Source organism: Mustela nivalis (genome assembly GCF_964662115.1).
Source record: "Mustela nivalis genome assembly, chromosome: 6".
Lineage (NCBI taxonomy): Eukaryota > Metazoa > Chordata > Mammalia > Carnivora > Mustelidae > Mustela > Mustela nivalis.
Window position 1 is genome coordinate 42,654,669 of NC_139025.1, and position 288,358 is coordinate 42,943,026.

Below are 288,358 nucleotides of genomic sequence, written 5' to 3' on the forward strand. Positions count from 1 at the left end.
GTGAATTCCACTTACTGAGCTTGAGATTTTTGTAGATCTAAGAGGTACTGTCTGTTAGGCTGTGGAAGTATGTGCGCGATATTCCCAAGGTTGAAGGTGGACCCAAGAGTTTGGGAATGAACAGCATATCATCTACAAATTATAGAAGTCATTGAACTGGGTGAGATCACTCACGGGGAGACTGCAGAGTAAGAGGTGATATGGTCTGTAGTTACAGTCCTAGAAGACACCAACTTTTATGAGATGCCCAGCATCCATCGTGGAGGGGTAAAGAAGTTTCCAGAAAGAAAGGGGAGAATCCAGGAGAAAGTGGTATAATAAAAGGTATGGGAGAGAGGGGTGGGGGCCAGCTCTGCAGAGACAAACTTTACAGAGAGAAATTCTACAGAGAGGACAAACAAGATAAGAGATGAACAAATAAAGGTCCAATCAGAGGATCCCTGGTGGCCTGACTGACCACAATTTCACTGTAGTGCTAAGTGTGGAAGCCTACTTAGCATTGATGAGGAAATGCAAACAAAGTGTGCGAGGTGTGCTGACCATTCTCTCAAGGGTCATGGCTGTGAAGGAGTGTAAGACCCTACTTGCCTTTTTTTTTTTTTTTAATTTTTTTAAGTAAGCTCTCTATATAATGTGGGATTTACATTGACAACCCCAAGCTCAAAAGCTCTATGCTCTACCAACCGAGCCACCCAATCCTATTCATCTTTAAGGCCCTCCTCATATGAGGTCTCTGAAGTTCCTCTTCCCTTTTGTATTTCTCAGGCTGCTCTTACAGGTAGGTAACAGAAAATTGAACTCAAACTTGCTTAGATAGGGTAGTGGCCTAAAGGCTACTAACAAAATTTTGGTATGGACTTCTGGCATAGTTTGATCAGGGCTTTGGATCCAATTCTCTCAGTTCTTTCCTTTTGTGACTTCCCTTTTATTTATTTACTTAAAAATATGCACTGGGACTGGGGCGCCTGAGTGGTTCAGTCAATTGAGCCTCCAGCTCTTGATTTCTACTGAGGTCATGATCTCAGGGTCCTGAGATTGAGCCCTGCATTGGGCTCTGCTCAATGAGGAGTGCTTAATGAGGAGTCTACTTGAGAAGTCTCTTTCCCTCTCCCTCTGCCTTTCCTCCAACTTTCACACATACTCTCTCTCTTTCTCTCACTCTAAAATAAATAGATCTTTTTAAAAATATATATTTATTGGATACCCGCAACATTCCAGGAACTTTTTCCATTCTTGGGATACAACAGTAAGCAAAACTAATTAAAGATCCCTGCCCTTGTGGAGCATACATTTACATGGGAGAAGATACATATATTTTTTAACGTATATATATTTTTATATTTATATATTTATTTGTATTTTATATATATGAATTTCACACATATATAAATTATATAACATGTTAAATGATGATGAAGCCTGTGGAGAAAGGAAACCATAGTGCAGGCTGCAGAGGATTGGGAGTGTAAGAAGGGGTAGATTGTAGTTTATGTAGGTGATTATAGAACCTTCATCAAGAAAATAGCATTTGAACAAAAGACATGAGGTTGTAAGAGAGAAATGTGGATGGCTTAGGGAAGGGTGTTCCAGGCAGAAGAAACAACCAGCACAAAGGTCCTAAGCAGGAATATTCCCAGCATGTTTAAACAGCATCTGGAGGCCAGGACAGCTGGAGTGGAATAAGTAAGGGATTAGCAGTTGGATATTAGATCATGGAAGTAACAGAGGGCCGAGTCAAATGGGCTACTCTAAGGGCTAGGGCTTTTCATCTGCAGGGCTTTGAGTCAAAGAGTAAATGATCCATCTCAAGTTTAAGAGGATCTCTGGAGCTGCTGTGTTGAAAGCAGGCTGTGGGGAAGTGAGGATGGAATCTAGGAAACCAGTTAGTAGACTCAAAGAGTAACAAAGAGTAAGAACTGGGGGAATTGGATCCAAAGCCCTGATTAAACTATGCCCGAAGTATATGCTGAACTTTGAGAGTCTATTAAACTAATCCAGGCAAGAGACAATATGGCTGGACCAATGTGGTAGCAGGGGAAGTGAGGAGACATGGTGGGATTCTGGAAAGCATCTGAATGTATGTAGGGCTAATAGGATTTCCTGACAGATAGGATGTGAGAGATGATGGAAGAGTCAAAAATGTCTTCAAAATTTTTGGCCTTAACAGGTTTGGGAAGGAAGATCCAGGCTTAGGTTTTGGACATACAGTATTTTAGAAGGCTGTTGGACACCCAGATAAAGATATTGAGTAGGCAGAGGGATCTGAGTCTACATTTGGGACAGAAGTCTAAACTGGCAAGATACATTTCAGAATTGTATTTTCAAACCAAAGTCCTAGTTTTCCTTCTGAGTGGACCAGTTTAGGTTCTTTGAACAGTTCCCTACAGCCAATGAAAATAATAGAGTCCATTTTTGAGCAAATCACTTGAAAGGGGTCCTGGAGTGGGTTAAACTTGTGAAGACTTATCCCTCAAGGGATATCAACAAAGGATTGTTCCCCACTTAGCACCAAAGTGGGGAACAATCCTTTACAATCCCACCCAAAGGAACAACTGACTATTTGGAAACAGCCAACAACATGAATCTAGGACCTTTCCACACATTCTCTAGGGGGAATTGATCATTTGCTCTCACATACTCTCAGAGCCTTTTATTTATAGTGATAATCTTAGAGTTATTATATTGTTACAGAGTGGGCTATCTTATCTACCAGTTTCTTCTCAGATCGTTAACTCCTTGAAGAGGAAGCAGGCGGTATTCATCTTTGGACCTCAGGGCGTAGTCCAAGTGAACAAGTGTTGAAGGGAGTTAACTGTAAACATGTAAAGGTATGCAGATTTTTGATCTTTCTGTGAGGTCTCGTGGGTGATCTGAAGTCTTAAAAGGAAAAAATTTGAACTTTAGAATAGCTTGATACATCTGTTCCATTACCACGTCGAACTTCACCTGGTAAAACTGCTTCTATGAAGCTATTTCTTAATGAATATATCTACAAGAACAATTAGTTCGTAAATAGCTTTGCAACAAAGACATCTAAAAGAAATTTTTGGTAATTGAATACGCAGAGCTAAAGGCTGAGAGTTCATGAAAAGTGGCTAAAAGACAAATAAATTATTTTATTTATATACATACATATATATATAGAGAGAGAGAGAGAGAGAGAGTTTATGAGTACTGATTAACTTTCAAATGATAACGTATTTGGCCAAAGACAGTATAATGCACAAAGAAAGTAAAATCCTTAGAAGGAAATCAAGCAGATAGGCATATGCTCTGCTATATAAGGTTTTTTTTCTATGCAGTTACGATTTATTGTTAGATGTGATTTGTCCCATAGCATATCTGAATCTATACAGTGAACTGTATTTTTACAGAATTCTAATGAATTCTGGGTTTGGCCACAGTAAAGCAACATAGACTTTCTTAGAAGAGAATAAGTAAGCTAAAACATTTTTCTGCCCAGTATTTGAGTTTAAAAAAAAAAAAAAAAAAAAAAGGAGGACCAAATGTAAGTATCCAAAATCTTACAAAGTATATTATAGTCATTCAATCTATCATGGACTTTACACTTTTTTGGAAAGATTTTCCGTTGTTACCTCCTCCCATAGACGTATCAGGATATATTTGACTACGTGGGCTTTTTCAGAAATGTAGGCATGACTAGAACTTCTTTAAATTACAAAAAGTTCCAAAGGTTTACTTGTTTGCTTGTTTGTTTTTAGAAGATAATGGGAGGACACTGAAACAGTCCCTTTGAATAATGAAGGCATTTGATGCAACAAAATATTTGATCCTTATCAAATAAATTGTCAGTGTTTAAAATTTCCTTTTGAAGGCAAATTCTTTAGTTCTTATGAAAAGCATTGATCATAAGGATTAAGGCAAAGAAATGCCAGTCACTGCTATGGAATCTGTCAGCTCAACCTGGACGGGGTGCACAACAGTTCTTGGAATTATCGAGCAAGTTACCAGTTTTGTTAGGCTAGACTCTCTTCGCAGTAAAGAAAAAAGCAGGCGCATCTGAAAAACCAGATAGTGTAGTGAATAAGACATTTGGTAAATAAGAGCAATTAAAAATCAAAAACAGCTCACATCTGAAAAAACAGATAATAGAGCAGGTAAGACATTCGGTAAATATAACCAATAATGGCGTTGTGAACCTCAACCTGAATCAGCTACCCAGCGTGCAACTCTCCGTTGAGTGATTCTTTCCCTCCCTTTACTAGGTCCACCTAGATTCTTGAAAAATTGAGTAAACTCCAAAGGTCCCGATGAAGTTGCCTTGCAGTGTTCTCCTGACTGGAGTGAAACGAGAAATACAGTGAGATGAGCAGGCGTGTGTACTTCTGGGTTCGTGTCCGAGGGAAGCAGACAGACCTCCCCTGAGCCCCTCCGAGGTGAGGTCCCGCAGCAGAAATGAGCTGGCCAGGAGTTGCAGTGGGAAGAGGGCCAGGCAGGTGCAATGGGAAAGCTTGCCTTCTCCCACGCAGTACGCTGTCCCCTGTTTGGTGGTGGCGATGGGGGCTCCGCTGAACGTTGTTATTCTCTGCTCACTGGAGCACTATCAGATCTCTTCCTTTTTTTGCCCTTGAAAAATGGCCTTAAATGATTCTATGCCTGTGCCTTTTGAGAAAGCCGGCACAATATCTGATTAATCCGCCGAGCCCCTTCAACAACTGGAAAATGATCAGAGCGTGGCTGATGACCGCGTTGGGTCATTCTGAGAGAGCTTTACAGAAGGCCATGGGAGTCATTCCATTTAAGGGATCTTCCCTTCGGTGGTCACCCCGACTTCCTCTGCCCAACAGCTCAGCGGCCTCCCTGTGGCTCATTGTGGCCGTCCTTCCAGGACATGGGGTCAGTTCCGGGGGAGATCGTTGTCTTCTTCTCCCTCCAGGGAGCAACTTCTCTTCGTAAGGATTCTTTTTCCCAGCAAGCAAAGATGACCTGGAAATCTGATAGTGCCAGAGTTACAAACTGGACTTTCTCCAGAGAGAAATATTACCTTATAGAAACTAGCTTTTATCCTGCTGAGAAACTGTACTGTGCTGTGGGGATTGTCTCTTATTAGAGCCGCAAGAGCTGAGGGAAGCATGGAGAGCTATCTTCCACACACCAAAAACTTCCTGGAATCGCGGACGACCCTGAAAAGAAACTGCAGTGTTACTTGGGGGGAGGTGGGGAAAGGCAAAAATATCAATGTAAGCCAGTACGTTCCTAGTCAAGTTGAGCTTGAATACTCTTAAACACACCAGGAGAAAAGTTCTCAAGGTTTCAAAACTCCTAGGTGATGGTGGAGTTCTTGGCTAACTTCCTCGGGCATTATTTAGCATTATAAATGTCTTTCAAGTCCACGCAATCCCATAAGAACAAAAAAGTGGTTATGGGGATTTTAGTATTTAAGCTGCAGGGGAACTAAAGCCTTTATTTATCACAATGAAAACAAACTTTTATCATTTAGACTATGTTAGAGGAGATTGAGAAATAATTTTAAACAAAAAGGTATTCAGTCCGTTTAATAAAATTCATTGAGCACTTCCCATGCTCCGGGTACTGCAGACCCGGTGGGATTAGGTAGTGACTCCAAGCATGGTCCCTACCCTCTGGACACTTAGGCTCTAGTGAGCAGGACGGAAGGGTGCAGAGAGTGATGAGCTAGCCTTGTTAACAAATGTCAGTTTAGAGTTTAGAGTTTCCCAACTCAAAGGTAACTGAGGACATCTCTTTGTAGGACTGAGTATAGTAGAAAGAATGCATCCTTAAAAATACTTACAATTCCTTCTTTCTTACCAAACACCCCTCTGGACATCTAAGTAGTTGAATGACCTTTATTTCTTCTTGGAGAAGCTGAAGGTCTCAAGTCATTCTTATGCAATACCTTACAGCGAACTTGGGCTATGTCTAAAGAGGCTGTTGTTTTCTTTTTTGGCTTTTCAGACATATTTACTCCCATATTTTTGGCTTTTCAGACATATTTACTCCCATATCTTCCCCAAATCTGGTTTTTTTTTTTTAGTTTTTTTTTTTTTAATTTATTTAAGTAATCTCTACACCCAGCATGGGGCTCAAACTCACAACCCTGAGACCAAGAGTTGCATGCTCTTCCTACTGAGCCAAATCTGTTTTTACTCTATGACTTTCTTTGTGTTTTTTTTTAAATATGTCTAAAAATATGCAGGTTATACTAGGAATTCTCAAATGTCTGATTGTGACAGCCAGAGAAATAAGCTCTAAATTTCTAAGTAATGATAAATGTTCATATTGGCAAAGTCGGGCAATGTATATTTGTACCAAAACTATGAGCGGAAACATGTTTTTCTTCAGCTGAAAATCTGATTTTTAGAGTTTTATTTTTTCATTTTAATTACAGTTATTTTCAAATATACTTAAAAGTGGAGAAGACAGTCTACAAACACCAGCACACTCATCACTGAACCTAAAATATTTCATCAATTTTATTTCATCAGTAAAATGATACATTTTTATTTTTATTTTTTTAATTTTTAATTATATTTTTTCCCATCATACACAGATTTTTTTTTCTTTCCTGGAGTGTTTATTTATTTATTTTAATGTAATCTCTACACTTAATGTGGGGCTTGAATTCACAACCCTGAGATCAAGAGTCACATGCTCTACTGATCTCCAGGCACCCTCTGTTCTGGAGTATTTAAAATCAAATTTTAACAAGACATTACATAATGTTACAAATTGTTACATCTAACAGATAAGGATACTTTAAATGTCACATACCATTTCTACAACTGACAAAATTAGCAACAATTCTTTGGTATCAGGTCACAAAATCCATAATCAAGTTCCCCTTGACTGATCTAAAAAATGTCTTTTTATTGTTTGTTCAAATCAGGATCCAAAAATGACCCATACATCCTACTTCGTTGTTCTATTTCTCAAATTTCTTTACGTCTATAAAGCATTCCTTCCTCTTTTAGGTTTATCACTTAGATTTTGAAAGGACCAGATCATTTAACCTGCTGATTTTCCCACATTCTGGATTTGACTATTAGAATTCTTCCGGGCCTTGTTCAACTTGTTCTTCTATCCCCCTATAACTTCTATAAAGAAGTAAATGCATAAACTCAATTAGAATTACGTTCATCCTTTCCTCTCTTCCTCCCTCCCCTCCCCTCCCCTCTCCTGCCTTCCTTCCTTCTTTCCTTCCTTCCTTCCATGCTCTCTTCCCTCCTTCCTTTTCTGGGCAAAAATATTTATGGGTGGTGCTAGGTACCTCCTATTTCTCCACATCATGAAAAAATACTTAGTATCTAGTTGTCCCCCTTTTTGTGATGCTAAGGTTAATCTGAGAGTTCCAGTTTTCTCAGACGGATAGGTATGTCTTTTTTTTTTTTTTTTAAGATTTTTATTTATTTATTTGACAGACAGAGATCACAAGCAGCAGAGAGGCAGGCAGAGAGAGAGAGGAGAAAGCAGGTTCCCTGTGGAGCAGAGAGCCCCATGTGGGGCTCGATGCCAGAGCCCTGGGATCATGACCTGAGCTGAAGGCAGAGGCTTTAACCCACTGAGCTACCCAGACGCCCCGATAGGTCTGTCTTTATAAAGCTTTAAAATTAAAGTTATATTAGCATCATGAGACAAATTGGAGGGATTCTTATCTTTTATTATGATCTTGAATAGTGAAAATGATGTCTTATTAGAGATTAGGTTGAACTCAGCTATGAAACATGTGAATTTTTTTTTAATTATAGAGCTTCAGCTGTAAAATCACCTGACAGTTTTTTTTTTAAACTAGTAGATTTTCAGTTACCTTTGTAATCTTATGGTGATTATTCTTTTCAAGTTTTTCATTACTTCTTGGGTCAGTTTTAGAATTTATTTTGTCAGTAAATCATTTCTTTCTTCCAGGTCATCAAACTGTCGTCATAAGGGTGAAAGAAATGTACGTTCATATAATTATTTTCATCTCTTTTATATTTGTGATTATGACAAATCAATGTAATATCATCTTCCTTTGTCTATGTGATTATGAACTTAATCTTACATGTTTCTGCTCTCATTTTTTATTTCAGTAATCATTTATTGATTTTATTCTTGTTTTCATAACATCATTATTTTCTTTTTTCCTTCTTCTATTTTTATGTTTTCTATTTCATCAATTTTATGCCTTGTCTTTTTAAATCCCTACTGCATACTTCCTTTGATTTATTTATCTTTTACTAATTATTTAGATGAATATATTAATTTGCTAGGGTTGCGATGACAAAATACCACAGAATGGGTGGCTTAACCAGCAGGAAGGTACTTTCTTACTTTCTCAATTCTGGAGGCTTGAAGTACAAGGTCAAGGTGTTGGCAGGTTTGATTTCTTCTGAGTTCTCTCTACTTGGCTTTTCTCCAAGGCCTCATGAGGTCTTTTTCTGTGTGCATGGCTCCCTTGAGTCTCTTTGTATGTCCAATTTTCTTCTTCTTGTAAGGACACCAGTTACATTGGATTAGAGCCCACCCATAGAACCTCTGTGTACCCTAATGACCTCTCTAAAGGCACTATCTCCAAATATAGTCACATTCTAAAGAACTGTGTTTAGGACTACAATAAATGAATTTTGGTTGCAATTCCAGCCATAACAATGAGTTTAAATTATTTTATTTTCAATTTTCTTCAAACATGAAGGAATTTGAGGCTGTTCATTTTTCTCTGAACACAGTTCAATTGTTTTAATATAAAGTATTTAATATGAATTATCCTTTTTTCCATGCTTTCGAGATAACATGTAATGTCATTTGTAAATTTCGTTGACTCAGAGGCTATTTAAGGAAATGTTTCTTAACTTCCAAAATATTAAGATGATTTTAGTCATTAGTTTGTTACTTATTTGTAATATTCTTATAGTCTGTGAGTACTCTGCCTGACTTTTAAGGATTTTTTCTAGTCAAATATATGTCCAATTTTTGCACTTTTTATAGTCATAAAAATGCACAGTCTGTATTGGTAGGGTACCAATGTAATGTCATTTTATTAGTCTTCTTTATTGCTTATATTACTTCCTTTTTCTATGTCCTTACTTATCCTTTCCTGTATCTTTCTACTTCCAAAAGTGACATTTTTAAAAATTGCAACTGTAACAATGAAATGTTACTCAACCTTAGAAGGAAGGAAATTCTGGCATATGTTGCAACATGGATGAACGGTAAAGACATTGTGCTGAGTGGAATAAGTCTGGAGAAGGAGGAGAAGGGGCTGCGGGAGGGGAGGAAGAGGAAGATTTTTTAGCAGGTTCCCACAATGCTACGCTTTCTACTAAAGGGACTATGCCCAAATTTCAGAACTGATTTATGCTCTGAATAACATTGGTGGTTATTTGCCTTCTTGTTCATATGTGTGTCTGGCTGTGACTTTAGATAAAGAAATGGACTGCCCACATAATGAAGGGCAATAAGAAGAACATTATTAAAAAGTCCAAGAGAGCAGTCTAGATTTTGTTTTCTCTTTAAGAGTCGCATATTTTGCCAAGAACCTGAAATTAAACACATTAGCTTTCTGCTTGAGAGCCTAATTGGAATATTTAATTTTTTTTAATCTTAGAGCTTTAAAATATCTGTTAAAAATACTGGTTTTCCCATTGCTGGAAAAATTATATTACTAAAAATTATTTGGAAAGAATCTGTCAGACTTTATGCAATTTTAAGGTAATGAATAGAAAATTAAATATAATTTTGCACTGCAACTGACTTTGACAATGAATAAGTTATCTGTTACCCCGTAATATGTGTATTGAGTTTTTAATTTCTGTTTCTTGTACTGATCGACTAGACTTTCAATTTTGAGGGAATTTAATATTTAAAGAAATATATGGATATACTTTGTCTTTAGATTATATTCCTTGAAAAAATATGTACAGTAGAATTTAGAAATCTAGAAGAGATAATGCCAGTAGCAGGTCATTTTTAATTCATATGTTTTCAGACTTTATGTGGCTCCTAAGAATTTGGGAAAGCTTAAAGGAAGCCAGCATTAAGAAACAGGTGTTAGATTGTGTGCTATAGAGACGTATATTGTCTGGCATATTAGGAAATGCTTTGCTACTAGTATCATGTTTAAACAAACATTTATTTCAGAAAATATTTAGTTTGGGGTCAGCAAACTCTTCTAATAAAGAGCAGAACAGCATATACTTTAGGCTTTGTAGGGCCATATGATCTTTGTTGCAACTACTGAACTCCATCGATGTGGTAGCAAAGCACCCCTAGATAATACATAAATAAATGAGCATGGCTGTGTTCCAGTAAAACTTGATTTATAGAAACTGGGGACAGACCCAATTTGCTCCCCATCCCGTAGTTTGCTAATCCCCAGAAGTGGTGATCATTGATCAATGACTAAAATCAAAGAAGGCCATTTGTGTAGTCCTCTCTCCTACCAGGGAAATTTTAATGACCTTTCAGCAGCCATGTGAAAAAGTACTGACTCTGGTCTTACAGTGTGTGGACATGTATACAAAAGTTTCATTGTGGCTAATTCGAAATTCTCCAAATGCTGACATGGCAGGACACAAGCATTGCTTCGTTCTCTAAGGGCTGAGGTTTATCTCCAGAAGGCCCCATGTTTAAGTGTCTATGCTTTATTAATTCCAAACTCTTCCTTTTGTTTCCCCAGGCCTAGAACTGGTCCCTGCTTCTGGCAGCTGCTACATCCGCGAGAGCATAGAGTTCTCTCCCTCTCTCTCTTTCTTAGCCTGTTTAGTTATCAAATTAATAATTTTGTATAGCTAACAATTGTTTGAATTAAATTCTCCCTGTTCAAATACTGATGTGGTTTGTCTCCAAAGTGGACCCTGACTGATACATCTGAAATGAAATTCAGTTCAGTTATTAGAAAATTATTAAGTATTTTTGGAACAAGTTGGGTATATGAATCTACTCTTTCAACTCTAAATTTTGTGAAGGCTAAATATAGTTAAATATTTCTGATTCAATTAGTGTCCATATTGAGGTATGTAAGTGTGAAAAGAATGTAAAATACATCTTTAATAGTTTTTATAGTGATTACATGTTAAAATGACAAAATTTAAAGTATATTAGGTTAAATAAAATATACTGATAAAATTGCTTTCATCTGTTTCTTTTTACTTTTTTATACATGACTACTGGAAAATCTTAAATTACATATTTGGCTTTCTTGTATTTCAATTGGACAGTGCTGTTCGAGACTTTTTTTCTACATTATTATCAGGTTTTACATGAGGATGAGAATCCAAGGGAGGGCAAAAGGACTACCAGAAGATTGAGAGAGGAAGAAAGGGAAATTTTTTATCTTCATTTTTAAATACACCTTCAGGTCAAAATGCTCAAGCCTGGTTTTCAAGAATAAATTACATTTCGCCATATTGCAGGGGGGCATCCAAATTCTCCTTTTGTACAATAATTTAATTCTATTTGATATTGTTTGCAATATCTGAGCCATTGGCTAGTGTTCCCTTAAATATTTTTCAATTAAATATATTAATTCAGCATTAGGATTAGACTGTATAGGCCTTTGGGGGAAAAATTGCTCAACATTTTCAAAAAGTATATCCTGGTTTGTAAAAAAAAAAAAAAAAAAAAAAAAGATAACTAGCCTTCGTAGTGAACTTACAACATAATAAACCCAAATGTATAAATGGCATAGTACTGTGATTAGGTTGGATTCATTACTATTCATTCCACTGGAAAAATGAACTTACATTTTTTTTTTAAGATTTTATTTATTTATTTGACAGATCACAAGTAGGCAGAGAGGCAGGCGGAGAGAGAGGAGGAAGAGGCTCCCTGTGGAGCAGAGAGCCTGATGCGGCGCTTGATCCCAGGACCCTGGGATCATGACCTGAGTGGAAGGCAGAGGCCTTAACCCACTGAGCCACCCAGGTGCCCCTGAACTTACATTTTAAATAGAATTTCAATAGCTCATGAACATAGAAGTCAGTGGGGGAAAATGTAATCAATGAGCATCAGTTGGTATGTTACCTCACAAGTGAAAGGTCTGACCCTGAAAGGGGGTAATGAAAACTGGAACTCAGCATTTTCTCCCAGAATTTGGCACTGAAACGTAACCGTTTTGTCTCAGGTGTGAAACCATAAGAGCTGAGCTGAACACTGTCCTCAACAGGAATGATTCTTGGTACCCCACAGCCCTTCCTTCTGTTGGGAACTGCTCCTGCTCTCTGGCTTGTGGTTCTGGAGGCCGAGTTACCAGTTACAATACAGAATGCCCAGCTACCTTTGAGTTTCAGCTAAGCAATGAATATTAAATAAATGGAGCAATTCCATCTGCCAATCAGAGTGCCCATCTGGCTTCCTATAGGTGGTTACATGACCCAGGACTGTCCAATCATATCATCCCTATTCCTTTGTTCACATTGATTGGTCTGATGCATTAGCGTTGTCCCAACGAGGGCCAATCGGAACTTTCCGTGTGATTTGCTATAGGGAGGCTGGGGAAGAGATGGTCTCCTTTCCCTTTTGGTTGCATGCCACAATGATGGGAGACTGATGGACAGCGGCCGTGTTTCCTGCCATCTGGACAGAAGCTGCCTGTGGTAAGAGAAAAGAAGGGTAATAGGAAGAATCAAAAAGATAAAGACAAATGTGCCGTGCTCTGACGATTTCTTCTGTTTGGAGATATTCTTGGTGTTGTATGCCAAGGCTTGATAGTGATTAAATGCTCCTTCCCTACCTACATTAAACTCCCCAATTGCAAGTTCTTACCATACAATACGCATGGAATTCAGCCAGCATCTTGGCCACATTGCCAGTATAAACATTTATGTTCTTATTTGTTCGACCTCCTTTTCCTAGAGCTCTCCTGGCCAGGTGGGGGGAGTCCAGGTACGGGATAGATCGGGACACTTATTCTTTGGCAGTAAATCTATGTTGCTGTTGCCATGAACGATCTGAAGGCATTGACCCGCATTTCCCTTCCTTGTAGGAGTACTTAAAAGAAGGCAGCGTCAGTGTTGTTTATTTCCAGTTCCAACTCTGTCACCCTTCCATTCATTTTCCTAGGTGGTCCTGTCATTGGGCAGGGCTTGTAAACGTTCACGTGCGGCCCTTTGTTTCTACGATCCTTAAGGCAGGAGGCTTCTAGTGCTGCCTTCAGAGAAGAAAGTGGCCCCCTCCCTCTGGCTTTCATATCACAGTCCGTGGAAGTGCATTGTGGTGGGAAAAGGTTAGAAGGCAGGACTGACCGCTTAATCTGTGGGACTCGGATACAAATATATATCTTCTTCAAAGATGCTTAAGAATTTCGAGATGGCAACAGCAGGGCACTAAACCAGCCCCGAGTCCTTCTAAGCACAAGGTTGAAGACCCATGGAGGCAGACCAACCTGAAGGTCATATTTAATCTTTTGATGCCTTAATTTCCTCATCTGTAGAACGAGAGGCAAAACTAACTTGATAATGTAACAGATATGAAATGAGTTATTTGTGTAACTTGTGAAGCTCCAGGCACAGAGTGGGTTCTCGGTAAACAAGATAGCTGCCATCTGACAGGTGATTAGGTGAAATGATGCATTTAAAACATTCAGCAGGGGCTCCTGGGTGGCTCAGTAGGTTAAGCATCTGTCTACGTACGGCTTGGGTCATGATCCCGGGATCCTGGGATCAAGGCCTGCTTTGGGCTCCTTGCTTGGCAGGGAGCTTGCTTCTCCCTCTGCCTCTGCCTGTTGCTCCCCTGGCTTGTGCTTTCTCTCTCTCTCTCTAATAAATAAAATCTTAAAAATAAAGCACTTAGCAGCTCTGCCACACATAGGGCTCCGTAAGATGCTCCCTAAGATGCTAGCTTTTGTAGCTGCTTGCCAGGCCCTCTGCTGAATATTGTGTGTCTACTATCTCATTTTATCCTTACAACTCCTGGAAACTCACATATCATTTCCTTCGGTAAATTTAAACTTGGAAGGTCAAGCGCATTGCCAGCTGTCCCATTGTTACTGGAGGGGTGGGGGCAGAGTTGAGACTCCGGGTCTCTCTGATTCTTCAGGATATGCTTTTTTTTTTTTAAGATTTTATTTATTTATTTGACAGACAGAGATCACAAGTAGGCAGAGGCAAGCAGAGAGAGAGAGGGAGGGAAGCAGGCTCACTGCTGAGCAGAGAGCCCAATGTGGGGCTCAATCCCAGGACTCTGGGATCATGACCTGAGCTGAAGGCAGGGGCCCCCAGGATATGCTTTTAACCACTGTGCGTACTGCCTTTAGCTGTACAGTCTTCGTTCTCACTATTCGTCCTTAAATCCTTAATGCCTTCCTGGAGTGACTAGGGATGAAGTGTGTAGCACCCATGAGGCAGTTTTAAAAAATTAATATATTTGAGGGGCACCTGGGTGGCTCAGTGGGTTAAAGCCTCTGCCTTCGGCTCAAGTCATGATCCCAGGGTCCTGGGATCAAGCCCCACATCGGGCTCTCTGCTCAGCAAGGAGCCAGCTTCCCCCTTTCTCTGCTTGCTTCTCTGCCTACTTGGGATCTCTGTCTGTCAAATAAATAAATAAAATCTTCTTTAAAAAATTAATATATTGGAATGGCCATAGTAAAATTCCTCTCTATGCATCTGTCAGCCCGAGTGTCTACTCAGGCTGTCTGTCTTATGGGAAGCAAAGAAGTGCTGGCCACAAAAACAATGACAGGCTTACAGAGACATGAATTCTTGGTCACTGGTTTGAGACTTAGAGATGTTTATCAAACTTCAGTCAGAGCTGGGTTCGTTTACCCCTAATTACATGTTCTGCATTTGGGTGTTTCTGAAACAACACTATGAAGGGCCTTTTATGTTGTTGTTGTCTTCCACTGAGCAATTATCATTTTTCTTTTGAATGGATGCTGCTAATTTCTTATGCAAGACGAGGGAACGCCAGCCACACCCCTGCGTAGGGTGCCCAGAGAAAAGCAGCTAAAATTGCACTGGAGCTAGGATTAGCCTCTGCTTGTTCACAGGTCTCTAACGAGCAAGGGTGTCGCAGTTCTAATTTTTTTTCATCCTGGTGTTGGAGTTTGGCCTTACATTCTTGGAGCCCAAACAAAGTGGGTGGGTGCAGAGATGCACGTTTGCCTTGGTTTCCAGGCTCTGGAACACTGGGACAATTTTTGTAGCCCTGAAAACTAAATCTAGGCCTGCTTTGAAATGTCCAGAAAATCAGTACTTTCTAGGACTTCTTCTAGATTAGGATCTTTCTCTTGCTCTGAAGTGGGCTAAAAATATAAGGCAACAGCATGTGCAGGAAAAGTTGAAATAAACTTGTCATTTGCACTTTTAGTTAATTAAGTAGCAGGCTTTTTTGTTAAATGCCTGCTGTGAGCCTGGCACTGTACTAGGATTGGAGAGAAAACTGTGCCTAAATGTCTCATTGGTAAATTAAACAGAATCATGAAATAGGCAAAGTTACCTTTGTTCATTTCTCTCTTGCCCCTTCCAGTGCTTCCTGCCCCCTGCCTCCTCTTTTTTTTTTTTTTAAGATTTTATTTATTTATTTGACACAGAGAGAGAGATCACAAGTAGGCAGAAAGTCAGGCAGAGAGAGAGAGACAGAGAGAGAAGCAGGGTCCCTGCTGAGCAGAGAGCCTGATGCGGGGCTCGATCCCAGGACACTGAGATCATGACCTGAGCCGAAGGCAGAGGCTTAACCCACTGAGCCACCCAGGCGCCCCCTGCCCCCCACCTCTCTTAAACAGCTATTCTTCCTCCAAATATTCTCAAAGTATATATTCCGAGATGTATGACAGATGACTTGTCTATAAAGGCTCAGGTTAGTAAGTTTAGAAAAAACTACATTAATAATAAAAAGTTTTTCTCGGGGTGCCTGGCTGGCTCAGTCGGTAGAACATGTGACCCTTGATCTCAGGGTTGTAAGTTTGAGCCCCACATGGGGTATACAGATTAGTTAAAATCCTAAACAACTGGGGTGCCTGGGTGGCTCAATGGGTTAAGCCTCTGCCTTTGGCTCAGGTCATCTCAGGGTCCTGGGATCGAGACCCGCATCGGGTTCTCTGCCTCTCTGCCTACTTGTGATCTCTCTCTCTGTGTCAAATAAATAAATAAAATCTTTTTAAAAAAAATTTTTTAAACAACAGTAACAGTTTTTATTGACTGCTTCTATGTGCTGCTTAAGTCCTAGGTGCTTTATATTCATTACTTCATTTATCCTCCTGATAAATCTATGAGTTAGGGGCTCCTATGGTCCTCAACGTGTTTGAGTTATGCAACCGGTGGGTGGCAGAGTCCTTATACTTCCCCAGTTTCCTTAATGCCTAAGCCATGCTCAGCCAAACCCAACTTGAAAGGGTTTCTTCAGTGCAGGAGTTCAGTGCTGCAGGGCTCACGGGTCTCCAAGGTGAGAAGACAGTACACTGCGGCTCTCTATTTGTCTCCCTCCCTTAATTTTGGGGGGCAGGATCTTGAGAGATCAACGTTCTATAGAACGCATTTTGAGAAATATTGCCCAAGGTATTTGTATTTTAATTAAGAACAGGGAAGAAGAAAACAACTTTATGAACCATTCTAATGGTTTTTCCGAGACCCACAAAGTAAGGAAGAGTGATGTGTGAATAGGAGGGCTTCCAGGAGCCTCTGAAATCACGCTGTGTGTGTTCTCAATAGTTCTTCCCACTTAGAAGGCTGGTGGACTTTTTGAACTGTGTTTTTCTGTTTTTAAAGAAAATAAACATAACAGCAGTACTCTAAGCATGAGTTAAGTTGTGTGCTAGAAAACGCATAAAAGGTTTGAAGGCGAAAAATTTTTAGACACAGTCATGAATTTCAACCAAGTTGCTGAATCCCTACTCTGTGTTAAACACTGGGCTCTGCTGGGACACCTATAAAGCCAAATTAAGATACAGAGCCTGTTCTTGAAGCTCTTTTGTTTGCTTTTAACAGTTAACATTAACAAACCCACTCAAGCTAGTACAAATAAAGGGCAGCGTATTGTAAAGATCTGGTTCTTGCAGAATCCAAGGATAGGAAATAAGGCTGAATTGGTATTTTAGCTCCTGGTAGGTCCTCAGGAATGAAGTCTGTTCTGTCTCTCCTGGGGCTGCGGGATCTCTTGCCTTTATTTCTCTCTGATATCTTCTCTGTCTGCCTCCCCCCACCCCCACCCACTGACTGCCCAGCAGTATCTATTCATCTCATATGTCACCAGACATGCCCACCATGCCCATGTCCACATGGCCTCCCAGCTGACAACTACCCCTCATCTCTTGACTCAGATTCACAAGATTAAAAAATGTGACTGGCTCTCCTTGGTTAGATGTCTAGCCCTGGTGATCAGTTGTGGCCATGAGGTAGGCCCTTCCAAGCAAGGACCATGGCAGGAGAGGCAACAGTAGATATGTCTGCTATAAGTGCTTAAAGAAAAGATAGTGAGACTGACAATTATTGAGCAGTAAGTCCAATTTTTCTCATTTTATTATGTGTTTGTGGGTCTTCATAGGAGATAGCATTTCAGGACACCTAAAAGTATGTCATAAATATGGTTATTCTGTTCAGTGAAAGATAAAGCTTCATAAAATTAGCAATTATTTATCACTGTGGGACTGTCAAGATACATCCTACACCTGAGATTCAGAGCTTATTAAGTTTTGTCTTGTTTTTTAAGTAAATATCTATACTGGAGTTAAGTCCAATCCCTAACTCAAATGTAAGTGTGTCTCTTTGGATTCTTCCACTAAAGCTCAGAAGTCTGGAGTATTGGAACAATTTAAGAAATACCAAACTAAGGGACAACTGGATGGCTCAGTCGGTTAAGTGTCCGACTCTTGATTTCAGCTTAGGGTCGGTCATGAGATCGAGCCCTGCATCCGGTACAGCACTCGGTGGGGAATCTGCTTGAGATTCTGTCTCTCCCTCTCCGTCTGCCCCTTCCCCTTGTGCTCTCTCTCTATCTCTCTCTCTCTAAAATAAATAAATAAGTGGTGCCTGGGTGGCTCAGTTGGTTAAGCGACTGCCTCCATCTCAGGTCATGATCCTGGAGTCCAGGGATCGAGTCCCACATGGGGCTCCCTGCTGAACAGAGAGTCTGCTTCTCCCTCTGACCCTCCCCCTTCTCATGCTGTCTCTCTCTCATTCTCTCTCTCTCTCTCTCTCAAATAAATAAATAAAATCTTTAAAAATAAAATAAATAAGTAAATAAATCTTTTTTTAAAAAGGAATATTTGTTAAGAACTACCCAAATAAATATGTATACTACATTTTTTAAAAACACAAAATTAAACGTCTTCTAAGGACCATATCTTTAAGGATGGTCATATGACAAGGTGTTTTCTGAAAGTTGTTGGTAAATGTTCAGAGGAGTCAAAAGGTCTAATGGCCCAAGATCTTCTAAACCTCCCAGAATAAGAGGTGTGATAGCAGCAGCTTAAGCCTATTTGTAACCAACTGGACTACCCTGTATTCCCATGTACTATAATGGAAGCAAACACTGAGTGATTTAACTTTTGGTAAATGCTGGCTGTCTCTTTTTTCCCCCACTAATGTAATGCAAATCATTATTAACAAAAAGCCAGTAAAGAAGTAGATAGCATTTTACTGCTGGATAGCATCTTTGATTCTAGTTCTTTTGTTATATCTAAGCAGGTCACTCCAGAGAGGAAAAGGCAAAAACCATGGTAAGTCTCTGTTTTAGTGTTCTAGAGAAGAGAGTATTCAAAATAGCTCTATTTGAAATGGATTTAAGCAGTTTCCTCCACTGGGTAAGAGTTGTTTCCTGTTCAGCATTGGGTGGCGTTGATTGGCTAAGAGAAAGAAGCCTAGCGTTGTATGGAATGTGTATGGCCAAAGGGTAGAAGTGGAAAAAGCAGATGTAACAGAGGACTTTTTTTTTTTTTTTTCCTGTTAGGGCAACAAACTTCTGTACTATAACTGAACATTGAACAATTCACAGAGGGAGTCAGTAAAACCCCCTAACCTTGGGACAACTACAGGCAGTGCCCCAGCAGGAGATGTCAACTGCTCGCCTAGGACAGCAAGGGAGCTAAGAAGAGGACAGCTCAGGTCAGGACAGAGAAGGACAAAGCAGATGAGACCTGTGCAGTAGGACTCAGTTGTGTGTGGTTATAGGTTCACTCTCTAGGGAAGGAGAATTCTTATTGAAATAAGACCAGTGTCCATCTAAGTTAACTATGAGTAGTTCTGTATATAAATTCCTCTATAGGGTTATTCATATATTTTCCAGAAGTTTATTTGTAAAGGAACCTTATACAGATTTCATTGCAGAGGACATCTGGACTGGGTAACCTTAATTGCACCACTCAGGCATGGCTTAACGAGGGCATCCTATGCAAGATGAAATTTTAGTGCAAATTACTCTCCTGATTACTGGAAGGACTACAACTCTGAGGCATAGATAGGGACAATCCTCACAGAAGGTAAGATTGGCCATGTGTGCAACAAAAGAATACATGGTAGGGGTGCCTGGCTGACTCCCTCAGTAGAACTCACAACTCTTGAGCTCAGGGTTGTGAGCTCAGGCCCCATGTTGGGTGTAGAGATTACTTTTTTAAAATGCATGGTGTAAGAGTGTTAAATAATCACTTCTGATTCCAAGGATATGCATATTACTTACTTAATAAACATTTTGAGATCATTTATTATATGTCAGGCCCTTTATAAAATGTTTCACATGTATAAGTTTACTTATTTCTTACAACAACCCTATGAGTTAGGTGCCCTTATTATCATATTTTAGACTGGATTAAAAGGCTGAAGCAAAAAGTGACTCAGTAATTTGTCTAAGTTTGTCTCGGTAGTAAATGGTGGAGCCAGGACTCAAATCTAAGTAGTCTGACTTCAGAGCACACAAGCTTCTGTGTCTCATTTCATTTGAAAAGCCAGTCTCTATTTTCCTTGAAGTCTCTCTCCAGATTTTAGGTGTTTGAGGAAAGCTACCAGAATCCATCATAGACAAGTAGCCAAGAGTCAAGATGAGGAAAAAAGGAGAGAACACTCTTCTCATGGAGTTTACATACTAGTGGGGGAAATAGACCGTAAGCAAATAAACAAGTGAATATGTAACACGTTGGTCATGATGCATGCTAGGAAGAAAAATAAAATATGATAAGAAGCTAAGGCTGATGGACAGTTGGTACTGCATTAGACAGAGTGGTGAGGGAAGGCCTCTCTGCCGACATTTGAGCAGAACCTTTAATGACACATCCTCTCAGCTGAGGACCAGTTCCTTTAAGAGACCATATCTTTTGTATTTTGAAACAGACCTAAGCACTTGTCAGGTTCGTAAAAAATATGTAAAGAGCTAGTAAATAGGCACACTGCCTATAGAGATATCATAGACTACTACCAAGGATAATAAGGATACTACAAAAAAAAAAAAAGAAAAAAGAGAAAGAATGGATCTGTAGTCCCCATAAACATAGAGCAAATATTCTTAACAAAATATTAGTAAATAATTTCAACAATATATTTAAAAATTAATACGTTATGACCCAGATGGGTTTATCCCAGAACTAACTACAAAGTAGTTTTAATATATAAATCAAGCATATAAACAGAATCACCTTATTAATATGATAAAGGAAAAAAAGCTATGTAATGATTGATATAGAGTCAGAAAAAGCTTTTGACATGATTTAATATCAATTTACGATTTTTAAAAACTCTGCAAAATAGAATAAGGGAAAATTCTTCAATGTGACAGGGGTATCCATGAAAATCCTATAGCTAATATAACTAATGGTGAGGAAGTGAATGCTGTCCCCCAAGACTGGGATCATTGCATAGATGCTTGCTCTCACCATTTCTACTCAATTCTGTATGGGAGCAAGGGAGGTCCTAGCCATTGCAATAAGGCAAGACAAATAAATAAAAGTCATAAATATTGGGTAGGAAAAAAATAAAATGTTTCTTTGCTGGAGAAATGACTATATAGAAGATCCTAAAGAATCTAAAATACAACTATGAGAATAAGTAAATTTACTAAAATCATAAGATAAATTTTAATATAGTAAAATCAATTCTATATTTATATACTGGCCACAGCAACTGGAAAATCAAATTTTAAAAGTCAATCCTGGATAGCTCAGTCAGTTAAGCATCCAACTCTTGATTTTGGCTCAATCATGACCTCAGTGTTATGAGACCAAGCCCTAGAGAGTCTCTTTCTCTCAGCCCCTCCACCCACATTCTCTCTTTCTCTAAACTTTTGTTCTGGGGCTCCTGGGTGGCTCAGTGGGTTAAACCAGTGCCTTTGGCTCAGGTCATGGTCTCAGGGTCCTGAGATTGAGCCCTGCTCAGCAGGGAGCTTGCTTTCCCGCCTCTGCCTGCCTCTCTGCCTACTTGTGTTCTCTTCTCTGTCAAATAAATAAATAAAGTCTTTACCAAAAAAAAAAAAAAACAAAAAAAAACTTTTGTTCTGCAAAATACACCATTAGGTAAACAAAAAGGCAAGTCACAGAATGGGAGAAAATAATCAATAGATAGATCAATCTGACAAAAAAAAAATGCATATCCTGGATAGAAAAAGAACTCTTGCAAGTCAATATTACCAAAAATATTTTTTTCTTAAATGGGCAAAAAATTTGAAAAAACACTTCATAAAATAAGATATGAGAATGGTTGAGGTGCCTGGCTGGCTCAGTTGATAGAACATAGGACTCTTGATCTCAGAGTCATGAGTTCAAGCCCCACCTTAGGAGTAACTTCTACTTAAAAATAAAATTAAATTCAAACTAAAAATAAACAATAGAAGAATGGAAATGCAAATTAAAGCCACAATGAGACACTACTATATACCCGTTATAATGGCTAACATTAAAAAGGCTGACCATATCATGTCCTGGAGAAGATGTGGTGTAACTGGAACTCTCTCACTCCATTGGTAAGACTATAAATGGTACAATCACTTTAAAAAACGTTTTGGGAGTTTTTTAAAAAGTTAAGCATACACCTACCATACCACCCAGTCATTTCATTACTACACATTTCCCAAAAGTAATGAAAACATGTGTCTGCAAAAAGACTTTTATGTGGATGTTCATTGCCTCTTTAATCACACCAGCCAAAAACTGGAAACAACCCAAATGTCCATTAATTGAAGAATAGAAAAATAAAATGTGGTATCCAAACAGTGGTAATAAAAACAAATGCCCTTTTGATATGCACAAGAAAGTGGGTGCATCTTAAAATCATTGTGCTGAGTCAAAGAAGCCAGACCCCAAAATGTTTATGATGTATGACTTCATTTATATAAAATTCTAGAAGATGTAAGTTATAGCAACACAGACCCAATCAGTGGCTGCCTGAGGCAGGGGTGGAAGAAGGGATCAGTTGCAAAGGGACATCAGGAGACATTTGAGTTGATGGAACGTTCTGTATCTTGCTTGTGAGAGTTTCACTGCATATATGTCAAAACTCACTGATTTGTAGACTTTAAATGAGTGCAATGTATTGTCTGTAAAGTATTTCTCAAATTTTTTAAAAAGTACTATTTGGTTCTTTTCCAACCTGCTTTATCATTTTTGATAGTCTCTTATTGTTGACTCATTTAGAATTCCAACTTTGATTTTTAAAAACATTTCATACCTATTTATCTTGTTTTCTGTATCTGATAAGTTCTGAACATTTAGTCCTATGGGATCTAATGCTGTTCATTTTCCACTGGCGTTCACTTATAGAGCATTATTTTCTTTGGTCATTGGTGGTCTTTGACTGGAAGTTTCTATGTCATTCAATCTTAATCCGTTGAAAACCTGGGGGTCTAACGTGATGACGCTTTGCAGTGGATAGGATCTGGGTTTACTTTCACAAGGAACCAGAGGTTCTCCTGAAGCTGAAAGCCCCCCAGCTTTCCGGTGTGTCCAGTTTAACGGTGCGACTCAAGTTCGGCCACCAACCTTGTCTCCAGCCCAAAATGGAGACCATCTCGCCCTGCCCTTGGAGAAAACTCACAGGCTCTTTCTCCTCAAATGCTCCAGTTCAGATTCATGAATTTCTCGCCTCCCTAACACCCAGAGGCTTCTCTTGCTCCCTGGGAACTCAGCTCTAGGACAGAAATATGGCACATGGGGATTGATAGCAGAAGGAAGCCTCAGAGAATCTGTTGTGTTGTTGGAAGGGCATGGCCTTTTCACACTGGTCTTTTGGAGCCTCTGAGAAAAGGGGAGTGAGCCCTAACTGTGCAAAATGATATCCTTGCCTTTTAAAGGTTTTGGACTAAAACTGGTGTGATCAGGGGTGCCTGGGTGGGTCAGTGGGTTGAGCCTCTGCCTTTGGCACAGGTCATGATCTCAGGGTCCTGGGATCGAGCCCCACATCAGGCTCTCTTCTCAGTGTGGAGCCTGCTTCCCTCCACCCCCTCCTGCCTCTCTGCCTACTTGTGATCTCTCTCTCTCCCTCTGTCAAATAAATAAATAAAATCTTAAAAAAAAAATAGGTGTGATCATATGCATCATATCCCCAACCCCAGGATCTTTCTCTAAATCTGATTATGGGCAGCGAAGCTAAGTGCTGGTTATATAGAGCTGTGCGTTTCGTGCTGAGGTGGAAGATAGAAACATTCAGGGCAGAGAGGACAAAACAATTCTACAAAGAACATCCCAGAGAACCGCCTAATTACATAAACAACCAGAGCATCATGTTTAACCTACCCAAAATTACTTAGAAAGAGGCCGACTGTGGCCTTTCACAATTGTCAACATTTCTTTCTTTTTCCCTCTGAATTTTTACCCAGACTATATATTTTATTTATCCTTGGGGATCTAATCATAGTAATTTTAATTACTTGAATAGTGAAGGTTCACTCTATTTTGAATGTAATAGACTACTCAAAAAGACCAGCTCACACACACACACCCCCACCCCGGGTTTTGTGAGGTTGATAGTGGTGGAGAGCTGTGTCTAATTTGAGATTCTAGTTCCCGTCTCTCTTTACATAAGAAATGGAGGAAAAAGTTCATTGAATGTTTTAATTAGCATGCAAGCTGAGTCTTAAATCCGAAGGAGACCCTAATACTACTTTTAACGGTGTCTAGCACAAGGTGAGGGAAGAACACAACACCGGACCAGTTTAGGGCGAAACATCATGATGGCTACTTGCGACGACAGTATGATCATTTATTAAGGGTCCATCATGTGCTAGGAGCTGAAGCAACATTGTCTCTTTTTCTGATTAGCACACTGCCACCGTGGAGGATTGCAGCCGTTTATTGTTCTGGTTTATGATCTTGGTCTGAATTCAGAATAAAGCAGCCCAGTGTCAGTTTCAGCCCCTTCGTGTGCTTGCCTTATAATCTGGGGGGATTCACAGGGATGTAGGTCCATATTTCTCCCCCCTTAGTTGGAAGTGGGTAACTAACCTGCTCAAAAACATTGCTTGGATTAGCCAATCAGGAGACAGAAATTAAGGGCATGCCGCATCCTGCTCTATTTTACTGAATGAACTTGACTGAATCACTTGGAGACCAAATTCTTCCTCTTGACGGTCTGCCTCACATCCAAATATTATCTGGTGGGTCTCCTCGGATGCGGAATCAGGGGTGGCTAATGATGAGAGGCATATCCAAATCCCAGCAAGCCGCCTCGGGCTTTGAACTAAACTTTGGGATGTGGCAGGACCTGGCAAAAATGGAAATACCTTCCCCGACATTTTTGCTCATGTTTTCTAAATTCACTTTCCGATAAGGGCAGTGAGTTTGCTCGAGTGGGAAGTGCTGACAGACAAAGTGTAGTCTCCGACAAAATTCTTCCTAGCACTCTAATTATCCTTTCCTTCTCGACTTCAGTATCACATGTAGCCATGTGTAGAATCATAAAATAATTATGCAGTGTACAAGCTTTCTGGGAGCATGTACCACTGTTTTCCTAATTCTTTATCTCTCCCATTGATCGTGGCGTGTGTGCATTGATCCAAGTCGGCCATCTGGTTAGGCAAGATAAGCGTGCTAGTGTCTTTGCATTGCACTGTCACTAGGGGAGGGGGCACATTTTGGCTGTAGGGAATTACGGGGGCAGGATTAGCCCTCTTCCTATGAGGAAACTGAATTTTAAATGCAATGTTGCAGCTGCATGGACCATGTTGCTAACTTCTGTTTTTGCCATGAACTGGGTAGATTTTTCTTCTTGTTCATATTGTCTCCAAAGGTAGAGCGATGCCTTGTATTAAATGAGGAGGGGTGGGGGCGGGCGTGGGGAGAAGATTCATTTTTAGCCCATGTTAGACTTGGAAGTGACGGATACATTCCAGGATTTCTAAATGGTAAAACTGCTTTCAAATGACTACAAAAGGCTGCTGGATAAAAAGCGTTTTAAACTGAGACTCGTTGCCCCCTTTTCCCGAACAAAATTATTTCAGAGGGGGAAGAAATATTTGTATCAGTCCACACAAAGGAAAAATAAAAAGGAAACCAGAAAAAAAAAAAAAAAAAGATGCGTGTATCATAGCAGAAGGAATTACCGCATGAGGCTCAGAGCGGGCCGTGGGGTTCCCTCTCCGTTTGTCTTTCTCTCTCTCTCTCTCTCTCATGTATTGAAATTAATGTTTGCCCCAAGTTTATGACCACCGGGACTGACTGAATGTGCTGTTTAATTCAAAGAGACTTCTTTCTCCAGCCCCGTTGGCCACTGTTGTTTTTAAAATTTGATTGCAGCCATTGTTGTCTCATATTCTGCAAATGGGTGGAAGACTCAAAAGCTTTTCCTCCAAAATTGAACAATTCTGTCAAAAAAGATTAGTTCTATTTTGTCTGCTGGGTGCTGACTATTCATGAATGTAAAGAGAGAGGGCTTGGGTGTCATACTAAGTTGCTAAGGTGGCTGGATTTCAGCTATTGACTTGAAGATCCCAAAACGCACTCTACAAAGGAACAGCCAGAAGGAGAGGGGAGAGCCGGCCTGCCATGTGTTTGAGCTATACCTTCTTTAGCTGCCCATTTATTTCTTTTGTTGCCAGAACTTTTATTGTCATACAGTTGAAAAAAATGTTAGACACAAGCTTCAGGCAGCACCAAGCAGAAAAAAGGATTAGCATATCACTAGGATCATCTTACACTGAACCAAATTCTTTTCAGGATGTATAATTAGCGAGAATACAGTCTTTTTTTTTTTTTTTTTTTTTTTTTGGAGCCTATGGACAGAAAAAAAAAATGAGCTCAGATCTTTGGCTAGAATATGAGAGGAAATAAAAGACAGTTGCCAATTTCAGAGAGATGTATACATATTAACTGTTTCTTTGCAGAGCCTTTGCAATTCCCTCAAGAAATGTCTGGTTGAATGGGGGGAAACTTACTACGGACTCCCTGTCATTGTCTCAGGTTTTCTAAGAGGGAAATACTGTGTTTTTGAACATGTTCAGAATTTTAGACCGATGAAATCAGATTTGGGATTAAATGAATGTAGGACTTTTCTGAACGGGTGTGGGGGGCCGGTGGGGGGAGGGTGGGCATGGGGGATGCTAAAAGGAACTGTGTGGTTTTCACACGATGACATTTTACTCTGTGGAAGATCCTGGGTAATTAAAGATGTGATTGGGCAATTAAAGGCAGTAAAATGTGTGTTTGGGGTCTATTAGTGAATAATTCTATGGGGCTTGCTTCAAGCTGTCTAAAACTTCCCTCAGAATCAGTAGGTGTTAAATATGTTTATCTGCAAGTAGGAAAACGGAAGTCTGGAATCCCTTCCCTTTATCTGCCTTTCTCTCCCCCTTCCCTTCCGAGTTGTTCACTTAAGCAGTGGACTTTCGGCACGTAGGTCAAGGCAGATTTGTGTAATCAACTCATTTTTCACCGGATGATATCTACTCGTATTTCCAGATATGCAGGCTCTTAGAGAAGCCCAGATAGTGGGGAGGAGGAAAAAAGAATGTTTTTTTTCCCCCCACAAAAGTGTATTTTTGAGAATTAACAGAATATTCACTAAATGTAGAAGTGCTTTATCTGAATGTATCTCTGTTTGAATTTCTTGAGATAACTGCTGATGTTTTGTTTAATGATGAGGTGTTGTTATGCCAGTCTGTGTTCTTCCGTATTCTTGGTTTTGAATCCTTAAGACTTAGCTTCGTTTTATTCCCTCTGCTGTGGGTAGCCTCTCCTGTCCTGCGGTCCTTCCCCTGCAAAATACTCTCCCATCCCCAGAGTTGCTTCTGACTCCACTTCATTTCGTATTTTTTGAGGACACTCTTAGTTTCTCTTTGTGGCATTAATTTTAAAAACTTGCTAACTTTCTATTAACAAGAGGCAGTGGATGGTTAGGTCTGTAGGAAGCTGTTAATTCACGTTCCACAGCCCTCATACTGGAGGATACTGGAGGAAGTGTTCATTGAGCTTTTCCTTGGAATTAGAGAACTCAGCTCTGGCTCTTTATTTTCATATTTCTTCTGGTTTGAAGTTTTTGATCAAGTGGCTCCCTGTTGGGTAGAAATTAACTGTGAACCTAATTTTCTTTATTTAAGAAAGACTACTTTAGTTTACATTGGTTAGGTCTCCATAGAAGACTATGTGTGCATATATAGCAACATGGCAAGGAAGAAAGAATGAAAATTAAAGTATTGTAAAAATTATGAATTAGAGATAACGTTCTTTATTTTCCACCATTACCTTAACAACTTTTTTCCCAAGATCATGCTTTGCTGTTTAAATCCTTATAATTTCTATAATTAATAATTTCTGTAATTTGTACTTTTGGACAGAAATGTCAGTGCTTGCAAAAAAAAAAAAAAAACTAGCTTTGTATGCAGTTTCCCATGACTTAAGGGTCTCAGGTCACTAACAGGTATGCTAATATTCTAGGGACAGAGTCTAATCAAACTTGTGTATTGTTGTCCTCAGATCATTGGCTATTTAATTATTCACAAAAGGGTTTTTTTTTTTTTAAGATTTTATTTATTTATTTGACACAGCGGTCTTAAGTAAGCAGAGAAGCAGGAAGCAGGCTCCCTGCTGAGCAGAGAGCCCGATGCGGGGTTCCATCCCAGGACCCTGAGATCATGATCTGAGCCAAAGGCAGAGGCTTAACCCATTGAGCCACCCAGCTGCCGCTATTCACGGAAGTCTTATGGTCGACCTCCTACTCAGGGCATTCCACCAAGATCCTTCTCAAGCACACATACTTTCCTACCCACCCACACATACCGGAGATCTGGACGTCCCTTCAGGAGACAAACCTTGGAAGCATGGCTCTCCATGGTGTAGGGAATAAGAGAACAATGCTTAAATCTCGAGCTCAAATTGTCAAATTCAGAGAAAGGTAAAGTCAAGCAAACACAGAATATCCACTGCTGAGTAACCTGAAGCGGGGGTTCAGGAGTTTGGCTTAAGGACTTGAGTGCAGTGGCACCGAGATGCGGGGACGGGAATGGGGCACCCTGTAAGGTAAAGTTTAGGGACTTGGGAATTTGGGACCCTAGGGCGGCATGACTTCAGCGGACAGTGAACAGAAGGGCGTGGCCCAGAGAGAAAACCCGCATGGGACAGAGAATTCCCAGACGTAATGACGTGCAGGGAAGAGGGGAAGAGAGGGTGACCAGGACACACTTTCTATTTTAAGTGTTGTGAAGATCAAACACAGAGAAACAGCACGAGTATCTTTCTAAAGTTCAGGTGTGAGCTTTAAAGAAAAGTAATTTGGGATCAATCAAAATGTCAGCGGCTAATCTTTCTGGGATCTTTAATATTTTTAGCTGCTCCCCGTATCACTAGCAATGTGATATTTCTATACAGAATACCGTGTGTATGTTTTACACTGTGCACACGGTGTGAGCGTGTTGCTCAGGTTAACCTGCCTAATCTTTCTATGCCATTAATAGTGTCCCTTCTAAAGTTTAACTACCATAATGGCAGGGGCTGTTTAATAAAACGTGTCATCAAGTCAGGGCCACACATTCATTAAATACCACTAGCAAAAGAATTTTCAATTACTATTATTAGGTAGGCCTTCAAAAACCAAGAGAAGATTCTCCAAAATATGGGTATTTAAATATGATTCTAGCCTAACAAACCTTGAGACTCTTACTAGGGAAGAACAAAGAGACTGGGCATTTTAAATTTATAAGTATAGCACAGTTCCTATTTTTTAGTATTTGTTCATTTTAATGTATACAACTGGGATGTTTTAAACTACCTTTTGTAGATAGACCCAGTATAATTTTTTTTTTCTTAAATAGATCATTACCTCTATATGCCTGAATCAGCTGGCTTTTTGACACTATAGATGTACTCTACTATTAAGAAAAGAGGACACGGTGCTCTTAGAAGTAGAAATTGCTATGATAAAGATAAGATAAGCACATATAAATGTTTTGTAATGTGATAAATCATACCTCCCTATCAGGGATAGCTCTACAGGCAAGTGTTATAGCTAATGTTCAAAAAAAAAATTTTAAAGGATAATATCATGGACCATTTCTGTCTAACATGTTCTTGTATGTTTTACTGATTAATCTATAATGTAAACAGAAGAGCTATATCATTTTATTATTTTAAAAAAAATGTTTTTAAGTAAACTCACTGCCCAATGTAGAGCCTGAACCCACAACACCAAGATCAAGAGTTGTATGTTCTACTGACTGAGCTAGCCAGGGGCCCATAAATAGCTATTTTATTTATTTATTTATTTTACTTTTTTTAAAAAAAGGTTTTATTTATTTATTTATTGACAGAGATCACAAATAGGCAGAGAGGCAGGCAGAGAGAAGCGGAAAGCAGGCTCCCAACCGAGCGGAGAGCCCGATGTGGGGCTCAATCCCAGGACCCTGAGATCATGACCTGAGCCAAAGGCAGAGGCTTAACCCACTGAACCACCCAGGCGCCCCAAGAACTATTTTTATTTTAATGGCTAATATTTTTTGAGTCCTAACCAGTGCCTAACAGTAGGCACTATTCTAAGGGCTTTACAACAATGATCTCATTTAGTCTTTGTAACCTTATGAAACGCTATTATGATTATTGCCTCCTTATAGATGAGGCAACTGAGATTCAGGGAGGTCAAGTAACATGCTCAAGGTCTAGGAACTGTTAAGTGAGGAAACTAGATTCAAAACCAGGTAATCTGACTAGAGTTCCTTTGAAGCACATGACACTAGTGCCTTTCACACATTTGATAGAACTGAAAATATCATTGCGTCCAGGCCTGCAGGGTTTTTACAGCGGTTAGCATATGCCCAGAGAAACAGAGGAAGCTCTAGATGGAATCCATAGGACCCACGACAGACAGCAATTGTCATAAGCCCTTACCGTCTTTGTGGGGAGTTTTAATCCAGACGTCTACATAGGATGAGAGAGCTGGAAAGGAGTTCATAGTTTATGAAATAGACTAATGCTTTTGTTTTCCAAATGGGGGAACCAAGGCTCAGGCAGATGAAATGACTGATACCGTCAGAGGCTAAACTGGGACAGTCTGCAACTAGAGCTTTTCCAGTATTCAAAATCAATAAGCGACTTCAGGATTCTTGGGGAGCGAGCAAAGGGGGCAAAAGGGTATGTATGAAGACGTGGCCTGCTCTTGCTGGTAGACACAGACACCGGGGAATTGTGAAAAGGAAGTGTCTGTAAGGTTGAACTGGTAACAAAGGTGACATGAAAATAAAGGAGAAGAAGGGGTCAAAGATTCAGTTTCAAGGAACTGGTAAAACTGGGAGGGGAGACAAGGACAGAAAATAAGTTGTTGATGGGGGACGCCTGGGTGGCTCAGTGGGTTGAGCCCCTGCCTCGGGCTCAGGTCATGATCTGAGAACCCCGCATTGGGTTCTCTGTTCAGCAAGGAGCCTGTTTCCCCCTCTCTCTCTGCCTGCCTCTCTGCCTACTTGTGATCTCTCTCTCTCTCTGTGTCAAATAAATAAAATCTTAAAAAAAAAAAGAAAAAGAAAGAAAGAAAGAAAAATTGTTGAGTATTAGCATACTTGCTTTTAATTGGAAACAGGATTTCCAAGGGCAGGTGCCACATTGCCATTAAGAAGCTTAGAAATGCAAAAGGGAAAAATGTTCTAGGCCAAGGATGCAGAAGGGAGAGTCAATGCAACACGAGACCTGGCAGCAAGAGGTCCAATAACCCTTTATGCATGTGTGCGTGTGGGCACGCGTGACCTCTCTCCCTTACACACCCCTTCATGTTTGTTTCTTATTTTATTTCTTGCCTCTTATTTTAGAGATAGGAAGTTATCACCTTTAGGAATGAGGTTCCAACCCCTGGAAGTAAATCTGGTCTGGAAAAAATCTCCACAGTCCTTTAGCTACAACAGATAAGGAAACAATACATGGAATAACAGAAGTCGGAGCTTTAGAGAAGGACTCCTGTGTTTTCTTTTTCCATTTGATAAGTTCTCATCACCACTACTCGAGATCACATTTTTTTGGTTCAGAGCGTTGTAGGATATTTATTTAAGCGATGTTTTGGACTGGCATTTATGAAACCTTTAGTTCAACACTCGCTGCCACTAAATTAGATCTTATTCAAATAAAGAATGTTAATTGCACATGTTCTCTCATGTTGTCTATTTTAAGTATTATAAAGCTTTCTCAAGGCTGACGACAGTGTGGTACTTTTTGCAAAAGATACATGCGAATTATGAAATGGCTGAATCAGGCCTTCATCCGTGTGTGTATGTGGCTTCAAACCCCAACCACGCTCAGGTTAGTTTAGCAACCCACGTTAGCATTTGCAGAGCAGGGAAGTGGGCTGGTCACCAAAGAAGGGAGTTCTGTTTTTACTGCAGGGAGAATGTAGTCTTAATTAGGTAAACAAAGAGGTTTTTCATTACACTGTAAACACATTTCACAAAAAGACCCATTTAAGTTTCTTTTTAAAGAAACTGGAAAATATTAAGTAAGTTAATTGGAGGGCACTCAAATGACAATTAACAAACAGGCACAATTATCTTCTGACTAGTGTGTGGCTTAGGGATTTTTTTTATCTTTTATTTATGGCACTATTTTAAAATGTGGGAATGCCAACCTAAGTAGAGGCAGGCACAGTATTAAAGGACACATTTCTCTATTTATATTTAAATAACCATCTGCATGAAATTATGCACAAATCATGGAATAATTCCTAGCAGAAATTACTGTTTAGAAAATTAAAAAAAAAATCTGAGATATGGTGTGCTTTTCATATTAAATTGCCCATTTCCAGAACATCACATACATTCGCACAATGTCGAGATGCTGCATTGCAGGCCAATACAAATTGCTCACAATGTTAATGAAGATGGATGGGGAAGGCTGAAAAACATTCATTTATAAGCAAGGGAGGAAAAGAGAGCAGTGGTGTTCACAATCTCTACCTTAATTTTTTTGCCTTGATAATATCCAACCGAATGATGGTAACTTTAATAATACAGCTCTTGGGAAGGTTTTATGATGGATTTTCCTTTTCAGTTTTGAATGTGGCCTATTTTCTCCCATTTGGGGTGAAAATTGTGCATGTGAAGTTTGGAGGCTTACTGCTGAGCTAGGAAAAGGAATCTCACTCATTCAAGAATGATGAACAGAGTAGGCTAACTACAAAATTTAAATAACCTTTAAAATTGAAAAGAAAAAAAAAACATAATTCCTCATCCTGAAGGGACTCCCTTTCCAACTGAGCCTGGACCCTGATCCTCCAACCCCCACCCCACCCCAGAAAAACCTTCTGCTCTTCCTGAAGCTCCTTGGCCGAGGGGTGGCTACAGTTGAGTCTGTGAAGAACAGGACGTGCTCTAAGGACAGGGAAATCTATTCTAAGACTATAGAATCAGGACCCCCCTTAGCTCATCACAACCCATCATCCTAGACTGTAAGCGGTTGGGAACGGACATACATGGAGTATCCAGAAGGGAGGATGTGACCTTAACCAAAGAGTAAAGGAAGATGAGTTAGGGATTTCAGGTTCACCTGGCTTAGCTTCCACCAATTTCCCCCAACTCCTTTCTACCACCCCCACATCCATTCCTCAGGTCGTCAGGACTCCTTGATAGCTCTGGCCAACTATAGGAGATTCCTTTGCTTTGAAGAGGAATCTTCGAAGAATTGACATTTTGCAACATCCCTCAGGAGAGTGAAATAAAGACACGGAGCCAGCCACTCAACCAAATACATTAAAAGGCAACCATTCCTCGGGTTCCAAGATGATTCATTCTTCTGGAGTTCTCCATATTCAACAACCCATATTTGCTTTGTTGAGTCATTGTTTTTGACAAGTTTTTATTGAGGTCAGTCTTATGCTGGATACCAGGTATATCACTGTGGACCAGAAAAGTACAATTCCTGCCATCCAGGGCAGACAGATCAATGAGTGACAGGGCATGCTAAACATGAACATGCAAGTGACACATGACCCAAACGAAGGAGGGCTCTCTAGAGGAACAAATATTGGAGCTGAGACTTGAACTGGTTGAGTACCTACTTTATGCAAGAAACTGTACCAGACTCTGTGGGGTGAAAGCAATTATGAGTGAGTCTCACCAGCTGGTAGAAAGGAGGCAAATAATAACTAGACGATATAATTAATGCTGCAAAGTAGAAACAGAAGGTTCTTAAGGGGAGGGATAAATTCCACTTTGGAGTATAAAGAAAACTTTGCAAACAAAATGGCATTTGGGATTAAGTCTTAAAGAATGATTGGACATGAACTCATAAGTAGAATCAAAAGCCAGGTAGTTCAAGCAAAGGGATATGAACAGGACCACAGAGGTGAGAAATCCTGAAGAACATTAGTGGCTGCACTGGCTGAGCTGGAGGAGGAGCAAGAGGACATGTGATGAAGGACCTTGGAAAAACGGACCATGACTGTTGGAGGATTGGCTGAGGGAGACAATGGCACCGCCCTCTGAGTGATGCTCCACTAGTCCTCCCTCTCTGATGTTCCTGGAAGGGAAATGAGGTATGTGTGCCCAGGGAATGCATGGGGTTAAGGCCCCAATATCCCTGCAGTTAAGGAGCAACTTGGGGCTGGATCACTTGGGTCACTCACAAGATCCCTGCCCAGGAACCAAAGTTCCTCTTTAAGCCCCGAGGTCCATACTTTATAAATCTCTGCAGAAAAGCTGGAACAACACATTGGGAACCCATTGTGTTCCAGCCTCTGTATGGAGATGAACAGACACACACGTAGACCCCACCCTCAGGGAGTTAATGTTCAGTGAGGGGAGAGCTGTGACTTGTAAGAAATTATTTACAGCACAATATAAAAATTGCTTAAAGGAGATTTTTATAAGGTATGAAGGGAACAAGGAAGGTGATGTCCATGAGTAGAATCATAAGGGTAAATGTTGAGGGGAATCAAAAACATGGGGATAACATAAGTGCTGAAACTTAAGGTTGAAGAAAAGTTGCTAGAGTCTATTACTCCTGATAGAGAAACAACATACCATGGAGATATGCCAGAACATTGTATGCTCACGAAATACGTGCATGCATGCATACATACAGACAGACAGACAGACATAGATTGCACTCTCTTCAGAATGGTTGTTATAGAATGTGTGGCGAGGTGATATTCAACAGAACATTAGGAGCCAATCTTAAAGCTCCTTATATGTTAGGACATTTGGATTTCACCCAATGAGAGCCACTGAAAATTCCTAAACAGGCAGTAATGTGATAGAAGATGTGGAAGAAGATGGAGGCAGGGAGACCTGCGGTTATGGTAAGCCATCACTAGTCTGATTCCTCATGGGGCTATCAACTTGATAAATATCAGGCAGTAGCCATTCAATAAATAGTTGATGAATTGAAATGAACTTAATTGCTCTAGTGTCATGGAAAATCAAGATGGAGAGGAAGAGAAAGATGAGAAAGCTATTCAAAGGTAGAATGGACAAGACTTTGGATTTAGATGCATGAGCAAGGAAGGGAAAGAGGAAATTCTAAGATCATCCCCAGATGTCCAGCTCTACGTGGATGGGGGTCCCAGCACAAGATGGCGACTAAAAGAGGAGAAATGGATGGCACGAGGAAGAATGCAGTCTTGAACATGTTGCATTTGAGGTGAACAAGTGGAATAAGGATTGGGAGCTCAGAAGAAGACCGGACTTGGGAGACTGATTTGGAAGTTACTGACTTACAGTGTTGATTGAAATCGTGGAGGTGCTTGAAATAGCCCAGAGAAAGTGGGTAATGTCCAACCACTGTTAAGACAGAACCCTGGACAGCATCGATGTTTCCTGGGTGACTTCTGAGAAGGAGCAGCCTAGTCTAAGCGTTGGGGGACCCTGCAGGGACTGGAGATAACTGTAACGATGAAGATAACTTCTGGTTCTAGCAATAAGACTCATGGTTGACATTTACAAGACGTTAAGACATACAGTAGTGTTATCTAGGTAAGACCGTAGACCTCAGAATAATCAATATTTTCCCCACAAATTAAAAGAGATGAAATATGGAAATAAGTCACAGCTACATTTCATAGACTTACAGACTTCTCTAAGTTAAGAGTTAAGATTCTGCTTACTCTTGGCCGCATTAATCTCTAGTCATACCAAGCAGCTTACAGTATCTGAATAATACACTGTATCTGTGGGCTTTGGCATGCGGGTTTTCGTTTTGTTTTTGCTGTTGTTGTTGTTGTTATCCTGGGACACCCCTCTCCTCATTGTACCTTGCGTCCCTGCAGCGTCCCATGCCCATGTGCTTAGTGGTTGCCTCGTATCTTTCAGGGCCCATCTAAAACATCCTCTCCTCTAGAGTCAGGTTCTCAAAGCACCTGAACTCTCTGGCTAATAACAACTGATTTTCTGGTCTGCTTCCCAACCCACACTCCATGCCACACTACAGATAGGTAAATACATCTTGTCGTCCTTGTAACCCCAGCCCCTAGTACATACAGCATACAGTGTCTGACATAGAGTAGGTATTTGCTAAACACTGTTGAAAGGTTTAAGAAATAAATCACTCCCTCACTTCCCTTGCTCTCTTTCTGCCTCTTACTTTGTATGCTTTTCAATTTGACAGAGATTGAGAAAGAAGTTTCAAAATTCCCTACCAGCTATGTCAACTTCTCCATGTATGGACTTTCTCCCTACCCCCTTTGTTTACAAGTCCAACCTCAGCCTGACAGAATACCACACTCCTAATGTAACCCCTTTCTATTCAGCAGCCCTGGACAGCACGCATGAGAGAGCTTGAAAGCCGTGTGTGTGATATTTCAGAGGAAAGTGGTAGGTTCAGGGAAAGAACTAGTGTTATTGTGGGCCAAGCAGGAGACGCGAGCTCACATTAAAAAGATCACGATGTGAAAGAGCCCGCAAAGTGGAGCCGGGATCCCTTGGGGAATCTCCTTAATCCTAGAATCATATGAAGTTCCGGAGGCAGAGAATACTCTCCTTTGTTATTGTTTGTAAGTCCTGGGTGGGCAGTGGGGGTGATGGGGAGAAAGCAAAAGGGTGGGGAGTGGGATAAAGAAATCACAGAAGCAAAGCTGTTGGCTGTTGCTTATAGCGTTACGTGGCACTTACAAAATACTAGCTGGGAGGTAATAGGACAGATCTAGCGATGAAAACATTGAAAAGAACCTTCAAAATGAAGCCAGACATTTATTTGTTTATTTGTTTGTTTTTAATATTTTATTTTTAAGTAATCTCTACACCCAACGTGGAGTTCGAACTCACAACCCCGAGATCAAGAGTTGCGTGCTCCACCAACATGAGCCAGCCAGGGGCCCTGCAGTTAGATATTTAAAGAGAAGAATGAACTACTGGTGAATTTTATGCTTTGACACCCCTGGTGGAATCATTCCTATCAGTGAGGAGGGCCATTCATGCACATTTATTTCTGCTGTCTGGGCACAGGAGACTAGAATAGAGGTCAAGAAATCCCTGCTCCTACCCAAGGGACATGTCCCACCAGAGACTGGGTGGGGTTCTCTGCAAAGATATTCAGTGTGGGAAAATGCACCCATTTTCCAGTTTCTACCAAAGCTTGTTCTTCTCAAAAACAATAGCGTGTGTTAGCCTCGTGATCATGGGGGTCCTCAGGGGCCAATCAGAGGACAAGGAAGTTAGCAAAAGGCATCTAATCAGCACAGAACAAGGCAGTGGGAGAGAGATGCATTTTCGATAAAAGTAGAGCCGCAGCCAGGAGGCAACTGGGGCATGGCCAAGTTGCGCAACATTGGAAGACAAAATGGCTTGAGGCTTAGTCATTGTTTAAAAGCCATTCCTCAAATTCCTTGTTTACTGTCAGCACCATGAGTTGTGGACTCTGTGACTTTAGCTGTTAATGGGACTAAACACTTCTGCCCACAGATGAAGCCTTGCTGAAACATTAAGAAAATTGGCCCAAATAGAGTTTGGCTGGATTGCTGTTTAGTGGCTGTTTCTTTTTGGGGGGGTGGAGGGGTGGGGGTGATTGTCCCAAGACAATGGCTTCTCCATACCTGTGAAACTGTGGCCCTGGGTGAGAGCCACTGGGCCGATTTTCTGCTAAAGGAAAGAGACTTAAAAAAGCAAACATTTCATTTCCGTCGTTTGGACTGACTACACAGAATATAAATGAGATTTTCTGAAAACAAAACTGACAAATAGTTTGAGGACCACCAAAAATCTTGGAAAGAATTTTTTTTTTAAAGTTATAATACATTTCTATGAGAAATGAAAAAAATCACTCTTCCCTTCATTGCAAGAACCTCCTCTAGGAGGCTGGATGATACTGAAGGCGAGAAAACTTTGTTGCCTTTGTACCTTTTAAGATTGGTCAAACCTATTTCCTTCCTGTCCTCGAGAAGAAGAACGGTGCTGGCACAGTAAATGTATTAAACCTCAAAAATCATTTTTTAAGTCTTTCAGACATCACCACTCTCTTCACGTGAATTCATATCTTTAACTTGACGTGTCTTCTTAAGCAAGGAACGTTTTAAGGTGGCTTTTATAAATCTCCCAAAATGAATCGAGAACAACGAAATGTTCTGTTCTGATTCCAAGTTTTAAACTTACAGCTTGGAAAGAACGTTACGTTCAGAGTTAGAACATTATTCTGTTTGGCTGTAATCAGACTCTCTCTCTCTCTCTATGTATATATATACACATACCATCTTAATCATACATATCTTTCAGATTAAGACTACTTAAATGGGTCAAAATTGAATGGAAAGTTGATTTTGAGTTTGGAAACTGGAAGTTCATACTCTCTGATACTCTTTCTGTGTGTGCGTCCTGAAAACTACCCTTGGCTAGGGAAAAGTAGACCAGATGATGAGTGACTCTGCCATTCTCACTGAAACTCCTTACATTTTTGTCCACGCCCAAGCTGTTTATTCCATATTTATTATCACAAATCACAAATTTCCTTTTGCTACTGACTTTATTGATCGTCCTTAAAAGAGATAGAAGAAGAAAGGAAGACAGGATGGAGGGAGATGAGAAAGAGAAGGGAAGGGAAAGAGAAGAAAGAAAAGAAATCCTCAGTGCTTTTTCTAAATGCTAAAATTCCGAGAGGTGATGCAGTTTCTGCGATGCCAATGTCTTTGGCAACTTCAAACTTGACTTTGATTAACCATGCTAATAACTGGGGAGTTTCTTTTTAGTTTTACTCCTAATGTCACTTACCAGAGCTGTAAAGACATGCTTATAATATTTGCTTTTCATCTGAATCAAGAAGGCAACGCTAAGCAAAAAAAGTATTTAGCAGTGCATATAGGATTGAAGCGATGATAATCAGAGACCCTGGTAATTGAAGCTTTTGGGGAGGTGGAGAGAGCCTTTCTTCTGGATCCTTCAGTCTATTTAATAGGATAAAATTAGCTTGAGTGGTTCGGTGTTTGAAGAGGATATGATGTAATTGGAAGTGCCTCCTGGGTTTGCTGCTGGACAAAGCAATCAGGTGGAGACACTGGAGAGGGCATGGGAAGCCCTGGAGTATGGATCTCGGCGTCCACCATCCTAATTAGCCTAAATTAGCTATGCCAGTTTTCTGCTTGCTTTTGAATTGCCTTGCTAATGCTTTTCTCAGAACTGAAAGAAAAGAAATATGAAATGCCCAAGAAGCTCCTATCTCATTGAGGAATGGTGGCTTCTACAACTGGAGGGTCAGGTTTTATGGGTAAGCTCTCAAAAAGTGAGCCACTCGTGTGACGTACAAATGGGTGTGGGGCACAGATCTTGGGGCCCAAGGGGTGCTGCAGCTCCTTCCGTGTGATGAGGAAGTTTACAAAGCAGCTGTAAGATCGATTCTTTCAAAAATTTTCCACGCGCTCACTTAGAAGCCTCACCCGAGAGCATTCCCATTAGCTAACAAGGTGAACTAGCTACTTCTTACAGAGATAGTTTTTTCTCACACTGAATTTCAAAATCTGGGAGGACCAAAAGAGACATACTTTTGTGTTTATGGGAGCTACTGTCGTTTAAAAACTTTCACTTCTGACACCAATTAGTCAACTTTAATTGTGCAAATAGATGTGCGGTACATTCCAAGAAGTGTGAACGGGGATCTGTTTTTTTAAGTTTATTTTTTTAGTAATCTCTACACCCAACGTGGGACTCGAACTCACAGCTCTTGAGATCAAGAGTCTCATGCTCTTCTGACTGAGCCAGTCAGGTGCCCCTGAACAAATCTATTCGAAGTGGTATTTGGGTAGAAATAAATAATATCTCAATCGAAAAGTCACAGATTTTTATTTTTATTTTTTTAGTTGAAATGAAACTGTGTCATTAGTCATTGTCTACAAACAATGTTCCCTCCTCCCTTTGCCCTTGGAAGGTGCCCAAGCAGTATGAGTGTCGGAAAGCTCCATCTTCATTAGCTATGGGGCAAATCGGTTTCCAGCTAGGACTTTGGGTGTATCTTCTGTGCTCTTTCCATACCCAGGAGTCCATCTGATTCCTTCCTCTGCTTCTTGTGCAGGAGCTACATTCACCATTTAATAAAACACTCCATGAGCTTTTCAGAGACACAACTTCCTGATTTCAAAATATTAACATTATGCAACGTGGTTTAGTAACTCAAAGAGTGACCAGGAATAATTGTGGGCTACACAATGGGCGTGATTTGCTTTGTGTTTGCAACATTAGCAAATAGATCGTGTGAAATTGGGTGGTGCCCAGGCAGGCAGGTGTGATACAGCAGGGCAGTGTGTTTTGTGATTTGCCATGGTGCAACCCTGCACACAGGTCCATTGCTCTAGCCCCTCAGGCTATTTCCAGGATCTCCCCATCCAGGCACTGGCTCTTAGCAATAGCGAATGGAATTGTTGAAAGCTTTCAGTTGTGAAATTGTGTTTATAGAACGCACAGAAGCCATGTTAAGAGTTAAGATCACATATTGTTCTGAATGATTCAGTAATTTTCAGCCTTCAGTTTAAGAAATGAAATTTTGTCCTCCCTACAGTTATAAATGGAAAGTTGGGCAGCGCCGTGACTTTCTTGTCAACCCAAGTGGACACAGTAGTCGGCCATTTAGGACCTGGGTTTCTGTGACACAGCTGCTTCCAATACCCCAGTGCAATATTTTCCTTCCATTTATTCTTGGTGCAAAGCAGCCTCAGGGCTGGGCACCTTGAAAAGGGACCAGGAAGCAGTTGTCCATGCAAGCTTTACAAAAAGTATTAAATGATTCACTTGAAATTCCAGTTTTGATTACTGGGGCTTACCCATGTCTTTTATGACGCCTCTTCATTTAAATCGTGTTTGGTCGTCACTTTCAGAGGTCCTAAGATAGTGGTATGCACTGGCTCAAGGCTACCAGAAGGATTTTTCAGATGCTTATTACGAGCAACTGTGGACTTCTTATCTAAATCATGTGCTATTGTTTGAGCATTGATTGTAGCACAAACAACATGAAAACAAGCAGGTAGTGCTGTGGGGAGGCCATCCGCGCATTCATTTGCTCAATAAGATGTCTCCATGTGACGGGAGCAGTTTGGGATGCTGAAAATATAGAAGTGAACATAATGAAAATGGTCCATGGATTTCCAGGCTAGTAAAATAAGTGAAGAAAAATAAGTAAACAGGACCATTTCATATAATGTTGAAGGTTATGAAAAAAATAATCAGGTGAATCATAATGAGATACCACATCATACCTATTAGGATTGGCTACAATTAAAAAAAAAAAAGTAACACTGTTGGCAAGGATATAGAGAAATTGGAACTTTTATATGTTGCTAGTAAAAATATAAAAATAGTAGGGCACTTGGGTGGCTCAGTGGGTTGAGCCTCTGCCTTTGGCTCAAGTCATGATCCCAGGATCCTGAGATTGGGCCCCACATGGGGCTCTCTGCTCAGTGGGGAGCCTACTTCCCTCTCTCTGCCTGCCTCTCTACCTGCTTGTGATCTCTTTCTCTCTCTCTCTCTGTCAAATAAATAAATAAAATCTTTAAAATATATATATATATATATATATATATATATATATATATATATATATAAAATAGTACAGCTGCCGTGGAAAACAGTTTGGTCATTTCCAAAAGATTAAATACAGAACTACCATAAGATGTAGCAAATCCTAGGGATATAGTTAAAAGAATTGCTAGCAGAAACTCAAACAGATACTTTATATACAATGGCCACAGCACCATTTACTCACAACATCCAAAAAATGGAAACAGCCCTAGTCAGATGAATGGATAAACAAATTGTGGTATATACATATAATGGAATATTATTCTGCCATGAAAAGGAAGAGACGTTTGACATATACAGCATGAATGGACCTTGAAAACACTACACTGAGTGAAATAATCCAGACACAGAAGGACAGATATGATCTGGTTCTACTTATATGACATACCTAGAACAGACAAATTCACAGACACAGAAAGTAGAATAGAAGTTACTGGGGGGCGGGGGGGTGCCTGGGTGGTTCAGTGGGTTAAAGCCTCTGCCTTCAGCTCAGGTCATGATCCCAGGGTCCTGGGATCAAACCCCACATCAGATTTTCTGCTTGGCAGGGAGCCTGCTTCCCCCCTGCCCCTGCCTGCCTTTCTGCCTACTTGTGATCTCTGTCTATCAAATAAATAAATAAAATCTTTAAGAAAAAAAAAAAAAAGGGAAAGAAAAAGAAGTTACTGGGGGTTGGGATGCCTGAGTGACTTAGTGGGTTGGGCCTCTGCCTTCAGCTCAGGTCATGATCACAGGGTCCTGGGATTGAGTCCTGAACCCAGCTCTCTGCTCAGCAGAGAGCCTGCTTCCCCGATCTCTCTGCCTGCCTCTCTGCCTACTTGTGAGCTCTCTGTCAAATAAATAAATAAAATTTTTTAAAAAGAGAAGTTACTGGGAGCTTGTGGGAGGGAAGGGAAGAGAGTTATTGATTAATGAGTACAGAGTTTATTTTGGGGATGATAAAAAGAAGCTTTGGGGTATAAATAGCCATGATGATTGCACGACATTGTGAATGTACTTAATGCCAACAAATTACACACTTATGAATGGTTAAAATGATCAGCATTATTGGCCAGGAAGCAATAGAGTGTGTACCTTGGTGTTCCTCATTTGCAGAGGCTCCTGTAAAAGAGCTAGACCTCATTTTATATTTGAAATTTTAGTTTTTCTTAAAGAAGAGCCCTTAAATTGTATTAACTTTGTGCTCCTGAAAACTTACTTAGATCTACTCTTGGGAATAAATGATGTAAAAATGAGACCTGAATATGAACCTAAGAAGAATCTGTTGTCCTTCCATAGACACTGCTTCCATGGGAAGTTAAATTTATGTGCTTATTCATATACTCATTCATTTTATTATTCATTTACTTATGTAACAGACATTTATGAAGTCCCTAACGTGCCTACCATATGCAAAATCTTAGAAGAGATACAAAGAATATGGCCACAGTTCTCAGGTTCAAGACCAAGTGGGGGAAAAAATACACCAAAGCAATTACAATATCAAGTTTAAAAACATTTCCAATTACTGAGCTTGTTTTATCATCATACTGGATTGTAAGTTCTTAGAAAGCAGGACCTATGGAATCATCATATTTTATAGCTACACGGAACTTAAACAGTCACTAAATCAAACCTTTTATTTTATAGCCAATAAACTCGGGCTCAAAGAAACTAGATAATTTGTCTAAGGTCAAGGAAATCATCTGTAAGACCCCAGACTAGAAGTTAGGTGTGTCTGACCATGGGGGTTGGTCTGGTCCCACCATTCCATGCTGCTGTCCCACTTTGGGGGCCTCCCATGTCTCCTAGGGCCCCTTCCTTGTGTCAGTGTCTGAATCTAGTGTTCCAAACATGATGGGCATTAAATAAATGGGGTTTGGGCGGTAACAGTCGTGTAGGCGTATCATACCAGCCCCAGATGTCTTCCAGGGACAGCCTTTGCTATTGTAGTCTGCATTGACTTAAGAGACACACAGTCCTTGCCTCAAATAAAATGCTTATTTGGGGTGGCTTGGAGGAGGCAGTTCTGATCACGATTTGATAAACTGAACACTCCCCAACGCACCCCCCTACAACATGATGTCATTGCCAACATGGAACATGAACAAAGAGTCGCTGGCCCATCCTTCAGCTAGCTATTACTTCCCTTACTCTGAACTTCCTCATCACTGACATGGAAATCCTCATGAGAATTAGATGAGCTAATATATAGTAAGCTCTTAGCATAGCTAGTGTCACTTTTGTTATTGGTATTGTTATTTAATGTAGGCCAGTCCTGATGAATTTCAGTGAAGGATGTTTGTATTATGGCCAATTTTCTAAACCTGAGAAACTGAGTTTAGAAATGTATTTCTCAGGGCACCGGGCTGGCTCAGTCAGAGGAACATGCAACTCTTGGTCTCAGGGTCGTAAGTTCGAGCCCCATATTGGCCATAGAGATTGCTTAAATAAGTAAAACTTAAAAAAAAAAAAAAAGGAAATGTATCTCTCTAAAATTTAAGAGATATGTAAAAATTGAAATAGCATGCCAGCTAAGAAAACATATAAATAAATATTGACCATTCCCTATCACTACTACCATTTATAATCCATTCAAAATCACATCATCTGAGGTCAGGAGTCACCCAAATAGTAGAGTAATTGAAAACCACATTCTCTCCCCTGCTTGTTATTTGCCCCTGGGCTGTTTTGAATAGATCTTAAAGATGAAACATTGGCAGAAGGGTGTAGACAAGGGGCCGGAAAATCAAGAAATCTTGAAAATGATGAAGGTTTTACAGTCAAGATAAGAACTTGAAACAGTTTACCTTTTTCTCTTCAGTACTGCCGAACTGGTTTATCTCCTTTCCTGGGGACAGTTATAACATTACTCATGTTACTAATTGGAACTTTTATTTAATGAAAATAAAATATTTGTTACACGCTTATTTTTCTTCTGCTCAGTAATAGGCTGAGGTACACAGCATTTATAAGACGGTGAACTATATGAGGAACATGGGAAATACTTTGCTGTATTTCTTGTTGAAAAGAAGGAAAGTCGTGTGAGTCACAATGCCTTCCTCCTAGGTTCAAGCAGCTGCACACTCTGTGAGTCAGCATTTGTCCCTAAAGTAGACGTCGTGCTTGGGAAACATGCAGGGGAGAAAAAGGTGGTGGACATACTAACCTGCATTGCTCCAGATAGCAAGTGAGCTCAAGGAGACAATTACAGGGATTAACTGTACGTATCTGTGTGCGTCTGTGTGTATCTGTGGGTTTTCGTCTCAAAGATTTTTCCTTATGCATTCAAAACCTGGGGTTCCATTTACAACACAGTTCTCATCTGGATGAACTTCTTTTGCAAAAGTTCCAGGCGTCTCTTTTTTTTGAACATAAAGATACCGTGTGTGTTCTGTGAAGGAACACCAAATTTATACCATCCACGTTTATGAAGTAAGTAAGTGAGTAAAACCAGTCAATAAATGACAGAGGCAGGAAAAGCAAAAGTGGTAGAAGCTCAAACTTCTTTTTGATGAATGCCTATGTCATTGTTTTTGGAGAATATATATCTAACATGGAATTTGCTTCTGAATGTGACATGTAACTTCGGGTCAGTGAAATTTTTCAACACATCACCCTGTTTTGTATTCTTTACGGTATTTACGACCATCTGATTGACACCTCTTAGTCTCTCTGTTGTTGGTTAACTGGTTGGCTTATTGTGTGTCTCCCCATACCGGAAAGGAAACTCCATGAAAAAGCAAGAGCCTTGCCTACCTTCCTTACCTTTCTATTTCCACACCAGCACCGCGCCTGGCTCACAGCAGGCTCCCCACAAATGTTTGCTGACTGACTCAATGTCTGTGCTCAATAGAACTGTGTATCTCAACTCATGTCCAAGAGGACCAGAGCCTGGGGTACTCAGAGCGGAGTGAGGTTCGTTCCATTGTTCTGGCTGACGGATGGAGTTCCTTCTGCTTCAACATCTTCAGAAAAATAAAGAGAGTTAATGTATAAAGTTTAAAATTTTATATATATTTTTTACCACAATACAAAATGGTTAAGAAAAAAAAAGAAATAGGGAAATTTTTTTTAATACTCTGGAGATGGATGGTAGTGATAATTGGATCGCAACACAAACATACTTAAACCCTGAACAGCACATTTAAAAATTGTAACTTTTGTTATGCATATTTTGCCGCAATTTTTTAAATGGTTTAAAAAACAGATGACCAGTGACTACTGAGTACTTGAAACGTGTGGCTTAGGGCAGCTGGGTCGCTCAGTCCGTTAAGCGCCCAACTTCTGATTTCGGCTCAAGTCATGACCTCTGGATCAAGAAATCCAGCCCTGAATCCAGCTCTCGGCTGAGCATGGAGCCTGCTTATGATTCTCTTTCTTCCTCTCCCTCTACCCCTCCCTAGCTCATGAGTGCATGTGTTCTCTTTCTCTCTCCTTTTTTTAAAGATTTTATTTATTCACTTGACAGACAGAGATCACAAGTAGGCAGAGAAGCAGGCAGAGAGAGAGAGAAAGGGGGAAGCAGGCGCCCCACTGAGCATAGAGCCTAAAGCGGGGCTCAATCCCAGGACCCTGGGATCATGACCTGAGCTGAAGGCAGAGGCTTTAACCCACTGAGCCACCCAGGCGCCCTTGAGCCACCCAGGCACCCCCCGGGAAGGTGATTTTTAAAGTTAGCATTTGGATGGACTTCTCCCTTGTCTTCTGACATTTTATTATGAAATTGTCAAACTTACGCAAAGTAGGGAAAATAGTATAATGAGCATTCACGTGTTCATCACCCAGATTTAACAACTTAATATGTTTTCATTTTTGCTACACTAAGACTTGAGATCCAACTACTTGAATGAGTTGAGACCAAAGATTAGCATCTGAGAATGGCTTAGTCATACACACATCTCTCTGGAGTCAAAGCACTACACTTTCCTATGGTTAAATAGTTAAATTTTCTCCCCATAGCTTCTAGGGTAATTGTGCCAGAAATGCCAATAATGTAATGACAGTTGCTGTGAATATGACATCTATAACTTCTGAAATTTCAGATTTCAGCAGGGACTACTTTGCTATTAGACTGTGCTTTCTTTTGGCACTCGGGTATTCACAAGAAGAAGTCACCTGCCACTGAGTAGTGTGGTGCCTCATATGAGAAATAGATGTGATCCAGAAAATATGGCCAAGATGACAGGTTAACTGGTTCCCCAAATTTAGATTCACTCTCAATTTGGCTCGGAGGTCTGGCTATAAAATAATCATAAAACCTTTCTGACCACTGCTTTACATCATCATGTGGTTGTGGTTATGAGTGTTAGTGGGATCATAGAAAGCAATAGGCTTTTAGCTTTACCCTTCTCTTTTTGGGGTTGTCCTCTGTTGGCATGGTTAGAAAGCTGGCCAATTGCAAGTTAAAACTTTCCAAACTAAAATGGTGTAGGAACAAAAGCACAATGTCTCAACAAGCCATCCAGAAAATGCAATTCCAGGACCACAGGGAAATAGGCAACTTGACCAATGAGTCTCCAAAAGTTTTTTATATGGACAGAGACCATATGGACTTCTTATTTTCAAAGCCTACCTTTGCCACTTACAGAATATGGGCCTTGACTGAGTTATATAAACTTTTCTATTCAGTTTTTTATCTGTAAAATGGAATTGATCACAGAATTAAAATGAGATACTTAGTATAGTGTGTTGCACATAAAGTGTGTCCAATATTAAGTTATGCAGCCAAACAAAAATATTCACATTTTTAAATATTTAAAAATAATAGCTCTTTGAGGAAAGTAATAAATAGGGGTATATTATCATTAAAACCACAGTCATGGTCAAAGGAAGCCTCATATTCCCGGAGGCAGGATGTCGGAAGAAAAGAGGAAGGATTGAAGGATATTTGTCAGCTGTCTCTATAGTTTTCAAGAAGCTGCCACATGATACATAATTTTGGGATCCAAAAAGGTCTAGACACCAAAATTCTTGTCAAGGTTTTCCACAAAATTTCATTTGAGGACCAAATCTGACCTGACTTGCCATTGAAGGGACTCCATCGTAGAACGGCTCTATCTCTGCTGTTTTTCTATGAGGCCCCATTTCCTCATGACCCATGTTTTTGCCTCCAAATATGCCAAAGAAGCTATGTTCCCAATTCAGAGAGGAAGCAAGAAAGCTAATCATTCTCTGAGCTTTGTCCTGGGCCCCAAGCCCCTGATAACAGGTCGGATCTCAAATATGTTCCAGGACACTAGCTTCAAACAAGCCTCAGCAGATGGTGGCCTCAATACCCCCGCCTTTGGTAATATACGGAATAACACCTGTGATTCACCTGACTCTTGCCTTTGATTGGACCCTACCCTGGGTTCCCAGAGGACTGCATACCTTAGACCCTTTTCTAATACAAACCCTCAGCCCCAGGTACAGACAAGACTCATTCTCCTTTCTTTTCTGAGTCTCCCAGACACTCTGTCTGCTCTTCTCTACCTGTCACTTATACTATTCAATTAACTGATTTCACTTTTTCTGGCTCCCATTGGATTTCTATCCCATGTAAAGCCAAGGACCCTTTTGGCTGGTCCTATGGGACCCTCCCCTGGGTTCTTAGACTCAGCAAGCCTGCATCTCCGCCAGACTACGGTCTTTATTTATCCCGCTCACAGTGAATATTACTATGCTTTGCTGCAAATGGCAGCTGCCATGGACTCCAAGGGAGATATTCCCTAATAAGCAGTATATGCATCATATTACCTTCAAAATCTGAAAGAAAAAAAAATCGGAATTCCAAGCCATATGTGGCCCCAAGTTATTCCTTATTTGGGATAAGGAATTCTGGACCTCTACTCTTCTATTCTGTTGGCCAGAATTTAGTCATGGATCCACTAAAGTAGCTACAAGGGCTATGCAAAGGGCCACACTGGGAACTACAGCCATTCTATTACTGTGGGAGAGGGACCAGCCAGTGTCTCTGATCCAATCTCATTTCTCCCCCAAAGCTTTATCAGAAAGCCTCCACACAACTCCCTGGATGGGATCAGAATAGAGAGAAACTGTCTCTGTGGGTCTCTGTGTCTGCCCTGACTTCAAATGATCTAGTTCTGGCTTCAAAAGACCCCAACATGGCTGGCTACTTTATTCCTGTAGAACATGACCATGGCTTCTTAGGCAGATCATGACACTTCCACCTCTACAGACTCTTCAACCTCACAGAAGTTTCCTAGTCTTCTAGTAAATTCATGACTAGACTTTTGGTTCCAACTGGTCAAGTTGGTACCTCATATGAATTAACTGCCAATGTCTCTCCACCTTTTCTGGCAGAAAAGGTGGCATATCTCCATAAGAATGTTCAAGGAACAACTTCCAAAAAGAATATCCAGATTCAAATATGTTTGGATCAAACCCCATCAAATGCAAATTCTTCTCTCAAAGAAAGAAAAAAAAAAAACATTCAAATGCAACAGATTCAGCTCTAGTATAGAGATAGCATTGTGTTCTAGGAACCATGGAGAATAAAAGATGAGTGTCTGTCTGCTTCTTGCGATTGGACACAAAAGGAGAAATTTTTGGTAGAAGAAGGAAAACAATGTTAGATTTTATTTTCATCCCAGAAGGTCAAGAAATTTAGGGTATGGAATATATTTTTTAAAAATGGATGTGGACAGTACATGGTAATAACCCAAACCCAGTCACTGGCAAAATCTACTTTTTCGAATATAAATGAAATGCAAGATGAGCAAGAAAGAGATAGTCAGACAATAACAAAACAAAAGTCAGCCTCTGGCTTGAGTGCAGTAAACTGTAAATAGATCAATGTTGTACAGTTGTATAAGAGGTACATAGTTGGCTTCTGAAATCCTACTTTATTTTATGCATTCCTTGTTGAGTCCTGCAAAAATGTGCTTTTGAATGTCCAAAGGTTAAATCATCACATAGAGATGCAAAACTTTATGTATTCCATGGGTTCTTTTTAACTTTTTAAATAGTGGTTTGTACAAGTGTTCCAAGTTAAGTTTAAATAGATATGTATGTTGGAGAGTGTCAGTATTATCCAGTCTAAATGTAAGTGTAATATAAATTGACTGTACTTTGTGAATTTCATACATTTTAATGTCTAGTCACTATTGACTACAATCCTTTTTTTCCCCTTTTTTTTGCAAGTAAGGGGAAATTTATACATCACATTGTGTATTTTCTTGCAATGGAAAGTTATTTTGGTCACACCTTACAAATGATCTATACTGATACTAAGTTTACAGTGTTGGGAGGAGGAGGAAAGAGTGAACTTAATTTGAATTTAGAAAGTCTCCAAATGATAATTGAATCACAAGTCTGGATTATAATTCTAGGAGCAACACTTGACTTGGTCAAAATCACTGTTATGAAGAGATGCAATTTTTACACAGTACTTCACATTGATTAAGTAATGTGTGAAAATGGAAAAAAAAAGTATTTGAATCTTAATCACAGTCATTTGCATGAAATAAAAGTCTGTGTCAGGGGAATGCACATTATAATAACTCCTGGGTGTTTTGGTTGCATCAGTGAGCAAAGAAGTTTGTATGCATTTCCCCCCACCCCCGCGCTGATATACAAGAATTCCTTTTATATTTATTGTATCTTTGATTGTACGAAAATTCAGCAATATAGGATTTTGGCTGGTGAGAGACGACAACTGATTAACTACCTTAACAATGGCTGTAATTAAAACAGATCTTTGATAATGCATGCGCCCCAATTAAACTGGAACATTCAAAGAGAGAAAGAGAACTAGGAATTGGATGTGAACCTCGTTCTCAGCCAGGCTCTCCATTCGATGAAAAAGTAATGAACGGGGAATGCATTTCAGAAAATTCTGCCAGTCTGTTCCACATATCTCCCCGCTGCTGCTGTTGGTTTGGGATGCTGAAAACAGAAAACTGGGGTTCTTGCTCTTGTGCTTGCCCTTATGCTGCGGGCCACCAATCATAACTGGGCCTGGGCTGCAAAGCTACAGATCTTATTCTTCTGCACTGGTGCATATGAATACTTCCTACCGGCCACCCTGCGGAGAGTCTGCCGAACCCATTGGCCTCCCGCCACACTCTCTCTCTCGCCTTCTTCAGACCTCCAGATAAAGGCAATCACCTTTTAAGACCACAAAGTCTCCTACATGGGTTGATACACATTTCTTATAATGTTGAGTTAGGCTTTTTTTTTTCCTTATTTTGATTATCTACTTCTAGCCAGAGGCCAACGTTATTTGGGAATAGAAGAGATTTCTGTTTCTAAAGCTTTTCACCTTCCCTGTTCTGTGGAGGAAGAAAGAACCCTAAATGAAACAAGAGTGTTGATCCCTAAAGATATCGAAAATGCCAAAAGACGGTAATAACTATTTTCAAAACGTGTAATTCTAATTGTTCAACCCAGACCAGAAGAAGGAAGTTGCCAGGGAGCTCTATCAGCTGTGGACCATGTTAAAGAATAAATGTGGAGCAGAGATTAGGATGATGGATGGATACACTAGTGCAATGAGAACCGAATAATAGTAAAAATAATACCGGAACAATAATGATAAAGACATACATATTTCACTAACTGAAACTAAGTAAAAAATACACAAACAGTTTAAAAAAAAAAAAAACAGAGGAACACCATTTCAATGACAACAGAGAATAATAGTGAGCTAAGTCTCATCTTTAAGGGAGAAACAAACACTCCAAGAAGCTTACGGCCTCCGCAAAGTTTCAAAATAAATGTGCTGAGACGAGTTCCTGAAATTATTACAGACTGAAAAAAATTCATGATGCTCCAAAATGCAGCCTTTCTTTCTCAACAACCGCATGCTTTCAACCTCAGAATCCAGGAGTTTGCGCTGATTCTTCCACTTTATCTTCCAGGACCTTGAGGGCCCCTCGACATACCTAATAAAAGAAACACTCCCTCTTTCCAGACTCACAAGACCTACTTCTTCCTTTAAAAATACATTTTTTAAAAGCACTCTTTCCTCCGTATGCTCTCTACCATCAGGCCCTTGCACTTCCCAAATTCGTCTCCCTCCCCCTCTTCATCCAGCCAGAATCCCTCCCTCCTCCAAGGCATCTTCAAATTCTGTCTGTTGCAGGAAGATTTCTCTGATGGCTCCAGGCCACAGTGGTTCCTTCCCTCTCTGCTCTGCTTTTGCACGGATGGACAATACTGCCTAGTTCAGTATAAAATTGTTCTTTATATTAGTTTGTAGTGTTTCTCCCTCTCTAATTATAAGCTCCTTGAAGATGGGAATGGCATCTTACCTTTCCTTCTTTCTTCCCATTTTTCTTCCTTCCTTCCTTCAGCAAATAGTATTTAGTAGCCCTTCCGTGCCAAGCAGAATGCTTCCTGGATTTCTCCTATAGCATTTGCCTGCATGACACCACATAGTAGAGTAGATGTGACATACATACGCAAATTGCTTGCAGAAGTTTATTGAGCAGCTCCTACTCATCCTAGATGAATCAACAGCTCCTTCCTCCCAGCATACATTTAACCCCTCCTTTGGGGCAAACGATCAGACCTTCGGTACCACCACTAAGGCCATTTGGTTCTTTCCAATGGAAGGAAGCAGAGATTTATGCCAGAGCCGCAAAAGCCTGTTTGTGAAACCTGTTTCTGTCCCTGGTTCCACCCAAGTTCACGTGTGCTGTTGCTCAAATTCCTTGACTTCTTGTGCCATCCTGTCCTTCCTATAAAATAAAGATAATAACATATTCCATGCACCCCCAACACTCCCTAGGGTGAGGGTTAATAGGATAATGGCTGTAAAACACTTTAAGCTCATCCAAAGAAAGGTGCCACACCGCATGAAAATGTAAAGAGTTATTATGCAACTAATCAGATTCAAAGTACAGGTTGCAAATGGACCTGTGGGGTGTTGAAATGAAACCTCAAAGGGAGATGCTAATGCTTACCTTACCCTGCAGGCCTAGGCAGCATTTCCAGAACTTTCTCTTGTATGAATTCACGTCAGAAAATATATTTTAAATCCATTTATTAAAGGGGAGAGAGTTTGGGGTGGCTGGCTGGCTCAGCTGGTAGAGTGACTCTTGATCTCAGGGTTGTGTGACACACACAGAGAGAGAACACAAGTAGGCAGAGTGGCAGGCAGAGGGAGAGGGAGAAGTAGGCTCTATTTGAGGCTTGACTCCAGGACCATGGGACCATCACCTGAGCCAAAGGCAGACATTTCACAGACTGAGCCACCCAGGTGCCCCTCATATCTGAATCTGTATACAAACCACGAGAATGCAAACTCTCTGCATGAATGGCAGGATGAGGAACAATTCCTCTCTGAGGGCAGGAACTTATTTCTTATTCACAAGTATATGGCCAGAACCTGCAATAACTCCTAGCCCATTGTAGAGCTTAATATGCATTTATGTTCTCTTTATTGCATGAATAAATCTGGACTTTGGGTCCTTGAAAGGAGGAAGCTAAAGGGATAGGGAACCAGCAGGTCTTGAGAAAGTGTATCACCCACTAGACAGGCTGTGTAAGAGCCACATTATGTGGCATTAGCACTTTCTGCTCAGGCCCACAGGGCTAGACGAGTCCAGGAGCAAAGACCATTTGCATCCCACCTTCTGCTGGAATGTGCAACATTCCACATTGGGTAAAAATGGGAAACTTGCCAGGATCTTAAGCATAAAGCGAATGTGTGGAGTTAGTTATTCTTGACCTTTCAACATTATGAGAATTTGGGCCATGGATGCCACTCAAGTTCAGGTAGAGTCAGAGCAGCCCCATCAAAGAAAAATAGTAGGATTGCGACAAACCTTTCCTCCCCACCAGAGTTTCAGAAGTATTATGATACATCCAATAAAGCAGAGTGTCTGACTAAGGCCATGTTGTAAGGACAGAGGGACTCCTAAGGGGAAACTCAGCACATGGGAGGAGTTGGGGTGACCTGCTGACCAGAGTCAACCCAAGCCTTGGATCCTCAGAGCTGTGCAGCTTTCAGGCAGCACAGCTGCCTGAAATCAATGTACAGTGAATGTTAGAAACTCATGCCAACACAGTACCATACTCTTACTTTGGGACACAATCTGATGCTTATGAATTCGAAGAACTGTGGCACTAAACAGTGATTTGGAATCTAGGAAGTTGTGCTGTTGAAAGCCTTGAAAAGGAGGAAAGGAAGATCCTTCCTTTCAAGGGATGGAACCGCTTGGCCTCTATGATTCAGAGGAGGCCTGTGTGGGAGCTAGCAGGTGTGGAGAGAGTAGGGGTGGAAGAAAGCAAGGATCAGGAGGATGCTCTCAGCCACACCTATATATGTGGCCAAGGAAGCACATTTGGAGAGTTTTTATTAAAGGAATGAAGAAAGAAAGAGCAGGAGGAAGGGTGGGAGGAAGGGGGAAAAAGAAGGAAGGAAGGAGAGAGACATAGAGAAGAGACATATAAAGACATATAAGAAAAGACACATTTGAAAGAGCAGTGAGAAGCAGGAGAAAATTTGATAAAATATATGTTCCATACTTATATATGATTAAGGAGTTTTGGACACTATGAGAGATGATTATTAAAGGTAAGAGGATGAAAAAAACATGAAATGTAAAGGAACTTGGCAAAGATAAAGAGAAAAAATAATTTCATTGCAGAAATAATAAATGAGGGGCACCTGGGCAGCTCAGTCAGTTATGAGTCTATCTTTGGCTCACATTGTGATCTCAGGGTCCTGGGATTGAGCCCCAAGTCTGGTTCCATGCTTAGCATGGAGTCTTCTTGTCACTCTCCCTCTGTCCCTCCCCTAGCTCATGATTTCTCTGTCTCTTAAGAAGGTAAATAAAATCTTTGGGGGGGGGGGGGGTGGAGAAAGAAAGAAAAGAAAAGAAGTAATAAATTATTTAGAAACACCAAGAAGTAAAATTGGCTGTGCAGAAAACTGAGCCAATGATCTGGTGGATAGAATGAAGAAAAATCACACAAAATGAAAAGGAAAAGGAATAAAAATTAAAGTTGCTACACAGAAGTTAGCAGATATGGAAGATAGCCAATCTAGTTACAAAATCTAGATAACTATTCTCTGAAGTACAGAAAAGAACAGATATTTAAAGATACAATAGAAGAAAAATTTTCTGAAATTACAGAAGATCTAAATCTTCAGATAAATACAATGAACATAATTAATCCAAGACATTTCCTGCTGAAATTACTGCATTTTGTGGATAGAGAAAGAACCTTTCTAGCATGCAGGCAGATGAAGTAAATCAAAGAAGGGAAATAGTAGGCTGAACTCAGACTGGTCCATGGCAACATTTAAAACCAGTGGACAGGGAAGAAATTATTGGAAAATTTTAAGAGGAATATCATATGGCCCAAATTGTTTTCTACAAGTAAAGACAAACAATATTCTCAAATACGAAAAGACTCGAGAGATTCTACCCACAGTTCCTTCCTGAAGAATCTATTTGATATTATAATCTGATTAATCAAAATGTAAGTCAAAATAAACAACTCAGAGATGGAGAAATTTGGCTGTATAATGGCCTGGGTAAATACCATAAATTTAGGGGCATCTGGCCAGTTTGGTTGGTAGAGCATGTGATCTTGATCTTGGGGTCATGAGTTCAACCCCACGTTGAGGGTAGGGTTTACTTAAAAAAGGGGGGGAGGGATGAAGTATTTATAAATAAATAAATAAATTTAAACATTCAATTATATCTAAACAATGAGGCTTATTACATTTATGTAATAAAAAGTATATAGTTCATCTTAAAATTCTTTGTATATAAGCTAAATGATATTTTAAAAATAGTATAATGGATTCAGTATTCTACACCTTTTAATGAAAATAGGAGGCTAGAGAGCAAAAGAAGCCAAAGAACATAAACTGAGAAAATCTCTTCATTTTCAACAAGGAGTTAATAGAAATTTTAATTTTTGAAATTGATAATTGAGAAATGCACATATGTATATTATTTAAAGTTATGAAATTCACTAGAATGAAAAACATATATCTTTAATAATACAAGGCTGGCAAGGCTGGTGGTGGAGGATGTGGGTTGGGAGGTAGAAACACAGAGTATAGCAGAAGATATTTTATCCAGAATGTCTAAGACTTAACCTGTTCCGGATTAATGATATTTTATGTATTGAAATTCCAAAAGATTTGAGTAAGCAAAGAAGAAATTTTAGTATATAAAGATGGTGTTTAATATAGGAAATAAGACAAGTTTAAGAAAACGTATGTTTTGGGGGTACCTGGGTGGCTCAGTGGGTTAAAGCTCTGCCTTTGGCTCAAGTCATGAACTCAGGGTCCTGGGATGGAACCTGTATTGGGCTCTCTGCTCAGCGGGGAGCCTGCTTCCCTTCCTCTCTCTCTGCCTGCCTCTCTGCCTGCTTGTGATCTCTGTCTGTCAAATAAATGAATGAAATCTTAAAAAAAAAAAAAAAAAAGAAAGAAAGAAAAGAAAGTGTATGTTTTGAATATCTCCTTTTATTGTAAGTAATGTAAATGTATCATGTGAAACAATGGAATATTGGATTGTTTCTCATCATTTTGTATCAGTTTCAAACACCAAGGCTTACCTGAAAACAGAAAAGCTAGAATTATGCAAAAATCCTAACTATTTAGTAATATAAACACAATGAATGCCTCTTACTTATTTTTTTTGTAAAATGCACACCCATTTCCTTAAAAATGAAGAGGAAGTTGGAACATCATGAAAGAATATGAATACATAAGAAATCCTGGTTGATTTTCACATAGAGGCAAAATCACTAGTCATCAGGATATACTGCAACAACTTTTACAAAGCAGAAAAGAGAATGATGAAGCAGCAAATTCTCTTGGAAAGAGATGTCTGCTTGCATACTAATCTTTTCTTTCCCAAATTTCTCTCTTAGCATGTACATACAGAGTATTTCCTTCTTAGTAACAAACCCCTATTTTTTCCTGAAAATATGAAATATTTTACAGTCTGAAACAACTTAGAAGCTAATTTTCATCCACTATAGGCTCTCTATCTTGCATATGTTTTTCAGTTTGGGCTACCATAACAATGCAGACTTGTAGAACATTTCTGAAGTTTGGATGTTAGTCTTCTAGACAAACAATCTCTACTATTACAAAAGATAGTAACCAAAACAAAAACAAAAACAAAAGCAAAAATCCCAGAAAGAAAGCATTAAACTCATAAAACATATAGTATGAAGACTGACATAAGGCCAAACATATGTTATAACAATAAATGTAAATGGTATGAACACCCCAAAAAAATATAATCTAAAGAAAGCAAAATCCAACTTTATGTAGAATACTAAATACTTATAATCTTGTGCTAATAAATTTGAAAGCCTGGGTAACATGAACCATTTTTTAAAAATAGGTTCTTCTACAGGGGCACCTGGGTGGATCAGTGGGATAACGCCTCTGCCCTCAGCTCAGGTCATGATCCTGGGGTCCTGGGGTCCTGGGATCGAGCCCCGCATCGGGCTCTCTGCTCAGCTTGGAGCCTGCTTCCCCCTCTCTCTCTCTGCCTGCCTCTCTGCCTAATTGTGATCTCTCTCTGTCAAATAAATAAATAAAGTCTTTAAAAAAATAAAAATAAAAATAGGTTAATCTACAAAATCATAGACTTTGTTTTTTAATAAATGATAGTAGGAGTACCTGGCTGGTTCAGTCAGTGGAGCATGCAACTCTTGATCTCAGAGTCAAGACTTCAAGCCCTAGATTAAGGAAAGGGGAGGTGGAATAGCTAACCTATATAACTGTTACAATGTGGTCAAGAATGTACTACTCAAAGGCCAGAACCAGACAGCTTTCCATGCATTGATAGAACAGTTGTCATTTAATTGTATCAGTTTAAGGGAAGAATTTTTCTCACAAAGCCAATGACAGCAAAGGATGGCAAAAATGGCAAAGAAAAGAAAAACTACAGACTAATCTCATTTGGGAATAAGATCCAAGATGCCAAGTAAAACATTGGTATATTCCATTATATAAATAGCAGAATAAAATAAGAACATACCGTAATCAAATGGGTATAATTCTGGACTTCTGAAGATAGCTCGCTAATACAAAATTTATTAAAAAACCTTATCATAAAAATAGGTCGGAGAATTAAAACCACAGGATTATTTCAATATTTGCTTCCCTTGCCCCCCAAACACTTGACTTTTTCCGTTAAATATGTATTTATTTATTTGCAAGAGAGAGAAAGTGTGAGCAGGGGGAGGGACTGTGGGAAAAGTGGAGAGAGAGTCCTCAAGCAGATTCCCTGCTGAGCATGGAGCCTGATATGGGGCTTGATCCCAGGATCCTGAGACCATGACCTGAGCCAAAATCAAGAGTCAGATGCTTAACCAACTGAGCCACCCAGAAGCCCCCACACTTAACTTTTTAAAAGATCTTAATATTGTAGTAACAGAGCAAAACTTTTAGGCCATATATTTAAAAAGTTACTTATAGGGGCATCTGGGTGGCTCAGGGGGTTAAAGCCTCTGCCTTCAGCTCGGGTCATGGTCTCAGGGTCCTGGGATGGAGTCCCACATTGGGCTCTCTGCTCAGCAGGGAGCCTGCTTCCCCTCTCTCTCTCTCTCTCTCTTCCTGCCTCTCTGCCTACTTGTGATCTCTCTCTCTCTATGTCAAAATAAATAAATAAAATCTTTAAAAAAAAAAAAGCTACTTGTACATATCCTATGCATCACAAACTAACAGCCAGCATTAACACTTGCTGGTGAAAACCTAGAAGTAGTCTCATTAAAGTCAGGAACAAGACAAGGGTACTTGTTATCACCACAACTGTTTAATGATTGTTCTTGAAGTGCTTACCAATGTAATTAGATGAGAGAATGAGATAAGAAGCATAAATATTGGGTAGGAAGAGGCAGAAGTATCATTATTTGTAGATTATAAAGATTATAGTCTTGAAAAACCCAAACAAATCAACTGAAAAACTATTAGAAACATAGGAGAATTCAGTAGATTATCTGGTTAAAATACTAATCCATAAAAGTAATAACTTTCTTACTTGCCTGCAATAACTAGTTAGAAAGCATAACAGATTAAGTAGTTTCCCATTAACAAATGAACAAATAACAAGAAATGTGTATGATTTATATTAAGAAAATTTTACAGAAGGTCATTGTGAATGTGGAAAGACAAACAATATTTTTAAATGTTATTATAGACTAAATGAAGCTATAAATAAAATACAAGAAATAATCAAATTCCTAGCATGTCTTTTTTTGGGAAACTTGATAAAAGTAATTCTAAAATTTATTTGTAGAATCAGCATCTGAGAAAAACTAAACCAGAGCTGAAAGTGTAAGAATGATTACAAAATTAATTTTACTATATATTAATTTATTATAACCTATTATATGACACATTAATAATTTTAATTAATTTTTAAGAAATTTATTTGTTTATTTAGAGAGAGAGAAAGTGTGAGTGTGGGGTGAAAGGCAGAGGGAGAGAATCTCAAGCAGACCCCGCGCTGAGCACAGAGCCTGATGCAGGGCTCAATCTCACAATCCTGAGATCATGACCTGAGCTAAAATCAAGAGCTGGATGCTTAACAAACTGAGCCACTCATGTGACCTAATTTTAATTAATTTTTAATTAGGAATTAGAGGAGAGTGGTCAGGAATAGATAGATTAAAGAAACATAACAGAAAATCCACAAATAGATCCAAATTTTTAATACATAAGAAAGGTGATTTTTTCCCTGATGACAAAAGATGAGCCATTTAATAAATTATATTGAGGCATCTGGCTTAGGCTAAATACCTAGGTATCATTCTGATTGCTTTCTTTTCCTCACTACTATCCCCTCCATACATCTACGAGTCCTCCTGGATTTATCTTTAAACCACCCCTGAATCTGGTAAATTTCCTCTACCGCCACAGCTACCAGCATCTTCACCTTTTGCTTGGATTTCTGTAACATCCCAGTGATCTTCTGGCTTCTCTTGCCTTCCAGCAATCTTCTCCACACTACACTACAGTGACTTTCATAAATGTAAATCAAATGATGTCACCCCCTTCCTCAAGACCTCTTAAGAGCTTCCCGTCACATGATAAGAAAAAATCCCAACTCCTTGTAAAAGTTAGACCTCCCCTTGGACACCTGGTCCCTGCATGTTCTTCAACCTCATCATTTCCTGCCCACTCACTCCATTTCAGACACCAGCCTTCTCGAACACACTAAACTTTCTAGCACTTCGGGTACTTGCATTGTCTTTTCCCTCTGCCATAGCATCTCCTCACCTAGATCTTCAGAGGGCTCACCCTTCACATCCTTTGAGTTTTCCTCAGCTTTTTCACTCCACAAAAAAGGCCATGTCTTACCGTCCTATCTAACACACTGCCTTCCCATAACACTCTGCTTCATCTTCATTGCCCTTACCAATCTCTGAAACAGTTACTTAAGATAGCCTTGTTTATCATCTGTCCCTCCCACTAGAGGATCAGCTCCTTGAGGACAGAGACTGCATCTGGTTTGTCCACCGCTGTAACCTCAGTGCTGAGCACAGTCCCTGGAACATGGTAGGTGTTTCATCAGCATTTGTTCATCATCAATGAATGGCAGTAGGAATAGAGAAAAGGGAATGGAATCGAGTTACATAGGATTTTGAGACTTATTCAATGGAGGAATCTATGGAAAAAGCCTGAGGGATGGAGGACAATTCTAAATTTCTGGACCAGGCAACTGAAGAGATATTGCACATTCTTATGTTAAGAAATCGAAGATGAAAAGCTAGATTCCTGAGGAATATGTTGAGTTCAGTTTGGGGCCTACAGTGACTATGAGATATTCCTATGGGGATCCCCAGAGGGCAACTTTTAATAATAGTTCACAATTCAGGAAATTAGACATAGTTTAGGGCTCAGGGTGCCTGTGTGGCTCAGTCAGTTAAGTGTCTGTATTCAGCTCAGGTCATGATCTCACAGTCCTGGTTTTGAGTCCCACTTCCGGCTCCCTGCTCCGTGGCGAGTTTGCTTCTTTTCTCTCCCTCTGCCCCTTCCTCCACTCCTACTCTTTCTCTCTCTCTCTTACTGTGTGCTCTCTCTCTCTCAGATAAATAAATAAAATCTCTAAATTAAAAAAAAATAGTTAGGGCTCATCTTTTTTTTTTTTTAATGTACTGAACTTTTTAAGAGAGAAAAAGGAAATAAAGAAAAAACTTGCAATATGAAAACCTAGACAAAGGTATCCCCAAGAATGTAATTCTCAGCTACTTTCCCTATTTTGCCATAATGGATAATTTTCACATGGTGTCAAATTTTCTTCTACCATGGTGACTGAAATGACTTATCAAATGAAAGTAAGATTTATTTTCTTAACTATGAATAGACTTTATTCCATTAACTATAGAATTGAAATGGATCTATCTCGATAAAGAGATAAGCCTATGCCAAGGATTTGAATTCTCAATATAATGATAAAGGATATAATTCAGTTGAACGATCAAAGACCATCTGTTGAATAACTAATTAATGCTAGGATTTTTTTTTTCTTTTTCAGTGGCAAATATAAGGTGCCCAACTGAGGGATGATCACCTCTGTAAGGACTTACAGTAGTTTGCAAACTAACAAACAGGAGCCATGCCCATCATCTAGTGAGAGAGATAGGTTAACATATTATTCTGACTACTTTGCCTATTTATTCATTGGACATAATTAAGTTTATTTTATTTTTAATTTTTTAAAGATTTTATTCATTCATTTATTTCAGAGAGAGAGAAAGAGAGAGAGAACAGGATGGGGGAGGGAGGGACAAGCAGACTCCACAATGAATGCAGAGCCCACATGGGGTTTGATCCCATGACCCTGAGATTACTACTAAGCCAAATCAAGAGTCAGAGGCTCAATTGACTAAGCCACCCAGGCACTCCTGAGTATTTATTTTATTTATTTATGTTTAAAGATTTTATTTATTAATTTATTTGTCAGTGAGAGAGAGCATACATACAGCAGGCAGAGTGGCAGGCAGAGGCAACAAGAGAAGCAGGCTCCTTGCTCAGCAAGGAGCCCGATGCGGGACTTCATCCCAGGTCCCTGGGATCATGACCTGAGCTGAAGGCAGCGGCTTAACCAACTGAGCCACCCAGGCATCCCTAAGATTTTCTTTTTAAATATTCTCTAGACCCAACATGGGGCTTAAACATATAACCCCAAGACCAAGAGTTGCATGCTCAACTAACTGAGCCAGCCAGGCAGCCCACAGATGTATTTTAAATGGCTAAATTTTTACCAATTTGATGACGAACATGGCACATGAAGCACAGTTATAGTAAAAAAGCCTAACTACTCTTTGTAAAGGAGAATTGTCTTAGGTACTATGTGTGCTCTCCTCTAGGTCTGAGACCAGAAGAGCTGCCTCTTCCATCCTACATCTGCCTCTCCATAGAAGGCCAGGCATTCTGCCTCAGCTGCTGACCAGATCATCTGTTTATGTTCTTTACTTTTATCATAAATTAAATTCTTATAGGGAATTTAAAAAATAAAGACAAATATTTTAAAAATGTATCTGAATACATCCAGAGATGATTGTTTATTAGCATTTTGGCAAATACTCTCCCAGGTAATTATATGCACACCTATATTCCATTTGTTTAAAGCAGGATCAACATTTACATATTGTTTTATTCCTTGACAGTATACCATAAGCATCTCCCTGTGTCAATAAATATACATGGAAAATATTGTGTGTGTTTTTTTTAATTTTTAATTTTATTTTTTAAAATTTTTTATAAACATATAATGTATTTTTATCGCCAGGGGTACAGGTCTGTGAATCGCCAGGTTTACACACTTCACAGCACTCACCATAGCACATACCTTCCCCAATGTCCATAACCCCACCCCCCTCTCCGAAACCCCTCCCCCCAGCAACCCTCAGTTTGTTGACAATAGCATTTTAAATGGCTATAGCATTCAATTGACAGATGTCCCAAAAATTATATCGAATCAATCCTCTCTTGTGGGATATTTAAGTTATTTCATTTAAATTGCTATGAGATTTGTGGTGGTATGATTTGCCACAGTAAAATGCCTTTTACATTTGAGTTTTGCCCATTGACCCAAATATATTTTCAGAAAGAATTCTTAGATGTGAAGGCATGGGTTAAAGGCAGGGGTTCTATGAGGCATCTGGGTGGCACCGTTGGTTAGGCGACTGACTTTTGGTTTCAGCTCAGGTCTGGTCTTGGGGTCATGGGATGGAGCCCAGTGTGGGGCTCTGCACTCAGCGGGGAGTCTTCTTGAGTTTCTCTCTCCCTCTCCCTCTTCCCCTCCCCATCACACACTCTCTTTCTCTCTCTCTAAAATAAACAAAAAAGAATAATTATTTTTTGAGAGAATGAGAGAGAGAAAGCACAAGATGGGGGTATCAGAGGGAGAGGGAGAAGCAGACTCCCTGCTGAGCAGGGAGTCTGAAGTCGGACTCTCTCTCAGGACTCCAGGATCATGACCTGAGCCAAAGGCAGTATCCTAACCAACTGAGCTGCACAGGCGCCCAATAAACAAATTTTTTTTAATAAGTGTACAGTCTAAGGCTTCTGTTTTGTGTTGGCCCAGAGCTAGGCTCTTACCACACTCCTAATCCTGGCTGCATCGTGTGGGCCTCACTCCCATTTCTCGGCCAGCAGCATAATTCCCTGAAAACTACAGGCACAGATGCATCTTCAGGGCAAACGATGACTGCCTAGAAGTTAATCAGCAAAAGTCTTCCTTTTAAAAATCTTTTATGAAAGGGAGGGATGTCAGTATCAACTTTCCAAGTTGTTCATTTTTTCCTCTTAGAGACCTGGAGATTGCTCTTCTTACCTCTCCAGTGTCCCATCTCCTGCTTGAAGAACTAAACGTTGCTTAGCCAGAGTACTGCATTTCTCCACCTGACGCTAAGTTCCAGTGGCTGCCTATGGCTCTACTGTTTTCCTTTTTATACTACCATTGCTAATCCCCGTGTTTCTCCAATGCACACTTATCTGCTTAGCGTGGGCTCAGAAATCACCTGCAGGTGATTCTGCTCATAGAAGACTGGTCCCCCAAATCACAACATCCACATCAGAGCAAAAACTTCAAGTCTCCAAAAGTCTCTGAAAACTAAAGATAATGGTTAAGGTAGAAGGATCTCAAAGGTTGATACCTCATAAAACACTAGTCTAAGACCAACTCTTTCTTATCCCTTGCAGTCTTACAAATATTGTACCTCTAAAGTACCCATAACGTTCCTGATTGTTCTATCAATGCTGCTGCTGCTGCTGGTAGTATCTTATATTGGAGCACCTGGGTGGCATAACTGGTTAAGGGTCCAACTCCTGGTTTCAGTTCAGGTCAGGATTTCAGAGTCGTGAGATCCAGTTCCAAGACAGGCCCCATGCTCATTGTGGAGTCTGCTTGAGATTCAGTCTCTCCTTCCCCCACTGCCCCTTCACTCTCTTTCTCTCTCTAAAATAAATAAATAAATCTTTAAAAAAAAATAGTAGTTTAGGGGCACCTGGGTGGCTCAGTGGGTTAAAGCCTCTGCCTTCCACTCAGGTCATGGTCTCAGGGTCCTGGGATCGAGCCCCGCATTGGGCTCTCTGCTCAGTGGGGAACCTGCATCCCCCTCTCTCTCTGCCTACCTCTCTGCCTATTTGTGATCTCTGTCAAATAAATAAATAAATAGAATCTTTTTTTAAAAAAAAAGTAGTTTATATTTATTGAGTGCCCTCTGAGCTAGGCCTTATTCCAAATATTTTATTATAGTAACCCTTTGTTTTCACCAAAAAAAAAAAAAAAGAAGAAGAAGAAGAAGAAGAAGAACAAGAAGAAGAACAAGAAGAACAAGATCAAGAATCTTACTACTCTTATCCCCGGATAGGAAACAAATCACAGACCGCTTACGTAATTTGCCCTAGAACCCACAGCTAGTAAGTAACAGAGCTGGGCTGAAATGAAGGTCTCAATACAACCATTGCAGTCACTTGCCAAAAAAAAAAAAAAAAAAAGCTACAGAATCTCACATCGTATTTGCATGATTTGAGTGAAGTATTTAGGAAAGAGGCAAGATGAATATTTATCTATTTGAAGTGATTAAAAAAGTATTTTTTCATTTATTCAAAAGTATTTCAGGGACACATATTAACTTGGGTCTCTAGGGCCTAATACTGCAAAGGGGAGCTCATTTAATTCATCTAACAGACACCTATGGGGCAATTTCTTTCTTCCCTGTGCTCTGCTGGGCTCAGAATACAGGGAATACATCTGTGATATCCCTTGAGGGGATGACAGAGAAGTTCAAGGACAGGTAAATATTGCAGGTTATGTAGTGCTCCCATGGGGGAACAGCTTATAATTCCACATTAAGAACTGGGATTATTGAGTGGATTAAAAAAACTATCATAGGAGGAGGGAAAAAAATTAGTGCACTTATCCAAAGAAGGGTGAGTTGACTTACATAGACTTCTATATAAATGGTTCATACCAGGTCAGATTTTGGCTCTGGTATGAGTAAGCTATGGGTAAGCATCCTATGTCTTCAAGGGATGGCCATATTTTAAGAGCGAACAGAACATATGAGCATAGTCTGGGATCTGGGAAGGCATAGATGAAGTCGAGTTTTAGGAAGACTGGTTTTGGGGTGCCTGGGTGGCTCAGTTGGTTAGGCAACTGCCTTCGGCTCAGGTCATGATCCCAGGGTCCTAGGATCAAACCCCATGTTGGGTTCCTTGCTTGGCAAGGGGCCTGCTTCTCCCTCTTTCTCTGCCTGCTGCTCTGCCTGCTTGTGTTCTCTCTCACTCTCTGTCAAATAAATAAATAAAATTTAAAAAAAAAAATGGGAGACTGGTTTTGAAGTCCGCAAAGTGGACTCAGTGGAAGCGTAGCGGCGGAGAGGGGCTCTGGCGATTCCGGAAATGAGGCAGGGAGAGCGGGAGCAGGATGGGAAAGGAAGGGAAAGGAAGGGAGATGGCCAGAACATCGAGGAGGAAGACATAGCAACTCCTGGAGCCAGCCAAAGCAGAGGCTTTGGACCTAGAATCAGATGTGCCACTTTACTAGTTCTGCGACCTTAGGCAGGATCCCTCTGCTGATAAAGGAAAATCTGTGCTCTAAGATGGGGGACTGACTCAGCAAAGGAGTCCTAGCCCCTGTCCCAGGCTCTTCCGGGTTCTTCTTCCTGCCCTGCTTCTCAGGTGTGCCAAAAGTACCAAATATGTGGGAAAGGGAGGAAATTACCCCCTTTGTCTGCGCTCGGGGCTGAGACCTTTGGAGATCATTCTCCTCTGAGCCCACTGGTGTTAACTAAATCTCTGATCCTCCAAAGTCTCTGAGTCCACTTGGTTCTTCCATCAGGACCCAGTCCAGGTTCTGTACACTGCCTTTCAGCGATAAAATGGGTATAACAATATCCACCTCACAGGTATTTTTCTCATAAGGGCTCGATGAGGCCATAGCAGTTCTGATTACTCTTGGTGACTACCTTCCAGCCTCCTCTGCCACCCTCTACCTCCTCACCCCCTCTCTGGTCGTCAAAGTTCAAGGCGTCCTTGCACAAAAGCCATGAATAAGGACATTTATAAAGGAATAAAGTCATCTCTGATTTCCCCACGAATGGGGTTCAATGAGCACCCCAAATATATTACTTCTCTTCTTCTTGCTAGTTCTGAACCAACTAGAAATAGATAAACTAGTAAAGCAAATAAAGACCAAAATGTCACCTGGCTCCCTGGCGGAGCTGATATTAGAGAATGTGGCCATTATGTGTGGAAGATACTTTCTAATGCTGAACACAGAGCTAGCCAGGCCTCTCTCCGACCTGCACCCCAAGGACGGGCCTCCCGGTACATGGGCTGCAGACAGAAGGATGGGAGTGTGCTGGGCGGCTCACCCCAGAGATTAAAGGCTTAGGTTTCACAAACTCACTATAACCAGCCATCGCCCTGCTTCCATGAGTGAGAGCACGGGAGACCGGGATGTTACAACAGTGCGGTGTGGTCTGAGGAGAAGGAAACAGCAGCTGACTCAGAACCCAGCCCCATCCAGCTCTTGTTCCCTCCTCTTACCCCCACCACTCCCCTTCTTGCTTGGCTCCCAGTGCCTTACTCACAGCACAGCATGAGTGCTTCCTTCCCCAGGGGTCTAGAACCTTAGTAGGAGTTCAAAATCATTAATAAATGCTCTGTAGTAGAATTCGGAGCACTGATTTGTACAGTCAGTCAATAAATTCTATGGGGCGCATGGGTGGCTCAGTTGATAAGTGTCTGCCTTCTGCTAAGGTCATGAACCCCGGGACCTGGGATGGAGCCCCTCATTGGGCTCCCTGCTCTGCCGGAGATCTGCTTCTCCCTCTCCCACACGCCCTGCTTGTGTTCCCTCTTCCCCTGTGTCTCTATCAAATAAATAAATAAAATCTTTAAAAAGAATAAATAATGTAAATCCTATGTAGGGTTCCTGAAAACACTCCCTTAGGTGGTAATCTACTGGCCAGTGCTCCCAAGAGATTTCACTTGGTTTTCCCAGGGCCTGGCATAGAGTATCTGTCTTCTCTAAAGGTACTTTTTTGGGCACATACACAAAGCTCTTAGTTGCAGGGTTGCTCTATGACTCTGCTAGGGCTAGTGCTTCCAGAAGTACAAATTTTACACAACGAAAATACAGCTAGACAAGAAGAAAAATGAGACACCTGGTTTGACTAAGTGCCTCAGTTTACACTATTACCCAGTGCCAACCTGTATTTTCCCTAATCCTCCTCACGCAGCTGTCATGTAGCAGGAAAGCCCGGGCCATGGAGCAGAGGTCTGGCTCTACCATTTTCTAGCTGCAGGAACTTCGATAATCGGTAACCTCTTTGAGTCTCCATTTCCACATTTAAAAAAATGGGGCTTTCCAACCAACATGACTTCAGTGGGTGAATGGAGAAACTCAGATACCCATGCAACAGAGTATTATTCCATGAGAAATACAAATGCGCTACCAAGCCTTGAAAAGACTTGGAGGACTCTGAGACGCATATTGCTAAGGGATAGAAGCCAGTCTGAAGGGGGGCCTGGGTGGCTCACTGGGTTAAACCTGTGCCTTCGGCTCAGGTCATGATCTCAGATTCCTGGGATCGATCCCCACATCAGGTGCTCTGCTCAGTGGGGAGCCTGCTTCCCCCTGCCTCTCTGCTTACTTGTGATCTGTCAAATAAATAAAATCTTAAAAAAGAAAAAGAAAAAGCCCGTCTGAAGACGCTACATGTTGTGAAAAATTTCACACGAAGTGAAAAATCAGTTGATGGAGAGAGGAGGGAGAGAAGATGAATAGGTATAGCAGGTGATTTTTGAGCCCCGAACCACTCTGTAAGATACTGCGACAGTAGGCTCCGGACACTACGCATTTGCTAAGACCTGCAGAACTGCCCCACATGAAGACTGAGCCCTCATGTAAACTATGGGCTTCGGTTCATAATAATGTATCAGTATTGGTTTACTAGTTGTAACAAGTGTCTCACACTAATAATGCAAGATGTTAATAGTAAGGGAAACTGGGAGGCGGGGTATGGGAATTATGGGAACTCCGCATTTTTCGCAGTTTTTCTGTAAACCTGAAACTTCTCTATTAAATGAAGTCTATTAAATTTTTTAAATAGACTTGGACAATTACCTGTCTGTGTCATCAAGAGGACGGAAGAAGGTGGCGCTCTTGAGCATGCCTGGCATCCAGGAACCACCATCTAGCGTTCTGCCTGTCAGATGCCTGAGGCTCCAGTTGTCTCCCTACTCCTTCCTAGTCACTGAAGGGGGGTCACTTTCCTGATAGTGGTCACACCTATGACTCTTCCCTTTCAGTATCTGAACATCGCCATCAGTTCCCCCACACATCTGGCTGGTTTTCAAAATGCGCATGTTCTAGTCGTTTCCCATGATGCCACTCTATTCGTGTCTGCTTTTAACCAGAAAGTCTTCTTGCGATACGCAGGGGTGCAGGAGCCTGACTGCTTGCCCCTTATAGCCCAGCTCCACCACCTACCAGGGGATTGGGTGATAGTGCACAGGTTGTTGAACCTTATCTGCCTCTGTTTTCTCATCTGTTAATTAGGAGTGATAAAAAATAATACCTCCTTCACATTTTTTTTAAGACAATTAAACAAGATGACCTATATAAAGCACTTGGATCAGTGACTACCAGCACTTAGTAAAACGATTACTTTCCCAAATGAACATTCACATGTTGAAGATTTTTTTTTTTTTAGATCCGTTGGTTCTCTCCATACAGCTTCGCCCGCAGTCACAGCTGCGCCATTCCATCCACATCCTGGGTAAATTCTAGAATGGTGAAGACAGTCAGTGAAGAAGTCCATATATGAGTCTTCCTGTCTGATCTAACATCAGATCCATGTTAGATGGGCCCAAGGACCAGAGCCCCATTTCAGACAATATCCGGATCCTCGCCATCCCTTCAACAGCTCTGCCTTTTCAGTATCTTATTAGGCAACTCCTGACTCCCTTTTGCATTTTGGCGATGCGATTGCTTCTCCCTGTGTCCCTCCCACCTCTACACCTTGTCTACGGCGCCTGAGGTCTCTTGGATCTCAAATAGAACTACCATCCTCAAGAATGGAGCTACGTGCAAAGAGGCCTGCCGCTATATTTACATTCAGCACGTCTAGAGTAGCAGCTTTGCCCGGGACTTAGACCCACAGTGTTGGTGGTGCACACAGCCAGATATTTAGTCACATCAAAGCAATTTGCTAATTGCAGATGCTTCCTTTCTGTTTAATGTTTCATGTGCAAGATTAGGTGGTTGATTTAACTGGTTCATAGTGCCTGTTTTATCTCATTAGCTATCTTTAAAGGAAATCAAATCATGTTAAATATAGACAGAGGACATTAATTATCTGGAAAACATAATAGTATAACCTGTATACGAACACGAATGTGAGAGAGATAATTTAAATCACAGTTAATTTCCTAGCATCTTAAGTAATGAGAACTCATATATACATACATGTGATCCTACAGGAAGACCCTATATACAAATTATATATCTTCACATTTCAATTATACTGTATGCACTCAACATATGATTATCAATTGAATATATGCATGCTTTCTTTTAGCACAGATAATCATTTATAAGATAAACTAGGAGTTCTAGAACATTTCTTTGATCTTCAGCACATTTTCAAACATAATTCTAGCAAAGTGTGCAGATAGCTTTAACACCGCTGTAATTATCACATGCTCCAACTGTGTTCCTGGTCCAAGCTCTAGTCTCATAGTCTCTAACTAACCTTTGGTTCAGTATGTAGATGTGGTTGAAACATTTCAGCCTGAGACAAAGTAGTATCATCATATTGGAGAAAAAAGCAAAACAGTCCTAGAACTTCCAGAGAAAAAAGAATGCCACAGAATCCATGCTTAAAAAACCCTTGTGGTGACGTTGACAACAGCGGCAGCTGCGCGTGTGTGGAGGCAGGGACTCTCGGAGAACTGCTGCCCTATCTGCTCAATTTCGCTGTGAACCTGAACCCGTTCTAAAGAATAATGTCTATTTAAGAGGGAGGAAAAAAGAAACATTCCCTGTGAGGTTAGTATAAAGCAAATGTGTTCTATGCGGAAAACCGGGGTCTCGTACACGTGTAGCCCGCACGAAGGACCGATGCCGGTGGTAACTGCCGGTAGGTACTTGGACCGCGGCGCCCCCCGGTGCAGATACCACCACAGCCGGTAACGACTCCTTAGGGGATGTTCATCATGTCACTGAGCTTTGAATTCACAGAGCTTCACCAAGCACATCAGCCAGGGGATTCTCGAGAAAGGAATTCTTCATTTAAATGCTCCCCACTATTTTACATGATGAGGTTGTAGCAGTCTTTATATCCTGTTGGGTTTTGTTTTTGTTTTTGTTGGTTTTTTGTTTGTTTTGTTTTTTGTTTTATTTTGGGTTTTTTTTTTTGTCTTTTAGTCTCTGAAAATAAATGAAGACAGACAAGAGTACCATGCAACATCATTCTCCCTCTATCTATGTCTCCCACTCCCACCACCAAAGAAGTGACTTATTTCTCAAAACTCTAGGACCTGCTGTTCTAACCCACGTCTTGAGTGTGGATGCCAGGGGATCACTCATGCTTCCCCATCTTTATCTTGGCCACGGGCTCAGCACTATATGGGCATCATTAGCGATGCCCAATCCAGGTGGATAGACCCCATCTACTTTGATTCATGTTCTTGCCACAAGGATTAAAGCAGATTGTGCGGATATTGGTATTTGATATTGTTCCTTTATAAGTAAGAAAGACGACGCATTCTAAGTACTTACATCTTACAACAATTTTTTTTTTCATGCAACTAAACATAGTTCCCTTTCAGAGTCCAGTGCATCCTCGGAAGCCACTCTTTGATGAGGCTGGATCTTTACCTGCTGCTCCTTAGAGAGTGTGAAGGAGTATAAAGTAGGTAATGCTCCAACCCATTTAATTACAGAACGTATTGAAGGAAAACATGATAATAACCACTAATCTTCTTTTTTTTCAATCGGGGAAAAAACCCAACCACCCAGTGTACAAAGGTAATGGCTATAGTATAAAGTTGCCTTTTTTCACAGAGTTTTAGTTTCCACTCAAGGGACAGAGCGTGAGTTCCCACAAACACTGTCCAAGCCATCGCAGCATCGTTAATCACCTTTTGCTCAGCACCACGTAATGGAACGATTCCAGTTGCACCATACCTGGCAGAGCGGATTTTGAAGCTCCTAACCTCTTTTAAGAGGAAAATCATTTCTTAAACGCACTGAAGCTACATAACTCGCCCAGCCATTTTCTGTGCTGCAATTTTTCTCATGTGGCTTCCTTTGTGCTCCATTCAAGGTTTTCCTGCACTGAGACCATCTTTTACATTTTTTTCTTCTTCTGCCTGCATCAAAGTTAGGACTTTGTTAGGGATGCTTTGCTATCGGCATCTGTTACCTCTTTTTCTTAGGGGCTAAGGAGGAGGCTGCTGTGTGGCTGAAAAAGACTCTCATTCAGTTTGGTTTTGCCTCCCTTTGCTTTCCTGTCACACTGTCAAGCTCAATCAGAACGCAATGAAAGTGATACAGAGTGGAGGCTTTGCTGGCGAGACTTAGAACAAAGACAGCTCCATAGCCTAGTACAGATTTCACATCCAATTTAACTCTTTGGAAAAGGATTTCAGGAAATACATAGTCAAGAGTTGAAAAAATGGAGTTGGGTCTACTATAAAGGCTAAAAGTATTATCCTGGCTTAGATAAGCTACAAAGATAGGTTGATACTATTTTCTAGCATAAACCACATTAGCCGGCATTACACATTGAGCTTTCTTTACTCGTTAAGTTGCAAGGAGATTTGAGAGGAATTTAGCAGCTACATAAAATGACTCTTTCATGATTCTAGCTTTACCAGTCATTTTAGTTGTACGAGGTGCATGAATAGCAAGGACCTAAATCATGTTGTTTAACAAATCTGGTATTAGAGGGTTAGTCTCAGTTTACTTATTAAGAATTTAGTTGAGTAAAGGATTTTAGGACTCAGTTCTTTGTGTAGGTGACAATGAACAGGCCAATACTTGTATTTTTGGGGGGAAACATACATCAGCTACACATGTTTTGAACTGTGCTTTTAGGCCCATAACTAATGTTTTGCATTGAATATATTCTTCTACGGGCAACTAACTGTACAGAAGAAAATTCACTGAGAAGGACATGGGTCAACGGTGACTTCAGTGGCCCCCATCATGACTTCCTATCCAAACCCTAGTTTCCACTTGTTCTTTATCTTATAAGAGAATTGGTTTAATTCTCTAAATTTTTAAAATTGAGGTCATGACAAGAAAGAAGGGTTATTAGATTAGCCATTTGATTTTAAAGAAAAATGGCCCTCAATTTCTCTTGGTGGATTCCGAGCACCCTGAAAATGGGTTCACCTGACACACGCCCATGGTGTATTTCAAACATTCTACAGAGCGGCAATAACTAACGCAGTAGTGAGGAGAACCTCCTATGGTTTAAATTAACTATTTTTATGAACTATTCTTTAAAACTGCACTAGTTACAGATATTGTTAATATTTATTATTCAGACAACCACAGAATTTTTTTCTCACGTTTATATACTTTTAATTTATTGAAAATAGAAAACATTTAAATAGCTTCACATACACGCATCGAGACAGACTGAAATTAGTTTACGGACACAGTTGCATTTAAGAGGAACACATTTCAAATGCCTGGTACCACATCATCATATTAAAGAAGATATCTCTTTGGAAAATTTTCCATGAACAAGAGATGATTAGAAGCAAGCATATGATAGACACCAACATTTCATCTCTGCATGCAATTATGATACAAATTACAAATGCTATTATGTTGGTGCTCCATAATTAAGTAAGCAATTAAAAACAAAACTAGTTCATTAACAAATTGTCATAGCTAGGCCGACAAGTGCCCAGTGAGGTCACGGTCATGGCAATTGCATGAGATGATGACTAAGTCTTCTCGAGAGCAAAACTCCCAACCAACAGCAATCCTTCCATTTCTAATTCATATGCTATTTGGGGTAGAAAGACTAAAATAAATGTAGGCAAGTGTCAGGAGGAAGAGAGCTCTTTGTGGTAAGTGATCTATACCATTTTGTTAAAGTATGGTTAGGTACTAAAATGAAATATTAGTTTTATTCAAAATTGAAAATAAAATCTCCTTTGATACTTGTCATAGCTGTGGTTATTTTCTCCTAAATCTTTGGCCATTTGGCTCATTCACTCTCCTTGTCTTTGGGGAATCTATGCTTCTACCTTAATGAAGATGGTGACTAGGAATTAGCACTTACTGGTGGAAGCTGTTAGATCCAAATATATGTATGGATTTTTTTTAATGGTCATCAGTTCATAAGTATTTTCATTAAAAAAAAAGTTTCCCATTATTTCCAGTGAAACCAGATAGTGTCACATGAAAAAATTATATCAACAATGAACATGTCTGATAAATAAGAATGCAAAAAAAAAAGTAAAATGGTTAATCCCTGTACTAATTATTTGTCCCATTTTTGTTAATACAAATTAAATGTTTCACTTGGTTAATGACAAGTTTGATCAAACAGTTCATAAACTGATGGATTGACTTTGAAATGAATTCAGGAAAAAAAAAATGACATGATGTGGAGCTGGCAAAGGGCCGCCTCTAGTGGGAACAGATGCCCAACAAATTTGGCGAGTAGTTTTGTTCTCTTCTATCTGTTGCAGTTCACAATCCTAATGAATGTTATGTTTAAATAACATGAATAAAGATAAAGTGAAAATGAATTCAACTCCAGTTTGAGCAGCAGAATAAAAATGAGCAAACTGTATTATCTTCTGCCACCTAATCTGGGTTGAATTTCCTCTGTATCTTTTTTGTTTGTTGAAGAATCCTTTTCTTGAGTCTCCTTGGCCATTGACAAGGTCTTTTGAGATGAATATGAAAAGATAGATTTAAAGGTTAAGGCCAGGGTCAGATGGTTGCAGATGTTTTGTGAGAGATTGTTCGGTTCAGTTTGTGGTACTTCTCCTGACTAAGGTATTTCAAACAGGCAGACTCATGGCCAGCAACTGTCAATGAATGTTGTTTGTCTCACAATTGATCCATGCAAACACAAACACAGAGTAGAAGGAGTGTTTGTTTTTTCTTCGGCGGATAATTTTCACCCAGCCCAAAGACTTTGTCTAAAGCCAGAGAAGAAGATGCTGTTTTTATTTCTAGAATATAGGCTATTTTAAGTTTAGCTCATCAGATGATCATCTGAGACCATTTCTCAGGAGACAAATAATGGCACCATGGGACAGAAATTGATTAAACTGTAAACGGTTATAAAATTTTTGAAGAGGAAAAAAGGAAGTAGAGCTTGGACATTAAAAAAAAAAAAACAGTAAGTGAACTAGTATCTTATCTCCACTTCAAATTCTAACTAACAGACAATGTAAAAATAAAGGGACAGGAAATCAAGTCATACTGATTGCTATTGGGATATTACATTATTTGATAGACTTAGATCCAACCCTGTCTTCCCACAAAGAAGGTTAGGATAAATGTGTGTGTGTGTGTGTGTACAGTCCAAGTACATCATACATGATAACACACATTCTCCTAACAGCCACACAACATTGGATGAGCAATATTTCTGCCAACTATGTCTTAGGGGTTTTCGTTGCAATAATTTTTATTTACTATCTCTACAAGTCTACAGACATGATGAAAACGTCTCCACAAGCCAGTTGCCATCTCCTCCCTTGAACGTTTAACGTTAGGAACAAGCACTGAGATCCTAGAGCTAGTTGACTAAAACCAAGGAGGTGGTCTCTACCTGCAAAGTGCACTTCAGAACCCATAAGGTTGGAATAGTTCCTTTCTTTGATCTTACAAAGGTGGCTTTAAATTAAAGTATATTTTGGAAATTCTATGCAAAATATATCCAGAATCTTGAAAGATACAAAAGACCATGAATTTTTCCAGTCAACACACGGATAGGAAACTTTGATAGGTCTTACTTTCCTACCATCTATTCAACCTCAGTCACTCTTTACGTTTACAGGCTTCTGAATTTTATCCTGCATAAGGCATGTTTATTTTTCTGACATGATTCTTTGTGAAATAGGTGCTTGGTAAGGATTATTTTTAAAAGACCAAAAGCTCCTCAAGTAATTACCCTCTCAAACTTCTTATGAAGAAGGACATATAGTGTGATCCTTGTCCTTACTGAAGGCAAATCTAGAATTTTCCAATGTTTTAAATACTTGCATGCTACAGGGTATAATCAAAGTTACTTTTGCTAAGGTGAAAAATTAGTTTTTCTTTTTTTCTTCCTGAGGCCTGTTGCCTCTTTTGAATATTTAGTCACATTTCAAAACACGTTGCATTTTCTGGTCATTCCCATATATTTGAATCACTTGAAAATGGCATAGGTTTACAAAAATTATGTACAAAATCACTCTTATGCTTATTCTTATAATAATGAAGGTATTTGGTAATCTGAATGGAAATTTAATTTTCAAATTTACTTCATGCCTAATGAAGTATGAAGTATGAAACATTCTCCTTATAGAAATTCACCAATATGGATTTCACTATTTTAGATGGTAGAGTAAAACAAATTTATTTTTAATACAGTGTTCTTCATTTTGTAACCGTCTCCAACCAATTATTTCACTATAAGACACTAGGTATTTATGATTGTAATTTGGTAGAGTGTTATCCCTACCATCTTCCTAAATAAGTGGAATGCTATTTGAAATATATATTTCTTTCTTTCTTTCTTCCTTTTTTTTTTTTTTTGGCTACTCTGAAGGCAAAAGAAATGAATATTTGAGGAACCGAAAAGAAAAATCTCACAATGAAAACAAAGAACCCTATATAACAGTTACAGTTTGTGCAAGTGCTGGTTTAAAAAGCCTTATTTGAAGCTGCTTTGAAATATTTTTGTGATAAACAGGAATCAATATAATATATTCATATCACAATTTTCCAAAGCATGTTTACTAGTTCTTTTCTAATTCAGACCCTACCATCATTCTGTTGTTCTATGTGTTCATTTAAAAAGACTTGCCAAACATAAATAAGAACAATTACAGAATTACCGAGCAGGATTACTTCTGAAGAAAAAAAATAAAAACGATCACCGGTTGTATTCTCTTCAGCTATCCTATTTGACTCCATCCTGAAGAAAAGGATTCAGGATGTCTAGTGGGTGAAGAGAGCAGAAGTGTGTTTTCATTTTGATATGATAGCTGCATTCAAGTTATTCTCCTCTTTACAATAGATTTTACCTAGCTTTATCTTCATAGGAAGCTGCTTTCAGTTGAAAAGCAGACGTGAATAGAAGTGTCGTGACACGGGATTAACAGTACAACCGGTTAGTAAATCAAATGTTGGAGGTGAAGAAAGTGGAATGTGACATGCGTCAGCAGGATGGACTAGCAGGATTTTATGGAGACAAGTGAAAAGAAAAAATTGTAATCATTCGTCGATGTTCCTGATATCTGTACAATTTTGAAAGCACGTGGCCCATTTAACCAGTCAGTCACTGTAATGAATCTGAGTGTATTAAGACACTCCCAGCGGTGTGAGTTCAGATTGAAGTGAGAACCGCAGAAAGAAAGTAGCCCCAGTTCTGTTTCCAGTGAACAGAAAAAGAAAATTTTCTTTTTCTGAGGTGGAGAAACTGGCCAGTATGGTTCACTTTTGAAATGCCGGTATGTCTGTAACAAACAGTATTCACCAAAAGAGGAACTTACTGAACGAAAACCTTCATACTGCCATTTATGTAGATTTTATAAAGGACTCGTAGCTGAGATTTTTAAATGTTGAGAGTGTTTGTCCAATGTTTTAAACAGAGAGAATAAGAAATCCGTTGGTAGCTCTTAAAAATGCATGTTTAAGCACATCCATGGATTTCTTTTCTCCTTCTGGTAAGTATCCACAAAAATATGTAAAAACTGCAATTGAAATGGGTAATGCTTAAAGATTTATCTGAGTAGCTTGGGAGATTATCTAAAAGGTTAATTTAAAAGCTTAATAAGAGATACCTCATGTCATCATCAGAGCTTCACATGGAAGATTTTTTTAAAATTCCACACAGTTTAGTATTCATTCCAAACTCCATATTCTTTAGTCCCCCATTTTTTTCACCGCAAGTTTCCCTAAGAATAGGGTTAAAACAGTTATGCGCCTAATATTTACTTAAAACTTTGTTAAAAAAAAAAAAAGAAGAAACCACACGCACAAAAAAGCCATTAAATATTCACACTTTAATATATGTTCCTCAGAAACAAATGTACAGTTAGATAACACATAAAGAATTATGAATGACTAATTATATTTTGCATATTTACAGCAAAGACAATTAGCAAATAGCTTTTATATGCAAAATAAATGAAAAAGTAATTAAGACGCACTAACCAGAGCAGCAATATCAAGTCTGCTGTCTTGTGATTCATTCCTAACAAACATAATAATTATGCATTCATTGTCATATAATTAAAACAGCTCTGTCCTTTAGAAAAATGGTTATTTACTGTATAATAACCTGAAGAGTGGCAGAAGTTCCTCATAATGGTGAGCAGGATAATTAAATATTTCTTCTTAAGAAATGCTCACCCAGTTTAGTTTATTATCATAAACTTCTCCCAGCAAGCAGCTGTTCCTCAGGAATGCCAAGTGTTCTCTCTCCGGTCTGGGAAAGTTATTTTCTGTTTTGTTTGCAAGCTCTCGTTTTTTGCCTGGCTGTTGAATTGAGCAGGGATGCTCCTGAGCCACTTTTCACCTTTCTAAAACTTGTCCTCCTGGCGGCTGTCCTGAGCTCCAGAGGACCTCGGGGGAAACAACTCCCAGGCCTATCTATCCCTGTGGCAAGCCCTTTGTTGGTAATATAAATTTACCACGTCTGCTTCTCCTTCTAAAGCTATTCTAGGACTTTGTTATCACTAACATGGACCTAAAATGTCAACATGAGCCTTGAGGTGATGTATTGATTGATTAATTAATTAATAACATTAGGTATCTATCATGTTAGATAAAGCACCTGCATTTTAGAAACACAGCAACGAATTTCAAAATGGTTCACGTATTTGGTGTTTAGTCTCATTTAAGGGCTATAGACTATCCTCTGTATTCCCCGCACACAGACTGTGGGAGCCATTTTGTTTCCCCAACGCTGAGAACAGCTATGTATTTATGACCTCCAGTTATATTACTGACTATTGTTCACTCGCGATGTAAACACAGTACCTGAGTGATGCAATCAGAAATTACTTGAGTGGGAGATAAAAATTATTTTGTGTCTCCTTGGTGTGTTATTTTTACATATTGATACTATTATGGTGCCACGTACATATAGTCAGCAAAATTAACTTATTTTATGTAATAAAATCATGTGTCTGAGTGCAGGGGTAATTAGGGAAAGCAGGGTTTGTGTATTATCACTACCGATGTTTTTAAAAATACAATAGCAATGAAAAAAATGATTGGTAACACCTTAGATATCAGAGAAAGATAAACGTTAACTAGGAAAATGCATGTTGAATTTTTAATTAAAATTTTCCTTATCATTTAAAATGTCCTTTTTTATTATACCTATAATGTAACAATAGTAAGTATAAACTTCAATGTCGGAAAACAAGAAGATAAATGGTTTTGTGGTTTGACTTTATTAAATATTTGCCACTAATTATCTAAGCACTTATTAAGTGATCATTCCCTTCTTTAGTAAGATCAAGAAACCAGTGGCAGACAGTAAGCGTAAACTGTTGTTTAATTTAAATAAAGAGCCATGGTCTTGTTTGGAACCCTTTATCCTGAACTATTTATATATTTTTAAAAAATATTCCAGACTCTAAGCTCCTTCTGGCATGGGATATTTGGATGTGGACCAAGGAGAACCTAGAGACATAATACACTCTCCTTGTCCCTGTGCTCCGTCTCTGAGAATTTACTCAGAACAGAGAATGCTGAAGAGAAGCAATAGCCCTGAAGTGAAGCTGGTGAAGTATGTCAGCAGAGCTCTGTAGGTGATGCACAGAATTTGGGAATAGAGAGAAAAATAGAACTTGAATCCATACCAGGGCGTTTTGATAGCTCATTTTTTAGTAAAGGTAGAAGAGGAAAACAGTGTAATCACATCTTAAGCTCTAATGCAAAAACAGTGCATGATTATCCATTACCAACATCCCAGAGGCAACAGGGAAAAAAGGCAAGAAAAGATATTTTAAATTTTGTAACTGACTTCTTTTTTTTTTTTTTTAAGATTTTTATTTATTTATTGGACAGAGAGATCACAAGCAGGCAGAGAGGCAGGCAGAGAGAGAGGAGGAAGCAGCCTCCCCGCTGAGCAGAGAGCCCGATGCGGGGCTCAATCCCAGCACCCTGGGATCATGACCTGAGCTGAAGGCAGAGGCCTAGCCCACTGAGCCACCCAGGTGCCCCTGTAACTGACTTGTTAAGGAATTCCAATAATCTCCAAATAATTCTAAGTAGTCATCATAATAGTAATTTTTTAAAAACCCTATCTTTACTCTTCCTTACATTTGTTTGTGGTTTGGCCTTGTTTTATATTTTAGTAATTTGGGCTGCAAAAGAGGTGAAGAGTACAGTAGTTTTGTGGTTGCAATTTTGAGTTCTTAGTGCTTATTGAAAGTGTTCTTGTAACCATATATACATATGTATTCATCGGATTTAAATTCCTACTTTAAACGTCAGTAATCTTTCATCGTACAAGTTTAAAGAATATGGGGTCAGAGGCACCTGAGTGGCTCAGTCCATTAAGCATCCAACTCGGTTTTGGCTCAGGGCATGATCTCACTGGGCTCTATGCTCAGCATGCAGTCTCCTTGAGGTTTTCTGCCTCTCCCTCTCCCTCTGTCTCTCCTCCAGCTCACGCAAGCACACACTCTCTTTCTCTCTCTTTCTCTCTCTCTCTCTCTCTAGTAAATACATACATACATACATACATACATACATACATACATACATATGGGGTCATTCACCATTATAGCAGCAATATCAGTTTAAGTATCTGCTATTGTAAAAATAATCAAACATTACACTCTCAGTAATGAGTTTCTTTCTTTTTTCAAGGAACAAAGTTCATAAGAGTGGGAGATGAGAAGAGCCAAAATGTAAATGCATGCACCTGTTTATGGGCCTCTTGTCATCTTTTTTCTCAGAGTGTACATTTTTCAGCAAAGTGGGAAATAGGAAAACCAGGCTTCAACTTTCAGACCACATCATGAAAATAGTGATTATTCTAAATTTACAGTTCATCTTGAAATTACCTGTCCCTTTCAATATGGAGTCTCATCGCTTACCTTGAAGTAACTGTTTTATGTGTACACATCATGGGTCCCCACTCAGACTAGGCAATGGAAAACCTTGGGAGATAGGGACAGTGTCTTGTTTTGAGTGAGTGTTCTGCAAGGTACATGGGATGAGGAAGTTGCTTGAGAGATGCTGCTGAATGAATACTTCCATCGTCCATTCAACAGCCACACACCAAAGGGTCTTTGACCCTTTTCAAAGCAGTGCTAAAGGAAAACTGTTTCCATCTCCATATTATTCATCTCCAACCTGCTTCTTGCTTCCCTTCGTTATACATAGTCTCAGTTTCTGCATACTTTTCAAAAGCACCCATAACCTAAGTGAAATCTATTGTCATGTGTATACCATACATGCACTAGAACCTCAATCAGTAGTCATTGAATGACTATTTGACAGGCTAAATAAGGGAAAGAAAAAACAGAATGAATGAATAATATAAGTACTAGTTGAATGTGCTCACGGAGATGTGGAAGGATATCTTTACAGCAGATGTAAGCATCTTTGTTCTATCTCGTCTTTGACTTGCATGAAATTTGTGATGTGCTCATCAACATCATGGCAGTTTGAACACAGATATGCCAAGCCCATGAAGTCTTTCTAGAAGTGTGTTTTTGAAAATACATTCCCTGTATTATGGGATGAAAGATCACCAAATTGGGAGACTGGAAAAATAATTGTTTCTCCTGCAGATACAGACCTTCCATTCGAAACTCTCTTTTGGCTTTTAGGCCAATCCCTGCCACAATGGCTAACTTAGAGGGCTCTGTGTTCTCCCAAATGGTTCATGGAGAGCTACACCATATACTTTGAATAATCATCACTCCTTTGTGTGCAGCCCAAACAATTGTACTGCAGAAAAATTTACTAAGAAGAGCTCCAACTAAATGCAACTTTTTCAAATTGATAGCCTCTCATAAAATTTTCTTTATGAAGAATTCCCTATGTACTTTACCAAAACTCAACATAAAAACACTCAGAAGCCTAATATTTACTCATAAGTCTATTAACCAAAGACTTTTTATAAGGCTGGTATTCAAAAACAGACCCCCCCCCAAGAAAAAGATCCTAGGTATCCTAGGTATAGATATTCAAAATCATCTCAAAATACATTGTGCATCTCACCTAAGGCTTAATAAAATGGATGGGGATGGGATTGCTGGCTGGCGCAGTCCAAAGAGCATGTGACTCTTGATCTCAGGGTCATGAATTCAGGCCCCATGTTGAGTGTACAGCTTACTTAAAAATAAATACATAAAATGAAATGGATGGTGTTCATGAACGTAGAAACATGAGTGTTTTTATTGCTTACAACCTTCATTTCTGACTATTGGTTTTCATTGGCTTAATGGATCTCCTAAGGAATAAATATGAGCAGGTGCAAAGTAAAAGGAAATCTATTTATAAACTCCAAATGAGGCCGTGTAATAGAAAATGGGGCCTCGAATCAAACTGGCCTGGAATATCTGAATGCAAAACAGGTTGAGTCCTAGAGATTACATGTAAAATCTTCATGGTCCTCTTGCCCAGTGGGTCAGCAAGTGCTTTTTGGACACCCTACTTCTGTGCCTTAAGACTCTCCTGAAAGTTTTGTTTAATTTGAAAAATGGCCTAGTTATGGAAACCCTAGAAGAGTTGGTATATAGGTATAAACAACACATCATGAAGCCAGAATGCTGTAGTGAAACCAGGGTTAACAGGTAGAAATTAAATACAAATCTTTTTGTTTTTTGTTTTTTAATTTTCTATGTGTGTCTGTTAGTTTTGACAGGATGGAATCATGATAATCCCTCTCCAACACAACTGGAGAATAACCCCCCCGGGAGGACAGGAGTTTGCCTTTTCCAGGGCATGGGCGGAGGGCCTATGGAGACCCACTACTAACTCCATGCCGGGGACTCCCAAAGGCCTCAACTCCTGGGTTCTGGGACTGGCAACTCCCTGTTCCTCACCTACATCCCAGATACGAAGGGAACGCTAAGAAGAACCTGAATTTTAGCCAGTCACCCACAAACGAGGCCGGTTATTTCATTCTGATGAAGCAACCCATCAGGGCGCTTTCAGGCAAGCGAAGGGGCAGGGACAGGCCAGAGGTGTTGGTGGTGAGGGCTGCTCGCAGGTTCAAGAAAACCCCTTTCCTGCCGGCTGAAGACCCCCCAACGTAGGATGAATCAAATTCCACCAGCTTCAAGCCGGCTATATTGTACTTGGATAATAATCCTGAAATGCACATTGATGCTGAAGAAGTCGCTTCTTCAAAACTTTAAGGCAACAATTAAGTATTCCATTGTCATGGCTCAATTAAATGGTTTGGCCTGAGAAAATTGGGGATTGTAAAGTGAGGATGGAATGTGCTTTGATCCTCTTTCCAGGGTTATTGTTTCATTAATAAATGAACATGTCATTTGTCTCACCAGAGGGAGCTCATGCCCTCCAGGCTTTTTTCCCTTTTTTGTTCAGGTTTTATAAAGATGAATTTCCAGTGCTCTGAAATACCATGGATTAGTAGTTAAGCCTGACAGCACTTCGGGGAGTAGCAAGCTTAAAGTGCCTCACACAGGTCTCCAAAGCACTTGTTTACTAATAGAGGAAATCAGCCACCGTCTGCAGCTGCTGATATCGCATTACCATTTGGAAAGACAGTAGCTGAGATAACAAATCACACAGTTTTAATAATTACTCCTGCATTCCCGTTTTTTGTTTCCTACATAACTGTAAAGGCTGGATTTCTTCCAAATAAACAGATAAAAACAGTATGGAACTTTTATCTTTTAATGATAATGACAACACATCATGTTTCGCTAAAAGTTTCCTGCTGAATTTTTTCTGATTTCTAGAGTTTCAATAAAATGTAATTATACTTTATAATTCCACTCTTTTAATCTTCACTTCAAAAACTCTTCACAGTGAGCAAGTTTGCCAGGCACCAAGAGTAGGGGACAACCCACCAGGACTCACCCATGTTGACTTGCTCCTGCATTCCGTCTTGGGGTAAACCTGTCATTGAAATTGCATCCTGGACATTGAGCTGCTTTGCATTCAAATTAATAGCTAGTTTAATTTGAATGTAAAATAGCTCCATTTATGCCATCATTAAAAAAAAAAAGAAGAAGTAAGGCATTTGGCAATGAATGGATGTTTAAGATATGATACATTTGCAACATATTTTTAATCCTAAATTGAACCTATATTAGGATGGGGACATTTTAATATCAATAGATAAGTCATAAAAGAAACCCTTTTAAAAATCTGCATAGTAAATATGTGCTTTAGGGGTCAAAACTACTCCATTGTAAAGATACAGTACGGGGTTTAGTTCATATGGTTAGCGCTGGGCATTTTCCGGCAAATCTGTGTATTGTTACATTTCTATAGTCCACGAATGGCAATTGATTTTTAAAACACATGCTGCAACTTTATTTGCTCAGTAATTACATGGACTTTATTTGGAGGTCAGTGAAAGAACAACTAAATAGGAAAATGAAGTCTTCCTCCCTTGTGCAATGAAACCATAAACGTTGGCAGACAGAAAGGAATGCTAAACTTTTTCCCAGAGCTCTGAGTTTGGTTTCCACTGGTCCATGTTCCATTGGGTGATTAGAGAAAGCTTTTTTAAAGCCTTACTTCAGAATGATCTTAATTGGTGCAAGGTTGAGCCCTTTCTAGGAGGGGAGGGAAAAGGTTGAATAGCCTTTTCAAGTCACATGAAAGTTTCTAGGATGAATGTACGATAATTAGATTAATAAGTAGCTTAATTTATCACAGCTGAGGATTTCAACAGCCACACATTAGAGCAAGAAAAAAAGATTAGTGTGATTCTAGTTTGAAAAAAAAAAAAATTGTACTGAAACTTGATTAACCTTAAACACAAAGTGCCTTTCTTCCTCAGTCTAAATGTCTGATGGGGGGAAGGGGGATGGCGTGGGGAAGTGGGAGAGAGTTCCTGAAATAATCAGGAAAGTCCTATTTTATTCCTTTCTGTCTCCTAGTTAATGAGCAGTATCAGGATTACTTGAACCAACTTTTCCCTTTACTGTTCCGTAGCCTTCAAATAACGGGTTGGGCGTAAGCCTGTAGAATCCTAAATGATGTTGCCCACCCCCCATTATAGAGCTACACCTTTTCTGATGTGCAATTTGTCATAAGCAGATTCTCTCGCCTCGGGTGAAAAAAGAAGAGGTCATGTGGTTGGGAGGAGAATGGGATTTGGAGGAAGCCATAAATCCGGTTAGTATGTGGTGGGAACGGTGAGACTCAGATGGTTGGATGATAGTTCCAAGAGTTACCTCAGGCCTTTAAAGCCTGAATCCAGTCCCCCGCCTTCACAAATCCTAGGTTATCCAAACAAGGGGCAGCGATGAGTAAGATGAGCAGCATTCATTGATAAAACATGCAAAATCAAGACGATTACTATTAAAGCAAGAATAATTGACTTAAAGGGGATTTTAAAAAATCAGTCAGGAACTGACCCTTAAAAAAAAAAAAAATGCACCAGATCAAGTTCTTGTCCATTGGGAGCTTTTTTCCCCATCTCCTCTTCATATGCACCACAAAATATTTTGATAAAAAGGAATCTGCTGGACCATCTGATGGTCCTATTCAACCAGGGAGGGCTAACGTCACATTGGATTCACCTTAAAATTTTCCTGACTCCTGTCTGGCTACAAAGGAAACTTCAGCGCCGTGTGCAACAGAGCCTCTGGCCATCAGCGCTGGTCTCCTGATGGAAGAGGCTGGAGTGTGAATCGATAGCACCTGCCAACATTCGACCGTCATGGCGGCTGGGAGGCCAGCTAACGTGAGCCCAGCGATCGACTGGTGCATGGGACATGGCCCCTGTGGCTGTGTGACAAATGTGTGTGCCTGGATGTGGGGAGGCAGTGGCGACACCCTCCAACTGGAAGAGAAAAATACAAAGCTCAAATACCAGACAACCACGGGGAGAGCACTACCTCGATACCAACAAAAATCGCTGCGCCCTTCCCTTGGGTCTCTGACGCTTACATAACGGAGTTCTGTAAGGGGTTCGGGTGTCATCCGGGCCTAGGGCCCCAGCTAGGATGTTGGAAAGTTACCTGTGGCCCAGCCAGATCGACAAGGGCAGCGCCAAGGGTTCTCCGGCGCTGACCGTGTGAGAAGGTCAGGAACTGGAGCCAGAGTTGGAAGTGAGTCATCTCCACCACGGGAGCCTTCTCGCAGAGCACAAGCCTCCTCTTCCACTGGGATGCAAGAGAAGCTGCTTTATTTACTGTTCTTCCTATGACAAAAAAAACGGTATCACATTATAGATGGAGTATGGTTTAAAATATTGAAATATAAAGCATTAATGTAATCGTGGGCTCTGAGTACTTGGAAAATCAAGGCACAGTTCAACCAGCTGCCCGCATCTGGAACGTCCGCGTGTATCTAAAATGGATATCTCATTACTAGTTAACATTATTTAGTTAGGAGGGGATAGTACCTCTAATTTGCCTTTAAATGATTAATTTGATGTTTAAATAAGTGTCTTTTATTTAATAATGTTTTCTTCAACCAATTCACTTATGTCAATAAACTCTTTGTTTAACCTTCTTAAAGGAAACAGTTTCTCTGCTCAGAGGCAATTAATGAGCTATCCAATAAATAGGTGGTGGAAAATGAACTAAAATTAAGAGCTGCCCAGGACGGCAAATGTGTTTTACTCTGTGGAGTGGGGACCGTATGTTGCCGTCCCAACTGTGACACAGAAAGTGCATCTTCTTGGCCCCCATCCTGCAGGGGGTGGTTCGTGGCTGAAACCACTCACATCATAGAACCTGCGGAGATGGGAACACCCCATGCACAGAGACATTTTCTTTGACTGCTGGTTCTTTAAGTTTGGTGAAAGTAATTATAAGTCTTCAACTCAGGAATGGGTTGATGCTTTTTTAATGGGAAATTAAGGAAGAAGGAAAATATATGCCATATCGATATAAAATACTAGTATCAGTAATATTAACATCAGAATGTCAAATAGTCTCCTTTGCAGCCTAAAGGACGTAGAAGTATATCACAGATAACTTACTTTACCTTTTTGTAGATGATTGATTGATTGATATTTTTAATTTTATTTATCTTTTAAGACTTTATTTACTTATTTGACAGAGAGAGAGCACAGGCAGGGGGAGTGACAGGCAGAGGGAGAAGCAGACTCCCCACTGAGCAGGGAGCAGGATGCAGGGCTTGGGTTGGATCCCAGGACCCCGAAATTGTCACCTGTGCAGAAGGCAGATGTTTAACCTACTGAGACACCCAAATGTCCCTAGATAATTTTTTTAAACATTTATTTATTCATTTATTTGACAGTCAGATCACAAGTAGGCAGAAAGGCAGGCGGGGGGGGGGGGGTGAAGCAGGCTCCCTGCTGAGCAGAGAGCCCGATGCAGGGCTTGATCCCAGGACCCTGAAATCATGACCTGAGCAGAAGGCAGAGGCTTAACCCACTGAGCCACACAGGCACCCCTAGATAATTTTTATAGAATATAGTTTTTCTATAGTTATCTACAGGATTAGAATGGATTTTGCTTTTTGGTTATTCGTAGAGTTAAAAGCTATTAAACTTTGCTTAGCTTTCTAGAACATGTGAAAAACAATTTTTGAAAAATTTGACCACGTGTCGTCTGGGTGGCTCAGTCAGTTAAGAATCTGCCTTCGGCTCAGGTTACGATCCCAGGCTCCTGGGTCCAGCCCTGGATTGGGTTCCCTGCCCAGTGGGGAGTCTGCTCCTTTTTCTTTAACTGCCCCTTCCTTCCTCCCCCTACTTGTGCTCTCTCTCTCTCAAATAAATAAAATCTTAAAAAAAAAAAATGTGACCAGTAGTAACAATCATCAACATTATTTTAAAATCTGGACTCTTTCTAAGAGGAGCCAATGAGTTACCAAAATCGCTGATTCACAGAACAGAAGCACATGAGTGTGACAGAGACTACTGGTCATATCCTAATAATCACATCCTCATTTTCTATACTTACAGAATTTTGCCCTAAGGCACGCAGACAGCAAAACTACAGATGACATTTATAAGCCTCCTTATAACTATTGACTGCAGCTCTAAGACTCAGCTCTGGCCAAGAGGAAGCAAGCAGACCTGATGTGTGCAACCTCCACCTTATTGGGTCCTTAAAGGCAGGTCTTCCTTTTACTCTTTTCCCTCAAATTGAAATACAAAGAACACTTAATGGCTTTCTGGAACAGAGTTGCCCCCACAGCTCAACTTCAGTGTAAGACAGAAATAAGCTTCTATCTTGTTAAAGCCCCTGTGTTTTTAGCTAAGCCTATATCTTAACCAATACACTGACTAAAAATAGACAACATAAATTCAAACTTCTCTACTGCCCGTGCCATGTTAAACTAGTCTACCACTGCCCTCTGTGCAGTTTCTGCTTTTTAAGTTACTCTTCCCTAAAATATACTTAAAAAAAAAAAATTTTATTTGGGGGTGGTCAAGGCAGAGGAAGGGGCAGAGGGAGAGAATCTCAAGCAGACTCCTGCTCCACACAGAGCCCTATGTAGGGCTGGATCTCACCCCCCTGAGATCATGACCTGAGCTGAAACCAAAGGTTGATGCTTGACTGAGCCACCCGGATGCCCCTTCCCTAAAATATACTTTGATTGAGATTTCATGCAAAACCTTTTGAATGACTCTCCTTTGCCTTCCTAATTTTAAGGACAATCCCTCACTAGACCTTCAACATGCTGGGGTTTCTCCAGCCTCTGCTACTCATATTACTTGCTTCACATACCTCCCCATCTTCTCTGGCATACTCGAGAGTTGTACTCTGGGGGCCCCTCCTGTCCTTTCTCTCTGTCAGGGCAAGTCTTCTCCATCATGTGATTAAAAAACAAAAAGAGTTATACAAAAAATTGAGGGTTTTGGAATCAAATGGACCTCATTGAAGCCTTGAGGTCTACACATGACACGTTGACTTTCCCTCAGAACACCTCTCATAGTTTGTTGTTGTACGTTTGATCACTCTCTGCCTCCCCTACTAGTCCATAAGTTCCACGTGGGTAGGGGTGATGTTTATCTGTCTCAGTATTTTGTCTCCAGGAGTAACACAGTGCCTGGCAATTGGTAGACAGATAATAAATGTTTGTTCAGGTGCCTGGGTGGCTCAGCCGGTTAAGCATCCAACTCTTGGTTTCTGCTCAGGCCATGATCTCAAGGCCGTGGGATCAAGCCCTGCGTGGGGCTCCACATTCGGGGCAGAGTTTGTTTGAGATTCTTTCCCTCTCCCTCTACCTCCTTCTCTGCCCCTCTCCTTGCACACACTCTCTCCCTCTAAGTTAATAAAATCTCCCCCCCAAAATTTGTTGAGTGAATGAATAAACATCTCTAAATCTGTTATCTCAGCTATTAAATGAAGCTAATTATAACAAATTCACAGGGTTGTTTCTAGAAATAAATGAAAAAATAAAATGAGGTGATGTGTGTCAAACAATTAACACCTAGTGTATACTCAACAAATGGGAAGCCGTATTGTGCAGTGATTGACAGCACAAACTTTAGAGTGAGACCTAACTGGATATGGCTGTAGCCAGGCATTTATTGTATGACATTGGATAAGTTATTTATCTTTTGTAGTCTTCCATGTCTTCCCCAATAAAATTTACTTGATATTATTGTTGAATGTATTATATTTGATCACCTATGTGCTGACCACAGTGTGTGGTACACAACAGGCATTCAGTAATAGTATCTATCGATGTCCATCATTCATCTAATTATTCATTTATTCATATAACAGATTTTTATTGACTGCATCCTATGTACTAGACCCTGGGCTTTGTGCTGAGAATACAGTAGGAAGCAAATCAGAGTGGACCATAAAGCTGACTTCGTGAGATCTATAGCCTGGTGAGGTAGACCATTAAAGAAATAAACATGTGAGCAACTGATAAAGAAGAGGACAAGGGTGCTAGGAGGAGAAGGAGAAGCAAAGGACAGGGATTTAGGGGTGCCTGGGTGGCTCAGTGGGTTAAAGCCTCTGTCTTCGGCTCAGGTCATGATCTCAGGGTCCTGGGATCGAGCCCCGCATTGGGCTCTCTGCTCAGCAGGGAGCCTGCTTCCCTTCCTCTCTTTCTGTCTGCCTTCCTGCCTTCTTGTGATCTGTCTGTCAAATAAATAAATAAGTCTTTAAAAAAAAATGGACAGGGATTTTCAGAAGTAGCTATTTTTCATGACACAGCTCAAATGGCAAAAGTTCCATGAAACCTATCTTTGCCCTTTCCCATTCTCTCCCAATGTATGATCATTCATTCTCCTTCATTTAAACCCCATGACACATTAAACTTATATTATGACATTTGTGTATGTTTAATCGTGAGGATAGCTATTGTTAGCTACTCTTACTAGTCTAAATTAAGCTCTTGTCCAATCCTTACCATTTGGACTATAAACTTCTTGAAGGAAAGATTTATGTGTTACCTGCCTCCATTGTACCTGTAGGATCTAGCAGGGTTCCTGGAATAAACTAAGGGCTCTAGGAATAGTTGTGGAATAGAAATAAACTGTACTCTCTTCTTTGACTCCAAATATGAAAAATTTATCCTAGTCAAAAGATTCTCTCTAATCTTCACATTATTTCTTTTGGTTTTTTTTTTTTTTTTTTGAAGATTTTATTTATTTGTAGGAGAGAGAGAACGAGAGTGTGAGCACAAGCAGGGAGAGCAGCAGGCAGATGGAGAAGCAGGCTCCCTGCTGACCAAGGAGCCTGATGTGGGACTCAAACCCAGGATCCTGGAATCATCATGACCTGAGCTGAAGGCAGATGCTTAACTGACTCAGCCACCCAGGAGTCCCTTCACAATACTTCTTAGTAAATTTTTATACATCAATTTTTTTCACATATTATAGATGATAAATAAAACAGAAACAAGTTACAATTGTCAGAATTTTATTACATTTTTCAAGATTTTATTTATTTATTTATTTATTTGAGAGGGAGAACACAAGCGGAGGGATATGTAGAGGGAGAGGGAGAAGCAGGCTCCCTGCTGAATAGGGAGCCTGACAGGGTGCTGGATCCCAGGACTCTGGGATCATGACCTGAGCCGAAAGCAGACACTTAACCAACAGAGCTACCCAGATGCCCCCAGAATTTTAATCATGAAAAAACTTTAACATGTTATGGCAAGAGGGGCTTTTTCAGAAAAATACCAGACTGAAGTCCCTTGACCAATACCTGAAGACATTCTTTTTTCTGCAATATTTGAAAATACCTTCCCAATATAAAATTCTGCTGCTGCTTGCCCCATAATCTTGTCAAAAAGAACCATCATCACTACTTAAAACAGAAAGCATACTAATGGCTCTTTCTGGTGGCATAATCTCTTTACTGAAAGGAAAACATTTATATTCCACCCAGGTTGATAGTAAATAATAAAGTAAAGAATATTTACTGGAGTACCTAGGTGTCATGGTCAGGGAAGCGTTGAACTCTTGCTTTTGGCTCGGGTCTTGATCTCAGAGTTGTGAGACAGAGCCTCACTCAGCACAGAGTCTGTTTGAATTTCTCTCTCCCTCTCCCTCTGCCCCAAACTCTTTCTCTCTTTCAAATAAATAAATCTTAAAAAAAAAAAAAAAAAAAGAATATCGGCTCATATAGCTAAAAAATCAAGTGATAGGGATGTTGTAGATGAAGCTTGATCCAATGTCTCATGGATATCCAGAAGACCTGGGTTCTTTCCCCATTCCATGTCCTAAGACTGGCTCCAATCCTAGTCCTAAAATGGCTACTCATGGTTTCTGGAGCCATAGGCCTTCTTTTTTTGTGTCAGAGAGAACAATTTTGTTCCAGCATTCCCAGAAATCTCTCCATAGCCATTGTGGGGTCTACTCAGTTTACATGTCGACCCTTTCTTCCATTGCTATAGTCAAGAAGATAGAATGTGGTGATTGGCTTGGCCTGTCCTACCTCTGACAGGGAAGCAATGAGGTCAGCTTCCACAAAATTACATAGATCCCAAAGGAAAAGGGAACTAGAGACTATTGGGAAGGGTGAAGGGTGAAATGGATGCTGGTCAAGCATCTAACAAAGAGACCTACATAAGGTCTTGGTCAGCCTTGGTCTATGAAGTCTGCCTACTCAAGAGGATAGGAACACTCATTTACATCAGTAAGGGGAAAAGGAAAAGGTGCGGACTTCTTCCCTCTCTTCTGAAAAATGGCATTATATTCTGTGGGAGAAAATGAGCTTTGGTTTTGTATATTTGGTTGTTGTATTTTATTTCTTCTGCTTGGGAAAAAAGTGTTATGATCTGATATTGTCAACACCTTTTTTTTTTTTTTTAAGTAATCTCTATACTCAAGGTGGGACTGAGACTCAAGACCCTGAGAGATCGATAGGCTCATGCTCTACTGACTGAGTCAGCCAGGTCCACTTTTATTTCCTTCTTTCTTTGTTTATTTTTAGTAAACTCTGTGCCCAAAGTGGAGCTAGAACTCAAAACCCCAAGATCTAGAATCACATGCTCTACCAACTGAGCCAGCCAGGTGGCTCTAATATGGCCAGCACTTTTAAATAAAATTATTCCTATTCTAGATTTTTGAAATCATTATTAAGTGAAGGTCAAGTAACAATATATACTCTGTCTTGAGTTATTAAATTTCCTAGTAGAAATGTTGACATTTTACCTCACTTTCAAGGAAAAATAACTTGAGAGAACTTTTCAGGGAAGACTTTCATTTATCTCTCCTTATTTTTATCAAGTGAAAGCTGCTAGAGAATCCACTGGATATCATCTATTATCTTTTCTGTTCTTTTTTCTCTGCCTCTCCCCAACCCCCAGCCATGACTCTCTGTTTCTGTCTCTACTTAGACACACACACACACACACACATTTTTCTTCCTTTTTTGTCCTTTCTCTCCATTTCCTCTTCCTCTACACCTGCCATTTTTAAAAATAATGTTCTTTTTAAGTTTTTATTAAATCCAGTTTTTTTTTTTTTTTCAGGTAAGCTCTACTCCCAGTGTGGGGCATGAACTCATGACATTGAGATCAAGAATCACATGCTCTGCCGCCAGACCCAGCCTGGTGCCCACCCCCGCCATTCTTCCTTCCCTCCCTAGAATTCTCCTCCCTTCGTGTTCTCTTTCTTCTCTCTCTTTTCTCTCATGGTATTCACTCTTTCTCTCTCTCCACATGGCTCCCAATAGATGGGTTAATTTAGTAGGAGAAAGCCAGTTCTTTTTTTCTTCACAGCATCATGGAAACAAGGATGAAGCTGGTGGCAGTGATTTAAGGCTGTCTGGGGGAGAGCTACACCCATTTCTCTTTGGCCTCTGAACTGCATTAGAGGACAAAGTTTCAGCCACCTGGTAAGAAATATGCTGGTTTTGCCAAAATGTTCTACATTAGTCATTAAAGGAGAGAAACTCCAACCTGTTGACTGGCGAGTTCCATGGTCTCTTATCACCCTAATTCTCACACTACCCTCCAGAACCAAAAAGACAGCTGAGTTTTCTCACCTCCATTTCAATCATGAAAGACCAGTAAGCACAGGTACTAACAGTGTGATAGAATGACCAGATTTTTAGGCTGAAGATATTACTGTCTTTACTTCGGTTGATTTTTTTACTCTGCCATTACTCAGAGTAGCAAGAAATTTCTTTTCCAAATAATTTTATCCATTAACCATTAACATGACCAAGAAAGACAGTTCCTAAACAAGAGACAATGACATTAAAGTCAAGCAAAATATAATCACTCTTACTTATCAAATAAAAGCGCTATGCTCTGGGACCAGCCAATGCCAAATAGAGTCCTCAAACAAATAAAGGAAATTCATTACAAGATTTTTTAAGGAAACTGATACCATAAAAAAGTTGTGATTACACTTCCAAAATAGCTATTTGGAGTTATCAAAATACCTTGTTTAAGGGATAACTCTGAGATACATATGAAAGTTCTTATAAGATATGTAATATGAAAGTTTTTAGCAACACTTTCAAATAGACTCATTTGCTAATGGTAAAGGAAAAAATTCTGTCCCTGAAGAGGAAATTTAATACGTAGAGCTTGCTTACAAAAGATGGAAGACTGAGGAATATTTATGTCCCTTTGAAACTAGTTCTACAGATTTTTTTATGATGACAGACAAATATACTATTTTCTGGTGGTGATGGACCTGCTGTTAATTATTGTTTAATTTCATTCAAGAGTTTTAGAGCGCCTGCATGGCTCAGTGGGTTAAGCCTCCGCCTTCTGCTCAGATCATGATCTCAGGGTCCTGGGATGGAGCCCTGCATCAGGCTCCATGCTCAGCAGGGAGCCTGCTTCCTCTCTCTCTCTCTCTGCCTCCCTCTCTGCCTACTTCTGATCTCTCTCTCTCTCTCTGTCAAATAAATAAATAAAATCTTTTTAAAAAATTAAATTACAATAAGGTAATCTCTACGTTGTAAGTATGTGCAGTGCACAATGGAAATATAAGACGGAAATTAAGGTTCTATGATGGAGTCTGGAAGACTTCATAGAGAAGGTATCTTTTGAGATGGAGCTTGAAAAATGAGTTAAGAATAAAAAGAAGCAAAAAAAGGTAACTCAGGTAGAGGGAATGTCACATATTAAGACATGGAGACATGCATAATTTGTCTTGCTTAAGAAAATACAAGTAGTTTATTACTGTTGGAACATAAAATACGAAAGTAGCATAGAAAACGAAGTATGGAGAGTGCCTGGGTGGCTCAGTCAAGTGTCTGACTTCAGCTTAGGTTGTGATCTCGGGGTCCTGGGGTGAGCCCTGTGTTGGGAAGTCTGCTTGTCCCTCTCCCTCTCCCTTTGCCCTTCCCCCTGCTCGGGTTCTCTCTGTCTCTCTCTCAAATAAATAAACAAAATTTTGGGGTGCCTGGGTGGCTCAGTGGGTTAAAGCCTCTGCCTTCGGCTCAGGTCATGATCTCAGTGTCCTGGGATTGAGCCCTTTTCTGGGCTCCCTGCTCAACAAGGAGTCTGTTTCTCCCTCTCTCTCTACCTCTCCCCCTGACTTATGCTCTATCTCTCTCCTTCAAATAAATAAACAAAATCTTTTAAGAAAAAGGAAGTATGAACAGGATTCTGCAGACAAATCACAAAATTCATTTTATGCTATGCTGAAGAATGTCTTAAGAATTCAATTTTTGGGGGCACCTGGGTGGCTCAGTGGGTTAAAGCCTCTGCCTTCAGCTTGGGTCATGATCGCAGGGTCCTGGGATCGAGCCCCACATCAGGGTCTCTGCTCCGCAGGGAGTCTGCTTCCTCCTCTCTCTCTGCCTGCCTCTCTGCCTTCTTGTGATTTCTGTGTGTCAAATAAATAAATAAGATCTTTAAAAAAAAAAAAAAAAAGAATTCAATTTCTGTGGGGAGGGGTGATACCTGGTGTCTCAGGTGGTTGAGCGGCTGCTTTTGGCTCAGGTCATAGTCTCAGGGTCCTAGGATCATGCCATGTGTCAGTCTCACTGCTCAGTGGGGAGTCTGTTTTCCCTTTCCCTCTGCTCATCCCTCCTGCTCATGCTCTCTCTCAAATAAATAAATAATCTTTAAAAATGAGTTCAATTTTTTATAAAGTATGCATTCTTCTATCACATAATATATAGTTAGTTTATAGAGTGATTTTCCACCCAGTTTCTTGAACATGGTAACTTCACATCTTGGACCTCAGACTGTTCTGCTGTTAAATATTAAAAATTAAAACTTTGGCAGTTCCTGGGGCACCTGGGTGGCTCAGTATTTAGGCATCTGCCTTCGGCTCAGGTCATGATTCCTGGGTCCTGCTCAGTGGGAAGCCTGCTTCTCTCTCTCCCACTTTTCCTGCTTGTAATCACTCTCTTGTGTCTCTCTTTCTGTCAAATCAAAAAAAAAAAAGAAAAAAGAAAAACCTCGGGGGGGGGAGGGACACTTTGGCAGTTCCTGCATTAAGAAAAAAAAAAAAAGAATGGGACTGCCTGGCTGGCTCAGTCAGTAAAGCATGCTTGATTTTGGGGTCATAACTTCAACCCCCAAGTTGAGTGTAATGCTTACATTTTTTAAAAATGTAATTTTTATTCCATATACTATACAGGTTACTTGAAGAATTTCAAATAGCATGATCAGTTTTTTATTTAGAAAATGTATAGGGGCACCTGGGTGGCTCAGTGGGTTAATCCTCTGCCTTCGGCTTGGGTCATGATCTCAGGGTCCTAGAATCGAGCCCCGCATTGGGCTTCCTGCTCATCGGGGAACCTGTTTCCCCCTCTCCCTCTGCCTCTGCTCTGCTTACTTGTGATATCTCTCTCTCTCTCTCTCTGGGTCAAATAAATAAATAAAATTTTTAAAAAATGTATAGACTAAATTGGGAGAGGACACATCTGGAGGCAGAAAGAAAAATGACCAAGTACAATAGTTCAGGCAATATTGGAGATCTGAACCATAACAGAGGTACTGAGGTTTGAACAGAGGGAAAAAGATAAAAGATACCCTTAGAAATCAATATCAACAGTAGCTATTAATTGATTAAATATGAATAGAAGGGAAAAAGAAAATCCTGAAATAACTCACCAGAGTTTTGCTTGGGCAATATGATTGATAGACACTGGTGCCATTCATTTATAATAAGAAAAATGGGAGGGGCGCCTGGGTGGCTCAGTGGGTTAAAGCCTCTGCCTTTGGCTCAGGTCATGATCCCAGGGTCCTGGATTCGAGCCCTACATCGGGCTCTCTGCTCGGCGGGGAGCCTGCCTCCCCTGCTCTCTCTGCTTGCCTTTCTGCCTACTTGTGATCTCTGTCAAATAAATAAACTCTTTAAAAAAAAAAAATGGGAGAGGGGGTCCTGATTGGCTCTGTCAGGAGAACATACAACCCTTGATCTTGGGGTGGTGAGTTCAAGCCCCACACTGGTTGTAGAAATTACTAAAAGCAAAAAATACATAAACTTTTTAAAAATGGGAGTAGCAGCAAGTTTATGGATGTAGTAATTTGGGGACATTTTCAACTTAAGATCCTTTTGAGATATGTAAGTGGTGATATCTCGTTGTCTTATATGCTTCTTTCTAGATTCAAAAAGAAGTCAGAACTAGAGTTATCATTAAAGTTATTAATGTGAATGCCAGAAAATGTTTATAGTAAAAGAAGAGGACTGAGAAGAAAATCTCAGAGTGCTCCACCACTTAAAGGTCAGGAAAAGGAACAAGAACCTACAAAGAAGTCAGAAGAAACTTGCTCAGAGAAGTAGAAAGAAAATCAAGAAAGAGTGCCATCATGGAAAACCAGGAAGGAGAAATATTTTATTTACATTTTTGTGTTGTTTCACTTCTTAAGGAAGCACATATGTCTTTTGTCATGTGAGGAAATATTAAATAAAAACATAGATTAAAAAGAATAATGAGAGGGGCACCTGGGTGGCTCAGTGGGTTAAAGCCTCTGCCTTCAGCTCAGGTCATGATCCCAGGGTCCTGGGATCAAGCCCCGCATCGGGCTCTCTGCTCAGCAAGGGAACCTGCTTCCTCTTCTCTCTCTGCCTGCTTCTCCACCTACTTGTGATCTCTGTCTGTCAAATGAATAAATAAAATCTTAAAAAAAAAAAATGAGGGGTGCCCAGCTGGCTTAATAGGAAGAGCATGTGACTCTTGATCTCAGGGTTGTGAGCTCAAGCCCCACGCTGCGTATGGAGATTAATTAAAAATAAGATCTTTTTTTTTTTAAATGAGAAACTCAACAACAAAAAGATAAACAATTTAAAAACAGACAAATGACTTGAATACACATGTCCCCCAAAAGATATACAAGTGGCTAACAAGCATATGAAAAGATGCTCAACATCATTTGAAAATGCAGATCAAACCTGTAATAAGATACCACTTTATACCCACTGGGATTGCCATAATTTGAAACAAAGTAAAACAAGTGTTGGCAAGGATGTGGAGAATTTGGAACTTTCATATATGGCTGGTGGCAACATAATATTGCACAACATGGTGGAAAACAGTCTGATGATGCCTCAATATGTTAAACTTAACTATTACCAGGGGACTTAGCAACTCTACTCCTAGGAATAGATCCCAGAGACTTGAACATGAGTGTTCAAACAGAAAACATGTATGAATGTTCATAGCAGCTCTAGTCAATAATAGCCAAAAGGTGGAAATGACCCAAATGTGCATCAACAGATGAACGGAAAAACAAATGCGGTATGTCCATACAGTGGAGTATTATTCAGCTATAAAAAGAATGCAGTATTGATACAAGCCACAACACGGTGGACTCTGAAAACATGCTAAATGAAAGAAGCCAGTCGCAAAAGGTCACTCATTGTATTGCAGACAATAGGCAGAATAGGAAATTCCCTAGAGGTTAGTAGTTGGCAGAGGCTATTGGGAGCTGGCGAGTGGAGAGTGACCGCTTATACGGATATGGGTTTTCTGTCTTTGAGGATGAAAAGCTCTGGAACTAGATAGTGATAATGGCTGTATAACATTATGCATGTATTGAATGCCATATATACTCTTTAAAATGGTTTAAATACAGATCTTCTATTATGAGTATTTTACCCCAATAAAATGGGAGGAAAAAAAAAAAGAATGAGAGTGAAGTCAGCAGTGTCTTATTAGGTGAGAACTGTAAGACAGCAGCAGCCCTTACTGACATTTCTGAGAACAGTTTCAGGGAGACGGAGCAGGGCCAGCCTGGAGTGGGGGATAGATCAAACAAAAAGTGCAGTGTGAGGAACGTGGCTGGAGAGAGGGTTTTCTGAAAGCTGGACTATAAACTGAAGGACTGTGAACTGTAACACTTCATCTGACAGTAGTCAGAGGGGTGTGGGGGACACTGAATGATGAAAGGGTCTTTTTATTTTGGTTTGATTTGGTTCTAGGGTGTGTGTGTGGGGGGGATCTGCACACGTGCGCATGAGGAATTTGAATACCCTGGAAAGCACAGAGGAGAAAAGTAATTAGTAGAACTTGATCCTCAAAGAGGCAGGACACAATGGGGGGGGGGGCAGACTTCAGCTTTGTAACGAAAAAGACACCTCATCTTCAGAAAAGGGAGATGGCTGCCCCTGAAGAGACATATGTGGGTGGGAGACCAGAGGCTAAGGAGTTCATGCCTGAGGGCTTACATGACATTACACACCATTGGGTAAAATCACTCTCAACCCTAACTGTATACTAAAATCATGTGGGGGATCTCTTTTTAAAAATACAGATTCTAGGCCCTAGACCCAGAGATTCTGATTTAATTCATCTGGAGATTATTTTTCAAAAGCTCTTCAGAAGATTCTAATGTGCAGCTGTGACTAAGACCCTTTGATCTAGTCATTAGCTCAGTTCAGGCAAGACCCTGGCTTTTAGTCATCCTTGTGGGTACTTTCTCCTTTGGGATAGATTGGAAGCGACATGGTGTCTTTCTTAACTATTGAGGTGGGCCTGCAGGGGACTAATAAAGTCCTAGATGGGGCCCCCAACTAGCATAAGGCCAACTGACCTCATCCTGGCCTAGCCATTTGGAATCCCATGTCTGTTGCAAAGAAAGATGTCAGTAAATAATAGGAATAAGAAAATATGAATTACAGAGCATTTACTCTAAGCCATGCATCATGTGAAGCATTTTGCTTGCATGATCTCTCTTTTTAAAAAAATTTTCTTATTATGTGATGTTAGTCACCATACAGTATATCATTAGTTTTTGATGTAGTGTTCCATGATTCACTGTCTGTGTATAACACGTGCTCCATGCAATACGTGCCCTCCTTAATACCCGTCACCGGGCTAACTCTGAAACCCTCAGTTGTTTCCCTGGAGCCCAAAGTCTGTCATGGTGTGTCTTCCCCCTCTGATTTCTCCCTCTTCATTTTTAATCCCACAACTGTCCTTTGCGGTAAATAGCGCTTGTACTCCCACTTTACAGATAATACATTACACAGTGAAGGATTTGCTCAAGATTACAGGTAAAGGTTGGCAAAGGCACTCCTGCCGCCATCAGAATCCAAGTCATTAGTCAGTGTATCATCTATTCTAATGAAAACTTTGCAAATCAGTCATAGCTCAGGCCATTTCCATTCTCAACACCAGTTTAGGCCTTTTTAAAATGTGAAATTACATCCTTCTTTTACATGAATATGAGTTTTAAGATACTCTTTTATGTTCAAAAATCAAGATTTGACTTATTTATCTTGGGCTATGTTAGCTGAAAACAGTTAAAGGCTGGAGAGGTTTTATGTTATGCATCCATAATTCATCTTCCATAATTTATGTCACTTTTTAGTATAATAAGAGAGGGTGTATGGTAGACTGACTTAACACATGGACTTTGGAGTCAGATAGATTGCTCTGAATACCAGCTCTAGTCCTATATATACTAATTATGTGGCCCTGGACTCCTGCAAATCCTCAGTTTCCTCCATTGTAAAATGGAGGTAATGGCACCTATGGCACAATGTTGAAGAGAGGAGAAAATGAGATGTCTGTGAAGGGAAATTAGTACAGTGCCGGGTGTATTATTTTAAAAAATGGTAATAGGGGAGCCTGGGAGCCTCAGCCAGTTAAAAGCTTGCTCAGCCAGGAGCCTGCTTCTCCCTCTGACTGCTGCTCCCTCTGCTTGTGCTCTCTCTCTCTCTAGCAAGTAAATAAAATCCTTAAAAAAATAAAATATTTTTTAAATGGTAATGGTATTTTTTTATTATTATTTTTTTTTTCTCAAAGATTTTATTTATTTATTTGACAGAGAGAAATTACAAGTACACTGAGAGGCAGGCAGAGAGAGAAAGGAAGCAGGCTCCCTGCTGAGCAGAGAGCCCGATGCGGGACTCGATCCCAGGACCCTGAGATCATGACCCGAGCCGAAGGCAGCAGCTTAACCCACTGAGCCACCCAGGCGCCCCTATTATTATTTTAACTCTCAATCATCATCATCATCTTTGCCATCAACAAAATTAAGGTTCATCAGGAGTGCCATGAAGATCAAAAGGTTGTGTTGCCTTTGAGAGATATCTGTGACTTCCTAAACCAGTGCCATCTGTTAGAGCTTTCTGCAGTGATAGAAGGGTTTTAAATAATGTACGCGCCATACATGGCAGCCACTAGTCATATGACCACTGAGTACTAGAAATTAGTTAGTGTGACTAAGGAGCTTAATATTTCATTTTATCTCATTTTAGCTACATGTACCTACCAGTTACCTTACTGGACAGGGCTGTTCTAGACTAAAGTCCTTGGACCATACCTACGATAAAGTTATGTCAAAGTTCAAAGGGATGATTCATAGGGGTGTTTTTTTGTAATTTCTTCAAAAATGTCGATAATATTCTATTGGGGTCAAAATTCTCAGGGCACCTGGATGGCTCAGTGGGTTAAGCCTATGCCTTCGTCCCGGGTCATGATCTCAGGGTCCTGGGATAGAGCCCCACATCGGGCTCTCTTCTCAGCGGGGAGCCTGCTTCCCCCTCTCCCTCTTTACCTGCCTTTCTGCCTACTTGTAATTTCTGTTAAATAAATAAATAAAATCTAAAATAAAAAATGTCTTGGCAAGGGCTTCACTTCCCAGAGATTGTCATTATGAGGCATAGTTGATGAATAGCATATATTTGCCATTAGTAACTGGGATATTGGAATCAATCTAAACACTCATGGATGCATTGCATTACAAAAATCTTGGATATTATGATCAGATACATTTTTGGAAGATCAAGGACAATTGTCTAGCGTAAATGTAGAGAAATCAACTTGGGCTATCCTTTTCTTATATAATCATTTTTTTAAAAGATTTATTTATTTATTTGAGAGACAGAGCACCCACATGAGCGATCAGGAGGAGGGACAGAGGGAGAAGGATCAGGACAGAAGCAGACTCCCTGGTGAGTGCAGAGTCCCATGTCCCATGCAGGGCTAGATCTCATGACCCGAATATCAGGCCGAAACCAAGGGTCGACTGCCACCCACGTGCCCCTTTGAGCTATTCCTGATCAAATTCCTTTTTATTTTATTTTATTTTATTTTTATTTATTTGTTTGTTTCTTTATTTTGATCAGATTTTCTTAATGAGAAAAAATAGAATGAAAAAAATAAGTTACCTGTGATGTTTTGAAATCTGATTTTTTTAAATTACACTTTTTTTTATAGTAGGCAAAACAAAAGGTAACTAAAAATAAGTTATTTTAAATATATATATTATCTTTAGCAGGACAACAAAAAACAGCAAAAAATAATTTTAAAACTCAGGACTCCTAGATGGCTCAGTTGGTTAAGCACCTGCCTTCAACTCAGGTCATGATCCCAGGGTCCTGGGATCCATTGAGCCTTACATCAGCCACACCACAGGGAGTCTGCTTCTCCCTCTCCCTCTGCCTGCCACCCCCCTCCACTTATGCTCTCTCTGTCTTGCTCTCTCTGTGTCAAATAAATAAAGTCTTTTAAAAAAAATTTAAAATTCTTTACAATAATCATATTATGAGTGGTAGCTTTAGTATTCTTATTCTGTGTAATGTAGAATAAAGAAAATTTTTGACAATCTAATTCCATTATCTGTGGTGTCCTTGAAAATCAAATTCTTAGTGAGAGACAAAAGAGATACAGATAGAAGATAAAAGATTTTGTAGAGCAAAACTTATAGTCCTGAATGTGAATTAGAGATATCAGTACTGGGGCTCCTGGCTGGCTCAGCTGGTACAGCATGCAACTCTTGATCTTAGGGCTGTGAGTTCAAGTCCCACACTGGGTGTAGAGTTTACTTAAAAATAAAATAAAATATTCAACAGAAAAAGAAAGAAAGAAAAAAGAAATACCAGTATGAACTCATGATATATTTCATCTTTTTAAAAAAGCTTTCCTGACTCTAGTCACTGAAAGGATTAGAATAACCTTATGATAATGATTAGTATCCCTAATGCTGAGATAATGGACCTGAAATTCCATTTCCCTTTAAAAAATGTGCAAGATTAGCCAGGAATATCTTAACATCTTAACAGATAGCAAGGTAAATATCAAGGATTATTAAGGGAATGTGAGAAAGACCCAGGAGTCAACTCAAAGACGTTCCCTCTTGCTGAGGATGGAACAATCTGAGTATCAATAAGGATATGGTTTGAAGTTATCAAATGTGTTCAAATTCATGAATTCATAATGGTCACTTTCACTTACTTTTAAAAAGATTTATTTATTTATTCATTTATTTAGGGGCACCTGGGTGGCTCAGTGGGTTAACAGTCTGCCCTAGGCATAGATCATGATCCTGGAGTCCTAAGATCAAGCCCCATATCAGGCTCCCTGCTCAGCAGAGAGTCTGCTTCTCCTCCTGCCCCTCATCCTGATCGTGTTCTTGCTCTCTCACATCCTCTGTCTCTCTCTCTAATTAAAAAAAAAAAAAAAAAAAGTCTTTAAAAAAAAGGTTTATTTATTTATTTGAGAGAAAGAGAGAGAGTGCAGTTGGGGGTGGTGGGGCAGAGGGAGAGGGAGAGAAGCAAACCCCCCCTGATCGAGGAGCCTGCCCCAGGGCTTGATTTCACCATCCTGAAGTCCTAAGCTGAGTTGAAAACAAAAATCCAACGTGCAACTGACTGAGCCACCCAGGTGCTGCCAGAATGGTCACTTTTAGAAGATGCTCATCAACCAAATTCATTATTTGAAAGCTGGTAAACAAGGAGAAAGAAACAAATGTTTATCTTGCCTTTCTTATACACTCTATGCTACTAATTAATCAGTTAGTATATAGGGAGAATTTCTTTACTTCTTTCTCTTTTTATTCCTTCCTTTCTTTCTTTTTCTTTTTTTTTTTAAGAGAGAGAATTTCCTCTTTTAGGAGCATTACAGCTAAGGAATGAAGAAGAAATAATAGAATCAAACTCTGTCATTTTGCAATCACCTAACGAATTCATGGTTCTATGTACCAAGCTTCAGTGATTGGTAACATCACAAAGATAGACAATCAAACATTATGCGCCTTCTGATAAAAGAATAAACATCTAGGGGCCTGGGTGGCTCAGTGGGTTAAGCCTCTGCCTTCGGTTCAGGTCATGATCTCAGGGTCCTGGGATCCAGCCCCACATCGGGCTCTCTGCTCAGCAGGGAGCCTGCTTCCCCCTCTCTCTGACTGCCTCTCTGCCTACTTATGATCTCTGTCTGTCAAATAAATAAAAATCTTAAAAAAAAAAAAAGAATAAAAATCTACTTGTGAGTAAACTGGTCAAAAATTGCAAACCTACATCTAATTAAGCCTTTAGATCCAACTATTAATTTACAGGGGGAAAAAAATTGAATGACACCATGAGAATTCAGGGGGAAAAAAAAAATCAGTACGAAGGACCTAGCTTCTTCAACAAATAAATTACAACAGGGAAAAAGAGACAGAGATATGGCTGGGAAAATCTATGGATTAAAAGAAGCTTGAAAAACGTATTGTCTGGGGCCCAGATTTGAATTAGTAGAGCATATGACTCTTGATCATAGGGTTGTAAGACTGAGCCCCACACTGGGTGTAGAAATTACTTAAATAAATAAAACTTCTAAAAAATGAGTAGATTTTGGTTTGGGGGTGTTTTTTTTCTTTTTTTTAATTTTTGAAAGATTTTATTTTATTTATTTGACACAGAGAGAGAGAGATATCACAAGTAGAGAGAGAGGAGGAAGCAGGCTCCCCGCTGAGCAGAGAGCCCGATGCAGGGCTTGATCCCAGGACCCTGAGATCATGATCTGAGCCGAAGTCGGAGGCTTAACCCACTGAGCCACCCAGGTGCCCCAAATGAGAAGATTTTGAATAAGGCAGATCAACCTCCATAATATGGGTGGGCCAATCAGTTGAAGGTTTTAAGAGAAAAAGACTGAGGTCCCCTGAAAAAGAGGAAATCCTTCCAGACTGCATTTAGACTTGAGATGCAACATCAAATTCCCTGTGTCTCCAGCCTGCTGGACTGCCCTGCAGACTTCGGACCTGCCAAGACTCCACAATTGCTCTCTCTCATATAAACTCATATACGATCTGCACTGTTACAAATCAGAGTGGTGGTTATCCTCATGCAGGGTGGTAATGATGGTAGTGATGGGTAATATTATTAATACTATATATGCATATATGCAGTAGATATTTACTATATACATATATAATATATAATATAGGTAGTAATTATCTTTTTTTTTTTTTTTTAGAAAGAGAGAGCATGAACATGGGGTGTAGAAGGGCAGAGGGAGACGGAGAAAGAGAGAGAATCTTAAGCAGGCTCCACGCCCAGCACAGAGCCAGATGCAGGGCTCGATCTCAGGACCTTAGATCATGACCTGAGTCAACATCAAGAGTTGGACATTTAACCAAGACATCAAGGTGCCCCAGTAATCATCTTTAAAAGGAAGGACTAATTGACTAATATAACTTAAAATTCAGAGGTTAGCTCATTCAAGCATTAAGCATGATGGATCCTGGGCCCAGTAGATTATTATTTTGAAAAGTTGAGATGAAAGAATAAGATAAAATTATTGCTTCAGGGCGCCTGGGTGGCTCAGTGGGTAAAAGCCTGTGCCTTCAACTCAGGTCATGATCTCAGGGTCCTGGGGATCGAGCCCCGCATCAGGCTTTCTGCTCAGTGGGGAGCCTGCTTCCTCCCTCTTTCTGCCTGCCTCTATGCCTACTTGTGATCTCTCTCTGTAAAATAAATAAATAAAATCTTAAAAAAAAAAAATAAAAAGAAATGACCTAAACCTAAACTATCCACCAGTGAAGGAGCAAATAGATAAAATGTGATATTTACTATTGTCATACAGTTGATTAGTACATAACAGTTAAAAATGAGCTAGGTGGGAGACGCGTGGTTGGCTAGTTGGTTAAGCCTCTGCCTTTGGCTCAGGTCATGATCCTGAGGTCCTGGAGTCTGCTTCTTCCTCTGCCTCTCCCCCTTACTTGAGCTCTCTCTCCCATGCTCTCTCTCTGTCTATGTCTCAAATAAATAGATAAATTCTTTGAAGAGAAAGAAAGAAAGAAAGAAAGAAAGAAAGAAAGAAAGAAAGAAAGAAAGAAAGGAAGAAAGAAAGAAGTGTTACTTCTTTAAAAGAAAAAAAAAATGAGCTGGGGGATCTGGTTAGCGTGGTAGGCAGAGAATGCAACTCTTTTTTTTTTTTTTTTTAAGATTTTATTTATTTATTTGAGAGAGAGAGATAGCAAGAGATAGAGCATGAGCAGGGGAGAGAGGGAAAAGCAGGCTCCCCGGTGATCAGGGAGACCAACGCAGGGCTCGATCCCAGGACCCCGAGATCATGACCTGAACTGAAGGCAGATGCTTAACCGACTGAGCCACCCAGGTGCCCCAGGAATGTCACTCTTTTTTTTTTTTTTTAAAGATTTATTTATTTATTTATTTGACAGAGAGATCACAAGTAGACAGAGAGGCAGGCAGAAAGAGAGAGAAGCAGGCTCCCTGCTGAGCAGAGAGCCCGACACGGGACTTGATCCCAGGACCCCGAGATCATGACCTGAGCCGAAGGCAGCAGCTTAACCCACTGAGCCACCCAGGCGCCCGGAATGTCACTCTTGATTTGTAAGTTCAAGCCCCATATTGGGAGAGGAGCCTACTTAAAATGAATTTTTTTTTAATTTTAAATAAATTAATTAAGAAGTAAATAAAAATGAGTGATTACATACTGAATACCTTCTATATGCCAAATACTGTACTAGGTTCTGGGGATTTGGAGATAAGCAAGCCTAGAACCCTGCCCTCAGGGAGCTTACAATTTGATTTGCATGCACCAAGACAGAGAGGACAGAAACATCTTGTGGAGGGAAAGGAAGGAAGAATGTAGGGGGTAAAACATTAAATGCGTAAGTTCTTAAATTTTCCACTCCATAATCCTATATGTTACTTATGTCTACACACATATGAATGTATACTTGAATAACTTTAGAGAATACACAGAAAAATCATACATAATAGGGTTGCTTCTGAGAAGGGAAAGAAGGGAATAGGACTGAGGATGTGGGTCAAAAGGAACTTCAATTTTATCTGTAAATTTTCTTGTTTGGTTTTTTTTTACTTTTAAGTAATCTCTGTGCCCAGTGTGGGGCTTGAACTCACAGCCCTGAGATGAGGCATTGCATGTTCTGCGGAATGAGTCAGCCAGGCACCCTGCAACTTTTCTTTTTATTAGGAAAAAGACAAGCCAAAGTATCATGATGGTGACAATGGTCATTGCTGGGTATTGGAAACATCCATATTTGTCATATTCATCTCTATATTTTATTTTTCACTTTCTCTACACTAAAGAACCCATGGCAAGGGAATTTTGAGTTTCAAGTAACAGAACAGAAATTATAGAGAAAAGTCCTGGATGAGTTGGTTAGTTTCAATCTAGAAATAAGGGGGATGCATCATCCTTTGAGACAAAAGGGCAGAAGAAGCAATGGATGAAGGAAAATAGAGAAACATTGAGGAAGGGAATAGGAAATTGAAGGAGATTTACAGATGGTCTTGAAATTCTCAGTAAAGTGGGAGGCAAGATTATCTGAAATCAAGAGCAAGGGAAGATTAAGCAGTGAGTTCCAAAAATATAAAAACCAAGGTAGGAAACTCATTAGTGAATCTCCAAGAGAGTAAGAACAAGAGTACAGAGCAGTAAAAAGAACGAGAGGAAGTTTGGTAGCATGAATTTTTAATTAACTGAGTAAGAATGGTTTCATGTCTTTCTCTAGCAAAACATGATAGCCTAGGGAAAAAGAGAGAAATTAATTGGCAGTGGTGAACATGATTTAGAGAACAATATAATGGGCACTTGTCTAAAACATAAGGGAGTGAGGTAGACAAGAATGATAACTACAGCATCTTTTAAAGTGGTCAACTTGAGGGTCAGATTGGACAGAGGAGAAAACTTTGGCTCTCTTGGATTAGGGGTTGGCAAGGGCATGGCACACATGCCAACTCTTCTGTTCCCAGGCCATTGGCAGACATCACTAATTGATCTTGGCACCCTTTCTTACCAAGACTAGACATGAGCCCAGAGCCCCCCTCAGGGCTCCAGAAAGACAGTCCCAGTCACCAAGAATGGACACCCAATATGAAAACCAATGGACAGACCCACACTGGACAGAAGGCTCAACCCAGGCAGGAAGCATGTCAGATTAATCTTTGAATCTCCAAGGGTTGGTCCTGGCACACAATAAACTCTCACTCAATAATTATGGAAATAAGGAAGTGAAGAAGGGAGGGAGAAAAGGATGGGGAGAAAAGAGTCTCTCATGTAAACAAAGAACAAAATCAAGAGAAATGAAAGAAAAGGAAAACAAAAGAAGGTCAGTTGGGGTCAGATGGGGAACTCAAAACTAGTGACCTTTGAGGTAGAACTGTTATAAGTAGTTAAAAAAAAAAAAAAAAGAGGTTTGCCTCTTATAAGGAATGAATGAAATGCCAAATACTATTAAACCCTAACTCTAAATTTTCTTCTGTGAATTCCTTTCTTTTAAAGGGTTCCTCTAGGGACTCCTTGGTGGCCCAGTCGGTTAAATGCCTTCGGCTCAGGTCATGATCCCAGCTTCATGGGATCAAGTCCCACATTGGGCTCCTTGCTCAGCAGGGAGCCTGCTTCTCCCTCTCCATCTGCTGTTACCCCTGCTTGTGCTCTCTCTCTCTGACAAATAAATAAAATCTTAAAAAAATAAAATAAAATAAAGAGTTCCTCTATAAGGTAACTTAGGAAAGGTAAAATGCTGAAGTTGAACTTGTCCTTTAGGCAGAATACTCTTTGGGAAGAAAAAAAAAAAAGTCATCTCTACCCTCAATGTGGGACTCAAACACCACCCGACATCAAGAGTCCCAATGTCTCCCAACTAAAGCCAGACAGGCGCCCCAGCAGAGCACTGTTTAAATAAACTTGCCACCTCAACATTTCAAAATTAAAAGTTCAACAGCCACACAGATGAATGGAACAGAACAAAGAACCCAGAAATGGACCATCAACTCTCTGATCAACTAATCTTCAACAAAGCAGGAAAGATATCCAATGGAAAAAGACAGTCTCTTCAACAAATGGTGTTGGGAAAATTGGACAGCCACATGCAGAAGAATGAAACTGGACCATTTCCTTATACCACACAAAAAAATAGACTCACAATGGATGAAAGACCTAAATATGAGACAGGAATCCATCAAAATCCTAGAGAAGAACCCAGGTAGCAACCTTTTGACCTCGGTCACAGCAACTTCTTGGTAGACACAACTGTCTCTAAAGGCAAGGGAAACAAAGTCAAAAATGAACTACTGGGACTTCATCAAGATAAAAAGCTTCTGCACAGCAAAGGAAACAGTCAACAAAACCAAAAGACAACTGACAGAATGGGAGAAGATATTCACAAATGTCTTATCAGATAAAGGGCTAGTATCCAAAATCTATAAAGAACTTATCAAATTCAATACCAAAAGAACAAAGAATCCAATCAAGAAATGGGTAGAGGAGATGAACAGACATTTCTGCAAAGAAGACATCCAAATGGCCAACAGACACATGAAAAAGTGCCCAACAACACTCAGAATCAGGGAAATACAAATCAAAACAACAGTGAGATACCACCTCACACCAGTCAGAATGGCTAAAATTAATAAGTCAAGAAACAACCGATGTTGGCAAGGATGTGGAGAAAGGGTAACCCTCTTACACTGTTGGTGGGAATGCAAGCTGGTGTGGCCACTCTGGGAAATAGTACTGAGGTCCCTCAAAAAGTTAAAAATAGTACTACCCTATGACCCAGCAATTGCACTACTGGGTATTTACCCCAAAGATACAAATGTAGTGATCCGAAGGGATATCATAGCAGGAATGTCCACAATAGCCAAACTATGGAAAGAGCCCAGATGTCCATTGACAGAGAAGTGGATAAAGAAGATGTGGTGAATATATACAATGGAATATTACTCAGCCATCAAAAAAGAAAGAAAGAAATCTTGCTATTTGTAATAAGATGGATTGAACTAAAGGGTATTATGCTAAGTGAAATAAGTCAAGCAGAGAAAGACAAACATCATTAGATTTCACTCGTATGTGGGATTTAAGAAAGAGGAGGAAAAAACAAAACAAGACAAAATCAGGGAGGGAGACAAACTGTAGGAGACTCAATCACAGGAAATAACCTGAGGATTGATGGAGGGGAGAGAGGCAGGGGGATGGGGTTACTGGATGATGGGCATTAAGGACGGCACGTGACGTAATGAGCACTGGGTGTTACATACAATTCTACCTCTGAAACGAATAATACACTATATTAATTAATTGGATTTAAATTTTTAAATATGGAAAAAATAAAAATCAAGAGCTCAGTAATGTTTCATTTTGTTTACATAATATAGTTTTTATGAGGAAAAAATGCTTTCTGTCACATGGCTACAGAACTGCCGCATTTTCAGTTGACAAAAGTATGGGATTTTTTTGTGATTGTTTTCCACAAGAAGCATGCAAAGCTAGTTGAAATCTGGTAGAATACGAAATGTAGGGGAAATACTTCTCATTCTTCTCATCCTTAGTTTAAAGAGGAAACTTTTTAAAAATCTTTAAAATCTGTTAAAAAAAAAAAAGTACCTTCAACTATATTTTCAAAATCAAAGGAAGCTCTGGCTGATTTTGATTCATTGACTCATTGTAATAAAAAGTAACTAGAAGGTGGGGGGGGGGGTTCCTCATGACAACATTGTTAACCTCAAAATAAACACATTTATTTTAAATGGTCCTCAATATCTTGGCCCCAAATTCACTAGATAAAAAGAAAACTGGATAGGACAGTTAATAAGAAAATGCCATTTGAGGGGCACATGGGTGGCTCAGTTGGTTAAGCATCCGCCTTCAGCTCAGGTCATAATCCTGGAGTCCTGGGATGGAGCCCCTCCTTGGGCTTCTTTTTCAGCAGAGAGTTTATTGCTCCCTCTCCCTCTGTCCCTTCCCACTGTTCATGCTCTCTCTTTCAAATAAATAAATAAAACCTTAAAAAAAAAAAAGAGGCAAAGAAAATGCCACTTGAGTGTGAGATGAAAAGGAAAAATGATGATGGATACCCCATATCTTCAAGTGCATTCGGTACACTTGGAAGCTTTGCAGCAATTAGATTGGAATTAGACTAGAGCTATATGATCTGGGTTGAGAAGACTTCTTTTTAAATCAATAAATTAAAATGTTTATTTTGGTCATTAGGAAAAACTAAAGGTAGAGAGAGGAAAGGGGAATTTTTGTAACATGGAGATTGTTAAAGGCATAGCAGTATGATACATTTAGGCAAGGATAGGAAAGTAAATTACATTAATGTGTTTGTGTTCTGTTCTCTTGGTCTAAAATTATTCCAGTTGCTTTCTTGACCTGAAATTATTCCCCATATAAAAAGATTCCCAATCATGTCAATAACCGTAGGAAATTGATAACTGCTCAACCTCTCCTTCCACTCACCACCCCCACAATAAAATAAAATAAAATCCGAGCCAGGGGCTGCACAGTGCTCTCAGCTGCTTTGTTACTCTGAGAAATGCAGAGGGTCGGTGGAAATTATCCTGTAATGAACAATCCATCTGGCTGCACCTAAAAATGGAATAAAAATGCCACCCTTGACTTTTTCATGGAAGGAAATTAAAGCCTAATGTATAGTTCTAATTGCTAACATTTTCTCTCTAATTATGGTTCAGTTTGGCTAGGATTTCCGACAATCCCCTTGTTCCCCTAAAGCAAACACCAGAGAATGTTCTAACCCCACTGGTGGCATTTATTAATAAGCCCCTTGACAGATGAAAAAAAATCATTATTCTATATTAGACAGGAAAAGATTTTCCTAGTGAAAGCTAATTGATAAAAACCCCATTCAGACACTATAGAGGAATTAATTTTAGAGAGGGGGAAAAATACAATAGTGTCAAATAAAAACAGACTCACGCATAGTATAACGCTGCCTGGGCACTGTTTGGGGAACTAGCTATGGGAGAAAAAAAAAAAAAACAACAACTTGATAAATACATGAGAAAATATCCATGCATGCTCATATACTGGGATGAAGAGATGAGAAGAGAGAGCTCTCTTGTGAAGGACTCTTACTTTGTGCCTCCATGAAAGAGATGAAATGTGTAAGTTGGTTTCCATAGATGGCAAATGTAAACACACACACACACACACAAAATTGTTGGGAATGTTTCCACATTCTTCTATTTAATCTCTTTCTTACTTACTTAAAAAAAAAAAAAAGGCATTATTCCTTTTAAGCTAATGTACAAACACACGCAAAATACAAATCAGTGTTTATCTATAGGTCTAGGTCTCATCAAGCAGTATACAGCATTCTGAGTGATAATTAATAATTCAGAAATACTAAACAAAAGTAAGATTTCTGATATGCTGAGAGGAGGCACGGTGGAAATAAAAAACACGCTGAAAAAGATGATTTCTGAAAGCTCACTCCACAGCATGCCAGGAGAAAATAAGAAATACAAGTTTACAAAGCACTTTGGTCGGGGCTGGGGGAGGGGGGCGGGGGTGAGGGGCGTGGAGGGGTCCAAGCAGTGGCCCACCTTGCAGCAGTACTAACACAGGGTCTATAGACAGTGGAAGACCAATGTTAAAACCAGCTAAATTCTTATCTTTTTTTTTTTGTTAGTTCCAAACAAGGTCAGGCATCAAATACTCCTTTCTGCAAAATTCCAGTTTGTCTAAGTTCTAAACAATTTCTGTGGTCACTGTTAAATGTTTACAATATTGAGTGTACATTGCAAGTTAACACATTTTTATCTCTTAGACCTTATAATCATTGCAAGCTACATGAAAGTTAATTTGGAAAACTGCTCTGGACCCACAGACTCAGCTTCACATGTTCGTTACTGAGCCAGGCAAATATGTAGGTATAATATTTCCTCTTTTGTCAAAAAATGCATTAATCTGTTTTGAAACTATTAATCCAGGGGCGCCTGGGCAGCTCAGTAGGTTGAGCATCTACCTTCAACTCAGGTCATGATCCTGGGGTCCTGGGATTTGAGCCCCAAGTCTGGGCTCCCTGCTCAGTGAGGAGTCTACCTTATCCTCTCCCTCTAAATAAAATCTTGATAATAAATGAATGAATAAAACTTAAAATAAATAAATGAATAAAACTATTAATCCAGGTGTGACTGGCTGGCTCAGTAAGAGGAACATTGAGTGCTTGATCTCAGGGTTGTGAGTTCAAACCCCATGTTAGGCGTAGAGATTATATTTAAATAAAGAAAAACTTAAAATTATAAACAAACAAGCAAACAGTAAATAAATAAAAGTACTAATCCATTTTTTTCATTTTTTGTATTTTAATCTCTATTTTATTTACAATCACTTTTCCTTTATTTGTACAACTATAAATACAAAGTGTGAAGAAAGAAAACATTCAGTGTCTACATTTCTTTTGTGGACATTATGACTATTTGTTTCATTTTACGACTTTTACAAAACATAATTTTGCTGTATAAGAAAAGGACAAAGCGTTAAAAATGATCTTCTCTATGGATCAAATATACTATGTGCTCCACTAAAGCAAAGAAAATTAATTATATTATCTGAATGACTGGAAGATAAGGTCTTCTGATAAATCAAATAATCTAGCTAAAGTTTTTCTAATAGATTGCCAATTCTTATAAAATGATACTGAAAAGCAAAAACCAAATAAAACTAGCTTGTGCCCTAATGGATCTTTCTCTGATAATTAAAAAGGTCTTACACTGACAAAGTTAATATGATCAATGATCACATTAATTAATGTTGTATATGTATGCAGAAATGCTCACTAATGGAAGTATTAGGTAACACAAGGATAGGGAATAGAACATTACGAAGTTAAAAAGAAGGCTTTTAGCGAATGTTGTTAAATTCACACTTCATCTCTCAAAGACTACAAAAGTTGTTTGCCATTCATTGTGGCCAATCTAAAAATTTCCAGGACCCTGAGGTATAATTTCTAAGAGTAATTTTATTAAAAAAAAAAAAAAAGAATTGTCACATTTACCATTGTCCCCATTGAGATTTATATGTTTTATGAACTAAATATTTCAGGTCTTTTGCAAGACAAAAGACTTGGTTCCTCAGAATCAGGTGTTTCGATAAATTCTTTGTTATGCAACTCTTTACGGATCCACGCCATGGTGAACATTCCTGAAACACTTTGGGTAAGTCTATGAAGGCAAATAATTGCAACATGAAATTACAGACTGTTTGATGGGAAGATGCCATTGCTCTGTCATTCAGATCTCTTTGAATTTACTTTTCAGTTGTTGTAGAAAACCAATTGCTACTGGTCAAGGGTAGGCTGAGGACCTCAATCAGGTTTTCAGAATGGCTTCTATTTTCTACCCCAGTAGCCTCAGGCACAAATAGGCACCTACAGGTTCATTTGGTCATCAATGGAGTGGCATAAAGCTCAATATTCATGCTGAAGCTGCATTAGCTACACAAATCTGACATCCTGTCAACACATTGACCCAAATTTGTATATGCAAAGGTTTGCCTTAGCAACCTTGGCGGCTATCTGAGGGCATCTCCTCAGAAAGGAAGCCCACTCCTTGGGGGAGGAGAGGCTTCCCCAAAACCCAGTTTTTACCAAATTTCTCATTTAAAGAGACCTTCAATGCATTTCATCTAGAAGTACAAATGTGAATGAACTGCGCTTCTCAGGTTTTAATACATTGTACCACACGGTTTTCACTGCAACTTTGTGTTTAGGAAGAAAACAACAGCTCTAAATTAAAATTGCCATTCAGCAACTGACTAACAACTCTGCCAGGCCCCAGGATAAGCACTGTGGCTCTAGGAAAAAGTACCTCATAGGAGCTCATGAAGACGGGCTCCTATGAATATACACAGTCACCCAATATATAGTGAGACTATACGTGTGTATGTATACAAATGAAACCAGCATGAAAACTCCAAGTGTGATAAATTCCAAGTGAGTGGCATGAAAACTAAACGTTAGACGTGCTCATAAAAAAGAGAAACCTCAAAAAAAAAAAAAAAAAACAAGAGAGAAATCTCTGCAGATTAGGGGAGCAGGTAGGCAGGCTCTCACGTTTTACAAGAAGTCTTGGATTAATCTGAATGTTAAAGTGGCCAGTGCACAGTATGAACTATAAAAGCTTAATGAAAAGTAACACTTTTGAGTGGACAATAGCAAACCTCCTAACTATGCTGAAGTAGGGCATCTTTCCACTTCATGCTAATACTATGATGTTAAATCATTCTCAGTTCCCAGCCCCTGTGATTTCTAAGTCATTTTCAGCTATTCTTCAGATCTTCTCTCATGGAGCAAATTATTCTGGATTTTCCCTTCTAATAACAAACCGTTAACACCTCCATCTTAACCAGGACATTAAGTGACAACGTTCCTTTTTTGCCTTGTACAGGTGGAGCATGCCTCTTCATCCACCACTCTGAAGAGAAGGTTGACATGTTCCTTAATTCACTCCTCCTCCACCTTCAGAGTTACGAAGTTTGTGCCATCTCTTCTTGCCATCCTTCCCCGTGTCGTCCCTGCCACTGACCACTGACCATCCTCTAGTGCGTTGTTCCAAGGGTCTCTCCATCCCATCCCTTGCTGTATGACTCGTGGACCCTACTGATCTCTCCAGCCTTAGTGACCTTTACTGACACTCTTTTCTTTTCTTTACATTCATGCAATGAGTCTGAATTTTCAGAATACTGTTTATAATTTTTATTATCTTGTCAAGAAAATACTACTGGCAGCCATTGGCCATCACCCATTTGGACTCAGTATCTAAGAGGAGATGAGTGAGTATAATGATAATATGAGTATGATCTCTACATACATCTCTTTTGATATATGAATCACATGCATGCCACAGAATGTTCCTGAATAAATGACGGTGCAGTCTTCCTGAAAGTCACCGGTGACAATTCTGTTATTGTCTTATTCCTCTAAGGAAAATGCTTGGGGGCTGTGCCTCCAAACTTGGAAATTTGGTGTCACTTTTTTATCAGTAACTTAGTAACTACTAAAACAAAACTAGTGAATATTAAAATTATTTATTGCTGACTACTAATACAATGGCTTTATTAGTGATTAAGTAAGTGAATCTATTTTCACATATATCTAAAGCCGTAAATTAGGGTCTCTGGTCACATTTAAGCAGCAGGACGGAGGACGGCAGGAGAAAGGGATGGGAGAGAGAAGGGGTTTGAACTCAAAAGATCTGAGTTTAATTCCCAGGGCTGCCACTTAATGGCACTGTGACCTTTGACAAACCATTTCTCTATATTCCGGTCTGTAAAGTAGGGATAATAGTATTAGCTTAGATCATTGAATGCTATCAAAAGAGGAAATAAATGTGACAATAATTCATATGTTTTAGTAAATGCTAGTTGTTATTTCACAGTATTTTACCAAATAAAATTTAACACAGTGGCTAAGGCTGTGTTCTCCAGGCCAGACTGCCTGAATTTAAGTCCCACCTCCCCCAGTTACTAGATTTCTGACCGTGGGAAGCCTTTACCTTCGCTGAGCCTCAGTTTCCTCTTCCATAAAAAGGGGTAAGTGACGTGTAATGCAAAGCACTTAGAGCACCATCTGGAAAACTGTAGAATGCTAACAAAAGTTTGTTCACTCATTCATTTATTCCACAAATATTTTTTGAGTGCCTACTGTATGCCAGAATTTTTCTAGGACTGGGAATACAGTGTAGATTATAAGAACAAAAAAAGTCCTCCTTCTCATGTACATATATCTTTGCTGGGGTGGGGAAGGTTTTATTATTACTGCAAATACCAAAATGAATATATCTGGAGGTGATACTTGTTATGATGCAAGAAAATGTGCAAGGTGTTACAGGATGACTTGGGATCTCTATTATTACTACCCAGAAGCTGAGTTACTACTACCACTAGAATTACTACCATGACTCTTCCTTCTATAGTTTCTATTTTTTAAAAGATTTTTAAATTTATTTTAGAGAGAGGGAGGGGCAGGGAGAGAGGTAGAGAGAGAATGCTCAAGCAGACTCTCCACTGGAGCACGGAGCCCCATGCGGGGCTCAATCCCAGGACCCATGAGATCATGACCTGAGCCAAGATCAAGAGTTAGACCTTCAGGGGAGCCTGGGTGGCTCAGTGGGTTAAAGCCTCTGCCTTCGGCTCAGGTCATGATCCCAGAGTCCTGGGATAGAGCTATGCATCAGGTTCTCTGCTCAGCAGGGAGCCTGCCTTCTCCTCTCTCTGCCTACCTTGTGATCTCTCTGTCAAATAAATAAATAAAACCTTAAAAATAAAAAAAGAGTTAGACTTCCAACCAACTGAGCCACCCAGGCACCCCGTGACTCTTCCTTCTGTATCTACACCACGGGGCACTTCTTTCTCAGTCACATGCTAGACTTTGGCTTAGAGTTGTAAACACTTTAAAGGCATTTCCCTTCCTTGCCACACATAAGAAAAATAACAACCTTAAACAATATTGGAACTATGAACAGCGGGTGATGAAGTTACAGTTTATAGTCAGAGAACTGAGCTGAAGTTGAGTTCTTAAACTTAAAAACCTTAAATTAAAAAACTTAAAAAACTTAAAAACCTGTCTCGGATTCTGAAAGTCAATCTCTTATACATGGGACACCAATATGTTTTCAATAAGTACGTGGTCAAGAAGCAAGTACTGTAAGAAAGTCCCTGCAGGAGACATAAAGTGATACAAGAAAATAATTCCTGTCATTGAGAAATTAATAATCAATTTGAAAAAAAAAAAGATAGTCCTATATTTAAAGTTAAATAACCTAAAAGATTTTAATTACATTTCAAAATAACAATAAAAATTGCCAATTACCAAACAAATCATTTGAATAGCTTAGTTCAAAAGAGAGAGTGCCATCTTTAAATTAAATAGGAAGGAGAACTGACATTTTTCCTGGAGGGAATAGTTTAAACAAATGTCTACTGACACCTGAGTGTAAACACATTCTGAGGGAAGTGAGTAAAACTATTTGCTTGCAGAAGAATTCAGAAGAAGGGATAGAAATTGTGGCTAGAAGACAGATAGGAAAAGAATCTAGAGAAAAAGAACATGAATGGAGTAAAAATTTATACCCAGTAAAAATCTGCACCTTAAGAATGTGTATTTTGTGTCTATATTTATAATGGGAATAAAGGACATGAAAAGGAAAAACGAGTCAAGCAGAAGGAGAGCAAAGGGGAAATATAGCAGGAGATTCTTGTACATCTTAAGGTGAAATATTGTGTTGCTATAACGTGGTCCGCATAAAGACATTGCAGACAGCTCAGGAAATGTTTGTGATATGGTGTTACATGAGCAAATCAAAACTTGCTGTGGGTCTCGACTATCAATCAAAAATAGGTCTATGTATGTTAATGAAGAAACTATTTACAGAGGCTATGAACAGAGGGTTCAGGGAAATCCATAAGGGATGGTGAGGGGCCCCGGGCTGCCCCAGGGAAGAGCCAAATGCCATCCCAGCGCTGACGGAACAAGAGCAGGGAGCATGCTGAGGGGATGTGAGAACTGTGGTCTAGGAAGGGGCTCAGCACCAGAAACTGTGGCCTTACAAAGATCAAGGGTGGCAAAGAGGGTGCCAGGAGAGTAAAGACCTGAACTGCTCCTTCCTCTTGCCCTGTGATCTTCCACAATGCCTCCCATTCAGAGTTCCCAAAGAGAAGCCGCCCAACAGGGAAACCGGAATAATGTAGTTCCCAGAGGTCAGCCTCTCCCTCCCTCCCACACAAGGAATGGAGAAGATGGAGGAAAGTAGAGAATGAATGGGGAAGGGAAAATATATGTATTTGTCTGTAAGCATATGTGTGTGGGCGTGCATGTACGCACATGCGCACAAGTAAGATGTGCACCTAGTGAGTTTGGGTTTTGTTTGGTTGGTTTTTTTTTAGATTTTATTTATTTATTTGACAGAGAGAAACACAGAGAGAGAGGGAACACAAGCAGGGGAAATGAGAGAGAGAGAAGCAGGTCTCCCTCCGAGCAAGTAGTCTGATGCAGTAGCCTCGATCCCAGGACCTGTGGATCACGAGCCCAATGGAAGGCAGACGCCCAAGGACTGAACCACCCAGGCCCCCCATATATAGTGTTTCGTGGATGGAATAGAGTGTTGGGGGTCGATTATATGAAGCGGAAAAGATCAATAAGCAAGCAAGACAATGCAACAAGGCCACATTATGACATTTGTGGGTCTCTGTGGGACTCTTCCTCCTACTTAAAAAAAAAAAAAAAAAAAAAGTTTAAAATTCAATGTTACAACTACCTTAATATAATAAAAAATATAATCCATCCTGGAATACATCAATTTTTTTTTCTGATTTAAAGAAATTTAGGGATGCCTGGCGCCCCAGTTGGTTAAGCATCTGCCTTCGGCTTATATCCCAGAGTCCTGGGATCGAGTCCTACCTTGGGCTCCTTGCTCAGCAGGGAGCCTGCTTCTCCCTCTGCCTGCCACTCCCCCTACTTGTGCTCTTTCTCTCTCTCTCTCTCTCTCTCTCTCTCTCTCTGACAAATAAATGAATAAAATCTTTTTTAAAAATTTAAATGTTTTCATGGGCCCCTAAAACTATGTCTGTAGGCACTATACCCAGTGCATCAAATGGAGAAGTGGGTCCTGGCCGGCAGAAGATCAGACCTGACTTGGTGAAGTGACTTGGTGGAGTTCTCTGATAGAGAAAAGACAAGACACTCAAGATAGTTCACGGAGGGCTTATTCACAAAACTAATTTACTAGAGGCTGGGAAAAGCGACAGAGGAGATGTCCTTAGGAGGAACAGTGGCTTTGACTTGAGGGACACAGTTGGCCTAGGATAACATCGCAGGGAAGAAGCCAGGTTTATAAACACCCGGTCCTAACTCTTCTCTGCTTCCCATTGATTGAGCCCAGCTGGAAGCCAACGGCATAACCAGCACTGATGTTGTTCACACATGTTCATTTCCCAAGAAAGAGTACTATTGGAAGGGCACATCTGCAGGACCCATTGGAAGCTATGGACAGAGGTGGCCTCGTTAGCATGGGCTTGGGCTAGACTCAGCCATTGGTTCTTGGCATCAGGATCAAGGAGAGCACTTATTACATAGATTGCTAGCTCCCACCACCCACCCGCTCCTGTGGCCTGAGTTTCTGATTCAGTAGGTCTGGAAGTAGGTCTCAGGGTCCAATAGTTTGCATACCTAGTAAGTTCCCAGGTGACGTTGATACCGTTGACGTAAGAAGCACCCTCTGAGAACCACTGTCCTAGAAGCAACTATAGACTCTTTGGCCATACATTTATGATTGATCACTGTATCTTTGAGCACCTAGAATAGCACTCAGGAACATACTAGGCACTGAATTCATATCTGATTAATAAATGAACAATTAACCTAAATAAGACCTTAATCAAAGCAAATTCTCCTGACTCAGTTATCTGTCAAGCACTCAACAACCATGACTCACATTGCGATGGTAGGTGTCAAACAAATGAGATCTGAGCCCCTGGCAGGCGTCTTCTAAGCCAGGGCTCTGTCCTGGGCCACTACAAATCTTCTCACATGTCACAGAGGCCTTTTACTATGTTAACATGATGCCTCCAATGTTTTATTCAGTGTGAATAGCACAGTGAACAACTCCATCATCAGTGTTTCCAAAGTATATTAAAAAATAATCTCTCACCCATCAAATATTAAGTTACAGAGCTAAGGGCCATTGGAGATGCTAATCTCTGGGGAAACAAAATGTATGACTTCTGCCCCAAGATCTCACAGTCTATGGGGGAAACAGATACACAGAAAAACTGTGATAAATATTATCTTAGGAGTACACTGTGGTAAATACAGAAGTAGAAATAGTAGGCTAGGAGCTGAGAAGAAGGAGGAAGCAACTCTGTCTAGGAGCTTCAGGGAAAGCTTCACAGAAGGGACTTTTGAGGTGGGTGTCAAAGGATGAGTAGAGGCCTTCCAGATTTCTAGTGGAGAGAAGAACATCCAGACTAACAGTCTAGCTGTGTAAACGTGCAGTGTTAGAACATTAGTGAGAGTTGGGTGTGAAGGATGATATAGTAAATTGAGGAGAGCTAGTTAGAAACTGACAAGGAATAAAGCCGGAGAGGTAAATTCGATGGAGAGCCAGGCTGTATGCAGTCGCGGGAAGACAGGCTCAAGAGATCCTTCCATATCCCCTTCGGTGGGATGAACCACCCTGCCCTAGGCTCCGACAGCAACCCTACATACTTTTACCACAGCTGTCACTTCCTTAGATTGACGTGATCTGTCATGTTTTCAACTTTTCTACTAGACCATAAGCTCACCAAGACACAAACTCTTACTTTTCAGCACATGGTCTGGTATGTGGTAAGCAATAAATAAACATTTGCTGACCTGAGAGAGCCTGAGGAGGTCCTTCTACCAGAGGGTGTGTACTGAGGGGATTTCCAGTTGGCCTGTGTAGTTCCACCTAAGGACGCAATCGAGGCTTCTCTTTCTCTTCCTTCTTCTCTTCTCTCCTAGCATTCCACCAAGTAACTGGAGCCCAAACTGTTATCAGTAGGGCTCTGAATGTCCCAAGATTTTGAAAAGGGGAGGGGGGGTGTGTGTGAGGCTGTCCACAGCATATAAATGAAAGGAAATTGGTGTTGTTTTTCCATTTCTTTGGGAATCTGAGGTATCAACAAGGAAGAAGCAGGAAATCTAAGTGCTTCTGTGGAGTGGTAGGAAGTTGAAGGATAGAACAACTTCTATCCTGAGTGATAGGTAAGATTGAAGAAGCTAAACTTCTGTGGCGCCTGGGTGGCTCAGTGGGTTAAAGCCTCTGCCTTCAGCTCAGGTCATGATCCCAGGGTCCTGGGATCCAGCCCCCACATCGGGATCTCTGCTCAGCGGGGAGCCTGCTTCCCTTCCTCTCTCTCTGTCTGTCGAATAAAGAAATAAAATTTAAAAAAAAAAAAAAAGAAGAAGAAGCTAAACTTCTTTAGTGATAGATAAGATTAAAGAGCAGTAGGTAAGGGGCACCTGGGTGGCTCACTGGGTTAAAGCCTCTGCTTTCGGCTCAGGTCATGATCCCAGGGTCCTGGGATCAAGCCCCATATCAGGCTCTCTGCTCAGCGGGGAGCCTGCTTCCTCCTCTCTCTCTGCCTGCCTCTCTGCCTACTTGTGATCTGTCTGTCAAATAAATAAATAAATCTTAAAAAAAAAAAAAAAAAAAAAGAGCAGTAGGTAAGATTAAAGAAGCTAAAGAAAAGAGGGAGGGGCACCTGGCTGGCTCTGGTGCCAGAGCATGCGACTCCTGGTCTTTGGGTTATGAGTTCAAGCTCCACGTTGGATGCAGAGATTGTTTAAAAAGAAAATCTTAAAAAAAAAAAAAAAAAAAAGGAAGGAAGAAAGCAAAAGAAAAGAAGGAACAGTATCCCCCATCCTGGATAAACTCAATCATCCATTTTCTCTGCCATCAATCCTGCTTTGTTAGATGACTCAAAAAAACATATGCATAATTGTACTGATTCCTCATTGTAGCACCACATGTAAGATGATGTGAGTCACATTTTGTTTTTATTGTTTTATTAATATTTTATTTATTTATTAGACAGAGAGTGAAAGCAAGAGAGATCACAGAGGGAGAGAGAGAAGCAGGCTCCCCAATGAGCAGGGAGCCCCATGCGGAGCTCAATCCCAGGACCTTGAGATGATGACCAGAGTTGAAGGCAGATGCCCAACCAACTGAGCCACCCAGGCGCCCCACTGGGCACATTTTAAACACCAGTTTTAAATGTGAATTAAAGTGTTTAATTGCGACTCAGCCCAATTCACTTTTCTTCTACCCACCTTACAAAAAGAACCATTTAAGCTCTTTCCTAAGTAAGATTAACTATCCTCAGGGACTGTAAACAATAACTGTGAAATTTATTTTTTCTTTAGGACTGGATATAACCACATCAATGAAGCACCCTTAGAAGGGCTTTTTTTTTTTTTTTTTTTAATTTTATTTATTTATTTATTTATTTATTTATTTGTCAGGGAGAGAGAGCACAAGCAGGAGGAATGGCAGACAGAGGGAGAAACAGACTTTCCACTGAGCAGGGAGCCTGATGTAGGGCTTCATCCCAGGACCTGGAATCATGACCTGAGCCAAAGGCAGATGCTTAACCAACTGAACCACCCAGCCACTGCTAAACATGTTTTGCTTTGTTTTTTTAAGATTTTATTTATTTATTTGACAGAGAGAGACCACAAGTAGGCAGAGAGGCAGGCAGAGAGGGGGCAGGGAAGCAGGCTCCCCACTGAGCAGAAAGGCCAATGTGGAACTAGATCCCAGAACCCTGAGATCATGACCTGAGCCGAAGGCAGAGGCTTAACCCACTGAGCCACCCAGGCGCCCTGCTAGACGTGTTTTGAAAACCTGAGCTTTCTGATTTTACTCCTTTATAAGTTATGTAATACTTCTACTGTGCTCAACTACATTTATGCATACGGACTGTTGATTGCACAAGGACATCTAGCTGAGGGGACGCATAGGGACTCAAATCCAGCCTGAATTCTGAATAGACCATGTGCCCATGCAGTACATACGCCCAGAACAGTCAACATTCTTTGAAAGAATCCATACAGTAGCTTTTATACAGGCTAGCAGTGGTCCTCACTACTCTCCTCTTCCCTTCTTATGCCCCATTCTCTTCTGAAAAGTTGGGCTGAAGTCTCAGTGATGATGTCACCATTCAGTGGTATTTCCATCTCATTTCTGGTATAGTAGTTTTCCTAGAACCAGTCCTAAGGCAAATGTTACGATGTAAGATTTTACTAGGAGGCATAACTCCAGGGTATTAAAAGTGAGAGAAAAGGAAAAGTGAGGCAGAGAGGACAGAAAAGCAGGTAAAACATGATTCACAGCATCATAAGAAAACCCAGCCAGTCATTTAGGGAGGGGGGACATCTTCCAGACAGGAAGCATGGCAACCTCTGCTATTCCCGATATCTCACTGGTTGAAGCTGGCTCTATGGGACCAATACACGCCTCGTGTTAACCAGCTCCCATGGCTGTCTGCCTATAAAGCTAAATCCCATAGCCCACGATGTGGTGATGCATCTGGATCCAAAAGTGATGAAAGAAACCAGAGTCTCCATGAGTATAGTCTCAGTCAGGTCCGGTTGCTGGAGCTGCTACAACTCCCACTGAATCAGAAGTGGAAGGGGTCAGGCCAGAACAGAGAAAGTTTTAGAACTTCCAGCAGTTTGAGAAGACAAGGCAAGGAGCCTGTAACAATCGTGGTGTCCAGGCTGCATACTGAATCAAGCTGAGGAGGGCTTGGGAGGTACACAGGGCAAGCAATTCTAGGGAGGCCCATAAAGTGGGTCTGCAACAAACACATGGGGTCAATGAATATTGCTGCAAAAAAATAAAATAACAAAAATCTAATCTCTTCTCAATGATGTTTATATGGAAATATAGGAAAATTCATGTCTTTGATGATGCAATCCAATAAGAAAAGTTAACAGAGGGGCTCCTGGGTGGCTCAGTGGGTTGAGCCACTACCTTCAGCTCAGGTCATGATCTCAGGGTCCTGGGATCAAGCCCCGCATCGGGTTCTCTGCTAAGCGGAAAGCCTGCTTCCCCCCACCCCCACTCTGCCTGCCTCTCTGCCTACTTGTGATCTCTGTCAAATAAATAAATTAAAAAAAAAGAAAAAGAAAAAGAAAAGTTAACAGAGGTAGGCATTTTCTTATGTTTACATGGGCAAGATATCCATAAGGAATATGGGCACAGATATGCCACAGTAGTGTGTACATATAAAATAACAAGTGGCTTATTGGGGCATCTGGTGGCTCAGTCGTTAAGTAGCTGCCTTCCGCTCAGGTCATGATCCCAGGGTCCCGGGATCAAGCCCTGCATCAGGCTCCCTGCTCAGGGGGAAACCTGCTTCTCCCTCTCCCTCTGCAGCTCCCCCTGCTTAAGTTCCCTTTCTCACTGTGTCTCTCTCTGTCAAATAAATAAACAAAATCTTAAAAAAAAAAAAAGTGGCTTATTATGGCCATCCACTGGGAAATGGAAGTAGCTTTGTTTTTATAGAATGACAATCATTATATTGGGATTTTCACATGGTTAAAATTTACCTGATCACCCATAACCAGTTTATTTCTGGACTATTATGTTAAGGAATTTGTCACACAATCTTACAACTCAAAAAACAATAGTTGCCTCAACACACATAAAATGGTATAGTACGGGTTTCCCCCACTATACGAAAGCAGAGCTTTCCTAGCAAAGCTTTTGTAAGCTGAAATGGCATAAAACAAAGAAGCGATTGCCAATAATTCATATAAAAAATATTTGAGCATCCTCAGACCCGAAAGCTAAACTCTCTCAGGGCTTTTCTGATCCCTTAGAACACATCTTGCTAATGTATGCACAAAATAAATTGAGATAAAGCCCAGACGCTCATAGATGCTGTTCAAAGTTATGGTAGCCTGATGCTGAGATGCTGAGTGTAGGTCCCAGAGAAGGAGTTTGATAGCGCCAGTCTTGCTGCTTGGGGTGCACCCTGCTCCTCTGAGGTCTGGCTGCAAAAACATTGAGTGCTATCTTCACTTTTCACCTTTTCTCATAAAAGCAAAAATTCTCTTTGAATTGCTTTTGGTTAGCACAATTGGGTGTTAAGGCAAGTATTTCCTAAAAGTGAAGAGAACATTCGAAGAAAAGTGGGGAATACCTGTCCTATACAGAGGTGATGGATATGTTAATTAGTTTGATAGCAGTGATCTTTTCACAGTGTAACCATTTGTCAAAACATCAAGTTGTAGGAGCACTGGATGGATCTGTGCGTAGAGCCCTGTGACTCTTGCTCTCAGGAGTTGTAAGTTTGGCCCCATGCTGAGTATACAGATTACTTAAAAATAAAATCTTAAAAAAAAAATCAAGTTGTAAAGCTTCAATATATGCAATTGTATATGCCAATTTAATCTGAGTAAAACTTCAAACAATGTAAATCAATTTTTTAAAGTAAGCTCTCTGCCCAGCATGGGGCTTGAACTCACGACCCTGAGCTTAAGAGTTGGCCTGCTATACTAACTGAGCCAGCCAGGCACCCCAGTATAAATCAATTTTTAAAATAAAAAAACAATGGTAGTTTAACAGATACTTACTATGTATGTCATTTGAACACAGGTTAGGATAGGGTAGGATATGATAGGAAAGGGTAGGATCGAATGAATATTTAGGATAAAAATTTGTCCATGTGTTATGACCACTTATATGTTATACAAGATATAACTTTATTTCTTTTTCATGTCAGTCAATGTGCAAGTAATTCAAGGCTGGTGTGGCAGTTCCTTGGTCATCTGCATTCTAGACTATTCTCATTTGCCACTCCACTAACTCTCAAGTGGGGCTTTGACTATGTAATCCAAGATGATAACTCAGCCATCATATCTCCCTTCTAAACAACTGGAGGGAGAAAAGCAGTGGAGGAGAAAGGGGAGAAGGGACAACTCCTCCTTTAATATCACTTCTTGGAAGTTGTACACACTGTTCCCTTCATATCCCATTGCCCAAAAGCTCATCATATAGCCACGTGTGGTTCTAAGAGAGACCGGGAAATGTTTCTGTTTTCCCTGGTAGTCTGGTGTCCAGATAAAAAATCTGAAGCTATCCCCATGAAAGAAAGGGCTCTCACAGGACAAGTGAACTTTGTGCCAATAGCATGGGTTTCTTAACTGAAGATCACTCAAAGATCCCAAGAACAAACTAAAAAAAAAAAAAGTTGTAGCTATCAAATTTGTATGCCATAACATTCATTTTTCTCACTGATTAAGGAAGGGAAAACAGTGTCTTAAGTGCTTGTTCTATAAGCAGCATTATCCGAAAGGGTTATATACAAATATGAGTAACTCAAGACAAATTCAAGGTAGCATATAATCCACTTCACATGGGTATTACGATGGTAAGACTTGATGAAGAACATGTGAACATACGTTCTTCAACCTCAAGGTTTACGTCTGTCCCCCTAATTCCCAGAATGTTCTTCCACCAAGATCCTTGACCTCTGGGAAAGGCTCAAAGTTCACCTGCTAGGATTGATGCCACCTTATTTAAAGTAGAATCCTTTCCAGGAGCTCTCTAGTTCCTTGAGGGCAGGAACCTTGTCTGTCTTAGTCATCCCTATGTCTTGCTGGCCTAGAATAGTGCCTGGCATATGGCAAGCATTCACTAATATTAGTTGGATGGATGAATAAATATATGAATGAAGGCCTCCCCCTCGAGGAAATGCCACTGTGGAGTGAATGAGTATGACCACAGGATATTAAGTCTAATTCCAGCCAGCCCCTTTTTGGTAATTTTTCCCTTCCATCCTTAGTCACACCCTTTTTCCAGTCCTCTTGGCAATAATTCCAAACCACTTTTTTCTTTCTGAACCTCCTGGACTAAAAAACAAACAAAAAAAAAAAAAAAAAAAAAAAGAACAAAAACACATGTAAAAAGAAGCCAGCTGTCTGGAATCTCTTTGTCTTCCACTTCTGGATTCTTCAAATATAACCTGATCGATGGTCATTTCCAAACTTAGATATAAACAAATAAATCTGCCGTCACATCCTCCAGTCCTCAAACCACTGTACCTCACAACAAAGCTTTTCTCCTTCCTCACCTCCTATTAACTCCTCATGGAGACTGTGCTCTGACTCAGGCCTTCCTCACGCCAACCAAACAATGGGCACTAAGGCACCAGTATTTCAACCTGCCCTCATTTTACTAGACCTGTTGAAGATGAGTTGCTCTCTCTCTTCTCGTGACTTCCAGGACCACTCTTTCCTTGTTTTCCTTTCCCTCTGACTTCTTTTCAGCCTCCTTTGCTGATTCTTCCCTCTATCCACCCCAGCATGCTGGTGTCGCCACAGGGTCTTGTCCTCATCCCTTTCCTGTCCTTCTATGTAGAATAAATGGAAGTGAAATCTCATCCATTTCCATGTTAGCAACCATATGTATTCTGACCACTCCCGATATCTCCAGTCCGTGAGTTTCGATCAGTTCGACTGTCCGGTTGACATCTGCCCTTGTACTTTTTACAACACTTTGGACTCAACATGTTCTACATTGAATTCATCATCTATTATTCCTAGCCCATCGCACCTTTCTTCTCTATTTCTATTTTAATTAATCACCTCACCATCTAACCAGTTGCCCAAACCAGAACATTTTAAGTCTTCTTAGTGTTCCCCTCCTGCACCGGCTGTGTCCTTTACCTTCTTCGTGGTTTTTCTTGTCTTTTTTTTTTTTTTTTTTAAGAGTTTATTTATTTATTTATTTAACTGAGAGAGAGATCACAAGCCAGCAGAGAGGCAGGCAGGGAGAGTGAGGGGGAAGCAGGCTCCCTGTTGAACAGAGCCCAACGCGGGGCTCCATCCCAGGACCCTGAGAACCCAGGACCCTGAGATCCCAGGACCCTGAGATTATGACCTGAGCCCAAGGCAGAGTCTTAACACTGAGGGACCCAGGCACCCCTGTTTTTTGTTTTTGTTTGTTTGTTTGCTCGCTTGTTTGTTTTAAATAAGCTCTACCTCTAATGTGGGGCTCCAACCCAGGACCTCAAGATCAAGAGTCACATGCCTCACCAACTGAGCCAGCCAGACACCCCATAACTTCTTCTTAAATACCATTCTTCCCCTCTGCTGACAGGCAGACCATCAGTCCCTCAAAGCAGGAGTTATCCTCTCCATTTTTGTGTATGCTGCCCAATTTGTGCTACCAAAAGCAGTGGGGGAGGAGGAAGATTATATAAGATAATTTTTATAATTGGCTCTTAAAAGATTTTCATTCATTCAGAAATATTTATTTAGCATTTAATATATATCAGAAACCTTGATGAGCTACTTAAATGATCACCTCTCTTCTAAATAAATATTCTTTGTCTTAATGACTGCCTGTTTGCTTGCCAGCATGGGTAACAGCCTGTAAAAATCCAAATCTTCCAGCTTAAAATTGTCATTAACAAACACTACTGTTACTACTTTACGGTAAGGCTAGGGACGCAGGCCAACACTCAGACACCATTCGCAGAAATGTTCGGCAAAAATCCTGACATAAAGACTTGCATAATGCATTGTTTAATTAGAAAGGAAATCTTGAATACACCTGATCCTGCAAAGTAATTCTGTCCACAAAATGAGCAAAGGGAGAGATTTCCCATTTTGTTCGCCAACCCGTAATTTGGTAGGAGGGGTTTAGGCTATTTTAATTAATTATTGCAAATTAAATATTTCAACAACTTGAAGTGAGTCCTTAAAAGAATGAAAAAAATATACATAGCTCCCCTCTGCTAAAACTGCAGTTGATGATAGAATTCCTACTGTCTAATCTATAAAATAAAACCCGAGTTTTCAGCTAATTCCGTTCTCTCAAACACAAAAAACAGTGCCACCCCAGTTAGATGCTTTAACATGCACGTTAATTTTCACTCACAGCTGTGGCAATTAGAAAGTGTACTTAATGGAGTGTCATGTTAATTGTTTTCAGAGTTAACCAATTTCTCCATTTAATTGTCAATTGATTAACCTATTGAAATGTTAAGTGACTCAGTTTCCTTCCAGAGTAAACAGCAGCAGCATATGGTAGCTTCATCAGCCGAAGGCAGCACTCATTTGCTTGGATTCAATGTGCTGGTATTTTTCGACACCTCCCTGAGCTTTTCATTAGATGAGGCAATGTTACATGTATTTGTCTGTTAGAAAGGTTATCAGTGCCGCGGCTGACCTGCAGAGGCAAGGTTGAGTCTCGGGGCTTTAATAGAAACGGTTTTCAGCTATGACTGTTGTACTTGATTGCATTGTGATGGTAATTAACTCAAGACTGCTTTCCTCAACGTGTGTGTGTGTGTGTGTGTGTGCATGCGCGTGCGTGTGCCTTTCCTGTAGCACTAGCTATGCAATGAGATTTTTCCTCTGTCATATATATGCACTTATTAAGCACTCATTGGATTCTAATAAGCATGCAAATAGTCAAGAGTCTCTTTAGGCTAATACCACAGCACTCAGATTGTGGCGTCATTAAATAAGTACGATGTTCATCGCCTGCAGCACATTTTGCAGAGAAAAAAGCCAGGTCCTTTTGGTAGAATTTTGCTCCTTTATTTTCGTGGGGTCTCATTCCCTCGGATCTTTACAACTATAAATTAAAATTATTTTATGTTCTCAGTCTCAGAATGTAGGAGGCCACGGAACAGGAGGCAGCAACACTTGGATTCAAGAAGCATTTTCCCCAGTGCTCCCAGGGACTACTGTGCTTTAGTGACCAAATTCATGTAAGGTCTTGGCGGTGAGCTCGTAACTCAGTCTTCTGTCTATTGCACACTGTTTTGTGATTCTGCGTGTGTGTTGCGTGCGTGTGTTTTTCCTCTACCACACTATTGTTTAATTGCGAGCCAACCCACAACTGAGCCCGCATTCTCATCCTTGATAATGTTGGTAGCAGGCTACTGAGACAAAATGATTACAAACCTATGTTGTGTTCAATAGTTCTTTAGGGGATTTCTCTCTTAATAGTTCTGGCTCATTCATGTTTGATTCAGCACATTTGTTCTTTAAAAAAGGCATAGCTTAGAAGAGTTTCAGGGTGGGTTAATAACTCAACTGAAAATGGCCGCTCGCATTGTAAAAGCTTGTTCCTGCCGTTGCTTGGGGCTTTCTTCAGTTTTGCCGCTCTGCAGCTTCGGCCCAGTTGGTAAACAGCTTAAGTCCAGACATCTTTTCATTCTCTGAGCAGCGGATTGAAATAAAAATGCATATAAGTGGCGACTGACTGGCGCTGGCCTAACAATAGCCTGTAACATTATGCAAGGGTATTTACATAGGAATAAGGCCTTACTAAAGGAGATGGGGCAATTAATGGTGTGGGCCACACATATAAGGAAAGTTTGTCCAATCCTTTCCTCAATAAAGATCTTTTGTAAAGTGCTATGGAAACTCATGGAGGCCCCAAAGAGATTAAGAGAAGGACTTTCCTGGGACTTTGAAAAACTATATATATATGTACATACATACATACATACATATATATGTGTGTGTGTGTGTGTAATTGAAAGTTTCAAAAAGCCAATTTATATTAAATGAATGCACAGAAAAGGTGGTGAATTCTATTCTGTTTCGCTCATTTTGGGGAGTTTCTCTAACCCTGTGAAAGAAGGCAGTTCCTGGGGATTCAGCCTCCTCTCTTCCTTGTCTTTCTTCTCTTTTCCTTTGGTGACGTCTATTGAGTAGAAAATCGGTTCTGTGATAAACAAGCTCCTTCGTTATCTTGTTTCCCGGTGGTCCAATCTGAAGCATCATCTATTAAAATATTTGGGGAGTTTTCCCGTACTTCTTATTTCAAGTAATGATTTAGCAATGGGGGGGGGGGGAGGCGGTACTTGCCCCATGACCAGGCCTAAGGGGAAAACCCTCAAGATTTTCAGGAGTGTCAGGCAGCTGGCGGGCACAGTGAGAATGAACCGCCTGCAAAAACAGGAAGGGGCTGAGAGCAACCACCTCGGGAGTGCCATGGAAGGACCTCAATTCAAACCTAGACCTTTCTTCAGGTATATGTCATAAGGGAGTACATATTTTGTCAGTACACATCCAAATTTAAAAGTCAGATGCTTGAATTATTTTCATCCCAATACCGCTCAAATATACTGTCATTGATTTTTTTCCTTTTTGTCTTTTTGGAAGTGGGAAGTGCTCCTCACCCCGCCCCCACCCCTAGCCCACCAACCCCAGCAGTAGAAGACAAATCTGTCACATGTTTTCATTCTTATCAGAGGCTCGCCATCTGCTTCTGCCCTTGGCCAGATAGCATTACTGTTATTATTACTTTGGATCAGAATACTTTTAATAAAGTATCGTCAGCATTCTAAAAATAGGAGACAAAGGAATAACCAAAGCCCTCTTTGCATGTCTCATGACCAATTAAAGCATCTACTACTTATTTTAAGCAAAGCACTTCAGTTTTCTTTTCTCTTTTTCCGTTATTAATTGTTTTATCTCACTCAAGGGACATTTTCTAAGGAAACAGAACTTTGTTATGAAGTGCTCAAGGTCTGTTCACACTTGCTAGTAAAACTGTTCTTACTCCCGAAGTTGTGTTTCATTCCATTTTCTCACTTAGAGTTGGTTTCGTGAAATTCATGTTCATATAGAATGAGTGAAATAAAATCTTGATGTGATAACACATAAGCTTTGGATGCCTGTGTGTGTGGCGCACAGAGAAAGTGATTTCAGCCACAGCCCTTTCGAGCAGGCAGAAATCAATGCCTCATTCAGGACTATTGATCAGTACTAAATTAATTAGACTCTGAGGCTTATGGCCGTTGATAAGACAACTTGTTAATTTAGTCAATGATAGTGTTTTCCCTAAAGCAGCAAATACCCTCTTCTTGAGAAAAGACATTTCTAATACTTGCTACCAGTTTTTTTTTTTTTTTTTTTCAGTTTTCATCTTTCTCGTTTTCTTTTTTTCTGGGACAGGAGTGTTTAGGGGTGAGTGGGTGGTGGGTGTGGGGAGAAGATCAATAGGTAAGGGAGTGCTGTAAAAATGTATCCGCTGAGGAGTCAGGCTGAAATATTCACTCACCCACCCCCATTTCTAGTCCCTCACTTAATGTAATTTGGGGATGAAGGAAAGCAGCCAGATTATAACCCGGGACGTGGATCTCCTCGGGTGCCTTGGCCGTGTAAGGCCACTCCAGCCCCACAAGGATGTTCATTTGGAAGGGGCTACTTCCTAAACCTGCGTTTAGAATTGACTGATCCATACGGCTTGCTTTTGCTTTTCATTTAAACCTGCAACAGTGATGGTCATAGTCAATAACAAAGGCTTGGGCCCCGTCGGTAACGCAAACTGTGAATGGAATGAAGGTATCCCAGAATGCCCTGAACATAGGGCAGTACTTCCTGCTGGCTTGGAAGGACAAAAGGACAAAGCCCGGGAGTGTAGGGGTCCCACCAACAGCTCTTGGAGGCAACAGCCTGCTACCAGCAGCACTCCGACCCTCTGAGAATGCTAATAAGCTAGTGAAGAGCTCAGCTTTCTTGCCATAATTCTATAGTGTGGTTGAGGACCCCATAGTGCTCACTAAATAAAGACAACTAATTGAGAATTTTTTGCACATTTTGCTCAGGGGACTTGTTGTTCATTCGATTCTTTGGGGAGAATGTACCCCTACTGACAAGAGGAACTGATTGTTTTGGCAGCCTCGTGTTACTCTTCCCGGGTCTAAGTCTGACTTTCAAAGTATGACAAAAATGTTTAATTTTGATTTTTTTTAATTATGTCGCTGGGAATTATTTTCGATCTCAAAGAATAGACGTTCCAGTGTTCATCTAAAAAAAAAAAAAAAGTGCTGGCAGAGTTTTTTGAATTAAAGCCCTGTTTTTTCTTTTTCTTTTTTTTTTCTCTTAAATTGTATTTTCTGTGGTGAGGCCTACATTTTTGTGTCTGCAGGTGACACGTTGATTGAAACTAAAATTAATAAATCAGCTGAAAAGCTCACACCTACAGCTCACAGCAGGGCCTGGAAAACACGTTTATAAAGGGAGCTTTATGCCCTCATATAAAGAAGGAATAAATTACAGAAGCACTTGTTGCCCTGAGACTTGATTTTGCTTTGCAGTCTGGTATCTTATTTTTGGAGGCTTATTGTTAATCAACAGGTTCCTGGTCGCTTTAGCAGGTGACTTTGCTATTAATCTCTTACTTGACCATTATAGCATATTAATGAGGAGGTGTCTAGATGTGGTTCTGTCTTCTGACCAAAGAATTAGTTTAAAAGGTGCACTTTTTACTCAATGGCTTGCAGTTAGCCATGTTGAGGACCAAATGCAAAGTAGCATTTTCTACAGCTTGTGTAGTATTAAGGAGTGTTTTACTAACATATGTGTCTTACTGTGCTTTTCTTCTCTCCTACACTTATTCCTTCGCCATGGAGGGCAATTATGGAACTTACCAGTCTCTGTTCATTATTTTTTAACAAAATAAAATTATATATAAATAACAAAATGATATCCTTTCTTATTAATGTGCACCCTCATTTTGATTAAACAATGTCAATTTTCTTCGGAGGTGTGTTTGGAATTAAAATGTATGATTTGGGAAGGCAAGATATTCAACATTTCTCCCCAGAACTAGATTAATAAATGTCATTACAAGTGCAGGAATTTCACCATCACATTTCCCTTTAGAATCTAAGGTAATTGGAAATGGTTAAGCTTGACAAAAGAAGGAAGTAAATATACCTATGGGGGTAGTTTAGAAATATAAAGAAGAACTGAGGATTTAAGTCTTAAAATTGTAATTACAAGGATCTCCAAAGCACATAATGGTGCAAAACAGCCCAGACAACCCCGCAAATGAGAAAAACCGCTTTGTTGCAATCCGCAGATATTTCAAAGGACATCCTCTGGCAAAGCATTGTTGTTATTATTGTTCATTTCCTTTCAAATCTTCTGGACAATCTGGTCCACACCTCATGCAGGCTTTTTCTTAAACCTAAGAAATGTCCAGCTTCGCTTTTCTTATTTTCAACTTTTTTAAAATTGAGGGTTTTCGGTCAATTGAGGCACATTTGATGTCACCGTCCACCTCGCCTTCTCAGACTGAGCCCTGAAGTATCTTCGTGCTCCAGGTTTAAGATCAACACCATCATCTCTTTCAGTAAGGAATTTTCTGGTTAGGTTTCAGGAGAGGGGGATGTGAGTTCGAGGTGTTGGTAGAAAAGCAGAAAGCTAATCGCAGGAATGCATGGGAGCGAATATTCATAGAACCATCACACTTGACGTGACCTATGAAATTTTTGTCCATAAAAATGCATACTAGCAAAACATCATCACGTTATCCTATAGCTGTAATATTAGGCTGCTCCCACGGATGGGAGGAATTGGAAATACACTGTCTTCTTAAAAGTGTTGCTCAAGTTAGCTTGACTGTTCACTGTAATTACACTACCAAGCTGACCACTTCACAGCGAGCAGGAGACCTTTATCTGCTCAAGATCAATATTGATTTCCTGAAGGCTGGATCCTCATTCTAAATTTTTGGTTCAGGCCAGGAAGCTAGGGAGAATTTGGGTAAAGTATGGCCCTACCCACCTCTGGCAACCACGAAAATTAAAACAAAAACAGTTGACTCTGGGCTTGGCCATCTTTTAAAACTGAGGAAGAAAAAAAAAATCTGTTCTACACTGTGCAGAAACAGTTTATGCCCCCAGTGACACGAAACCAACTGCTTTAGGTTCTGGGGTACAATAGAAGAGATAGTTGTCTATGGGGCTGGGGCGGGGGGAAGGGTTGCCTGAGGAGTGGAAGGAAAAGGAGGAAATAAAACTCATATTAAAATAAATTAAGGAAGTGACGAGTGTATTCTAGGAACAGTCAGGTTAATTCGTTTATATGTGGGGCACAAATTTCTAAAAAACAAAGTTCCAAACATACGCAGAAGTACTGCCAGACTGTGGCCGCTCTAGCCTGTGTTTATAAAGGACAGTCACTATTAGAGACTGTTCCCCTCCCCCAGGGCTCCCTCAAGTACTTCCAGCTAGGGAGGTTTTCAGCCCTTTTGTCTTTTTACAACTTAGCAAGATCAGACACATTTCTGCAATGCATATGCAGATTTCACCTCTTGTTACTTTCTCTAATGAGCGTTCACTTAATCAATTTGACAGTAGCCTTTATCCCCCACCCACCCCCCTTTTTTTCCTTCGCACCCACTAAGAAAGTTTTCAGAAAAAAAAGTGTTAACAGATTCAACGGGGCATTAGCAACGTGAAATGGTAGCTGGCCAAACTGGGGTGAATCGCGGGGCTTTACAAAGACACTAGGCTCCTGAAAACAGGAAGCAAGTCTGCCAGTCTCATAGGAAAGCAAGTATTTTAATAGCTAACAGGAAATGATTTTCGTTTGCTCTTTAAGGATTGAAAACAATTCGTTGTGATATACTAGAACACTTAAACACAGCACTTTCTCGTAGGCGCATATGCCCATTCTGCCAAAAACACTGTTGAAAACTTGGTACAAGAGACAGTCTTGCTACAAGACCAGAGCAACCATGTCGGCTCTCCTCCGTCAAATTTCCCACCAGGGCCTTCTTACAGCGCATGACCATTCTTGGTCTGGTTAAATACAGCCTCCCAGCCTAGGAGGTGGAGGGCAGGTAGGTTTCACACTGAGGTAGCTCACTCTTTCCCAGGGAATGGGTGATGAGAGTCAAATTCCAGTTCTCAATCATATTCTCAATTCAGCCTGAAGCCGAATCTGCCACTGGACGATCGGGCTAATATATGGCCATATATGGCCATATACGGCCCAGCTACCGGGAGGTAGCAGGTCCTTACAGTTCCAGACCCTCTCTTGCCTTCAGGCAGCCCAAGTTTCAGCCCTCATGCAGCCCCCCCCCCCCCGTGAAGTCTGCTTTACCTCGCAGTTTGGCTGCCTTCTCTTTCTTCCAGCAGAACTCGTGTCCTTAATCTTAGCCAGTTTTGTGACTCACCCACTTGAGTCTCTTTCACTTGGCCACTAACTAAAAGAAGGAGAAGGGGGAGGAAGGAGGGAAGCCCACCAACCACCTTCCCCTCAGCCTGTTCTGTGCTTGGTTGCTCTAGTCTTGCCTTTTCTGGTAACTCACAGTACCTTTCTCCCCAACATCTGTACTGAGTCCTACCAACAGCCCCTTGGTTCACCTTTTACATTCTAATTAAATGGGAAATGTGGTTTTAAGGCAATCTGGGTCTGGTCCCTATCTAGAGCTTAGGACTTGGGCTTATTAGGTCACTGACAAATCTTTCTTTTCCTGACCTTTTTGATGAAAGGTGGGAATCTATACAACTGTCTGCCCAGCTCCTCTAACTGGAGTAGACTGTTCTCCTGGGCAGGCCGAACCCGTCTGCCACACAGCATCTGCAGGTAGGGCCCCTTGGAGGTCCGGGAATGAGCAATACTTTAGAGTTAGTTCGCCTGACTTCAGCCAGGATCTCTTGAATTCTAAGGGCCGCCCTCACATTTTCAAGTGGTTGGACTGAGTTGACTCACTGCACTACTTTATGTCACCTGAACTCTCTGCTTCTTACTGGCAAAACAGAAGGGTAGGTCCCATCCCAAGACCTACCAAACCAGAATCTGAATTTTAACAAGATCCCCAGGTGATTCCTATGTACACTTCTTCAGGCACCCCAGTATCTTTGAGAAGGCAGGGATATACAGTACCCTTGAGAGTCCTTTCAATTCATTTTCTGTCTTCTAATCACAATCCCTAATGAGGCAGAGAGGATATGGAATTTGAGTTGGAAGGCAAAGAGGAATAGTGGGAATCAGCAGGTATAACTCCATTATTATTATTATTAACCTGATTTTCAAATATGCTAGTCTAAAAAATCATTTTAGTATATAGACAATAAAAATATATGCTGTTAGGCCCCTACTTCTCCAGGAAATAATTTGGAATTTAGTCTTTCTCTCACTCTCTCTCTCTCTTTTTTTTTTTTTCTTGTGCAAAAGCACCCTGAAATGCCTTCTACTGTATTGGTCTTTTCTGTTTAGTGAGCTAGTAATTTCACCCTGATTTCTATTTTTACTTCAGGTCTTTTCTTTTTTTTAAAAAAAAGATTTTATTTATTTATTTGACAGAGAAAGAGAAAGAGACAGCCAGAGAGGGAAGCAGGGGGAGTGGGAGAAGGAGAAGCAGGCCTCCTACTGAGCAGGGAGCCTGATGCAGGGCTCCATCCCAGGACCCTGGGACTACCACCTGAGCCAAAGGCAGACGCTTAGTGGCTAAGCCACGCAGGTGCGCCTTTAGATTTGTTTCTATGTGAAATTTATTCCAGAAAACCCTGTAGTTTTCCTGAGTTTGTAAAGGGCCTCCTGGAGGGGTTCCTGGCACCTGCTCCAGAGGAAGTCCCTTGCAGAAGTTTAGCTGTTCTTCTGCCAACACCTGACCACTCTCTGCCCCCAAGTCCCTGAGCAGAACAGTGGGTGAGGCAGGAAGGGGAAAGAGCATGACCCTCAGGGCGGAGAGGCTAGGACTAACAGAGCTGGTTCCACCATAATGAATGCCTGTGACCTTTGGTAAGTAACTGAACGTTTCTCAGGCCCTGGATCCTGTTCGGTGAAAAGGCGATCATGACTCGAAGGGCTGTTGGGTTGGTAAAAGAGGTAACTATTCAAAGTGGTCTATTGCAAAGTAGTGGGTTGGTAAATGGGGAGGAGGGGTTGTATGCCTTTGTCTCATGCTTTCTTGGCAAGGCCTCTGAAGAGCTAATCAAAAAGGAAGTTTGGCTGTCTCACCCCCAAGAGCAAAGGACCTCAGTTACTTGGAGGTGGATGAGAAGCCACGCTCCTTGGCTTGATGATTATAGTCCCCACTTAGTAAACACCTGTGATGTGATAGTGACATTTGGCAAGTACTTTTAACCTTCCTGAACCATTCACCTCTGCTCTGTGAAATGGAGATTATAATGCCTAATAGGATTGTTGAGGTGGGTTAAAGAGGTGGTTCTACATTCATTATCTCACTGAATTCTCCTGGCAACCTGGTGTAATAGGCCACCACGTGTGGCCCCATTTTACAGCTGAGGACACTGAGGTTCAGAGATATCAAGTAACTCACTCAGTGCCACGCAGCTGATAAGAGAGCCAGGTTTGAACTCTAAATCTCTCTAATCCAAAACTTACGTGCTCTCCATTGTTCTTCCTACACCTTAGGGAAACTGATGAGTAAAAGGGAGACCAGTTAAAGGGAATTACTTTAGTCTTTTCAATCCTTAATAACATTTCAGTTCAACCCCAAGAAGGGCAGTGATTTCTAAACTTCTTATCTTTTTTAATCTGCCAAAGAAAATCTGCAACTAACTGAGAAGAGAAGTTTTCCCCTAAACGGTGTCAACTCTTGGCAGTATTTTAATAAAGCAGTTCTTTCACCTCTGAAGGATTATCAAGTTGGATGTCCAGAGCTGCAAAGCAGCAAGATTTGGTTCTTTACAATGCCCTGAATAGAGTCAGAGCTTCAGTTTCAGGAAGGACACTCTCCATCAAAGGTCATTGTGCCCAGGAGCAGATGCTGCTCAGAATTACAGGGATGTTATGAACCAAGGTGAACTGGTTCATAACCAAGGTGAGTCACCCTGATACAGAAAGAAGGGGCTTGAGGAATGACGGGAAATCCAAGTGCCTCCCTTGGGGACCAGTTGAGGAAGGCAGGGAAAAAAGTAGGAGAAGGGAGGAAAAAGCGTTCTACAAAGAGAAGCTAGGGCTTAGTGCCCTTTAAAAACAGCACCGACCATCCAGACTCAGGCTGTGATGCTGACGCGGTATCTCACATTCGCTCCGGCAGTCAGCATCAGTGTTTGGTCCGTGGGTGGAAAACGTTTATTTCCTATGCAGTCCGCGGGTAGCTGTGGCACCTGAGACCGCTTGTGTCTACAAATCATGGGTTCCCACATAGAAATATTCTTGAATATCCAAAATGAATTAGACTTGATAACAACTGCATTGCGGGGGGAAATATGCCTGTCTTCCTTTGCATTGGGGGCAGCCTAGAGGTAAAGCAACCCAGACCTTAGTTAGGGTAGCCCTTCAGAACCCCAGCCTCGGCTGGCTTCCTTGCTTCTTGCTATTTCCTAGAACACAGGTGGGTTCTGTGTGTCCTGTACCTGTAGACCAGGGTCGAATTAAGAACAGTCTTCAAAATAAATCAAGATCATTATTTGCTCTGCATCGGTGTTATTGAAGTGCCCTGTTTTACATAAAGTCCAAGGGAAAGATTTTAATTTTATTTACGCATAATGTAATAATATTATAGCTGATAATAAAATGGGCTGCATTTTAGTGACCTTTTAATTAAAAAAAAAAGAAGAAAGAAAGAAATTTGCTAAGTTAAGCAACTTCCTTCTCCCTTATACTGGACTTTCTTCTTTTAGCCATTTATTTCTTGCTCAGCAAAAATAACAAGGACTCCAGAAGTCTGCTTTACTAATAAAGGCAGATGTAATCTGAGTGGCTGATGAAGCCAAGATAGCTCTCCAATTCAAAGAGTTTGAAATCTGACATGTCTGATATTTATAACTTATAACATAAGCTGAAATAAGAGCATCATCTTATTTTTATAGGTAAAAAATTCAAACACCCGTTCCTAATAAAATTTTAAGCACCGCCATCTCTGCTTCAGGTTAATCAGCAAGCCACTGCTGTGTCGAGGTTGTTCAACTCTGAAGGAACAATTTTCAGGCAAGCTCAATCTCTTGGAAACTGAACCCTGAAAATAAGAACACCCCAAATATTTCTGTTTGGAGATTGTGTGTCCTGGTTAGGTACCCCCGCACCCCCGTTTTCTTTCCATGAGGCTGTTCTGTGTCCTTGTCCCAGGAAGCCCCCTGGATTGGTAACTTCCTAATCTGTCTGCATCCTGGTTTTATTAGGTAGAGGGCATCAAGTGATAATGTACGACTTTTTTTTTTTTTTTTTTTTTTTTTTAACATAGGTTTGTTTTTCTAACTGTCAGCAGTGTTTTGGCTATTTTGAGAATGTAGGACAGGGTGAAGGATTAGTACCAGCATTCTCTTTTCTGTGTATCAGAGCCGCTTAGCGGTAATTAATCAGGACATTAGGTTTTGTACTCTTGGTTCAGGTCATTTGCCTATGAGCTGCTCGAGCCTTTTACAAAGGCATACTGCATATGTTTCTGGGTACCTTTTTGAGAGAAGATTTAAATTGGCCAGATGAATAATACTTTGTTACAAGTGTTTTGCCCTAGGCAAAAAGGTTTTCTTCATATTATCATAGCCTGAAGCTGCAATCCTCAAGCTTGATGTGACTGGTGTTACACTGTCACATGGCAATGATGTAAGAACAGGCCTCTCTGTGTCAGACAAATCTGGATTTAGGGGAATTATAGCAGATGTTGCAAAATGGCAACAGTTTAGCAAGTTCCTTTTATCCCACTGTTGGGAGGCAGGACGACTAAGTGTACCAGACAGAAAAGAATGTTTTCTTTGATCCTTTACACTCTAGGGTAGGGACTTCCCCAGTTAGAGAACATCGTTAATGATACAGTTATACAGTCACTGGTGGATCAGAATACAGAATTAAGTGTGGGATTTCTTTCTTTCTTTCTTTCTTTTTTTTAGTATTTGTTTTGATTGGGCTTAGTATTTGTGGTCATTTACATTATAAGCTTCAGAAACCCTCTAAGGTTTTATTCTTAGTAGGGAAAGCCTAATTCAGTGGAATAAACTGAATAATAATAAAAAAAAAACTAAGCTGCACAATAAATATTTTAACCCTGGCAACCCTATCCACTCACAGCAATTATGAACAGCTAAAGTACATGAATTCTAAGAAAGGAAAAAATAGAAAATACAGTAGATATTTTAATTTTCACACTCTGATAAGTATTAATGAGTATATTCAACCGCAGTGGATAACAAGGTACCCTGCACCATCAGGGTTCACGCAAGTCTTCATTTCTTAAGAGAAAAAGCAGTTTTCAAAAGCTTTGGATTTCACGCATCTATTCTTTTATATTATATTCTAATAAAATCAATTCATACACACGATCAAGGTGAATAGGTAGATGACAGGAAGACATTCCCTGATGGAAGTGATGCCAGGTTTGATTTATGGGAAGTATGTTAACTATCACTTCTGTGCATTTCTAGGACTCTCTGAGTCTCTAGAAACTTCTTTTGGAAATGCAGTATGAAATATCACTGCAGCATGTTATACATAGAACCTCAAAAGAAGTTCTGCAAAAGACAGCAGTGCATGCAGGACAAAAGAAATAATTCCCACTAGGTAAAGGTTGCCAATGATTATTCAAACACACACAAACATTACAAATTTGCTGGGTTTTTTGTGCAAACATTTGTTGATCATTTCCATTGGAGCTTTAGATGGTGAAATATATACAAACTTTTAGACCATTTCTTTAAAAGTCTTCTATCTTTTCAAAGAGTATTAAATTTTTTGAAGTATTTTTATTTGCCAATTGTGATCACCGCTCAGAGTCCCTGAAATAATGAGTGAATCCTAATTTTTCAGAGTGTTTTCAATACAACAAAGAAAAAATGAATATAAGGTATGTTTAAAGAACATCAATGTAGACAGCTGAACGTTGTACATTTTTTGGAAGATATCAAAGGTAAAGACAACATGGGAGCAGTCTGAAAGAAGGCTGTCTATCTGTAGTTGTGGTTTATTATCTTTGTACATTTCACCTACTTTACCACTGTCTGACCTGGAGAAAGGATTTGCTGATGCAGCACAGAGAATGTTGGGTTTTGTCATTTGAATAATAGATATTATGTAGAAATGTTCTATAATTACATACATTGCCATCCTTTAAAAAGATAAACCTATGTCCTCAAAATAAGCATGCTAGAAATCAATGTAAAATGCACATTTAAAAGAGTCCAAGAACGTATTTTATTTCAATCTAAAGCTCAGTACATCTGTCCTACTAAGCTTTAAAAATGGGAGCTTCCTTAAAAGCGGCTCAACCCTAACTTTGAATTTGAGATTACATGATAAAATGCACACATTTATTGGACATCGTGCATCTAAACCCCTGACTGAATCCTTTGCTATGATTTCAATTAACCTCTTAATCACCCAAAGCCAGGTCAGTAACACAATTTATATCTGGTTACAAAGGCAGCCATAATGATTGACTTAAGTATTGTACGACGTATATAGGTATTTCTGCAGACACGAGAAGGGGGAAAAAAGAAAGTGGCTTTGTGAAACCTGCAGTGTCTAAGAGTCTGCGGGACTGCTAAAAAATCTTTCCAATAAAATGTTTTTGGGGTGCCCCCTCCGTTTTTCCTTGCAATGTCTGTCTTAGATATCTCAAAAACCAGAAAATGTCTATCTTTTTCTGAAATCCCAATACAACTGTCAAACACCCCTGCAGCGGACCTAGTTCCCACCTATATGTAGCTCAATCTAAGAACAGTCTGGAAGAGTCCGCAGCATCTGTTGTTCCACTGTTGAAATAATTCACATTTAGCCAAAGTAGGAAATGCAAACAATCCTTTTTGATATTTGCATACTTGGAATTTGGCTTTTTGATTCATGATTGTTCCCATTAGCTTTGAAAATTCACGTTTCTGTCTAGTTGCATGTTTTGCTTGAGTGAGCTCAAATTATGCTCTTGACTCAAATATTATTACAAGTGTAAATACTTTGGAGACATCAGTGTCTGCCACTGATTTGGGGGTATTTGTTTTATTGATTTTCATCTGGTGAGTTTAAAATATGAGCAAACTTTTCATGGAGGGTTTGGGGCATTTGTTTGAACACTCCTGGAGTAATTGGAAATGCAACAATTGTTTAAAAAGTGGCATTGTCCATGAAAAGATTTAGTGAGGGATGAAGAAATTTCTTGAACCTAAAGACCTAATCTGGTGATCCAATTCTCCCCACTGTGTCCATTCCCGTGAAACTCCATTTACTTGCCCCTATCCATCACTAGCGCCCGGCATCCTACCTAGCCAATCCTCTAGGTTTCCCACATTGTCTCCTCTTTTGTCTTTTCAGTCTAAACAGAAGAACAACAGATAGGGTTCTGAAGGGCAGGGAGCATCAGGAGCTGCAGGAGAATGGCTGAGATGAGGGTCAGAGTCCTGCCCCTACTGCCAACAGTTACTAGGGTTTGTGCTGCCCGGCTGAACAGTGTTCAAAGGCTTTGCTGGGCTTTGTTCCACTGTGTAGGGATTAGGCCTGGCGGTCTGAGAATTTGCCTTCTAATTAAAAAGGATAAAAGATAGAAGTAGCATTAGACTAAAACAGAGCAGTGATACTTCACAGGCTGATTTTTTTTTAAAGTCACAAGACGACGCTAGAAGTTGTCAGGATATTTTATTTCCTTGGTATTCTACTCAAATTAAAAAGGGAAAACTTTGGAAACTCTCCCCAGCTGTTTGCAGGGCGCATGGACATCTAATTGCATCTAAAATATCTGCTGTTTACAGTGAGACTGTTTGGTGGGAGGATTTGCAGTCAGATTGGAGAAGGAAGGCTGCTCCCAGAGCCACCTTCCTCTTTTTCAGTTGCTGGCAAGAAATTAATTCTACCTAAAGTGAATTCTGCTTTTCACTTCACCCCAGTGTGCCTGGCTCTCCAGCCTTCCAATGCCTACCCTACCTATTCTCTTTGCAAGGATCAAGCACTCCTTTCATCTCCTTGCAGCTGTAGACAGTATCTGAACCAGGTGTGAAATGCAATTAAGAAATAATTCTGACCTCGGAGTCTTTTTAAAATTCTCAATAGCAATCCAATGAAGGGCAGTTTTTTTCATCTTGCCCATCAGTACAGCTCTGTGTCGCGACAGTCAACACGATGCTGTGCCTATATTTTGTTAAGAAAGAAGCCATCCTCAGATTCAGGGGCAGACTGGCAGTGTCCAGACAGATGATGGCCCAGCCTAAAAGGCCCTCGCCTGCCGTCCAGCGTGGCCCTTTCCGCCCCGTCTAGAGAGCTGTACGCTGACTGACACTTGTTGACTTGAAGGAGCGGCTGAGAGTGATTTCCCAAGTGCTCCCGAGACTGGTTCTACTCACTCTATCAGAGGAAGGAATTTGAGGTGAGAATTGCTGTTAGAAATACTGATGAGATTATATAAACTCGTGGAGGTGGGTTTTTTTTTTTTTTAGGGGCAAGAAAGGGAGGAAAGAGTTTTGTGGAGGACTTCAAGCTTTCAAAGCCACTGAGCTCAGATTGCATGCAAGTATAAAGGAATGCTCTCTCGTTCCCACAGAGCTCATGTTACGTCACGAAGCCAAAAGACTGGATTTCTTATTTTCCACTTTTCTTATTTTTGTTTTCATTTTGCTCAGCATAAACAAGTCAAGTCCCTTAGTGAAGGGATGTTTTAAAGCCTGAGATGATAATGAGCTTCATCTGTCTATTTCAGAGACATGCATAAATATGCTTATGCTGACTTTTCTGAAAAATCCATATCATCGTCATCATTATAATTATTTTGCTTAATTTTATCAAATTGAGCAAGTTACCAATTGGTTACATTGGGCATAAGTGAATACATGGAAATCTTGGGAAAAGACACAGAGCTATCTCACCACCTACCATATAATTTGGGGGGCTAAGTCTGTAAATAATGTAAATGCTGTCTTTGTCATAGGACAGAACCCAGTAGTTCTAATTTTATAAACTTTAGGTTTTTTTTCTTTAAAAGTCTAAATGGAATTAATACATTAGTGGTTATATTTTGGGAAAAATGTATGAATTATGTTATGCAAACATACAAAACATTTAAGAAACAATGCTTGTGAAATAATCCATATCGATTTCCATCATCAGCTTTGTGTAAAAGAATAAAAAGATTCTCTCTAGTTCTGAGTTCAGGGACAGCCATGGTAATTTATGTTAAGTTTCAGTCCCTTCTTTTATTTTTGTCTTTTTGAGATGACCATTCCCCCTGCTGATTTTCCAAATGTAGCAAAGCTGGGTCTGCTAGTTCCACTCTAAAGAAAATAAAGATAATAATCTGATTTAGACATTGAAGAACATCAGTGTGAATGACAACAGTAGTAGGTAACAGCGAGTCAACACTTCCCCTTCCAGTCCCAGCTTCTCTTTAGCATTTAAAGTATGTCAGCCAGTCCTACAGAGCCAAACCATTTTGAGAATGTAATTCACAATATTTTGGCTTCTATTTTTCACCAGCTTCAGAGTAATATATTGTACAAGAGAGAGGTCTTTGTTGTGTTTATAATACATGTATAACCTGGTGGGAAGCCGAATAAAAAATGTATATTATTTGCATAACTTGAACTAAAGAACCTAATGCATTATTGGGTCTTGAATGTCTTAAATTTAAGTGAGCTGGCTTAAGAGTAATATTACTCTATTACTGTTCTGTAATTCATATAATGAAATCATACGGCTAAAAAAAATTTAAGGTTTTAACAATGATAAGTGGAACCTGATTTTTGAACTCCTTTTTAATGAAAACAGTAATTTATAAACTGGCACATGTGTGCCCTTTTTTGTTTGCTGACAATAAAAGGCTGTTGAATTTGTATCCTTTCATCTGCTCTCCCCTCCGCGCATGGGAGAGAAGCCCATTTAGCCTAATGGTGCAGGCACCAGGGACTAACCACCTCCTGGAAAATCAAGGGATCTGCTTCCCAGACACAAGAACTGGAATGTCTGCATCCCTGTGCAACTTGCGCAGTCCAGACAGGCACCCCACCCAACCTGTGTTCTTCGAGTCCACCGTACGAGCCATTATGAGCAAGGTCCTCCAGACTGAAGTTCCAATGCTCTCCAACTTCGCACCATACATAGAAAAGGAGAACAGACTTCACATCGGTTATGGGATCATCTTTCAATCTGTGGGTGAGGGATGTCTTCCTTTAGTAGAAACATAGACCCATAGCAATGCACTCTCCTCCACAGGAAATGTGCTTTTGCTTTAAAAATAGCTGAACTTACTTAATCTTTGTGTCTAGAGAACAGGCTCTTAAGTGCTTCTAATGGTGCTATCCTAGAGGTTCACCTTGCTTGCCTGGCTGAGTGTTCTAACTTACAGCTAACGAGAGATTCTTCTTACCCATCTATATTTGGAAATAAAGGATATACTGTATAACCGATGTTGGAATGCAACCAAATAAACCAAATAAATGTGATTATTATGCATATTATAACTGTTTTACTTCACCCCGACTAAAGTATTTCTTGAAAGGACCTAGGAATGATGAAATTAGTAAACTAATAGAATGAAAAATAAGTGATCAAATGTACAAAGGCAAAGAGAGATTGTTTAAAATAAGATATTATACATTTGGATATATACACCTATCTATTTTCAAATACAAATGTCAAATGTCAAATATGAGCTACACTGCCTCTTACTAATTTGATTTAATTTTTCTTTTTTATTTTAAAACTGCTCATATAGGGTCAGGAAAGTATTTTAACTTAGTGTACTTTTTCCTACAGTTGGTATAGTTGGGCTCCTTCCTGCAAACACAACACTACAGGCATGATGGTGATAATAGTTAACTGTAATCTAAATGACTGTGTTGAGAATTTAATAGTTCATTATTTTCAATCTTAATTTTAAAAGGCAAGGTCTGAAACAGACCAGCTCCACTGGAATATCCTTTCCAAAGATAAGAACCACCACACCAGTTCTGCAAATGGCATCCTAAAAATCCTCCTGGTTGACTTTCTGCTTTTTGTTTCTGGAAGGAGAGAAATGGGGGAGGGGAACGTTTGAAGAGGAGGCGTTGGCTTGAAAAATAGACTTGGGTGAATTGCAAGCTCGGAAAACAGATTTCTTTAACTGTAAGCCAGGTTGGAGCGCATCTCCAGACGGCTCTCTGAGCTACCCCGTCCAGTTGAGAAGACTGCCATCTCTAGGATGCCATATGAGCTGGATGTTTTTTCACTCACATGTCTCTGGACTTTTTTCAGCCTTAGGTCCCTCCTAAGAGGGGGAAATTCCAGTTTTGCCAATGTGTGTTTTGGTGATACGGACTACCATCTACCTGTCCAGGGCTGAGATCATAAAACTCCCTTCACTGGCAATACGATGTGGATTGGAACCGAAGTCATAAGGTAAATAGCCAGTGCTTTATCCTCACAGCCAAGCCCTTGATAAGGGACGTCCTTTGATGTTGAGAACGATAGTTGGCTTTTTCAGAAGTTATATCCAAAACAGTAATACATAATGCATTTGCTTTCATCGTACATCTGCTGATACATGGTTGAAGGTTGGTTTAAAGTTTTCTTAATGAGAAGAGCTACTCTAAATCAATCAAATGCTTTAGAAAGCAAAAATGAACCTCCACTAACAAAAAAATAAAAATGCCAAGCAAAGAAACCTACATTTTTCAACTTCTTCCCAATCATTCATTGCGTCTTCTTTTAATACAGGCCAGCAGCTGCCTGGTTGAATCCCTTTAACTAATGATGCCTTCTTCTCCATGGCTGTGTCATGGTAAAATTATTTACTGTATACAGTGCCTCTTCTACAAGGTGTAAAGACTACAACTGATGCATGGAATGATCATATATGCTATACCGGTAATAAGGAGTTTCCACCCAGCACCTAACTGCCACAAAAAACTGTTCGTTTTCTCACATCCTTTGGTTCTAAAGATTATGTGTCTTCTTGGCTTACCCGAACAACGTAAACATGGAGCGCACACACATTGGCTTTTCAGGAGTTTGTGTTAGACGCTCAGCCCGGCCAAATACTACCCACAGCATCCATGTCATCTGCAGTTTTTCCGTAATAAAATCACTACGGCATCTGAGCCCAGGAATCAGTGATCTGATTCTTTCTTCTCTTTCTTGTGACATTGGGTTTGCTGAGCCTCGCCCTGAATGGATTTCAGAAGATGTTAGAAAGAGAACTAACATAAAAATCAGGGCGGGGAGGAACAAAGCAAAAGATCTGAAGGCTAAAATTCATAGTAAGTGGTAGGTTACATCAAAATGGATGTCAAACTTATACCAAAATCAGAGGGAGAAAAATATAGTTTCCTCTTTAAAACAAGGGCAGCCATGGTGCGCCTGGGTGGCTCGGTTGGTTAAGCGTCTGACTCTTGCTTTCGTCTCGGGTCATGATCTCATGGTCTTGAGATCAAGCCCTGAGTCGGGCTCTACACTCCATGCGGAGCTTGCTTGAGATTCTCTCTCTCTCTCTCCCTCTGCCACCCCCTGCCCTCTATTTACAAAAACAAACAAACAAAAAAGAGGGCAGCCACACTATTTAACGTTCTTCTAATTATTTATTCTTGAAAAAAAATGCTATGAACATGAATTAGGTTTTATTGGTCTCTACAAATCCAGGATGTTCCTGGCCCACTCAGTAAGTAGACAGTATCAGAACACATAATAATAAGTACCTTCGTGAGTGCTTGCTGCGTACCAACTCAGTTAATCATCATTTCATCCCTAAACAGAAAACAGAGACTCCAAAAGGTTAGGTACATTGGTCAAGGTTACACAGCTGGAATTAAAGCAGCTGTGACTTGAACCTGGTAGCTGGTTTGAAGGTTCTACACTTCTACCTACTAGGCTATGAGCAACCAACCACTATCCTACGGAAAGGGAAGTCCTAGAAGAATAATGCATCCTCTTTTTTTTTTTTTTTTTTTTAATTAAATATGTGCTCTTAGGACACCTGCGTGGCTCAGTTGATTAAGCAACCGCCTTCGGCTCAGGTCATGATCCCAAGGTCCTGGGATCGAGCCCCACATCAGGAACAGGGAGCCCGCTTCTCCTTCTCCCTCTGCCTGTTGCTCCTCCTGCTTGTGCTTTCTCTCCCCCTCTGTCAAATAAATAAAATCTTAAATAAATAAATATGTGCTTTTAAACAGCACAGGCTTTGGAGGACAAGTGCCTAGTTTTAGTCTTTTACTGGTTATATGATGTAGGGCGACTTAACCTTTCCATGACAGTTTGCATGGTATGAAAAATGGGAACAGGAATGTGTGCTGGTAGGATTAGACAAATGGTTACACAAAAACTCTTAGAATGGCACCTGCTTTGACACGGCCAATACTTAAAAGTGTCCTATTTTCTTTCGTTGGTGTTCAGTAACGTAGAGATGATTTTCTTAAGCCTTAACCATATATGTTTCTGTGACATCAATGCCCCATTTGTTTACTTGGCCAGGATATGTCAGGACGCGTGTCTACTGTCACCAAATAGCCCAGAGACTAAACAGCCCTTCCACTAGCAATGAAAAGAAAATGGAAGCGTTTTCTTTCCTTTATCAGAACTCCTCATCAGAATTATATATATGAAGTTCTTAGGGAGGAACAAAATGTTTGGGTGTAAGGAAGTATTGATTATTACTTACTACACTTGGAAAATGAAATACAAAACCCAAAAGCATTTTGAAATTAGCTCAGAAATTTTTTAAAAATTGGAAGTGCACTTTAGACATCATTAAATACAAAGTCAGACTCTCTGGGGCAGCTGGGTGGCTCAGTGGGTTAAGCCTCTGCCTTCAGCTCAGGTCATAATCCCAGGGTCCTGGGATCGAGTCCCACATTGGGCTCTCTGCTCGGAAGGAAGGTGCTTCCCCCTCCCACTCTGCCTGCCTCTCTGCCTACTTGTGATCTCTCTCTCTGTCAAATAAATAAATAAAATCTTTAAAAAACAAACAAAAACAATGTCAGACTCTCACAACTTATAATTTGGAGCATTCGATAACTCATAAATGTGCTTGGCCCTGGTGTATACACAGCCGACTGCAGGTACCTGCACACGTTCTCTGGACTTCACTACATGTTTCTGACTGTGATGTTAATGGCTCCTTTGAAGAGGTTAAAAGCATATTGAGAGCAACAATCGATGCAACCGTGTTTATATGTCATAATTTTCTCAAATATTATGCCACACCTTAATCAGAAATACATGCATTGGATTACAAGATAGAGGATACTTGTCACACTCATAAATATGGCTATCGTCTTTGCCTTCAACCCAGTGACAATGATTTTTTTTTTTTTTTTGGCATAGGGTGCACAATGATTATCCTAATAACCTAATGCTGAATTAAAATGTATTCATAAAAGGCTTTCTAGAAATCTGGGCAAAATTTTCAGAAATCCTTAGCCTAAATTGCTGCTTATTTAAATTGCCACATTTTTATTTCAATGTTTTTTGGCCACACGGAAGTCATGACCGGTTTCCCTGGGAAGTCAACAGAAGTTTGGCAGGTGGGTGAGCTCTGCAGGGCAGAGAGCAAGAGGAGAGGGGAGCTCAGAAGGTCACTGTAAAATTTTGGACATCTTTCTGCAGCTTTAATAACTCAAACCCAAAATAGTACTCAGGGAAAGATGGAATCAGGGAGAATGGGGAATTGGGAGTCCGCTGCTTTGGTAGTTTTTCTTCCAACTAAGATCTAGAAACACAGGGAGAGAGCCTGTGCTCTTGAAGGAAACAGGAACCCGTACACAAAATGGATCTCACCTGGGGGTGGGGGCATGGCCCGCGTGTGGCCCTGATGGCCCACTGACACCAGATTTCTATAAGGAGGTCCACAAACCTTTCCGCGGCAGCGAGCAAGTCCATGAGGGGTAATCTGACATGTGGACTGGGGAAAAACTGAAGCACAATGTGGCTTTTCTTTTCTTTGCATTTCTTTGTTTTGATCCTACCGTTCATGTGCTTTATCAAAATGCCGTTCTCCAATTTCCTCAGCCCAGCGGTTTGGGCGTTTGCATGAAGTAGACACATATCACTACATATGAACCGTGAAATGTATTTGAAAATAAATGTTTTAATTAAAATTGACATTTCTGAGCCTACTGCTGAGAGCAGCTGCTTTTTCTCTAAAATTACTTTGTCCATCTCCATAGGAGCCCAATATAAGAGGAGTTTCCATCCTACTTTAATACTAATTTAATATCAAAAGAACAGCATTACTGTGTATACACAAATTTCCTTCTTTGGGTTGTTAAACTAGTTCTAACAGGCTATAAGCGGGTTTTGCACTGTCATAAAGCATTCGCTTGTTTTGCGTATTTCCCTAAATGTCTGCATTTAACAAGATGGCTGTTCAAGACGGAGCAGAAGCTCTCAGGGTGCATGGATGGAGGGCTGTCAAGATGTAGACATCTGTGCCTGCTCTTACCCATCTCCTCAGTGTGCTGGTGGGGGGCAGGGTGTGGAGTCAGAGGAAGCTGAGCTCAGATGCTTTGGGAACAAGCACGGCTCACCTGGACTGGGCCTTTACTATGTGGTAGGCGACACTGCAGTCCTCAGGGAGCTTACAGTTTAGTCGGGGTGGGGGGGTGGGGGGGGGCAGGAAATAGGTTATATAATGTATTAGCGTGTGAAAGTCATTACAGGGAAATATAAAGAAAGAAGGGAGAAAGAGAGGTCCAAGGGCGAGGGTGTTTGCTAGTCAGAAAAGAGGAGGTGAGGGAGCGGGACCCGCTGAGACAGTGGAGGGGAGTGCTCCCGGTGGGAGGAAGGTGAGCGCAAGGGGCCTTGGGATGGGAGTGTGCCCCATGGGTTTGAGAAGGCAACAAGAGGCTGGTGTGGCAGGAGCGTGGAGAGCAGAGTGAGAAGATGAGGTCAGGAAAGTAAAGCAGAGGAAGCCATGGGAAGGACTCTGACCTTCACTCTCAGTCCCTGGAGGGTTTTCATTAGTTGGTCGCCATGATTTGACCTACTTTTTTGGTTTTGTTTTAAAGATTTTATTTATTTCTTTGAGAGAGAAAGAGAGCATGAAGTGGGGGAGGGGCAGGCAGAGGGAGAGGGAGAAGCATGTTCCCAGCTGAACAGGGAGCCTGACAACGCAGGGCTCCATCCCAGGACCCTGGGACCTTGACTTGCGCCAAAGGCAGACGCTTAACCAACGAAGCCACCCAGGAGCCCTTGGTCTACTTTTTAAAAGGATAACTCTGGGTGCTGTGCTAAGAACAGAACTAGCCCTTTTAAACTATTCACGTATTATGACATCTCATAATCTCCAGAGGAGTAGCCGGCACATAAAGAAGTTGAGTGACTTGTCCAAGGCGACACCTAGAAAGACACCTAGAAAGTAAGAGAGGAGTTTCCTTTTCTTTTCTTAAGATTTTATTTATTTATTTGAGAGACAGAGAGCACGAGAGAGTAGAGAATATGGTGTGGGGCCGGGGGGGTGGTTTGGTGGTAAAGGGCAGAGGGAGAAGCGGGCTTCCCGCTGAATCGGGGCTCGATCCCAGAACCTGAACTAAAGGCAGACACTTAACCCACTGAGCCACCCACGCATCCCGGAGAAGGGTTTTCAAACCCAAGCTGCCAGAGGACAAGCCCTGGCTCCCCACTGCTATGCTTTCCAGCCTCTCCAAAAACAGAACCAAAAGTGCTATGTTCTGCCAGAAGATGGGCTTACTTTTAATGGGGCAGCCAGAAAAATGCGTATAATGATGTAAGTTAATATTGCACTGATAAGAGGATATTGACTATGCCACCTACCCACACACTCCCGGAACCACCAATGCCAATGACTGAAGTCTCTTCCTCTAACCTAGATCTCACACTGAGTCTCCAAAATTCAACAGCCAAATCCAGGTGACTGAGCTCAACAAGCCTGATTTGTAGCCTCTTAGGTGCCAGGATCTATATTAAGCAGTTATCATTGCCCCTAAGGAGTTTATATCCTGGATCACAGAGAAGTGGCGACAGCATCGTTCACTAGAATGTGTCTCCTGAGCATATCCACCTGCATGTCCTCCGGATGCTTTGCAGCAATAGATCCCAGCCAAAGACTGGGATCTTCTCTCTTGCATTTCATGTGTTGGTTGATGCTATTCTCATATGCAGAATTCTCCTTTTTTTTTTTCTTTTAAGATTTTATTTATTTATTTGACAGAGAGAGAGAGACAGAAAGAGACAGAACACAAGCAGGGGGACTAGGAGAGGGAGAAGCAGGCTTCCCACTGAGCAGGAAGCCTGATGCGGGGCTTGATCCCAGGACCCTGAGATCATGACCTGAGCCAAAGGCAGACACTTAACGGACTGAGCCACCCAGCGTCCCATCAAGGGCAGAATTCTTTGATACATCCTTGAAATCGCTTATTCTCCCATTCCCCACCTCCTTCTGGCCAGGATTCCTGCTGTCCATCCTCTCAGTGATTTTAAGGATGATATTCCCCCTCTTCATGCCTTCTCCTCCTTCCCCTCTTGCAACCCACCATCAACTATAAGCAGAGCAGATGTCAGCAGACATCTTCTATAAGGGGCTGGATGGTAGATGTTACGGGCTTTGCGGGCCATGTATAGTCTCTGTCGCATAATTCTTTGCTTTTTGGTTTTGTTTTACAACTCTTTAAAAATGTAAAAGCCATTCTTGGCTCCCAAGCTAGATTTGGCCTTAAGTTAACAGCAACAGCCCCCAAGAAGTCTACATGATTTTAGGGCATTCTCCTAAGCTGGCTTCCCACATTAGCCTCCCCAAACCATTTCTCTATATTAGACTTTTTTTTTTTTTAACTAAAATATTTTTTTAAGCAATCCCTACACCCGAGGTGGGGCTCAGAATCCACAATGCGGAGATCAAGAGTCACCTGCTCTACTGACTGAGGCAGCCAGGCACCCCAATTATTAGATATTTTAAAGCCCAAGACATCAATTCTTTTCTTTTCATTTTAATCATTATAAAAGAACTTTGTATCACTCTTTTCTTTTAAAATTTCCAATATGCCCCCTATTATCTATAGAAGAAATACAGATTCCTTATGCACAGAAAGGGATTCCAGCTGTATCTGCTATTACTCCATCCCCCACCCCCACACACGGAGGGGCCATAGAGAACTTATATTCTGCAAACACCCTGGTTTCCCGAAACCCTCCTATCGACATATGCTCTTCCTTCTGCCTAGAATGTCCCCTTTCCTCCTCACTTTTCCTTCTTCCTCTTCTCCTCCCCCTCTCGTCCCTTCACCTCCTTTCTTCTTCTTCTCCTTCTTCTCCCCCACCCCCCACTCCTTCTTCTCCCTCTTCTTCTTCATTTCTCCTTTGGTTTACCCTCGATGGTACCTAATTCACATTTACCCTTCTAGGTCCCAATTAAAAAGTCAGCTCATCTATGAAGTACTCTAGATCCCTCCTCTGTCACTACCCTGCCCAACTGGAAGTAGTAGCTCCCTGTGTTCCTACAGGGATTTGCACACCCCCCAGCTGAGTAGTTTCTAGCACAAGCAAGGTGGCCTGAGTTCAAATTCATCTCTGCCACTGACCAGCTGTGGATCACTGGGCTGAGCTCTTCCTTGGTTCTCCTTTGGGAAAATAGGGATCATGTAATGATAAAATAGTTACTACATGTTACATCCTTAAGAGTATCTGACACATTCTCAAGACTTTAATGCCAACTATTATTATTTTCTCAGACAAAGCACTGGTATGATGTCTGATACATATTGATTAAGAATCTGTCCTCCTAGTACATTAAGGTGCTTATGGACAGAAACAAGGTTTTTTTCACCTTTATTCAAGGCCTAAAATATAGTTTGTGTAAAATAAATGTTTGCTAAGGGAATGAATGACCCCAGACACTGCATATTTTGAGCCGGAATGGCTATTCACCAAGCTCCCTTGAAAAGAAGGGCTTTCTGGAGCACCTGGCCAGCTCTATCAGAAGAGCATGAAAGTCTTGATCTTGAGGTCATGAGTTTGAGCCCCATGTTGGGTGTAGAGATTATTAAATAAAATAAATAAACTTTAAAAAAAAAGAAGAAAAGGAGAACTTTCTGCCTCTGAGGTTGCTGGTAATATGGGGGAGGAGTGAGGTCCTTCCTTGGGAACAGAAAGGCCAAAGGGCAGAGATTGAGACCGAATTGTCAAATGGCCAACCTCAATGGCCTGGTTCCGCCACATTTAGACAATGCAGCCTCAGGCATACTATTTAACCTCTCTGTGCCTCATCTTCACCTGTGTAAGAAAAACAATAACACTGACCGTGTAGGGTTTTTTGAAGATGAAATGACTTACGCATTTAAAGCACTTAAAACAGTGTCTGGGTGTGGAGTACACAGCCAGCAAGCGTCAGCCATTATCATGATTATCGACCTCGTCCTCTTAGGCGTCAGGCCATGTCAGAACAGAGCCATGCTGCAAACCCTGGACACAATCTCACTGACTTCTGTCACTATATGTTGCCTTTTATTCGGTCTCAGGTGATTTTCGGGCCAGCCCTGGATACAGGTGAAGTGGAGATATTAGGTATCCCACTACTTTCTTGCCATGTGTGAGAAATGGATACACGAGGATACGTTTAGGCTTCAGGAAACAGAGGCGTCGGGGCACCTGGGTGGCTCAGTGGGTTAAGCCGCTGCCTTCGGCTCAGGTCATGATCTCAGGGTCCTGGGATCGAGTCCCGCATCGGGCTCTCTGCTCGGCAGGGAGCCTGCTTCCCTCTCTCTCTCTGCCTGCCTCTCCATCTACTTGTGATTTCTCTCTGTCAAATAAATAAATAAAATCTTTAAAAAAAAAAAAAAAAAAGGAAACAGAGGCGTCTGATTAAACTGGCCTGAACAATAAGGAAGTTGCTATGGCACATGATAAGAAATTCAGAAATAGGCGGTGCGTGCCGCTGGTTAAATGATCAACTCAACAACACCATCGAGCACAGAGAGTCCTTCATCTTTCTGCTTCGTCATCTTCAGGGTGACTGCTTGACTTTAGGTTGGGACTTGCATGGTTACAAGACAGTAACTACAGCCTGGGAATTGTATTCAGACACAACAATACTCACTAGTTAAAGAGGAATGGCTCTGGGGCACCTGGGTGGCTCAGTGGGTTAAGCCTCTGCCTTCAGCTCAGGTCATGATATCAGGGTCCTGGATGGAGCCCCACATCGGGCTTTCTGCTCAGCAGGGAGCCGGTTTCCCCCTCTTCTCTCTGCCTGCCTCTCTGCTTACTTGTGATCTTTCTGTCAAATAAATAAAATCTTTTAAAAAAATAATGTTTAAAAAAAAAAAAAAAAGGAATGGTTCTCCTTGGGTGCTACTATGACAAGAAAAATACCTTTGCAGAGGCCACAAGCAGATTCCCCCTATGTGTTATTGGTCAGTTTGGGTTACATGCCCACCCCAGAACCAAGGATTGTCTGTGGGATCACCATGGTTGACTTACATTAAGTAGGATTTACCCTCGAGTTTGGAATAGGGGTAGATTCTGGATCAAGACTGAGTTTCTATAAGTAAGGAAGAAAAAGGGAATAGCTATTGGAAAGGCAAACCAGCAGGGTCTGCTGCAGAAAATTCTGGTATTTTTGGTGCTTTTAACATTTTGGTATTTATCAAAATAAACAGTGGTTTATTTTGGAAGAAGTAGAGCAGAAAATAGTCTTATTCAGACTAAAGTATTTCAGCCGGGTTGTGAACTCCTTGCTTCGTGTTTTATATATTTTTTGTTTTTGAAATATTAGCACATCTACTTGCGACCTCTATCTGTCAAATAAATAAAATCTTAAAAAAGGGGGGGGGGGCGTGCCTGGGTGGCCCAGTGGGTTAAAGCCTCTGCCTTCTGCTTAGGTCATGATCTCAGGGTCCTGGGATCGAGCCCTGCATTGGGCTCTCTGCTTGGTGGGGAGCCTGCTTCCCCCCCTCTCTGTCTGCCTCCTCTCTGCCTACTTGTGATCTCTGTCTGTCAAATAAATAAATAAAATCTTTGAAATTTTAACACATCTGATGAGGCACCTGGCTGGCTATAGGCAGAAATGTGACGCCTGATCTTGGGGTTGTAAATTAGAGCCCCAAGTTGGGTGGAGAGATTACTAAACAAACAAACAAACAAACAAACAAAAACTTTAAAAATATTAGCACATCTGAGATTCTGTTTTAAAAATCTAAGCAATGGTGGCACCTGAATGGCTCAGTCTGTTGATTGTCTGACTCTTGGTTTTGGCTCAGGTCATGATCTCAGGATCCTGAGATCGAGCCCCGCATCAGTCTCCATGCTCAGTGGACAGTTTGCTTCTCTTTCTCTAAAATAAATAAATCTTTGGGACACCTGGGTGGTTCAGTGGGTTAAGCCTCTGCCTTCTGCTCAGGTCATGATCTCAGGTTCCTGGGATCGAGCCCTGCGTTGGCGGGGGAGCCTGCTTCCCCCTCTCTCTGTCTGCCTCCTCTCTGCCTACTTGGGATCTCTCTCTGCCAAATTAATAAATAAAATCTTTTTTAAAAAAGAATTAAAATAAATCTTTAATAAATAAATAAATGAATATATAAATAAAATTTAACTCTCAGGTATGAGGGGTTTCCAGCTGACAAAGAGCTTTGCCTAGGAACCTGAGGAAAACCTCTATTTAAAAGGGCTATTTTCATGTCCATGAAAACTGAAGAGTAAACCTTATCGAAGGGATTCATATCTGAGAGGCTTTCATTGTACCTAGACAAACAAAGTGAGGGCCAGTGTGTTCTAACCAACTACCAGGCTCAAACACTGACCTTAATTGTATCTGTCATTGTCCCTACTTCACCTAAGACTAGATAAGAGCCTTTGATGAGCATTGGATTTCAGAAAGGGCATCAATGCCAGCCACCATTGTTTAGAGAACTGGAATTTATGACTGGAATCAGCACCTTAATGAGGTGTTGCTCGTTCCCTCTCAGAGATATATATTCTGTTCAATATTGTCATTTTGTAAACTTCTCGGGTAACATCAAGCAGAATGAAAAATTCATAATGAATTCATAATTCATAATGAAATCTTGTATTGATATCTGTTACTCAACTCAAGTTCTATATTTATATAGGACCAGAAAAAAAGATCCTAGACACTAAAAATATAAAACATCTACTTCGGATAAATTTAAAGAGGAGCTTCTATTATAAATGTTGTCTATACTCTCTCTGAAGGCAGAGAGTACTTAGGATCGATTTAAAGTGAAACAATTTTTTTAAATTTTTTAAGATTTTATTTATTTATTTGACGGAGAGACAGTGAGAGAGAGAGAGAGAGGAAACAGGCAGAGGGTGTGGGAGAGGGAGAGTGTTGCAACAACACTGTTACTTGCAACAACGATAAAGCACACAAAGTAGGAAATTCAAGTTCTCAAAAGAGCAAAGATTCCTGCTCAGCGGGAAGCCCGACGCAGGGGCTTGATCCCAGGATCCTGGGATCATGACCTGAGCACAAGGCAGATGCTTAACAACTAAGCCACCCGAGCGCCCTGAGAGTGAGAAAATTTTAAGATTATTCACAAATGAGGTAACTTACAGATGAGGACGACTAATTCTCAGAAGAACATATGAGGGAAGGACCCAACCTCTCTGTGCCTGGGAGCTACAGAATTGAGATTAGGGTCACTACTTTTTGCAACTCTTCTTGAGAAGTGGAGTCTGATTCTCCTCCCCTTGAATCTGGCCTGATCTTATTGACCTGCTTGACCAATAGGATGTGATAAAAGTGATCTTTTCGCGCTTAGGAGGCTGGGTCAGAAGAAGCCTTGCATCTTCTGCCTAGGCCTTCTTGGAATGCTTGCTCTAAGAGGAGCCAGAAGTAAGATGTCTGACACTCCCGAGACTGCCTTGGCCTGAAAAAGCCCAAGATAGTCAGCGGAAAGGCAGCATGAGCAGCCTTACCCAGCCCTCGGCAGGTCCAGTCATCCCCCAACCCAGATGCCTGATATGGAAATGAAGAAAGATGACTCCAGTCCCAGGCATCATTTGATTGTAACCACATAAAAGACCCTAAGGTAGAATCATCCAGGTGTGTCCAGCTGATTGATAGAACCATGAGAGATAATAAGCAAACCTGTTTTAAGTCACTCAGTTTGGGGATAGTTTGTTACATGATGATAGATAACTAGGACATCCTCTGACTCAACACTGTTACTTGAAACAACGATAAAGCACACAAAGTAGGAAATTCAAGTTCTCAAAAGAGCAAAGATTCTCCAAGCTGTTGGAAAGTTATATCCTTGCTCTGCTCACATCATCTGTAAAGCATGGTGTCATGGAAAGTCCATTAGAATGCAATCCTTAAAATGCTCTAACAGTCCACATCGTGTGACAAAAGTGATCTTCATGTTTCATATGATAGTGTAGCTTAGGAATTAAGACATGGTTAGAGGATCCAAGAGAAGACATTCTCTTGGATTCTGCAATATTTACACCAATATTCATATATGACCGTGAATACAACTTGGAAGAAAGAGATCTTCCACAATAGTTTTAAAGACCCTTTCAAGCATTATCAAGATTCAAATACATTCAGTGTCACAACAGTTGCACAGCTGGTATCATTTGAAGGTATTATTTTTCTTTTAAAAAATATTTTATTTATTTATTTGACAGAGATCACAAGTAGGCAGAGAGAGAGGAGGAAGCGGGCTCCCCACTGAGCAGAGAGTTCAATGTGGGGCTTGATCCCAGGACCCTGGGATCATGACCTGAGCTGAAGGCAGAGGCTTTAACCCCCTGAGCCACCCAGGTGCCCCTCATTTGAAGGTATTATTGGCCAGTATTTGGTTTCACTCCACAAAATTCTCTTGGGAAGAAACTAGATTATTATCACTAAGGAATCAATGATTCCTTATCACTAAGGAATCAGGATGTTGATTCCCTCATAACTGCTTTCCATGGGAAGTTGTCCACAAATACCTCAAAGATTTAAAAGCTTATAGCAGGAAACCAATATTGTCCCCTGTGGATCTTACTATTATATCAATTCACTTATACCTTTTAGGAATCTTGAAAACGTTATGTCAAGTGAAATAAGCCAGACACAAAAGAACAAATATTGTATGATTCCAATTATATAAGAGACCTAGAACAGTCAAATTTATAGAGACAGAAAGTAGAATGTTAATTACCAGGAGCTGGGGGTAGGGAGGAAAGGTAAGTTATTGTTTCATGGGTACAGAGTTTTAGTCTGGGATCATGAAAAAGTTCTGGAGATGGATAGTGTTGCTGATTGCACAACACTGTGAACGTACCTAATGCCACCAAACTGTACACATAAAAATGGTTAAGATGGTAAATTCTGGTTTATGTATATTTTACCACAATAAAAAAGTTACCTTTTACTTTAAGAAAAAAAAAATACAAATGAAAAGAAGAATTTGGGTGTTTTATAAGTCAGCTTCCCAGTGGGAAACAGATGGTACACTCAAATTAGGACAATTTGAGGAGAGTTTCATAAAAGGACTCTTTGCAAAGGTTTGGACAGAGCATAAGGAAATGGCAAGGGAGAGAGGAGAACCCCAGGGCTAGGAGGGAAGAAGCAGAGAACCAGAAGCCAAAGAAACAGAAGGCTGTGTAGAAAGGCTCCTTCTAGAGGAATAAGACTGAAATGGAAGAGCCAGCCTATAACAAATCTGCAGGAAGGACACCCGAGGAGAGCATGGAGGGTGGATAAGATGGGCGAAAGGAAGAGAGCTGCCATCACAGTGTTCAGTCTAATAGTCAGAGTGACCCAATAGCCTAACAGAGACACACCACCCAAGCCTTTCTCTTTGCATCCCATAGCACAGGAACAACGAGGCCAAAACATTTGCTCTGTGAAAACACAGGGAAACCAAAAAGAAACACACTGGAACTTGGATTTTCTTTCTTACAAGATAGTTTATTCTCTGGGGCTCACAGTCGCCCTCCATGTCAGTGAGTGGCCCATGGGTCTCTATCATGAGTTCCTGTACCCAGCTTCTGGGAACAGACACCCTAACACTTCAGGGATCGAAACCCAACATAAGGAGGCACAGAAGGAGGACAAAAACAGTTACCAGTCCTTCTCTATTCTGTCCAAAACCAACTTTGCAAGTTCTGCCCCCAAATTAAGGACCTCTCTCTTTCCCATCTATCTCCTTCAAGGCACGTAGACTTTTCCTGTAGACTCAGCAAAATGAAACTATCCGAATGCGTAGCAGTGAGCCCCATATGTGTTTCGGTTCTGTTGAGTTCTGGCTCTTGTTTTGTAGAGGGATATTCAATAAGAAATCATTTTGATTTAGCAAAAGGATGTTCTGAGAAATCCTCTATCTTCTTTGCAGTTTAGGTATGAAAGGGTTAATGCGACCACCACACTTGCAGAAACTAACACATCATGATCTGAGGGTCATTTTGCCTGATGAACCTTCTCTTGACTGCCTCAACTCAGCTGTCTCTCCTACTTGACTTAAAAATCTCATTCCATTAACGTCAACCCTCTAGGTTAGACCACTACAGCCAGGTCACCGTCTCTCGGAGCTCACTGCTGCTATGCACATATGTTACCTGGCAGGAGAAGAAGGGCCCCTGATTAGGAGGTAGGGGAAGGACAGCCATCTTCTGTAGACCTCTTTCATTAGCACATTAGCATGAATGAGCTTATCAGATTAGCTAATTGTCACCTGGACACTTTGGACAGTGCAGAGATGCTGGTGAGGCACGTTTCCACAAAAAAAGCAGGGGGAAAAGCATAGCAACGACAAGTCCCAGGAGAAGCTCGGAGCATCCTGGAAAAGTAGGACCCAGTGAGGAAGGACAAGTAAAATCCTGCAAAGCAGCAGAGAGGCAGGAGAGAATGCTCTGACTGAGAAGGCACTAAAGATGAATTTCCCCTCATTCAAGGTTTGCCTGGGAGCCCCCCCCCAACCCCGCTCTGCTCTCTGCTTTAAGAATGACGGATACACAAAGCAGCACAGGCATGAACAGATAACCTGATCTCTGTGTCTAGAAATAATAATATGAGCAAAATTGTGTCTGGGTAAATGGGAATCTAGATGACCTGCAGTCCTTCCCTCTACAAACACCTAGAAAACCTAAATAAAATACACACAAAAAATTTAAATACACATATAAGCATCGGAGAAAGAAAGGGAGAGGAGAGGCCTCTGTAACACAGCAGCTTGGCTTTTAACACCCAGATAGGAGCAGGAGGCAAGACTGGACTAGCATGAAGACGTGAAGAGTCTGGCATAAAATCAGGACTCTGACTTTCAGTGAAGAGAAGGACTAAGGGGGGAAAAATAATCTCCCCAATGACACTGAGAAATGACAAGGAAATGTATCTGAATCTTCCCTACCTCTAGGTGGGAAAATAACTTGCTTTGGAATTCATACCACAAAGTCAGGGAGTCCCAAAGTGTAGAATCCAACATAAAATATGGTGGTTCTGGGGTGCCTGGGTGGCTCACCCAGTTAAGCGTCTGCCTTAACTGCCTTCAGCTCAGATCATGATCACAGAGTCCTGGGATGGAGTCCCGAGTGGGTCTCCTTGCTTAGCAGGTTCCTTGCTCAGCGGGGACCCTGCCTGCTCTGCCTGTCATGCCCCCCTGCCTGTGCTCACCCTCTCTCTCAGTCTTTCTGAGAAATAAATAAATAAAATCTTCCTTTAAAATGTGGTACAGGCGCCTGTGTGGCTCAGGGGGTTAAGCCTCTGCCTTCGGCTCAGGTCATGATCTCAGGGTCCTGGGATCAACCCCATATCCCATCAGGCTGTCTGCTCAGCAGGGAGCCTGCTTCCCCCTCCCTCTCTGCCTACCTCTCCGCCTACTTGTGATATCTCTGTCAAATAAATAAATAAAATCTTTTAAAAAATAAATAAAATGTGGGGCGCCTGGGTGGCTCAATGGGTTAAAGCCTCTGCCTTAGCTCAGGTCATGAGCTAAGGATCAAGCCCCACATCAGGCTCTCTGCTCAGCAGGGAGCCTATTCCCCCAGCTCTCTCTCTTCCTACTTGTGTTCTCTGTCAAATAAATAAATAAAATCTTTTTAAAATAAATGAATGAATGAATGAATGAATGAATAAATAAAATGTGGTGGTTCTGTGCCCTTGGTAGCCAGCCTTTGAGACGGCCCTCAGTGATCCAGTGACACCACTTAGCTGCCAGGCAAAAGCACCTGCTCTGGGGAACTTACCTCAACCCAAGGCCCACAGGCTTCCCACAGAGACAAGTCTCACTGGAGATGAACTCGCAGTCAAAGCACATCATAAACAATCCTACAGTGTCAAGATATGCAGACATGATAGGCAAACAAAACCAAAAAACCCCACAATATTTGACCCCCAAGAAATTCAAATAATAGAACTGGCAGTAATATAAGTATATTGTAAATTAAAGAAAAAGGAACTGAAATCACAAAAACAGGGCACTATGAAAAAACTATACCAGAATCTGGAAAAAACAAAACTTCTAGAAATGAAATTTTCACTCAATAAAACAAAACAAAACAAAACAAATAAAATACAATGGATTTGCTAAAGAGTAGACTAGACCCAGAGGAAGTGAGAATCGGTAAGTTGGAAAAGTAAATCTGAGGAGACTCAGAATGAAGCACAGATAGATGAAGGTTGGGCCCTCTCATGATCTATTCAACATTTCTTTACTTCTCAAATCCCTCACCTTTTTATCAGTAGGGGATTCCAGAAGGATAGACAAGAAAGAATGGGTAAGATGCAATATTTGAACAAAGGATGGCTGAGAATTTTCAAAATTATTAAAAGACGTGAATCCTAGGGGCCCCTTGTTGGCTCAGTGGATTAAGCCTCTGCCTTTGGCTCAGGTCATGATCTCAGAGTCCTGGGATCGAGCCCCGGATCGGGCTCTCTGCTCGGCAGGGAGCCTGCTTCCCCCTCCCTCTCTGCCTGCCTCTCTGCCTACTTGTGATCTCTCTCTCTGTCAAATAAATAAAATATAAAAAAAAAAAAGACATGAATCCTCAAATTCAAGAACCGGAATGAGCCCCAAATAAAGTAAGTAAAAGCATTATGTAAATGTGGACATATTATAATGAAAATGCAGAATATCAGAGAAAGAAAAAGAGAAACAGAGTAAGAGAGAGAGAGAGAGATGAAGATAGATCTTAAAAGTTTTTACATAGAGGGGCGCCTGGGTGGCTCAGTGGATTAAGCCGCTGCCTTCGGCTCAGGTCATGATCTCAGGGTCCTGGGATCGAGTCCTGAATTGGGCTTTCTGCTCAGCAGGGAGCCTGCTTCCCCCCTCTGTCTCTGCCTGCCTCTCTGCCTACTTGTGATCTCGCTGTCGAATAAAATAAATAAAATCTTAAAATCACCAAAAAAAAAAAAAAGAAAGTTTTTACATAGAAAAGCAGGATTACCTGGAGGTGGGGGGAGAAAAAGAACACTTAGCAGTACAGTAGGGACCAGAAGCAATGGTCTCTACAGTACTAAGACAAAATATCTATCAACCTAAAACTGTACATACAGCTAAATTACAATTTGGAAATGGAAGGAATATTAAGATATTTTCAGACAAAGGTAATAAGGGTGTCTCATCGGTAGGTTCTTGCTGATAGAACTTTCCAGGGATAGACTTCAGGAGAAGGAAAAGAAAATCAATCCAAACAGAAGTTAAGATATAATAAACCAAGGAGAATCAACAAATTGTTAAGTATGGGGGTAAAGCAAAACAAACACTGTTAAACATGCATACATACACACACAGTATACGAACAACAATAATATTGAGAAGACTGGAGTAAGCGATCCTAATTAAAATGTTCTAAGATCCATATATTGCTCAAGATGAGGCAGGGCTATCATTTAACTTTAGATTAAAAAAAAATTTAAAAACACAAAAATTAATAAAAAAGAAAATAATATTCCCAGATTATATTTTATTTTTTAATTTTTAAAAAATATTTATTTATTTATTTATTTGGCACAGAGAGACACAGTGAGAGAGGGAACACAAGCAGAGGGAATGGGAGAGGGAGAGGCAGGCTTCTCACGGAGCAGGGAGCCCGATGTGGGGCTCGATCCCAGGACCCCAGGATCATGACCTGAGCTAAAGGCAGCTGCTTAATGACTGAGCCACCCAGGCATGCCCCAGATTAGATTTTTAAAAAGAATCCAGCTCTATGTTATTACAAGCTTAACAGAAACACATAAAAATAAAAAGTAAAAGATAAGAAAAGTTATATCACACATATAATAACTTAGGAAGGCTGGTTGATGTATACGAATACCATATAAAACAGATTTATAAGCACAAGAAGGAAAGGAGATTGGTAATAGATGGTTAAAGAAAAAAGTTACCAGAAAGATATAACAAGTATAAATTGTACACAATAAGATAGACTCCAAATAAAGCAAATAAAGCAAAATATGACAGAATAGCCAGAAAAATTTAATCAATCCACAGTAAAGAAGGGAGATTTAAACACCCATCTCTCCATAACTATCAAGCAAACTAAAAATGTTGAATGACCATTTTTTATTTGAATGGCACCACTAATAATTTTACTTTAATAAACATTGAGAATTTTGCACCAACAATTGGAGACATGCTCTTTTTCCAAGCCCACATGGAATATTTACACAGGTTGACTATATATTTGGCCATAAAACAAATACAATACAGACAAGGGTAATATGATAAAAAGAAATGAATAGATTAGAGGAGAAAAATCCATATGATTATCTTAGTAGATGTACAAAAATACATGATAAAATTCAATCCCCTATTATTTAATCACAAAACAAAATAAACAAACCCCAAAACCCTTTAGAAACCAGGGAGATAAGCAAACTCACACACCTACGGCAAATGCTGTATTTAATGAAGGAATACTAGAAGCACGCCCTTACTCACAGGATTTCTCCCCATCACCATTTCTATTCAACATCGCGCTGAGGGCTCTAGTTAGCATGGTAAGACAAAGGGAGAAAAATGAAAGTATAAGAATTGGGAAAAAAAAAAAGAAAGAAAGGAAGGAAGCTGGTTTATTCAAAGTAAATAAACTTGGTTCAAAAGAATATAAAAGTTCAACAAGGTTGCTAAATATAGATCAATATACCCAAATTAATTGCATTTCTATGTAACAACACAAACTACCAGAAATGTCATTTAAAGTTTGTTTTTTTTTTTTAAGATTTTATTTATTTACTTGACAGAGATCACAAGTAGGCAGAGAGGCAAGCAGAGAGAGAGGGGGAAGCAGGCTCCCCGCTCAGCAGAGAGCCCGACGCAGGGCTCCATCCCAGGACTCTGAGACCATGACCTGAGCCGAAGGCAGAGGCTTTAACTCACTGAGCCACCCTGGCACCCCCAAAGTTCTTTACCTACAGTAGCTTCTTGGAATGTAGGGGAAATAGGAACGAAAACAAAAGAATCTTATGGAGAAATAGGATACTTTATTAAGTAGCAAACAGAACTAAAACAAAGAGGTATATCCAGTTATTGGATGAAAAGACTCAATATAGTAAAGACTCAAAAAGATTGTTATACACTAAAGACGATACAAAGTATTGTTATATATCGAAGACTCAATACAGTAGTGATCTGTAATGCCAATTAAAATCACATGATTTTTTACAGATGGTGATAACCTCCATCATATGAGAGAGTAGAGAACCAAGAAGAAGAGCTAGACAACTCTTGAGAAGGAGGAGTACGAATGAGGAGAGGAGGCTTACTCCCAACAGAGTGGTATTAGAGCAGCAACAGACAAAAAGGCCATTAGATAAAACAAAGAGCCCAGAAACAGATTCTCATTTATATGGATGCTTGATATATAACAGAGAGGACACTACAAATCCATGGGGGGAAAAAAGTATCATCCAACCAATGGTGCTAAGACAATTGGAAATTCATATGGGAAAAAATAAAATTGAATCCTTATCTCGTATTGTAAACAAAAATTAATTCTGGAAGGACTAAACACCCGAATGTAAAAAAACAAAACTGTAAAACTTTTAGAAGCATTGAATATCTTTAAAATAAAGAAGACTACTTTAAACAAATCATGAAAAGCATGGACATTAAGGAAAATATGAATAAATTCTGCTACCTTAAATTTAAATATTGACATGATGTCATAAATAAAATACAAGCCAATACTAGATTAGAAGAAAATATTTACAAGTGAAAGGACAGATTTGGATCCGAGCCATATAAAAAATTCCTAAAAACAAGTGAGACAAAGAGAAGAATATAAAGCAAAAATTATGAATAAGTTATTGACGAAGCAAGAAGCTTGAATGGTAAACAAACATGAAAAATATGCTCAGCTTCATTAGCAATTAGGGAAATACAAATTAAATCAATAATATACTATTTCACACTCATCAGACTGGCAAGCATTCGTGTTTGATAATACCAAGTGTTTTTAAAGATGTGGGGAATTTAATTCTTATGTATACTTCCAGTGGAAGTATAAATTGGTACCATTACTCTAAAAAGCAATTTCAAAACCTAGAAAACTGAAGGTTTCCTTATTTTGCAACCAGTAATTATACTTTCAGTCATCCTCTCTAAAAAATTCTTGAACATGTTGACTTGGAGACACCCATTGTTAGGCTGTTTGTATTAGAGAAAAATTACTGTATTAGAGGAAAATATTATCTAAATTCCAATGGAATACTGCACAGCAGTTGAAATGAATGTGTTAGATCTACATGTATTAACATGAATAAGTCTCAAAAACATGATGGTAGGTTAAAAAAAGCAAATCTGAAGAACATGTGCGGTATTCCTTTTTTTCTTTTTTTTTTTTTTAGCCCACAAGCAATAGATTACGAATTTGTATGTGTATTGTAAAAGAACAAAAGGATCCATGGGAATGACATACAATTTCAGGGTTGTGGTTGCTCCAGGAAGGGAAGGGAAGAGAAGAAGGAATGGAGGTAAGTGTATATTTTAGTCCTTTAAAAAATAGAAGGGGGCCTGGTGGCTCAGTCATTTGAGCGTCCAACTCTTAATTTCAGCTCAGGTCATGGTCTCAGGGTCATGGGATCAGCCCTGTATCAGGCTCTGTGCTCAAGTCTGCTTGTCCCTCTCCCTCTGCACCTTGCCCTCTCTAAAATAAATAAGTAAAATCTGTAAAAATTGGAAAATTCTAGGGGCACCTGGGTAACTCAATCAGTTACGCATCCTATGCTCGGCTTCGTTTCATGTCATGATCTCAGGGTAGAGAGATGGAGCCCCATCTTCTTAGGATTCTTCCCCTCTCCCTCTCCCTCCGCTCCTCCCCTTTGCTCATGTGCACTTGGGCTCTCTCTTTTTCTCTAAAATAAATAAATTGAAAAAAGCATTTTTAAAAATAAAATAAATTAAAAATAGAAAATTATTTTAAAAATAGAAATATATGCAGCCATCCAAAGAAATGAAATCTTGCCATTTGCGACAACATGGATGGAACTAGAGCGTATCATGCTTAGCGAAATAAGTCAAGCAGAGAAAGACAACTATCATATGATCTCCCTGATATGAGGAAGTGGTGATGCAACATGGGGGCTTAAGTGGGTAGGAGAAGAATCAATGAAACAAGATGGGATCGGGAGGGAGACAAACCATAAGTGACTCTTAATCTCACAAAACAAACTGAGGGTTGCTGGGGGGAGGGGGTTAGGAGAAGGGGGTGGGATTATGGACATAGGGGAGGGTATGTGCTTTGGTGAGTGCTGTGAAGTGTGTAAACCTGGTGATTCACAGACCTGTACCCCTGGGGATAAAAATATATGTTATAAAAAATAAAAAAATAAAAAAAAAAGAAATATAAATGGAGTAAATAACAATAATAGACATTCACTGTTGGTGGTGGGTAGATAGAGATTGGATAGATTCCTTTTGGACCTTTTGGAGGTGTCTGAAATGTGTCATTATTAACATATTTAAGGACGAATTCAGAGATGTGAGGTGATGGTTTTTATCTTTCATTTTACCTGTTTTCTTAAACTCCCTACAAAGGTATTGCGCTACTTTTGTAACAAGAAAGGAATAAGGAAAAATGTACAGATAATCCTTGATAGTCTCTTATATCACCTCAATTCTGGACATTAGGAACCGATCACTTAAAATCAATTTCTTTTTTTTTTTTTAAGATTTATTTATTCATTTGACAGAGACACAGTGAGAGAGGAAAATATTATCTAATTTTTTAGGTGAGTGGAAGCCAGGGGAGTGGAAGAGGGGAGAAGCAGGCCTCCCGCCGATCAGGGAACCTGATGTGGGGCTCCATCCCAGGACCCCGGGATCATGACCTGAGCCGAAGGCAGACACTTAACAACTGAGCCACCCAGGCACCCCTTAAAATCAACTTCTAACGTTTAATGCTGGGGTGCCTGGGTGGGTCAGTCTGTTAAGCATCTGCCTTTGGCTCAGGTCATGATCTCGGGGTCCTGGGATCAAGCCCCGCATCAGGCTCCCTGCTCATCAGGGAGTCTGCTTCTCCCTCTGCCCATCTCCCTGCTTGTGAATGCTCTCTCTCTCTCTCTCAAATAAATATAAAATAATCTTTTAAAAAGTACTTTAAATTTTTTTAAAAATAATAAATTTTCATGCTGGTTGCCAAGTGGTCATTCACCATGAAACTAGGTTGTGGCACAATGGACTGGGTCATTTCAGGATCATCGTCGGCACATCTGTACCATTGACTTGAACATTCATTGCTGATGGCAAACTGATCGGATCTGATTGTGAGAATCTGAGACGTGAGGTCTGATATATGCGAATTTTCTGACTGCATCAAAGGTTGAGTTTTCCCTTTTTTATGTATGTGTATATTGTTGATTAGCATGCATATGTGTATGTGCACATAATCCCTTTTTGTACATACAGGTACTTTTTTAATCCCATGAGGTATCTTGCGGAGATGAGGAACTGAGGTAGTTTTGGAGTTGGGGAAATTCTGGGAGTTTAATGAAGCAGAGATTCTTTTACTTCTGAGTCATTGTTTTGCTCCCAAACAGAAGATGTCAACAGTTGCCCAGGGACCTCTGTGAAATGTCTGTGGTCTTGTGTCAGTTCCTAACAACGACCTGTCCACACAGTAGAAGTACTTTACTTATTGTATATACTCCTTTCATGTCTGTCAGGATTTTTGTGTTTCCTTTTCTTTTTATCTGGTTTCTCGCTGTTGATATTGCCCCATTATTGTCTTCCTCAATTGAAGGGATCTTATCCACTTAACTAACTTGGCATGGCGACCAGCACACTTCTGATGAGCATGTAGGTGCTTCGTAACTGCTTTTTTCATGGTGCTGCGATTGATGGCACCAAAACTGTGCTGACAATAGGGCCTTGGAATGATTTCCTGATCTATCTGTTCACACCCTAATATGAAGACTCAGACACCCATTCCCTCAGCATGGAGTTACCAACCTTTAGTAAATAAAAATACAAGATAGAACAAGTAATTTCTTTATTTCTTTTTCTTTCTTACTTTTCTTTTCTTTTTTCTTTCTTTCTTTCTCTCTCTCTCTCTCTCTTTTTTTTTTACCTATAAGCGTGTCCTAATCATTGCATGAGACATAGTTATAACAAAAAAATCACCTTTTTTTAAACTGAAATTTAAATTTAACCAGACACCCAATATTCTGACAACCGTGCTCTGACACCGTTCTTTAAGATCCCCAAAATATTCAGCAGTGTAATCACCCAAAATGGAAGAATTGAAGATTTATTTTAAAAAAACTCTATCAGGGGGCACGTGGGTGGCTTAGTGGGTTAAAGCCTCTGCCTTGGGCTCAGGTCATGATCTCAGGGTTCTGGGATCAAGCCCCGCATCGGGCTCTCTGCTCGGCAAGGAGCCTGCTTCCTCCTCTCTCTCTGCCTGCCTCTCTGCCTGCTTGTGATCTCTGTCTGTCAAATAAATAAATAAAATATTAAAAAAAAAAAAAACTCTATCAGGGGCACTCGGGCGCCTCGGTCAGTTAAGTGTCCTATCTTGATTTTGGCTCAGGTCATGAGAGAGTTTCACATCAGGCTCTGTGCTCGGTGGGGAGTCTGCTTGACATTCTCTCTCTCCTCTCCCTCTGCCCCTCTCTCTACTCATTCAAAATCAATAAATCTTTAAAAATAAAAAATAAAAGATACTCTACTATATTCATTTGGGTAGGAAACAAGGAAAATAACCACCTTTTGAATCTACTTCACAATTGTACAGGTGTTTATCTCAGTGTATGAACTTCATGACTGAATTATTACGAACTCTCTTTGGACAAAATAAAGCTTGAATGTCAAATGGTTATTATCTGAGTCACCCAAACTCTCCATCCTCCCCACACTAGAAGCCCATATCTTGTGTGAGCTTTCACTAAATGGCAGGAACTAGAAGTGATCCAAGGGAATGTAGAGTATTGAAAGAAAATACATCCAGGCAAAGAAGTTATTTTCAACTCCCCTCCCCATCTCCTGTCTCCCACTTCCACCACTATGCATTTCTGCCCCCAAAGCATCCACGCTTAGGATGGTCTCTGAAGTTACACTCTGAGAGGTAGACAACATGATCAAGCATCAGGAAAGCAGATGAAACAGCAGAATTCTCCTAGTTACAGTGAGTCCACAGAAACGGAAAAAAGAAGCTTAATGCTAGTTATAGATTCAGTAGTAGAGGATGTGAAGAATGGTGAATGTCATCCATTATGGGACATGTAACAAGGCAACATGGGGGGAAATAACACAGCATCATAACTACTGACATGAAGAATATTCATGCTTAGTTACTTGCTGCTTAAAATCACTGGCAGGAATACCCCAAGACCTGGTTCCTAGGAAGCCTTCTGTGTCTTTCTGGTTTGCTGCCTATCCCAGATCTATACCTTCAAACCTCCTCCTAAAATAAACTGTGCTTCTCTCCTTACTGTTTCCCTGGATTCTAACCCTGTACCTGACACACACAAAGTTATTTATTAATGACTTCAGTCAGCTACTTTAAAAATATTTTATTTGGGGACACCTGAGTGGCTCAGTCAGTTAAGCGTCTGCCTTCTGCTCAGGTCATGATTCCAGAGTCCTGGGATCAAATTCCACATCCGGCTCCCTGCTCAGTGGGGAGTCTGTTTCTCCCTCTCCCTCTGCCTGCTGCTTCCCTGCTTGTTCTCTCTCTCTCTCTCTGACAAATAAATAAATAATATATTTTTTTTTTTAAAAAAAGGAATGAAATTGTTAAAAGGAATCTTAACTGATCTTTCATTTTAAGAACTGATAATTTTAGGGGCGCCTGGGTGGCTCAGTGGATTAAGCCTCTGCCTTTGGCTCAGGTCATGATCTCAGGATCCTGGATTGAACCCCGCATAGGCTCTCTGCTTAGCAGGGAGCCTGCTTCCCCCTTCTCTCTCTGCCTACTTGTGACCTCTATATGTCAAATAAATAAATAAAATCTTATTTAAAAAAAAAAGAAAGAAAGAAAACACTTCATGCTTTTTCTTAGTACTAACTGCACAACATAGTTTTATTTTTAAATTAAATTTAAAAAGCAATTAAAAAATTTAAAGTGAAGTAGCTTATGCATGTTTTGGCTTTTAAGTGTTTGCCCTATGCTATGTGATCTAAAAGACTCAAATCCAAAGAGCAAAATGGGAAAACCAATGCTTTTAAAATAAAATTTATTTTCGTTATGTGTGTTTTAACCAATGAGTGGTTAGGTGTTTCAGCTTATGGCTGCTACACAAATAAATCCTCCCTATATTACAGGGTTCTGAGGCTTACATTAGAACACGGAATCACTGTGTTACTGTAAGACTGTTAAAATAGATCTAAGGTGATTATTCGGGAAGTAGCACAATGATAAGCCACATTCACTCAAATGAACCAGTTCTCTCCCTTTTCTTCATTAGAAAACACTCTCTAATAGGGATTCTTAACAAGCTACAGTATGTCTGCCCTTAAATATATATGTTTAAGAACTGAATAAGCAATGATTGTAAGCCTGAATTGGCATCAAATCTTTTTCTCTCCAACAGCGGAGCAAATTAAATACAAATCATCTAACAATTCCTCCTTCTCCAAAACTGATTTGATTCTTTACTCCCATCAAATAAAGAATAGAGACCGAGAGTCATACATTACATTAAAAAGAGAAAATAAAAAGACTTCTGGCTTTACACTAGGCAACTGTGCGTTGGTTTCGCTTCTTTTGAGGGTCATGTATACACTTGTGACTATCCCTCTTGAACACTCCCAGGTTAATGAGAACACACTAGCTGAAAATGGAAACCTGTGAATCACAGGTTGTGTATGACCTCCAGTCACTGAAAAACATCTGAAACAAACTAAGTTTTCACTTTTCATGGAAAGAGTTGTCATGGATCACAACAGAAAGAGATGTATGTCACATGCATTCTGACCAGAGTCACAGCCAAATTAAAATTCCAGTCTAGTGATTCGATTGCATAGTTAACTGTTTTGCAGAAAAGCTTCAATTACATATCTTTGCCTCCTCCTGCCCATTTTCTGGCAAAACACTAGGGCTGAAGATACCAACAATTAGAATTTAAAGCTCTTCTCCACTTGACCACAAAACCTCTCCATCCCTGTCTAGCCAGAAACAAATCTCTCTCCTCGTTTTTATTTTCATGCCCTCTCCTCTCAAATTAAGCTTGGTGGCGTTCACATTTTAGGATATCACTGATCTTGAGTTAAGATGCCTAGACAATACAGTACTTGGTGTATGAGAGATGCTGCTGATAAATCTACATTTTGAAAGCTATCATAAAAATTCTGTTCTGAACACTTTTCTTTCTTTTTTTTTTTTAAAGATTTTATTTATTATTTGACAGATAAAGGTCACAAGTAGGCAGAGAGGCAGGCTGAGACAGAGAGGGGGAAGCAGGCTCCCTGCTGAGCAGAGAGTCCGATGCGGGGCTCGATCCCAGGACCCTGGGATCATGACCTGAGCCGAAGGCAGAGGCTTTAACCCACTGAGCCACCCAGGTGCCCCCGAACACTTTTCGAGAGTAAAGAACTTGGTAATGTTCATGGGAGTTCTGGCATTTTACCTATAGCACTGCTTCTGTAGACTTGGGCTTTAAGGATAAGGCTTGGGTCTAGCAGTAGTATTGCAGGTTTTTCCCTAGAAAAATCTTCTCTATAAGTCTCTCTCTCTTCAACAGTTTCAGTACTTTCTCTTGCTCTTAGAATATAGTCCCGACTCCTTTACCTTGGCCTTCAAGGCAAGTAAGACTCTAGCCTCACCTCCTACTGCTCCTCCAATCCCCAACTGGTTTGTCATGATACTGTAGACACACAGAACATAACAGGTACGGTGCTCTGTGCTTCCTGTTTCTGCTTCCTGAAATGCTCTTTCCCTAGCTCCGCGAGTGCCTGTCCCTGCTCCTTACCATCTTTTAAGTGTCAGGTTAAGCAGCCCCTCCTCAGAGAGGCTTTCCCCGGCCACTCTACTGAAGCAGCTCTCTGAAGCATCTCCCCAGCTTCCTGCGGGTCTCTTGATCATATCATCCTGTTTATCTTCTTTGTAGCACTTATCACAATCAATACTTCTCACCAGACTATAAGCACTGTGCTACCCCCACTCTAGCTCTAGCGTCTAGTATAGCGCCTGGCTCAGAGACGGCACTTGAAGGTTGTCAAATTACTATTGAGTACATGAATAAAAAATGAGGCTAATAATAAGCATGGTCCTCCTTTTTTCCTTTTTTATTCCTATGTGTGGCATCTAACACCATACAACATAATGGCTAGGGAGAATTTAACAAAATACTGTGTTTTTGAGAAATTCTATTGGTAAAGAAATAGTCCTTCCTTCCTTCTTTCCTTTCTTCCTTCGTTCTGCTCTCTTTCTCCCCTCCTGCTCCTCTTTTCTCATTCTCTGTCTTGATTTTTAAGTTCTATATGATGTCGGTTCTTAATAGCTCAGCCCCCAGTTCTTTCACCTTAAAGCCTTTCCCCCAACTCTTCCTCCACCCTATGAGTTGGTGTGTAGCATAAACCAGGAAAGAACTGATCTACAGCCACATTGTCCCTGATAGATTGGTGGATAGTCTGTCATGGACACAATGGCAAACAAACCTAGAGCACAAAGCATTACATTTATATTTGGAAGCAACGTGTTAGAGAGAAAAACAAAACATTAGAGTCAGGACACGGGAGTCCCAGTCACTTTGCCTCCATGGAAATAATACAACGTCAGTTCACTACTCTGTGCCCCGATTTTTCACCTATAAAATTGAAATAATGTCTCCCTTCTTGTCTCACTTCACAGGTAGGAAAGGATCCATCAAGATGATTATGTGAGAGCATGCAGCAAAATACTATGTAAAAATATAAGGTATTGAAAGAGAGGCATTCTTTTCTAGTTTGCTAAAAAGGGAAGAAGAGACAACAGTCCTATCTGGGGAGCAATGGGTATGGTGACCATATTTTCAAAATCCAAACCAGGACATATCTTTTGGCATATGATCTGACACATGGTCTGACCACATGACAGAATATTTGAAATCAAAATGTCCTGAAAAATCCAGGACATGTGGTTGCCATGGCAATGAGGAGCCATAGGGAGGCTGTGGGCAATGAAAAGACAGGGTCGAATTGGCAAGCATGGAAAACTATTTTGCCAGTGATGTGCAGGACAGTTTGGAACCAATCAATGTGGAAGACTGAAAAGGCGAGAAGTAAGAAATTTTACTACTCTGAGTGTGAGGTATAAGTAGCAATCTTACAGCGCCCTAATTCTGGGAAATTTCCCCCACTCTCTCCAGGAGATTCAGGGTAATCTCTGGTTTACATAAATGTGGAGCAGGAAACAGTGTTTGCCATAATAGTTTTGTTGGAGAGGACCTAGCCCCCATGGTGGTCCAGTATCTACTCTCAGTATCCCAAACACACCTCTACAATAAGAATAATCTCATGGTAGCCCAGCACTCCAGACCCAGACAGACTCCCTACAAGCCCCCACCCTCCACCCCGCGGCGGGGACCCCCAGTCTGCCTCCACCCCGGTGGGAAAGTCCAGAAACTCTTCAATCTTCAGAATTCTGCTTTTCAGGCCTGCGTTCTGACTCCACCTTTCTTGACACAAAATCAAAGCAATCCTCTCTTCTGCGCAATTGCTCAGGGACTATTGTTTATGATTTCCAACCCCATCAAAGAGTCCCTGACAACACGATCCTGGTGTCGTATGAATTCTACCGCTAACTTTTAGGACCGGAAGTCAGGTGGCCTTACGGTCAGTCAAAAGGAAGTGCAGGTAGATCTCAAGAAGGTATAATGACTGGACTCAGAAAAGGAGGGCTTAGCAGCAGATCAATCTCTTTTAGCATTCCGCACAGGTTCTTCTAAATAATTTTAATAATACGTCTGACATTTCTATTTCTAAGGAGCAAGTGTTATTTCATGGGGCATTCTGCCCCCCAGTCCGCTCTCTTATTCCTTTCCAGCCTTGAAGGCTCCAAGACCTCTAAATTCCATCCAGTGCCTATCACATGCTACTGAGCTGGCATGTTTGCAAATTGCATGCAGTGAGATCCTCCCATACCAACAGCCCCGTCTCAGATTCCCCAGCATCACAGCCAAACTAGTATTGCCTGCACATTTTCTTCATCTTTTCATTGAGTTCAGTGTGGCAGCAGCACATTCCTCAGCACAGGCTTCAGTCGGCATGGTAACTCGTTAGGGACTGCAAGCCGCCCTTTTGCAGACTCCTATTTCTTTCTGAGACTGCTTTTTTTTTTTTTTTTTTTTTTTTTTTAGGAAAGGGGGGTCGGGGTGGGAGAGGGAATGGCGGTGTAGGAAGTCGTGAAAAGGGGGTGGAGAAAGAATTGATTGGGTTGGGCTGGGGGAGGGGGATGGGCAGAAGAATGACTTAAACACACTTTTTAAAAGAGTTATCTGGTCCACCCATGGTGTTGGTGCTAAATTGCCTGGGCAGAAAAAAGTCCTAATTGGGGTGGGGAGGCAGTGACAAAGCAAAGCTTGTTCAAGCCTCGGAGTCGGCAATGTTGATAGTGCAGGTACCTCAGGGCGGTTGGGAGTGATTGCTGTGTTGACTTTGTCTAATTGCAGGGGAGGGGTTCTGTGAGCTGTGACGGGCCGTGTTACACCCAGTGGGGTGGTGGGCGAACACTGGTATAACCACGCAGGGCTAAATAAACCGACTGACAAAGCTCTTGGCATATTATTAAAAATCTGGCAAAATGTTCATCTCTTGACAAAAATGTAGAGAGACTAGTAATGCATAACTTTATCCCATGTTGGATTTTAAAATGGCTAATGCCAAGTTGTCTGTCAAAATTAATAGGGCATTGCTGCTTCTTATAGAACGAAAAAAAAATTCTCATACATTTTATTCATTTATTCATTGCTAAAAAATCATGTATCTGCTAAAAATTTCATTTAGGAAAAAGGTTTCGTGGTGGTTAACCTTGATTTTAAAGCACTGGGAATTAAAAGCTACTTTTTCTCATATTTGTTATAATAAAAATTACACCTTCATTAAAATGTATTGTATGGTTCGAGAAGAAATTTACACCCAAGCTTATATTACGATTATTGATTACATCTTTATTATTGATTACATGTAATCAATAATTGGATGATTACATCTTTATATAAGTTTGCGTTCAGGACCTTTTTTTAAACTCCTTTATATCAAGAAAAACATTAAATGGTTAATTGACTGTTGAGTGGATTCTCTGCATCATCATAGGAATTAATCAATATATTGACTTTTTGACCCTCCTACTTTGCTATTTCATGTGTTAATTTAACTGTTTCTCCTTCCTTCTTTGCTTTCCATTAAGCCTTCATGTGTGCTCTTCTATACAAACTACTTTTTATTCTAAGTTTTACACACATCGGGCAACTTTCTGCTCTAGAACCTGAGTGCATTTTGTGGGTATTCAGACCCACAAAGGTATTCAGACCTCCAAAAGATATAAATATTACTTTTCTTGATCATATGCTTATGGTACTTGTGGATTGGTATTTTTTTTTTCTTATTTTCCACAGGCTAAAAGCTTTGTAATTAAACAGAAATGAAGAGACACCCTGAACATTATCTAAAAATCTTTTATAATGTATTTTAATTCATAGTTTACTTTATGGAGCAATAAACATCTTTGTCCCTAACTTTAGAGTTTTTGTTAACTTTTTTCAGAACAAAAATTCCAAAATGGCATTTCCTTCAAAATCTTATTGTTTCACTAATTCTGATTTTTTTAAAGTCTCCAAGGAAATAGGAAAGTCAATGAAGTTGATGGGCAGACTTTGTTCTGAAGCCCTAATAAATAATTTGGTTTGGTGATTTTTCTCTTTTAATTCTTAAAACACTTCTCTACAGTCGAGTGTATCAACTCTGTTTGAAAACTAAGACACTTGAAGCATAAACACTGGTATGCTTCCAGGTAAAACGGGAAATGTTCAAATGCTCCTTAAGTGCTGAAGGAGCAAACATGTAAATAAGAGATGGGCTGATTCCCCACTGTTCATGTTTGCTCACTGCGAACATTTGGTTCACTTGGCTTGGCTCATTATTTCAGCTGGGAAAGTCACTATATGAATTAATAGCAGATTTCCCAGCTGAAAATAAATGTTTACCAGTTTAGGGGGCTGGGGTTTTTTGGCAAAGACCTGGCTTTTTGTCTGACTGGCTCCTTTTTTGGCATGCACATCCCTGAGGTGTGTAATTAAAGTAAGGGAATTTGCACATAGTGCTTTAGGGCTTTAATGAATAGAAAACACAAGATATTTCAGCAATTTGGTAACTAATGTCAGAGTGTGCATTTCCTGTGTGAGGTATCACAATAATAGGGCTCTTTGATAATAAAGGCGCTTACAATCCCATGCAAAGAAAAAGAAAAGTGACAGCATTTGTTCCTAAGTTCCAATACAAAATACATAAAAAAGAGCAATTTACATTTTATAACAGACGGACTTTGAACTTGAACATATCCTCAGAATTAATGGCTATTAAATCAGCCCCACTTTTTGCTGAATATTGCAATTCCCTGAAGGGACAAAAATCTTGGCTGTTGATATCAGGTTACATTACAAAATGGAATACATCGTACCAAACGGTTTTAATCATAACCATTCTCGCCTTGCTGTTGAAATTTTTCAACAGCTTGAAATCTGGAAAAGTATTTTTAAACCTCAAAAACATTTATTGAGGGCTTCGGGTCATGATCCCAGGGTCCTGAGTTCGAGCCCCGCATCGGGCTCTCTGCTCTGTTTCCCTCTCTCTCTCTCTGCCTGCCTCTCTGCCTACTTGTGATCTCTGTCTGTCAAGTAAATAAATAAAATCTTGGAAAAAAAAAAAAAAGAAAGAAAGAACATTTATTGAGCACCTGTTATATGCCAGAGACTTTCACACAATAACAAATTTAATGTTTTACAAAAATAACCATGCAAAAAAGGCATTAGTATTCTTTTCTTTCCATGAGGGAAAAAAAAGGCCAGAAAAAATTAGGTCCATCATCAGGGGTACAAGGATGTGAGATAGGGCAAAGACCAGCATTTTACATAGTAAGACTCAGTCCAACCTTTTTCATTATTGTCAGGCTTCAAAACACAAGTTCTTCTAACATAGTTTGTAGTATTATTTTTATATCTCTTCTATAAAATTATTCTAAAGAAGAATGAAAACCTTGCTTCCCACTCATCCCAGTCCCTGATTGTTCTTGTGAATAAGGTTTATATCCATTTTGCAAAGAAAACCCCAAACTTCTTGCTCTGTACTCTGTGTAAGTGTTAGAAGTAGTGAGCATGTATTCTGGGTCACAGGGAGGTCATCTCAATCTGAGGGCAAACTGTACTTTTTTTTTTTTTTTTTTAAGATAAACTCTATGCCCAGCATGAGGCTCAAATTTTATAATCCCAAGATCAAGAGTTGCATTCTCTACTGACTCACCTCTAGTTTAAGCTGCCCCATAAACTCTACTTTTCACACAGGACAGGGCAGCCATGACTGTTGGCACAAGTATCCAACAGAAACACGGAAGAAGGGAAGCTTCCTCAAAGCCAGAGGCCAGAATATGTCACCTACATCATGGCAAAATAGAAGAAGGCAGATTTCACCTCCCTAGGCCTTGGTTCCTATTATCTGTAACATGAAAGAATTGGTCTAGATGAGCTAAAAAATCCATTTCTGATTTTAAAGTCTCAACTACCTAGTACTCTTGGCTGAACGAGGGGGGCCAGAGAACAAGAAGTTGACATAATCTACAAACATGAGAATTCCCAAAGGATAAGTTTCAGGTAACTGCCTATCTTGTGGTCATTACACAAGGACATCTGTGAGTATTCTTAGAGCCTTAACAAAATGATTATCAAGCTTCTACCACATATTTCCTAGAAAGACATGTCTTGATACCAGCCATAAACTAAATTCTAAGGTAAAACATTATATTTAAAAGTCTTTTCCTCCTGCCTGATTTTTCACCTTGGCCTTTCTGTTGCCTTCCTCTTATTCTCCAAAAAAACATCTGAAGAATCATTGGCAGACACACATCTGGCATAGGGCACTATCCTAATTCCAGTAAAGAAGAAAAATGCCGTGTGTGTGTGTGTGTGTGTGTGTGTGTGTGTGTGTGTGTGGTGTGTGTATGTTTTGCTTGGAGTCTACACAATCCTAGGAATATAAACCTCAAGAGCTCAAAAGACTAGAGATTGGGGTGCCTGGGTGGCTCAATGGGTTAAGCCTCTGCCTTCAGCTCAGGTCATGATCTCGGGATCCTGGGATTGAGCCCTGCATCAGGCTCCTTGCTCAGCAGAGAGCCTGTTTCTCCTTCTCCCTCTGCCTGCTGTTCCCCTTGCTTGTGCTCTTCTCTCTTCGTCAAATAAATAAATAAATCTTTAAAAAAAAAAAAAAGAATGGATGAACCCTTGGCCAGGAACCTGCTTCCCCTTCTCTCTCTGCCTGCCTCTCTCCTACTTGTGATCTCTGTCTAAAAGAAACTGGAGACTCTGAGACTTGTTACCCAACACCAGTCATTTTCCCCTTCGCTAAAGAACCAACACCCCACCCTCCTCGTTCTGAAACTCTGTGAGGACGAGGGGGGCCAGAGAACAATTCCCAGCAATAACTAGTCCAACCAAGTAGCCCTATCCCCATTAATTAAAAAAAAAAAAAAAAAAAAAGATATTAAAGATGTTACTCTTACCTCCATCGACATTAATCTTTTTTTTTTTTTTTTTCAGATTTTATTTGATTATTCGACAGAAAGAGAAAGAGCACAAGTAGGTGGAGGAGCAGAAAGAGGGAGAAGCAGGCTCCCTGCTCGGCAGGGAGGGGCTCGATCCTGGAACCTTGGGATCATGACCTGAGTTGAAGGCAGAAGCTTAACTGACTGAGCCACCCAGGCACCCCTACCTCCATCAACATTCAAAGAAATGTGAACATCAAAAATTTGAGAGAGGGGCGCCTGGGTGGCTCAGTGGGTTAAAGCCTCTGCCTTGGGCTCAGGTCATGATCCCAGCGTCCAGGGATGGAGCTCGACATCGGGCTCTCGGCTCAGCAGGGAGCCTGCTTCCCCCACCCCTCTCTGCCTCCCTCTCTGCCTACTTGTGATCTCTGTCTGTCAAAGAAATAAATAAAGTGTTTTTTAAATAAATTGAAAGATTTATTAGGCTAAAGGCCAGACATGCTATTGGGAGTACGTATCTGTTTGCTCCAGTGGGACAATCTATTGATCGTCCCCTCCACCTTGTCACTGTCCTCATCCTCCGTGTCCTCACTTTCCTCCTCCTAATCCTGCCTGAGTTCTATGGTCCATTACCATGTTTATCTCTTGCAAGCATCCTCGAGCTCCTTGCTCCTCTCTAACTGAATGTATCGATAAATTCTCACAACTTATTACACTCTCTGCCTATTCCACCGGAGTTCGCATCTCAGAACTGACCAGGCTGGAGGAAACAACTAGCTACGCCGGCTGGTCTCAGTCTAAATTCCTGGTTCTCATAACCTCCCATGGAGCAATCGCCCCGCCCAGACAGCACGTGCTGTCCTGCACCATTCCCTCCTCCACTCTCCCCCTCTCTCCTCGGGCCTCCACAGTCGGCTCTCTCATCATCATCCATTGATTTCCCATTTCCTCTGTACCTCTTGATGAGAAAACTCCTCAAAGAAGTTGATACTTACTAGTAGTTTCTCTCCTTTCATTTCTCTTGAACCCAGTTCAATCACCACCCTTCCCATTGCAAACATCAAAGCTGCCCCTGTTAAGAACACTAAGGACTCTTACATTGGCAGAGCCATCAGTTCTCAGTCCTCATTGAAACACTGAGATAGCCGATCGTTCTCTTCCCACGTAAGTGCAGTTTGCCTGCCCAAGCACTTCCTTCTTCGACTTCTCTGCTTGTGTCTCTCTGCCTCTAAGAGTTGGAGTGCTGCAGGGCTTAGGGGTTTGACCCTTCTGTTCTCTAACTACATTCAGTTCCCAGAGAATTTCATCACACAGCTTTGTGTACCAACTCTGCACAGTCGTCTAGATGTGTATGTCCAGTCCAAATGGTTCTTACTCTGCCCTATTGTGAACACAAGATCCAGGTCTCATCTCGCTCCCTTGTTATGTTAAGTGGATTTCCCTCTTATTTCCCTGTCTAATACCACAGTCCCTTCAGTCCTGAGACCCTGCACTGTTCTTGTTGGTCCCTAGCAGGGGGCTCCAAATATACCTTCCTTTTTTTCCCCTTTTTTAAAAGAATTTATTTGTCAGAGAGAGAGCACAAGCAAGGGGAGCAGCAGGCAGAGGGAGGAGCAGACTCTTTGCTAAGCAAGGAACCCCACATAGGACTCAATCCCAGGACCCTGGGATCACGACCTGAGCCGAAGGCAGATGCTTAAATGACTGAGCCACGCAGGTGCCCCTGAACATACCCTCTGATGGACGGTCCTAATACTGCCTACCAGCCTAGGTTTCTGAATGTCTTGTAAGTAGCAGGAAGAAGAGGAAGAGGTAGGAGGGAAAAAAGGCCTGTAGCTGACCATCGTGAGTTAACGACTATTACCCTGGTGGGAGGCAGCAGGGTTTCTCCTGAGCAGCCAGAGCAAAGTCATTACTTTGGTGAATTTACTACAGTCTATTCAAAGCCTGATCTTTAGCACTGCAAATCAGAAACTTCATCTTCTTAGAAAGTAAATCAATCATTCCAAGGCAGATTGCTTCGTCTATCTCATGAGTTGGACATATCAAATCAGGGTACCATTTTATTAATTTACACTAAGAAATAACTGTTGGGGGTGCCTAGGTGGCTCAGCGGATTAAGCCTCTGCCTTCAGCTCAGGTCATGATCTCAGGGTCCTGGGATCGAGCCCAGGTAATCGGGCTCTCTGCTCAGCAGGGAGCCTGATTCCCCTCTCTCTCTCTGCCTGCCTCTCTGCCTACTTGTGATTTCTCTCTCTGTCAAATAAATAAATAAAATCTTAAAAAAAAAAAACCCTAATGTTGACTGTACTCTTCATTAAGCCCCTTTAAAAAAAAAAAAGAAAAGAAAAGAAAAAAAAAGAAATAACTGTTTGGTGCCAGGATGGCTCAGTCGATTAAATCAAGAGTCTGACTCTTGATTTCCCTTCAGTTTGTGATCTCAGATCCTGAGATGGAGCCCTGCATCAAGCTCTGCACTCAGCGGGGAGTCTGCTTGAATTCTCTCTCTTCCCCTCCCTCTGCCCCTCTCCCCCCAACCCCGAACTCCTCTCTCTCCCTCTCTCAAGTAAATAAATAAATATTTTTTGGAAAGACTCTTGTAAAATACTCAGAACCACACACACAATATATTCTGCACCTACCATCAAGAATTTTGGAAAGCCAGATCATGCTCGGAAGTTAGTATATTAAAAAAAAAAAAAGAAAGAAAGAAAGCGAGTATATTAATTCATAGTAAGAAGTGGCTTTCCATAAAATCTTTTTTTTTTTTTTTTAAGATTGATTTATTTATTTGTCAGAGAGAGAGAGAGTACAAGCAAGGGGAGTGGCAGGCAGAGGGAGAAGCAGGCTCATTGCTGAGCAAGGGGTCTGATTTGGGACTCATTCCCAGGACTCTGGGATCATGACCTCAGCCAAAGACAGATGCTCAACCAACTGAGCCACACAGGCATCCCTATCCTTAAAATCTTAAAAAAGGTGGGGGAGGGGGGTGGCATGCCTGGGTGGCTCAGTCGATTAAGCATCTGCCTTCAGCTCAGGTCAACATCTCCGGGTCCTGGGATCAAGTCCTGCAAGGGGCTCCCTGCTCACTGGGGAGCCTGCATCTCCATTCTCCTTCTGCTCCTCCCCCCTGCAGGTATGCACGCACTGTCTCTCTCTCTCTGTGTCTCAAAGAAAGAAAGAAAGAAGGAAATGGCTATCTTGGTGAGCAAAATTCTTTACGTTCATGTGATCTATGAATTTTCTCTTTCTTTGCAGGCTTACATGGAAGCAAAATTGTAATCAGATTTTTAAAAAACAGTAGCTAATCACATTTCAGCCAGAGTGATTTTTTTCAAATGTGGAATGTGTATTCCACAAGGTCATTCCTCTAATACTAGGCACTGTTCTCAGAAAAAGACAAAATCCTCAACCTACCGGCCCTACAAGGTTGGGCTGCTTAGTCTCTGTCTTCAGCGTAGGAACTGGCTAGGAACATAGACTCTGCCACCCACACTTCATGACTCAGATCCCCTTGCTCTACTTCCAAGCTCAGGCGGTTTACTTATTTATTGTGACACAGTTTCTTCTTTAGGAAAAAGGGAATAATGATAGTGGTTGCTTCATAAGATTGTGATGAAATTAGGAGAGTAAACGGCTTCCAAAACCGTCTGGCACCTACTAAGTGCTCAGGAAATATTATCTATTATCTAAAAACCACTCTGGGTCCAGCCACACAGGCCACCCTTCCAGCTCTCAAATGTGCTGCAGGCTATGAGGATCCCATTCCGGAGCTCTGAGCAAATGTCGGGCCTGTTTGAAGCACCCTCCTTCCACCTCCTTCCACTGTTTAGCTCCAACACGTCCTCAGCCTCTACAGTCTAGGATTACTTCCTCCTCAGACGGAGGGTCCCTGGCCCATAGTTGCCTCTATCATGTTAATATTCTCTCCTTCATAAAGTGCCTGGCTCAGGTCAGCCTTCTGTCTTGAAGGGTCATCTCCATACTTGGCACGTTCTCCCAAAGCCGGACACAAGTCTGGCACATTATAAGCACTCCATACTGATCTGTTTGAGAAAATGTTCAGTCGTTGCTTACCCTGGTCTGAAAAAAAAAACTTCAGCCAGGCCTGGTCTTCAGGGGGCAAAACTTGGACCATCCCCTCTAACCCAGCCTCAGGAACTCTCTCTTGACCACCTTCCAGGGCAGACCAACCCCCTTTGATTAACACATTCTTTCTTTGCATGTGTAAATGCATTTGCCAAAGTTTCTTAGGACTCTTTTAGGGTGTAAGAAAATTTTGCATATCTATGCTCTATTTTAGTTGTTGTTTTTAAAATTTTGCTCTCAGTGGGTATCTTATTTCTCTCATTTCCAGGTTCTGGCAGGATGGGGTGCATGCGAGTTGTCTCTTTAGATTTTTCTACTATTGACAACACACCTGGAACAAGATTCTATCTACCAGTGGAGACGCCCTGGTGTTTTGTATTAGGTGAGTGTATGCTCACCTTCCCACAGGAGCACTCTACTTTCCACACGGAACTCCACCTACCCGAGCCCAAGCTCGGTCTTCTCCAGCTCCAAGAGCCTCTCCCAGTCTACTCACTCACTTTCCCGGCAGGGTCCTAAGATAGAGCCCAGTGGGTACTCTCTGTGGGGGAGGAGACACGGAGTAGCTATACAACTCCACTTAATTAATGGAGGTGGGCATCAAGTATGTTTTTCGATAAGCGGAATACGGCACTGCTCTGGGGATTAATTATTGCCTTAAATGGAAATAATAAAATTGACCCAAGGATGAAAGTAATAAACACAGAAAGTTGTCATTGCCACTATCTATTTGCGCTGTACAGGGAGACAAACGCAAATCCTCAAGTCAGTACTAGGCAAAAGTGAATGCAGTTGGGAAGATTTCATCCAATTCTTATAAAGCCTCTGTCAAAAGGACTCAATTCTATGTTAGCAAACATAATTGGGTCTACAACACATCTTGAAACCCCAGAAATCTGAAAAGCATTGCTCTGGGGTTTCGATGTTGAGATCTGACTTAGGCCAGAGATGTGTGTGGAAATGCTACAAGAAAGGGCTGGTCCAATCCAATGCAGAATTTAGCAGAAGGTAAGAAAGAACACAAAACTCAGGTTGAAGAAAGCCTCTCCCTGGGGTATTTCTCGTCCTTTATTTTTACCCCAGATCCAAGACTTGTGGTTAATTCAGATAAGCACTTGACCTTTGTGGGTGCTTATCCAAAGTCAACCTTCCCGTGTCTGCGGGTCACCTGTAACTCATTAATCTCAGTCCGTTATTGTTTTGCAGGGATGTCTGTTCCATTTAAGATATACAACTCCTATACAGATAACATGGTAGGTTAATGCACTCACCTTTCATTCCCTGATTGCTGGGTTCACACCAAACTCAATTCTGTTATGAGTGAGGATTACGTTTTGATATGTTCCCTGTCCCTAGGAGCCATTTGTCTACAGGTCTTCAAATCCTAAAAGGATGTTGCAAGCATCAGCATACTCTTTGGGGCCCTATACAGGAGATGCCAGGGAATAGAATGGCCTGGAGGTTACTGGGTCGGGACTGGAGGGGAAAGAACTATTTAGGGAATCTTGCTGAGTGCATGCTTCTTAGGGTGCTATCAGTCCTCTGCTGCTCTGGACTCTTAAGGTGAAATCAAGGCCATTATCACTTTTCAAAAAAATAATGAACTGCTTTATATAGAACCTAGTACTGTTACCCTGTACTTTTTCCCCTACAGCGAGCAAGGCGCTAGCAGGCAATCGGGAAAAAAGGCACAAACTCTTCGCAGTTTTTTGAACATCATACTTTACAGGGACTCTCTTGTTTATGATTTAACTTCATTCCCTCTTTCGTTAGGAAATGCAAATCTATGCTGTCATCTGTGGCCCAAACGTAGCTGTAAATCTAGAGGAAAATAACAACCAAGTGTTCAACTCTCTTGAAGGCAGTATAACATGGTGGATGCTATACCAGCTCAGGAGTCAGACTGCCAAGGACAGAATCCCAGGCCTACTGCTTTTTCCAGCCCCAATCACATAGTTGTAAAATGGAAATAATTAGAGCACCTACCCAGAGAGTTACTGTAGGAATAAAATGAGATAATGACTCGTAAAGCACTTAGAACAGGGTCTGGTATATATCAGGGACTCAGTAATGTTAGCTGTCATTGGTACTTACTTGCTCTGATTCATGCTGTAAAAGCTAATGGGAGGGACGTCTGGATGGCTCAGTCCCTTAGGCATCTGCCTTCAGCTCAGGTCATGATCCCAGGGTCCCGGGATCAAGTCTCAGGTCCATCGGGCTCCCTGCTTAGTGGGGAGCCTGCTTCTTCCTCTCCCTCTGCCCTACCCCTGTTTCTGCTCTCTCTCAAATAAATAAAATTTTAAAAAGAAAGAAAAGAAAAGAAAACTAAAGGGATTTATTTTTTCTTTTCCTTAAATTTATTTTTATTTTTTAAAGATTTTATTTCTTTCTTTATTTTTTTGAGACAGAGAGAGTGAGAGAGAGCATGAGAGGGGTGAAGTTCAGAGGGAGAAGCAGACTCCTTGCAGAGCTGGGAGCCTGACATGGGGTCTCGATCCCGGGACTCTGGGCTGAAGGCAGTTGCTTAACTGACTGAGCCACCCAGGTGCCCCTTCTTTTATTTTTTAATCAATGGCTTTCTCTCCGACCACCTGACAGGTGACAGAACTCCAAACGTTTCTCATTCTTTCTACTTTGCATGGCCACACATTCTTCCCTTCACCCCTGTCCCCCGCCACGTCCCTTGGTTTCCAACCGGTTGAAGTGCGAAGGAGTGGCCAAGGAGTGAGGATGGTGCCCCCCGAACTGTCTCCATTAATTTCAGCCAGCTCCTGCAGCCAACACCCCGACTACCCTTGGCGCGAACAACGAAGGCGATGCACAAAGGCTTCTGCTTCAGAGCAGGAAAAGGAACAACGTACTGTCGGTACATATTACTTGTCAAAGTAAATGCTTTCAAGAGCCCTTCACTGCATCTTTTCATGGTCTTCGTGTCTAAGAACCATTTCGAGAAGCCCTGCTGTTCTGGCACCCTAAGAACATACCGGAGGATACGTGAAGACAGATGAGAAGCAGAGTTTTTATTTATGTGGAGCAAGGCAGGCCTAGATCTTTGACTAACAATAAGCAGAATCCCTTAATCACAGCATCCTGAAGTCATGTCAGGTGGAGTGCTTTGTGTTTGCCTGCCCCTCTCCCTGCCCTTTTTCTTAATACAGTTTGGGCAGGACACGGACACATGCAGGTCAGTCCCTTATTTCAGGATCTGGGGTTATCTTCCCATGGGGAGGGTTGGGAGAGAGTACTCTAACAGCTAAATATCAGGCCAAATCCCCACACCAGGAGTGATCTAGAATTTCTAGAAAGGACAGGTACAGGATGGCAATCTTTTGGGAAGGGAGCTGGAGTACGTTCCTTGAAGCTCTGCTTGCCTAGTGAACAGGCTGTTGTTTGGAATCTATGTTCACTGGAAGTGAGTCTGTAAGGCTGATGGAGATTTTAAAGGGCTGGAGTCCCCCCAAACACTCCTCCACTTTGTATGGTACAATCATGGCTCCCAACTCTCATTCCCCGTGCTTTTAGGAGATTTTACTACATGTTCTAAGGCAATGTCTTCAACAGAGATAATATATTAGAACAAAGTTGTTAGTAGTGTAGGAAATGAGGGGTTTTTTGTTCGTTTGTTTTTTGGTTTTGGTTTTGGTTTTGGTTTGATAATTGTATTTCTTTTTTTAATTTTTAAAATTTTTTTGTTAACATATAATGTATTATTAGCCCCGGGGTATATAGGTCTGTGAATCGCCAGGTTTACACACTTCACAGTACTCACCATAGCACATACCATCTCCAATGTCCATAACTCAGCTACCCTCTACCAACCCCCCTCCCCCCAGCAACCCTCAGTTTGTTTTGTGAGATTAAAAGTGTCTTATGGTTTGTCTCCCTCCCGATCCCATCTTGTTTCCTTTATTCCTTTCCTACTCCCCAAACCCCCCACGTTGCCTCTCCACTTCCTCATATCAGGGAGATCATATGATAATTGTCTTTTTCTGATTGACTTATTTCGCTACGCATAATACTCTCTAGTTCCATCCACGTTGTTGCAAATGGCAAGATTTCATTTCTTTTGATGGCTGCATAGTATTCCATTGTGTATATATACCATCTCTTCTTTATCCATTCATCTGTTGATGGACATCTTGGCTCTTTCCATAGTTTGGCTATTGTGGACATTGCTGCTATAAACATTTGGGTGCACGTGCCCCTTCGGATCACTACATTTGTATCTTTAGGGTAAATACCCAGTAGTGGGATTGCTGAGTCATAGGGTAGCTCTCTTTTCAACTTTTTGAGGAACCTCCATGTTGTTTTCCAGAGTAGCTGTACCAGCTTGCATTCCCACCAACAGTGCAAGAGGGTTCCCCTTTCTCTGCATCCTTGCCAGCATCTGTCATTTCCTGACTTGTTAATTTTAGCCATTCTGACTGGTGTGAGGTGGTATATCATTGTGGTTTTGATTTGTATTTCCCTGATGCCCAGTGATGTGGAGCACTTTTTCATGCATCTATTGGCCATCTGGATGTCTTCTTTGCAGAAATGTCTGTTCATGTCCTCTGCCCATTTCTTGATTAGATTATTTGTTCTTTGGATGTTGAGTTTGCTAAGCTCTTTATAGATTTTGGATACTAGCCCTTTATCTGATATGTCATTTGCAAATATCTTCTCCCATTCTGTCACTGGTCTTTTGGTTTTGTTAACTGTTTCCTTTGCTGTGCAAAAGCTTTTCATCTTGATGAAGTCCCAATAGTTCATTTTTGCCCTTGCTTCCCTTGCCTTGGCAATGTTCCTTGGAAGAAGTAGCTGTGGCTGGTCAAAGAGGTTGCTGCCTGTGTTCTCCTCAAGGATTTTGATGGATTCCTTTCTCACATTGAGGTCCTTCATCCATTTTGAATCTATGGAAATGAGGGTTTTTATCTGCCTAGAAAGATGCCTGGCATCATAGGTGCTCAAAAGTACTTGTTGAATGAATTTATGATGTTATATAAGTTACCACAGTAAAAGCTCTGGGAAAAGATACTGCCAACAAAATAACTGACTTCTTTCCCTAGCGTTTAAGTTAATCATTTAAAATATTAGAAGGACTCCCTTTCCCTAACTGAAACAACAAAACAATCTCCATTTAGAACACAGGAAGTGTTTAGTAACATGCAACACTTGGCAGAGACTTCTGCTACCTTCAAATATTTCCACTTTCCACTAAAAACAAACAGGAAAGATACTATAAGGAAGCATCTACAATTCTATTCTTCCCATCTTTCCATAAGAATATAACTCTCAATTTTAGTTGGATTACTTGCCTTTCAAATAAAGATGATATTTCTCAGAGAGAAGTTAACTTCTGTATTGTTGTGTTTTGGACTGTGACTTTAGCCTATTCTGTATTTTATCAAATATTAACATTAAGAATTAATGCTAATATTAAGGAAGATTAAGAAACATTAAGAAAGAAAGCTACAAGAAAAACTCCATTCATTTCAACCAAAAACAAGTTGAGCAGAATCAGTTTTTGAGGTATTATTGTTTTCCCCTCTTCTAGCTCAACTACTACTTTCAGAATGGGTTCACATTGCTGCTGACTCACGAAAAACACATTGGTCCTGATTTCTAAAGCTGTGATGGTATCAATGACATTATTAGCAAGTGTGAAATCCAATCAGCTGCCTGCTTTTTTACAGCCTGGGAGCAAAGAATGGTTTTTACATTTTTATTTCATTTGATTTATATTTTTTCCAGGATTTTATTAAATTTTTTATTCATTGGTATCTTTCATTGAGATATGAGACATATAGTATAAGTTTAAGGTGTATAACACATTGATTTGATACATTTATATTGCCATATGATGGCAATTGTAGCAGTAGCTAATGCCTCTATTTCTTCACATCATTATCATTTCCTTTAGTACGGAAAACAATTAAGATCCAGTCTCTTAGCCAGTTTAATATTTATAACACAGTTTTGTCATCTATAATCACTGCACTGTGCATTAGATCTCCAGGACTTCTGTATCTATACTTGTAGGCACTGTTTTTACATTTTTAAATGATAGAAGAATATCAAAAGAAGGTTTTGTGGCATGTGAAAATTATCTGAAATTCAAATTTCAGTGTCCATAAATAATGATGCATTGGAATAACCACCTCATTCATTCTTTTTTTTTTTTAAGATTTTATTTGTTTGAGAGAGAGAGAGACTGAGAGAGAGTACAAGCAAGACAGAGGCAGAGGGACAAGCAGACTCCCACTGAGGCAGGTAGCCCAATGGGACTCGATCCCAGGACGCTGGGATCATGACCTGGGCTGAAGGCAAACACTTAACCAACTGAGCTACACAGGCACCCCCTATTCATTCACTTAAATTTGTTTGTAGCTGCTTTCTGGCAGAGTTGAGTAGTACAACAGAAGTTGCATGGTCTACAAAGCCTCAAATGTTTACTATATGACATATGCCAGAAGTTTGCAGATGCTTCCTTATAGTATCTTTCCTGTTTGTTTTTAGTGGAAAGTGGATATGTATCATCTAAACTGATTTTCCTTCAGTTTTAAGTTTCAAGTTACAGGAACACATTGACACACCTAGACATTTTCTCCAATAGCTTGATTTTAAGCATGAAGAATATTTGATTAACTGATAAAGGATGTGAAAAGTTAACAGCAGCTAAAAGACATTGTTATTATTTCTGTGAGCAATGGTACATAGATCGTGGTGACTGACTCTTCAGCCACACATTCAGTGTCACTTCCTGTGGCGCCAGTGACAGCAAACCCTGTTGCTAAATACAACCTTCACAACATCTCCCGTGCCGTCTCCTCAGCAACATCCCCACAGCCCTTATACTAGTTCACTTCCTTCATAATTCTAGACCTAACATTAGCATTACTGTCCTAACTGGTTTTCCTGCATCCAATCTCTTCTCCCATCCATTCCCTGTCGCCAGAAGGAACTTTTGTTACCAAAAAAAAGAAAAAAAAAAAAAAAGGACATAGCTAATATTCCAATATCTAATTACATAGCTGCATGTTCCACCTTAAAAAAAAAAAAATCAGGCCATCCATTGCTTACAGAATAAAATCCAACCTTCCATTGCTTACAGAATAAAATCCAACCTTCTCGGGCTGGCATTCATGATTCTTCATGGTATGTTCTTACCCGATACTCTATTCAAACAGAGCCGTTCTCTCTTCCCAACAAATCTCTGGTAGACCTATTATTCTCTGCTCCACCCTCTGGGTCTCTGCTCATACCATGATCTCTTGTCTTCAAACCTAACCCCTCTCTTCATTCCTACATATTTAAATGTTGCTTATTTTTTTAAGGCCTAAATTCGAATACGAACTCTTTCAGGAAGACTTCTCTGTCATACCCCAAGCTTAATATGTACTTGAACACCCATAGGTTTTTTTCCTGCCTGGTGTTCATTCATCCACCATTCTTCCCTTGGGGATGTATGCAATCCTGAAAATGCCCCATCCTTTGTGGTGAGCGGAAGACTGACATTCTCGAGGCTTGTCGGGAGCCACACCCTCTGCCTCCTCCAGCCCTCCTTCTGGCTCTAGCTCTCTGCCATTTGATTCTTGAGTGATCCAAGCACGGAAAATGGCTGGAGCTCATTCATGACCTGCAGAATCCATCCATTATTTCTGCTCACAGAAGCCCGTACCTGCTCTGCTCCCATCCCTGCTGGTGTTGGTTTTTTGCCCTATCTCTTGATGTTATGAAGAACTTCATATCCATCCAGTGAACTCGTATAAAATCACTCACTTCTAGTTTCTATTACTTGCAGCCAGAAAGACACCGAAAGAAATGGTGATCATTCCTCCTTCCAAACCCTCACAATATTTTACCTATACTCTTCCTAGGGCTCCTAATGTCTGCTATACTGAATCATAATTATCCTTGCCAATGTTTTCTTTGTCTTATACAACAGCAGTTCCCAGAATCCTTTATGCGCAAAGTAAAAGGAGGAAAAGTCCAAGGGACATATCACAAATCTTTTTTAAAAATTTTTTATTTTTGGGCGCCTGGGTGGCTCAGTGGGTTGAGCCGCTGCCTTCGGCTCAGGTCATGATCTCAGAGTCCTGGGATCGAGTCCCGCATCGGGCTCTCTGCTCAGCAGAGAGCCTGCTTCCCTCTCTCTCTCTGCCTGCCTCTCCATCTACTTGTGATTTCTCTCTGTCAAATAAATAAATAAATAATTAAAAAAAAAAACTAATAAAAATTTTTTATTTTTAATAAACTCTACACCCAATGTGAGGCTCAATTTCACAACTCCAAGATTAGGAGATGTAGGCTCTAGCCACTGAGCCAGCCACGTGCTGCTACCCCAAACATTTATTGGAAAAATAGCTGTTTTCTTTTTATTTAGATTGTATTCTTAAAATCCATATGAAAGCAACATTTTATTAAGATGCTTTCAGGGTCCTCTGGGTGGTTCAGTTGGTTAAGCATCTGCCTTTGGCTCAGGTCATGATCCCAGGATCCTGGGATCAAGATGGAGCTCACACTGGGCTCCCTGCTCAGCAGGGAATCTGTTTTTCCCTCTGCTCCTGCCCCTCCTCCCACTCATGCTCTCTCTCAAATGAATAAATAAAATCTTAAATAAATAAATAAATAAATATGTTTTCATGCATGCCTTATTTAAAATTAATTTTAAAAATCCATTTTGGGGGCGCCTGCGTGGCTCAGTCATGTCATAGTCCCAGGGTCCTGGGATGGAGTCCCTCATCAGGCTCCCTGCTGTGTGGGTGGGTGAAGCGGCCAACTTTAAAAGCCCGGAAGCCAACTGCAACCTCTGCGGTCCCCAGCATACTGCCTTACACTCAGTCACAACCAGCCTGAGATACTTGTTGAATCCGTCAGTGGCCCTGTTCTGGCAGGCATCATTCTTCTTCTGCCTGATTTCCAATGAGAATTCAAGGTGCATATTTTTCAGTTGGAATTTACTTGGCTTCTTACTATTTTCCAATAAATCATCACCAAATGCCCACCAGTGGTCACTGTTTTAAGCGCTGGGAATACATCTAGGATCAGGCAGGGAGCCTGGCACCACAGAGCTTAGATTCTAGTGAGACGCAGGTCTACTCACAGGTGAAGTCACCGTGCAGTCCTTCAGCTCCTGGCTTATTATAAGTGGAGGACCAAAAATGTTCATCTTTTTCTTGTGTCACTTTGTGCTTCTGTCTCCTTCTTTACTTTTGCCTCCTATAATTTGGTTTCACTTCCAAAACCTACCAGGATCCCCGGGCTTTCTCAACTTGGGACTCTTGTTTCTGTTTTTCCTACTATTTATGCCTATGTCTTCAGATGTTTGAACAATCTTTCAAAAATATTAGGATGTTGTTGAAACTTCCGTGCATAGTTCCCAAAGCTTAGAAATATCAGTCACACACAGCTGATGTCTGTGAGTCATAGAGCCATAGAAACTCACAAATATAAAATTAAAAGAGAAAGCTTCCACTAAACCAGCATTTAATTAAATTCTGTCTTTTTAACCCAGGAATCAGGCACCTCTGATGTAGCACTAGTACCCAGTGGAAACTAAAGTCCTGGAGTGAAACTGAGTCACAGTATATTTTTCTACTTCTGATGGACCTAAATTCTTAGATTACTCATGGGAAGGAAGGAGAATGGATGCAGAAAAATCTGATTTAAAATACCATGTACACAATAGACAGAAAAACGTACATAAGTGCCCACACACAACATCTTGCCCACAATTCCAGGAGTGTCACTATTCCTTAAGGCCACCTGTGGACTCTTAAGAATCCTCAGACTCCAGATTAAAGAACCCTGGATTTGTATTTACTTGAAGACTTTAAAGTCAATTTCATTTCTGAATGACATGTTTAATGATAGTACTCAACAAGTCATATCTAAATAAAAAGCAGTATCTCCCCCAAAGGGGGGAAAGTAGTAAGGAAATGTCATTAACAATTAAAGAAATAGAAATTAAAACAAAATTATACTGTTTTGCACATTTTAGGCAGTGAACATGTTTCAAATGCCACTGAGTTCTGGCCTTCTTTCTGCAAATGCTGTACATCCTTGCAAAACTCATGTAATTATTTATTTCCTTTGGTCCAATATTTTCTCTTCTAGGGATTTATCCTTAGAAATTACTTCAGCCAAATCATTGTCAATGTGCATATGCTACTTAAAATGTATGCATAAAGAAAAAAAATACGTCTGCCTTTAAGATGTAAGTTTTTGTTTTTTTTTTTAAGATTTATTTATTTATTTGAGAGAGAACATGAGTCTGGGGAGGGTTAGAAAGAGAGGGAGGGAGAGAGAGAATCTTAAGCAGGCTCCACACCCAGCATGGAGCCAAGGAAGACTCCATCTCACGACACTGAGATCATGACCTGAGCCAAAACCAAGAGTCCAGCATTTACAGACTGAGCCACCAAGGCTCACCTAGGTATAAGCCTTAATAAATTAAATTGCTACATTGTTATTTTGAAGGCTGTGTAGAACCACAGAAAAATATTGATTTTTAAAAATTTTTTTATTTAAAAAGATTTTATTTATTTATTTGACAGACAGAGATCACAAGTAGACAGAGAGGCAGGCAGAGAGAGAGAGGAGGAAGCAGGCTCCCCGCTGAGCAGAGAGCTCAATGTGGGGCTCAATTCCAGGACCCTGAGATCATGACTTGAGCCAAAAGCAGAGGCTTTAGCCCACTGAGCCACTCAGGAGCCCCAGAAAAATATTTATTAATGACAAGTTATTTCACCTTCTTTTTTAAGTTTTATTTATTTATTTTAGTGGGGGAAGGGCAGAGGGAGAGGGAGAGAAAATCTCAAGAGGACTCTGTGCAGAACATGAAGCCAAACATGGGGCTCGATTCCACAACCCTGAGATCACAACCTGACCTGAAATCAAGAGCTGGACACCTAACCGACTGAGCCACCCAGGTGCCCCAAGTTATTTCATCTTGCTCCTTTCCTCCATCTTTAAATTACTGTAACAAATTGGAATATAGATAACTACCCAAATAAATAATAAAGTTTCAGGTCACAATAGCAAAATAGGAAATATCACCACTATCCTATTGCCACATTATAGAAATAGGTACACATTTGGAAGGTAATATACACATACTCAATTCAGCAAATATTAATGGAAGGCCTAGTACGCATGACACACTCTGCTAGGCTGGCAAGGCACACTAAACTGTGGTGGAGGCTGTTGGCTATTCACCAAAATCTGTCCCTCCCCTTCCCCTTAAGCACAGCTTAGACTCTTATTTACAGTTAGGCAGCCACGTTACTGGGTGTCAGCCAATGGAACCTGTGCCGCTTCCAGGCCGAGCTCGTAGTGCCCTTCTGCTCTCACTCCTCCGGACTCTTGCCCCCTTCCAGCAGGCTGTGACAGTGATAACCAGGGTGATTATAGAAGCCACAGTGTGAAGACAGCAGAGCCTCTGTGAACCTGGTACCCTGCATGAGTGCATAGGGGAGAGCTGCTGACCAATCTGTTCACCCTCCTAGGACTGTGACATGAGCAAGAAATAAACTTCCATTGTGTTGAGCCATTACTTGCTTGGGTCTTTCATCCCTGCAGCCTTGCCTATCCCAGATGTGAGGTTTTTTTGTTTGTTTGTTTTTAAAGATTTTATTTATTTATTTGACAGAGAGAGATCACAGGTAGGTAGAGAGGCTGGCGCAGAGAGAGAGAGAGAGAGAGGGAAGCAGGCTCCTTGCTGAGCAGAGAGCCCGATGTGGGACTCGATCCCAGGACCCTGAGATCATGACCTGAGCTGAAGGCAGCAGCTTAACCCACTGAGCCACCCAGGCGCCCCCAGATGTGAGTTTTGAAATAATTATTTAAACTTTTTATTTGACCTTATATACTATCAATTAAAAAGGTTGAAATCGGGGAACTTAGGTGGCTCAGTGGGTTAAGCCTCTGCCTTTGGCCCGGGTCATGATCTCAGAGTCCTGGGATGGAGCCCCATATCGGGCTCTCTGCTCAGCAGGGAGTCAGCTTCCCCCAACCCCGCCTCTGCCTGCCTCTCTGCCTACTTGTGATCTCTCTCTCTGTCAAATACAATCTTTAAAAACTAATAAATAAGTAAATAAATAAATAAAAAGGTTGAAATCCCATGATTAAACCAACCTTTTCTTTCCTTTTTCTTTCTTTGCTAAAATACGTAGGGCTTACCTCAATAATAGCCTAATAAACAGAACTGTCTTTGCTTCTTACTTACTGATAAAGGTGATTGAGAAGTAACAAAAAAATCTAGTTACTTTTATTGTGTATTAACTGTAATTTCTTGAAGTTCAGAAGATATTTTTTAATGTTTAAGTCATTCCAAATTATACTTTTCAACTGAGATTCCATGTTTTATTCTTCAGCCCAAAGCATTTTTTTTTCAACTCTGTACAAACCTTCAAAAGAAAAACAATGTCTTTCTTTCCACAGATTGTAATACTATAGTGGTGTCAACTGTGTCCCAAATGTTTGCTTTTGTTTATTTTTTAAAGTTTATTTATTTAAGTAATCTCTACAGCCAACATGGGGCTCAAACTCATGACCCTGAGATCAAGAATCACATGTTCTTCCAAGTAAGCCAGCCTGGTGCCCCAAAACACTTGCTTTTATTAATTGTTTTTTAAGATTTATTTTATCTTTGGTGGGGAGAGGATTGGGGGGTATATGGGGGAGGGGCAGAAGGAGAGGGAGAGAGAAACTTTAGCGGGCTTCATCCCAGACCCTGAGCTCAGACCTTGTTTTTATACAGCATCTAGAGTAATCATTATGGGAAGAACATTAAATATGCCAATTTAATTTCATAATCTGAAGTAAAAAAAAACTTGCTTAGAATATTATATATACAACTGGAAACTGAACGCTGACAGAGACAGCTGCATACTGCTATCCAGGTATATTCAGCAGTGGGTGGAAATCTTCAAAACAAGAAAAGAATTTCACAAATTGGAACACATACTCAGCTCAGAGTAGCATGTGCATAATTTCATTCCTAGCACATGTTTAAACATTGTTTCATCCGTGTGTTTCAGACTTCCTTCATCTCTCATATTTCAGTCTGTCTTAGTGTGTATGGCTAATGTTTTCGTCAAAAGTCATCTTTTGTTCAAGTGAAAAGAATTTGTCCTCTCTCAGCTACGAGATTCTGAAAACCCCCTCACTGTAAACTCTGTCTTCAGGTCTACAAGGTGCCGTCAGCCCTAACGATCATTTTCTACTTCTTTCTAAATATAAATACAAAGATTTGGTGTGCAGAGCACCTTACCACCATTGGGCTACAGTAAAAATTCTCAGATCTTTCAGATACTCAAAAGCCTCGGAGCTCCTGTCTCATCCCCACAGAGGCAGGGACTGTGAAACGGAAAACCAACCAGATGAGAAATCTGGTTGTGTAAACATAATTCACTCTGCAAGGAGGCCTGCCCGCTTTAAGTTAAAATATTCACATATCCATCATCATCAGACAATATTAATCTTCCTGACTTTTAGTTTCTATAAGCCATAAAATCAGTTTGAACTCAGATCTCTATTTGTGTCCAATGGCAAATAAAAAGTACAATGTTTAAAAGGCAGTAAAGAGTAAGTTACCCTCAGGTTTCATAATTAATAAGCCAATGGGGTTAAAACTACCCTGCGGGGGGTGGGGGGGGAAGCCACACTCCTTGATTACATGAGATGTTGGGGGAGGGTGCCCACCCCCAACACTTCCTCTCTAAAATATGCCACTCAGGTTATAAATTCAAATAATAACCTATTCCACACAGGTAGATAATTTCTCTCACGGCTGTACTTCTCATTTGGTGTTTATGGGAAGCACTTCAGAATGACTTAATATGATTTTAATGGCAGTGGTTAAAGAAGTTAGAGCTCTCAAAGAAAGGAACAAAGGTAAAAATATAAGTGCTATTGAGGCCAACCACAGGTATACACACCTGGGCCCTGGCCAGAGACAGAGGCCCTGCATCTTCATATGTTGCCCTCATGTGTTGCCTTTCAGACATGATGCACGACAGGGTTTTCCCCATTTATATTCAGAGCTATTTAAACAACTGCACATCTGGAACTCACAAGTAATTAAAGTGAGGAAAAGTTAAAATGCATTTACAAGAAGTACTCACTACAAATCGGAAGGAGTACTTAAGGTGCTGTAACAGTAACTACGTCCCCGCAAAGGATCCCCCCACACACAAACAAAGGACGCCACCACCCCAAACAACCTCACTGTGAAAATACTTGCTTCAAGTATGCATTCATTTCTTAATTTATCCCAGTGTTTATTCGGTAGTTAAAAGACTGTGCTGCGGCTCTGTGCTGGGGGCTCTGTTCTAGGAGCTGGGACTTTTCCAGTAAACAAGAGAGGACAAGTCTCTCCCTTCCTAGTGGGCCGCACTGTGATTAGATTTTGGACGTCAGCATAAATGCCTATCTTGCACATTGTTTCAAAATACCATAAAAATTTATAACACTTCTGGGCACTTGGGTGGCTCAGTTGGTTAAGTGTCTGCGTTCGGCTCAGGTCATGGTCTCAGGGTCCTGGGATCGAGCCCCACATCGGGCTCTCTGCTCAGCAGGAAGCCTGCTTCCTCCTCTCTCTCTGCCTGCCTCTCTGCCTACTTGTGATCTCTGTCAAATAAATAAATAAAACCTTTTTTAAAATTTTATAACACTTCTTCATTATCATTAGTTATTCATTTGGTGAACAAATATTTAGTGAGCACCTATTGTGGATTTATTAGGGTATATTTTGGAAGAGTATACGTTACTTAACTCTTGTCTAAAGTAGATGAGGTTTGGTCTGAGCCAAGCTCTCAGTTGTTGGCTGTTGGATCTGGATTACCCCAAGGGGCTGTATCTTCCATGGTAGTGCCTGGCACATGCTGGATGCTTCAAAAACCTTTGTTCGATATATTTTTAAAAATTAGTGAACACACATCAGGAATTACATATTTTGGATCTCACTTTTAAACCCCAAGTTACGTTCACTTTGACATTCTATCTTTTTAATGGTTAACTAGTTCACTGTTCCTTGGAAATGCAAGTAAAACTGAAAGGCCCTCCGAGCTAGGTAGCCTATCTTTGATGTCCTCTCTTGTCCAAAAACTGCAGAGTCCAGGCATACAGCAGGCACTCAGTAAAAATGGGAACACCTTCATGAGCGGGAGTGGTTCACCATCTCACAGGAAGTCCCTGGCATTTTTAATATGCTGTCTACCTATGCTGTGCCAGGCAAATATAATCTCTCAATCATGCCATATTCAGTTTTGCTTCCATATAATTTGTTCCCATGATTCTCCCCACAATAGACTATCCTCCACATTCCTCTTTGCTGATCTAAACCTAACCTTTTTTTTTTTTTTTTAGCATTTTTAAAAAATTTATTTATTGGACAGACAGAGATCACAAGTAGGCAGAGAGGCAGGCAGAAAGGGGGTGGGGGAAGCGGGCTCTCTACTGAGCAGAGAGCCCAATGTAGGGCTCGATCCCAGTATCCTGAGATCATGACCTGAGCCAAAGGCAGAGGCTTAACCCGCTGAGCCACCCAGGCGCTCCAAACCTAACACATTCTTAAAGATTCAATCACAGAACTATTCCTTTTATCTTCAGGAGTTTTCCCTGTGTTACACCACACACCGCACCTAGGACCAATTGTCTATACTACCTATGATTTATCTTGAGACATCTTTTATATTGTTGTCTTATTTTGTGATTAACTCTGTTTGCATGGATATCTCAAAATCAGGGAGCTGGGTGTGCTGCCTGCCCCTCTAGAACCAACCTCTACCCTTTTCCACTCTCTTCTGTAAACCAGGATTTTGCAGATTTTGTCAACAAGCTCTGACATTCTCTGGTTTGGGGCTAAGTTTAACCAATGACAGTCACCAGCAGGAAATCAGAAGGTGGGAGGAGAGAGGTGGTATTTGTTGCCCATTTCCTCCCCTGGTGGAACACGGTGTATCCGCATTCCTCTTGTGAGGGCCACAACTCCTATCAGCTGGCTCTCTCTCTAGCTACAGCTACGGCCACAGCTACAGTTTCCTTGGGTTCCAGTAACTGCTCTTTCTGTTTATCCCTTCAGGTGCAGGGGTGGAGATGGCTCCCCAAATTCCTCGTCCCACGGAGCTTCACCCTCCCTCGTGGGTTCCCTTACGCCCACTAACACTCTGTAAGTTGTCCCTTCATTAAACTGTCTTCAGTTACCATCTATTGCTTGCCAGGACTCTGACTGATAGGACAACACTGTGGACTCTGTCTCTATTCCCACAGGATATACCTCAATATGGCCCCCACAGCTTCTAGCTCACTGTGGCTCCTTAGTGAGCATCTGATGAAGGAAGAAATAAAACCAAGCATGAATTACCAGACTTAAGTTAATGTTCTATATTTAGCAGAAGAAAAAACAACTCTAGAAACCATGGTTCTTTAATCAATAAGAAGATTGAACTTCAGCTAGTATTTATACATAACTAAATATAGTGCCTATTATTTCTTTTGTTTTTATAGTGTCTTAGGCTTCTATTGGATCTGTATTTATAATATTAATCTGTATTAAATATAATTCATATACTTAAAGCCCATTTCTTCTTCTGGGGGAGAAATTAGTTGGGTTAGTTAAACTGACATTTCCATTTTTCCTTCCTTTTTTTTCTTTTTCACTTTTTTTTTTAAGATTTTCTTTATTTATTTGACAAAGAGAGACACTGAGAGAGGGAACATAAGCAGGGGGAATGGAAGAAGGAGAAATAGGCTTCTTGCTGAGCAGGGAGCCAGATGCGGGGCTCAACCCCAGGACTTTGAGATCACTGCCTGAGCTGAAGGCAGATGCTTAATGGCTGAGCCACACAGTTGCCCCATCACTTTTTTTTTTTTTTAATTAGATGTCCCTTTACAGATGTACGAGTCATGCCAGACCCCACCCCTCTCCATTCCCAAGCTTTTTTTCTGAAGTTTATGAACACCTCAGTCTAAGGAGTAAAAATTATATAAGTCTGATAATTAGACAAGCTGTCAGTCTCTTCAGAAAGTTCCAGTTTTGGGGACGCCTGGATGGTTCAGTCATTAAGCGTCTGTCTTCAACTCAGGTCACAATCCCGGGGTCCTGGAATCGAGCCCCACGTGCAGGAAGCCTGCTTCTCCCTCTCCCACTCCCCCTGCTTGTGTTCCCTCTCTGGCTATCTCTCTCTCTGTGTCAAATAAATAAAATCTTAAAAAAAAAAGAAAGAAAGAAAGTTCCAGTTTTTTCACCAGGTTATCTACTCCTTGTTCTACTGAATGTCCAAGGCGCCACATGACATAGGCCTACATAGCACGTGGGTGAGAAAAGTGTGTTCACTCTATGAAACACAGATGAGAAGATAAGTGTCCACAGATAACCTTAAGAACAGGTTAGAGAAGACTTCCTGAGCCCTGATCTTTCTAAAGGGCAAAGACTGGCACCTCACTGGAGTGAGCTCAGAAAGATGTACGTAGTCTTCCTTCCTCAGTGGTCTTCCTTAATAAACACTTAGGTTGTGTTCTTCTGCATTGTCTTTTAGACTCGGAAGATGGCCTAGGACCACGAAATACATGCTCTTTGGACCATGCTTGTTTGAGCAGCCCCAATATCTGATTAGCATCCCATTAGCGTAGCTATCATTGTTCACCAATGTTGCCATTTGTGAATTTCTAGCTAACACAGCCCATGAAGAACGACCACTTGGTAGTTTGCTAGGTCAGTGAGGACCAACGCAGGCTGATGGTGGTGGGTACGCCAGGGGCCTACTGTTCAAAACCTTAACAGCAATGCGGCCAGATTGAGAGTTGTAACCATCAACCTTGAGGGATTTTTTTTTTAAAGGCAAAATCAGGTCAGCCAAATGATTTATCATTTCAGTCACTGTAGAATCAACCCTATGGGGGAGGTTTTGGGGTCTGTGGTTTCCATACCTAAAAGTTCAGAGAGAAAGAAAAAAGAAATAACAGACTAACTTCAAATAAATTATTTTGTGAGAAGAAATGATTCGTGACTAGTGACAAAGAACTACATACTGACTCTCTTTTGATAATGGATCCAATATCATTTCTACTTTTTCCCAGGATGAAATTGTGGGGTGAAGCTGGATAGGTTTTCGAAAGGTAAATATAACAATCACTATAAAATGTAGAGGGGTTAATCCTCTCTAGCTTCTGGCCTTTATTGCATTTTGAGTGTATTTAGAGTTCAAATAGTACTAGCCTACCCAGCCTCTGGAGATAATAAGTTAAATAATCAAATGACCCAAATAAGATTCACCCAGAAATAAGGGGGTGGGAAGTAGTGAGCCATGAGAAGCCATGGCATGGGTGGTACACAGTTGGCTTTAACATCATGGCTTTCTTCACAGGTAGAGATGCTGACTTTTCCCCTGCAAGATGCTCGTTTCTTCTTTACACGTGTACAAATGACAGCCACCTATAATCCCTACTGTCACTCTTCAGGAGTGAAAAAAAAAATCGGAAACCATTTCTTCACAACGAGCAAAACGGTCTTAAAAGATAAGCAAAATAGATAAAGAAACACTTTACAATCCAAGCAACCACAAACAGCTCAGGTTAACATCTGAAATGGGGAAGTATCAGGAGGACAATTCTGCAGCATTGAAGGAAGTCTTTGAGTTGAATAATTGAATTAGAGACAGCTAGCATAGCTTTATGAAAGTGATATCTCGTGTACCTTACTAGTTGGAGTGCTTTAGAAGGCGTTTACTGGCATAGAAAGAAAATGGAACACAATGGATGTCATGTAATTGTTAAAAAGCCATTGGATGCTGTTAACAATGAAGATTATTGGCTAAGACCACATCTATTGTGTAAGGTAAAATAGCTTGTTGGATTAAAAAATTGCTCAAAACCTGCAAAAAAGTAGTGAATATTAATGGTAATTTTTTTTTTAAACCGAAGAGAGGTTATCAGTAGGGTGAAATAATAGCTTGGAAAGGAAATGACAAATTGGAAGAATACACACAATCCAACCTCATTACGTCTGACTATTGTGGTATCTTCTCTGACACCACGTACTAAATTTCCAGGTATTTTTAACCCTATTATGTTTACTGTCTCATAATAACCTTTTTTCTGAAAAAGAGATGGAAAGAAAGGGGCATGTTTAACAGAATGCTATGCAGTGTGTTGTCTATTCTTAGTGGAGTACAAATCCTTGACTATTTCAACTTAGTTATCTAAAAAATTACAAACACATATGTTCATCAGTCTGTAAACACAACACACCCCAAAATCAATGCTCTCTTTACCTATATTATTACTTCTCTGTATGTATAGAAACTGGGTTCAACAAATGATTACCATCTAGAAAGAACATCTACAGACAGGCGAATTTGGCACTGCTAAAAGATACGACTCCTTACGCCTATTGTAAAGATCTGGGGTTGCCTGTCTGGCTCAGTCTGCAGAGCATGCGATTCTAGATCCCAGGGTTTTGAGTTCGAGCCCCATGTGTGGAGTTTATTTAGAATAAAAATACAATAAAGTAACACACTCTGTATGTAGTATTAATTCCCCTTAGAAAGCGTACTCAAGTAAGAATGACCAAAACTTTTTGCTGTCCCCAATTCAACAATAAAAATATGACTAGAGTCTTCAAATCCATTTCTTTCATCTTGAGGATAGTATTTTTAGGATATACAAATCTGGTATGATAAGCAGTTTGTTTTGTTTTGATGGGTTGTGGTAGAAGTCACATTCTCTGCAATCTGTCCTAGGGAACTTTTACAGAAAAATAAATAAAATATAATCAAGATAGATTCTACATTAGGCAAATGGGTAAAAATGTTCTAAGTTATAATCTGATTTTAAGTTCATATTATAGTTTAAATTAGATTTAAAAAAATTTAAAACCTTGTGAAACAATATTAAGTCTTCAAACTTACGGAGTATTAGTATCCATAGTGCCAGGTATTATTGTCTGTTGATGATAGCCATTGTGATAACAAGGAATTCCATTCTCTAATGAAATGAAATCCATTCTCTAAAGTAGAATATAGTTACTGGAAAAAATGTAAAGGAATAAGTGTTTATTCACAAGAAAGTACTTTACTCAAGATACTCTTAAAAAATCCACGTTGCTGAATTGGACCTATTGTGTACAACTTAATTTTATATGGTACACAGTACAATAATTATATTCTACTACGTATTTGCTGGGTATAAAATCATGGAGCAATTACATTAGAGAATGGATTTCAGTGGTGAAACTATTAAAAGTTGGAGGATGTCTGATGTTAAGAGTTCAGGGTATCCCAGTTGTGATGCTGGTTACATGAATCTGTACATATATTTAAAAATTTACAGAACTGTACACCAAAAGAGGTCAGTTTTACTGTATGATAATTCAAACAGTGAAACTGATTTTTTAAATGTTATAATAATTTTATATTTTAATATAATTTTACAAACCATGTAACAAATGGTTTAGTTTTTTGTTTTTTTTTTTAAATATTTGGGCTGACTTCTGAAGAATAAAATTTAACCTACGGCAAGTAATAAAGGTTTATAAATAGTAAATAGAGCTAAGACTATAAGGAGTAAGGAGAAATTTTTTTAAATTAATTTATTTTTTTCATTAATCTCTACATCCAACATGGGGCTTGAACTCACACCCCTGACATCAAGAGTGGCATGCTCCTCCCACTGAGCCGGCCGGGTGCTTCACAAAGAAAAATGTTCTAAAGTACATACCAAAAAATATGCAACAACTATAAAATCTTGGATCATGAGCCAGCTAGCTTGCTTGTTTGCTTGCTTGCTTTTTTAAAGATTTTATTTATTTGACAGAGATAGAGAGAGAACAAGGATGGGAAATACCTGTGGGAAGGGGAGATGCAGACTCCCCGCTGAGCAGGGAGCCTAATGTGAGGCTCAATCCCAGGACCCTGGCATCATGACCTAATCCGAAGGCAGATGCTTAACTGACTGACCCACCCAGGAGCCTCAACTATGAGCTTTCTTAAGAGAGAATTTCAGGGCATAAGCTTGTCATAGCCTCAAAACACAAGAAGACCCTCCTAGGATTTACTACTTGTGAATAAATATTTAAGCTAATAATAAAAATAATTTAAAATCTACATTTGCATCAAAGAATAAGAACTGGAAAGTAACTTAAGGAATCATTTGGTTATCCTCAGGCATGTATAAGTATTATACCAAAGTTGTTTCTTTTTTTCTTTTAAGTAAGATCCATACCCACTTTGGAGCCCCATGCAGGGCTTGAACCCACCACAATGAGATCAAGATTTGAGCTAAGATCAAGAGTCAGATGCTTAACTTACTGAGATCCCCACACAACCCTACTCAAAGCCTTCAAATCTTCTCTTAGAGATCTCCAACACAGAGAATCCACAGTAGCTAGCAGTAAATATATTCCTGTGTTTTAGCACTGGGCTAGGTTAAGCTGGGGATGTCAGTCTGTGTGTTTATCTGACATAACTCCAATGCTACATTTTTTCATCATCTCTGATCTCAGAAGAAGGCATGGAGAGCATCCTTCAAAATTCCTCTTCCCATCTCTGTAGATGCTTTTCATGATATTAATTGGTCATCACTTTAGCTATTCCTCCTCAGTTTCAACAAACTTACCCTTTAACTGAGTGTTATGCTTGTAGAAATGTCCATAAGATGCTTCTGCCATAACATATTCACTTGGGGGTCTACACTTTCTGTGTATTTTTAAAAAACAGTGACTAAAGTAGGCACTGTACTCTTGTTGATACTCAGGCCCAGTCCTGAGGGTCGAGTGCTTCCTAGACCATGTATGCTCTGTTCCCTTTTTATTTTTTTTTTTCTTTTTTCCTTTTTAAAACAGTTTGGGAAGAAGGTAGGTATTGTGTATACAAACCACATACAAATGGGTATCATGTAAGTGCAAGACCCTAATAGAGAGGCACCTGGTTTTTTAGTTTGCTTTTTAGTTAATGACGAAAGTAGAGGCAAGGTGCGCCTGGGTGGCTCAGTGGGTTAAAGCCTCTGCCTTTGGCTCAGGTCATGATCTCAGGGTCCTGGAATTGAGCCCTACATCGGGCTCTCTGCTCAGCAGGGAGTCTGCTTCCTCCTCTCTCTCTGCCTGCCTCTCTGCCTACATGTGATCTCTGTCAAATAAATAAAATCTAAAAGAAAAAGAAAGAAAGTAGAGGCAAGACTATGACAAGTCAAGAACATATAAGAGATAGAGAAGGAAACCTCCTCTAGGTAGGGCCCAGAGGAGTTACCATTCTCTTCCTATCAACATTGAGGGGGATATATAGGCCCCTTTCTCTATAGTAGCAGAATAAAATAAAATGAATTTTATAATTAACAGCCATAAAAATTTTGGGACACAGAATTAAATGAGCAGCCCATTCTGGCGTTTGCACATATAAATAGGAACAGAAATAATTAGAGGTGTAGAAATAAAGTTCAGAAAGACACTCCCCACGAGATTTCAAATTTCATGTTGGAGACACCCAGAGACAAGAATTTCTCTGTAATTTATAGAAATGGCTAGGCTGGCATGGGTCAAATTTAGATGTGGCCAGGACGAGATCTAGAGGAGGCCCGGCAGGTAACTATTATCAGTGGATGAGAAAGAAGATCCCAAAGAGAACCAGAACGAGTCATTTTACACTCTTACTGGCAGAAGGGTTCATCCATTATTTTTTCTGTTTTTTTAAGATTTATTTATTTGACAAAGAGAGAGAGCACAAGCAAGGGGAACAGCAGGCAGAGGGAGAAGGAGAAAGAGACTCCCTGCTGAGCAAGGAGCCTGATTCGGGGCTCGATCTCAGGACCCTGGGATCATGACCTGAGCCAAAGTCAGACACTTAACCAACTGAGCCACACAGATGGCCTGGATTCATACTTCAGTTGTATGTCCAAATCATTTTTTACTAACTGAAATATTATTCATTCCACAGTACAGTTTACTTCTCCTCAAATGACTCTTTTGGAACCTTTAGAAAGCCCTATATTAACGTTTCTTTTCATGTCCCTGAATTTCATGGACACAAGAGGGTGGACTTCTAAATCCTGTTGCTCAGACTATGTAAACAAATAATAATAATAATAATAATAATAATAATAAACAAACACGCCCCCAGCAGGCCTATTCCTGTTGAATGTACCGGCCGGTCACCCAGGAACAGGAAGAAGATCTATTCTGCAAAGAGGTAGTTCCACTGCAGAAACTATTCACTGAAACTCTTTGTTTTGTTTTGAGGGGGTCCGTAAAATTGCCATTTTCAACGGCATAAAACAACATAAGACAACAACTGGTGGCTAGAGGCCTAGTCCCTATTTTAAAATCCTAGAAAAGGTAAACCTGTAAATTACGGGCCATTTGCACCCTCCCCCTGCTTCCCTGACCAGAAGCAGCTGGGTCCAATGAGGAAACCAAACATTAATGGCTTAAATAAAGCAGACGTCTTACTAAGGATATAACTGCCTAAATGATAATACAAATTCATTATTGTTCAGTGTGCTATTTAAAGGCTGTGCTTTACTCTATTAACCTTGATTTGTCCTCTTTGCTTCTGTGATTTCTCTGTCCTGGACTGGCCTACCATTCTGGAGATCCTGCCTACACTACTGTCTGGGTTTCATTCCTTGCCAAGGACTCTGTCTGTCTCCCTGCCAGGACCCAGAACATCCATTAGTAACTAACTATCACTTTAGTCTTGTCCGGGGGTGATACCTTCACCCACAGATTTAACTGAGACAAAAGCATTACCTTATGAACAATAGTTTAAAGTTGAAAAACAACTTGAGCATAATCATCTGAGTTAAGAAAAAAATGATTAGAAGACAGGCCCTACAGAAGGTTAGATAAAAACAGACAAGGCAGGATGCTAGTGTTGTCCATGCAAGGTTTTCTATGGAGAGATGCCCTCTATTTGGTACAACTGAACAAATTACTCAAAAAAAAAAAAAAAAAAACCTAAATTCATACTCAAAAGCAGAGGGATGAACTAGTATTGAGAACAATTACGAAAGTGACTAAAAATTTCACTTTTCATCTGCTGCACACGGAAGTTAATATGATGAAAATTTAACGATAATAAAGTATTTGTCAAATATTTGTTGCCATAGTGAAGGATCAATGCCCACATGAGAAGTCCAAGTTTACAGAAACTGAAAACTTAAGTGGTAGAATCAGGGATTCTTTTGATTTTCCTCTTTATAGTTTTATACATTTTCTAAATTTTTTGGAAATTATTTTTAGAAAGAGAAAAAAAGGTTAAAACTCAAAACTCTTTAATAGAGGTTTTCCTGCTGTATTAGTATCCTGCTAACAAGGCACAATAAACTCAAAGCTGCTAATTTATTTCATCAAGATGTGGCTAGCAACACCCTTAAATAATAACTGAAGGGAGCATGAAAAGTGTACTTTACGGAAAGTAAGAATAATATTATGCCTGTATGTCTTGTCTATATGATCCCAAACCTGAAGGTATTTGAAGATGTTTGAGTGATGTTGTTGTTGTTATTGTTGGAGTTATTTACTTTTCATATGGATTAATGATACCCTAGTTAAGTCCCAGGGGCCTAATGGGTAAGACACTGGCTTCCTAAGCCAGGAGGGATTGTGGGTTCGAGTCCCATCTGGGGTGAAATGGTTTAACCGTGGAAGTGCTTTTTCATGTCACCTATAAGGTAAAAACAAATACCATATGGATTTGTGATACTATATAGCCACCTATATTTTGGTAGTCATCAAAAATGTTTAAATGTCAACATTACTATACATGTTACCTACTTCTCTACAACAGAATTCCTCAACCTTGGTACCTCTTGACATTTTAGGCTAGACGGTCTGTTGTGGGAGTGGGGAGAGCTGTTCTCTGCATTGCTGGACGGTTAGCAGCACTTCTGGTTTTTTCCTGCTGAATGAGTACCCTGTTCATGAAACAGAGCATAATAACACAAAGTTGCTAATTAATTTCATCAAGATGTAGCTAGAGACGTGCTTAAATAATAACTGAAGGGAGGATGAGAAGTATATTTTATAGAATTATCTCTACCCACTGTCTCTACCCCCTGGATAGCAGTTGTGACAACCAAAAATGTCTCCAGACATTGCCAAATGTCCCCTGGGGGCAGAAACCCATCCCTGGTTAAGAACCACTACTCTATAGTGACTTATTCCTATCCAAATATTTTGATTATCTTTTTAACCATGACCTATTACCGTAGCTGCATTAACCGTGCCATGATTCACATTGATCATAATGATTAAAGAAATTACAGATTGACTCTGGCACTCCAGCACTTACGATCAGGCTATTAGACAAAGCCTGGTAATATTAAAGGGAAAAAAAGTCCTATAATTACAAAAATAAGAGATTACACAAAAAAGAGCAAAGATTTCGGTTGTACCCTGGAATCCAATTACACTCATTTGTTGAAGTGCTCTGACTGACTCAAAAGACAGACAGCAGCTCCTACTCGCCCAGCTACAACGCAGCACAGAGTTTCGACACAAATTTTTAAAAGGAGAGATGTTGGTTCACGTGACGGTATGGTGATATTTAAGAAGAGATGCTAGTGACTCACCAGACACTCGGGCATATTTGCTTCCCTTCCATGTCACCTATCGTTTTGTTACTGCCTTTTTTTTTTTGAAGCACATGTTCAGTGGCCCCCGCAGTCAACATTCTGTCGCAAAACTGACACTAAAATTGAATATCTTACTTGTATTTCATGCAAATAAACATTATAAGTGATCATAGTTAATAACAAAAATAATCCGTATTCTTGCATCATCATTCATCTAGATTGTAGTGATTTTTATTTCATCACTGTGACAAGTAGATGGTCTTTTGTCTTTTCTAAATGTCCCAGTCCTCGAGGGATAATTAAATATGACCCACAAGGAAAATAAAGTTTAAGAGGTGGGTTTTTTTCCCCCAAATACACAGCCTTCATTTGTCCTATTGTCCTCCAATTCCCTTTACACGTTAAAAACAATAAATAAATAACATGTGAATTTTAAAACTTATTTAATTTAAAATGACTCTTTTTAAAAAGAAAACACTGTAGTGGGATGCCGGGATTGCATTCATCCCAGCATGCCCCACCACTGTTCTTTGGATGGCAATCACAGGACCCAGACATCAAGCTGTGGAGGAGATTCTTCCAAGCAACAGCATCTGGCTCTTTGGCAAACTGAACAGGCAGTTGCCCTGGTGGCTTTGGAGTTGCCTCTGGGTCTGTCACAGGGTAAGGCTGCGGATGGAGCGTCTGGATTCTCATCTCCTTTCATTTCGCCATCTTTCTCATATACCTTTTTGGCATCAAGAGACCCACTGTCTTCCGGAAAGGTAAATACTGCCTTCCTTAAGCCTCAGGGATGTCTACATAAACCCTGTTGTACTTCGGTAAGTGTTCTTTCCCACTGCCCATGTCCTTTGCAAAAGTGTAAAAACAGGCAAGATTTCTGGCAGCAGCAACACTAGCATTCTAGTTCATACCCCACCTGCAGAGAGAATCAGAAATTAAATGTTCTATTTTCAGTCCTGGATATTTTAAGCCTGTATTTTCACCTTCTTTACTTGCAATAGATCTCTTTGCCAGTTAAATTTAATAAAGTCATATTTATAATATGAATAGCTACCTAATCTCATGGAAACTTTTTTTTTTTTCATTCTCAAGATCACACAATCTAAGCTGGTAAGGTGTTATAAAAACTAGAGGGGTTTAGTTTGAAGAATTTATGGCACTTTAAAATCATAAGTGCAGTCCGTGGAACAAACACCTTGAACACTAGAATCGGCAGCTCCTGAACAAAGGGGCTCTCATATCGTCTTAGCTGTGAAGGAAATTAAAAAGACCCAATTGGGAAAGTAAAGAATGAGTGTTTGGATGTTTTTAGGATTAAAAAAAAAACCCCAATAATAATCTTCTGAATAATTTGCACCAAAGGCATTAATCAATATGGCCTCTCTACAGACACAGGCTATGCATGGGTGCCACGACTCACAAATCATGCTCAAAAGATAGAACTACTGGCAAAGAGATGACTCAAAGACTAATGGGCCCAAAAAGATATAGCAGTAAGACTGATTTGTAAGAGGTAGCACCTAATTTCTCCTATTAGAATTCACCATCAAAAAAGAGGATTTCTCCACTGGCCACCTCTACGGAGACCCGATTCTAATCTACTATTTGCTCACCTGTATTTCAGTTAACTCCATCAAAGATTGATGGGAAAATCATGGTAATGAGTCTCTTAAGAATGGGAAGCAAATTTAAAAAGAGGAGGAGAGAATTGTTATAGAAAAAACTACATTTTCATGGAAGTTGTTATTTTGTAAATCCTAAATTCAGAAAGAAAGAAAACCCATCAACTTCAAGGACTTGCTAGTAGTGGAAGCTAACAAGGCCACAAACAAACAAATTTAAGCTATAATAACCATTCCTAGACCAGAAAAGGGGATGTAAAAAGTAAATAGTATTAGACTTACAAACACTTCTTTTTGCATCTTCTCTCTTTTTAATTAATTTTTTAAAAATTTTAAGTTAACTCTACACCATACAAGGAGCTAGAACTCACAATCCTAAAATCAAGAGTCGCACACTCTATCAATCAAGCCAGCCAGACACCCCAATGTTTGCATTCTCTTAAAAATAAGATAAGAATGTAATGATGCTATATGCACATAGAGTCTCTACATCTTTTAGATATTGGCTAAAAGAATGTTAAATATCAAGTTTTTATTTCTTTCAAAAAATTATCTTCTACTGGAATGCACATCATTTATCTAAACACATAATAAATTACACACTCCGTTGCCTTATAATTTATTTCTTGGAAACAAATTAAATTTGAACATTAAGAATCATCTACTTTTGTTTGTTAACACCAACAACTCCTATAGCTTTCTCTAGGAGCACTGCTGTGGATGATCAACAAGTTCTTAACGACTCTGAACAACTGACAAATCTCTCCAGGTTTAATCTTTGTTCCCAGTAATCTATACTCTGGAAAGCAGAAAAATCAAGAAGACTTCTGCCCTCAGATTTGGGATGGTGCATTTTCCAGAAGAGAGTAGATAATGTAAACTTATAGATCAAATGCTTATTATATAACTATCTGCGTCTACTTTAAATGAGAAAACAAAACAAAAAATTGAGTTCCTGGTCCTGAGCATGAATCTCCAGACATAATCAGCTCCCGACAACTGCATAATATTCAGCAGGATCCCAAATACATTTGTTGAAGGAGGAAATGAATGAATGAATGTGAGTTCATGTTACAATCAACATTTTAAAAAATACATGTACTCTGGGGCAGCTGGGTGGCTCAGTGGGTTAAGCCTCTGCCTTCAGCTAGGGTCATGGTCTCAGGGTCCTGGGATGGAGCCCTGCATGGGCGGGGGTGTGGGGGTGTGGTCTCTGCTCAGCAGGGAGCCTGCTCCCACCCCCACCCCACTTACCTTTCTACCTACTTGAGATCTCTGTCTGTCAAACAAATAAAATCTTAAAAAAAAAAATACATGTACTCTGGAGACTTCTTAGATTGAAAATCACAGATCTTTAGAGAAATCAGAGATTTCAATGAAAAACTTTGCACATGAAAAAGAAATAGATTTATCCATCCCATCACATAAGAACAAATTGGCTAATCAACCAAATTGATCCAAATGTGCAATCAGATTTAAGATGCTATAGCAGTCCCCCCTTAACTGCAGGGGGTATGTCCCAAGATCCCCCAGTGGTTGCTTAAAACCACAGATAGTACTGAACCCTATGTATACTATGCTTTTTTCCTATACCTACATATCTATGATAAAGTTTAATTCATAAATTAGGCACAGTAAGAGATTAACAATAAGTAATAATAAAAGAACAACCATGACAATATATTGTAATAGAAATTATGTGAATACTGTTTTGCTCAAAATATCTGACTGTACTATATTCACTCTTCCTCTTCTTGTGATGATGGAAGGTGATAAAATGCCTTGAAACTGAGATGAAGTGAGGTGAATGACCTAAGCACTGTGACGTAGCTTTAGGCTACTACTGACTCTCTGATGATGGGCCAGACTGATGAGCATCTGCTTCCAGACCGCAGTTGACCCTGGGTAACCGAAACTGCATAAGGGAACACCACAGATAATGGGTGCTACTGTATGGTCTAGTGTGAAATTATTTTTGTGGTTTTTTTTTTTTTTAACATATAATGTATTCGTTGTTTCAGGGGTATGGGTCTGTGATTCATCATAGTGTGAAATTGTTTTGCTTTTACAGGAATATTTTCATTGGGATTCTAGAGTTGACTGAGATTGTATCTACCTAATGTTAACTATTGGGACATTTAAAAACATTTCTTAATGATAATTGAATTGTTTTGCTTCCCTCCAAGTGTTTTATCACAGACATAGGTTTACTTGAGGTCACCTATTCCTTGGTGAATATCTAGTATCTACATAATGTTTCTGTTAGAAAAAGTAGCAATGCCTTTTCTACTTCTGTTTTTTTTTCCTGAAACAGTAGGAAAAGGTGAGAAATGAACTGAGTGCCATGATTCTATTGATAGTCAATATCTATAAACTATGCCTGTTTCTTCTGCTTCTTTGACATATTTTGTGCATTAATTACAAAAGGACACAACCACAAAGAAATTGCTTTTCTAAAAGTAACCTAGAACATACCATCTACTTTGGGTATTGATCTGTGTGTCCCTTAAGTGACGACTCTGTCATATTCAGCAGTTAAGTATATTACTAAGTATAAGCAATTATCTCTTTTTTTTTTCTTTTTTGCTTGTCCATTTGTTGAATAAGCTCCCAGAAAACTGCCATTTAGGTTAAGAGTTACTGTCTGTTGCTGGACTAGCTTAAATGGTTTTTAATAAATGATTAGGAATGTCATTATTGGGTGGCTATCCAAAGCCACATACATGCTAATAAAGATGCCTCCAGCATCCACAGGTCAAACGCCAAGAAACAGGTCCACAAATACAAGTTAGTCTGTTTGTTGCTCTTAGGTTCTTCCGAAAGAATGACATCTTAGGTTCAAGCTCTCTCAAGAAGAAAACCACTTCTAGGTCCAGGAGACCTAGTCCCTCTCTTGATTCTCAGCTGACACACATAGCCTCACCACCAACAGCAACCTAGATTTGCTTGATAAGTAGTAACTGGAGCACTTCAACTTTTGCAACATGAAAAAGGCAGTTGAAAGGAACATGAAAAGCTCCAGATACACAGAAGTGGGGGAATAGGAGGAAGTTCCTGGACACGCCGCCACGTAGCCAATAGCTGGCTTTTACCAAAGGGAAGTTTCAATGCCCTAGAGATCCACCTGTCCTGAGGGAGGGAGAGGAGGAGCCAGGCACTTCAGGTGAAACTCCAGTTTGGCTTGTCTTCAGAGCTTTGGGAGGCTCCCTAACCCGTGGGCAGATTCACACACACACACACACACACTCACACACTCACACACACACAAAGGCAAGTCTGCAGGAAGTCTGTAAATGTAAAGAGGGAAACAAGAGGGAAAGTGGGGTGGGACAAGGCTGTCCCAGAGACACTGGGGGCTGCAGAGGGAAGTGTGCATCTGTGGAAGGAACTTTATACGGTGAAGCTACCCCTCAAGGGAAAGGGATGTATTCAGTTGGGCCTTGGACACTGGGGTCCTTCACTCTTCCTCCGCAGGATGCGTTTGTGTGTGGTTCTTGTCCAGCAGTATCTCTCTCCCTGGCGACGCGCATGGCTGGCCAATGCGAGAAGCCTCCAGAATTCCCCGAAGGAGTGCGCCCCCCACCAACCCTTTGGTGAAGGGAGGTGATTGCCTGGTGTGAAAGAGCCTGTTAGCCAGCAGCCCGGCCCTGGCTCATATTGGGGGAAGGGAGTGATACCGATGGAGGGCCACTCCCTCCCCTCGCTGTTCCTACCCGGCGTTGGGAAGCTGCGCTGGGGAAGGGCCAAGGGCAGAGCGGGTTCCAAGGGCTGTAGGACGTCAGGCTGCAGGCGCCTAGCCCTTCTCGGGCGCCAAAACACCTCGAACTCGTAAAGACCCAAATTGAGATCTGCCCCATCCTCAACCTGCACCTGCCCCCGAGGCCTGGCGACCACAGGGCTGGCCGAGGGCAGATCGAACCCTTGAGTCCTCGAGTCACGGGAGAGCCGGGCTCAAGGCGCCACCGCATCTCCCGCGCCAAGGCTTGGGAGCCTAGGATCTCCCCTTCCCGTGCTGGCTCCCGCAGCTCGCTGGCCAGGGTTGGAGAAGGCCGGGTCGAGGCCTGAGTTGCCCGCGCCTCTCCAAGAAAAGAAAAAAAACGAGAGGTGGCTGCCTCCTCCTCCCCATCTCCTAGGCTGGAGTCCAGGCGTGCTCGAACCTAGGGAAGGTCGGGATCCCCCCCAACCCCCATACAACACACACGCACGCGCGAGCGCGCGCACACACACACACACACACACACACACGGAGACACAGGAGCGCGCGCACACGCATACACGCACTCTTAGCTCTCCCGGCCAGAGTTGCAGAAGGGCGCTTTGTAAAACTTGGTGGATTTGCCCGATGACCATTTGCACCCAGACGTCCCCACCGCACTCTCAATTTTAAGTTTTTCCCTCCCCCAAGACCCTTCTGTTTTAAGTGAATCAAAGCAGCTCCCAAATTCCGAGGCAGGCCAGTCCTTTTGGGGGAACTTCTTACATGTACCAGGTAGCCTTGGGTCTCCAAAGCCCTCAGCGCGTGGGGGCCGCGGCTGCCCTGGCCCGGCTCCGCGCACAGGCGGGAGGGCGCGAGGTGCGCGCGGAGACAACACGCAGCCAGGGCGACTGCGGCCGGGCGGCGCTGCCTGGGACTGCGCAACCCGCGGGAAGGGGAGCCTGGCCCCGCGCCTCATTTGCCAGGCACTAGCCCGCCGCATCACAGCCTGTCCAGGCGCTTGCTTAAGAAACCCAAATTAAGGAGTGGGTGAATTGGGAAGGAGGGAGCCGGGGGAGTGTGCACCATGTACCTCAGGTATGAGCCCTTCTCACTGACATTGATGCAACTGCATTAGAGTTAATGGCAGCAGCCCGCTTCTCATTATTAATTGTCTTTGTGTTTGGATAAAGTATGTAATCTTCTTCTCAACCACACCATTAAAATAGGTTGCCTTTTCAATTAAGAACTGTCGTGAGCACAGCAGTCAATTTTCCTAATGAAGATGCATTATATTTTCACATTTTTTTTAAATAATGGAAAATCCCAGGTTTTCATTAGACGCGATTACAGAGAAATACCAGAGAGTTTCTCTAAAATTTATGCGCTTGTGTAGTGCATTAAACGCCAGGCTTTTAAATAAATTGAAATTTCTGCGGATAAAAGAAAAGAATGAGTATCAAATATGCTCAAATCGCTTCATTCAGATTTTAAAAAGCAAATACGATGAGTTCTTTTTTTTTTTTTGAAACGCATTTAACAGATACAACAATAAAAACAAGTCAGTGAATGTCTGAAAATGCACCTATAAACTTTTTGGGGGAATCTCTTCTAGTTTAGAGATGATTTGTAAATCATAAAGTAGAACGGTGGTGTTTGCTGCAAATGCACTATGCCCAGTTAGATAATGTGTGGTTTTTTAAATAAATACCTCAGCTTGATTAATAAGAAGCAAAAAAATGTCTGGGCTGTGCATCTACAATTTAGTTTTTGTTTATTTGCTCCCCTTCTTCCTTTCATTTTTTTTCCTTCAAAAAAAAAAAAAAGACAAATTGAAAGCTAGTGAATCTGGTAAAACTGTTTAAAATTCCACGCTTTCTTATAGGCAACTTTTCAATTGTAAGGAAATTAAAATTGCAAAATTGTAATATTGAAGTTTAAAAATCGGTTGGAAGTATTCATTCCTAGATGTGAAAGTGGAAAGTTTGCATCCATGAACAAAAATTTAAAATGTGCTATTTATTTTCTAATCTTGGAAATTTTTTAGCTTGTCCTGAGAAAGATCTGTCAAGATCTATGTTTTCTTTGTTAATAAAAAAATTTAAGTTACTATCTTTTGTATGTGAAATACTGTTTTAGATAAACAATTCTTTTTTTTTTTCCCCTCTCCCATTCAATGTGAATACCTTCATAGGAGCCACATTAGAGAGTACTGTTTGAGAAAAAAAAAAATAAGTCAAATTCTTCTAAATAGAAGAAAAAAGTTCCCAACAAGAGCCAGACTTTTTTCTTTGTAAAACAACATCACTTGCTTTTTTTGCGGACATGATCTTTCCAGGTTTTAGGTGTTAGGTCTTTTAAAAATTGAACTCTTTTTTAATCAACCAGCCCCTCAAAATGATCTGCAAAGAGTGGGAAATTAGATTTTCGATTAAAACCTTATCCCATCTCGAAGGATTACTTTATATTGATTCTTAAATATGGCTACAATTGATGGGCTCTAATTAAAAATCCAAAGGAAAAGTCTGTCGTGCCCATATAAAAGAAGCTTTTCATATACGGGAAATAAAGCTTGTAAAAGGTTACAAATAAAAGATTAGAGATTTATCCAAACTAGTTTAAAGCTTCACTGCGGTTTTCTTTTCTTCTTTTTTCCTTTTCTTACAAAACCATTCCTGGGCCTTTTTTCCCCCCACTTTTAAATGAAGTTTGCAAACAGGCAAGATATTGGACTGTAATGGTTGTTTTATATCAGCTCTGCAAGCTCAATGCTACTGCCTGCAGTAGCATTGATTTCAAGGAAAGTTCAGGAACAGATGAAAATTATATAAGCTGACAGCTACCACCCTTCATCAATCCACCCACATTCCCATCCACACCCTCCTAACACACCCCCACATGCACACTCACACCCCACATATTGCTCTCCGGCTCTCACACTCACAGGAGCCCTTCTCATCCCCCACCTTAACCTTGCTCTGCACACACCCTTGGTCCCCACATGCTCAGGGACAGACGCAGAGCTCCCAGCTCACACTCAGCTCATAAATGTCTCCCAGCCCCACATCTCGCACTTGTCACACAATCTTAATCCGTTTCATTCCGGAACAACACGGTCCTCTTTTCCTCTTTTCTGCATTTGGAATTTGCCTCCTACTCTTTTATCAAGACAGCACAATCCTATCTTTGAAGTTGTTTCTTTCTCTCTTACCCTCTTTTCTGAGGCAGTCGTAATGCAGGGAATAAGCAACCCAAGCTTAATTCACAAGTGATCTATTGCCTTCTGTTTCCCTCCAAATTCTGCCTGCATTGCCAATCTTTAACCCTCGTTAAAAAATTAATTAAAGTTAATCTTGTCAAAGTTTTTAATAAAGACATATCTAAAAACCTAATGAAAAATGACTTCTTTCTAAGTATCGTGGCAGTTCTAAGGCAAGATGTGGTCCCCTACTGTCCACTGAATCGCTGAAAAGATTGGAAATTAATCTTCATATTTCTGAAGTAAGTGTTCAGGGAGTCTAACTGGCTCCTTTCCCCCTGAGAGGCTGTGTTCTCACGGAATATGGGTTTTGTTCTTCTTCTTTTTTAATTAGCTTGGAAGAATCCTGAAATCTTTCTCCTTCCTCTTCCCACTTCTTTCCCTCCCCACACACACCCCCCACCACACACAAGCACCATAGCTAAAAAACTTGGGGGAAAGTTTAGAATATTTTAAACTGGCCTGGCATATGGGGTGGAGAAAGTAAGTCCAGCTAGCAAAAGACATAAATTTAGATTGCAAAATATGAATATCGGCCATATTTTGGAAACTGCATGCAAGCTCTGACAAATAATTTAATTCCCTGTGTACTGGTTTTCTTTAATTTCGCTTCTGAAGACTTATGTCTCATATTCATAGCAAGATAATTGTACTCATGGCAATTAAAAACCATCTACTTGTTAATGAAAATTACTTAAAAACACAAAGCATGCTCCCTGCCATAAGTCAGACTCATGGAAAATAAAAAATTTAAAGACACAGGATGTAGGGGAAAAAAGTTAAACATGAACAGCGAAAATATAATGACCACATAGTAAGTATATTGGAAGTTCAAGGACTTACTGAAAATCAAGAGTTAGACTTTTCATCCAAGGAGTCTTTCTCCCACCAAGCCTTTATGGTTTTCAGTACAAGAGCCCAACCCCCCACTCCCCCCCCCCCCCACCAAGCCAGTGGCTTTTGTCCTGACCTAGAATAGGGTTTGTGGGGACTGTACCTGAGCCGGGCTCTCTGCAATTTCCAAATTGACAAGAAGAGACTGGATGATAAAGAGCATGTTCTTACAGGTGAAGAGCAATTTTGCAACTTTTCCAGGAGACACCCAGGAGAAAGCTTTCTTGCTACCAACTGCGGCAGAGTCTGGGCAGAATTCCTCTAGAAAGAAAAAGAAAGTCTTTTTTTTCCCCCTGTCTGCCTGTCTCTAGTTCTCTTTCTCCTGTCTCTCTGTCTCTCTCTCTCTCTCTCTCTCTCTGTCTCTCTCTCTCTCTCAGATCCAATCTTTTAAGAGCTTCAGCACATTGCTAAGCTAAAGGGAAATTCTCTTTGATAAAGCGGCGTTTCCAGCTTCTGGGTTTTAAAACCTAAATCTATATTCAAATCTGGCTGAAGGTGTGTTCTGGGATTTATGAAAGCCTCTTAAAGGGGTAAATTTACCAAACCGTGACAAAATCATCACAATCTTCCTTTAGACATCTGAAGTGGATGAGAATTTTAAAGAGACCCTTGTTTATTTAACACTGTCCATTTCCAACTCGTGGTTTATTGGTCCTGCATTTCTGCGAAGTTATTAGACTAAAGGGCAAAGGAGAAGCGAGAGCTCTCTGCTCCCAGCCGCTGTAAAGGGAAAAGCCCTCCCACGCCCCACGGCGCCGAAATCTGCCCCTGTCGAACAGAACCCGGGAATTTTCAGGGAGATTCAGCTGCCCCCCCACCCCCGCCCCGCCAACTGAGAAGACACCGCAAACCTCTACGTAGGTCTTGAGGGTTTTCCCACAACACTGGACCCCACAGCAGATAGCTCTCCCAGTCCAAAATGCTTCCCATACTTCGTGGAGATCACAAGTGCGTGTCCTGATATTTCTCCACACACACCCCCCCACCCCCAGTGTCCCCAAGGCCTCCCTCCGGCCCTTCCCCTCCACCAGACGCACAACGTCCATTTTTCTTTTTCGTTCTTTGATGCTTTAAACATCACTGCGATCAAATTGGGAGAAACACTGTCTTTTCTCGGGGTGGAAAGGAGGCTCTCCCTCATGGGATCTGGGTGGATTTGCCCTTCCTTCACGGAAAGTACTGTGACTCTGGCCAAGTGCTCCCAACCAATGGGCCAGACCGCCTAGGGCATTTGTCACTCTCTCCTCCCTCCCTCAATTAAAGGCCGTGGGGCGGGATGGGGGGGGGCGACCGCCAGGTGTTCCAGTACAGTGGGGGCGGGGTGAGGGAAAAAAGGTCTGTACTCACCCTCCCCCCTCAGCCCGGCACCCCAGAAAGTCGCGACTCCTGGGAACGCGACAGCCAGTGGGTCTCTTCGGACTGGAGCGGGCGTTGAGGGCTCGGGAGTTGCTGGGCAGACCCTGGGCCTCTCGGGGTCTCGCTGGGACGCGGGGGCCCAAAGCTCTAGAAACACCTGCGAGGCTGGCCTCGGCCGCCGACTGCCCAGCCCCAGGCCGAGCCGGAGCCAGAGCCCAGCCGGGCTGCCGAGCGCTCGCTGCCTCGTGCGCACTCCCGTAATTCGTTAATTGCTGTAAATCCCAAGGACGGCCACATTTGATTACACATACAGTATAAGAACCGACAACAAAGCGACGAATTAATTACCAACTTCATTAACATAGGTCCCCAAATTAAAGGCAGCGAGCTGTTTCTTTGGGCCCACTTGCCGTGGTGGTGGTGGTGGTGGTGGTGGTGGTGGTGGTGGTGGTGGCGGTGGTGGTGGTAGTGGTGGTGGAAGGGGGAGGGTGTTTAGAAAGAGATTTTATTTTTCTTCTCCGGCATTGGAAGTTGTGAGGGAAGAAATGTCTTCTGCTCCCCCCACCACCACTCACACACCCTCAGCCGGTCCTCTTGTGCCTCCCCCATCCCCGCCCAATCTGCTTCTGCTTTTCTAGGGACTCAGATCAGTTTGAAAGCTGTCGGGCCCCGCTCTCTGTGCCAGGCATTAAAGTGAGGCTGGTGTTCGCTCTCTGGCTCGGGTCCCCTGGTGCCGCCACTCTCCCGCCTCCGGGCTCGCAGCCCCCGGCTCCGGCCGCGCTGGCTGTTAGCTCCAGGCCCCGCCGGCGGGCATGGAGTAGCGTTTGTTTTAACGCGGAAACGGTTTCCAGCGCGGGCCTCCTGCGTTCGCTCCCTCCCCGGGTGTCCAGCCAGACCCCACTTCCATCCCCGAATCCTGACCTGGCTCCCGTTGTCTCCCCAAACCGTCCCTGGAGTTAGATTTCCCGGCTCGTGCTCTTTGCAGCCTGTCTTGGGTTCCTTCAAACTCTAAAACCCCTGCGCGGATACCAGGAGTTCCGAGTCTCCGGCTTCGGGGACCAGGGAATATATAGAAGGGCGCAACGAGTGGGAGAGACACGGAGTTTTTGAAAATAGTTTGTTCTTGGACTTGTGTATCTGTCTTTCTCTTGCCTGCACGCCCACACCTCACTCCCAGGCCTCCTTTTTTCACCCTTTCTGGCCCTCAGCGTGGTCTGAGCCTGGTTAAAACCTCATAGCGGTGGTTTTAGGCTTCAGCCTGACTTGTTTTTTGCATTTGATCTACATGCTTATAGCTGGCGTTGAATGCGATAACCCAGTTACCTCCACCCTGGCTCTTCTACGGCGTTTACCTAAATATTTTTTATCTTTCCAGCTTATTGTATGGGTTTCCTTTCTCCCTTTCCCTAAAATCAAAACAAAACAAAAAAGGGGGGAGGGGGAGGAAAGGAAGGAAAAGAAGAAAAGGAGAAGAAAGGTAAGGGAGGCCTCCCTGTCCATCATTTTAATTATACAATTAGTTCACATGCTCCGGCCCATAATGTATATTTTAACGGAGCCCAGTGTCTTTCAAGAACATTCTGGTAATGTCGGAGGCCTGGATTTGTTGCCTGCTCGTCCCCCCGTGCAGCAGCGGCCTGTTTTCCTCCCCCTGTTGTGTGTTTTTATTATTTTCCCTCTGGCTTAGATGTGTCAATCATTCTCTCCCTGCCATTGGTTGGAGAGTTTGCGTCAAAAAGTTGCCAGAGAGGCGCTTTCTCAGCAAATCTCCCTGAGAGCGGAACCGACCTCAGCTCCAACTCAGCCTCCACTGTTATTAAAAATAAAAATCGCTAGAGCAGCCCTCATCACGTCTACTTTGTATGTATCACAGAGGGACCCACGCGTGTTTTGAACTCGAGCTACTTTCGTCATTTTCTATTCTTTAAAATATTTTTTCGTTGTTTGGCTTTTTATGGAGGGGTGAAGACTGCAAGCTTTCTAACTCAATGCTCTTGATTTCTTTTAGGATAGCGGGCTATTTGGAATTTTGAAGGATAATTTAATTTTTTTCTAACTTCCCATGCGGCTGTAAGGTAAGTGTCCGTCTGTCTTGTCTGCCTGTCTATACCCATGTGCCCCTCTGACCACCATGGCCCCGGTACCTCCAATAGACCGACTGATACACACTTCCGCGAACGTGGAGTTCTGAAGCATGCTGTATTTTAATCCCTCGTAAATTTTTTAGGTGTAGTAACGATCACTGCGAAAAATGTATGATCTGGAGGTGAGGGCGGGAGTGGGAGGAGGGGAGGCAGCGCGCTCCTGGGGTCGCCGCTTCCGCCAAACGTCGTGGAAACCCTGAGAGGCTAATGTGGGGTGTTTGGGCCGGGTTTTGTTTGTGGTTTTGTTTTATGTCAACGCCCATTTCTCCCTGCTATTTTGCGTTTGGGCCCTCAGATGTGGTTGGGTCATTTGCACTGATCTCAAGGACATTTTCAGAGTCACAGACAAAAAGATGCAGATGTAGCTAGATGGATGGATGATAATAATGATGATGATAAGACAGCCGTCTTCTAGGGCCGGCGTGCCCCGAGCCCCACTCGCTCTCGGATCTGAGAGTGAGGACGGTCGCAGCTCGAGCCCCCTGCTTGTCCCTAGTGAACGTGAGAGGAAACCCGAGCGGATAACCGAGGAGGCGTGGAGCTGCCGGGAGCTCCTCCGCCCGGCACTCGCCTCTCTTTTTCCGGTCCCCTTTCCCCAGAGCCAAGAGCAGCTCACCAAGATTCGCCCTTCGTTCTCGGCCTCTTGCGATGACCACTAGGTCTCCTTTTCCTTTTTGATCATCACTTTCCTCCCCGCCCCCCAAAATAAGCTGGGAGTGCAGTAACTCCCCCATCCCCGGTTGTCGTGGTCCCAATCTCGGGTCGCCAGGCCGTGCAAAAGCAGGAGAGTCGTTTTGCTATGTGATTTAGCCCGGGAAGTTCCGAGCCCGCCCTGTGCAGCCCTCCGCGGGCACCTGGGGCTGGCTGAATTGTTGGTGAGTGGCCCCTGCTCCGCCCGAGGCCGCGGCGGGGACGAGGCGGGAATCCTTACACTGGGGAAGGCGGCCCCTCGGCGGTTCTGGACCGTGGGCAGCGCCAGGGCCTGCGTGCGCGCCCGCGCGCTCCCCTCCCGGACTCGGGGACAACCGGGTGTCGTGGGGCCGGACCCGGCGGGGCCGAGATCGAGGGGTGCCTTGAGGCCCAGCCTCCGTTCTCGGTCCGCCCGGGGAGTACCATCAGGTCTCCGCTAGCAACCTGCCTCTGCGACGTGTCACGCCGCCAACTCCAAAGAAGTCTTCGTGTTGATGCGTTCAAGTGGCTCTTGAAATCACACAGTCCGATTTCAGAACACAATTTTTGAAATCCAAGTCCCCCGTCAGAACTTCACCGCGTTGGCTTTTTCCTCCGTTTCCGACAGAAGTGGGGTGTGGGACAGAAGGCCGAGCTGCGTCGACCCTGGAGTGGTGGATGACTTGGGGAGGGGACGGGGGAAGTCGCTCCAGGAAATCCTCCCCTCCATCCTCGAGCTTTCGGGGTCAGGATTTGTCCCGCTCACTTGGGGACTTCTTCCAGGCACCAAAAGTTATTAGCACAGGGGACGAGTTGGAGAGGAAACTCCTCCCCCCAAAGGAAGGTAGACACCCAGACCTCTCCTCAAAGCGCTAACACTGGGGCTTTTTCCTCACCATAATTAATAGCCAAGGCCAACCCTTTTGGCACGTTTCTTCCTCCCCCCCCCCCCTCGCGGGTGGCAGCGCTGTTCGATTCCCTGAGGCCAGAAACTTTCACTGGAGTTCGCCTGGGAGGGAGGCCCGCGCCGGCGGTTTCCGCGGTGCCCACATCTCTCCTCATTCTTTCCCTCCTCGCGCTCTTCGCTGTCTTCCGAGCCACAGGCCAGTCGCCAGTCCGCGTAGTTTTGTTTCTTTTCCATCATGCAGAAAATTAATCAGCCCGGACGAGAAGCAGAGCTGAGCACGGCGGCCTGTAATTAAGGGACGTGTGCCCCTCGGATTATCTCGTTAGTTTATCAAGAAAACATTTATTATAATTAATTCTTGGACGAGGTAATTATTATTGAGCGAGGACACAGCAACTGGTAGATGGGCTCCTTGGAAGAACCCCCCCCCCCCCCCCCCACACACACACACTCGGGGGGAGATGCGGGGGAGGGGGGAAGAGCGACAGATTGCACGAATTGACCGTTAGATATAAGGCGGCGCGGGCCGGGGCGGGCAGTGGAGCCGGACCTGGGGCGCCAGGACTGCGGGGCTGCCGGGCAGGGACGCCGGACCGAGGCACTCGCGCCCGGAGGTGCGGGCGCCCACCAGCTGCGGGGACTCGCACAGCGACCGTCACCCGCTCCCGTAGGTAGGAGTTCTCCAGCGGCCACCTCAGGAGCAATCAGAGTGAAGCTTATATTTTTGAAAGGGTATTTCTGTTTGCCCTTCTGGGCTCGGCTTAGAGAGAAAGGGAGAAAGGTGTTCTTTGGGGACTTTGGAAGTTAGATGGAAGGGCCTGTGGCCGCTTCTTCGGTGAATGCATACCTAGACCTGCTGCGGAGAGGACTTAGTAGTTTTGTTTGGGGGTACTTTTCTTGTTCTTTTAAAGATGCATACAGTAGTAAATGCAGAGACCGTTTATCCCGAAATTTTACTGATTTTGGCGATGGCAAGGGCAAAGGCGCTTCAAGAAGGCCCTTTGCCTGGTGTTTTCTATCCCTTACTGCTGTTTATATTGGAATGTGCCACTTTCTGAATCAGACTTTCAAACTGGGTGAGAGCTCTGCATGTAAGAACAATTTTGTATTTCTCATGTGTGCATGTGCTATGGTTTTAGTTTTTTTCTATAGTACTTCATAACTTTTCCAACATACTGTATCAAACACAAGAGAACTCCAGCTTATAGGCTATTTAGATAAATAAAGTGACTGTATTTTAAAGCAATATTATTTCCACAGCATCTGAATATATCTTGAAAAGAGCGCAGAAAATAGCGAGTCTTTGTTATAGCAGCAACTAAATTAGTTTTATTGATGAGACAGGCCAAATTCCTCCGAGAAGGGTATTTATAAAATCACACTGATTTAGATCTGGGGTGGAAAAGCATGATTTTTGTGCTATGACTTTAAATCAGGAAGAAGTGGCAATAACTGAGTTCCATTTGTGGAATTTTGTGTCTTGATTTCTAAAGCAATGTAAATATGAAAATCCAATCCTGAAAACTCAGTAGGACCTTTGTCAAAGTAAGAAGGAACTTCTAATCTTGTATCCGCCATTTTGAAGCAATCTTTCATAGTGTCAAAGTTGCAAAGTAGAGATCCTTGCAGGATAAGTGCCATTTCTTAGGCAAATAAAAGCCAGACTTGAAAACTGCCAGCCCATATTAACATCCATTTTGGATCCCTTTGCTTGGAGCAGTGAGAAACACTCAGCTGAAGAAAGTAAATAACTTTTCTTTTTCTTCCTTTCTTTTGCCTCTCTGAGCTCTTTTTCTTATAGGATTGTAGGAAGCTTGAAAGGTAGGGAGAAATTCTATTAGTTTCACAACTTTGGGTGTTTGTGTATCTACTTTCTTCAAAACTAAAATGTGCAAAAAGCAGCCGGAATTAACAAGAAACTCTGCTTTAGTTGCTGAGGACCCAAATGCCTGAAAATTTGCCTCCCGCAGGATCTGCAGCCTCCACGACATCAAAATCAACATGGAAGCGGCTTGCACTACAAATGCACACCCTTTCTACTTGCAAATGTGGGGGCCTGTCATTATCTGATTGGTGGGATTCTAACTTCAGAATTTCTAGCAAACCTCGTGCCAATCTTTAAGACTTTTTTTTGCAGTGTGTTTAAATATTTGATGGGTGTCGATTAAAAGTTAAATACTTGTTTGTTTAGCTTTAGTTCTTTAGACACATAATCAAGGTCCTCCAAAACCTTAATAAATCTGTTACTTACCTCAAAATCTAATTACCCAGACTACTAATTAGGTGAAAATGATTACTGGAAATGACTTCAAATGTGAAGTAATAGCGATTGAGCAGTTTTCTCAAGTTTGTCGATTAGCAAGTTGGTATTTTAGATGTTAAATGCACTGACATTTTTAGGTTCACAGCAGTTAAAAGTGGTAAAAAGCTAAGGTAATTAAAATTTGCCTTGGAAAGGCAACAGTCTGGGGAGAGGTAGATTTCTTGAATTGTTTCTTTGTTTCTCACCAATGGGCTTTGTTATCAGCATTATTTATTTAGCCAAAGAGTTCTTTGTCTCTGCAAATGGCCCCAATCAAGTTTTGTTTGAGACAATTAGCTAGTGCCAGCCAATGAGTCCTATGCAAATGTAGGGATAGGAATGCAATGTGTGCATTTGAAGGCGTGGGGTTTTGTTCTTCGGGGAAGGCAGATTGTAATTGCTTTCTTCTGGTACTTTTTTTTTTTTTTTTAAGTTTAGGGTGGGGGTAGGGAAGACAGGTTTATCTGGTCTCTCTCCATCCCCTCTAGTTCCAGAGCAGCTGGGGGTGGGGGTGGGGGTGGGTTGCAAGTCCTTTAAAAGCCTCTACCTTGCCTAGCCCAGGGTTTTTTTTAAGTTAGTGGTGGAACGTGGAAGAGCTGCCGCCTGCGAAGCAGTAAACCAGCACCTCTGTTTGTTTGTTTGCTTTATCCATAGTTCAACTGCTCCCAACCCACACACCAAGGATCCTGAATCTGACCACTCTTGGCGAAGCGAGACCTTCTGGCTGGGTCCCCCCGATTTGGGCTGATTTTGCACCTCCAAACAACCTTAGCATGATGTCTTATCTTAAGCAACCGCCTTATGCAGTCAATGGGCTGAGTCTGACCACTTCGGGCATGGACTTGCTGCACCCTTCAGTGGGCTACCCGGGTAAGTGAGCCTTGCAGTACTCTTGCTCTGCCTTTCCCCGCGCCCGCCCCACGGGGATGTGACACCTTTTCCCTCGGAGCACTGGGGCGGATAGTCATGCTGCCCCCCTCCAGCTCCAAGTGTGGTGTCCCCACTGGGTTTTCATTCTAAGAAGCAGCTCAGAGCCACAGGGCATTTACCGGCCGGAGGGAAGACTAGGGGCTGGAGGGAATAGGTGGATGCCGCAACACTTGCAAAAACTCACAATGCTTTACTCTTAATTGGAGTACTTGGGGGACACACCGCAGTGAGGGGATGGGGGGACGGAAGGTCACTCCCTCCACCCATATCTCAAAGCCTAGTTCTTCAGAAGTGCCCTCTGGAGAAGCTGGGTCTCTCCTCGTAAATTCTCCCCACCATGCCTGGGCTTCCTCTCTGACCCCCAGGCCTTTTGCCTGTAATCCCTAGAGGTGTGATTTACCCTGGATAGGGGTGCTTTCCTTTCCAATCAGATCTGGGGGGGGGGTTGTTTAGTTTTTGGTTTATTTTGTTTTTTTAAATCCCCGTAGAAGTTTTAAATATGCCCCCATTTTAAAGATGGAGGAACAAAGGCCCTTGGAGTCTTAAAAAGCCCCATTAATCCGAACTGCGGTCCTCGGGGATGCTCTGACTTCACAGAATGGATTTTTGTTTGTGTGTTTTGGTTTAGGGGTTCATGGGGGGGGTTGGATTTTGTCTTTCTTTTATTTGATGTGTTATCTGTGGAAAAGCCACTCTGGCTGGAGCAGTCTCCAACGTCAGGTGGAGGGGGGTTCTCCCCTGGAAGGGGGGGGGGCATAGTGTGTGTCTTGCTATCCAGTGTTTGCTGGAAGAGCCTAGCCGAGGCGGGGTGGGGGTGGGGGGACACTGCTAGGCTCCGGATTGCCTGGCTGGGAGGACGAGGGAAGTGCTGGGACTGGGGGACTGGGGGGTCGGGGGAGTACCCGCAGAGACCCCTATGACTGAGAAACTGCTCCCCCACCCTAAAGGGCCCTGGGCTTCTTGTCCCGCAGCCACTCCCCGAAAACAGCGCCGGGAGAGGACGACGTTCACCCGGGCGCAGCTAGACGTGCTGGAAGCTCTATTTGCTAAGACCCGGTACCCAGACATCTTCATGCGGGAGGAGGTGGCGCTGAAAATCAACTTGCCCGAGTCCAGGGTGCAGGTAGGGCAGACGTAGATAGAACCATTCTTCCTGACTGTGCCACCCCTCCCCTAAGCACGGTGTATGTTGAGGACCCAGGAGAGTCCCAGGTCTTAAAGAGGACCAAAGGAAGGCTTGAAACTGAGCGCTCCACTGGAGGCCAGTAAACTCTTCTAAGGCCCTTTCACGTGCCTGATTACTACACCCCTCCCCCCCAACGCCCACCCAATCTTAGAAGCGACAGCCTTCTGGCTGTAAGGTAAGACAATGATTTAGCTGCAGTAATAAAGCACAATTCTAGAGCTCTTGGGTACTCAACCGGGAGAAGATTTCAAGGACAGTTACTTAATATTTTAATACTTCCTTTTCCCCCACGTGGAAATCCTACCCCATTTTCATCTACTTGTAGGGGTGAAAGAAGCTTAGCTCCTGGATAGTCACAGTATTTTTTACAGGTGAAAGAAATGGAATAAATGACTTGCTCGAGGTCACATGCCAGTTGGGTACGGTAAGGCCAGGCTGTGGAAGCCCCTGGTGCTCTTACCAAAGAAATTACACAATAAAAGTGTCGTCTTTAACTCTTTAGTGATTGAACAGAATTTGTTAGCTCTGACCCATTTAGCAGATAAAATATCAGTTCAATATCCTCATTGACACTCCCTCACCTCCTTTAACTTGACCTGAGGCTGGAGAGGGAAAAGGAATCTCCAACTTCTCTGAAATGCAAGCACCATATAGAGTTCTCTGTAAAGAAATGTTCAGCCCCTGAACACACACACATATACACACTTCCCCGAGACTCCACTTCAGCTAGGACGTATCAGTGTGAACTGCAAACCAGGAAAAAGACTTTTCAAAGTAAGATGGGAGAAGTTTTAGCATTTGTGAAGCTTGAACTCAGGTCTTCACTGAAAGAAAATAAAAGGCTCTGGGTGGGTGATAGGCTCAGCCTTGGTAGCCCAGTTAACACACCCATATATGTTGACCTCACTCAAGAAGACTGCTAAGGACCTGTTGCTCGGAAAATATCTGTGGTTTCTCTCAGGAAAGGGTGGCAGTTTCTTTGATAGGCCCCCCCACACACCAAACACGGCTCCTTCATGGCAGAACATGAACAGGGTGGGTAATGAGAATCTTCAGAGTTGCTAGTCAGGGGCTTAAATTGACAAGCCAGTGAACATAGTACGGGAAACTGAATCCCGTGTGCTGAAGGCAGAGACTCCAGTGTCAGACTTGAGCAGAGAAGTCTGTCCTCAAGCTCCCAGCAGACTGTATACAAGTCATTCCACTTACCATAAAGAGTGCAGCAAATAGTGCCTTTCAGACCTCCTTTTTCAACAGGATCACTTCTCCTTGGAGCTTTCTTTTGTGAGTCTTTTAAGGAGAGAGAAAAAGTAGAGTGTGATTAGCAGTTATTCCCTGGAAGATAGACTATAAACTTTGCCTTTAGGCTGTTCCTTTTGGATAGTGACAACAGAATCTTGTTCTCTCACCTCTTTTGTGTTTCCCTCTGAAAGAAAGACACAGATACATTTTATTCCCCCATAAGAGTGTTCCACAGTACCACTGGATCTATGTGTATGTGTGTATTTGAAGTGAAATACGAGATAGGAAAATGAGAAGGAGCATGTTTAGCCATAGGATTTATTATTCTGGGCTAGGAATGAAGTGCTTTTAGACAGAGCTTCCCCATTTTTGTATAATTGCAGGGGTATATATAAAAAGTATATCATGGGTTTTCAGTGGCAGGACAGATTGTGTGCTTAGCTCATCTGTAATCTGGGAGCCACTCTTGTCCTTATTGAAACCACCTTAAAGAAATTTCTTTCCCTTTCAAGGTGTGGTTTAAGAATCGGAGAGCTAAGTGCCGCCAACAGCAGCAGCAGCAACAGAATGGAGGTCAAAACAAAGTGAGACCTGCAAAAAAGAAGACATCACCAGCTCGTGAAGTGAGTTCAGAGAGTGGAACAAGTGGCCAGTTCACTCCCCCCTCTAGCACCTCAGTCCCGGCCATTTCCAGCAGCAGTGCTCCTGTGTCTATCTGGAGCCCAGCTTCCATCTCCCCACTGTCAGATCCCTTGTCCACCTCCTCTTCCTGCATGCAGAGGTCTTATCCCATGACCTATACTCAGGCTTCAGGTTATAGTCAAGGATATGCTGGCTCAACTTCCTACTTTGGGGGCATGGACTGTGGATCTTACTTGACCCCAATGCATCACCAGCTTCCTGGACCAGGGGCCACACTCAGCCCCATGGGTACCAATGCAGTCACCAGCCATCTCAATCAGTCCCCAGCTTCTCTTTCCACCCAGGGATATGGAGCTTCAAGCTTGGGTTTTAACTCAACCACTGATTGCTTGGATTATAAGGACCAAACTGCCTCCTGGAAGCTTAACTTCAATGCTGACTGCTTGGATTATAAAGATCAGACATCCTCATGGAAATTCCAGGTTTTGTGAAGATCTGTAGAACCTCTTTGTGGGTGATTTTTAAATATACTGGGCTGGACATTCCAGTTTTAGCCAGGCATTGGTTAAAAGAGTTAGATGGGATGATGCTCAGACTCATCTTCTGATCAATGTTCCGGGAGGCATAGAAGGAAAAATGAAGGGCCTTAGAGGGGCCTACCAACCAGCAACCTGAAATGGACAAACCAGTCTACTTAAGATCCTGTCATAGTTTTAGATCATTGGTTTTCCTGATTTGCAAAGTGATCAAAAGCATTCTAGCCATGTGCAACCAAACACCACCAAAAATAAACAAAACTAAATTGTGAGGGCAAGGAAGGCAGGACATAGCCTTCTTAAGCAGAGGTGTTCCAATGTTTTAGCCAATCCGTGGTTGAATCTTAGGAATGGACAGTGTCTCAAGCTCACTCACGTTTCATGACCAACTGGTAGTTGGCACTGAAAAACTTTTCAGGGCTGTGTGAATTGTGCGACTGATTGTCCTAGATGCACTACTTTATTTAAAAATAATGTTCATAAGGAGTCAATATGTAGTTTAAGAGACAATCAGTGTGTGTCTTATATAAATGGTACATCTGTGGTTTTTAATCTGTGCTAGACTTCAAAACTGTGATCTCCTGTTATTGTATGCAACCTTGAACTCCACCTCTGCAGGGGTTCTTCTGTGATTAAATAGGTTATAATTATAAGCAAATTCAGAGCAACTGAGTACTTATCAAAAAGATTACCTTTGGCTGGAGGTGAGCTGCACTGAAACTTGACAACAAAAATGTCTCTGGACAAGGAGAGTGAGAGAAGAGAAACAAAAGGACACTAATTCATCTGTAATTTACTGTTGGTAAGCCTAGCAGTAAAGAGACATTGGTCAATTGCTCTGACCCTGATGAATTTATAAACTGAGATCATTGTCGTTTATGCTTGCAGATGTTAACTGGAAAAGTTATATATGCATAAACCTTTTCTTCCTGGATTTGGCAGATATGTATAATTATATTAAAATGGTTCTAGCACAACACTGGGTCCAGTTTAATTTTATACCACTTTTAATGGATGAGAAGCCCACATTCAGCCTCTCCTTCCCCAAACGTGTTTTATTTACCTCTGAGAGGAAATTAGCAAACTTTATTTAAAAAGCATTTTTGGTGTTATCTGTGGATGAACTAGGTATGAGTGACTGTGGTACCTAAACCTTCTTGTGATTTCCATCAGTACTGCTCTGAAATAGAACACAGAGAGCCCAATAGTCATTAGGCTCTTGCTCTCCTGCTTTTCCCTCCCGGCTGCATACCATAATGATTTCTTGGGCACTTTACTGATAGGTTTTAACATGGATCAATTATTTTTTTTTTAAGTGAGAAGGGAAGAACTCTAGTACTTCAGAGAAAATGGGAATGACAAGAATTCCTTGTTTTTACTCTCGTTTGATGAAGGGGATTTCTTTTTTTAACTTTCAAAAAAATCTGAGGTAAACATGAGGGAATGTAATCAGAATCTGAAAGCAATTCAGGCAGAAATGATTTCTGAACAAAAGAGTTTCAGAAAAGTTTTAAAACCTATAATTTTAGTAGTTGAACATAAGGCATCCTGGTCAGTTTTGTTTTTGTTTTGTTTAAAGAAAGTGCTGAGGGGGTGGGGAGAAGGTCTGTTTTCAGTTCTACCTGCATTCGGTATACCAATCACCAGAAAAGGCAAATGAGCCAGTGGTCATGGTGCTCCTCAGGTAAAAGCAAATATTTAATTTTATTTTAAACTCTATGCTCTAGAGTTTGACCAGAATTAAATGACTCTTGATTGTAACTTTTTTAAATGAACTTTAGCAGTTGCAACCATTTTGTTTTCTGGCTAATTTTTCTGTCCCTGGCTGTGCATGCTCTCTTGACCCTACATCATCTTGCCTAATAAGTAAATTGGTTTTGTTTTACTGCTGAAGGAAATGCAGTAGTAGTTTACAACCAGCAGCTGACGCAAAACTTGATGGCAAGATTTTCCAGCACCAACTGAGAACAGTCCTCCTACGGTAGTCTACACCAAAGGGAAACTGAAGCCCCAGAGAGACTCTTTGTTTTACCTTGTTCATCTTCTGGGGCTCATGCTCCCCCAGCCCTTCTCAAGCAACAGTAAAGCAGATACAAAGTAATTTCTCACACTGCTTTCAGTTTTCAGAATGCCCCACAAAGGATCAGTAAAGACGCCCCCCCCCCTTCGTTAAATATAATGACAAACATGGGACTGCTCAGCAAAAAATGCAGTTTGGTTTCTCTCCCGATGCTATGAAAACGGGAGGTCAGAAAAAGGCGTTGAGGACCCTCTGAAACTAATTTTTCCATCACCTTTGCACAACTTCGCTTAACAGAGCACGGAGTTAAATCCCTTTGAATTGACGGGAAAGTAGAAATGAATTCTCCCTGACCGCAGGCAACAGAGGGAGGGGAAGGGGGCGGGGAAGCTAGCGCTGGCTTAAAGACGTCCAAGCACCACTCCTGGTCCCGACCCGGTTTAATAAAGTTAAGCCCGGCCTTTAGGTACTTGTACTGAAATGACGTCACCCTCCGAAGGCGTCAGGGAGCGACTTCAGCTGCATTTGGCAATTAAGGAATGACCTGAACCGGCAACAGAATCTTCGCTTGGGGGGACGGAGGTCAGGTGGGGTAGTCTGACTCACAAAGATCTGTTGGCCCAAACCTTTATCTTAACGCACCAAGATTCTTGGTCCTGTTATTTAACCTTGGGAATGTTTCTAAGCTTCACAGATAAGAGAAATTCAATCAAGTCAAGTTCGGCTATCGAAATGTACGAGTTCTAGATAATCGTCAGTTTCCTTAACTGCTCTCCCACTCGGTTCCCTTAATCGCACCTTTTCTCCGTGTGTCCCCACTCTGAGCGCGGCACCGCCTGGACGCTGAGAGGCGGAGGACCCCGGGAGGCCCCGGGAGGGACTGCGGAACTGAGCGCCAAGGTGTGGGCAGTGGTGGCGCAGGAGAGCGGCTCGGGCTCTCTGCCGAATGAATCCACGGCGATCTTTCAGAGCGGTATTTTTCCAAATCTCGCCTGCCCATCGGAGTTAGCCTGGGAAAGTACTCGCATCCGTGACCTTGGAGGCCGAGTTGGGGCAGAGGCCCAAGTCAGTTCTCCAGGCTGATGCCAGCCATCCTCCGACCCCACTCGTGGCCCTGCGGGCCTGGCTGGGGCGACAGGAGACTCTCTCCCTCCCTCCAGTTGGTCGGCCTCGGGCTCGGGTCTGAACCCAGGACCTCCGCGGAGCCGCGGCCCGCCCCACCTGGCCTGGTCTTCAGGCCTCGCGGGATCCCGCCGCGCGGGCAGGGCTGAGGGCGCCGCTGCGGGTCCTGCGCGCTGCCAGCGGGAAGAGCGCGGCCTCCTCGAGCCCCTTCGTCTGGCTTCAGGGTCAGCCGCGGGCGTGGGGGGAGCCTAGAGCCCGGTTGACATCGCGGCCGAGTCTGGGGGTTGGGGGTCAAGTGTGTGTGTGGTCCGGCCGGGAGGGGAGCTCCCTGGCTGGAGAGAACGAAAGCCGAGGCCCAAGGAAAGCAGGGTCCGGGAGAGGGGGCCTACGGCCTCTGGCTTTTCCCCGTCTCCCGGGAGGAAGCGCCGCAGACGACTGGGTCTCCTCCCAGCAGCGAGGGGGAGGCCGCCGCCTCCGCCACAGCGGGGGCTCCCGCCGCAGGGCAGCCGTGGCGCGGACAGGGAGTCCAGCTGGGCCTGCCTAGGGCCCTCGGAGGTCTCCCAGGAAAGCCAGGTGCTTTAGCGGGTCTGGGTAAGTTGTGTTTGGGTGTTCCGCCCTCCCTTGGGGTCCCTGGCTCTGAGCTGAGCCTTTCAGAAGCGGCCCTCATACCTTTGACTCAAGCTTTTTCTTCTACCCCCTCTACATTTCGTTTTTTAATCGAGTGCCCTGTCTTTTCCTTTTTGGACAAGGGCGCAGCACTCCACCGCCCCAAAGCTGGAGGCCGGATTTGGAATGGGGAAGCGGTGCCTTCCGCATCCTGGACAGCGCCAGGCAGCCCATTCCGGCTACCTGCAGGGCGGGGGCCGCAGTCTGTGCCCGCCCCCACTTAACCAGAAGTGGGGGATGATCGGGTAGCCAGACCCGCCATGCACAATACAAGTTTGAACCCGATTCTAACACGCGGTGAAAACCTCGGCGTTGTTACCCCCGACAAAGCTGTAACCCAAAACCAGGCGTGCCAGTGTTAGGTGGTGGTTTACTGCATACAGAGACATGTTTTAATCATGCAAAAGAGAAAAACAAAGGAGTCAGGCAAGAGTCGGGCGCATCTCACACAAACAAACGGAAGCTGACTTCGTACAAAACAACCAATATGGAAAGACCGCAGTGTTGGGCGCAGCCACGACCTCAGCCGGCTTCCTGTCTTCCTTCCAAACCTTTAGAAAGGACAACTCTTCCCTTTCCTACCACAAAAGCGTCCAGTCACCAGTCAACGCATCTGCATGCCCAGATCTGTGCCCAGTGCCTTCAACACACCTCTGTTTTTCTCAGCTAAACTGGCAGCATCCTGTAAGCACAGCTAGCCCTCATAAAACCTGGCTCCCCAGCTGCCCCATTTGAGCCCTTGGGTTAGGACAACAGGAAAGACAGGGAGACCCTGGGATGGAGAGAGCAAAACTCCAAACAAAACCCACCCCGATGTCTTTCAGTATTAGGCTCTGAAACTGCACAGATTATGGGATTTGTCTCGGACAGAATTAACATTACATGTGAAACCATAGTGCTCTGGTGTATTGAGACACATTGTATAGGATTGCTTGGAGCATCTCTTCCTAACTGCCTGTAAATAGCAATAGGAGGCCTTGAAATCATACCTGTTTTTGTTTTTAACCTGATTAAAACAAAATTTAGGCACTACTTGGAAAGGGCAGTTTTTCTGATGTAGACAATTCGAAGGAAATAGAACCCAATGGGAGAGCTGGAGGAAGCTTCTGTATGCAGAAGTGGCTGAAGAGGAGAAGTAAGCAGGCAAGCCTCTGAAAGCCCTTCTACTATGCAGCAGCTCCCAAAAGCAATGCAGGCATCCCACCCCCACCCCCACCCCCAACCCCATTCTAAAGGGAATCAGACTTCCTCTTTTGCAAGCAGTGCGTTTTATATTTAAAAATCAACCTGCTGCCGACTGCAAACAAACAATAAGCAAAATCAAATAAAGGAGCCCTACCAAATCCAACCCATTTGGTCAAAGATAACTGCAGGGGCCAGAGAGTCCAGGCTATTAGGAGGAGGGTCGACTTCAAATTTTGTTTTTCTCCTAAAGGGAAAGTCGAACAGCATGAGGTCTATGACTCACTTTTATTCCTTAATCTCCCCCACTCTACCTTCAATTCTTAGTGGAAGGAAACATGGTATTTGGGGTGGAGAAAAACAACAACAAAGAAAACAAAAAAGAATCCCACAGCAAATATAATGGTAAACAGCCAAAGTTTGAACTGACTTCTGTTTCAGCAGCACAAGGAAAAAACTGTCCAAGAATCAGAATCCTCTGCCACCCTGTCCCAGTATCCTTGTCTTCCTTTGCCTACTCTGGTGATGGGAAGGGGGCCTCCGGATTAAGGGTTTCTTAGTCTACTTGACATCACTAAGAGATACTTCAGTCCAAGGTGTCTTTAAAAATAAGATTCCAGTTTCTAGCATTGCTGATTTTTACCCCCTTGAACTGCCTGCACTCTGCAGCGGGGTCTGCCGCCCTCCACCCTAAGATCCCCAGGTAAAGGCCTGAAAGCGCCCCCTTAGAGTCGGGTTTCCGCTCTCCCTTAGGCCCTGCTCCCAATCTCCCAACTGGAATCTCCAGGGACCTGAGGCTACACTGAAACCCGAAAAACCACTCATCCCAGCCTCTAGTTGTTAAAATCTGTTCCGAGAACCAATAGTCACATTTTAGGCTCATGGGCCGTTAATAAAAATCTCCTTAACATTCAAATGGCTCTAAAACGCGTTGATGGCGGATTACTGGGGCCTAATGGACGTCGTGTGTGACAACATGGTCCCTGAATAGCGATGCTCTGGAGTGGGTGTCTGACCACAGCTCCTTGATTATCAGCTTACAGCCAAACCACATTTTAGCTGCGACGCTCTTAAGAAGAGGCGTACTTCCCGACAGCGGAGCGGGAGACTTTGGTGTTCTTCATTTAACCGGATTTAACAAACGCGAGGACTTGGGGAAAGGGGAGGGGAAAGCTTGCCTGTAGGCATAAGGTCCCCTCCAGACGTAAGAGGGGCGGGTCGCCGGCCACTGCCCCTCCTCCCTGCTCTTAATGGAGCGCAGCCAGAAAGGCGGCGGCGGCCGGGGTCGGTGGAGGCCCGCGCCGGGGCCGTCTGCGTTGCCCTAAGTCCGGGGCTGCCCCGCGGGACTCCCGCGCTCCTCCGCCTGGGCGCAGAGCCCCCGAGGCCGCTGCCGGCGCGCCCCGACCAGGCCCGCCGAGTCTGGAGCTCGCTCGGGGCGCTCCTGTCGCCGGCGCGGAAGCCTTCGGGCCTGGCCGCTCGCAGTCGACGGCGCAGAGGACGCCCTGGCAGCGGCCGCGCCAGCAGAGCCGGAGCGGGTTCCCGGGCTTCCTGGAAAAGTGGGGCAGGCGCACCGCACCGGGTCCCCCGCCTCCACCCCTCCCCCTCCCTCCGCCAACTAAGCCGAGGGTGCGGAAGGCTGGGCGTCCGCAGCCCCGGCGGCGTCCCCGGCTGAGTTTCCTCGGAGAAGAGAGGGAGTGCGGGGCACCCGGGCAGTGACTCCAGGGGCGAGGGGAGCGTCGGGCCGGCCGCGGGGCACCGCGAGACCACCCCCGTCCCGCGCCGTACCTCCGACGGCAGCGGGCCTCGAACCCGCGTTGCCCCGCGCGCTGCTCGTCGCCGAACGAGGCCAGGTGGCCGGGTCCCCTGTGGAGGCTGAGGCGAAGGCTCAGGCCCCAGGCACCGTGCCCCATCTTCCAATGCTTCCGAGGTCTTCTGACCGCCAGGGTGGTGCGTGGGAGTGTCGCGAAGTGGGAGGTCACAACGCGGCTGGGTCCGGGCGACGTGGGCGCCCTTCTTGCCGCATGCCCACCGCTGCCCCACTCCGGGCCAGCCCCGAGGCCCACACGTCCTCCTCCCAGCTCCTTGTGGAGGAGAGACGCGGGAACCAGACGACTTGTCCTTAGAGCTGCATTCACCCTGCTTCCCGGGCCGGGCCTGGGCTTGGATCCCAGAGCCGAGGGTTTGGGCCCGGGAGGTGTCGCCGGGGTCCTGGAGGCCGGGCGCGGCCTGCCTACGGCTTCCGGTTCGTGCCCAGTGCCCGAGCATGCTCTCGGGACACTGATTATCTATCGGGTGCATACCGAGTTGAGTTAGAACACCAAGGGTGCGAGTATAAAGCTTTCCTGAGTCCCTCTCGCCCACTGACCCATGCAAATTTGATAACCTAGGAGTTATGTTCGGCTCGAAATTTCCAGCCATTCATTCTTAATATCTATGACATTACTAAGGAATTTTTTTATGGGAGACAGATATTTTGGAGATTTTACACACACACACACACATATCCAAAAATGAAATTAGGTAATTTTGGAATGAAAAATCACATTAATATCATACATTTTAAATGGAAGCAAATCTCTAATTGAGATGCCTTTTTCAATAGCTCTTCTTGCTGATTAAGTTGCTTCTATTTTTAATTTTAGTCCAAGCTGGCCACTTTGAAGCTTTAGAAGGCTAACAAGAACTCAGTTTATTTGTTATCATCTTTACTAAAAAGCATAGCCTTTATCTGCTCTTAAAATTGGCCATGGATAGGGCCTTCTGATCTTGAGATGGAGAAGTGGAGAACTTGGTACAAACATACATTCTCCCTTTTCAAGAACAAATACTTGAGTTGATTAAACCAATAATCTTGATTCCTGACCATTTTAAATGCGTGCCTTGCTTTCTCTTTTCCTTTTTTCCCCTCCTTTTTTCCCTTTTCCCCTTGATATGTGTAGCTTAAGGTATGGAGTGTATAATACACGCTTTTATTAAGGGGATGCCTGAGCTGATATCCTTTTCAGAAATTCAGTTTTTTCCCTAAGATTTTATTTATTTGTTTGGCATGGTGGTGAGGGGAGAGCGCAAGCAGGGGAAGAGGCAGAGGCCGAGGGAGAAGCAGGCTCCCCGCTGAGCAGGGAGACTGAGGTAGGGCTGGATCCCAGAACCCTGAGATCATGACTTGAGCCAAAGGCAAATGATTAACTGACTGAGCCACCTAGGTGCCCCTTTTTCAAGAATTCTTAACTGTGGTTCAAACTTTCCTTTGGAAATGGTTGTTTATGGATGGATTTTAGAGTAATTGAGGATAAATTCCCTCAATTGTATAGAAAAAAAAATTTTTTTGTCTTTGTTCAGTCTAACTTGGGGGGGGGTGGGCAGAACATCTCTAGCTCTCAATAAATTCACAAAAAGGCTGTAACCACCTCAAATTAAGAGATGTTGGTTTTTATGATTCATAGCTTGTGAATCAAAGGTGAACTTGGAGATGAAAACCTATTGTGCTTCCTAAAAGCTTGACAAGATGGCAGCCCAGTGATATTTAGATCTACCCCTAACTTTTTGAAACCTTGATTTTTTTTTAACAAAATAATATAAAAAGTCCATTTTATTTGTATATCTTATCTAGTTAGGCCTGTTTACGTTCATGAGGCTGTTTCACACATTGTAAAATAACAAATGAAGTAAATGAGACTTACTTTTAGTATCATCTACACATGAAATGTAAAGTAGAAAATTTAAGCAAATATTTTAATGCTTCAAACCAAAAAGCGCCTTTAACCAAAGCAAAACGATCAACAATAACAACAACGAAATATTACCTGGCCCTGATTTAAAACTTGAGAAAATTTGTGAATGGATCTCTCCTTCTCTTTGTGTACATTAATATATTTAGAAACCATGCCTGGGTTCCCCAATTTTTCTGTTAAAAGGTTTTGCATTTTCCTTAAAGTTTAACGGTTGTGAAAGATGGATGAAATGATAGATTGGGGCAGGGGGGCGGGGACCCTCTGACTGAATCAGAAGGAGGGCATGACGCTACCATCCAGGTACGGAATTCAAGGGCAGATGGTGTGTCACCTGTAGGGTACCCAAGGTAGAATTTAAATTAAATACTCAGAAGCCATCTTCAGAATCGCAAATCTAGCCCATTTCCGGCTCCCCCCAACTACCCAGCTTACTTCCAACCTTGTCTGAGAGGATATCTTCCATTAGTGCAAGAGGAAGCATAATCTACGGGTTTATTTAGCATTTGATCTTTGCACAGAAGGTTCCATTTAGAGTAACCATTGCAGCAAAGATTTGGATCTGGTCCCTAAAATAGCGTGAACCCAGCGACCTCAGGCAAGTAGACGCAAGATACTAGCAATTTATTTCATATCAGCTCCCAAGCCATCACCAGATGATAACAACCCTCGGACACCGTTAATCTCTGCTTGACTCAAACTGGTGACCGCAAGGTGAAAGACAGGGCGTTATCTCTGAGCCATTCATGTGGCCTTCCACAGATTGCCAGTTGGGCCAACACAATTGAAGCCTCTTCTCCAGTGGTTACTTTAAAATTTCATATCCAAAGTCTTTGGTCTTTGTTGGACTGGAAGGTAGGAGGGCTTTATCAAGGAAAATGCCCGAGGGCCAAGATGTGGGAGCTTAGAATCCAATACAAATTAGAAAGGTTGAAAAGGTAACTGTGGGTTTTCCCTGCCCAATAAACTTTAAACAACATCACTGTGACTATGACTAGAAAAAGCCTCTGGAAATGAGTGTTTTTTGCCAAACAGTAGAGGGAAAATGCACATTTAAAAATAAAAGGCAAAGTACTACCTAGAATTGGTTTTATTGTTTTGAAAATGGCTTGATTTTTGCAATCTGGAAGGTCATTTCTGATCACCGTATAGTCATTCGATATCATTCCAGGGCTAGAAGGGGCAGCACAAATTGGGGAGGGGAGGAAACAGCGGAGAATAAAGGAGAGGGGTGTCCTGGTGAAGGAAAGCTGTCCTGTGTGTTGGTGCCCAGAGGGAAGCCAGGCTATGGGACCTGCAGGGCAATGCCTAACTATTTGCACTTTTTAAATATGTAGAGGGAACAGTTTAAGCTTCATATCCCTGGGTACTCAGCTCTAGCCAGAAGCCATTGAAATGTGCCTTTACTGCTTGGTGAAATTATTCTGCCTCTGCTACTCCAATATCCTAGTTCATAGTCATTCTATTTGATTTTGCTAGATGGCTCTGGAAAGGACTGACAGATTTAAAAAAAAAAAAAATGAGAGCTCTCAAAAATAACCCCTGCTGTTTTATTTATTTATGTTTAAATTATTTATTTATTTAGCCTGCTGTTTTAATAATATGTCATTTAAGGTCCATGCATTAGAAGTGGGTTATTGTGGGTAAAAGTAAACACAAATTATTATTTTTTTTTGAGGAAACACAAATTATTTAAGGCATTTTTAGCAAATAAGCTCCCTTGGACAGGACCAAAGATCAACTTGACACATGCATAATTTCAGTCAGTCAGCAAACAGTGTCACAGAGACATCCCACTATGTTGCTCCATAACTTCATTCTTAGACCCTTTGGCTGATCTAGCTTTTTAATCAACTGGTATCTGTAAACCTAGTCCATTGTTTGTGTCTTGTCCCCTGAATGATACACTAAATAAACAAGACCAAGTTATAATTACTAACCTCAGGATGAACACATTGTATACAACTGGTGAAGGGACGCCCCTTAGGCTAAAAAGTCACCGATTGATTAAAAGTGGTGTGTTTTGTAATGGAAGATTTTTGAAGTGACTGTGGAGAAATAGGGCATGGAATAAACAGTGAAGTCTTGTTACTGCTTAAGACTGGCTTTGGCTCCAGTGTCTTGCTGATATAATGTTCAAAGAAACATAGAAAGAATCACACAGCATCTGCCTGGTCAGACAAGAGGCAGCAAAATGTTTAGATATTTGGAGGAGATTACAATTTCAGGGTTATCTCTCCTTAGTATCTGTCCTCCCCATGAGAAGTGGTCTGGATTGAGTCTAGAGCCTGGGTAGAGGAGACCAGGTCTGTGGTTTCTCCACCTGGTTCTTCTACATCTTCATGACGTAATGACAAAGGTAAGATCCATCTTCCATATTGAGATGATTGGATATATCTTAACCCAATCAGCAGGACATTGGACTAGGTAATTTACTCAGCCTTGAAAAGATCTATCCAAATTGGCAAATTTACTGTTTTCCAGAGGTCAGCGGTTTTTGTTTTGTTTTGTTTTGTTTTTTGTTTGTTTGTTTTTACTGTAGGTAAGTCTAGAACTTTTACATTTGGGTGTTTCCCTGTTAACTTGAGTGGATTTGGTACCAACAGAGGCCTGTAGTTTCCCTTGTGGAAGTGCAGTCTGGTCTCATTTTGCTTATCTTTGCTTAATATCCTGAGCTTTTCCTGAGCTTTGGTTAATTTTACCTCAACTTTATACACAAATTGGGTTGTTGTGGTGGTAGTGTGGGAGGAAGGCATTTGTTTTTCGCCTGTATCTATTGTAGAAACCCTCATTACAACATTATTCCATAAGTAGATGTGACTTCCTGGTGCCTTAGAAAACATAAGTCAATACATATTATTTGTTATTTGTGAAATTGATCCGCAGTTTCACCAGAAGAGTAGTTAGGGATAGTGGTAGAGCATTCAGGCTTTAAATCCTGGGTTTAAATGTCTGGGTTTAAATCCAGCCTCCTCTATAAGGAAGTAGATTTTTTTTTTTCCATATGAAGTGTATCCCACCCCTCTGTGCCTTAGCATTCTCTTTTGTAAAACAGGAAAAATAATAGTTTCTATTTCCCTGATTATTGTGATGTAGTAGGGGCCCTAGCACGTTCCCTGTTACTATTACCACCATTTTTGTCGTCATCATCCCAGTCCGTCTCTGGCCAGCAAGACTGAGCCAGAATCAAAAGCCTCAGTGAGCTAACGCAGATTCTACTCTTTCTACTAAAAGGACAAGAACACAGATGCAGGAAGAATGCAAGAGGGATCATACAATATTCTATAATATGCATCAAACTATAGCTATAGTTTAACTGCTTGGTTAAATTATTTTGCGTTTTGTTTGCCTTTGTCACAAAGAGTCTGGTTTTTTGTTTCTAAACCTGCAAACATTTGCAAAGAAGTAAGTAAGAGTAAAGACAAACTTGACAAGGGGGTCAAGGTGTAACCAAAACAAACCACCCTGCTATCTTTAAATCGTGCTTTCAGTCCTCTCCATGGCAGATCTAAAATATTTATCCATTACTGCAAGTCGTTTTTTCCCCAGCTCCAAACGCTCTGAACCTCTCACTGTTGTTGAGAATGATAGTAGCATCTTTTGTCCCACATACCATAGGTTAATTCAGTCTGTGGGCAATGTGTATTTACTCCTCATCTCTAAAAAAGCTGTCAAAACATGATCTTAATTTCCTTTTAAAAAATTTTTTTAAGATTTTATTTATCTGACCGAGAAAGAGATTACAAGTAGGCAGAGAAGCAGGCAGAGAGAGAGGAAGGGAAGCAGGCTCCCTGCAGAGCAGAGAGCCCGATACGGGGCTTGATCCCAGGACCCTGAGACCATGACCCAAGCCGAAGGCAGAGGCTTAACCAACTGAGCCACCCAGCCGCCCCTAATTTCCTTTTAAATATAGCTTAAACAGGCCTGCCAACACACTGCACAATGTACCCCCGAAACACTGGCGTTTAACAAGTGAGGTAAAGTAGCTTAGTAATAAAATAATAAAGACCTTGTACATTGGGTCCTTGGTTTAAAAAAAGAAGAGAATAATTGGGAATAAAAAAAAAACTTTATGCAAATTGACTAGTATGGACGATGGCAGAAGGAGAAGAGAACAGGGTAATGGATTTGTTCAAATGAATTTACTGAAGACGGCAATTCAGCTCTCCAAGGAATTAGGGAGAAAATGAGTAAGTGGCCAGAGGGGCTGATATCTCAAGAAAGCCTGAGTAGGCAAAATGGACCACATTTGCAAAGAGCAAAGCTTTAGTCATCAGCTTCCACAGTTCTTCAGGTCTGTACAATTTGTTTAAAATTGCAAAATCAAACATGTCTCTGCGGGCCTGGACAGGGAGGAAGGATCTCCTTTGTGATGCTTGTGAGGCTGCCGGGAGGGACCAGACAACCACTTAAAAATGTCTGAGAGGGCGTCACCCATCAGAATTGTCCAGGGTCATCCAAGGGGCTAATTTGGAGTAAAAATTCGAAAGCAAGAAATCTCTCAGTGTTGACCTCTCAGATGCTGTGAAAGCGTCCCTCAAGGGAAGTGGCCCCATCTCCAGTCGGGAGCGCTTCAAGCTTGGGAGGGAAGATCTCTTAGAATGAAGCCCCGGGAACTGTCCAGCATCAGCGAGAGCTCGACTCTTAGCTAAGTGACCTGTTGGATGAGAAATTCCACCTACGAATGTATCTAATTTTATCCTTAGGTCCTCTTCTTTTTCAGTTCTTTTTGACAGTTATGGCACTAATGGTGTTAGCGCCAAGGGGATTTTTGTAGGTTCATATAGATTTGCATTTGTTCCACGAGGAAATGTTAGTTATTTAATAAGAGCCGGTATTTGCCTTGAAGACACTCCAGCTTTGACCTCTCCGGGAGACTGAAAGAATATCCAAGCACATTGCTTCTCGTGCCTGCTATAAACGTCTCTGAACAGCAGACATTAACTACATTACTAACAATGATATGAATAATAAAATCATAATATTTTTCTGGCCCCAGAGACATGAAAACGGATATTGGAATGGCTACAGGAAAGGATTGTCAGGTGCCAAACTTAACAAAATTAACAAAATTAAGCTTCCTCTTAAGCTTTCATCAGGATTTAGGAAAACTGGGACCATCACAAGATGTATCTATTCATTTGGTAGCTATTTGAGGGTCTCCTCTGTACCAGGCAGTCCCCAGGCACACAAGGTTTCGGCTTCCTACAGAGTTCACATTCATGTTCATGGGAGACCATAGTGCTGGGCGGTCCTATCAGGAGCCGAAACTTCCGAGTCTAAAGGAAACTACGGGTGGGTTTAAAGATGTATGGAAATGTAAGTGACAGAAGCTTTATGTTTGTTGGTATGCTATGAATGAAAACACGTATTTTCAAAACACATTCGAATAGAATTCCGATGTTCTGATGAAAGGAAGCAGTTTGTGATGCTCCGTACTCAAGCCCCCTCTGGGTGTCCTGGGCACGTGCAGGGACGTCAGAGCATGTGAGTTACTGTGCACTGAGAACATACGTGGGTCCTAGGGTCCGAGGACGCTGAAGGACATATGGTGTCCTGTGTGTGACAGTTGCTGCTAACAAGCTTGGCTTTGGCTTGAACGTCTTTGAAACTAACTCCTCCTTTACCCCCTCCAATTGCCTCCATTGGTCCTACTCCTGAAAAAAACAGGGCTGTTAACAGAATGGCCAAAGTGTCGCTGGGATAGGCAAAAGCAATCATTTAGTGTTTTCTACAGACATACTGATTGTAAATTAAAGAAAGGCCTTTTTGGAAAAGACAGCCCATTAAGAGATCACTTAATGTTTAATTACATGCAGTTGGAAACTCTGCAGAGTAGCAGCGCGGCCAAACAGGGCATCAAAACCTCAGACAGACACAGTGGCTGGTGCAGAGTTTCCTTTTGAGTTCCAGGTACAAAAATTCAAGCACGGAGTGGTGTATTCTCACACTCCGAGGCTACCATAATACTTAATTATTCCTGTCCCCGTGGTGTAATATGATCTCAGAAAATGTCACACAAGAATTCCTCCAAATTGTTTGTTTCGTTGCTCTTCCTCCTCCTCCCCAGTTTCTATTTCTTGGCTCTGTTCTTTTCTGCAGTTGCCTTTCTCTCTCTCTTTCCTCCCTCCAAGTGGCATTGTGATGTTGAATTCACCAGGTGTGCAAACTTCCTCCCTCATCTGACACTTCTTTGGCAGAAAGCACAGGTAGCCCAGCAGGTATTGTCAGGGTCGAGTTAAAAAATAACAAAACCTGCCAATGCAGATTTTCTTCTCATGGCGCCTGGCATCAATGGGCTTGCAAAAAGACTGCTGTGGCTTTAATATTTCCCTTTTTACAGCTGGCATGAACTTGGCAGTCCATCTGCAGCTCACCACCTTTCTCTCACTTTGTCTTCATCAGGAACAGAGGATGTCCAGTGTTTCCCCTGGTCATAAGGTCCTGGTAGTGGGGGGGGGGGCAGGCGAGGCGGGGTGGTAAGGACAGGAGCCAAATGGAGAATGGCATTGTTTCATTTAGAAAAAGTTGACTGAAACAAGAACTGCTGATAAATCTCAATTTAAACCTCAGTGGTCTCTGTTAAGTCCTTGATTCAGTGGAAGTGAGTGAAGTTGGTAAAATATGGAGATGTTTAATCTCTGTGGTGGGCTTCTTCTTATTCTTTTAAAAATATTTTATTTGGGGCACCTAAGTGGCTCAGTGGGTTAAAGCCTCTGCCTTCAACTCAGGTCATGATCCCAGAGTCCTGGGATTGAGCCTCACGTTAGACTCTCTGCTCAGCATGGAGCCTGCCTCCTCCTCTCTCTGCCTGCTTCTCAGCCTACTTGTGATCTCTGTCTGTCAAATAAATAAATAAAATTTAAAAAAATAAAAATAAAAATATTTTATTTATTTATCTGACAAAGAGAGAGAGGGCACAGGTAGGGGGAGCAGTAGGCAGAGGGAAAGGGAGAAGCAGGCTTCCCACTGAGCAGGAAGCCCAATGGAGGGTTCTATCCCAGGACCCTGAGATCGTGACCTGAGCTGAAGGCAGAAGCTTAAGAGATGGAGCACCCACAGACCATCTGTGTAGGTCTTCTAAAATTTAAAATCAGAAGGAAAGGTGGTACTGTAAGTAGTGAGTTCCAGGCCGAGTGAGTGCCAAGTTCTTACCAGCTAGCTAAACTTAGAAACTCGTTGATTTCAAAAGAAGCAGTACCAGAGTTTTATTTTTGTTTTCCTTTTAATTTTGTTAATTAAATAGTTAATTAATTAATTAAGTAAGTAATCTCTACACCCAATGTGGGGCTTGAACTCATAACCCCGAGATCAAGAGTATGCATGCTCCCCTGACGGAGCCAGCCAGGCACCCTGTTTTCTTTTCTATGGTCTAGGTCTAATCCTACCAAAAATAATCTTGCTGGAAAAAAAGTGAATATCCGTGTCTTTAAGCAATCAGGCTTGCTACAGACATTAGAAAGCTTTGTTTGCATTACCTCTAGCTTCCATTGTTCTTTCTGAGAGGGAGTCCCCACACTGTTCCCAAGTCTTTCTCAGGTGCTGCAGCGACATTCTTGAAACTTGTCAACAGCCAGTGCTTCCAGCACATGGTTATATCACAGTGAAACTGGATGATCAAATCCAGTTACCAAATGGCTTTCTATACACATGTTCGTATTTCCTTTAATAATATAGTGGGGTTAAACTTTTTCTCAAATTTAGTGTGCAAGTCCTTATTTCTACTGGGTCAACTATGGGGCTGGCCTTGTTGACATGCGACTCCTTGTTCACAGTTGAAATTCCTGAAGAAGGTGTGTGTGTGTGTGTGAGAGAGAGAGAGAGGGAAAGAGAGAGAGAGACAGAAGATGGGGGCATATCTAGAGATAGTTAGGTTTATGGCCAAGTTCTGATTTCTCCATTCTCCTACTCTTCGTGGGCCAGGGAGGAAGACTAGATAACACTTCCTCAAGCCAAATGGTTGTGGGGCTCCTTCTGACATTTTTCTGCTATAAAACATGTGGGATGTTGGACACCACAAGACATCATTCTGTTGCTTACACCAGTAATTTCACTTTTTTTTTTCTTTTGTAAGTAAGCTCTATGCAGGGCTTGAACCCACGACCCCCAGATCAAGAGTCACATGCTCTATGGACTGAGCCAGCCAGGCACCCCTGCCTAAACCAGTAGCAAAGAAAACCCTGGTGTAGTTTAGGTTGCAATATTGATCAAGATAAGGGGTTTTCTAGGGGTATGTGGGTGGCTCAGTGGGTTAAAACCTCTGCCTTTGGCTCAGGTCATGATCCCAGGGTCCTGGGATGGAGTCCCACATTGGGCTCTCTGCTCAGCAGGGAGCCTGCTTCCCCCTCTCTCTCTGCCTGCCTTTCTGCCTACTTGTGGACTCTGTCTGTCAAATAAATAAATAAAAATTAAAAAAAAAAAGATAAGGGGTTTCTTGCAGGTATTTCTCTCTCATTTTATAAGACAGATAGGCATTCTGCTAAGAAATAAAATGGTTAATCTATTTGGAATAATCACTAATACTTATTAGATTGTATTAAAAGCTTCTGATCCATGAAGCCATTAAATTTACATGAAACATCTAATAAACTAGTTATAATATTAATGGGGAGAGAGAAAAGTATGTTGTAGAACTTTTTATTAATTTATTTTTTACAAAAATAGCACTGCTACATATAAAATATTATCTATGTTTAAACATTCAAGGCACGAGGCGAGTGATTGCATTGTCAGGAAAAAACCGCCTCCCCTCAAGTTAATAGCTGATATGATGAAGCTCTAAGCCCCCATTAGCTATCCATTCTGATCTCAGATTAATCGAGCATAGCCATGAACCTGGGATTGGTTGCTGCCTCCATATTATCAGTTTCAACTGCAGAAGATGACCAGTCATCACTTTATCACAGAGTACAGTAGAAGTCAGGGAGAGATGGTAATTAACATCTACCAGCATCATATTCATATATGTGTGTGGGGGGTGTGTGTGTACACACGTGTGCAACACACACGCACACACAGCCTTGTTTATTTGTTGACTTTCATGTATCTGTCGTCTCACTATAGAGGATGACATTTTCAGGGGTTTTCACTTTAAACTTATTTGTAATCCTCTCAGTACGCAGTCCAGGACTTGGAATACAGCAGGTGTTTAATACAAAGAACTTGTTGATACACAATGATGATTCTAGCAACCAAAGGCAAGTCCAGGGCATTTACCCTTGTTCTGTACCCTCTCTACCTTGACAGAGCCCTCACTCTGAGCTCTCATTTATCCATTGTGTTTTCTCCTCTCCACCTTTCAATCTGTTTTTTTCATGCTGCTATTACATTTAGTTTCTAGAAACCAGCTCTATAACATACAAAGGCCACAGGATAAAGGCTTCGCACCTCAGCCTGGCATTAAGTGTTCTAAAACAAGGCTTCTTCTTCTACTTTTTTTTTTTTTTAAGATTTTATTTATTTATTTGAAAGAGTGCAGAGGGAGAGTGAGAGGGAGAAGCAGACTTCCTGCTGAGCAAGGAGCCCTATGAGGGACTTGATCCCAGGACACCAGAATCATGACCTGAGCCAAAGGCAGACACTTAACTGACTCAGCTACCTAGGCATCCCTACAACAGTGCTTTTCAAACTTTAATGCACATATCAATCACCTGGGGTTTTCAGAATGCAGATTCTGACCTGGTCAGTCTAGGGGTGAGGCTCAAGCATTTGCGTTTTTAACAATATCTCAGATGTTGTGGATGCAGGAGGTCCTGGGACCACATTTTGAGTGGCAAGTTCCTACAACATTGAGCCGGGCCCAGGTGTTGAATGCCTTGTTAGCTTCATCTCAATGCACTCGCTACCCTGTACCCTGTATTCTAGCAAAACTGTTGTTCTCGGCATTCCTTGGCAATTCTCCGACTTGTGCTTTGATTCACGTTATACCCTTTCTGCCTGCGAAACCATCACTCCTCCTCCTTCTAGACAGCTTAAATATCACCATCCCTGTGAAGACTTCCAACTCAGCTACCTCTCCCTGACCAGCTAATCCCCCCGTCTACCGAGTTCTCACAGCACTTTGCTAGGACTAATGTTTAGCCCTTATTACAAGTTATCATAACTGTTTGTTTACATGATTGTCTTTCCAGCTGGACCATGAGCTACACAGGGCAGGGGGCCAGCCTTAGCCACCTTACAATCTCAGTACTCAATACAGAGTACAGCACACCCACTAGTTCTTTAATAAATATTAATTGAATTTAGTTGAATGGGTTTTTCGTTATCAGTCTTCTGCAGAAGACTTTTAATGATGAATGTTTTGAGACAAAAACATATCTTGACAGAATTGAGGGGGAGGTCACAGGGGGATCATAGTCTTTGACATTAAATGATAATTAAAATGCTGTAATGGGATCGTCATCGTTATGATAAATGATAATTATATTAATAATATTAATAATCAATAATGTTACTACTATTATTATCACCTGTGATAATCGATTGTAAAGTTCCTATTTATCTACTGAATGCTATGTACGAAGCACCTGCTAATCATTTAGATTTTTTTTTACAACCTATTTTTTAAGATAAGTACATAGACACAGAGTTTGGAGGATAGATCCAAGGCTACATCCCCAAGACATGATAGAGTTGGGATTTGAAACCCAACTCTTGGATCCAGACCATGTTCTTAGCCATTTTCCTGACGCTGGAAGGATAGCTGGGCTCTAGGGCTCTGCTAAGTATACTTCCTAAAGCATACACCAATTTATTTATTTGAGAGAGAGATGAGAGAGAGAGCATGAGAAGAGGGAGGGTCAGAGGAAAAAGCAGACTCCCCGCTAAGCAGGGAGCCTGATGAGGGATGAGATCCTGGGACTCCAGCATCATGACCTGAGCTGAAGACAGATGCTTAACCGAGCCACCCAGGTGCCTGCCTTCACCAATTATATGTACTCTAAATGCAGTGGGGTTTCCCGGTTTCCCTGCAAGGCAGGGATCTTCGTCTATCTTTGTGCTTTGGACTCCTTTGGCAGTCTGCTGATGCTTACAGACTGCTCAGAACATTAAAAAAATTTTTTTTTTCTTATGTTAAAAGGGTTTTATTTGCAGGAGAACGGGACCATGGAACAAGTCAAATTCCACATCGTCAGCTGACTCTGACTCCTTCCTTTTCTCCTCTTCCTTCCTCCTCTGCCACCACTGGGGTGGAACCAGCAGCAGGAGATGCAGATCCTGGGACAGCAGACACAGCCACAGCCCCACCAGTGGGCACACTGGCCAACTTGCCAATACCCAGGGCAATGACATCTTCAGTACTTTTCCATTCAGCTCTCTGATGACCTTGTCATCATCTGCCTTGATGCTCACCTGTCCAGATTCTTCCTGATGCCCTTGACATTGGATGGAGGCATTGCCCCTGAGAGTGGCCAGTAGGTAGGAGGCCACGTACCACATCTCCATGGCATCAGGGAATGAAGGGTTTTGTTGTTGTTGTTGTTTGTTCTTTGGTTTGTTTGTTTTTTAAGAGGTGACTGTAATTAAGGATGCGATTTTTTCCCCTCTGTTCAAGTTCACAGGTCCCCCACCCCCGAACTCTATGTAAAAACACTTTATATATATATATATATATATATATATATATATATATATATATGGGGACTAGTCCTATGAATTTCAGATTAATAATCCATGTTCAAGAGAAAAGGGATTTTCTGCCTTCTTGAGGAGGTTGGAGTGCTCCGAGATAGAAGTGAGTGAGGATGGAGAAAATTGTCATGTGCACAGAAATGGTGCAAAGTCAGTGGCAAGAGGTACACAGTGAAGCCGTGTAATAAAGGAGGAGGAGAAACGTAGCAGCATTAGAGCTTTGCAACAGGTCAGCAGCTCTTCCTTTATGGAGTGAACCCAGAGACTTTCAGAAGAAGATGGTGAAAGCGTACTTGGAGCAATCTTAAAATGTACATACAAGTCTAACCAATTAGAAGAAATTCTGTAGCTGCCCCCAAGAGAAAGAGACACATTGTGCTGTTACTGTACTGGGAAGTACAAAAGGTTCTATGTGAGGGTGAAGTGGGCGATGTCCCCTTCTTCTTGAATTATACACTGATATATATAGCAAGGGTCATAAAACCCACTGCCCTCTACTTCAACTGATTCAAATCGGAACAAATGACACAGTGCAAACCCTAACCGAGTGTATATGAATCTTTATCAACTTTGAAAGGATAGGCAATCCCAAGCTTGGAGGCACTGGTGGTATTTGATCGCTGTCAATTGCAAGTTTGTCATTCCAACGGTATCAAATGCCTCCATCTGGCATTCAAGTACACTAAGATTTGATCCTATTTTTTCCCTCTTAGGGCCTGTAGCTTTTTCTCATGCACTTTATATTCTTGGCAATGAGTCAAATCAAAATTCTTTGCCACTCACCGTTTATTCTTTTTTGCAAATCTCAACACCAAAAATGCCTTTTCTCCTGTGGCAAGCCCCAAATCCTACCCATCCTTTATTTGATTTTTCAAAAGATTTATTTATTTATTTTAGAGAGAGAGAGTGTGTGTGAGAGTGCATAAGAGAGCGAGAGTGGGAGGGGCAGAGCGAGAGGGAGAGAGAATTTCCAGCACATGCTCTGCTGGGCACGGAGCCCTGCATGGGTTTCAATCTCACAACTATGACTCGAGTTGAAACAAGAGTTGGATGCTAAACTGACTGCGCCACCCAGAGACCACCCCCACCCATCCTTTAAGGCTTAACTCAAATTCTGCTTCTTTCATAGCATTTTTTTTTCAAGATTTTGTTGATTTGACACACAGAGCATGAGCAGGGGAGGAGCAGGCAGAGGGAGAGGGAGAAGCAGACTCCCCTCTGAGCATTGAGCGTGATGCAGGACTTGACCCCAGGACCTTGGGATCCTGACTTGAGCTGAAGGTAGACCCTTAACCGACTGAGCCACCCAGGTACCCCCAGAGCATTTTATCTTTATTTACCTTATGATATTTAACTTTCTTTGTTGATACCATGGACATCAACAGTTGCGGCCTTTGAAGAAAAATCATACTAGAAAAAGTGCCTGATAATGGGAGGGAAAACAGAATAGGAAGGAAAAACTAATACTTAGGGGTCTTGATAGTCCTGTATCAATAGAGTATATGAGTATATGAGTAATAAAGTGAACTTGGGAGTATTAACCAATGTTGTAAAGATAATTGCACAGTTATCACCCTAATGGTAATGACAGGACCACAAATAGAATGTGGCAAGTAAAATTATGTATATTTGATCAAGAAATTTAAAAATATCCATTAGAAGTGGAAGGACAAAAAGATACATAGTTTATATCAGCTTGGAGTGACATGATCAGAAGTGTCTCCTTATGAAAATGACTGTAGCAGTAGCTGAAGGGTGGATTATAGCTAAGAGATTTAAAGTAGAAAAACCATTTGGCAGTCATTTAAACAGCTGGGGCACCTGGCTAGCTCAGTCAGTAGAGCCCGCGACTCTTGATCTTGGAGTCGTGTGTTCAAGCCCCACGCTGGGGGTAGAGTGAGATATAATAAATACCCAATTAAGACTTCATGGTTTTACATCTAGGTGCCTGGAAATATGATGACTTTCTTAAGAGGAGAACATAGAAAAGGATTTGGAAGCACCTGGGTGGCTCAGTTGGTTGAACTGCCCACTCTTGATTTCAGCTCAGATCATGATCTCAGGGTTCTGGGACTGAGCTCCGTGGTGGGCTTCTTGCTAAGTGGGGAGCTTGCTTGGGATCTCTCCCTCTATCTTTGCTGCTCCCCTCCCCCACCCCAGCATGTGTGTGCACACTCTCTCTCTCAAATAAAGCTTTAAAAAAGAAAAGGGTTTGGGAGGCAGTTGCAGGATAAGAATGGTTTGGGCTCTAAAGTCTATTGGGATGCAGGAAAAGCAAGAACCTCCCAATCAAGAAATAAATGCAACCATAGACTGAATCAGTAGAAATACAATGTCCCGATCATCACTGCAGAACAGCAGCCAGGACTGGGTTCAGTTTATGAAGGACTTTGAAAAATATGGTGACTTGTACATACAATATGGTGTATGTTGAAGAACACCGGAGGAAATTTGGAATATTTAATAAATAGTAAGGATGTACTCACTGTCTTTAAATATGGGAGACAGAAAAAGTAAAGAAAGAAGGAATTATACTCTAGAGGGAAAGGTTGGGGGGGTGGGAGATAGAGTTACAAGGAGAAAAATTTTGGCTTGTTCTAAGACATAATTTAGCAATAATGAGAGTCACCAAAAAGTGGAAAACCCTGACTTGCAGAGGGGCGAGCTCTTCATCTATGAACCAGTCATGCAGAAACAGGATGAAACTTTGGTCCTATGTTTTGTAGAGGGAATTTCTATAGTCTATGGAAGGGAGACTGAATTATAAGATGTTTAATATAACTTGCTACTTTAAAATCTTTGGTTTTTATTTGCCAAGGAAACCTTACTTATTTCCTCCTGTCCTGGTGGGAGTGAGCCCCCTCCTCTGTGCTCAGGAAGCTACCCCCTACCCCCACCGGCCTCGTCATACTGATAGCACACATTGTGGTAATAGGTTGTCTGTCTTCCTCACTAGACTGATTTCTTTGAGGGCAGTGTTGTGTTTCGTCTACAAACATCCTTTGTCTAGTGCTGTGTTCAGCACAGAGTACTGACATTCAGTAAATGATGTCAAATGTGAAATAAATACATAAATGGAGGCAATTTTGGTTCAACTATGAACTATGAAATATGAGTCAAGGCAGCTAAACCTGGAACACTCCAGTTTGCTGTTCCCTACAGCGGGAAAGTCTCGTTCTCATAAATTGTCTGCTTTCTTTCCCTCTTTTCCCCTAATGCAGACTCACTTATCAGAAATACAAGAAATTTTGGGCTTAATGGAATGAAATCATCTTATCTGAAAAGTCAGAACATGCTTTCAGGGTAGCAGAAAATCAAGAGACTTCAAAGTTGCATTTGATTTTTATTCAATTAATGAAAAATTTTAAAGGCATAAAAGCACCAGTGGCTATGAGGAGTTCAGCAGGTAAAAACATACCAATGTGCCTATGGAAAAAAACAGTATAGAGTCAACTTTCACAGCTTGGGGGCCGTTGAGCATCATGTGATTGAACTTGCATTCTTGGGAATCATTTGACATCGCAGGTGGTTCTCCCAAAAGATCCTGTTTCTCACCTATCCTTTGATATTGTTCGCACACTGATTATAATGCCCATAGTTGTCAGTCTACGTTAATGCAGACTTTTGGTGCAATTGACGTAGGGCTGAAATATACGGTTCCTGAGGTGGGGAATGGTCCAAACATCGCCACTGCCTGGAGTGAAGGAATGTGCCTTCAGAACAACTGGGTAGTCCTGCTTCCTCTGCCCTTTCCCCCACCGGTGCTCTCTTTTGGTCTCGCTCTCAAATAAAGAAACAAATAAAACCTTAAAAACAAAAATGACAACCCCATGGTATGGAAGAGATATAGATCAGATCCCAGAACATGCCCTATACACAGCCATCATCCAAGTATGAAATTTAAGGTTACATTCTGTCCTTAGATTTATTCTGGAGCCAGTGAGATACTGCATTTGTTTACAGAGAAAAGAGGGGCCAAAGTGTTTCCTATGCGGAGAGGAGGCAGTACATTGCTTTCTAGTGCATTTTGGGTACCAGAGCTGTCTGCTGTCCCCCTGACTCCCAAATAGCCCGGGACATTTCTTGGTGCCTAGCGCATACTGAGGTCAGTGCGGTGCGTGTTAATGAATGTTGTCTTAGAGATTACACAGCTGCAAAGAGAATTATGACATCAGAAGTGGGTAGTTGTGACTGGAATGGAAGTGATTAGAAAGGAAGTAAATGAGGGACCTACCGCAAATGTGAAGGTTTCTTATCTTAACAACATAATCATTGTAACCATGACTGAGAGTCAAGATAAACACATCCTGGCATTAATATTAACACGGTTCCAACAGCCTGAATGGAAAAACGTTCAGCTGTCATTTGATTCATTTTCATTAATAATAAAAGAAAAATCTTACGTGTCTAAAATCCTCTCCTATGTTTGCATTATCAGTGTTGACATTGTGGATGGGCCAGTCTCCTTATTCGTATAATTCACCTGAAATCGCTCTACCATAAGGAACTGAAGGAAGGATCTTTGTGAAACACAGGACTATTCACGAGCATCTGTGCTTGCGTGTGTGTGTGCGCGCGCGTGCGCGCATGTGTGTGTTTATGTTTAAGGGATGGCATTGACCATACGAGACATGGTCTTATAAGCTCAAATTTCAATGTGCGGAAGGTTGCATCAACTGAAGAGTATAAATATTATAGTAGAAACTAAAGCCTTTAGCACACCTGTACTGGGTAGTTTCCACCTGAATACCCAAACCAAGCATCCACGTTGAATGTAGTTCCCGTACCCCTTTTACTTATATCTTTATTCCTCTCCCACCCCCAACCCCACTCACTTTGAATCAAAGTGTATACAGATGGTGAAAGAGAACTTGATCTAGTAAAGGATTTTTTTTTTTTTTTTTTTTTCTCCTCCATGCATGTTGTCTTACACTTCAGGGAGTTTCAGAAAGCCAGGAAGGGGGCTGGAGCATTTTCTTATCGGCGGCCATCAGGGATGGGCAATTCGGTGATCTGATAATGGTGAATTCTAAGAAGAGATTTAATTCATATGACCAAGGGATTTAAGCACAATGGGCTTCTTTCTCTGACAAAATTCCCGAGATAGTTACTGACATCCAAATTTGACCTCTAATTAATTTTAAGTTCATTGAAAATTTGGCCTAGAGGGATGCCAGAGAGGGGACCCAAGGGTTCATTCCTGCTCTGCTATGTGCAGACATGAGGAGAGCACAGGGCCCCTAGCTCTACTCCCAGAGGACAGAGGACAGAGGACAGAGGAGAGTAGAACCAAAGCAGATTTAAGAGTGTCCCAGTAAATGTTTACCTTAGCCGTGTGTAGTTCTCTCGTTTTGTCTTTATAGGTCTAGGATCAGCACACTCCAAGTAAGCTTATAGATTCCCCAGGAGGCTTGAAGAGCCACCACGAACATTCCTTTACGAGGAAGGAGATTGTAGAAATGACCAGCTTAAACACAGCTAACCACGAGGTATCACATTTTTAAAAAATTTCTTGGCCGGGATTTTAAGTCAACACCCAAGAACTTAGCAGTGATGAAAAAGAAAAGCCACCCTGATGATCTCAAAAGCAGAGATCGTCAGAAGAAACTGTGATGAAGATTACCTCCCTGACATTTGCTCTGACATTCAAGAGGCCCGAAAGGAGATTAGGACTCTCTATTAGATGGGCGGTCACGACCCCAACCTCGAGCGTGGACACAAGCCCCACTCGGGGCCAGCTCTCTGAAAGAGCAGGAGACAGGAAGGCAAAAAGCAAAAACACCTGTTGGTAATTTTTTTCCCCAAGCAACATTTTTGTCTTTCAAATGACCAAAGCAAAGCTGAATTTGAGAGTCGAGGTTTCCCTGGTTGGAAACGGAGCAGGACAGTAGCACCTTTAAACACTTCCATGATTTTCCAGCACCCGAGGGAGGTAAAACCTGCGGAGAGCACGGAGAGGGCGGCGCTAGGAAGGCCCTGCAGAGGGTGCTTCATTAACCCGATTAAGCAGGTGGATGGAGAGGGCCTCGCTGATAATTTACACCTTGCTAATGAAGCGTGTGACTCTTAATCTCCTCCAAACAAGATACACTCATGAAACTCTGGTGCAAGGAAAGGGGAAATTAATTAGGTGAAAAAACTATGAGATTATAGCAGAGGGATTCCTGCAAGGCAACTGTAACCTGGGTGGTTATTCGTTTTAGCCTTTCTGAAATTAATGGCTGAGCTGTCAAGTAAACAAGTTGTGGTACCTTTTGGGCTTATAAGAAGTTCAAAAGCAGTGCCTCGTGATGCGTCTGATTTTATATTTCGTGGGATGACTTAGAAAATCACCGTGGTGGAAAGGGTTGCTCCAATTTCTAGCGAGTCATTTAAATATATGTGACTATAGCACAGCTATTTAAATTAGAGGTATAAAGAAGACTCACATGTTGCCCATAATTTCAAAGTGTTAACTTGCAAAGTAATTCTTATATCTAATGCAAGATGTGTGAGGCATTGTGTATCCTGAAGAGAAGCATTTTATTTCGTGTTTCTTTTATTTTATTATCTGGCTTTATTTGCTATAATTTACGTACAACACTATAAATTTAAGGTGTACAGCAGGGTTGATATTGCACTTGTATATTGTAAAATGATTATCAGCATATATTAGCTAACATCTGTATCACATCACATAGTTGCCATTCCTTTTTTTGTGGTAAGAACACTTAAGATCTACTTCCTTACCAACTTTCAAATGTGTACTATAGTATAATTAACTATAATCACCATGCTGTACATTATATCCCCACAACTTATTCATCTTACAACTGGACATTTGTACCCTTGGACCAAATTTTTCCTAGTGCCCTCACAGCCCCAGCCCCCAGCCCCTGGTTACCACCATTCTAGTCTCTTTCATAAAAGAGACATTTAAGTGATTAGAGTTATGACATAAATGGGATTATTAAGTTAGTAAAACAAATATAATGACAGTAGCTGATATTTATCAAGTTTGGTATGTATCAAGTACTGGCTAAGTACTTTCAATTCACTAACTCATTAGTCGACCATAGTAACTCTAGGAAGTAATCAGTATTAGTCCATTTGTTTATAGTTGGGTAAATTAAAGCCAACGAAGTTAGACATGAATTGTTGATATCATGCCATGTGTTCTCTTGCTTACTCGTAAATGAAATAAACCAGGGCTTAGCTCTAGAAATGAACTTAAATGGTGTTTATTTTGGAGGCTGGGCATAATATTTTTGGTGAAGTATGGAAATGCCCTAGATTTCTATACCAATCAGAGTTATTGAATACAGTTAGAATAAAGAGTTAAAAGAATACAGTCTTCACAGTGAGTCAGATCTGGATTCAAATTCACTTTATTTGCTGTGATCTTTGGTAAGTTACATGACTTCTTGAAGTCTCAGTTCCTTTGCCTCCAAAATGGGGGTAATGATTCCTGCCTCATCAGCTGGAAAGGAGTCTCACCTAAGGTATTACATGTGATGTATCTCGTACATACTCAGGGTTCATACGTATTACTCTTTCCATGCTTTGCTTCTTTGGGTCTACACCAGGCTTCCTGACAGATTCATTGGTCTAACTCAAAGCTATAATTAGTTAAAAGCCACAAACCATTTATTTTATTTTATTATTAGAATTATTATTTTTTAAAGATTTTATTTATTTATTTGACAGAGATCACAAGAAGGCAGAGAGGCAGGCAGAGAGAGAGAGAGGAGGAAGCAGGCTCCCCACTGAGCAGGGAGCCTGATGCAGGGCTCAATCCTAGGACCCTAGGAGCATGACCTGAGCTGAAGGCAGAGGCTTAACCCACTGAGCCACCCAGGTGCCCCTATTATTTTATTATTTTTTAAAAAGACTTTATTTTTTCATTTGAGGGAGAGAGGGAGAGAACACAAGCAGCGGAGGGTGGGGGTAAGCAGATTCCCCGCTGAGCAGAAAGCCTGACATGGGGCTCAATCCCAGGACCCTGAGAGCATCACCTGAGCCGAAGGCAGACGCTTAACCATCTGAGCCAGTCAGGTGCCCCACAAACAATTTTTTTTTAAAGATTTTATTTATTTATTTGAGAGAGAGTGAGTGAGAGAGAACACAAGTAGGGGAGGGGCAGAGGGAGAGGGAGAAGCAGACTCCCCGCTGAGCAGGGAGCCTGATCATGACCTGAACAGAGGGCCATGCTTACTTGACTGAGCTACCCAGGTGCCCCCCCAACAAACCATTTTAAAAACAGCTTTTATTCTCTGCCATATTTAAACCAAAATATTTTGTTCCAAGACCTTGTTCCAAGGTCTCACAGGCGCTCTTCTGCCCAGCTTCCATCCTGTGTTCTAGGCTGCGTAGGATTTTAACTGTGCCCATTCCTACTTCCGTCTGTACACATGCAAGGGCAGAGCACAATGTCCATGGTACGATGGCAGTGAGGGGGGCAGGTTCAATGCTGCCTGGTGTTAGGGTGACCGGAGAGGAGCTGTCTCTCAACATGGACAAGGTTAGGAGGGTGATTTCAGGCAGAAGGAACTCAGACTCAAAGCTGTAAAATGTCAGTTCACTGAGGGGGCTGCCCAGGGCTTTCGTATCGCTGAGCTGGGGTCTGTGTGTGCAGAGACCAAGGTTTCTGGGCTCTTTTCTCTGGGTAGTAGAAATTCCACAGATCCTAGGAGTTTACATGCTAAATGCAAATGGTGGATTATAGAAGAGCCCTGCTAGAGAGGAGAAGAGGAAGTAGAAGTCAGTCTTTTATGTTCCGCTGAGAGGTGATGAGCATGCCTTCCAGACTGTAGCTGTGGGGGTGGCGGGAGGGCAGAAAATAGGAAGGCATCACTAAAACAGGGTGCTACATAGTTGAAAAAAATGAATGGCCTCTATGAGGTTTGGGTTGTTTTTGGTCTCTGGTTGTGATTTCTTAGCCCTCTAAAGATATTAATTCTGTAACTGGGAGTTTTTTTTTTTCCTTAACCCCCGCTTCCCTGCTTCATCTGTTTCCCCTCCATCCTGTACTTCCTTCGTTCGGTCTCCGTCTTTAATAGCAGAGGCTTCCCTTAAAAAGGGTGTGATCCTGGTGTGTCCATTCCCATTTAAACCCGAGGTACGAAAAGCCAGTTGGAAGCTCTGTGTGCACAGGCAGAGTTTTGTTGCCTGTTGGATGATTAGACATGACAGGCATCCTACTGCAGAATCATTGGCCGTGACCTGGTTTTTATATTTGGGCACCCTAAGTCTTACAGTATTTTTCACCAGAGAAAAATTCAGTTTCACCAGAGAAGAATTTTCTAGTACTTCTGCTGTTCAGCTGGTCACGTTAGTGCGCCCATCTTGGCTGTTAAAATATCGGAACTCTTATTACTGGTGGGATATAGCCACTGCCCTCAGCTCCCAGACTACCCCTTACTTTACCCACCCTGAACTTTCTACGTCCCCCACTCCCCACAAACAGCAACTATATGGTTAAAGCCTACAAGACCTCAATGCCAAAGCCAGTGTTCATTCCGGTTGGTTGTGGTTTGTGCTATACTGGCTATATTTAACATATTAAGAATAATTCTGGGAGAGCAAGAAAAGGGGGCTGGGGGCTCTGATTCAGCATAGAATTCAGCCTTCCCCTTCTTCAGGTGCCGAGGACCGTACTTTCTCTGCTTTGCTGAGTCACTTACTGCCAGGCCATCTGCTTTCCATCTTCCAAACTTTTGTGGACGTCTTGGCACTCGCTTCTCATGGATATTGATGAATCCTGGGGCTCTCTTTCAGTCACTTTGAGCTGCTGGAAAGAAAAATGTTACATTAATTAGTCAAGACTCAATCGTTGCTCGAAAAGAAAGTCAGACCCGTGTAAGCCAAAGTGGGAAGAATATTTGAGGACCCAGGGGTTTTCTCTCAGACTTACTTTCAGACCCATTTCTTTCAGCATGCATGCTGGAGACGTTTTTGGACCTAACGTGCAATGCCTCTGGGTTTTCTATTTTTCTTTTCTGGGTATTTTTACTGAATTCCTTTCTTGCTTGCTTTCTCTTTGACCAGTTCTAGCTTTATGGTCGTGTGGTAGACAATGGCGTACCTGCTGTGATTCCAGGTACTAATGGAACTTGCTGCCTCTCTGACCTAGTTCCAGAACCTGAGGAAGGAAGTCATTGGCCTGGCTTGAGTGGGTAACTGCCCCCCACCCCCATCCCCCAACCCAATCCCATCAAAGAAGATCCAGATGGGTCATGGAGTGTAAGCCATTACCATGTTGATGGGCAAGGTGGGCCTGCTGTTTCCAGAACTGACGGAGCCATAGTGAGCTGGCAGACACACCAAGGGGTATCAGGTACAACAGAGAGGAAAGTCAATTCTTTACTCCTTTCATTTCCCTTACACGTCCACTCCTTTACCTTTTTGGGGGGAGGGAAGAGGTAGGTAGGACGGGAGACACATATGGCTGCTTGGGAGAGTCGCAATGGCTGTGATGGGAGACCAGTCCGGGATGGGTCAGGCAGCTGAAGCAGGGGCCAGACTCTGCTAGCCCTTTTGCCACCTGGCTGTGGAACTTCTTCGGAGAGCGGGCAGCCTGAGCTCCTGGTGTCTCTCCGCTGGAGGGCTCCGGTCTGTTGCCCAGGGGGCCTGGGTCAGCTGCTTGTCACATCCTGGGGCCAAGACTCACCTAATTTGCCTTTCTTACTTCCCCTATTTTTAAAAGGGAAATATTGGCCAAGATCTGCTTGGCAAATTTTTCAAGTAAACATGGCAACATACACACTAAGGCCTACGTATCCAGTTCCTCTGAATCTTACCTGCAGAGTAAAAAGTTTAGGAGTTAGAGCCCCATCTCCCAAGTGACAGAATTCATTTTTTTAATGAAATGTTTATTGAATAGGGCAAGAGAAAGCAAGCACATGTGCTTCTTATGCTAATCAGCGTTTGATAAGTAGAATGCAATTTTCCCTTTAATCAACCTAGTGCCCATCATGTTCAATTAGTAATGCACTGGTGACAGTCCGTGCAGGGCTGGAGGGAGAGCAGAGTGAAGGCTGTTCAGAGATCAACAACCACCGGTTCGACACCACCCAACGCCATGCAAATGACTTCAGAAGTAAAAGAGGCAGAACTTCCAGACCTGTAATTCATTTCCAGTCCCTGCTGTAGATCTAAGGGCCGTGTCACATGGATCACAAAATTCCTTTGGAAACAAAGTCCTTTTGAAGTCCAGTTGTGTAGTATTTATAGATTGAGCAGCTCTATGAAAATAGCATTGAGTCGCTGGAATGGAAAGTACATTTCAAACGGCACTTCATGTAAACATTGTAGGGAGGTTAATAGCAAAATTCGAAATTAAGCAAATAGAGACGGATGCCCATATTTTGGACTCTAACATTTTAGGACTTTAGAATGGTCCCTGATACAGACTTGTGGGATCTTGTGGAGTGGGCGTTGTCATGTACAGGGAAGGGCATTTAGTCGCTTCCCCAAACGACTCTGTCACTGTCCCACTGGCTTTCTCTGAAACCAGCTCTGAAGAACAGACCTAAGTTTTTTATTTTTATTTTTTTAAAGATTTTATTTTTAGAAAGATTTTATATATTTATTTGAGAGAGAGAGAGAGCATGAGAAGTGGGGGTGGGGAAGGGCAGAGGGAGAGGGAGAAGCCGGCTCCCCGCCATGAGCAGGGAGTCCTAACCTCCCCCTCCCAGATGTGGGACTAGATCCCAGGACCCAGGGATCACAACCTGAGCCAAAGGCAGACACTGGGCCAACTGAGCCACCCAGGCATGCTGAGATGTTTTTGTTTTAAGATTTATTTTATTTATTTGAGAGAGAGAAAGAGGGAGAGAGAGCACTTGAGCAAGTGTGCAAGTATGGGGAGGGGCAGAGGGAGAGAATCTCCAAGCAGACTCCCTGCTGAGTGGGGAGGCCAACTCCACTGGATCCCACAACCCACGACATCACGACATGAGCGGGAGCCAAGAGTAGGGCGCTCAGCCAACTGAGCCACCCAGGCGCCCCAGACACAAGCTTTTATTTCACCTGTTAACAGAATGTGTTGCGCGTTGTTTCTGAGATGCAACATTCCCCTTTACCAGTCAGACAGACTCCGTAAAGAACAGCTTAACATTTAGGATCACTCCCTTGATGATGATAAATTCATAAGGCAGTAGGAGTGGTTTATCCTCGAGATAGCTTCTAGATGAAGTTCAGAGTGACCATTTTTTTTAATGTTTACATTGCGCCTTACCTTGCTGTTGGTCTTACCATATTAAAAAATAATGTTCATTAAACTTTTCCACTAGAAGGATTTTATTTTATTTTATTTTATTTATGTTTTAGAGGGAGTTTTTTTTTTTTTTAAAGACTTATTTACTCTAGAGAGAGAGAGAGAGCACATGTGAGCAGGGAGAGGGGCAGAAGGAGAGGGAGACCATCTCCAGCAGACTCCCCGAGGAGCACGGAGCCAGAGGTGGGGCTCGATCACACCACCCTGAGAGCATGACCTGAGCTGAAATCAAGAGTCAGACATCAAACTGACTGAGCCACCCAGGAACCTCCAAGGGATTTTATTTTTAACCTCAGGTGTGCAGAGTTGAGTTGATCATACTCTTTGGTGGGTCACACAGTCATCTCCCCCACCTGCGTTCCCCTGTGTCCTCACCCTCCACAGGTACCTTCTCTAACACAGATCATGTATTTCCTTGGATATGTGTGGATCCTTGGAAGAGGTGCAGTGTGCATTTTTTTAAAAGGTGTATGATTTTAATAGAAAGAAGTGATACTGTCCTATGGATATCATTCCAGTTGTAATGTTTCCCTCCACACTATCTTCAAGTTCTGTCCTTTCTGCTCTAGGTCCATATGGTTCATTGCTTCTGACTTCCCTGTAATATTATGTCACATGCCTCTACTTTGTTTGAAATCTCCACTGGAATGAAAATGTGCCATGAACAGCTTGGTGCAGGATCACTTTGGAATTTGTATGAGAATTTCTTTCAGGTATACACTATAAATAGTGTCCGATTCTTTGTAACACGACTGTCCTAAGGTCTGCACAACCAGCAACAGTGTTCAAGGGCTCCTCATTCCCCAAATAGTCTCCAACACCTGACATTGTCGGAATTTTCCATTTGGTACCAATCTGGTGGACATAAAGTTATTTTAGTGTTGCTGTAATTTACAGAGCTCTGGTTATTGTGGCCCATCTTTCAGTGTATCTGTTTGCTCTTTCTTTTTCCTTTACTATGAATGGAATATTTGTATCTTTAGACCGTTTTCCTATTGGACTTCATGGTTCCTTTTTTTTTTTTTTTTTTTTTTTAGGTTTTATTTACTTATTTTAGAGAAAGCACACATGTGAGGTGGGAGGAAGAACAAAGCGGGAGGGTCAGAGCGAGAGCTCGATCTTGCCAGCCTGAGCTCACAACCTGTGCCGAAACCTAGAGTCCAGCACTCAACTGACTGAGCCACCCAGGGGTCCCTCATGGCTTTTTCTTACTGATCTGCAGGAGTCCTTTGTGTAGTTTAGAAATTAATGTCTCCTTGGCTTCTCTTAGGACAAGTATCTTTCCCTTTAAAAACAAAAAAATTATTTATTTATTTGAGAGAGAGAGGGCACACAAGCCGAAGTTTATAAAGATACTCTTTAACATTTTTCCTATATTAGTTTTCAGTTTTATTTTTCCCATTGATATCTCTAATTCTCTCTGAAGTTCATATTTTTAGGTAGAGGGCAAAGTTTTTTTTTTTTTTCATATAGTTAATCAGCTTTCCAACTCTGAATCAGTCTAAATAACCGTCTTTTCTTCACTGAGTTTTGAGGACATTTTTCTTTGTACAAAGTTCTTGTTATATAAGAGAAATATCACATATCTATACATAATTGTACTCCATACATATTCATTCTATTCTGAATCATTGGATGACTCCTGTATCTACACACCTTTCTTGGGAAAAGCAACAATTATTGTCACCAGGGCTTTATTGTGTGCCTGACTCTCTGGAAGACTGAATCATGTTCTTTCCTCTTTGTTCTTCTTCTTCTTTTTTTTTTTTTTAAGATTTTATTTATTTTATGAGAGCAAGAGAGAATGAGAGAGAGTGAGCATGATAAGGGGAAGGTCAGAGGGAGAAGCAGACCCCCTTCTGAGCAGCCCCCCCCCCATGCAAAACTCCATCTCAGGACCCCAGGATCATGACCTGAGCAGAAGGCATACACTTAACTGACTGAGCGACCCAGGTGTCCCATGGCAATGATAGTATTCTGCCCTGAGGAGGGATGACTTGTGCATTGGGCACGTTGGGGAACTTTGGGGGAGAAAAAGCTCACAGCAGGAATGGGCTCCCTCCCTGTCCTGTTGTATGTCTGGGACATCTGCCCTGTCTGCTTTGCCTTCCTCCATTCCCAGCACTGACCAGGTCTGTAAGCTCTGGATCCATCGGTCCTAGTGCTACTTCAGTGGAGCCTCCAGGGCTTAAAGGTTTAAGGCTGGAAGCTAAGATCCTGAGTTGTTTGCCATCTTGTCGGGAACCAAAAATCCTTCATTATGGTGTTTCAAATACATTTTTTGCTGCCCTCAAAAATAAATACCACAACACCAGCTCCTTATAGATTTTATTTTATTTTTTATTTTTATTTATTATTTTTTAAAGATTTTATTTATTTATTTGTCAGAATGAGAGATAGAGGGAGAGTGAGCGCAGGTGGAGGGGGTAGCAGGCAGAGGCAGAGGGAGAAGCAGGCTCCCTGCCAAGCAAGGAGCCAATGTGGGACTCGATCCCAGGACGCTGCGATCATGACCTGAGCCGAAGGCAGCTGCTTAACCAACTAAGCCACCCATGCATCCCTATTTTATTAAAAAAAAAAACAAAACAAAACAAAAACAAACAACAAAAAAAAACGATTTTACTTACTTGTTTGAGGGGGAAAGAAAGTAAGAGAGAGCACGAGGGTGGAAACAGACTCCCGGCTGAGCAGGGAACCCGATGCAGGGCTTGAACCCAGGCTCTCCCTCCTTATAGATTTTAAAGTAACTTCTTGTATAGTAACTCTGTGAGATAGGGAAGGCAGTTTTTACCATCTTGGGCTTCAGAAAAGCTCTGTGACTTCCCTAAGAGTGCAATGTGGGGAGAAAAACGAAGACAGAACTAGAACCTCAAACTGTTCCCTCCTATTCCAAAAGAATCTGGCCTGAAGTAGAAGACATAGGAGACTGCTGTGGTGGTCCTATCTCCTCACTGCTATGACGTCAGTCAGTGTCCCGGGGATTTGCATGTGGTCCTGAGCCTGTTTCCTCATATCTGGGATGGACTGGGTGGTCCCTAAAGCCCTTTCCAAAATTATGAGATCCTGAATACTCAGGGGAGGACCCAAGGCTGTTTTATGAGAATTTCAACCTTCTGGTCATTCTTGTTCTTTTTCTGCTGAAAGTGCTAATGAAAAGCCAAGTGTCCAGAATGCCAGTAGCCTGTGGAGCTCTGTAATTAATAGGCTGCAAATATGGCTTCCGGATAAATGGAGTGGTTTTGTCGGGAGAGTTGTTCTTTAACAACTGAAGGGGGACAGTGTTCCTCATGTTTCAGTTTCTGTTCCTAAAACTCAAGCACTACTCTTGAGGTAAAAGGAGCTGAGAATCACGAGGAACTTCAGAAAACAAAGCCCGGAGATTGATGTGTTGCTAAGGCAGCCTGTGCTGAAGAGAGGACGGAAGAGAGAGGCCCCTACTTAGTAGACAAAGCAATGGACACCGCCATTATGCAAAAGCAGTATTTACCTCAGGAAAACAAAAATAAAAACAAAGCAAAACACTTTCTTTTCTTTTTTTAATGAGAAGGGACTGAGTCAGAAAGAAGAGAATGTAGAATAGTCTTCTTAGGAATTCATTTAAAATCCTGACTCTGGGGCACCTGGGTGGCTCAGTGGGTTAAGCCTCTGCCTTCTTCTCAGTTCATGATCTCAGGCTCTTCATGTCAAGCCCCACGTCAGGCTCTCTGCTCGGTGGGGAGCCTGCTTCCCCCTCTCTCTCTCTCTCTGCCTGCCTCTCTGCCCACTTGCGATCTCTCTCTCTGTCAAATAAATAAATAAAATCTTTTAAAAATAAAATAAAATCCTGACTCCATCTCCATTACTAAGCTATAGGAGTCAACAGTGGGAGACAAGGTCCCAGACTGCAGAAAGAACTGGAGGGTCAATACCTTCACTGAAAAGTCAATACATTGGAGGCTACTTAATTATTGGGAAATGGTGGGGGCTCCTGGGTGGCTCAGTGGGTTGAAGCCTCTGCCTTCAGCTCGATCATGATCCCAGTGTCCTGGGATCAAGCCCCGCATAGGGCTCACTGCTCAGTGGGGAGCCTGCTTCCTCCTCTCTCTCTCTGCCTTCTTCCTCTTCTCTCTCTGCCTGCTTCTTTGCCTACTTGTGATCTCCATCTGTCAAATAAATAAATAAAATCTTTTAAAAAAATTGGGAAATGGCAAAATTGAATGCTGCATATTGTCTTGTCTATCAATAATGTCCATATGTGAGAAGGCTAAGGAAAACAAAGATGTTTTCTTTAGAAATGTTTGAGTCAAGTGTGATAGTCCACCCATCCCTGTTTATGAGTCTCCCTGGCATTGCCTTTCCCGGAGTCCACTTTCCAATGGCCTAAAACTATTTCTGTTGTAATTGTGTATCTGCACTTAGGTCAATTCTTTTGTCCACATTTGCAAAAAGATTCAATCTCATAATAGCACTGGCTGACATTTTGGGGTTGTCTGTCTGTTTTTCAGGACTTGGCTGTGTTCAGTAAGGCAGTATCTCAGTGCTAATATTTAACTTAAATCTCTTGGACAGTTTTGTTTGTTTGCTTGCTCGCTTGCTTATTCTAAGTGAGCTCTATGCCCAACGTGGGACTTGAACTCATCGCTGTGTGCTCTACCAACAGAGCTAGCTAGGTGCCATATCTTGGATAGTTTTAGAAGAAGACACAGAGAAACAAATTCTGAACTATGATAGAATCAATACTTTATCCATAAAAGACCAAAATTCTGTTTATAGGTGAATTATAAAAAAAGGGTTCATTCACCTGCATGTCAGTGAGGCTCCTAACTCAGAGACTAACCTGCTCTACACACAAGGAGAACATTTTGGCAATTGCCCTGCATTTCTTGGACGGTTATGCCTTTAGACTATGTTGTACATTTCAAAACAGGAGTTGGATGTTTGAACAGCTCAGACTCTACACCCTAGGTTTCTATATTCTATGTTATTTGTGAGTACTTCAGTGTTGTTAAATCTTGAAGCATTTCCCAACTGAGATCCCATATTCTTATTTGTTCACAATGCAATGAAAAGACTCTATAAGAGCAACAGACATACTAAGAAGAAAGACTCTGGGTTTCTGTAATTACACAAGACGACCCTGCAGTGGAACCGCTGTCTACCTCTGTCACCTCCTTCAGCACCAGGCACCCGTCACTGCCAGCCACCAGGCTTCTTTTGGTCCCTTAAAAGAATATGCCATCACCCACCTCAGGACCTTTGCTCATGCTGTGCTCTTTGCTTACAGTGAGCCGACTGCCAATTTCCCCAGCTAATTCCTACTCCTCCTTAAGATTTCAGCCCAAATGTCACTTCCTCAAGGAAGCTTTCCTCAGTCCCTGGAACGACATGATTTCTTTTCGCTTATGCACCCCATCTCTCCTAAAGGCAGAACCCCTCTGTGTTTGCACACCATTGCTCCCTCCACCCCTGTACAGTGCCTGGCACATTGTAGGTGTTTGAGTTCTCAAGGGCATACACAAGGTACCCCAAACACAGTCCACCTGCTTCAGTAAAACATCTTAGATTTTTAAACACAAGGCTGGAGAGCATCTCAGTTGATTCCTTGATCCCCTTCCTCGGTCTTTAGAAACAGGTGATGAGCAGGTAGAACACATTGCTGAAACAATACAGTGGTTTGAACATCTTACTATGTGAGCAGGTCTGCATGAACGATGGTGATTAGGAACTCCACTTTAGGTCATACACTGCAGGGAGTACAGGTAGACACGTGGTCCGTGAAACTGCGGCTGCTCTGTTCGTCTGTGGATAAGACTGAGATTCTTCTTATCCATGGTGAGAGGCAGTGTGTCCTGGGCCCAGAGAGCCCACACTCCTGCAGATTCCTGATTGTGAGGCTGGGAAGCTGCTGACCATTGGGACCATAGGGTTTTTTCATTCATTTATATTTCATTTTACTTTATTATTTTATTTGTTTGTTTAGCAATTGCTAAGTCACTGTAGAGGCAGAAATATGTGGTTCTTTCAACCATTCTTCAGGGAGGAAGACTTAGAAAACATTTAAGGTTGGCATTTCTCACCCGAAGGGTATTTTCTTAAGGTGCTCTAAGAATGGGGGCATTTTGCCATGACTATTTCAAATGGGCATCATGAAAGATGTGTGTGTATGCAAGCGCACTCTGGTTATCCGCTAACCCTGAAAGGCCCATTTTCTCCTCGTGCCAACTCCTCCACGCAGCTTATCACGAAGAGAGGATTGCTATTGCTGTCTAGTGCCCATAATTAATCCCGGAGACACTGAGGATTTAGGACTGTGGCTGACTTCAAATTAAAAAGTCACTGTTTGTGTGTGAAACAGACACCATATGTTATAAACGAACCCTCTGAATGATTGAGAACATCAAGATAATTTCTGTGCGAGGGTGGGTTGCACTTAGGGGAGGCATGATTACATATGGCCCTTCACACTTTTCAAAGACATTACAGACACGCAAACGTAGAAAAATGCAGTGTTTTCCCTTCGGTCGGTCCCCAGAAAATGTGTGTGATTTTTAAACATGAATATCGTGGAAACCTCAAATTACCAGTCGGGAGAGTTGTCTTTCTCTTTACTGTCAACGTGGCGAGGGCAAACACAGGCAGACGCCGGCCCGATTGGTTAGTGTAATCCAATTGTCGAGTTGAGCTTCTTTTCTTGTTCCTGCCATGACTAATTTGTGGTTTCGCAAAGTGTTTCTGAATGTCAGACACATCAATTATGAGAGGTGGGCAAGATGCATCAGGAAAACCATAAGAGGGAGAAGGAGGTTAAGGAACGTTTGCAAAGAACTAAAATAGTGACTGTAGGCGGAGGTCTTCCCGGGTGACTGCTGAGAGCACTTGCCTTCTTTAAAAAGGCGCCTGGATTATTTCCCAATTAAAGAACAAACTATCTGTCCACGGCCGGTCAGAACGAGGGGCTGTGTGCAGTTCGTGGCCCCATTTCTTCTTCCTAATTGGTCCCCCCCTTTCCTTCAGCTGGGCTCGGAGATAAACAGGACAATGGCGCCTTCGCTCTGTAGACATGGGCTTGAGGGAAGGCCCGGGTAGGTATTCACAAACAGATTCTCTAAAGGTGTTTATTTTCCATGGCTATGGTGATTTTTCTCCCCCTACTGAAACTCTATTATAGACCCTTTTGTTGTCTTGGCTGAAGCCTGTTGTTTCTGCAAAAACAACAATGGGGCCGAAGATTAGGGTCGCATTTTATGGGCCTAGCAGCCCAGCAGGGCACCGTATTTGTAGCAATCCTATAAATTCCTGGCATCGGGCCCCCTTACTCCTAGTAATTAATCTTTTTCATGAACGCTGTCATGTTTAGCGCCGTTTTATTAAGTTTCTGGTTTCTAAATTTTCGGTACACCGCTCCTTTGCCTCATCAGGGTCAGAAATGAAATTAGAGACACAGGCACAGCGAAGCAACCAGACAGATGGCTGCCGTTCCCCGCTCCGGCTTTCCGTCCGTCCTTCCTCAGGAGTGTCCGGCAGCGGAGACACAAGGGTCACCCCTTCCGCCTTGATGAGCACCAGCCCTCGTCTCCCAGCTCCAGCCATAGGTTGTTTCGGTTGACTCGTGCTCCCAGTTGGTGTGGAAGCTCGGCAGGTGTGAGAAGCTTAACACTCAGGGAGGGAGACCTGCTTCTTTTAGTCTCTCGCTCCCTGGTCAAAACGGAGCTGGAAGAGGAGCGGTACCCACCGCCGTTGGACCGGCCCTTCCAGAAGCATTCATTATTTGCTGAATCCTGTCCCTTTTTCCTCTTTGGGGATTGCAATTACATTGGCGTGTGGTGGTGTGAGCAGTTTTTTTTTCTTTGGCCCACTGACCTAATTGCAATAGGGGAGGTAAAATATTTTCATTACCCTCTCCCCCAGAATATAGAAATCTTCAAAGGGAACCCGGGAGGGAGGTTAGCCTCTTAACCCTAATTTCCCTACCACTACCTCAGCTTGGCTGTGCATCACAAAATTAGTCTTTAGTCGCCGAACATAGTGGCACCGGGATTGTTGTCGGTCTTGCTTTTAAAAATCATTTCATATTGTAAACCCGGCGATTATTTCATGCTGTTTAAACTATATTTGCAGTCTTTGATCATGCATAAGTAGACTCAAGTTAACCGCTGATAGAATGATGATATTGTTCTCCGTGTTTCTTTTTCTTTTTCTTCTCTGTCTGTAAGGACCCTGTGCCTAGGAGCTGGCATCCAGAAACTTCCATTACTCCATTACAACGTGCCTTTGTTTTTTAATTGGTTCGGGATTACCTATTTGCATGACAAGCAACATAATTCAGTCAGAAAAATCTGTTGTGTGTATGCTATGCATAATATATATTTATTGCATTTTATAAATTACCGATTATTTACAAATCTGAAAGGCGCCGGATTGGCATAGAATGCCGAAGAGAAGGAGAGTCGTAGTCGTGGCCGATTATTGTTATTGTACCGCAGGCTGGTTTCTCCTCTCCTTCCTCCCCCTCCATTTTTCTTCGGGAGTTTTCTGTGGGCCACTCCTTTCCACACCTTGCTCCCCAGCAGGGAGACACTGTATCTCCACGAGTGGGGGCTGAAAATGGGGCAAAATAGGTTTTGAATAGCAGCGTCGAATAAATTCAAGTGCCTTTCTAAATATATTGCAAGATTAAGTAATTAAGGATTGTAAAGCACTTGGAAAAAATAAAGTACCGTGTAAGTGCTAAGTAATAAAGAGTAATCATAACAGTAATAAAAGGGTGAACGGCTCAATCTTTCTCCCTTCTTTCTCTCCAAGGATTTTCATCATTTCAGATTTGGCTCCGGAGTACAGCTCTTTTCTTTCTAATGAAGAACCCGGGATGGAAATCATAATAATAATGAGGAGGTGGGGTTTTTTTTGTTTTGTTTTTTTTTAATGTTTGTTTAGTGACTTATGGAGCTCGCTCTCTACCCTGCCTTCTCCCCTCCATCACCCATGGCTGCTCACCCCCAAAGATTTAAGCTTCATTCTCATGGGTGGGCTGTAGAGGAGCTCAGACACAGAACTCCCTCCAGAGGACACCCTTGTGCCAAACATGGTTTCTTCATCCACCTCAGGATGAATTTGTATGATTCATGTCCCTTTTCGGTACCCTTGACCCTGTTTCCAGCACCTGCTACTGCTTCCCGTTGTAGGTGGGGCGGTTCATTCCCCTGGACAACTTTGACAACAATCTGACTACCTTTGACTTCTGGATGCTCTCTCTGTGTGACTCTATTTATCAGAAAAATACATTGGTGTATTTTTAAATAGGACATGCGCATTAGATTCTGTCAGTGTTTATTTTCCGTTTCCTCCAACCTTTAGCCCAAAAGCATCTTTTCCTCTGCACACGTCCTTATCACGGTCTGTCTGGAGATCTCAAAGCCTCACACATGATTGGGACCACGAACCCCCTGGCTTTTGTACACACAGGTACGCAGACCACACACATGATTTGGATGGATCACCAGGGATCTAATTTGAATACGTGGCCCTGAAGCCGGCAGATTTTCAGCCCGTTGTTTGGATACACCAAATAAGGCTTAGCAATATAGGTTCAAAATTGTCATTTGCTTTTCACTTTCAGGCAAATGCCTCTGCTGTTTTACACTAAATGTAGAATGTCATGGGATGCAACTTTTCTATGCTTTTTCTATGCTATATCACCACACAGCCCTTAGGACCAATACAAGAATTTATTTGGTGGCCCTTCTGCAAATGGGTCAGAGAACTGGGATTCAGTAGGAACTCTGGTTAAAGAGCAGTAAGAGCTAAACAAAAATATAAAACAATGGCTTGTAAAAATTTTCTTTCGTTCTTTCTTTTTCTTTCTTTCTTTCTTTTTTATTTTTTGGTAGAAATGGCTTCAGGAAATCTCTTTAATTAAGGCATGGGATATTTTGCGTGTATACTTGGTAGAAACAGACCTCAAATGATGGAGAAGTCAGAGAAGAAATGTCCAAAAACAGGAGGTGATTTTATTATTATCTCAGGAGAATTTGAAATTCTCCAATAAATCTTAATTCCAAACACCATCAGCTTTAATAGGTATAAGATTTCATTCTTAGAAAAATACAATTCTTTCAAGGTGCGTGCGTACACACACCTTGTGTGTGTGTGTGTGTGTGTGTGTGTGTTTTAGTTTATTTATTTATCTTAGTAACCTCTACACCAAACGTGGGGCTCAAACCTTGACACCTCCCCCAAGATCAAGAGTTCCACTCTCTTCCAACTAAGTTAGCCAGGTGTCTCTGATTCTTCCAAGTTTTTAGAAATGGTCCCAGAGAATCCAGAGGCCAGGCATCAGTAATCAGTACGCACTGTCAACATCTTTTGATCTTCTCTTTATTCACAAACTCAGTCACACTGATTCTGAGGTTCCCTTCACCTCCTGGTATGGGAGACCCAGGTGTTCTAAGGCAGAGGTACAGACCTGACAGTGGGGGGATAGGAATTTAAAATTAGGTGAGGAACTTTTGAGTCTATAATAAAACTCCAAAAGGCAAAGTAAGATGTTCTTGTTTGAATCTGAATTCCATTAATGATTTTTTCCATGTGACTTTGATTAAATGGCTTGTCCCTTTTAGTGCTTGTTGCACTGGAAAGTCATAGTGTTCAAAGAGGTGCTGGGAATATTAATAATTATTCCTTCAACTGATTAATTTTGATATGATGGTCTAATAATTTAAAGTAGTCTTTTAAAAAACCTCTTTAACTAAAAAACTTCCATGACTTATTTTATTTGTTAAAGTATGGAATGATTTATAAAGTAATTATTTGAGCATATATTACCAAAAACATGCAGAACTGTGGAGTAATACCTCTTGATTAGATTTCATGAGGTGTAGACAGATCTAGATATTTGGAAGAACCATTATTATATTTGAGTTGATTTCCCAAGAAGAAAGTTAACTTTTTTCTAGATGACTGTAAACATCTTTCAAACTAGTAAGTACAGTTTCTGTCTGTACTAACATTTTCTTTGCCTACAAATTCTTTTCCCGGAATCTGCAAACTGTGAATTCAACAAGACATGACTGTATGACCAGTATACTAAAAAGGAAAAGATACTGTAAAGAGATATGACAAGCAGCTCAGAGCTGAAACTGTTTTCCTTCTTCATTTAACCCTTTTGCTTGCCAACGCGGTTTTAGTAAAATCTGAGTAGAAGCCAATGAAGTCGGGAAACAGAGTGACCACAAATCCTTTTGAAGTGGGTTAGGTCAAGGGAAGAGAGTAAAAATTTTTTAAATGCCAACTTAAGATTCCAAAAAATATGTAACATCTTTTAAAAGCTGCATAGGGAACCACAATCGGAGCAACTCTTTTCTTACGGTAAAGTTACCTGAACAAATATTCAGACACATGAAGGAAAGAATGTTTGCAATTTATAGCAAAAGACACAGATACTTAAAACAATAGAAGTCACACCCAAATGCAAATTCTCCAGTATGGGCATTCATATTTTCACAAAAACATATAAAACTTCTCAGTGATAAAATCAGCAGATTACAGATCAAAGGAGCAAGACCATTAATGATTCACTCCAGGCTTTACACTTTTCCTTCCGTTGTGTTGGCCTTTTTTTTTTTCCTTCCTTAAAAGACTTAGAACTTAGTCCGTTTCAATTAGACCAGTTGGAAACATCGTTAAACTTGGTTGCTTTTGTGTGGGGGGAACCTGAGCCTCTTCATTTGCCTGCGAGGCCTTTTGAATTCCACCTTTGCCCAAGGGAAGGGCCCTCCCTGGCTGGGACCAGCTCTTGGGTGCCTTCTGAAAGGGCTTCGGGGCACCCTGAATGGAGGGCATAGTGGCAGAGTCTGCGAGGGGTTGCGAACAGATTGTGTAACTGTTGCACAACCAATGTGTACACGTGTGTCACTAATTTAATTTTAATTTTACTGTACGCGTTTGTGTAAGATCCTGCAGCTGTCATGTGCTCGTCATCTGTCACTGAACTATCACTAAGCCATGCTGGGCTAAGACAGGATTATAAACGATGAACTGCCATGTGCTCTAAATCTTCTTATTTGCCCAGCCTGGAAGGTATGCCCTGTAAAATTTGATTGGCAATGTGCTCGATGCCGGCCATTGACTTTTGAAGGCCTTTTCTCTGGGTCCTTGGAGCAGCTCTCAGCGGCCATATTGCCCGTCACCTGCTGATTCCCGCACACGCCTGACCTCCAGCCTCCAGCCCTCCTCTTCCCCCCTGCTTGTCTGGGGACCAGCCCGGAGCCGGCAAAACAGGCCCTGTCGCTCTGGTGGCACGTGCACTATATAGGGCATATGGCTGACTGGTTGTATGCAGAAGAGGGTGACTGAAGCCAAGCAGACCCGGCGCTGTTATTACAGCAGATGGGGGAAGCGTGGCATTCAATATTTAGACAGATGCCCCCTCCTTATTCCACCTGTCTGGAAGTTGGACATTGTACAGAATGAACTGTCTGCCTAATGATGAAGGAAACAAAGGGCACATTTATGAAGCGCAGCAAAGCGGTGCCTTTCCTGGGCACGCACAATATAATTGTTGACCATAACAATAAACGTAAACTGCTACTGGCCAGAGCGGCTGGTCCGTACACACAGGCACAGTGGGAGTGGGGAGCTGCTACTTTTTACCAGCTGTTTTGGTGTCTTTAATTTTGAGGACGGGCGGTAATAGCTAGGACTCCAAGTTTGTGAGGGATGCCTTATGATGATTGGATTTTCTCAAATGACAGCCCGAGCTCCTCTCTTGTTAAAATCCTCAAAGCAAGGGTCTCTTCCTCTCTGGTTTGCGTGGGTCTTGAAAATTCAGGTCCTTTTCTCATCTAGGAGTGGTTTCTAACCAGGCAGAAAACAAAGAAGTGATCTCTTTAAACTGGTACTATTTTGATGAGTTTGGCTTCAAAGTGAGTCCATCTTTTTCCTTCCAATGCGAGAGATTGACGTTGCTGAGCCACAGCAACTTATAGATTGAGTGAGAAATAAAACATGCGATGATGGTGCATATTCCTCAAGGGTGTGGATTTTTCCTGGTAGATCACTTGGTGTGGTCTTTTGTATACTTTAACCTGTAAATTGTTTTATCCCTTTCCTACAGATTAACTTTTTTCTGTCAATACTTATTTTTATTTATATGCAAGGTTGCTTCACCTTGTATCAGTGGATGGGAGTTAGTATTGCAGTTTTATGAATTTCCCATAGACTTCTCAGAGGAGTAGAAGTTGACTAGCTGGTGAAGAAGCAAAATAATCCTTGATTTTATGCATCTGGTATTTATTCATCATAACCGCAGGTGCAATAAGGAAGTTCTCTTTCACAGGGAAATAGTGGATGGAGTTCTCTAAGCTAAAAAAGTCGAAGGCAATAATTTATAAACAGTAATAAAAGGTCAAACTTTTTCAGAAATACAGTGCATCATCCCTGTTTTAGAATTGGCCTGTGTGATAAGAGAAAACCCTATTTTTCAGAATTCCTCGATAGATTCCAGGATCATCACTGATCTGAAACACCCAGAATTATGTTTTTTAGGGCAAGCCAGAAGGAACAACCAACCTTTGTTGGATAAGTAACTGAGAAGCATTTGAAGACTGGGAACTCTTTGTTTTATTTTCATCCAGGTATCATTTTGGGGGGGCATTATTCTTTTCTTTTCTTTTCTTTTTTTTTTGATTTGTGTTTCTTCTGTGATTTGTTCACATGAAAATCCCATTTGACGGAAGGCATATGGAAGAGAAGGGAGGTCGTTCCTAATTGAACAACCTAGGACTCGTGAAGTTAATTACAGATATTAACGCTGCGGTTCTTCAACTTCTTGCCCTCAAGAAGCCTCTAGCTTCCAAATGACCTGGCTCCAACAAAGAGGCTCTCTTTAGCCCATTAACTAATTGATAAAAATGTGCGTGTTTAGAATGAGTCTAATTAAATCACCGAGCCTTACAATTACTAGTCCATTTGGTAGCTGTTAGGAGATGGGCAACCTCAGCTGGCATTGTAGGGGGAATAAAAGATAAAAATAAAAGGAGGCTTAAACAAGATCGTTCTGAAAGCTGTTCATTTGAAGACAAAGTACACATTTGCCCGAAACGTCTATATTTGCTACTTCAAATGCGTTCCCTTTCTAGGGTAGCACAATCTGGGAAAAAGAAAGTAATGTCTTTTTTCTTCTTCTTTAGGAGGAGGCATGTTCCACTTTATCTAATAAAGTTCCACAAGTGGCTGCAACATTTTTTCTGCAGTCGCATTAAGCTAAATTCCCTTAGAGCTTAGAACATTGAGGTTGGTCCCACCGTGCTTTTGTTTAAGGGCCAGCAAATGTTGTGAACAATAGACATTCGAAAACCCAGAGTGGGTTCCTGGACTTCTTTATCTTGAGGCTGTTTCTAACTCCCTATGACTGCAGCAGCCTCATTCATGGTCTGTCTTAAAGGCCTCAAGGCTGGAGCGTCCCCAGGGTCGTGGCTAGAGGGATGAGAACCACTGACTCAACAGTAGGAGGTTCCAGGGCCCCTGGGTCGCTCAGTCAGTTAAGTGTCTGCCTTTGGCTCTGTTATTATCTCAGGGTTCTGGGATTGAGTCTCTGCTCAGGCTCCCTACTCAACAGAGAGTCTTTTTCTCCTTCTCCCTCTGTTCCTCCCCCTGTTACAGTGCATGCGCTCTCTGTGTCTCTCCCTCTCAATAAATAAAAAATCTTAAAAACAAAAAACACCTAACCACTAGCGGGTTCAGCAGAGCTTATACAACGCACCAGCCACACAACCCACATGCTGACTTTTTGTCTCCAGTTGAGAGATGTTTATAGGCTCCTTAGTGTGAGATAATGCAAGGATGACATGATATACTCCTCACTGACATTTTTAAAGCAATCTATTAATCAAAGAGCCAAGGGATTTAAAAGGGGGAAACATAATTTCTGAGGATCTATGGAATATTTTTTCTCCACTCATTAAAAAAGAATACTCTATGGCCAAAAATCTAATTTATCCGGATGTATCAGCTAATCTAGATGGACATCAGACTTACTGAGACAGACAGATTATATAATGGATGGGAGAGAAAGTGGATCCAAGTTCTCTATTTTTTATAATGCCTTTGTAGTAGGTCATCATAAAAATAAAACTGGGGCTTCTTGAATGAGAGCTCCTGTTCTTAATCAGGTGTTGGGATCTTCAGTTTTAGCTCGGAGAGATGGCTCCTTGTTACCTTTGGAAGCATTGGGCTGGTGTCTAAGCAAACAGTTGTTTCCAAAGTTTTTGTGATGTCAAATTGATGAATATACATATTAACCTCTTTCAGTTCTCCGGAGACACTTTATTTGCCAGAGACATTAATATTGATAAACAACAGGCCCATCCATATACTCTACATTAATATGAACTCAAGCAAAAAGTGTTAAAAGCACATTCCACTTTTTGATCATTTACTCCTAGTCTGCAAGAGGAGGTATTTCCTTTTTGATTATCCTATCATTCAACTCATGCTAATTAATGAGTGTAACAGAACTTTCGCAGACAGTTTGGTTGCAGGTGTATTCAGACCAAGGGAGATTTAATTACTTGCTAATTGCCTGGTGTCCAAGGTAACATAATATTATAGTTGCAAATGCTATGGTATTAATCCATCTTAAAGAAGAACAGCGTGGCTCAGTCTCTATATTCGGAGACTCCTGGAGGACACAGTTGGCATTGCTACAAGTACATTGAGGACGGGGGATCATGGCTGTTGTATTTGCCACTGAATACCCAGTGTCTGGCTTGGGGCAAGACACATAGTAGACGTTCAGTAAATATTTACTGAATAAGTGAATGTGAATGAAAGAAAGCCACAATACAGTATGAGTTATCTGAGCACAGAAATGAAAGCTGTAGCTTAGAAACTTACAAACAAAAGTAAAGGGAAAAAAGAATAAAACTAGTATTTTCTGAGTACTTTCTGCCACGTACCATACTTTACCTAAAGTCTCTCCCTTTATCATGTCAGCAGGGTAGCTTAGTAATTAAGGTTGTCTTTCGATAAGAAAGCTGTGGGTTCAAATCTTACTTCTTACTAGCTTTTGGTCCTTGGTCAGTTTGTCTAAAAGGCTTAGTTTGCTCATCTATAAATGGAGGGTGTGCGAATGATGCTTAACTCAAGGAATAGTTGCAAGGGTTAAACAAGACATATAAAAAGTCTAGCACGTGGTAGGCAGTCAATAAAGCAGTCATTACTTTTTATTGTGTAATGGTACATAAAGTAAACATTATAATTGCCATTATACAAAATGGATACTTCAGACTCAGAGAGTTTTAAGAAAGTGTTTACTTGTTAATCTGATTGGTCATACCCAGAACCTTCTGATACCATCTTTGACTGAGGACAATGTCTCCTTTTAGCTGTAGGATGAATGCTGGGGAAGAGAAGAACCCGGGTTTTTCTATATGCTGTTTCTGATGATGGCTTTGTGGAGCTACATAGACTGAAATCAATCGCATTCATCCTTCTTTTCAGAACTAACTCTGTAAGGAAGTCAGTTTTGCAATCTTTTTGATGTTGATGGCTGAGGTCTATGGTTTCCATCTTCTGTGTTAGCCACATAGATCTGTTCGTTGGTCACAGGTTTTGGCCTCTCCTCTGTCAGTCACCCCATCAATGGCCATAAGCAGGAACTTGTTAGACCATGTGAACAGTTCGAGGTGATGTTAGTCTGCTGGGAAGTTGTCTTAAAGAACATGATGGACCATCACTTATGGCACTGTCCCCTCAGAGATACTGTTCTTTCCCCTTCCTCCTCATATTTCCAGGCTCCTTGCACTTCCCTTCCTAACAAAACCTCATGCTAGTCACTAACAGTAATAGCCAATGCTTTATTTTCCCAAGGATCTCTGCCTCACAAGGTGTGGGCAGAGACTTCCAACTGCTCACCAAAAATGTCTCTTCTTCTTTCTCGCTACCCAGATAGTCTACAGTTCCTGGATTCCCTTGCAGTTATGTGTGACCATGTGATTGAATTCTGGACGGTGTGAATGGTTCAGGGTGACGTTCATGCTCTCTTGTGCTTTCCCCCATTTGGGATGGAGAATGATCAAGGGGACTTTGGAAGTCATGTGTTGAAGGTGGCAGAACCTCTGAGTCCCTGAACATTTGCTATCTCGCCCAACACGTGCCTAGAGTATTTTAAGGAAGAAAAAAAAAAAAAGAAGAAGAAAAGAAAAGAAAGAAAGAAACTTGATTTGTTACAGCAGCTAGCATTACCCTAACTCATACAATGTGGGTTTCTACTATGAAAAAAATGTCATGCTCCAGCACAAAAGGAATACCAGATATTGCCATACAGATGGTGGGAACCTTGAGGGCCAGAATTGTCTTCAGTTCTGCTTTTCCTACCATAGGGGTGACTGCTCTTCCTACATAGATTTTTGGATTTTGATGACATTTGGGAGCAACAAAAATAATGCTCCCCACCCCCGAACTTGTTAATTTGTGAGGTGAGCCTCATTTATAGTGGGTCCCACTCCATGGAGCCTCCCAAATGAGGAGTCAAGCCATTGGTCTAAAGGGTAGGGCTTTCCCTGGTACAAGGAGAAAAGTGAAACAGTTATAGGAAAGATATTAAGCATCCAGATATTTTTTGCCTTGGGGGTTTTATCATCTTATGTTGTCACCTTTTTCTCTGTGCTCAAGCCACAGATGGAGGCTGCCCATGTGATCTGTCAGGAAGAGATATTTCTTAGCAAAGCATACTAGTCTGCTCTTTTCTAACCTATTGTCACTAACTGACCATTTGGGGAGGAAGTGTTTGGTTTTAATTTTGTCTGAGTCAATAGGATGCTTATCTTACTGATTCATGGTTAAGAAATTTATTTAAGGGGCACCTGGGTGTCTCAGTGGGTTAAGCCTCTGCCTTCAGCTCAGGTCATGATCTCAGGGTCCTGGAATCAAGCCCCACATCAGGCTCTCTGTTCAGCAGGGAGACTGCTCCCCCCCATCCCCTGCCTGCCTCTCTATCTACTTGTGATTTCTGTCAAATAAATAAAATCTTTAAAAAAAATTATTTAAGACTGTGAATTCATCAGAGGGCAATGGACCGATGAATTTTTGACCTGAGAAAATGTCATGGAGACATCTCCTGTCTGTAAAAGTAGTTGTTTTAAGATTAATGAACCCTTTCTTACATTTAAATTACAATCTTAAATACATTTCAAGATTTGCACTGTTTCCTGGAGGGGCAAATCCACACAATCCTGTCTCAATCCTCTGCCAGCTCCCTTTTTAAACTCTGAGATATTATCAAGAAACTCAACTTTGGTGGGACTCCGATGTCTTAATCACACTTTCCAAGAGAGGTTAGAGGCTTTCAATCATCATCAGTGTGGGAGAAATAAAAAGCTAAAGGCTTTTGGATTAGAATCTAACAAATGCCTCAGACTCAAGTAAATCCCCACCAATGAGCACATTCTCTATCCCAGCAAAGTTGAGGAACATAATCTGAAACCAGAAAGGGAAGCATCAGGCAACCGGGAAGTATACAAGATAATCATCTGCCCAAACCCCCAGCCATTGTCTGAGGGCCAAGGTGCCATATGCACCGTACATTGATTATGATAGTAAAGGGATTATAATTCATCTTGGGCATTTTGTATATTACTGAAATCCAACAGATGGGAAATTGGCAGGTCCTGTCAAATAGAAAATTCAACATTAACTCAAGTGGGCTGATAAAATCACCATAAACCATTTTAGAATATCCCTCAACCACAAAGCTCTATGATTAAATCAAACACCTCTCAGTTCTCATCCCGTGGTCATTTCATGGCACGTTAGGGCTGTAAGATGTTCCAGCCCTAAAGCAAGAGGTGATAACTTCAACTTACATAAACTGAAGCTTATGACACTGTCAGAAAAGCCTCTTGAAGTCTGTCCTGAAGGAGCATTTAGCCAGGCAACACTTCAATAGAACAACTGTTTTTCAAAGTGGTTGTTTTCTCACTGCTGAAGGGCTGGAGTCACATAATATAGATGGATGAGATCAACCAACAGAGGGCTAACTATATGAATGCATTCATAGATGGAAGATGACTGTGTCTCTACCTTAAATTGGAAGCTTTCCAAAAAGGAGCGTCATGATTGATGCTTGCTCTTTTGTTGCTGAGAGATGGGGAGAAGACTGGATGTGAATGGGCCATTTCTTAAAGGTGAATATGACTGATGAGCAGCAAGTTTCTTTAGAGCAGGGCAATGCTTGAGAAAAGTGGTTGGATGGTATCAGGGTGGGGAGCAAGCTGTACACCCCAAGAGCTAGCTGATCACAGAATCTCAAAGGGTAAGAGTTCATCGGCTGGACACACAGGCTACTTTTTACAGCAGAGATGCTTAGGTCCCCCATGATGGTGAATTGAGCAGGCCTGCTGTGTGCCAAATATCCTACCAATGGACATCTCTTGTGGGCGGGTTTGTCCTGGACATTGTCCTCACCACCATCATCAAGACCTATCTTCATTCTCATCAAAAATGGCAGTCATTGTTCACTAAGCAACTGTTCTGTGCCAAACATTATATTAGGTTCACATATATCTTTATGAAGCTTTACATAAATCCTATGCAGTAATCTTATTTCCATTTTTATAGTGAGGAAAATGAGGTTCAGAGATGTGAAGTGATTTTCTCAAGGACACAGAGACATAAGCAACTGATGTTGGATTTGAACCCTGGTCCCTCTGATTCCACTCTCCCATGCCATATTCCCTTAGCAAGGTATTTATACCTTGCCTGCTTGTTGGAAGTTCCTGAGGCTTACCTATGTCACCAAAATATTCAGTTAAGAGGGGTGCCTGGGTGGCTCAGTCATTAAGCGTCTGCCTTCAGCTCAGCTCGTGACCCCACAATGCTGGGATTGAGCCCTGCATGGGGCTCCCTGCTCGGTGGGAAGCCTGCTTCTCCCTCTCTTATTCCCCCTTCTTGTGTTCCCCCTCTTGCTCTCTCTCTCTGTCAAATAAATAAATAAATAACTTTTTTAAAAATATTCAAACAAGAGAAAACAAAATTTTCTCATGGAAGATATTTTAGAGCATTTTCATTTCCATGTGTTCAGCTGGACTGGTGCCTTTCTCTCACCCCAAAGTGCTTCCTGGAGAAACCTGAGCACTGAGGCGAATAGGAACCAAAAATTACGTGCTGTAAACCTCTCCTAGGAGAAAACATCATGCTGATTTCATACATGTCAAAAGCTCAGGTGTATCTTTTTTTTTTTTTAAGATTTTATTTATTTATTTGACAGACAGAGATCACAAGTAGGCAGAGAGGCAGGCAGAGAGAGAAAGGAGGAAGCAGGCTCCCCGCCAAGCAGAGAGCCCCACGAGGGGCTCGATCCCAGGACCCCGGATCATGACCTGAGCCGAAGGCAGAGGCTTTAACCCACTGAGCCACCAGGCGCCCCAAGCTCAGGTGTATCTTATGCAGATTTTCTCAACTGGTGACTTCAACCTTTTTGCATTTGGCACTTATTAGGGGTTCTCCAGGTCCCTCCTGGTCCATAGAACCTCCCTCCTCTGAGATCTGGTGATCTAGTCAGAAGACAAAACAGACACACAAAGTAAGCAATTAGAAGAACAGGGAAGTGTCAAATTGTGTAGAGCTGCTGCTGGAAGTAGAAGACTGTTGTGTGTGTTGGGCTGGGATGGGAGAACTGGGATATAAATGGGCTTATTTGAGAACATGTTGAATTTTAGGAGCTGAAGCCTTGGAAAGTGCTGGTAATCCAGAATTAGAGCCAGGGTCTACGGTCAGCCCTGCAGAGGAAGTTTCCGAGTTCTGCATAGGATGATATGAGGGAGGTAAGAATAAGCTCTGGACAGATTAAATTTAGAAGGAAACAAGGAGAGGATTAACGAACAGCCACAGTCAGAGGACCAGGGGAAGAAAGCCCAGGGAAGGTCACGTTACAGAAGCCGACGGTATGTTTGATGGAAAGACATCTGCAGCATCATCCCAAACGATCGGGAGGGGTCCCAGTTATAGTTAGTTCAGTGATTCTCTAAGTTCCTCTTAGGTAAGAGGGCTGCCCCCACCCCCATTACCCCCGCCCCACCCCTGGCAAAACTTGTAAGTTCACAGCCTCAACTGACCCACCTAACAACTTAGGCACGCTCTACCTGGAAGCCAGAAAAGTCAAAACTGATGAATTTGTACAGATTCCCAAGAGGGAAGGCATTAAATAAAATGAGAGAGTCGACTTATAAACATGTGTCTAATGCACATTTGAATGTGCAGTGAAATGCTCGCAGGTGGTGTTGGGGGGCACACAGGCAAGTCCTTCCTGCAGCACAGAACAGCACCCTTCAATCAGCAAACTAAAAAGTGCATGCCATGCCTCGGGGGCTGGCCTTCTGCGTGGATCCGCGAAACCGCGAAAGTGTTCAGAAAAACCATTGTGTCATCTGCAAAGTATTCGTTGCTAATAAAGTATCGTTTTGTAAGAGCTGAAATATGAACAAATGTGTTAGAAATAAGAGCACATGAACTAAAACGTTTTAAATTTTTCTTTAAATTATAATCCACTGAAAAATAAAAGAGCATTTAGGATATGCTGCAGGCAAAGAATTTGCCAAAAGCGAACACAGCAGCGTTAAAAATGTTTTATCCAAATTGTCTCTTACTCATCTATGTTTGGGACAGTCAAACAGGGATAATACATATATGGGACAGATGTAGCCCAGAGAGGTTGATAAGCCTTTCGAAGAAACCCAGCCACAGTGCGTTGAGGATCCAAACCATCCTGTCTTCCTCTCACTCTGGTACACACGCCACCTTAATTACAATCCTGACAAACATATCTCATCCTCTGTCTGATCCCTTAACAAATATTTGGTTATATAATGAATAAGAGTCCCAAATTGAAATGGCCAACCATGGAAATAAATACAAAACAGCTGTCAGAGCTGCTGGTATAAATTCCAAAGGGTGGTCCATTTTCAGGGTCTATCCCCCGAAAGCCTTAGGGAATGGGGCGTTTTGGAAGTGCAAATGTGAAACATTCACATATTAGCGTATTTCCCTCTCTGACTGCCAGAGAAGGCCAAGAAGAGCCAAGTTGTAGATTTAACTAATTAAAACCCTGTCAGTATCTACAAAAGATCTGAAATGGGGTCCTGGCTAATTAGGAACTGGGTCTGTGCCCTGACGGTGTATATACTGAAAACAGTGTCTGCACTTTCCCTGGGCTTGGCCCTGACCAAGGGCATGCAGTAGGCGTCATGCAGTTGCTCCACCGCTCCTTCTAGGAGGAATGATGTGATTGTCCCTTCCTGCATTCTGCCTCTAATAATAGCAACTTGCTTGCCATCACTGTTGTCTCTATTTCTGTACTTTAAGAAAATGACAACTGACTCCTTGTCGCTCTCGTCTTCAAGACTGTTCATGAAGGATTTTACGAAGGGTTCTTAAGTTCAAGTGAAAGAATCAGGAAGCATCTGCGAAGTATCACCCGTGGGATATACAAAAGAAATAGTGGCTTTTAACCTTTGGGAATGTGCCATTTATTTGGGAAAACGCAACGCGTATATATGCAAAATAACTAGCACCTAGTCGTGGGCACAATTTGATCAGGAGCTCATCTATTTGGTTTGGCTGTCGATGCAGCGGGAATTCAGAAACCTGTAAGGTCAGCTAACATGTGTTGAGGTTTTATCATTTTGAGATTGTGTGTCTTCTGGGGAACGTCTGGGTTAGCTTCCAAAGCCACCCCCCGTGCAAGCGGCTGTTTTATCGAGAGGAGAAAAGAGCCTCAAAGAAGTTAAGTGACTCGCTGGTGAGCGGCAGAGCCCGAGTTTCAACCCAAGTCTCTTGGACCTGGGGACACCACGCTTTTAACCGCTGTCCAACACAGGGTTTCCTTTCGGGGATCCAGAATTCAATTATCCTCACATTTGTCCTCCTCACTTCCCGGCCTCTTGATTTCTGGATTAGGGTCAGAAATAGTTTCCTCACCGTGTGATTTGCTCCAAGCAAAAGGCACTGGCAGGTTGAGAGTGGCTTTAGGAAACCTCAGGATACAGAGTTCTGGTCTTGCCATCCCTCTTTTCAAAGCACCCCACAAAACGAAGCGTTGTGCGATGTTTATCAGGGACCGAGACGAGACAGCTTTTATAGGTGAGTGGATCTCTGCACCCCAAGGGGTCTGAAAGGTCTGTACCGGCGCTGAAAGGTACAGCATGGTTTGGAAGCCAAAGGGGAAAGAGAACACGGCAACCTAATTGGTCACTGCCATGAATCTATACTCAGGGGACAGATAGCACGACCAGAGGTAATAGCTTACACACGTATTCTTGAGCCGTGCGATAGATGGAAAAGGGTCCCAGATGGATTGGGCAGGGGCTTAGTTCCGGGATTATGATGAGACAGTGGGTAATTATTGAGTGGCAGGGCCTCAGCCCTGATTAGTATCTGCAAGCTTGTTCCCCTCCTTCCCAGGAAAGCATTGATAAAGATAAACCACACCGCCCCATGTCCTTCCTGCGAGCACAAAACAAAACATTTCAATCTAACAGGATCAGGTCTCCACTTTGATCACAATCTGTTACCTAGATGTCTTTGCAAATTAATCAGTCCTGCTTGTTTAGCTCCAGTCAGTTTATACTGCTAAATTAATAAATATACCGGGAGCAACAGAACACGTAATTGAATTCTACAGTTTAATCTCCACATAATAATTTTGACCTTAGTCTGGGTCCTCCGTTCTAGCCAGTAGAATGCAGACCAGACCCAGACTTCCCTGGCATAAAACCCTATGGGTGGCTTCCCTGACCCTGCAGATCGGAGGAGTCTTGATAGAAAAATGCAGCAACTGACAAATGAAAATTCATGCACTGGGCTTCAAGGCAGAAAAGGCAGGGGAACGAAGCAGTTGGGATTCTGGGCTGTCTTTAAAATAGAAAGCCCCCTTTTGGGAGAATTACAGAAACTTCCTTGTCCCGGAAACAAAGGACATATGTTTGTCAAGGGCAATGCCCTGGGAGATGGGAAAACAGCACCCGACTAACAGGCTGGGATCTCTTGGGGGAGAACTTGGAGTCCGAGTGTGGGCTCTTTCATAATGGTCTGATGTCACGTGTTTGCTTTCCTCAAAGGTCATCAAGCTGATAACCCGGCTTGTGTGCTTTGACACTGAGGCAGATCCAAATCTCCCAACACATCCTGGGCCCAAGATTTCCTGCAGGTCTTAAGGGGGTTTTTTGGCGGGTTTTCTATCGGGTACCTCTTAAGAACGTGAAAATGTTTTCGTTTATTTTGTGAAGACACGCGCTGTTTTGTTTTGTTTTTTAATAGTGTCCCTCTAACCCTTTTTCCACTTCCGAATTATATAACCTGCTGGATGTCACGCTCACGTGTACTTTTAAAAGCCGGGCATTTGACTGTGAGAAGAACATGAGCGGAGAAAATTAGCTGATACTCCGCTAAGGTGAATTGTTGCATTTGATGGGGAACTGAAGTCTTGGGTGGCAGGCATCTCACTGTCTTTATTTAAAGTTTGGCAATCCGGCACCATTCTCTTCATTTCTAGAAGCAATGGAGTCAGGTGGCAAGACAGTATCAGCTGTAAGGTGACTGAGCTGGGAACTGGGAAATAGGGGCTCTGGGACTGG

General features: G+C 41.5%; 1 protein-coding gene and 1 long non-coding RNA gene across 8 annotated transcripts; one reads left to right on the forward strand and one right to left on the reverse strand.

Moving 5' to 3' along the window:
- Positions 1-82,756: 82,756 nt before the first annotated feature.
- On the reverse strand, positions 82,757-219,673 carry LOC309866951. Its single transcript, XR_014312892.1, has 3 exons — positions 219,338-219,673; positions 85,076-85,257; positions 82,757-82,997 (listed from the first exon to the last, which is right to left on the reverse strand). It is a non-coding gene; the product is annotated as an uncharacterized lncRNA (long non-coding RNA).
- OTX2 (orthodenticle homeobox 2) lies at positions 216,063-232,125 on the forward strand. 7 transcript variants are annotated; one of them, XM_082735096.1, is made up of 5 exons: positions 216,063-216,179; positions 222,599-222,665; positions 227,267-227,482; positions 228,490-228,665; positions 230,483-232,125. In XM_082735096.1, the coding sequence occupies exons 3-5, from the start codon at positions 227,386-227,388 to the stop codon at positions 231,101-231,103; spliced, it is 894 nt and encodes a 297-aa protein (XP_082591222.1). In that variant the 5' UTR covers positions 216,063-216,179; positions 222,599-222,665; positions 227,267-227,385; the 3' UTR covers positions 231,104-232,125. The 7 variants fall into 7 exon arrangements, with proteins under 7 accessions (XP_082591222.1, XP_082591226.1, XP_082591221.1 ...); XM_082735100.1 differs by lacking the exon at positions 216,063-216,179 and adding an exon at positions 222,306-222,450 and having other exon boundaries at positions 228,514-228,665; XM_082735095.1 differs by lacking the exon at positions 216,063-216,179 and adding an exon at positions 222,344-222,450.
- Positions 232,126-288,358: the final 56,233 nt, after the last annotated feature.

Excerpts from the sequence above, each read along its gene's own strand:
- OTX2 (XM_082735096.1), top strand. The coding sequence starts at position 227,386 with ATGATGTCTTATCTTAAGCAACCGCCTTATGCAGTCAATGGGCTGAGT. Across the intron at positions 227,483-228,489 it reads CCCTTCAGTGGGCTACCCGG|GGCCCTGGGCTTCTTGTCCC; the intron begins GTAAGTGAGCCT and ends CCCACCCTAAAG. Across the intron at positions 228,666-230,482 it reads TGCCCGAGTCCAGGGTGCAG|GTGTGGTTTAAGAATCGGAG; the intron begins GTAGGGCAGACG and ends TTCCCTTTCAAG.